Source organism: Acanthochromis polyacanthus, chromosome 5, assembly GCF_021347895.1.
Source record: "Acanthochromis polyacanthus isolate Apoly-LR-REF ecotype Palm Island chromosome 5, KAUST_Apoly_ChrSc, whole genome shotgun sequence".
In the NCBI taxonomy this organism is placed as follows: domain Eukaryota; kingdom Metazoa; phylum Chordata; class Actinopteri; family Pomacentridae; genus Acanthochromis; species Acanthochromis polyacanthus.
Genome location: NC_067117.1, coordinates 29,453,409 through 29,697,201, shown reverse-complemented (window position 1 = coordinate 29,697,201; position 243,793 = coordinate 29,453,409). Strand labels below are relative to the sequence as shown.

Genomic DNA, 243,793 nt, shown 5'->3' with positions numbered 1-243,793 from the left:
CCCTCAGGTTCTAACCTGCTGTAATACTTTTCCACAAGTGAAAGTCATGTGTATTTTTCTATAAGGGTGCAGTTTTCAACCCATATAAAACACTAGTTTGAATTCAACGCTTCCAACATCCACGAGGTGCAAAGAACAGACAAATATTAACAACTGGAGCGGCTGCAGAGGAAACTCTGCTGCCGACTGTATTACAAATAGCCGGAAAATCACTGTTGCAGTCACACACAGACAAACGTTCCTTTATTGTGTATTTATGGACAGTTTGCACATTTATGATTTATCATTAGCAACAAGGATGTTTCATCGACTGTAATAAAACCTCTCAGAGTTGTATTATTTGGAAAACAAATGAGCATGAATAAATAATGAAATGTGAATAAATCCGGTTGTTAAAATTATTTTTTTTCTTCCTTCCAGTGACTGAACTTGCTGTATACATTATAAATCAATTCATCTAGCAAAAACATATCCTAACTTTATAAAATATGGGTTTTTTTCAGTTCAAGTCCAGTGTCTTCAAAAGCATCCTAAAGAAATAAACCAAAAGAAATCATTTGAAACCAGTAGTGAAATGCCACTATAATACATATTCAAGAGGTTCTTGTCTAATAAAAACTGACATCAACCATCTAGAGGAAAAACCTACCGAGGAGCACAAGAAAAGACATTCTCTTGATGGCACGGAGGGGACGGGGGGTATAAATTAGGACTGATTATGTTCTTTTTGAGAGCGCTTAGATATAAACATTCTACTTACATGTTCTTCTTCACCTTTTCATCAACACTGAGGCAAACAGTGTAATCATATTTAATCAGAAGTAACACTTTATTTTACAGCCTGTGTAGCTTATGTGGACTATATTCCCAGCATTCACACAAAAATATGTGTTCAGATATGTACTCTGGGGTACAGATTTATTGCACTGAATAGTACTAGTGCCGACGTTGATCCCAAAAGTAAGTTCTCCTGAATGAAACTAGTTTCTGTACCATTAAGTTCATAAATGCAAAGAGAATAGGAGGGCTTTCAGGTGTAACGCACCCTCCCCACAAACTATTATAAAAAGATGTTGAAATAGCAATTTGGGTTATTGGACAATCCATCCTGTTAGATGTCTAATTTTGGTTGCAAACTAAAAGAAAATGTAGAGTAAATATAAATATTGGGATAATACTTAAGGGCGTTGTAAGGATCAACATTTAAGGGATTACGTAAGTGTAAATGTGTACTATTTTTAATATTTCTTTTGTTAATTTGGGGGATAAATTGTGACCTAACTGGAACGAGCTGGTGAAAATTTGTCTTGTTTAATGGGGGTCACATATTGGACCACATTTAGGGCTCGCTGGAACGCTGGCAGTCATTTTGAAAACCCTGGCAGTCACTGTAAACAGCATGGAAACAGAATTCAAGAGACACATTACAATTGTGAAACTTTTCATTGATATTTTGCAAAAATGACTGACTTGGAATTTGATATGTTCAGCAGTATCTATAATGCAATAAGCACTCCTCTAAACAATGGATGATGTAGTACAAGCTAGTGAACATCGGCTATATTTTAGAATTAGACAGCTGCCAGATACTTTTCTAGCACATAAAAAAAAGCAAAAAAAATAAGATTAACTGATGAGCTTTTTGGCAAATGTAATTTCCTTCATCTAGGATCTTGCAAATGCATTGAAAACGCCTTTAAGTGACATGAAAATGCATTTCCATATCTGAAATTAACAAAATAAAAGCATGTAGCCTGATAGGATGCGAGAAATATACATTGCAATATATAAATAATATATTTAAAGCAGATTTCAAAGCTGCATCCAATGAATCTGATCAATAAAGCCAACAGAACAGAACCAGTTTGACAGTAGTTTATTTACCTACTAGCTTTTTTCTCACAGTCCTCACCAGTAAAATGAAAGATAAATTTGTCAAACTACTTTTGTCAGGGTCAAGAAAAAACAAAAAGTGCAATTTAAAAAATGAAGTTAAAATACACTTGTTTTACTTTTTAACCTGATTAGAAATGCACTTTAAATAGCAGTGCATTTGGAATACATTTTCTATCATAAGAAATCCCCAAATATACTTAAAATCCATCAGCTACAGTACTTATAATATAAAAATGGCCAATATTGTTTAATATTATGCATATTTATGCACATATTGTAAGGACTACAGGCTGGTAATATATTTTCTTTTAAGTTGACAGGGTGAAATTTTGAAATCTCATAAGCTACTTGTATCACTAATGAGTGTTAGATTTATTCTTGGGTTTTATGCTGTATACGTATATATTCATGTAATATATATTTTTTAAAAAGCCGATTCTTTGAAGGACTGACAATGTGGCTCCGGTTGTGACCCAACTGCAAAGCCTCTACATCACAGAGAGATTGTAGAATAAAGTGCACTGTAACTGAATCACACACTTTTTTTTTTTTTTTTTTGAAGTACAGTAGTTGTGCGCCGTGCAGCTTCAAACTGGGCAGAGGGCTCTCGGGCTCTCCGGGGGTCATTCATCAAGGTTGGACGGCGGAGAAATGTGCCTGTTGTTGGTATTAATAGCCTGGGGTGGAATAGGTCTCCTCCACTGTGGAGACGATCTGGCAACTCAGGTGAGCCCTATCTCACTGTTTTCCACTTCTATTCTGTTTCCAGCCTCATTCAGGGCCTTGCTTCTCCTCAGTCTGAGGCAGCGAGCATCATCCTGAAAACACCCTCATCCCCACCCCTTACCTGCTACATCACTCATGTACTCTTGCTTTTCGCCCGGTTCAGTAAATCATAGTTACTCTGATAAAATTCATGATTGATAAATTATCTCTCTCTTTGTAAGCAATAAAATTAAAACAATTTGTGTTTGTAATTAAGGCAGTCTTTCCATCGATGATCAAGACATTTCAACTCAGAAAATGTAATCGGGTAGGAAAAGAAAATGAAAGGTCGGACTTGTCCCGTAGATAAAACCTTTCACCGTTTTTGTTCTTTATATCTCTTGAGAAAAAGTCTTGTAAAGTTCCCACAGATGTACTTCTCCCATTTATCTGATCATCTTGGTTCCCATGGAGTCCCTCTAGACCTTGCAGACGCCTGGGATTCTGGGTTTGAGCAGAAAGAAAGGTCTGCATTGGAGTTATACGTGCACCGATGGCACACTCTTGTTGAGGACCTGAGCCCTCATCAGCTGGACGCTGGTCATGATCTTCTTCTGGTGGCCCATCAGCGTCACGCCGAGCCTCTGGATGTCCCTACGTGGAACAAACACAAAGATGAGTTTTCATGATCCATGTTGGCTGAAGTATGAATAGGACCGTGTTTTCATTTACCTCAACAGGAAAATCATTTTGTCTTAATTCATTGAATGCCCCATGCCTGACCATCTTCAACTTGACTGATTTATTTTTTTTTATAAAGTGGCTATTATTGATTGAGTTGACCATGTATAAAAAGTTCGTTTTTGAGTTAAAATTTCTTAAAGAAGGTGGGCCATGCTCATTTTTGCACGGTTTACTTCTCACATCAATGTTTGAAGTGCCATAATTCCAGAAGTAATGAAGCTAGAGTCCTGACATTTTGCAAAGTTTAAAGTCTACATACACTTGTAAGGACTGTGTATATCATGCAAGTCTTGAGTTTCTTTGAAATTCACATGTACAATCATGCATTTTTGGTTCCTTTGTAATTTATTACAGGTCTTCTGGAAATATGACCAGGGGTGAAAGTAAGCCGGTACAGTCCGGTACTGCGTACCGACAAAAGATCTGGTGGCGGTACGTCGCTCTGCCACCGGTACGCCGCCCGGCTGGCTGCTATAAACCGGAGTTCACTCAGCAGTACGTGAGTGCGCATGCGTGTCTACTGCCATAACACAGTGATTGCTATGGACAATAGCAGCGAATACCAAATAGGTGCACTTGATTTATTGCACTGGGACATTTTTCACAACTTGTCAATAGACGTCAACAAGCGCCGCTTGCGCCGGGACGGGGCGAGCAGTAAATTACACCTGAAATTCCACACGTTCTTGTGATTGGCTGAAAAACTTTAAACTGGATTTACAAAGGTTATCATCGACAGATGCATATTTTAAATAAAAATGGAGAGAAGCACTACAAAACAGTCAAAAAACTGTCAAAGTAATGCAGAGGAAAATAACCTAAAAAATACAAAAAAAAATGCATGAAGTTAGAGCGAGAGGAGGGTTTTGGTAATAGTACCAGCAAGAATTTAAAACTACTTTCACCCCTGAATATGACAAATTCTGCTGTTAGAAATGTACATACAGCAACTTGAACTATCAGTTTTGGTGAAATAGAAAGCTCTGTTAAAGTTTCTTAGAAGCCTGGCCACTTTTCGTCCCATGAGTGTTTATGGTTGACTACAGCTGCTGACCCCTCTGAGTCAATTTAAACAGATAGAATTGGTACACTCTTTGGATTTAGTCACAGACATTACAGTGAGAAAGTTGGAGCTCAGCAAAGATCTGAAAAAGCAAATTATTGACTTAAAGAAGTCAAGAAATTCACCTGAAGCTATTTCAAAACAGTTACAGATCCCAACAACTGTGCAAGCAACTTTTTGTAAGTATAAAGTGCATTGTACAGTTGTGTCATCATTAGGAAGAAAATGCAAACTATCACCGGCTGCTCAGAGACAGTTAGTCAGGATAGTCAAGAGTTATTTAAGAATCACCAAAAAGTAGATCTGCAATGAACTACAAGCTGCTGCAACACAGGCGCTAGTGTCTACAGTAAAATGAGTTTCATATCACAGTGAGCTGACACGCTGCCAGAAGACCTTCAACAGATCTATAAAAGAACCAAAATGCATGATTCTTTTTTGGGACAAGGACAAATGGGTTTCAATGATTCCATCTTAGAAAAGTCATTGAAAACTCAAGACTGCCATGATGCTTATGGTCTTTACAAGTGCATAGAAACTTTGGTTCAAGCCAGAATTTTTTAAAGTGCACAACAAACTTTACTGTGAAACTGTTTGGGTCCTATGTGTAGTGATTTCTTATCTTGCTAGATCTTCAAGCTGCATACATTATGTGTTCAAGCCATCAACGGCTCACTGAGCTATCACTCTCCATCACAGTCAGTACTTACCCTTGGTTCATGCTTATGACGTGTCCCAGAGTGTGGTAGCCTCCTGCTGCAAAGTGTTCCTTGTATCGGCCCATCTTTATAGTGTCCAGCCAGTCGTCTACTGAGTTGCAGCTGCTGAAATCAGGGATTGCTCTCTCCATCAGCGGAGGACTGCTTAAACTGTAGTAGAGATAAAAGAGACAGATGGCAGCAGATAGGCAGAGAAAGACAAAAAGGGTTCGTTGGAGAGAGTCCGAAAACAAGAGGAGTCAAAAAGTGAGCAAGAAAGAGAGCGACTGGGGTAAAAGAGGGCTTTGAAATGCACTAGTAACCAAGACAGGAAATCAATAGCAGTTAAAATGATAGAGAAGAGGTGGCGGCTGTGGGTGCAGGATGGCTGCTTTGAGTAGATTAATACAGGGAGAAATCCTTTACTCTCCCCCTTCTCCTCTGCCTCTTCCTTTACCTACTGTTTTCCTCAACTCACATAAATGCTCGGCTCCACGCACCACTGACTCTGTAGGACCTGGGATCTGAACTGAGCAATTTACACTGGTCCGGCTTCAGCCCGGGTGTCCTCTTAAACCTGCTCCCAGAATCACCGTGGATCAATGTCAATATCACAGCGAGGCTTTTACTTAACGCACAGCGCGTCTATCAGAGATGAGCTTATCGGAAAATGAACATGACCCTTCGCTTCATCTGCCAGAGAACTTTGAGGGAAACTTTAGGCTGCAACTTTATCCCGCGGCGCCCATGTTTGAGAGCAGCGGGATGAGGCTGGATTTCCTCTGCTTTCCACACCAGGACGGGTACTTAGTAGCCTAACAGTCTGTCACCGTATATTGTCCAGGAGATCATTCTCTCAGCCCCTCACAGGCAGTGTCTTGCTTTGATTTGCAGCATAATCCGCTAATCACACAAACCAATATTTGATTAAATGCTGGCGAACTGTCTGGCCAAATTAAATCAAAAGACTCCTCGGCATGCCATGGTGTGTCGCCGCAAATGTGGTTCTATTCAGTCGCCCACCCACCTGCAGAGCGTGTCCATAGACTTCAGGTTCTCCGGGTTGCGGATTAGCTTGTCAAGAACAGTGACTATCTGGCAGAAGCGCGGCCTCTCGTTGCGATCCTTCTGCCAGCAGTCCAGCATGAGTGTGTGTAGAGCAGCAGGGCAGCCCATAGGAGCAGGAAGCCTGTAGCCCTCCTCCACTGATTTTATCACCTGCACATGTACACGAAACATGCATGAGGCTGCTTGAAAACAAATAACAGGTTAGTGGATTGTGTTTGAATTCGGCCCTCACGTCTCTGTTGGTGAGGTTCCAGTATGGCCGCTCTCCGTAGGACATCACCTCCCACATGACCACGCCGTAACTCCACACATCGCTGGAGGAGGAGAACTTCCTGTATGCGATGGCCTCTGGGGCCGTCCAGCGGATTGGGATTTTCCCACCCTGTCAGGAACACAGAAGAGTTCAAGCAGGATGGAGGAGAATTTCTGAGAAAAACTCTGAAAAACCCAGGAAGTAGTTGTCTAAAAGAACTAAAAACACATCAATAAGGCTCACTGGAGCACTGGCTGATATGTTCATTCTGTAACATGAACACGGTACGCTGGATATTACTGAAGAGAGCTTTGATTCACAGTCTGGTGTATTTGTACCCCTAGGGTGGTACTTCTGCAGCTACCAGGTGAAAAGACTGTGGAGCTTTCCACGATGAAATTAATTTAAAAAAAAAAACACACAAAACTTTCTTTGACAAAGGAACAAAACAACAATACTTTCAGTGCTTAACACTATGAGGTCACCCCACCATTTGTACACCGGACATACAAAGACAACATCTGCAATAAAGAATCCCCCCCCCCCAAACAAGCTGTAAAATTTGTTATAGATTAGATTGCCATTACATAGTTTTTATAGAGAGATCTCTAATCTGAAGGCTAATGCTAAGGTTAGGAAATGAGCTGGATAGGACACTGTTCAAGTATTTCGATAAAATTCTAAAATGTAACTACTCATATTTTTTACTCAGCTACACTGATGGACAGTTAAACACTACAAAGTAAATGGCAAAATGAAACCAAGGAAGTTGAAAAGCAGAGAAAATTTAGCTAGATGAAATAGATAAATGGTTGAAAAGTCAGTTAAGAATGGCTAAGCAGCTGCTAAAAGTAATTGAGATACTATTAAAATATATTGTTAATGGATAAACTGTAGAAATATTTATCTAAAGGCAAACGATAATGGGCTACAATGGCTCATAGTAATGACTAAACTGTTGAAATAATTAAAGCAGTACATCAATGATTTAACCCTTTGATCCTCAAAGCCAACAGATGGGTTTGAAAAGCTGTTTTCTCTAAAAATAAAGTCAAAATTACACTATTAGCCAGAAATTGTAAAAGCAGAATGAAGAACCTGATGTTCAGCTTTGTGAAATTCTTTAAAATAATCATGTAAAACCTGCAATATATTGAGAAACTAGATAATTGTTAAAAAAGAAAGTCAAAAAGTGGTGAAAAATCTTTACATTCCAAGTAGTAGTTTTATAAATGCAAATGTAACACAGAGAGTTCAGACGTTGAACAGCTGTAATATCCGCCTACATCGCATTGGTAAATAATACTCAGTTTGAAATCAGTTGAAACTAAACTTGCGGGAAGTTACTGGATTCATGTCGAGTGGCGCTGATCTGACAGGAGCTGTTGTGTGACAATAAGGTTGGAAACTCCAGCGCTAGAGCAGTGATTCTAAAATGGGGGCTGGCGGAACATGTTCTCATTTTGTGAACCCTGTCAGTGGATGTCTTTTGTGTTGTTTCCTATTTTTCTCCAAGTATAGTCCCACTTGTCAAGAATATATCAGTTCTACACTTTGTTGCTCTTATGAAGCTACAACAGCAGTGAGGGCAGTGCTGGAGCTTTGGGTTCGTCCTGTAGATCCTGTGGAACTGCAACCAATTGCCTGTACAGAACATTCATAGCAGCTTATTGGTCCTAGAACCCACAGAACAGAGAGGAACTTAATTCTGGAGGGACAGAGGAGGAGATAGATACAGCTTGTGGTCAATAAGTACAATCAACATATAAAATGAAAATGGTTCATTTCATATACCGAGGTGGAAAAAAATGAAAAATTGACACAATGTCAAATATGATCATGCAATATTTGTGGGAAATATTTGTTTCAAAAGGTATGGCAGCGTTAGACAGACACAAACAAATACTAATTATTTTTTTGTTTACAACAAAAACTAACAAAAATAAATTCTATCAAAATTATCCAAATACTCAAAATTTCTTTTTTTTTTATGGAACCATTCTATTTTAAGATTTTAGTGGCATTTTTAGGATTAGTATTATGATTGTGATTGTACTAATTAAATTGCACTTGAAGAGTGTACCTAAGAGTCCTTCTTAATGCAATATACATGTAAATGTATGGGGTGTCCAAAAACTTATTTCCACCACTGTATTTGCAAACCTAAACAGAAGAGGTGTCTTGTCTTCACTACCAACTCTATCAAAAGAAAAAAGTTCAAAAAGTAAAATAAATTTTTAAAAACTCAGTCTCATATAAAAGTATTGTATTTCATATGTAGGTCTTTCGAATGTACAATTAAAAACATTTTAAGCTGCATTTTTCTTTAAAAACATGAATTATCCTAATCGAACCATGATCATTGAGAGGTAAAGAACACCATCGCAATAAATATCGATTGAAATGGTTATTAATGGAGTTAATGAGATATAAAGAATGTTTAGTCTCATTTTTGGATAAACGTGTCACAGGTCAAACACAACAGGAACATCACTGCTGTTCCCGAGAAATGAACATAACAAGAAGGTTAATAATAATAAAAAGTGCAGGTAGAATTGTTTGCATGTCTTCTGTGAAGCACACAGAGCTGTACATCACAAACCAACACTGTGTGTTTTGCTTGTTTAACTTGTCACTCGTATCATAAGCTACCTACTAATACTACTTTAAAATAAATGTACATCATACTGATACACCTGGAGATGTAATCGGTAATATTTTCTGGGGTCTTCTGGGTTCTTTCTTGTCTTTCTACATCACGCACTGTGATGGTTTGCAGACACATACGTCCTGTAAAGACTCTCCTTTGACTTTCATGAATACCTGCAGCATCACACAGCAGCAGAAACAAAAAAGTGTTTCCTTAAATTGAGATTTTTGTACACATTTACGCATGTGGCACACCGGGGGTAACTTCATAAACACAAGATGTGATGGCAAATATAGTTGGTCCACACAAATTCCAGGTTGAATTATTTGTCCTAAATCTTCTCCTGATGAATCCGGAGCTCCATCAGAGCTGCCAGGACATTTTTATTAGGGTCGGCCTGCATGCCATTAAGAACAGATTTAATTTCAGTGTTTCATTTGTGTTACGAGAGAGGTGAAGTCTGTAGTAAGTAAAATGATTCCGGCCGCCCTCTGATGTCTCATTGAAGATCATTACTGATGCCTTAATGTGAAAGTGGCTTATAAATATTACAGCTATAGTCAAAGGGCTCATTTTAAGTAGCTTAACCTGTCACAAAGGGTCATGATGTTTTATCTCATCAAATGTTTACTTTGTAGAAGCTGAATCATACAACACAAGTCTCTGGTAACTAGCTGTGCCTTCTGAGAGACGATACAGAGCAAGCAAACACAAACTAATCGCTATAAGCTCTCTTTTATCCCAGCATCCATATCTCTTCTTAACAAACAGTCTGAGTAAATTTCGTTTCCTGCAATTGTTATCTAATGTTAGGAACTTTCAGCTTATTTGTTGCCACCAGTCTCTTATCTGTTATTATTATTCCTCTTTTATCCATCTTTTATTATTCTCATTATTATTTGATCATTTTAACTTCTTCTTCTTTTCCTTTCGGCTTTTCCCTTCAGGGGTCGCCACAGTGAAACAATTGCCTCCATCTAACCCTGTCTGCTGCATCTTCTTCTCTCACACCAACTACCTTCATGTCCTCTTTAACCACATCCATAAACCTCCTCTTTGGTCTTCCTCAGCATCCTTCTACCAATATATTCACACTCTCTCCTCTGGACATGTCTGAACCATCCCACTCTGGCCTCTCTGAGTTTATCTCCAAAGCCTCTAACATGTGTTGTCCCTCTGATGTACTCATTCCTGATCCTATCCATCCTGGTCACTCCCAAAGAGAACCTCAGCATCTTCAGTTCTGCTACCTCCAGCTCTGTCTCCTGTCTTTTCTTCAGGGACACTGTCTCCAGACCAAACAACATGGCTGGTCTCACCACAGTTTTGTAAACCTTTCCTCTCATTTTAGCTGAAACTCTTCTATCACAAATCACACCTGACACTTTTCTCCAGCCGTTCCAGCCTGCCTGTACATGCTTCTTCACCTCTTTTCCACACTCTCCATTGCTCTGGACTGTTGACCCTAAGTACTTAAAATCCTCCACCTTCTTGATCTCTTCTCCCTGTAACCTCACTCTTCCACTTGGGTCCCTCTCATTCACACACAGATACTCCGTCTTGCTGCGGCTAACCTTCATTCCTCTCCTTTCCAGGGCAAACCTCCACACCTCTAGCTTCTCCTCCACCTGTTCCCTGCTCTCACTACAGAGCAGGGAACAGGTGGAGGAGAAGCATGAAGGTTATTTGATCATTTTAACCGTTCCTACTTATTTCACTGATTTCTGTAATGAGCACCGCACTTTAAAGTTGTGCAATAACTACTGACCATGCTTGTCACCGTCCTCTGCCAATGTAATGTAACTGTTTTTGTGTTTGTCTCGTGTTTTTTGGATGTACACTGTGCCTGTAGCCAGTAGCACTGCTGTCTAAGACAAATTTCCTGAAAGGGACAATACATTTCATCTATACAATTTCCCTCTGAAATGTGGTGAAGCTGATGCAGAAAAAAACATAAACTTGAACTAGTACGGTACACAAGTAACATGAGACAAAATATTAGTTGTTCAGACAAGCAGAGAGTTCAATGACGGACTAAAGAGACGCAGTGTTGGTCTGCGTTCAGGACAGGAATAGACTTGCAACTCTTAGCAAGTATGTGAACTACTTACATTATTCTTGATAAAAAAAAATGACACTTAATTAGGTTGACAAATGGACACATCACTTCCTAAACATACAAAACGCTCCCTGTGGGTTATTTTAAACATTTGAAGGTTACTCTCAAACCCATTACAGACACTTGATGTCCCGCTCAGCATCTAAAGCCCAGAGGAATTCAATTAGTCTCAGTACTTTCAGTTTCTTCAAAGTGACTTTGCTGCCACCTTCGAGTCCATACAATAAGCAGATTTATTTACCTCTTCAGCAATTTAAACTGTATTAATCTTCGGCTATTATCGAGCATTAATTCGAGGTGTGTTGTAATGATGCTGTAGTGCCTCTAATATCACAATCTGCCATCCGTTTCCCCTTCGAAGCGTCACATAATCGCCCTGCTCTCTGTAATCTGATCGCTGCGCCTTTACAGACTGTGACAGACAAATATGTCAGCGGCTGATTTCCATCTGCGATCTGAGCTGATAGCATGACACTATGGAAGCTTTATTTTTAGTAAGGACTCAACGCATTTGTTCCCTACAGTCTCCAGGTTTAACCGTCTGAATCCTAAAAGCGTCCCTAAATAATTCACTGGAAAGATGCCGTTTATCTGCCAGCGACTGTACAAACAGTTCAGCTTTTTAACTTTCTAACAGTCCTTCAACTTATCATACTGTTCTATTCAGAAAATTGACCAAAATTAAGCCTAAAATAAGAATAGATAATCAAAATTATGCTGTTCATCATGTCTTGGTTAAAAAAATTGCCAAAAATTAACAGTTTTCTATAAAAAATAAAGAAAAATTCTGAGCTCCTCTGTGCAGTCAAGTATTGATTAGTAACAGCTGTTATGTGATAAGGACTCAGAGACACAATTAAATATGTAGTTGCCATTTCTTTGAGTACTGGCCACACCGACTGGCACTTGGAAAAATGGTATACATGTTGATTGCAGGATTTGTTTTTCCCGTATTTTTGTAAAATCAAATATCAAAAAGTCAAAATTCTGTCTTTTCTTTTTCATGATTTATGACATTACACCTATGTTACGCGGCACAAAAGGAATTTTTGAGTGTTGTCCCTCTTTGTAGTTATTCTCGTGCTGTTTATATAGAGGTGCAGGACTTTATATTGCAGTGAAAAATGAGCCCAGAGTGAAGAAAATGCAACAGAAATAAAAAACAAAACACCCAAAAACTGTTTGGTCTTCAGAGAGCGACTGCACTCAAGTTAATAGGACTTTGTAACTTTTGTTTTAGTTTTGATGTTATTCTATATTCCAGATCTTAAGTGAACTAAAAATACATTTTTACTTGTTAGTTTACTTCATAAAATTGACAGGAAGCTGAACTCCCAAATGTGAGATTTGTAGTTTTTTCTTTTTTTCCTTTTATTTGACCCTTTGTCAAATAAAAGGCACCACCCACCATCCACTTGATAAAGCATTGTATAGAAAATGGATGGATACATGGATGAAATACCCAACAGTAACAAAACATAAAAACAGATGAAAAAAAAAAAACACTGACCCAACATCTAGCAGAGCCCATTATATGCATCCTCAGACACTGAGAAGTAAGACAAGATAAAATAAACTTTGCTGATTCCTCACTGGGGAATTTACAAAATACTGAATAATTACTAATATATCCAATTCCTGGATTAATTGAAAGTGTGATTGCAGGACACTGAAGCAGTTTCCAGTTGCTTCAGTTGGTAAAGCTCATTACATGTACAGGAAGAAGCTGGTAATGAACCTGCAAACTTAAGATTAGATGGTTCCACCAACTGAGCGACACACCGCCAGTGCTAACCATGACTAGAAAATTGAACTTTATCTGTAAAACAATAGAACGACCCATTAAATCTGGAAAAGGAGTGAGCAGTATAAGATATCCACTCAACATTTGAACCTACTCTAAATTTATCCAAATGCGTTTGTGGTGAGATTAAGTCAGCTTCGGGTATCGCTATTGATCTATTACCTGCTATTGTATTAAGGTAAATGTCCGATCCATGGTTTTGGAGCTAACATATGGTAGATACGTTACAATATCTCGGCCTCTACTGTATTTTTACTAGTTCCCCAATGATATTGGAACACTAAATTACTTGAGTGGCCCTTTAAAATCCATATAAGACTTCCTCCAGCATGAGAATATCCTTAATGTAAGAGTTAGTCCTTTTAGGCTTGTGCATGTGTATTTTAAATTAGAGCAGATCCATGACCGTTCCTTTAAAAAAAACTGTGTGTGTGTGCATGTGTGTGTGTGTGTGTTGCTGCATCAATGCTTGCCTCGATGTGAAAACTCACACTGGTGGTGTATGCAGCGTCGGGGTCGTCCTCCAGAACTCTGGACAGGCCGAAGTCAGACACCTTACACACCAGGTTGCTGTTGACCAGGATGTTGCGGGCGGCCAGGTCTCGGTGGATGTAGCCCAGGTCAGACAGGTAGGTCATACCTGCCGCGATGCCGCGCAGCAACCCCACCAGCTGGATGATCGTAAACTGACCGTCGTGTCTCTACAAGAAAACGTGGCAAGAGAAAAGGGATGTAAAAATCAGAAAGGAGGTGGCAGGAGGGAACAGTTTTAAGGGCAGATCAGAAAGTAACGTGATGGTGTAGCTGCAGAGAAGATGAGCAGAGTGATAGCACACGAGATTTTAATCAAGATAGAGAAGAGAGTAAAGATAAGAGAATAAAACATGACAGGGATTTGCTTTTAAGTAATAATCTGCAGCATTATCATACGAGCAAATACTGGGGCTGTTTGACATTGTCGATGGAATACAATGTTAAATCAACCTATATCAAACTTTCAGATTTGATTCTCTAAACCACTGGTGCCTTTTCTCCTAGTGGCAATCCTTCAACACACAGGAAATGATGCCACTCTCCTGTATTTAAAAAAAAGGATCTCCAAATTAGGGCATGTTTACAAATCCACATAAGCTGCAGAATAACATTCTGTAGAATTGTCTCAGTTTTACAAACTCACAGGCTCATAAAAGAGCTTGGAAATCCAGTCGGATACCAGAACAAATGCATGACATCAAAGCTGTTTTAAAGTTCTCACGAAGTTTACAACTTGGGTACTTATATTTCTGGAAATTACAGATGCACTGGAAGCTCAAAACACTGAAACTTAAGACCACACACAGACTAAATACCAGAGATGTGTGCTGCAAAGAAAGTTTCACAAAGTCGAGCTTCTTTACGTTAACGTTCCCTCATAAACAAAGAGTGGCACTTCCTACAGAACCTTCTCTGGACCTGGTTTGCTGTGCAGCGCCAGGTTAAAAGAAAGCTAAATGTGCCACTAAAAACTCAGCAAAGTCATTTTACCAAGTAAGCCTGACTTCTGTAAGTCTGACTTATTGTGAAGTTATTTTGGCCCCATAAAGCAAATCGAGTTTAAATTGTTCTGGAAGCTTCTGTTGGGGAAACTAATCTGATCCTGTGCAGGTTAGCCATCAGGCTAAGTCTGAGGTGTTGTTTAACCAGAGTTTTTATAGCATTGATCAGAAATTAGAACATTTTGGATGCAGTAAACATGCAGCCCAGATAATTTCTTATGCATTTGCAGCCTTAAGATTTAACATAGTATCGGTATAGAATCAGTGTTCAAACTGTACTATAGCTTTGCAGAATCATATATTTTTCATTTTTCTGTGCTTGGAAACATCAAATAGATTTCTAAAGCATCTGATTTAGCTTAGCTTGTCTTGATCATATTTATAATATTAAGAATATTTTGTGCATCTAGAAATGCATTTAGTATCAAGTTATGTTAATGTGTGTTCTCGTGCTGCTTCTAATACATAAGTTATGGCTATGCATAAAATAGATTTTCTTTTCTTACTGATTGAATCTATTGTGCCCAAAATTTAATAAGTGTGGAAACTATATCAGAGCTTTGGGGAATCTTATGTTTTTCTCTTTTTAGTGGTACAAAGCAACAAATCCATTTCCAAAGCACTTGGTTGAACCTTTATTTGTCATATTCATGCATAAGAATAAGAAAACAGATGGAAAGGAACTATTCTCATGCACCTAGGAATATGTTCAGTATCCAAATACTTTAAATTTGTGATATTGAATGTTATATTATTTGTTAAAGTGGATCAGTGATGAATCAACCTCGTACAACAACCAATTACAGTCTTATTTAAACATTATGTATGATGTTGAAGATACAGAAAAACAGATATTTATAGCAAATAATAATAGCACATTCTAGATAAAATTGTATTTCTAGGGGAGTTCATGTCTTATTAGGAGAAACTGGACTCTCCAGTAGCGCCATCCTGGATGTAATCAAGTTGTAGTTAAATATTTTATCAGATTTTGACTTACTTTAGTTTAACTAACTGCATTGACTCGATTAGCATTTCTTTCAGCACTGTCTCTCTGGTTGTGATACTGGTTGCTATATGATCTTTATTGCTTGCTAAATGTTTGAATTCTTCATATGTTTCAATCTGGTTCATACTAAAGAACAGCAGACACACACTATTATCTCAGCTACTTGAAGCTGTATCGAATTGACCTGATTGCCTGAACTTAAACTGACCTTTATGGAACCGGTGTACCGTGACTGATGGGTTAGATTTATTCAAGTCAGGTGCTGGACTTAAATCCTCACATTTCGTAGCTCTCAATGGGCTGGGTGCGAGCTAACCTCTTAAACTCACTTCATAATACACTCCTCAGCAAACTAAAAAAACATCCTCAGCAAGCAGCATTTAGAAAAAAGTCCTGCAAAATGGAAAAACACTGCTGCTGGTTTCACAATACAATTCAGGGGGAATGTTTGCTGGGGGGCACATTCAGGAATCATTGCATTTTCTGCATTTTATTTTGTATTTTCTGCATGTTTTCCTAAATGCTGGCACATGTGCTGTCAAACCGGTGAACATATTCTCTAAGTTTGCTCATTTTTTCTGTCTATTTGCATGAAGCTTCTTCTGCTGCAGTGGAACGAGCTGAGCAGTCTGAACGGACAAGGACAAGCTCTGAACCAAAAACACATTTAGATGGACAACTGTTCCAGTGCAGCAGAAACACTTCAAATGAGACACAACATTAAAGAGCAAACAAGAAGCTCCAGTGCTGCAGTGCTTGAATGCTCTTCAATTGAGAGCTTAATTACCAACCCTGAGGAAGGAGTCCAGAGAGCCGTTCTCCATGTACTCTGTGATGATCATCACCGGTTTGCCTGCGGAGACAAACAGAAACATGCAGGATTTTTACTGCGCTCAACTGCACATTCACAGGATATAAACGGCTTATTAACATGCAAACGCTGATTACGCTGATTGTGTAGCACATGTTGAGTGAATACAAATCTATTGTTTCCTCTGATTCTATTTTTCCTTTTGAACTTTTTTCCCTTTTGATTTAAAAGATGAGTTAGCTTGAACTATGGAAATACAGTATTGTCTCTTTTCACTGCCACCTACTTTCCGGTTTCTAATATGAATACACTGATTATCCGACTGGCTGATTATCATGGCCAATCATGGCATTTTTTCCATTATTAATACAGGTGTTTTTATCAGCTCATTATTTATAAATTAAATATTCTTTTTCTGGTCTGTCATCATTCTCTGGTGTTAGAAACATCTTTTAAGCAGAAAAAACTGAACAAGAAAGACAAACCAGGAAGTTAGCTTCTCTCACAGTGGCTAATGCCAAGCTAACGGCTAGCTGCTAAGTTAGAAGGCAGCCACAGATTAACCTGAAACTGAATCTGGAAGACAATAATTAATAATGCTTCTGATTATCTGAGAAGATCTGAGTATCCAAGAGCTCAGCCTGCAGCCTTATGCCGACACTAAGCTATTGTTTGAAAGAACTTTATTTGAATTGACACCGGAAAAAACGACAATGTGGAGTTTAGCTGATGTAAGGCATTCTGAGTTAACACATCATACAAGATCAATAAAAATCTGAAGTGCTTACTCTGCTAGCATTCTGAAAATGCAAACAATGACTGGTTTCCAGGTGAACATCGTACTCTAGACTGTCTGCTCTTTGAGTGTGAGAATGTAGAAGTACATAGACTTCTCACACTGAACTAAACGTCTTACACCAAGGGTGTCAAACATATGGCCTGCGGGTCAAAACCTTCCAGCCAGAGGGTCCAATCCAGTCTGTGGGATGACTTCACAAAGTGTAAAAATTGTCAATCAGCAGCTAACTACCTAAACCCTATTGTTGATGCACTGCCATTGTTTTTATGTATAAATTGAATACATTCACGAGGCAGGGGGGACAACTTAACCTTCCTTGAAAGTTACCATTTAGTTTGTGTGTTGTGGAGCTCAGGATTACTACACAGATGTGGAAATAGAAGTAAATTTTAAATAAATTCTAGATCTTGACAAGTTATTTTGATCATTAAGTAAAATACTGTATCGTTCATTTCTAGATACCTGCGTCTAAATGTTTTGTGTCTTTGTACACACACTGTGATGTGTGAGTTGTAATGCATAAATGATAAAGTGAGGCTTAATATTTTTGAAATTGTACTTATTTTTCTTGAGAAATTTCAGATTGTTCGTAATGTTTTGTAAAAAGATAGTTAATTGCATGTGAACATCTACAGAAATAACTTTTTTCCACTAAAACAAAGAGAAAATTTGGAGTAGTCGTTATTTATAGGTTTTTATGGTGTAATTTTACTGATTTGGTCCACTTGAGATCAAATTGGGTTGTATGTGGCTCCTGAACTAAGATGAGTTTGACACCCCAGTCTTGCACCCTACAATCGAGGACAAACACAACTACCACTTTGCAGTAAATAATCCTGACAATGACAAACTATTCCCACTGATGTATAGTTTTATCTGCAGCGTACTGTGGGTCACCACTCCCTCCAGGCGGATGACGTTGGGGTGGTCGAACTGGGCCATGATGGACGCCTCGGCCAGGAAATCCCTCTTCTGCTTCTCAGTGTATCCCGCCTTCAGGGTCTTCAGAGCCACTGGGATGTCTCGTTTCCCTGGAAGCCTCATGCGTCCGTAACACACCTCCCCAAACTCGCCTAAACAAATGGCACAAGGAAAAAGTCTCATGCAGCACTTCAGACACCACAGATGCAATCCACTGCACAGCACCCACAACCCTTCTTAAAGCACTTGTATAAATGATAATGTGTCTGTTAATTTGCCAGATTAAATAAGAGACAGAAATGTACTCATACTTCCTATTGGTTCTAACAGCCCTCCAGCTGCTCCCTGAACACTTCAGAACTGATTTTAAGATTTTACTGATCATTTTTAAAGCTTGTCAGGATGTGGTCTCAAGTTATGTAACAGAACTGCTGACCCTGTGTAAGCCTGTTTGCAGCTTTAGGTACTCAGGTAGAGCCTTTCTGCCTGTTTCAAAGACGAGACTGAAATCTAAGGGTGACCGAGCTTCGGGACGACGTTCCTGAGGAGATAAGGCTGCAGAAATCACTGCTGAAACCCACTTCTGTATTCTTTCTTTCATGTGATATCATCTATTTTTATCATCTAATTTATTTTATAAATATATTTCTTCATTTTGTTCTCTTTCACTCTTTATTTATTGATTTATTTACAATTAATGTTAGTATTACTTCTAGCCGTGTCCTTATGGTTTTACCCTCTATTTTTTTATTTTACTTTCTGCATAAGCATTGAAGCACACCTAATAATATTTCTCTGGCTAATCTTATTATAGATTCTTCAGACACGATTTTGGTCATCCAACTCATCCTGCAGCTTTGAGAAAACCCATGCAAATTATACATGAAAATGTATGGCTGGAATGTGAACGGTGTGGTATGACTTTTTGTAGCAATTTTTATAAAAATTTGTTTAAAAAAAGTGGAAAATCTTAATTGAAATGAATAGGAATTTGGCTGGACAACTGCCAAACCCCAGCTTTGGAACCCTGTAGCTGTGGCATATCTTACATTAGAAACTTCATTCAACGTTTAAACAGCTCACAAGTCTTTGAATGTTATCAGTCTAAATTACTGCTTTGATATCTTTTTTTTTTAAAATTTTTTAAAAAACGTTTTGGCTTCATTTTATAGGTACTATTTGAGAGGTAGACAGGAAAGAGAAGGGTGGGGGGAAGACCTGCAGTGAAGGGCCAGGAGCGTCGGGGACTCGCCCCTGTTTATGGGTCACCCATTCAACTAGTTGAGCTATCTGAGTGCCCTGTTTTGATATCTTTTATGGTTTTTACACAGTTTAAGTTTAGAAATGTTCTAGTTCCACCAGTATTAGGTCTTTTATTATTTAATCTGGTTTTATTTTGAAAAATCTTCTACCATATTTAACGCTGGTTCTCCACTTTTGCCTTGTGTTTGAACTTATAAACCATCTATTCATCAATGGTCCTTCTGACTGTTCTCCTTTCACTTTTGGCCTGTTTTTAAGAGGTGCTAGATAAATAAAGTTAATGTTATTATTAGGGACTATCTGTCCACATGTGTGTGCAAAGCCTGCAATTAGCTAATTGTGCATTCTTTCTTATGTTTAGACCAGACTAAGTGTGGTTGCTGTTCATTTCCTCAGTTCTATGCTTTGTATCTCTGTCTTTTCTGTCTCTGTCTGCAGCAGTGGTATGTAACTCGCTGTATTATGGCTCTGACACAGTGTTAGTATTCCCTTCCTGTCTGAGGCGCTTTGACTGACAGCCTCACGCAACGCTCTGATTCTGCTCTGCTATCCTCCTCTCTGCTGCACACCACAGCCTTTACACCGGCCAGTGATTTTAAGTTAGCTTAGCCAATGATTCTCACCGTGTGCGTGTCTGTGTGTGTCTATTTGTGTGTGAGTGAGTGCACACGAGTTCATGGTTTTTACCTGAACCAATGATTTTCTCTATTTTGATCCTGGAAGCTTCAATTTCTCGGGCAAACTCGTGGACCGCCTGGCAGGGGTCCTCGTACGTGTGCGGGTCGATATAGAACCTCGCATCGGGGAATGACACTAAGATAAACAACATTAGCATTTGGTCACATATTGGAGAATGAGAGCGACATCGCATCTGAGCCCCTGTCAGTGGTGTGTGGAGGGAAAACCTGATAAAGGGGGAAGAAGTGACTTAGAAAAAAAGGAGCAGACAAAGGAGAGAATAAACAGCAAGGATGGAAGGAGGAGTGAATTCCCCTGTAATCACTCGGAGCCCGATGAAAATTGTTTGCTCGGAAGATGAACTTTATCACACAGGGATGAAAATGCAACCTGGCGGAGGAATGCGATCTAATCTATTATTGGTAATAATGGAGGAATGGGGCAAACATACCGTGACCGTTCTGGTAATGCATCTTCTCCTCATCAGAGTCCTGGAAGGCTTTACTGTAGCCACAGTGTCTATACACACCATACGCACACACACACACACACACACACACACATGCACACACATAAACATACAGAGGGATGAATACAGGACAAAAGTGGAACATTTGTACTATCAAACTTCAAGCACAGATCATAATTAACAAATCCATAGTTGTTTCTGATGAATTATTAACCTCAACACAGCTATTCATCATTTAATAATGCTAAGTTATTTACAAAGAACCGTAGGAGAGCCTGGAGATTTTCCCCTGACAACAGTGGAAATATAAACTACAGCCGTACGACGTCTTGTTCCAGCATCAACACCACCATGTCTGCAATAGTCACATCACAGAAAGTGTGATGCGAAATTACCTCAAACACATCAAGATCTGACTTTTTTGCTGCTCGACATGAAAGGAAAATTCACGGTTTTCATTTTCCACGACATTAAAAGGAGAAAACATTTTGGTTGCATAAAGGATGATGTTGACTTTGTAGAGTCTTGTGCTACAGGAGGCAACACAACTCATTTGTTTCACCACAAAGCTCTGTGCAGCGACTGCAAAGTCAGTCAAAAGCGTGAACTGGTGACTTGACAAGCTGCATTTAACACCATCATGCACCTGTGTCAGAACTGTGTGAAAAATGCAACACAACCTGAAACAGTGAAATGTTACAAAGCTTCAACAGACTTGTGGTCCGAATACCACAAAAAGTCTGTCTACTTTGTTAATGTGGACTAACAAATGAAAATTTAATAGCATTTCTTCCTGGATGACCATAAATCAAGAACATGGCAGCAGGGATGAGAGAAACTATTTATGGCCTCGATGATAAACTTCAAGTCTGTATAACTACAGACAACTTGGTAAACAAGGTGACAGCTGCAGTTGGTAAGTTATATACATGCTGTATTTTGTGTGCAGTTGTTTTTTTAAATTGCTAAATATACTGCAAAAAAGCAAACTAAATAACACTATGTCTTTTTATTCCCCCAGTTTTGTGCACCCCTACTGTGAACTCAGGTTAATGCAAAGAATAAGTTGAACTAAATAGGAAAAAATGCATTTTCTCATTTACTCCTGGTTATATATAGCATCTAGAATGCAGAAAACGTTTGGTTTCATTATATCCTTTCATGTGAAGTGAGGAGAAGACAAAACAAACTAAACCAACCCAAAACACAGAACATATGGACATCTATCAGTCCGTCGAGCCATCTGAGATTTGTGCTGCGATGCAAATCCAGTGGAGGTACAAACAAATTTGTTTTGTTTTGTTTGTGTGTGGATTTTACATTTAAGATCACTTGAAAAAAGAGGGAAAATGTGTTTTTGCACTGGATGATACAGATGATTAGTTTGTTATGAGGTTTCCTGTGACTGTATTGAGGAAGCTTTAAAACTGTAGTTAGTGAAGTTAATCTAAACTGACGCTAGATCTTGCTTGAAAGTAGCAGGTAACGCTACGAGCTACACCAAAAGTAGATTATCACACTGCAGCTGTTTCCCTTTACTTTGCTCCATGTAGTGTTGCTGCTCTCCAAAACTCAGCTTAATTCCTTAATAGTTTGTTTTTTTCTTAAACATTACATTTAAAAATCCTTTATAATTTACCAACATTTTGGCATTTTGTCTAAATTAACGGTGAGATGAAGAGAAGACAACACCTACAGCGTCCAGTGTTAGCTTGCTAGCGAACATTATCTTACCTTTTGGATACATATGTGGGTCAAAAATGACCCGGTGAGGTCGTTTTCTTGCAATATCTTTGTAATGAAAAGTTTTTATCATTTCATATTACAGCTATTCCTCAAAAACATGTTTTGATATCATTCCATTTATATCTTTAAGTTACTTTTTATACTTTTAAAGAAACTGCAATATTTGTAGTGCTACCCCACGCTCTTTATTCAGTTCAATTCAATTTTATTTATATAGCGCCTATTACAATTCAGATTGCCTCAAGACGCTTTAAAGATCCCATTTATCATTGATGATATCATACGAAAGGTGATGAAGTACATGAACTTGGAGGGATGGAAAGCAGCAACAGCTGGAGGAAAAGTGTGGAAAAGTGTCAACAAAATGGACGTTGACATTCTTCTACTGATGTTCTGTTTAATATTCTTCTTTTTCAATTGCCAGAATGTTCAAAATCTGTTATGACGTGAAAAATAAACATATTTCAAACATGAAATCATTCTTGTGTGGACAAAAATATAATACAAATTGAAATAAAAATGATTATTTTTAACCAAAATGACAAAAAAAATTGCATAAAAACACATTGATTCTTATAGGGGTCATTTTTCACTTATGGAAGAATATAGGATCCAATCATTTGTGCATCCAAGCGTTAAAGATTAACTGCATTTTATTATCTGTCATGTGTATTATTATAAATGTCATGTAGCTGCCATAGTAAAACCATTGGATGTGCCATTATGTCTTCTGCAGCGGTGTGTTGTGAGTTTGCATTCTGTGTAAATACTTAAAGTGACCCTGACTGTTGACATTTTCATCAGTAAATTGGTCAGCAGTTCGTCTCCCTAAACTCCAACACCAGTGACGTCTCTTCCCCCCCGATCCTTCATCTTAAACGCTTCACACACTGAACTTTGCAGCCATGACAACACAATCTCGCCCGGATATCATCTTTAAGTCCTGCTTATTATTTCTGTCCCACCCTTAAACAGAACTGAAATGAAAAACTTAATATGCACTGAAGTGTGAATTAATTAAGTGCACTGAAATTAATTATTTGGTGCAGTACTACAAAGATGTAAGTAGAAGACATCAAAAGGGAAGGAGAGGAGGGGGGGGAGCTGATGGGATAAGTGCGAGCGTTTGGCTTGCAAGCTACTGGACATGAATCAACATAATTAAATCCACTATGAGGTGGAAATTAAGAATTGGGAAATTAGCTAAATAGGAAAGTGAGTAGACAGGGAGGGCTGAGGAGCAAAACTCTACAGATCAGCGTTAGTGCTGGCAGAACAGCATGCAGATTATCACTTGACAAGGGAATCTGAACGCATTTTAGCTTCTCAAACACAAGCCTGAACAAGATCCTTCCCTGTTTTTAGGCTTCCTTTACTCACATTTTTTTTTTGCTCTTTTTTATTTATTTATTTTTTACTTGCAGCCAATAATACTTGTGGCAAAAGCAGGGAGAAATACAGTGCACATAGGGGGATTCGATCACAAGCAACATCACACAAAGAGAGGCACGGTAGAGTAGTGTAAGAAAGTGTTCCACACACAGCAGCGATGGGTAGTGTGGTAGAGTGTAGCCTTGCCGTTTCCTGCAGATGATGATGGCCAGGAAGGTGACCAGGCCGGACACCAGGGCCATGCAGATCCAGATGATGGTCATGGTGTTGTAACGCAGAGGAACTGCAGAGACACAAACACAAACCGCATCAGCCAGCGGTCGGGAGTTTGTAGTTTACACCGACACACACAACGGCAAACACAGCCGCTAGGTACGGTGGACGTGGTTAAACAAGATAAACAGGAATTTGGAGCTACATTTAAAGAGGCTCGCCAGTTTATAATTACCTCCTGTTTGCATTTTCAAAGTTCGTCTGTCATATTACGGACAGGAAACATTCTGCTAATGTTGTCATCTAGTCTGAAAGATTGAATGCTGCCTCAAGTGATTAAGTCTCCACAGTTACTAAGGCGAACTGTACCACACAAACAGCAAAAATAATGGTAAAAGAGCACGGTGAATCATAGAAGTCTGCACCTAGAGTCAATCAAATCACATAAGAGTCACGGTGATAAAGAAAACAAACCAAAAGGACAATAAACTTCACATTTAGAGGTTGCAGTAGTCCAACATACAGCAATTTTCATGGCCAAAGTTTGATTCTACTCACAATAAACTCTAACAAAGGAGTAAAAAGAACACGTTGAAAATGAGACACTTGTGGCAGAAAATCACAAATACAATACAATTTCAGAAACCGTGGCCTATAGAAACCACTTTAACCTGAAAACCAGCTGCCTTTGCAAGAGTTTACTGATCTGTTTTCACCTCTTTTAATCCACTACATTCAAACATTGCAGTGGTTTTACTGTTAAACACCTGGCACACTAACAAAATAAGTAATAATTATTTGTAATAAGATGCTAATGCTACAAGTTTGCCAAACTGAAAGTGAAGTAACTATGGATAATGAAATTAAAAAATTTCAGAACTACATAATGTTATAACCGCCCTGTGACAGACTGGCGACCTGTCCAGGGTGTCCCCTGCCTTCGCCCAAGTCAGCTGGGATAGGCTCCAGCACCCCCCGTGACCCTAGTGAGGATAAAGCGGTGTATAGAGAATGGATGGATGGATAATGCTACAACCTGCTTAGAATGTGATCTATTCAATAAACTGGAATAAAACTCTTAGCAGTGGGGCCACATTCAACCAGAAACTTCCCATTCATTTTATTTGTTTTGAGCCAACATCCCTGCTGCTGCTCACTCAACTACTGTATGTGAAATCACCCACTCTGTCACCTTGACCAGACTCTGCAGCATAGTGCTTTCTTTTATGCTTGTATTGTGTAGTATTTATTGCATTTTTGTACAATTTGCAGCACAAAAGGATGTATTCTATATAGTCGCTAATCTACTGCACTTGTATGGAAAGTGTGCTCCAAGCAGACTAAAAAAGCAGCAGAATTTAGAACAATTAGGCATCTGAGCTGTTTGTAGCAAGGTTGTTTAAGTCAAACAGACACATTTCTGTATCAGTGTGTCTGGGTTTAGTTGCTGTAACAGCGACCCAACACTGCCAGCATGAGGTCAAAGTACATAATTGAGCAGCGGCACTAAAGTGATTTCTCTGCAGGAATTATTAAGATTATTCAGATTCTAATAAGAATAACACAACAGCTTGTGACTGTCGATTAGGTTGTGGTTTTAGTACCATTTTTTTCATAGGATAATAATAATAATACTGATAACAATAATAAGTTTTGACAATGAAATGATTCAATGCATTTAAAGTTTTTTTTTACAGATTTTTTGTTCTTGTATTCTATACCATCCAAAATGAGTTCGTTCACAAAAAGGGCAATTTTTGCTTCCTGCATCCACATGCCTGCAAGAGTATGTGTAATTTTTGTGTGATTTCTTTGTGATTTATTTCATCCACTGAAGTCTGCACATGTGGTAAGCAAACCAATGGAGCCTGAAATAAATCTTTGTTATGAGTAGAGACTCTGTGAAGAGAAAGCTTTAGAAACTCATAATTGAAAGAGTCGTAATTGAAGGACTCGCTGTGAGACTTCAGAGATGCTTTGATTCATACATGCTGTCCATCGTCAGATTCCAAACACAGTAGGAAGTTCTAAATTATCCAGGAATCCTCTGTTATGTCCAGCCGCTGTGCTCGGCACACTTCAGGAATACTCACACTAACACGGAGCAACAAACCGATCTGTAAGTAGCTGCTGCATCCTGTAAAAAGTGCAGAGTCACGTCCTTTAACAAACATCCACAGGAGACTGCTGTGTTTCCTGTGTTCTATACGAGAGATGATGAGAGCGTCTGTGTAGTAGACTGATGCGTACTTATTGTAGTATGAAAAGAGGCGCGTGCATGTCTGCTTTTAAAGTCAGCCATGTGGAAATCATGAATTAGCCTTTAGAGAGTATCAGTGGGGCTGGAAGTCAGTAGATCACAAGTTTCTGCTTTAGGAGGCCAACTAGGACCTTCTGATGCTAAAAAGCTGGCAGTGACTATAAGTACACAACATACAAAAATGTACTATTACTGTGAAAGTTACATTATTAAATTTGGGCAGAATTTTACATTATAATTATTTTTATTCATGTTATATAATATACCTGCAGTCAGTGCAGCTATTACACTAGTAGTTTCTGCAAGGTTGGACAAGCACGGCATAGTCACGTCTATTCAGGCACTGCTTGTACTTCAGCATCTCCAAAAGGTTGCCACTGGTGGCTTCTTTTTCAGCTGGAGAAACAACAGAGGTAATCACAGCTTTGTACTTGTCAGGATTAAGAAGAGGGATGTCATCTTCCTGAGGCATTCCAAAAAAAAAAAAAAAAAAATGGCAACAAATGTGAATGAATTGGATGTAGCTGCAGCAACTCTTCCAAAAAACAACATCGTTCTTGGATTGACGGACAGAAGATTTATTAAATGCTCTGGGTGATCACCAGAGCTTGTGATAGCAGGGAGGATATGTCAGTCACTATTGATTCATTAGGGCAATATAACCATTCACTTCAAACAGAAGATGGCCTCCATTAATTTGATATCAGAACAATGAAGTGGCGTGAGCAGCCGCACTAGTTGTTTAATGAATTTTTTTGTAAATACAGTGACATTTTCCAGCTAAATGCTAACATGCTGACGTGCTGCTGGTAAACTGTTACTCATACAAAACATCAAGCACAAATTAGGCTCATAATCCAGTTTTTTTCATCCTGTTAACATGTGCATATGGTGTTTTTTATATGCTGGAGGACACATGAGGATCCAAATAAGCAGTCAATGCCACGACTGAGATTTCCAACAAGAAACTGCAGTGTACTTATACAGTCTCAAAAATGCAGACGTCTGTGGTTTAAAACAGTCCTGCCATTTTGTAGGGTGGGAATAATAACTCGAGTTATTATTCTTCTTCAGAATTGTTTTTTTTTGTCCCGCATGCATGGCTGAGTCTGTGAACAGTTCAGGAAGTTTAAGACTGGATCTGTGACCCTAGATCACATTACCAGATAAACCGGGCTAAACAGCCAGATGCTAGAGCTAAAAACATCCCAACTGACTCACGTAAAAGGCGTCAATTTTTTGTACAGCTTGTTAGGGAGTAGGGTAATGTAAAAGACAGAAAATCAATGCACAGGTATGTTTACATGGAAACTCCATGCTAAGGAGAATGTTCTGTTTGAACTGATGCATAAAGACTGGTTTGGATGGGAGAATTAAGCTGCTCTTACTGTAAATTAACAAATTGCACAAGATGGGTTTATGAACTATTGGTAGAGTCAGTCTAACATCTACTTTTGTGCTCAGTTATAGAAGAATAATTTTAAACTTGTCACAATCTGAACAGTTTTTACAAAACCTTAGAACCTTAGGGACAAAGCTGAACTGTTTTTAGAGGTGGCAGATTTGTGGTTGTTGTATATCAATGACATTTGCATGTTTGTTGCAGCATAGTCCAGTTCTTTTGCATCTTTGTCAGTAACAACTGGGAAAGTAAATTATTTGAATTTTGTATTGTAAAAACCTGCTTCAATCTTATATCTGACCATGTTAAACTGCCTGCTTTCACAAGATTTTCATTGGGTCCATCGCAACCTGTTGGGTCACAATCCAATGTGGTCCTTGTTGTGAGACATCAGTAGATCCAATTTATCTTATTGATCACTTTTATGAAGATAAACGTCAGGGTCTGGCACACATTCACTTTTTAGATCTACTGGGAAATGGAGGTTTTGCTCTTTATTTACCCAAGAACACACTTAACTCATAGTTCTGGGTTAGAGTCAGAGTTTGTTAAACCTGCTTTCTGGAACACTTCTGTCTTCTCCATGAACCTGACCGTCAGTCTGTTACACCTTCATCAGACTGTGTTAAGGCTCACAGTCTCGGGGACAACACAGCTCTGAGAATTCACATAGTTTGCAGTTACAGGCAACAAACACAACTCTGTGCTGGAAAAAGGCAACTCAGGCTCTTTATCATCAACTTGTGATTACTCAGCGTGTTGGCTTGTAGGATGTGTGCCGCCTCTTGTTGAGTCTGAATCAGTTTGTAGAGGAGGAGAGTCGAGGCCAGTAAACAGCAGAATGAGGGGAGACTATTCATCAGTGAAGCAGCACTGGGAGTCCAACCAAGCAGGAGGTTGAGCTTTGCAGACCTAAAGTCTCCTCTACGTGTTTCTGCCAAACCCCCTATTAGGAAAGAAAGATATTCTAATAAAGGGTTTTTTTTAGTAACATTCTTTGCTGTTCTTGCCTGAGGTGGACAGATTCATGAAGACTTCTCTGCAGCACTGAGCACAGCCGTTTGAAGCTGAGATAGGCTGCAGTTTTTGCTGACAGGGGGTGACCCACTAACAAAGCACAGATCAATAGGGAAGAAGGATGGACTGAGGCGGTTATGGGCCTCACTGACACCCAAACCTCTTTAGCTTTGCACCACGCTGTGCAGTCTGGCCTTGAGAAGCTTCCTATGCCAAGTCTTTTAACTGAACAAACTGTTATTACTGAACTTTTCTCACCGTATTAAACAACATCCAAGGTTCCAGCAGCTCGTAGCAGGCAGGAGGTTTCACACAACAATTTAGAGATGCTCTATGTTCTCTTTCGGTTATTTTTGTTTCTTACAGACCAGCACACGCACCTGCTTTCCCAGTCTGAATCTCTATGTTCTGGCTGAAGCGTCCGCAGCCTGCTGATGTTCTGGCTCGGACCTGGAAGATGTATTTGGTTCCCGGCTTCAGCCCCGATACTCGAGCACTGGTGTTTTTAGACTTCAGAGTGGAGTAACTGTGCTCTTCATTATCCTGTAAGAAGAAGGGAAAAAAACATTTAAAGATTAGGTTTGTGGGGAGCTGGACAGCTTGTGAGATCAAGGGGACCATGCTCAACTCAAGTAAAAGCCAGACAGTATATATAAACCTATCAGCCACAAAATTATGACCACAGACAGGGGAAGTGAATAACACTGATCCTATTGGTACTATATAATGTTCTGCTGGAAAACCCTGGATTTTGGCATCTGTGTTGATGAGACTTAGATATCTAAATAAACATTGTCCTAGAATAAGCACACTCCCTCATGAAAATGGAAATCCTAAATGCCACTGGCCCACCCCGGCAGGAAAATGTACCCCATCACATCACAAAAACATCAAATAATCAGAAACATCTTTAGGAACATGACAGTCGCCCAAGATGTTGATCTGAAGCCCAAACTTCCTACACTCCATTCTGATCAAGCAGTGGAACAAGTTTGATTCAGAAGCCCCACTGCACAACCCAGAGTACCCAAAGGATCCACTGCCAAAGTCCTGGTGCCAGACCCCACAGGACACCCTGAGAGGTCCTCTGGTCCAAGCCCAATAGTTCAGAACGCTTTTGAAGTCATAACGCAGGTGGTCATAATGTTGTGCCTTATTACCTCCGCCAGGACAACCCGGTCTCACGGGGATTCGTGAAACTGTCACGTAAGTTTTAGTTTCGGTTTCGTGCGCACCAACACGATTTCGTCATGTTTTTCGTGCCGCTCACCACGAAAAACATGTGTGTGTGTCCAATTGAGAGATGGCCGCAAGGCCATCTCTCAATTGGACAGATTCAGTCTGACGCGGCCATCTCTCAATTGTCCTTCGACCTTCAAAAAATTCCTGGATCCAGACGGTGATTCAGATCACCTCCAAAATCTAATCGATTCTTACTCTTGCTCTTCCGGACATCCTGTAGAAAATTTGGTGAAAATCCGTCCATGACTTTTTGAGTTATGCTGTTAACAGACAAACAGACACACACACACACGGACACACAGACACACACACACAGACGGACAGACAAACGGCATGGCGGAGGTATGCGCTCTCCGAGTGCTTTTCTAGTTGGTGTATGTCTTCAATAGGAACGTGAAGGTATCAAGAGACTGAGTGGTTCTAATTTGAGCAGAGAAATGGTTTCACAGACTGGGTGTAGTCACAGAAAAGACACGGTCACCTCTGTCTCTGAGTCTGGCAACTTTAAGGACTATCTGATTTGGCCGACCTCAGTGCTAAGACTGGAGTGTGGACGTGTAACTCAGATAAACAAGAAGGTGTCGACTCATTTTAACACCCTTAAAAACAAACAATAAAATTTTAAAAACAACCCTGAAGCAGACAGGAAGCCAGTGGAGCATGGCTAAAAGCATTTAAGATTTAATACATTCTGCAATCTAAAACATGACATACACCTCATGTAACCACTGGTTTGCCAGTTAATCAAAACAGCATTTATATACAAATATTTTTGCAATGATGGGATGAATTTCAATGACTCAGTCATTTCTGTGGAATTATTTTATCCGTCAACTTGATTTGCCCCTTGATGCTCCCCTCTATTAACATACAGTACATCATGTTGATACACCTGATTACATCATCAGTGAGGTTTCCTGGGGTCATCATGTGTTTTGGGTCTTTCAACGTCAGACACCATCACCAGGTGACCCTTCTGCAGTTGATCAGCTTTGGTTTGTGTGCAGGTAACGCTACATCACCCACAGGTACTGATTACATTCTGACATGTCTGTCAAAATACAGCTCCCATTAAGAGCTGTATTTTGACAGATTCCCATTTAGAACTCTATTTAATGACATACAAGATTTGACCAAATCAAGCTCAGGATTTTGTAGAAATATTTACAGACCTACTGAAGGCCTGTCTGCTGTCCACAGCAGGCTGTGTCATATTCTTTCCTTTGACTTCAATAAGTACCTGCAGCACACAGCAGAAACTTTCAGTTCAGCATAATGTGTGAAGGATCTGCTGGTAAAGAATGTTCTGTATTATTCTATACATCTGACAGGTCAGCTGCTCAATGCAGATTTCAGATGAAATTTTCTGTTTTGAAATTTCCCTGGATCAATCCTGAGCTGCATGACAGCCGTTTGCAGAGCTGACCAACTTATTATTAAAGTTTATTTTACAATAATACAATAATAGCATTGATCCACATACTCCATGCTACCATCCAACTTATGATGAACTATGGAAACTAGATCTTTAATCACTAAACCCTGGCTACCATGACTTACGAGCTAGCCAAAATCTTTTTTTATTCCAACTGTGTATTCCATTTATCGTGGAAAAATCTGAGATGATGAGGCTGGTGATATTCTTCCAGTCACTGATTGCAAACATTTAATGACATTCAGTCCAGAAATTCACCCACACCTTAGTTTATTTAGACTCCAAATACATCATTCCGTTTCCATAAATACTCACTGGAGCTTAAATGTGTGCTAATCCACAGTTACAATATGCACTATTTACTCCTGTTTGAGGAGCACTTGCTAAAGACTACAGTGCCCAGCTGTTTAAGGAAATGTTACAGCCTTTTGGGAAATGAAACTATTTATTTGTGGCCCATCTTTTAAGATGAATATCTTCAGTAAAAAGCACTTAGTTTTAGATGGAGCCCTGCAGACACAGCTGGTAAGTTGTAAAGAATTATGATTTGTTGGCAATGGGAATACTATAGCATTGTCCCACCCTGTAGTAGTGTTTAACGAAGGCAGTTTGAAAGGCTTTACCGATGCTGCATTTATTTTTCACGATTATTTCTCAACAAGTCACAGTGTTGAAGCCCATGCTGTGCATTGTCATCATAAATGACTACAACCTCATCTGTCAGTCAGCTGTAATTGGCAGGTAATTACCTCAGACATCTTTTGATCTGCTTCTATCTGCCAGAAAAACTGACAGCTACTTTGAAAAATGTTTGTCTCATTTTCGTGGCTCTTCTCTGATAATTGCTTGATTTTTGATGCATCATTTGCTCAAGAACAAATTGTCTCACTTTTTTGTCTACCTGCCACGGAAGCTTTTGTTCATTATGTACATATTAATTATAAAGGGATACATCTATTGTTTTCTTCTTTTGAAGTTACAAATAACGGTAAAGTTTATTCTTATCACTGCTGTCCTCACTTTGTTCTGTTGTGCTTGCTGCACTATCTTTGCAAACTATATTCAGCAATAACAAGGTGCATCCAAACAGCCGAGCAAGTGAATCATTCATGTGTCCTCAGGAAGGATCAGAGCCTAATTATGAGGAAGTGTTCTGCGCAGGAAAAAAAAGAGCCTTTTTGTCTTCATCATCCTCCTCTAGTGAGCAGCTGCAGCCGTTGCCACCCTAACTGTGACTCATTCTTGTTTAGTACAGTACAACAGAAACCTTAAGGAAGCACATTGCTGACTTGTCCACTTGAAATCCCCCACAGGTGTCTCGCTTCCCGAGTGAGGCCAGATTAAGACACAAGCGCCGGAGACGAGCTAATCCTTCAGCACTCCCCACAACATCCTACTTGTTTGGCTATGAGACTGTCGGCTCCCAGGCTTCTCCCTCTGCAATTAGCTGATTTCTATCACCACACACACACACACACACACACACACACACACACACACACACACACACACACACACACACACACACACACACACACACACACTTCTACGCACCCAAACACACTCACATACACACACTTGCAGCAATTAGCTCTTCATGAGGCTTATGCGCCCGCCAGCCACTTGCTGTCACTGTCACTTTTGCTAAGTTGGAATCTACACCTTCTCATCCTCTTTCTTGCTCTGCCTCTCTCTAACCCCATTTCCTTTCAATTAGCCGAGCTGCCAGCAGGATCTTTTTCTCGGATTAAGTTATCCAGAGTCTATCCAGCCAACGCTCCTCTGCATTCACAATATCTTGGCTCGGCTTAGTCGCAGCCCTTTGAAGACAATGAGCTTACAGGTACAGTGGAGGCTGTGTCGCCTTCTTTTTTTTCTAGCATAAGCCACCTGAATGGCTTCATGTTAGTTGGAAAATAAACAAAATACGTTGATATAAACCTAAAACAAATGACTACAGCAGCTGAAGTCGAATACCTTTTCGTAGTATTTGATGTCATACTCCAGGATTACTCCGTTGGGCTGGTCGGGTTCGTGCCACATCAGAGTCACACTGTTCTGGCTGGTGTTCTCCTGGCGGATCGCTAACACTTCAGAGGGGGCTGCACAGGAAACAGGACAGATTACTGCTTTGTCAATTCAACATGTGACTACTTTTAGCTCTATTACAGTCTCCACCAATTACTAAAAGAGTCTATTTAGTTGCTAAATGCTCCACGTGCTCACCAGCTCATTGCTAACTTTGTCTGTCTGCGATTTGATGCTGGGAAGGTAGTGTACAGATGTTTCATACTGAGCTTCAACAGTCAAAAACATCTGCCTGATGTTAGTAAAACTGAACAAAACGGTTTGATTGGACATCGCTTACAGTTATTCATCTTCATAGTTAAATACTGACACAGGTTTAAAGTTACAAAAGACAAGTTTGGGGAAATGAAAGGACATTGGTCTGTTTTCTGTTTTAAGTCTAATGATTTATAAACTCAATAATACTTCCTAAAAGGCTTTGTAGTTCTGTAACAACATCCTACTTTCGTTTTGATCAGTTAAAGCCATAATTGGAATGACAAGACATAGAGTGCTTGTTAGGTAAACGTGGTCAGCCTAAGTGTTTGAACGAATGATAAATGCTCTGCTTTATCTCCTCAGTCCAGTCTCACTGCAGTTTGAACAGTAATTAGACAATGTCAGTTTGAGAACAGTCCAAAATGCCATAAAACCTCATAGTCAGTAGTAGCCCGTGGATGACCTTAGCATTTGTTCGTAAGACTGTGATCTGGTCGCATAAGTCGCAAAACGTTTTGTTGTTGTTTTAGTCCAAGAAATGATGTCCGTTTGCTGGGAAATTTAAATGTTTGTCTCCAGCAAAACCAATGTTTGATTGCAGTAGTAAACCCACGGAATTGAAGCTTCAGCTGACATCATGCTTAAACATAAAACACAACGACTGTTAAAGAAGGCAGAGATTTTAAAATAGAGGCCCGATCAAAAATCCTTTTCTTTAGATTACAATATTGACAAGGATACCTTCCGTCTGTTTTCTGTGGGAGTCAGTCTCTGTGGTTGGTACAAGGTTTGATGGAAGGCCACACAGGGAGAAAATGGACAAAAATCCACACAATTTGCTCTTAAAAAAAATCAAAAATCTGATTCCTTCCAAACTACCCATCCAAATATCAATTTATTGTCTGTCTGCAAAATATTACAGTCTATTCAAACTGCAGTAATCAAAGTAAAAACGATCAATTCTTCTCAAATTGTCCATCTTTGAAAACTTGGATCCAGCTAAAAGTTAGAGTCCACTAGTCAGTGACAGAGTTAAAACAACAGATTACTGCGTCGCTGATCACAATTTACACACAGTTATTCTGTGCTCTGGTTATAGAACTAGAATGGAAGTGAGTATGGTTTGCTGACTCGTCTTTGACAGCAGCCTGTTTTGTTATAATCATCACAAACTGTCCTTGACCCAGCACATTTCTTTTAAAGATTGTTATTTTGGCACTTCTGCACTTTTGACAGTAAGAGAGACAGCAAGGAGAGAGAAGGAAAAAAAGCTGGATTCAAACTCCAAACTTGGGTGCAAATGAGTCACTGAATGCCTAAGTAAGGAATATATCCTTCAGTGTTTTTTACCTGTTATTTTCATGCCACTTCAGTGACTAATTCAAGGTCACATCTGGACTCAGGACATGTGAACTTTCACCATAAAAGCAAAGTGACTTTTCAGCCGATTGTCAACAATATCAACTACAGGAATAAATGGTCCAAAAACCTTGAGCTTCCATGAAGTGACCTTTCAAGGACCTTTAAACCTTAGATGCTTGATCCTGCTCTGCATTTCCATTGAGCTTTACACTGGAATACCAGGAATACATGTGATTAAAACTTTTACACCAATTCAGACACTGGTCATACTGGGTCTCGCTTTGTTTAAAGTATTCAGCACCTACTGGGAAAAATCTGGCTCTTTACACATAAATAAAGTGATACTGACGTCATTATGAGCTTTTTTTAAAATTTTATTTTATTTTAGTCCACTTCCTCATGAGGAACTTCTGACTGACTAATCAATATGATGCCTCATTTTACTATAGGGTTCACATAAATGGAGAAATAATTCTGATGCAATGAGGATACACTAATTACCTACTTAAAATAGAGAGTGGTGATTGATTTAAGGTATGTTTGACTTAAAGATGATTAAGAACAAATAATTACCTTATGTAGCATCTGTAAGTCTTTGGTTCTCTGGTAACCAATCATTATCTACTATATAAATAATACTATATATATAATTTGCACAGCTGACTCCTTCTTGGACGTCCCTTCGTTCTGCCTCTAGTCATGCTGCTATAGGCCTAGGCTGCTGGGGGACTTTTCTTGACGCACTGAGCCCTTCTCTATCTACCTTTACATTTAATATGTATACCGTTATTGCAGTACATTCACTCTGTTTCCCCCTGTGCTATTTCTCCGAGTGTCCCTGGTCCCAGAGCTGGATGCTTCAGATCTGCGGTTGATGTTCCACCAGCTGGTCCAGTCTCCACCATGTCCACTGTGGGATGCTGCTGCTGACCTTCCTCCAGCCCTCTGCTTCCAACTCCCTTTTTCCACCAGTCAACTCTGCATTGCCTTCACTATACTGTTATGCTAACTTACATACTGTTTGAATTTTACTGCTAGCTATATATGGAGTATGTTTAATGTCAGAGCCGTACATCATAAGAGTAAATTATGAGTCAGTTTTCAATGTTAGCTTATACTTTGTCTGTGTCACATATCCTGTCATGCATGTATCCAAATGTGTGTTGTGTTTTCCGTGCTTTCCCACCCCTCCCTCTTCTCCCATCCCTCCCCCTTGCCCTCTTCTGTCCTTCTCAACCCGCCCGGCCAGCAGGCAGATGGGTCCCCCCTATATAGAGCCGGGTTCTGCTCGAGGTTTCTTCCCTGTTAAAAGGGTGTTTTTCCTTGCCACTGTCGCCTTTGGGCTTGCTCTGGGGGTCAGGCATTTGGGTTCTGTAAAGCGTCTTGAGACGAGTTGACTGTAATTGACGCTATATAAATAAAATTGAATTGAATTGAATTGAATTAATCCTGGATAAGGAGTTATTAGGAAACTGAACACATCACTATCATTAATCCTTCCTCACTTGATATTCACATTACTACATACTACTGATGACTACATTGTTGCAGAAATATCAAAATAAGCTGCCCCTTTGTACTAGTAGTATACTTGTTTATATATATACACACCTACTGTCTAGCATAGTGGTGGAAGTATTATACTCTGAGGATGTTTGCTGCCAGCGGAACTGGTAATTTACACAAAGTAAATGGAAAAATGAAGAAGGAGGATGACTCCCAGAAAATCTAAAATCATCAGCCAGAATGTTGGATCTTGGATGTAGCTGAATGTTTCATCAAGACAATGATCCTCAACACACATCAGAAAGAAATGGCTAAATGAGGCTAGAATTAAGGTTTTAGACTCGTCTCCCCATAGTTCTGACTTAAACCCCATCAAGAGCCTGTGGATCGTGCTGAAGAGACAAGTCTGTGTCAGAAAGACAACAAATTTATTTGGATTGCATTGCTTCTATCATGAGGGGTGGTCAAAGATACAACCAGAAACTTGTGGTAGGCTACCAAAAGTGCCTAATTGAGGTGAAAATGACCAAGGGATATTTAACTAAATGTTAGCATTCCTGTATGTATATTTTTGACCCAGAAGACCCATAATAAATCTACAAAAACATCAAAATGCATTACTGTTTTTTGTGACATTGAGTTTCAGTGACGCTATCATAGAAAATTCAGGACTCTAGAAGCCATTGGAAACTCTAGACTGCTCTGATATATACGGTCTTTACAAGTGTTTGGAAACCTTTGTTCACGACTGTATATGAGCTATATTTGGGCTGCTTTGACTTCTGCAAACAAGTTGTTGATGTCTTTCTCCCTGAGATCACTTTAGAGAGAACTTTATTTCTTGGAATAGTAGAAACAGAAACAGAACTTGGTTATGGGCTGGTAAGTTGTTGGTAGAGGATCCTATATGTGACCTTATGGGCCTTTATGATGAGTCATTGAATGTCATTGTTCTGTAACCTACCTGCCTGGTTAGTTGTGATGTTGACCATGGCATAAGGTGACGGCTCATTGCTCAGGTGCGTCACGGCGTTCATTGCCAGGATCCGGAAGGAGTAGTTGGTGTGGGCCACCAGGTTGAGCACCGTCACCCACGACTCCTTCAAACCGGTCTGGCGCGGGGAGAAGCGAACCGCCGTTGTGCCCAAACGCTCCACCATCCCTCCTCCGCCGGGCCCGATGCTGGCTCCTCCACCGGCCTTCCCTCCACCGGTGCCTCCCGGGGTGGATGCACAGTCCTCACAGGGCCCTCCTTCCCCCGAGCATTTCTGACACAACACGCTGTACTCCAAGTCGCTGCGACCCCCGGTATGCAGAGGGCGATCCCACTCTAAATTCACAGATGTCCCGTTGACTGAGGAGATGACGTTCACCGGAGCAGATGGAGGGCCTGGAGAAAAGAAGAGTTCACTCAGAGGTTTGATCATGTCTCAGAAATTAAATTGGATTTCTGAGGCAAAGATAAGCTCTACTATGTGTGTTTGTGTGCACACATTTGCAGTGTTTGGAGGCGTTCTTGTGATGCGAGAGGAGGCAGGGGTTTTTTTTGTGTGTGTTTGTGCTTACGGGAGCATGAAGCCGCCGGTGGGTCATCTGCTGCCCGATAGTAGTTGGAGTCGCAGGGGCAGGAGAGGGCGGCTCTCGTCTCCGAGTGGCTGTGTTGAGGACATTTACCACACAGGCCATCACCCGCCACCGGCTTATAGAAGCCGACCTCACAGGCTTGAAAGAAAGAAAGAGAGAGGGAGAGAGTAAATGGAGAGCTTGCAGGGAAGCTGCATCGAAATCATGATAAAATTCAGCAAGAGTGCAGCGAGAAAGGCGTGAATCGCACTCCTATGGCGAGCTGTGCATATCAACGCACAGCTTCAACTTTTTCCAAACTGCGTCATCTCCTCTGAAGCATTCATCTTAGGACAGAGCCCCCCCCACCTCCCCACTATAACCCCCCCTACCCGCACCCCAAAATCTATGTATAATTACAGGCCTTGCAACCGCAGAGCAGGGGAGATGAAAGTCATACTTCTTTCTGCTCAAATTTGGGCTGAAAAGGCGCTGCACTGTTGATACTCCCAGTGAGACCATCAGAACCCAGACCGTGTTTCAACCTTATTCAGCTCCTCTGATACATATTCACTTTTAACTCTGCACTGATTAATAATGGAGGGGGCTCTGATAAATATATTCTCTTTCCAGGCGGTTAATAGGCTTCTGCTATGGTAAATGGGGCAGCGGTAAACCCTCTCATTCACACAGCAATGCAGCAGCAGCGGTGGTGGCAGCGGCGGCAGACAACGCCGTTGCTCGTGATTGCTCTTCCTCGCCGGGTAATTTATGCTTCCACCCAGAATGCCGTGTGAGTTTACAGACGCAGTGTTTACCTAACCTTTTCCTTGTTAAGTTTATGGAAGATCCTTTTAGGTGCTTTAGACTTCAAAGGTACTGAAAGCAGCATGAAATTGGATAACCCAACATGAGTGAAATTCCAACAAAGCAAAGAGTTAAAATGCATCCTGGATTAGCCGCTGAGACATTTTTAGACGAACTGGTACCTTAAAAACACACACACACACATTCGGTGGGTGTGCACTCCAACCGCTTGATTAGAGTTTATGATAATAAGATCATGTGAGACGGATTTTTTCAAATTTTCAGCTAAAAAAAAGTCTAATTATCACCCTCATGGAGGAGTTTGTATTCATCAAAAATGGGACTATTTAGAGCATCAGGGTGTGAAGTTTAATGCTACTCAGAAACAGCTACCTGCAGTTTCTACTTCATCTTTTCACCTGTTAACCCTGAAGGTTACTTTTATTTGTAAGCCCAGAGACACCACATCCTGCAGTCAGAACCACCTGGTGTCTGTGGCGGTGAAACATCGGCCTACATCATGCATGAATAAATTCTGACTGACAAATAATAATGAAATACAATTGAGAACGAAAAGCATATTGTGGGCGGATTCTTTGCCTTCAGAATTAAAATGAATATAATAAACATGAAGTTATTTCCTTGTGTAGGTCTCTTTTCATTAGATTTTCTTTGGGGGAAAAGCTATAAAAGAAGAACCATGACGCCTGCTGCATGAATGCAAACAAACCAAATCTGGAAGAAAAAAAAACACTGTGCAATGACAGAATGCCACGAATAAATTAAGACTTGAGAATTAATTCAGATTGAAAATATAGCACAGAGTGTTTAGTTTGAACTTATCAGGAGTGTAGTTCTCAAAGGTCTGTGCTTTTGCTAAAACTGCACCTATAGCTTAACTCGAGTGTATTTTTTAATTTTCACCTGAAACTGGAATTATTGCCCTCATTTACATCCATATCTGCCTGTAATACAGCCATGGCCATAAGTTTGAACACAAGTACCATGACACTTGTGAATCTTAGAAAATACCACAAAATTGTCACTTACCAGTCATAGCCATCAACCAAAATGAAATACAGATATTTCCAGTGCATAAATTTGATGTTTGACAGCAAATATTGACATTGGAATATTAACTGCAAATTGTTGCACAAATTTTGTCATTGACTGATGAAAGTTTTTCATATACTATTTGCTGTCAAACATCAAATTTATGCACTGGAAATATCTGTATTTCATTTTGGTTGATGGCTATGACTGGTATTTATATTGTAAGTGACAATTTTGTGGTATTTTCTAAGATTCACAAGCGTCATGGTACTTGTGTCCAAACTTATGGCCATGGCTGTATACGCAGTGAAGACTATGAAGTGTGCAGGTTTATGAGGGAATCAAATAGCAGAATCTAAGTCCTTGTATGTGTCCACAAACACACAGCACTGACAACAGAAAATGCTTAAACATGGATGCGAAGAAGCCCTGTGACAGACTGGTGACCTGTCCAGGGTGTCCCCTGCCTTCGCCCGAGTCAGCTGGGATAGACTCCAGCACCCCCCGCGACCCTAGTGAGGATAAAGCGGTGTATAGAGAATGGATGGATGGATGGATGCGAAGAAGCTACATACACGTCCACCAGCACAGATCATCTATGCAGCTTTTTCTTTCTTTTTCTTTTTCTTTTTCGGCTTCCAGCCACAGATGTCACCTGTGTGGACGCATAAAAGCATCAACAACAACTGCAGAACTGTAAAAGCAGAATAAACAACCTTGGGAGAAAGAGGAGAATTTTAAATGGAAGAAGTCTTTATTTAGTCCAAAAAAGTGGGCGAATGGCAAAGAATCGACGTGCATTTGAGCTACTGAGGTGCATGTATGGTTGCTAAAGCAATTCAAGAATAAAGATGAACAGTTGTTTTTTTGTTTTTTTGTTTTGCCTTGGTTAGAAAGTAAGACTTTTACATTTACTCTCCAGATTCAGCATTTAATGTGTCACATTGGGTTCATTTCTACCTGTTCTTTCAGCTGACAATGTGGGCTTCGATTAAGAACGGCAGGAGTGCAAACAGAGAGAGCTGCTGTGCTCCTTGTTGTGTGTTTATAATGTGAATAATGTCTGTGCTGATGGAACTAAAAACTGTATTAATTAGAGGATCTGCACGATCGGTATTTGCAGAAAAGCTCCAGAAGAAAACTGTGGTAAATGGAAAATGACAATTAAAAGCTAAATGTGATGAAAAGCTCAGCTGAGATATACAAGATTTCCACGTACCTTACGATAAGAATATAAAAACATGTAGTCGACTGATGTTTTTTTTGTGTTTGTTTTGATAGTTAATGGGTTTCTCTATGCATGCCACTGATTCATAATGATTACAACCACCTCGCTGAATATGAATTCAGTTCGATTTTATTTAATTTATCTGTATTTTTGTCTGTGATTGGTGATAATTTATGATTTCATCGATTTAATTTCATTTTATTGCCATATTTTTGTCATTGACTGATGATGAATTTATTATTTAGATTCATTTTTTAATAAAATAATTCTATTTAAATGAATTCTATTTTAGTTGTCATATTTTTTGTCTATGACCGATGACATGTTTTTATTTAAATCTATTTTAAATTAAATTAAATTTAAATCAATTTTATTTTATTTGTCACATTTTTGTCATTGACTGATGATGAATTTATTATTTAAATTTATTTTTAAGTTAATTTAAATGTCGACGACTGATGATGATTTATTATTTAAATATTTTTTTAATATTTTATTAATTCTATTTAAATGAATTAAACTTTACTTGTCATATTTTTTTCTATGACCTATGATAATATTTTTATTTAAATCTATTATAAATTAAATTAAACTTAAACAAATTTTATTTTATTTGTCATATTTTTGTCTATGGCTAATTATGATTTTATGATTTAAATCTATTTTTAAGTTAATTTAAATGTCTATGACTGATGATGATTTTATTATTTGAATCTATTTAGTTTAATTTTATTTTAGCATCATATTTTCTGTCTATGACTGATGAGGACTTTAGTATTTTAATCTTTTTTATTTCATTTTATTGGCATTTTTTTGTCTGTGATAGATGATGATTTAGTTTTATTATTTTAATCTACTGTATTTTATTTCAATTTATCCATATATTTTTGGTCTTTTGTGTGGTTTATTTGCATACCACTGTAGTATCCCGCTGATTGTAGGACAAATTGCCCCTTGGAGATAAAAAAGACATTAAATATCCATGCAGAGAAAACTGACTTTTCAGTTGACTTTTGTGTTTTGTAACACAAACCAGAGCTGGGTTTTTAAAAAGCAGTTTGCAGTAATGGATTTACCAGCTAATGTTCATTACCAATAAATCCTGAGACAACAAAGCCATCACGCTGACATGTCTATAAAACCTAGAAGGACCTGCAGTGTTTGCTGTGAGCTTTTTAACTCAGGCAGTTTGAGGGATTTTATATCAACTGTGGTCAGTTTTGAGCCTGGGATGTCCACAGTGAGTGAAATCAACGTGACACATCGCCTCATAGAGTCGTTACGGTGAACATGCTGCACGTCCAGCAGAGCAACATCAGCCTTCATCTAAAGTTGGGTTGTAGTCGTCTAGTAGTGCCTTCAAAGCTCAGTTTTTACAGAACTCCTGTGGAGTTTGTGTTGTTGGAGAACCAGCAGTGTGCATTCACAAAGAAAAACATCCTGCAGACTGCTATCTCTCCTGAGCGGTATAAATGATGACTTATACTACTCGTAATTATAAGATGGTGACTGAAAAAAAGGTCTCATAACATACAACAAAAGAATCGAATTATTACTCATCAGATAATTTTCTTGTAATTACGAGGTCAGGATCTCGGTTTTACAAGACACAGCGCTAATAGTGTAAATGCAAATATAGGTTAAAAAAACAGATGGGGCTTCTCTTGTAGCTTAAAGAATAACTCTAACTGTAACTATGGTAACATTATGTGTCCCACTTTTTGTGAAAGTTTACATCTATTTACATAAGACTTTTAATGTATGTATAATGCATTATAGCTCATATGCAACAGACAGATAAAAGAGGCAACACCATGATGACTCTGACTTTTAAAGCCACTGATAACTACCTTAACCTTTTCTTAAAATTGCAAGATCTCATAATTAGGAGATCTTTTTGCTATTTTTTTTTTCTTTTGCAAATGCAATGTGCAAAAGTGTGTCACTGTGAGCCACACTTTCCACATTATACTGTGTCAGCTGTTAGCAGGATAGGTCTAATACTAATACTAATAATGATTTGGAAGAAATGGGTCTCTCTGCACTACATTCAATTCACTTCAGTTAAATTCATGAAACTTATTTGTCCCCTCTTCAGGATTTGGCTGCACAGTGGCATGGTGGTTCGTGTCCCGGTCTTCCCAGGATCTTTCTGCATGGAGTTTGCATGTTCTCCCTGTGCATGTGTGGGTTTTCTCCAGGTATTCCAGCTTCCTCCCACAGTCCAAAAACATGCTGAGGTTACTTGGTGATTCTAAATTGCCCGTAGGTGTGAATGTGAGTGTGACTGTTTGTCTCTATATGTAGCCCTGTGACAGACTGGTGACCTGTCCAGTGTGTCCCCTGCCTTCACCCCAAGTCAGCTGGGACAAACTCCAGCCCCCCTGCAACCCTAATGAGGATTAAGTGGTGGATAGAGAATGATCGATGATTTGTCCCCAACTAGAGCAGTTGGATCAACAAATAATGGCCATAATATGCTAAAATGAGTCAGAGGTGTAAAGTGACTGCACATGAGTTTAGTAGGTTAAATAAAGAACAGAATTACAGTATTTAATTCTTTTAAAAAAACAATGCAAAATTAGTAGTTATTTGCAAAGAAAGACAGGGAAATGGAATGTAAACAATTAACCATTTAAAATATTGATAAAAAAATATAATTTAGCTAAAGTTTTGTCAGACTTCTGGCTTTGTCAGAAACATAAGAGTAAAATCAGTGAATATGGATGGAAATTAGGTGGAAAACTCTGCGGCTTTAAGTGTCTCCATATGTGTAAGGAAATTCAATCATTAAATAAATTCACTGTGGAGAAAATTTGTTAGATGCAGATTACTTTTAAATGTCTGGAGGGCTCGTTAAAATGGGCCTTTTAATAACGTTCGATTGTACTCAATATTTCATCTGAGCTCTCAGCTGCATAAAAGCTTAATACCTGCTATTAGTGTAAAATCAGTATAAACGTCTTAATATTTAAAGTGGCATTAACAACTTGGAAATTGAGACTTTAATGATTTGCATTATATTCTGCACGGGAAGAAGTGATTCGAGCATTTCAAAGAAAAACAGAGAATCTAGTATAGCTCTCTACACTGCAGAAACACACACACACACACACACACACACACACGCACAACACAGCAGACGCTCAGGTAACTCACAAACACACGGTGCATTGTGTATGACTGCAGATAAACAGACTATGAGCAACAGTGTTCTGCTGTTTCACTCTCAGGGCCTCCACCGGAACCAGAAACTGCAAAATTTCGCAATATTTACCCCAGACCGTTTTCTTCTCTTCCTCCTTTTTATCCCATTAATCCCTCCATCTCTTGATGTTTCTTTTTCTTCTTTTTTTTGTGAAGCCCCTGAGTTGAAAAGCAGGTCACGATAAACATCGGAACAGCTCGTTCATCAAGGAGAGAGGCGGCGAGCACTTTGAAGTCTCTGACAGATTAACCAAGAGTTCGACACACACTCACACACACACACACACACACACACACACACACACACACACACACACACACACACACACACACACACACACACACACACACACACACACATACACACACACATACACACACACACATGCACAAAGGTTATGGTAATGCAAAAAAACACACACACAAACATACATATGGAGGGTGGTGTCTGATAAAGCCACATACACAACAGGAATTTATCAGCACACGGGTGAATATGCAAAAAGGCAGAGAGAAGGCGGTTTGTGTCAAGACAGGCAGCGATAACCTTTAACTTCAGGTCTAATGTGCTGCTGATTTGGTGCTGCGGAAATAAGAGGAATAAGATAAAAATAGGAATTACAAAAAAAAAAAAAACTAAATGCAGACAGAATGAGATAAATGGGAAGCAAAATAACCAGCAGTTTCTGGCTGAAGCTGGTCAGCAAACATAATTTCCCCTTGATATTTCCATAACTTTCCATACAAAGTGGTTAAAAGCATCTAAATGTTAACTAAGGACGAGCAGGATAAGCGTTCCGTCAGATTTACCAGGAAATCTGATGCACAGGTAGTGGGAGCTGACAGTTTGGTCTATTACAGTGTCATGTTCATTCTTATCTAGAGCAATAAAACCTCTAAATGCATGACTGTTGATCACTGCTTTGACAAACCAATAGCAACCACTAGCTTCACTTAGCGCCATCTACTCCCACAGAGAGTGATTTTGCAGGTGGACTGCTGGTTGAAAGTTGGGTTTGAACTTCTTTGCTTTAACTCATGCCCAGACCTGCTGCCATAGATCCACACCAACACTCCTCTCTCCATTGATTTTATATACAACTCGATAGACTTTTACCCTTCTAATGTAAGAACCCTTCATTTTATCGGAGTGCAGTACTACGTTTCTGAAGAAAAAGCGCTGATTCCCTTCTTCTTTAATTTCTTCAAACTGCATGGTGCTAAATTTTTATACAGAGGAATAACACAATAAAGACAAATGCTCTACATAAATGCTGGATCTAACTCAGCAAGATGAATCGACTGGAACACTGTTACTTTACCAACAAGGCAAATAAAGTCCCAAGAGGTCCGGTTCACTGTGTGCTAATAACCTCTACGTAATTTGATTAATTGCAAGTTTCGTAAAGATTTTTTTTTCTCCCCAAATGAAGAATCAATTAAGACAAAGCCTACTGTGCCTCCTGAACTTTTGGCCCTCTTCTGGAGAGGGGCCCTGTGCCAAAATGTAGTTTTATGAGCACAGGATGCACAGTCTTACTATCTACACATTGCTTTGAAGAAAATGCTGCATGTTCCCATATTGTGACCTTTTTCAGCAATTTAATGAAGTCTCACAGGTTCCCAGAAGGCACGTGAGCTGCTCCCTTCAGGAAGAAGACTCTCTATGTGTCTGTGATTGACAGTGCAGAGTAACACAACTAAAAACACACAGCAGAGATAGATTAAATGACTGCCTGAGACTGAGACTTTGTATTGTATCTAATTTTGTCTCTAAGCAATCATTTCACATGGAAATACTAACGAATTCACAGCTTAGCCGTTATTTTTAACCCATGTATCACACAAATAACTGTTTTTTGGTCCAGAGCAGCAACTTTGAAATGGCTCAGAAGTGGCTGCTGGTTAACATGCAGTTATTACAGAATCCACTTGGTTTATGGTTTATGGCTAATTTTAATATCCACCAATTGATGGATTGATGGGGTTGTTTTCTTTTTTTGCTTTTTGTTTTTTTATTTGTTTTTGCTTCTTTTTTTTGCCTTAAGGTGAATGTTGTTTGGATGTAACAGTATTTCTGTAGTCATACTTCCTTTGCACTGTTTCATCTTTCTTGTATATTTGCATGGATAATTATTTATAGTATAAATAGTACACATGTATATGTGCTACCATTCAAAACTCTGGGGTCATCCAGACATTTTCATGTTTTCCATGAAAACTCACACTTTTATTCATGTGCTAACATAACTGCACAAGGCTTTTCTAATCATCAATGAGCCTTTTAACACCATTAGCTAACACAATGTAGCATTAGAACACAGGAGTGATGGTTGCTGGAAATGTTCCTCTGCACCCCTATGGAGATATTCACTAAAAATCAGCCGTTTTCAGCTAGAATAGTCATTTACTACATTAACAATGTCTGGACTGGGTTTCTGATTCATTTATTGTTATCTTCATTGAAAGAAAATGCTTTTCTTTCAAAAATAAGAACATTTCTAAGTGACCCCAAACTTTTGAACAGTAGTCTATACATATATTTGTATCCATGTAACACCATTGTGTTCTGTTTTGAAAAATCCCCCCAAAAAACAAAACACGTATTATACTGTTAATATTGCACATAAACACAACAGGCGACATACAAACACAGTTACCCACTCACTTCTTGCTTACTGGTTTCAGATCAGTGTTAAAGATTTTTCCATCTTCAAAGGGATAGCGGATGTCTTTATATCTTAACTGGTTTCATTCTACACCTTAAACTTTATAGCAACCGCAAACAATAAAACAGGTTTTCAGCATATTTGATCTTTAACTTTAAAAAAAAAAAACCTCCCTATGAACAAAACAAACTCGTGGAAAAAATAATAATGGGAAATGTTAATTTGGGGATACATTTGCAAAAACAACACAACTGAACTAAATCACTATTGCCATTTAGTAACTTTAGGAACATCAAGATCTCTATCTGACTTTGATTGTTCATGAGAAAATTACATGAAGGAACATCCTGGATGCATTCAGGGATGCTTTTGGCAGTAATGTCAATATATATAAAAAATTAATAAACATGAGAACGCATAAATAAAATAGTATTCTATTTTTTCACAATGCACAACAGTGGCTTTACGTACACAAGGAGCAGGCCAAAATACATTCAGGATAGATAGAAGTTTGTTTGCGTCATTAAAATTAGGTCAAAACTTTAGTAATTAATTAATCCTTGCTAACTGTATGGACTGTCTGTTGCAAACGCAACTTTCCAGCTGTTTTTGTGAAACAGAATTTCATATTGTTTGTTATATTTCACAGGACAGACATTTATTTGTACTGGATTTTAATAGTAATGAAGGACAACAGGAAGGAGGAATGTTTGAAATGTGGACTAGATACACAGGAAGTGTCAGAAATCGAATGCTGAGGGAAGGTGAGGCTCTGCTGTTGGTTCTTCTACTTTAGGTAAACTGTTCACAGAATATGTTCATTGGTTAAATAGTGTGCTTGTGTGTGTGTGTGTGCTCATGTGTGGCCGTTTGCGTGTTGCTCGGCATGTCAGTACCTGTCAGTGTGCCGCGCTCACTACAGGAGAATTTGCATTACAATGAATCTTAATAGCCATGTGCGGCATTGTGTGCTGACCTTGATTTATTCCCCGTATAAGTGGGTAAATAAATACATTGGGGAAAAAGGGGGGAGCCGGAGAAAGCACATCATCGTCCCACGCGTGAGGAGACTGAGGGAGGAGTGTGGGAGGAGAGGGGAGGGGATGGGGGGGTGGTTTAAGTGCAATCTGGGCGGGCTGCTGGAAGCTCACAGTTCTGGCTCTGAGCCCGAACTGAACAATAACTGCAATTCTCCATGAAAAACAAAAAAGCGTGTGTGGAGAAACATTCTGACATTGTGGTCATGTGGTTGTTGTGTCCTAAAATGGAAAAAGACAGCAAATAACAGGAGTCAATACAGCGGATGGCTTATATTGAAGTTGTCACAGCAGTGAGAGAACCATGACACTGAAGTTATTAGGAATGTGGTGGAGTTATGTGACGATCAGCGCTGGTTTGTCTGTACGTCGGTTTGTCTGTTAGCAACACTACTCAAAAATTGACTATCGGATTTCGGTGAAATTTTCAGGGAAAGTCAGAAACAAGACAAGGAACAAGTGATTAGATTTTGACTTATAGTCAGGATCCACAGATTTGTTAAAGATTTCTGTATCATTGTCAGATAGCGACACAACATCACTGTAACTATGACAACAAGTGAACACTACGTCAGCTGCCTGCTGTGTGATTACATGATTGCGATCCTACTGCAAATCGACCACTGCGGACTTATTGGTACTTATTCGTGGGAAATCAATCAATGACTGAGCAGACTTGGTGGGGTACCGTGTTCTCTCAATGCTTTCCTTGTTTCTTAATGGTTTCTGGTTGAGGTTTTTTGATTGGTCCATTTTTTCTGCTTCACCTTAAGAATTAAAAACAAATCTCAACATGTCAGTTATAGGCTGAGTCTATTTTAATGTCCATTAACAAAATCTGCCTTGATTTAATTTTGTCTTGTTGTAGAATTTCTGCTTTTGTTTTGTTTTTGTTGTTGTTAAGGAAGAACCCTGAAACTGAGTTAAGAGTTCCAGTCCTGCCCATTTCAAGATCAATCCAGGACTGAGTGCAAAAACGCCATCATCTCACTGTTAATGATGTTGGTATTGTGATATAACATTCAGACAAAGAATTGTATCTACAGACACATTTCTGCATATCTAAAGTAAAAATTCTTCATCCTTGGCACTGAGGGTGATGGAAAATAAACTATGACTGAATTCCGTCCAGTTAAAGTTACTAAAACATTTCAAATAACTAAATAAAAAGAAGTCCCATAAAGAAATAAAGTCAGATTTATGACTAAACCCCAGAACTATGCAGCCCTGCATGCTTGTCACAGCAAGAACAACATGTGATTTCGCTGTTTATTTGCATACCTTCATGAAAAACCTACTAAACAGCAAGTTTGAGAAGTATCAAATAGATAAATAGATAATTCATTAATTCCCATGGGAAAATATGAAAAAAAGAATGTTGGAATGTTGAATAAAAGAAGAGTCTTAAAAAGTCTAAGTATAAAAATTAAAAAAATAAGCATATAGGAGGGGGCTTTGGACCTGCTGAACTCAATAATAGTTGACTGCATACCAATTTTTTTCTAAATCTGCAAGAATCTGTGCAATATGGCTGCTTCTCTGTCTGTACTTCTACTTGTGAAAGAATCTCTGCATTGCCAATGTTGTGTGCAATAGTTTGATTTCCACATCCAGAGGAATTTGGATAATCTCAACTAGTCCTGAAGATATTTTTTTGCTTGTTTGTATTTTTTTTCTACTGATATTTCTTAAATATTTGCACTATTCCTTGCAAATTTTTCCACTGTGGGATTAATATTTCGTTGTTTCACAAGTCCTCACAAGATGATCATATTTCAGTCAAAGTGAGTTTAACTGATGATGTCCCAAATGGTGACTTCTGATTTGGCCATTAAATTCAGTCCATCAACACACTTAAAAGTTCTACATGCTGTTCAAGAAAACATCCATTCCCGATGTCCTAGACCCAGCGCAGCATCGACCTTGTAAAGGAAGCAAACATTCTCCAAAGTATAGTGACAGAGTTTGCCAAAGGCTCCTTTTGCTGGTTCTCCAGGGAACACATGAGCCACAAAAGCTGTCTGAGTGATGGATGAGCGTGTCGGCGAGATCACTTGTGGAAATGGGACACTCAGCGTCCACACTGTCCCTCCTGTTACATCCACAGTCCAGATACTAACAGCTGGATCACTGTACACTCTAAACAAGATGTCACCTTCCAGTCTGACGGAGGCTTGATTTACTCAGCATTGGGCGCATGGAGATGGATGACCTCAGGAGGAAAATGGATGGAGCTGGTTTAGGGCCCTTTAAGAGAGATGGATGAAGCGGCTCAGCTGATTTGTGTTGGGGTCAAAGGAGAGAACAAACGGTCACTGACGACGTTTTAAGACAAAACAGGATTTCTTGGAAGCAAAGGCATTCAGATGCTTCAGAAGATACTGATAGTGGAGGGACAAATGTATTTATCTTTCTATATATGACAGCAACATGAAAAGATTTTTTAGGCTGTGAGATGGAAGCAAATGAGGCCAGACTCTAATCTGACCTAGAGCCTGGTGTTGAGACATAATTGACCATCTAACACCACAGAACAACACAAGGGGAAAGCATCGCCTGGAGAAAAATGGCAAATTTCAAACTGTCCAAGAGAAAAACATGAATTTATTCCACTGTATGCTTACGTTTCATCTTGAAATATGACCAAATCATATTCTTTTAGTCATTTATGTCATAATTACCCAATCCAACTCAACCTGAGCAGACAGTTTTGAAAGAGAATCAAACCTTCGTAAATTTCTTGTTATAACCGTTGCTTACAAGCCTTGCGAACATTTATTTGGTGGAGCTGAAGAATAGGAACTACAAAATTTAGCTTCTATAGCTAGCTTTCACTGCACAAACTGCAAGGTAGCATTTATTTATTTATTTATTTATTTATTTTATTAGTTTATTTGTCAGGGACCATGTACAAATGCATTATTCTTGAAAAGAAGAGATGCTTTGTACCAGATTTAGCTATTGCTATTTTCCATCTGCAGTCCCTGGGCAGGTCACACAAATAAAATACACATTACAATTAACAGTAGCACTAAATACAATATTAATAATACTAATCAATTTACAGTATGTACATTTTAAAAAGCTAGGCTACAATTTACATAAAATAAGGAAATGAACAATTTAAGTGGACTGATGCTGACACAGTTGCCTATCAAGGAAGTATTTCTTTAAGTTCCTAGAAAAAATGTTCAAATCCACAGACACCTTCAGACTGTCTGGGAGCTGATTCCACTGTTTAATGGTTTTAAATGAAAAGGCTGTCTGTGCAAAGGCAGAGTATCTATTTGGGATGGCACAGTTTTGGTGTGCAGTGGAGTGAGATGTTCGAGTTGTTTGTTCGGAATAAAAATGTATGAATTTTTTTAATGGAGGTGGAGCAGTGTTATTTACAATTTTAAAAACTGTTCTTAAATTTGAATACAAGATGAGACTGTCAAAACTGAGTATATTATATTTACTGAGGATACAGGTATGGCCGTTCATGGAAGATCCAACAGCTTTGACCTCGACCTTAACTCCAAGTGCACCAAATTAATGACAAACAGTAGGTAAAGGATGTAACTCCAGGACAGAAAAATGGCGTTTGTTGTCCTCAACAGTTCAACAAATCCAGTTTTATCCCCTCCAAAGTTAGCCAATCAGTGTCAATACCTGCACAGCAGTTTATCAAACCATGGAGTCAGTACTTTATTCTTAGGAGGATGTTTGTTTGATAGTTTGTGTAACAACTGAAGATGAAATATAGACAAGAAGTAAACAGGGTGTCCCTAAAGTCTGGACACACAGGAAATCTCATTAATTACATTATTTTTGCCTCCACAGATTAAATATGGCTTTGTCAAAAGAAGAAAGAGTTGAACTGGTACTTCTCAGTGGACGTGAAGGATGGACTGATCAAAAGATAGCAGATGAATTTAACACACGTCATCCAAGGAGGATTTCACTTGGCTTTTCCACAGTGGTGAAAGTGGTGAAAAGTTCAGAGAAACAGGCAGTGTCACAGACAAATCCCATTCTGGATGACCAAAGATATCAACCAAAACTAAAGAAGTGATCATGGCTAAAATTCATGCTAGCCCCAAAAATGACTTCCCTAACCCTTACCCTAATCTTCGATATGTCCATCTTTCATGTCCAGAGAAGTACAAGTTCAACTCTTCTTCTTTTGACAAAGCCATATTTAATCTGTGGAGACCAAAAATATATAATGAATGAGATTTCCTATGTGTCCCAACATTGACTGGAGAACTTAACCAATGTAAAATGGATAAAAGGAGGCTAAAATACAAGTGGATAAGAATTATCACCCAGCTATGCTTGTATGTTTCCGCCAGCTCTACTGGTCTCCTCTCTCTCTGATACCTTGTTTCCAATAGAAACATATCACTGTTTTTAGCAGAAAGGTTTCCAAACTGACTTGCACAGAGCCAAATGACAGACGGCAGGTGTACAGGAGCATTTAGCAGTTAAAAGGCCAGACGTTCCCATCAAGAGATAGTGGAGGCCAAAAGAGAACTGAAAGGAAACCTACCACTGGACTTCAGATAAAAGCTACTTTTGCTGATTTGTAACATGTTAGTCATAAATATATGTCAGTGGTGTGTTTGTTTTGCACAATTAAGTTGGAATTCTAATGATCTGACGAGCTGAATGCAGCAAAATGTCTACACAGAAAGAGAAATCTGAAGAAAATGGACGAGCCCCCCAAACTTTAGGTAAAAAACTCTCCCTTTTGGGGAATACAGCAGATCTGTATACTAAAAATGACACAGTATCAGCTGGATTAATCTTCTCTTCTACAATTTTAGTAGGTATACATACAGATGGACAAGTTAATGGAAAAAAACAACATCAGGTGTTTTGGTAAGGTGTTAAGGCACCGGAAGACGCCACAAAACACCAGTGAAATGAAGTCCACTACTGGATCTCCTCACTGTCGGGGTCAAGGGTTCTGGTGCTCCGTTTAATCTGTCACCTCTCTGTATGTTATGTTTAACAGAACAATTGACTCCTCTGTAGCCGTCAGCATTTCTCACTGTCTGGAGTACGCTAATATGAGGGAAACTAAGACAAATAAGAAGCGGCGTCAAAAGCGTTGGCCCTTATACATTCCTGCCTCTGCTCGCCTCCCTGTTGGCCTCCCTGCTGGGTTCAAATCAATTCCATCAATGAAGCCATCAGAAAGGGAACATGACCGCAGTGTTTTCCTGTGGAAGAAAAGGGGCCTGGTAATTACAAATCAAACGAGACAAATACATCCCAGTTAATGAGCGTTAAACGGATGTTAATTATCCGATTGAATGGCTGTCACCATTAAACTGTGTCTGATGGAGGGAGTGGGAGGAAGAGGAGGGGAGGAAGAGCAGGAGGAGGTGGAAGGGTTGCTCCAAAAAACGACAGGCATCGAGGAAAAAAAAAGTCTGGCAGTTCTGAAAAGGCATATTAGCAGCAGATTGAGAAGATCAGACAGTGTGAAGCGAGTGTGTCGGAAGCGAGAGAGGAAAAGACATGGGGAGAGGCAGTGGGGGAGGGAAAAAACGAGGAGGGGGAGGCTAAACTTTCCTCTTTCTCTCCGACAGTAGCGATTGCTGGGATGCATCGAAGGGGAAATTAATCAACTGTTTTTTTCCTGATTATTTATATATTTGAAAAGGACAAAGTGTGCAGGAGGAGATGTGAACAGAGGCGGGAGTCACACTGCGCTAATGTGGCCACAGCCGGTCCAGCAGGCAGCTCCAGTCATAACACATCCGTCACAGAGTGATCCCAAAAAAGTTCACGCACTTAACATTCAAAACAAGGTGGAAGTCCTCTGTGATTCATCGAGCAGCGTTCATAACAAGGGCAGAAACTCCACGTGGATGAGGAATCACAGACAGAACGACCTGAAATCAGTGTTTTCAGATGAATGTCTGGATAGATTTGTAGAAAGATTAGATACTTTATTCATTCCCTTGGGAAAATTTAAGGTATCCAGTAGCTCACACATGAGAAAAATAAGGAAATTAATGTGCAAAAATGATCCGTAACGTGAGCGATTAATGTGCAAAATCAAGCTTGATGAAGAAAAAAGGTGCAAAATTTCTGATATTAAAAAAAAGAGAATTAAAAAGCCTCAGCACAGTATAAAAGTAGAAATTACAAGCATATGACAGGTGGCTTTGGTCCTGGTAAACTCAACAATAGTCGAGTGCACACTGAAAGACTGCCATTCTTCTTTTAGTGCAACATCAACACATTCAAAACTGATTGTTTCGCACATTTCAAAACTCTGTGTACTATAAATTTTTCGACATCTGCAACAATCTGTGCAATATTACTTTGTCGGTATTTCTACTCATGAAAGAATCTGTGCAATAAGAATGTCCATCCATCCATCCATCCATCCAACCATCCATCCATCCATCCATCCATCCATCATCTATACACTGCTTAATCCTCATTAGGGTCACGGGAAGCTGGAGTCTGTCCCAGCTAAGTGAAGGCAGGGAACACCCTGGTCAGGTCACCAGTCTATCACTTGGCTACATATAGACACAAACAGCCACACTTGCATTCTTACCTATGCACAATTTAGACTCACCAATTAACCTCAGCATGTTTTGGAACTGTGGGAGGAAGCCAGAGAACCCAGAGAAAACCCACGCATACACAGGAAGAACATGTAAACTCCATGCAGAAAGACCCCTGGAAGGTCGGGACGTGAGCCCAGGATCTTCTAGTTGCAAGGTGAAAGTGCTCAATAACAATGTTATGGGCAATGTTTGCATTTCCACATCCTGAGGAATTTGGATAATCAGATTTTTTTTCTACTGATATTTCTTAAATATTTGCATTATCTCCACTGTGGGATTGATAAAAGTTTGTAGAATCGGAAGTCCTCATCAGATAATAAGATTTTACATCATTAATGAAGGATGCAGATCATTAAGCCAGCAGAAGCAGATGTGGAGACGAGCGAAGAGCGAGGCTCATTAAACTGTTCAACAACACCTTGAATGCTCTGAATAACCTTTTATATCAACAAATGTGTGGGGCATATTTTTTTTAAATTATACACATCTGTCACTTCTCCAGGTTGTTTTTTTTTTGCTGAAGTCAAAAAGAAAAATGAGTTTCATGTTGCATTTGCACTCCACCAAACGTCTCAGCCTGTGAGTTTAATAGTGTTCTACCACAGTGACAGTACAGGAGCGGTTCAGTAGAGTGAGTCTTGCATTTGTGCAAGTTTAAAAGTTAACAAACACAGTATTTGTCCTTGAGATGTGATACTATCACTGAAATGTATGTAATACGGTGATAAAGTAGCCCTAATGCACAAATCTCAGTACATGTCCTTCAACGAGAATGAAAGTAAAAGAAAGAATAAATATATAAAGAAATCACAGTTTGTATCTGTGCTGCTCAAAAGATGTGATTATCCTTTTAGAATAGTTTCATTAAATAGTTCAAAATGCTACAAATAATGTCAGTTTCTACAGAAAGCATCTACAGAAAGCTTGCAAATTTGTGAAAAAACAAAACAACTGTCTAAGTCTAACATCTGAATGGATTTCCAGCTGTGCAAATTAGTCCCTTTAGGGGCAAATTAAAATATAGTAATTAGATTTACTGCCGATTTGTTTGATATAATACGTGAATAACAAGAAGCTCCTTAACTTCAGGCCCCATTTTGACATAAAATCCTACTATATGTGTACAACCATGACTGCTCAGCTGATGTTAAGCTCAGAGGACACATATTCCTATATATATATTTTTATATTTTTATCACAAACTAAGTGACACACAACAAGCTTGTGAGCAGTGATCCAGAAGAGTACTTTTTACTTTTAATTAATTTTTAATATGAAGTTTACTAAAACTTTGTCTAATCTGCTGTGTGCTCTTCACTAACTGAAAGGATAAATCTGGCCAAAAAAAGAGACTAAAAAAGTTGTTTTGATGATAAAAAAAAACAAGTTAATTGAGGACTATGTGGAATATTGAATAATAAAATGTATTCATAGCAAAGACATAGAAAATAAAAACTCATCCGGGTCACACCCATAATGTGCATCAAAGGGTTAAAAGAATAAGTCATAATTGTTACTCACATTATATTTGAGTTTTAAACTTTAAAAGTGGAAAGTTTGTATTAGAATGATGATAAACAGTTGATAGCATGACTTTAATCCATCTAGAAATACTTCCTAGTTTCTGTTTTGTTCCTATAAACTCAGAAATAACAAGGTAGCAACTAACTTATTGACAGTAAATCTTAATTAGTAACTTCAAAAGCCCTAACTGTGATTTACCAGCTATAAGATTTTTAGGTGTTTTAGTAAAATATAAATTGTAACTCAGAGTTGATCCACTGAATGAGTTTGACTTTGCTGTGAAATGAGAGCTAATTAATGGTTAAAGCAATAGCATCAGAGCAGACTGACTTCCAACAGGACAAGTCACACAACATAAGTGACCAGGTCTCTCTTGGGAATGAGACTTAGTGTCTCGATGAGACTAGCTGTTTAAATAAAGGCTAAATAAATGAAATAAACTCATCACATTTCTATAGTCTCAGTTTTGTTCATCAAATGATGTTGACAGAGGAGTGAAATCGTGTCACAGCTGGTTCCTCTATTGGAAATGCCAACATCATTACATTTGTGACACACACATGCGTTCATCCACATCCACTCCCACCGGTGGAGGCCTGGAAGAAGGAGAAGTAAGTGACAGCGCCCTGTGTGCACATCAGTTTAACTCAACAAGAAGTCAGGGCAGAAAATCATTTGAAGAAGTCCCGCAGTCCCTTCAGACGGAGGCTGCCAGCTTCTCAGTGATCTGCTATCATGTTGCCTGTCTCTTTACTGTCAGCACTAATAGCTCTTAGACACTGGACTGGGACACGGGTGGCTCCGGCAGGCCAAGGGTGGCGGACGCTCGATAATTCACCCAGCAGCTCTCGGGCCTTTTGTGCGGACGTTTCCACTCCTGAATTAAGCATTCGTATGGGCCACGCATAAGAGGATTTGTTTGTGAGAGTGTGTCTTTGTGGGTATGCAAGCATGTGCGTGTGTGCGTCAGCAAAGTTGCTTTGTGTGCCGATGTGTAGCCCTCTGCACCTGCTGTGGAGATAGGGCTTCGGCCAATCACAACAAAGATTGGAGGGAAGTTTGAGTGACACAGCAGTGCTGTGTCTGGCTGAGATACGATTCATTCTCTTATCGCTTTCACTCTCTTTCACTCACCCACACACACACACACACACACACACACACACACACACACACACACACACAGTCACGATGGCTTAACAGAATTAAAATGCTTAATAATGCCATCTCTTCTCTACTCTTCTCCTGTTTCGTTTCCTCTCTTTCTCTCCTCTCATCTTCCTCCTCTTTCTTCCTTTAATCTTTATTCTTTCCTTTCATTTTTCTCCTCCCGACATCCCTTTCTCCTCTCCTCTGTTGTTCCTTTCCTTCCCTCCTCATAAGTTTTTCTCTTTTTTGCATCCTTTGCTAACCTCTTTGCTCTTTCCTTCCCTCTTTCTCGCCTTTGGACCTTCTTCTGCAGCTCATCTCTCTTTCCCTTCTCATGTTTTCTTTCTTTTCACTCCTTTTTAACATTTCCCCTCTCCTTCCCTCTCCTCTTTTCTTCTATAACCTTTATCCTTTTCTTTCATTTTTCTCGTCCCCTCATCACTTTCTCTTCTCTGTTGTTCCTTTCGTCCTTCTTCGTTTCTTTTTCTCCCTTCCGCTCAGCTCACCTCTTTGCTCTTTCCTTCCCTCTTCCTCTTTAAATTGTCCCTTCCTTTCTTATCATTGAACCTTCTTCTGCTGTTTTCTTTCTTTTCATTCCTTTTAACATTTCTCCTCATCTCCCCTCTGCTCTTTTCGTACATGCCTTTTCATGCCTGCTCTTTCGTCACTTTAATCCTTTGTTTTGTTCTGTCTTTATTCTTATCTTTTGCCCTCCTCTTCTCTTGTTTCTCCTTTTATCCTATCCTCACTTTTTCTCATTTTCTCTCTTCCCCACTCTTTTATTCTTCTCTGTTATCTTCTTTCATTTCTACTCTCTTCTTTCTTCTTTCATCTCATCATTTCCTTCCATGTTGCCTTTTTCTTCTTCTTCTCTCCTTTGTTTTTCCTTCCTATATATCACCTTTGTTTCCCTCTCTTCTCTTCTTTTACTTCTTCCATTCCTTAATCCATTCTCCTCTCCTTTAATCCTCAGTTTCCCTCCTTTCTTCTCTTTCCCTCCTGCTGTTTTGTCCTTTTCCCTCTCTCTGCTTTCCTCTAATCTTCCTTTCTTCTTTATCACTACTCTTTCTTTTCACCCTTCATTATCTCCTTTCCTTTCCTTTCCTCACTCACCCTTTCCTTCCTCCTTCTTTCTCATTTCCTTTCCATCCTCCCCTTCCTATTCTATCCTTCCCCTCTCTGTCATTTTCTTTCCTTTAGTTTCCCTTCCTTCCTCTCTCTTTTTTCTTTCTTTTCCCTCCTCACCTTCCTATTCTTCCTTTCCTCCCTCTGTCATTTCCTTTCCTTTCTCCCACTTTTACTGTCCTTTCCTTCCTCCACTCTTCTTTTCCTTCCTCCTCCCTTCCTTTCGTGTTCTTTTATTGAAATTCCTCCTCCTTTCCTTCTTTCCTCTTTCCTTTCCTTCTTCCTTCTTTCCTTTATCACTACTCCTCTCCTCATAGCTGCTTTCTTCTCCCTTATTATCATGCTCTTCCTTTCTTTCTTCTTTCCTCCTCTTCTTTCCTCCTCTCTGCATTGACCAATCACAATCCCCGGCCGTCCACCGATGAGGACCAACCAGACACACAAAAAGACTAATTAGTCTTGGCACGGCAGCAGCAAATCCCTCTCCACTGACGCTCACACTCTCCAACAAACTCATGTATACGCTGCTGAGACGCACACACTTGAACACACACACTGATTTGTGCGTCAACAGTTCCCAGAGCCTCGTTTCCCAACGCACAGCACATGTCTGCTGCAGCTGTGATAGCTGTTGTTCTGTGCTTTTGTGAAGTGTTTTTGTTTGGCCACATCAGTGTAGTCGGTGTCGCTCTGTGGTCGTGATGAGTAAATGTGTGTCTCTGTGTGTCTGGTGTGAGCATGACGGGCATTAATCAGCCCGTGAGAAGGACTTCCAGTGTTATTATGAAGTCGAATATCTTAATTTGGCTGATTGAGATGTTTCAATTAGCCATTTTTCATGCCCTGCCAATCACAGTTCTGCATTTGCCTAATTTGTTGTTACTATTATCATAGTTTTTGCTATCGTTTCCATCACTTATGATAACAATATTTTCAAGAAAATAATTAATGGAACCTCTCTAACATATTGAAGTTCAAAAGCGGTGGAATTCCTGCAATGACTTGTTTTTTACTCAACTTGATAATCAAAGTTTCCTTCACATTTTGTTGATTCAAACTGGTTTTAGTTTGGAAATTGTATTTTTTGTTGGTCATATTTATTTAAACATATTTTACAGTTGACATTGTGGACAAAGCTAGATGACCTTGACTTTGCTATCTTACAGTCATTATCAGATACAGGGTATGACTTCGACAAGAAAAAAGGAAAAGTAAAGATCATGAGGATAAATACAACCAATGATGAACCAGTCAAACTAGATGTCAGCAGGCTGGAGGAGTCCTACACTTATTTTAGAGAGTAACTTTGACAATCAAAGTGGTACACATGCAGATGTCGTAGCAAGGTGAGTTAAAGCGAGAACCTTTTAGCAGCTTAAAAGCATCTGGAGTATGCGATTTTCAACTCTAATATAAAATCTCCACTCCTTTACAGTTCTGAAACTTGAAACTGACAAAAAATACAATCAGTAAAGTAGAGACCTTCATCAACAATTTAAGAAAGATTCCAAAGATAAATTGGTAGGATGAGATCAGCAGCAATGATCTATGATTGAGAAAACAAGATAGTACTGGATTGGGCATATTTTACAAAAACTAGGGACAAACACCACCAGACAAACCCTGACATGGAACCCTCGAGGAAAGAGAAGAAGAGCCCAAATAACACCTGGTGAAGGAGTCTACAAATGGAGTTCAAGGTAGGTACACCTGGAACCAACTGGAAGGAAAAGCCCAAGACTGGGTTCTCTGGAGTTCCCTTATACCCCAAGACAGCTTTCAGGGCAGCAAAAGAAGACTTACAACAACTTGGTAGCTAATTAGCTTTGTAAAACAACGACATTGTCATTCTTTATCCTGCATGCAAAGCTGCAATTCATCTACCGTTTTGACTCTTAAAAATAAAAGCACATCAATCCACACCAATCACGTAAAAAGTCAGACACATGGCTAATATTTGAGGTACCAGGCTGCTAGGTAGTTGCAACCTCAGTTCAAAATTAGCATCCTGATGGTATAGAGCTAAAGAAACACACAGCACAGAGAGACAGAACAGCAGAAGGTCAACATAATCACACCCAAAGTGTTCTTTGATTCTGGCGAATCATACAAGCTCCTCAGCAGCAAAGATTCTGTGGCCCAGTTCTCTTATCAGCCCATGAAATAACCGGTAAGGAGCTCATCCATCTTCTAAAGGGCCAGAAAGCACATTATCATCCACTCTGATGATTTAAACTACCCAGAGTAACTATTAGCAAAACTCTAGCCATTGTGTGAATAAGAAAAAAAGAATTTATAAACCTCAAAAATGATCCGTTTCTAAGCCAGACGAGGTAGTTTTGATGCCTAAACAAAACCAAACATGGATTTAAAAACAGGAGTGAAAGTGAAAGTCAAAATGAGATTCAAATCAAAAAAATAATACTATAAGAACAGTAAACATGGAACTGAGTAAACAAAGAAGTAAACTGGAACGAGGCAGTAAACGAGGAAATAAACAAAGTAAACAAGGAAGTCAAGGGGTAAAATACAGAAGTAAAATAGGAAGTACATAAGTGAACAAGGAAGTAAACTAGGAAATGAGTAAACGAGGCAGTAAATAAGGAAGCAAATGAGAAAGTAAACGAGTAAGTCAACAAGGAAGCAAAGGAGTAAAAGAGGAAGTAAAGGAAGAACTATAAGTAAACAAGGAAGTATATCTGGAAATGAATAAATGAGGCAGTAAACGAGGAAGTAAATTGGGATGTCAACAAGGAAGTAAACAGGTAAACGATGAAGAAAAGGAGGAAGTATATAAGTAAACAAGAAAATAAACTACAAAATGAGTAAATGAGGCAGCAAGAGAAGAAGTAAATGGGGAAGTCAACAAGGAAGGGGTAAACCAGGAAGTAAAGGATAAAGTAAGTAAACAAGGATGTAAACCAGGAAATGAGTAAACGAGGCAATAAAAAAGAAATAAATGAGTAGATAAGGAACTGAATGAGTAAAAAAGGACATAAATGAGGAAGTAAACAAAATAAAAATAGTTAGTTCAAGTCTCCTGCGTGAAACAACATGTCGAAACCACCGTTAACGGATGACATCTGAAAATTTACCAGCTATCTGTCAAATAATTGTGGCTGATCTGGGAGTGAGTTTACAACTTGCATGTGTTTGGATCTTCTAAATAATGTCCTTGTTCCTCCAGATCTCTGGGATTTAATCAGCCAAACTACCAAACTGAATTATTGCAATAATATGGAATTTTCCTTGAGGTAATAGAATTATTTTTGTCCCTAGAGTTTAACTGGAGTTGATAATAATCCCTGGTGGAATGGCATCAGAGGATTGTGTGTCACTCAGTGTAAAGTCATACATATGTGTGTGTGAGTCACACCAGGCGGCTTTCCTGCCTCAAGGCTGTGGTGGTGGGTGTGTTTCTGCAGCCTCGGTGTCATTTGCCTCCAAACAGTAACAATGTTGTTGATCAGCAGTTGTTTACAGACTGCCAGGAGGATGAAACTAATTTGACCGCTCTGTATTCCCTCGTCTCTCCCACTCTGGAGACTATTTCAATTTGAGCTCCTTATACGTTCTCGATAGCTGGCCTCCACGAGTTGATTCTGACAGCAATTATGAATATCGTGTTCCACTCAAGTGGTCGTGAGTCGGGGAATAATGAAGTTCTCACCAAATCATCTGTTCCCCAAATCACTTAACTGCATCTTCATTAGGAACTTTGCAGCCTGGAGGAAATCATATTGGGACTCGGCTGAAAGACACGGCAGCTCCGCGGCGCTCGCTGCGTGTCAGAGAACAAGATTTATGAGCCTAATTTCACCTTAAACTGTGTAGATGAAATCACACAAATAATAAATACAGCTGTCTGTACAGTGTTCGCATTATAGCCATTAGTATTGTTTGTGCACCCAGGCTTAACTAATTTTTAAGTAGATACTAACGTATGCAGTAAAATACAATGAAATCAGAAGCAGTATTAATAAAAAAATGTTTTCCCTCTTATCATTTTGTTTGCATTATAATCAATTAAATTTACTAAACAAGGAATGTGAGCAGCGATGCAAACATAAAAATAGAACGGCCTTCTATTCATGTTTTTTTTACAAGAGAAATGGCTCATTGAGTGTTAGCACTGTGCTGCGTCCAGAAACTGAAGACATAACAATCCTAAAATGGAAGCTCGTGGGCTGCTGATGTGTCCAAACAATAAACTTCAAAGCACGTCTGATCTGCAAGTAGTGAGCGAACATGCGGTGTAGCAACAGCGGGGTTAGCATTCACTTTAAGTTGATTCAAAATTATTTATATAGCGCAAATTCACAACATATGACAGTACTTAACAAAACAAGATATAGACTTTTTGAATTTTAAACAATATAATATGAATAGGGCTGCACAGTGGGGTAGTGGTTAGCACTTTCGCCTTGCAGCAAGAAGATCCCCGGTTCAAATCCCGGGGTGGACCTGTGATCTTTCTGCATGGAGTTTGCATGTTCTCCCTGTGCATGTGTGGGTTTTCTCCGGGCACTCCAGCTTCCTCCCACAGTCCAAAAACATGCTGAGGTTAATTGGTTACTCTAAATTGTCTGTAGGTGTGAATGTGAGTGTGATTGTTTGTCTGTATATGTAGCCCTGTGACAGACTGGCGACCTGTCCAGGGTGTCCCCTGCCTTCACCTGAGTCAGCTGGGATAGGCTCCAGCACCCTCCACGACCCTAGTGAGGATAAAGTGGTGTATAGAGAATGAATGGATGGATAATATTAATATACAATATTCAAAGGTGGGTAGAGTAGCCAAAAATTGTACTTAAGTAAGAGTAACATTACTTCAAAAATAATATCACTCAAGTAGAAGTAAAAAGTAGTCATCCAAAAAAAATTACTCAAGTTAGAGTAAAAAAGTATTCGTGAAAAGACTACTCAAGTACTGAAAGTACTGAGTAACTGTTTTAATTGTAATATCCGATTTTTTTTTTTTTTTGGAGTGATGTGATCACAGAGACAAAAATGTAAAATAATGTGCAAATTCCGATATTTCCAAATAATACAATTTTAAAAAAAAAAGCAAAATTAAACAATATCTTTACAAAATGATAAGTAAGGCACAAAAAACACAAATTTCCAAATCTCAGTTTTTCACTACATTTCAAGGGTGGACATAAAGAGACAACACCCATTTTGTTGACATTTCTCCACTCTTTCCTCCAGTTGTTGCCGCTCTCTGTCACCTATATGATATTATAAGTGATAAAGTGTTTGGGGTAGTAATACAAATATTACAATAGTATAACAGGTAACATAAAAGTTTAAATGGGATGACATCAAAAACATGTTTTTTTGAGGAATATGAAATGCTAAAAAAAATGTCATTGCAAAGATACTGCCAGAAAACGTCCTCAGCAGGTCATTTGTGACTCATTTATGCATCTAAGGGTTAATCATACGTTGAGTGACAGATGTTATTACCTGTGCACACCTCTGGGACCTATGAGGGAACTTCACCTTGTGCACATTTCTGTGTCAGGAGTTGTGTTGTGTTGTGTGTTAGTGTGTGTCTAAGTCTGCATATGTGCATCGGACGTGTGTGAGAGTGGAAAATACAAAACGTGACGGCAGAGAGGAGGCCAGAGTGAGGACAAAAGCCCTGAGCTCCCCTCTGAGCGAGTGACAAAATAAATATATAACAGAGGAATATTAAATCCTCCTTGTTGCCTGCCGCTGTCTTCCTCTGATATTTCTCTACGGTGCCACACTGACAGATAACGATCACATTATGAGGCCGACTGTCACACCTTCTTTCTCTGTGACGCCTCACTTCTCTCCTTCGACTTTGTTTCATAATCTCCGCGTCTCTAATAATCTCTTTGTGTTCGTTGATTCTTTTTATTTCACCTCTTTTTCATCCCTGCTCACCTCTCCTTTTATTCGTGATGCTTTTTTTTTTTTTTGCCTCACTGCCTGCCAGCCTTCTCTTTAAACCCCCGCCTCACCTCCTCTCTCTCAGACACATGGAGGGGAGTTTGCTGACACGAGAGTCAGGAAGGCTCTGAGCAATCCCACAATCCCTCAGTGAGCGGAGGAGCCAGTAATTGTTGTCTGCTTAAGAGGGAAGAGGTAACGAATTACAGGAGCTGCCAGGGATGACACACTAAAACACACACATTCATGGTCTTGGTTAAAACTGAGTGTTCTTTTAAATGAAGCAGGGACTTGTTGGGGTTTTATCATAGATGTCTTAGAAGCACGTCTGCTTCTGACGTCACTCTGCAGTCATTTTATCAACCACATACATGTAGCTAATGTGATGCAATTAACATGCTTAAAATATCCATAAAATACACTCAAAATAAACACCTCAACTTGCTTGAAATCTTATTTTGAAATTATGGTCAGTACTTGGCTTTTTTTTTTAACCCTTTCCTGTTTTAGTTTTGCAATGCACCATGTTGTAAACGCTGCTATTTAGTAGCTAGAAATACCTTGGATTAGACAAATGGAGTCACAATCTGCATTTTTTCCCCCCTTTACTGCACTAATTAAAAATATGTTTGGTGTTTTATATTTTACAAGCAAGATTTAAATAAAATAACCAAAATCAAGCAGTTTTTACTCACTATTTAATAATGAATGGCATAAAGTTGCAGCAATGAAAGAAAAATGCTTCAAATATACAGAAAATACACTCAAAACAAGCATTTCAAATTGCTTGAAATCTTGTTTTAAAATCACGGTTGGTATTTAGCTTTATTTGTAACCATTTCTAGTTTTAATCTTGAAATGTGCCATGTTGCAAAATGCTGCTGTTTAGAAGGAGAACTAAGGCTAGAAACACCTTGGATTAGATAAACTGGGTCACCATTTTTCCTTTACTGCACTAATTAAGAATATGTCTGGTGTTTTTTTTTTCTTTATTTTAAAAGCAAGAGGAGCCTATCCCAGCTGACTCAGGTGAAGGCAGGGGACACCCTGGACAGGTCGCCAGTCTGTCACAGGGCTACATATACAGACAAACAATCACACTCACATTCACTCCTACGGACAATTTAGAGTAATCAATTAACCTCAGCATGTTTTTGGACTGTGGGAGGAAGCCGGAGTACCCGGAGAAAAACCACGCATGCACAGGGAGAACATGCAAACTCCATGCAGAAAGATCCCAGGCGTACCCTAGGATTTGAACCGGGGATCTTCTTGCTGCAAAGCAAAAGTGCTAACCACTACCCCACTGTGCAGAAAAAAGGCATTATATAATATAAAATTCTATACGATTCTATACGATTCCTTGACATAAAAAATCCTAAAAATCCGTTATTTTTTATTGTTAATTATTGTTAAAATAATCATCATGTTAAAAATATTTGATACCATTAAATCATCTTCTTTGATACAAATGCTACTCAACACCATAAATAACGCTTTTTAAAAAAAAATAAACTGTGGGTTGCACAGCCTTGATTTCCTAAATCTGATTATTTGTTCTGGTCATGATTTTACTGTTACAAGGGGTTAAAACTATAACAGACGTATGGCATAAATAAATAATTGCAGAAATAAATTATTAAATATCAAACTTTGGCTGTTTTGTGTATTTATTTTTCTATGTTTTTTTAAAATGAGAGACTAACCTCAAAGCCACTGTGTTCAGTTAACAGAAAGTTAGCACAACTGGTTGGTGTACTGATGGAAATACTTGGTTTGAGGAGGTTAGGCCCACACAATACAATAAATACAGAATAGACATGCAGAAATAACTATAAATAAAGATGTTAATTTAATTCTGTCCCCTTTATATTTATATTGACTTGCAGTGTTGTCATCGTTTCTGTTTTCTTTGCATATTATGACACGTTTTGATGTTATAGTGACACTATTCTCTTCTGTCTCTCAGTACACATATTTTAACCCTTTTCTACAAAAATTAATGGGAAAAGGTCAAAACTGATCCGTACTAAATGCATGAAGTTCACAGACTGTAATTTCTGTAAGGAGGAAGTAGAGTCACATCTTCTTTTATTCTGATGTTGATTAAAAAAAAGAGGCTGCTTTTGGATCAAAATGAAATGTGGAATTCAGATCTTTTTCTCGATGCCCTAAAGGATGACAAAGAAGGAAAAATGCCTGAAAAACATCATCAATATAAGTGATTTTAAAAAACGACAAATAAACATTTAAGGCTCCTTTAAATGGATGTTAGTAAGAATAAAAACAGTTTAATTTCTTAACATTACAGAAAATGTTGAGCTCTGAACAGGATGGTGTTAATTTAGCTATTTTTGCACCCTTTTAGAAGCTATGCTTTTATTTTAACATGGACCTGTGAGCAGTTTTTACATCCCAAGTTCACGTAAAGTTAAAAAACAATCAGACATCTGACATCCAGCAGTCTAAAAGACCTTTTTTAAAAAACACACACACACACACACACACACACTTGCATATTCAGTGATTTCAGATTTGATTGAACCAGGTGATGTAACTTTTCCACTGGAAAGTATTTTGCATTAAAAAGTAGTTTCACCTGACAGTATTTTAATATATATTCCAAAAAAATGTCTAGAGGGGATTTCAAAATAAAATCCTGATACTGGTTGTGTCAGGTTGTCAGCAAACTGCAACCATGAGGAAGTAGGTCAGCTGAGTTTTTGAAAAACAGCTAATGGTGTTAATTCATTACTTTAAATGTTTTCTATTTATATTTTTTGTGAATGAAATCAGGCAACAAGAATCTTAATAATCACAGTATAAATTTATATAAAAAAAACTGAACTTCTGTGGTTCAGACAAAAAAAAACAAGGAGTAGACTAAGGAGAACTGTAAGATGAGAACTTATCGAACTTTTCTAACTTGATATTAGGATTGTTGCTCAGCCAGTCATCAATATTTCATTTGGCAGAGGAAAATTTAATATCTGGAGCAAAGGGGTGGCTTTAAAAAACACAAAGCATGGAATGTTTCAGTTTGTTTCACACATAAATTACAGCTTCCACATCTGGTTTCTTTTCTAGCCACAGAGCTGATGAACTACCATCCTGTAGCCTCGTTCATTTAGTAATACTGTCTATGAAGCTTACAGCAGCTACAGTCACAGTAAACCTAAAACACATGTGGCTCTAAACTCTTCACAGGGCTCCTGAAACACACTGAGGGCTTTTAGTGAGGTAATTAAAATATTTGTAATGTACAGTAGACCATGCAGAGAATATAGAGTGTGCAGAAAGGCAGAAAAATCTATAATGCAAAAACTAATGTACAGTGTGCAAAATAAAAAAAAAAAAAAAAACGCATATCTAACATTTTAACTTTAAATCAAGCAGAAAAATATCAATGGTAACAAATGCAAGCCAGAGACCACTTTATTTGATACACCTGTGGAAACTAATGAAATCTAATAATGCAGATCTGCAATAAACACTAAGCGTGTACATTTTCAGCTTTTGTTGATGTCAAAAAGGGAGTGATTCTCTCATGTACTGATTATTACTGAGGTAATAGCTGGTGGGAGGTGGCTCTGTTCTGGATTACGTTACATTTTAAAGTGTTTGTTATATTAGAAACACTTTAAAAAATGCAATGCAATTACCAATAAGAAACATTATCACCTGACAGCATTAACAAAAAGTCTGCAAAAGTAGAATTTATGGCAGCATGGTTGCACTGGATGGTGCCAGATTACCTAGATGTGCCTTTAAAAAGAGCCAGTGAGTGTAAATACATATAAATAGAGTGTGTGTGTGCTACTATATTACACACCCACCCCTTTCCTCTCTCTCTTTTCTCTCTTTCTCCCTCTGTGTGTGTGTGTGTGTGTGTGTGTGTGTGTGTGTGTGTGTGTGTGTGTGTGTGTGTGTGTGTCAGGCTTGGATGAGCCGGCTGATCTGAGTAAATGTGACCAGACTAAGTGTGTGTGTCTTATATCAGTGTGTCCTCGATCGCTCTCACTGTATGGGGCACTTTAATCCATTCTTCACTGGCAGCGGAAGACACACGCACACACACACACGCACACACACACACAGATACAGTACACGCCTCCACATGTGTGCGCAGCTACACCCGCACAGATTCTGTTTTGATGTAAACTCAAGTGGACGAGGGGTCCAGACAACCTCTCTGCTGCTGTCTCTCTCCCTCTAGCCTCCTCTCTGCCTTCGTTTTCTCTCCGTCTTCCTTTGCCTCTCTCGCTGTGACACTTTTAACGGCATGTCACGCAATCCTTGGCACGCACGCACACACACACACACATACACACGCATGATGCCGTGCTCTCAGCCAGAGCTCTGCACCTTTGTCAGGGGAGAACCACTTAAGCACGCTCATATACACACATATATCGACGCACGGTCATGTCTGATTTTTTTTTTTCCTTCTTCTGCTACACACACACGTGCGAGCGTTCACCACTTAAGCCGTCTTCCTTTCACCATCTCGTGCCCTCCCCTCCTCCCTGGGTCTCGTCTGGTCTCATGTGTGCGTGACTGTGGCTGGCTTTGGCGAGGGTGAATTAACACGGCGACCCAGTTTGGTACCAGAAGAGACAAGACGTCAGCCAAGGATGGATTGAAAAACTCTTTCCCTTTCCACTGCGAATCCACTGTCTGCACTGGTTCCAATGATGTAATGATTTTTTTTTTTAAAAAATGGTGGTTCCAGCTGAGGATTATCATGAAGCAAAAATAATTCTGTTTTATGTTATTTTTTCCTGCCTTTAAAGATGCTGTCTCTGCAGTGTGTTACGTTTAAATCAGCCTTAAAATGTGGGTAAAATCTGTTCCGTAAACAAAACGTGAACTCGAGGTGGTTTTTCTTTCCCCTCTTTCCCTCTGCTTTGGGCTCTGTTTTGCATTTTCTGTGCTGCTGCTAATTGCCTGCAACTAATTATAGAAAGTCTGTATGTGGCCCTCTGAACTGGACACACACACACTTACAAACACACACACACACACACACACACTCACACACCATGCAATACGCTTTTAAGCACACTTTGACGAGGAGCTGCTCACTGTGTTGAGCAGAGAGGGCGTGAGATTGTTAAGACACAACAGTGATTTGTGAGCGTGTGTACGAGTGTGTGTAGGTGATGGGAGGAAGGAGGGGGACGGATGGGGGCGAGGGGGTGAGGGAGGGGGAGGCGAAGAGGAGGATGCGAGTGAATCGGCGTTGCGTGTCTCGTTCGGCTCGTTTAGCTGACAAACTGCTTTTAGCGTTTAATTATCCATCGCTCTGTGATTAATAGGTTTTAATTACTGTAACCCATGGCAACCTGAAATATGTACGGGTCTCCAAATGAGGTCAGCCTATCAAAACCCCAGGACAACATAAAAATAAAAAAAATAAAAATCAAAAAGCACCAAAACAAACAGAGAAAAAAAAAAAGACAAGAGGAGATCAAGGATCTCAAACTTCTTACTCATTATTCATTAGCAACGACTGACTGAAGGAGAAAAGTGAACTGGGCTGTTTTCTGACTATTTATCTGCTTGAGAAACCTCAGAAAAGCTTTTGACCAGACCTTGAACTGCTTCGCTTCATTTATAACTTTTTTTTACATGATCCACAGCTTCAAACAGACTTTCTGATGTTAGAAAAGGTTAGAACCCTTCCACACTCGTGTTGCTTCTGATGCTTTTTTGTTTTTTTGTGTTTTTTTTTTTTTTGCATTCTGCAGACATTAAGACTGCTGATGCTCTGAGCTAAGAGAAACTTTTTAGACGGTCACATTAATGGGCAACTGCCATGTTTGCATGATAGGAATTTGGTTCAGCTGGTCCAAGCTAGTTCTAGTTTTTGCAGTGAGTTTTAATAAGTTCTTAACCGTAACAGAAAATCAGAAAATCTTTCCTACCATCAGCAATTAGACTATTTAATTCAAAAGAGAAACAGATGAGACCCCAGGCAACTGAATTTCCCTTTGGGGATTAATAAAGTGATTGTATTGTATTAACATGGGCTTTACATGCCTATTTGATACGTTAGTGCTCAGTGCATTGTACATGGTTGCTGGCAGAACACCAAATAGGTGGCAGTCACTGAAATGAGGAGTTGTTGGTGTTTATAATAGATGTCTTAGAACAGGGGTGTCAAAACAGGGCTGTCGGATGACTTTGCAAAGTGTAAAAATTGCAAAAGTGGAAACGAATCCTTCCTGTGAAAATATTCAAAGACACTGAACACTGTGCAACAGAACAGCAGTCAGCAGTTTCAGAGTTTGGTTTGGTGGAACCCTATTGTTCATGCACTGCCACAACTTTCATGCGTTTTTTTATACATTTACATTTTGGGGGCCAATTTAACCTTTTCCTTAATAGTGTGTCAGTTTAGGCGGTCAGGATTAGTACACAGACATGAATATTAGTGTAAGTTTAAAATGATTTCTTCATCCTGACGAGTAGTAAAATATCATAGAAAAAAACAAGAAAAAGATGAGTGCGTCAGTGGACAGAAGAAGGTGTACTGGGTGCTCTTCAGGATCTAGTACAAAAAATCCATTTAAATAGCAAAAAGAAGAAGAGAGATCCGAGGCACTCCGAGTTCCTAAAAGTCCTTTATTAATACATGGTCGGCAGTTTACGCGTTTCGGCCACTACACGGCCTTTATGTTCTGACGAAGGCCGTGTAGTGGCCGAAACGCGTAAACTGCCATCCATGTATTAATAAAGGACTTTTAGGAACTCGGAGTGCCTCGGATCTCTCTTCTTCTTTTTGCTATAGTAAAATATCATGTTGTTCAGTGCCTGTGACTAAATGTTTTGTGCCTTTATAGACACACTGGGATCTATAAGTTGTAACATCTAAATGATAAACTGAGGCATAATATTGTTGAAACTGCACCAACTTTTCTTTTGAAAATTCAGGTTGTTCATAATGTTTTGGGTTTGTTAATTGTGAACATTTTCAGAATGTAATTTTTGCATGAAAACAAAGAGAAAAAGTTGGAGTTGCTGTTATTTATAGGCTATTATGTTGTGATTTTACTAGTCTGGTCCACTTGAGAACAGTCACTCTGCTGCCACTTTATCTTTAATTTATCTTTTATTTTTTAAGGATTTCATCAAGGCAAAGTGCATTCTATACTTGCAGCAATGAAAAGAAGAAAGCTTCAAATATACACAAACTAAAGCATTTGAAGTTTGAAAGTTTTAGAAGTTTGGGGAAATAACTGCGTTTATGCAGTATAGAAATCATACTGTAGTGATAGTTATATTATCTGTTGTCCACAGCTGCTTTAAACTATAAGAAAAGCTTCAGTTTATCAAATCCCTGCAGTTCATCTGGAGACAGCAGAGCTCCTTCAAAAGTAGGAGAAAACATCGGACTCAGATTCCGATGCTTAAAGTGACAAAGCATCAATATGACTCGACTGTGAACATAACTTTGGAGAGCACTGTTGGTTGATAAATCTGCAGCTTTGGCTTTGAGAAGTGTCATGTCACGGTGAACTGTCTGCTGTGTTTAACTTCACTGAATCACATGCAAGTGGAAAATATCCACACCCATTGTTGATTACAACTTGTTTTATTTTGAAAGGCATCAGGCTGCATATGCTGCTGTGTAGTAGCTACATTAAAGCTTCAAAAGCCTTTAGATTAGATAAAAGGGGTCATCATCTGCATTTTTGAAAACAAAATTAGAACACGTTTTGTGTTTCAAAGCAAGAGAAAAAATAATAAAAAAAATCTACGGAAAACCAGTGGTACAGGAAAAATGGTAAGTGAATGCAAAATTGCAGTGTTTTACTGTATAATCTACTTGGTTTAAGTGCAGAGCCTCTGCTCAGCTACAGCTCACCTCACTTTAAGTTCATTCACCTCCAGATTTCTCAGGAGAGTTCACAGTTTGATCTGCTCTCATCTCTCCATCCACCGTAACCCTGCTGTTGCATTTTTTTCCTCATTCTTTCTCTTCTTCGCATTATAAAAAAACTGACAACGCAAATTTTGTCTAATGACTGTCCACTTTCATTTCAATACAGAAATACTCCTGTCGAGACAATAACCGGACAGCAGTCATTACTGTCTGCTCACCACAATTAACCCATGATTTAATGAGGAATGTCAAAATAAAAGCACAAAACAATTCTTTTTAAACTGCTTTTTACTTTTGGCAGATTAGTGAATATCTTCTCATTACCTGCACACGATGGATTCTGGGGTTGCTACACAATTGTACAGATCATAAGAAAACACTTCCTTGATGGTAATCCCCAATCAGCATGAGTGTCAGGAGCATTAGCCTGAGTTAGCCTAATGCTAAAATCACAAACCTGCCACCACAGAATCCTGCATTTAGTCCTTTTTGCAAACAAAGTGCACCAACATACAGCTGGAAGATCATTTATCAGTTGTTCTACTGCTTTTAACTCATAACAGATGAGCAAATATCTCCTCACTGAATGCACACTATGGATTCTGTGGTGACATAATTACGCAGGAAAACTTGATAGTAACCTACAATCAGCACAGGCATCAAAAGCATTATTTTGGGTTGAATGCATGCTAACATCACAAACCTGCTGCCACAGAATCCTGCATGTAGTTGTCTTTGCAAATAAACTGCACCAAAATATGACTGGAAGACCATTAAATGGGTGGTCTTTTGCTTTTTATTTATGTCAGAGTAGTGAATTTCCTCAGTGGCTGCACAGTATAGAATCGTAAGTTACAGAATCATGTAAGAAAACACTTCCTTGATGGGAACCTACAATCAGGAATTGTGTCAAGAAGATGAGCCTGTGCTAAAATCACACACTTGCGGTCACAGAATCCAATATTTAGTCCCCTTTGCACGCAAAATTGTACCAAAATCCGGCTGGAAGACCACTTATGAGGTGGTCTATGGCTTTCAACTTCTGACAGATTAGCAAATTATATCTCCTCTTTGGCTGCACATGATAGATTCTGAAGTTGGTTAATTATGTAGGAAAGCTTGATGGTAACCCACAAGAAGCACGAGTTTCAGGAGCCTTAGCTTGAGTTAGTTTACTGCTAAAATCACACACTTTTCACCCCAGAATCTTGCTTTAAGTCCTCTTTGCAAATAAACTGCACCAAAATATGGCTGGAAGACCATTTATTGTGGTCTACTGACTTTTACCTATGACAGAGTAGCAAATATCTCCTTACTGACAGGACACTATGGATTTTGAGGTTACACAATTATGCAAGAAAACACGTCCTTGATGGCAACCTACAGTCAACGATTGTGTCAAGAACATTAGCCTGCATTAGTTTAAGGCTAAAATCATGGACTTGCAGTCCCAGAATCCTGCATTTAGTCCATTTTATCGGACACTCTGCTTGTTTTGCACCCAAGTTCAACTGGCAGCTGCCCAACAAAACCAAATAAAACCAAGCTACTTACCGACACAGGAGTCTCTGTGCTCTTCAAACCCAGCCGAGCAAACGCACCTCCCAATGGGCACCAGCCACTCGCCCTCAGCGCTGCAGTACATCTTTGGAGTGTCCCTCTCCTCTGCGTGATCCACACACTGACCTCTGACCTCCACCAGCGAGGACGAATCGGCGCCCGTCACCACGTCGGTGAACACGGCCAGGTTACGGCTCACGCCTACGCAGCGTTTGTAGTAAACCCGCACCGATGTGAGAGCGATGCAGGCGCCGATGTCCTGGAAGGCCAAGTAGAAGCCTCGTCTGTTCAGAGGTCCAACACCTCGCACCTGCAGCAAGACATGACACCTTTATCACATCTAATGCAGCTCATCATGGGAGAGAAAACGGGTTTATTTCTGACTTTGACAACAAATATTACACGACACATTCCCTCACAGTGTGAGTCTCCTTCCCAGCTCTCAAATTCTGAAATTGCGTTTACACAGTAGAGTAGCTGATGTAAGGCTGGGTCCACTCACCATTTACTTTATTGCTACAGCCCAGTACACAATTTGTAGCACAAGGAACACACGGACATGTAGCAGTTTACTGAGGCTTGGAAAGTTCTCTCACTTTTTTCTTATTAAAAGCTCAAACAGTATCTGCTGCAGTGGTTTCAGCGTGAACACAGCCCTATATTAATCTTTGAACTGGTGTTGAGGTTTTTAGCATCAGCTGCTCTGCTCCTAACAGCAACCTGAAAACAAAAAAGATTCTACATTGTTCAGTTATTGTCTTTCAAACCATACATCTCATTAGCACCCTGATTTCAAACTGTATTACTAAAGTTTCAGTGCAAACATCTGAAAATGTAACTTTTGCATATATTAAGATTAAATAGCAACTATGGCTCACAGCTGAAGGTTGGAACAAGTCAGTGAAACAAAATAGATTAGTAAGTGCCAACTTGTGCTTTTCATTCTGATTGCCCATGTCCATAAATCCGTGTGTGATGTTTGGTGATGGGTAGTTCTCCCACGATCAGGATTCTGATTTTCCGCACAAATTTGTAAGAAACTACGTTCACTACAGAACAATGAATGATAAGTAACATTTAAATGGTGTGAAAAGCACAATGAATACCACCAAAATGTCCAAAAACACTACATTGCATTAAAGCTATCGTTACATCGGAATAAATTGGACTTTCCTTGTTCTGTGAAGATAGAAGTCATTTGGATGTTTGTGCTCAAAATTGAGAGCAATCACAGCAAATCTGAAAGTACAGATTAACACATTAGTCTTTTGTTTCTCCGCTGATCCTAAGGGGTTCTGCATAATGAACCCTTTATGGAAGAGCATTTTTTAATAATATGACCACAAATTATTTGATATTAAAGTTGAAAGTGAAAATTTGCAAATAATTAAGACATCCAAGTCAGAAATTCTCTTTTTTTTGTGATGTATTTTGTTACCATATGAGAAAATGTCTAATAACAAGTACAGGTACCCTGGATGTGTTTTTGATAATTCACAGAGAATAACTTTATTTTGGACAACCTTTCAAATGTCATATCATGATGTGGGATAGATGGTTGTTCCAAACAAGTTATAGGAAATTACAGATCTCATTTGTGTCTACATTTTAATAACAAGTTTGTCTTCTAAAGGTAGGATTTGCTATTAAATAATCTATAATTTCAATAACTTACTGCAGGATTTTCAGATTGCTCATGCTTCAACAGTAAAGTGGAAATGAAGAAAAAAGACTGAGGGAAGACTTAAAGGCAGGTCATTATACCAGCACAGCAGCAACCTTTACGTTTTTGCTCTACTTATAGATAACTCAGGATTAAATATAAAGACTTGAGCAATGAATTATACAGTTTCTTTCATATCTTCATCTCTGTAACAGTGTGAAATATCAATAACAGCGTAGTTCCACGATGCAGTATCAAATTTAAAGTTGTATCAATATCAAAGTATTTCCCAAGACGGTGAAGCAAGCCTCGCTGTTTGCCTTCTCTCACAGATCTGCAGCACTGAGCACAAAACAGCTTGAGTGGCGAGACTGGAAGAGGCTCTCCAGGGCTAAGGATGCTTCCAGCTCGTCTTGAACTCCTGTGGAGGTGTACGTGCAAAGACTGGGAACAAACTTACTGTCCAAAGTGGGATGTTGCTTTAAAGAGCGTGGAATGGAATTTGCCTCTAAGTATTCCTGCAGCTGTTTAGTGCTGTGGCTCGTACCTCTGTGTTGAGTTTGAGTCTGCGGACTCCCAGGTCCACCCCGGTGAAGCTCTCATCAGCAGCGATGGTGTCGATCTTGATGAACTGGTTCTCCCTTATGGCCGAGCCCACCGCTCTGTCGGACTCGTAGTAGTATAGGTTGAAGGTTTCCTGTAGAATAAACAACCGGAGTCATTATTACAGACAGGCACAGACCACCTAAGCAGGCAGCTTGTGGACTTCTTGGTGTATCTTGAAGATGCATTAGTCTTAATTTCTACTTCTAAAGGTAATGACAGTAAACAGTAATAAACCTTATATAGAGCACTATATAGGGTGTTTTGTGCTGTCCAAATGTTAGGTTACAACTGTTACACCCTGTATAGTGCACTCAAAATATCCCACAATGCACCGTAAAAGTACTGCACAAGCAATATGTACCATAATGCACTGTGCAAAGGAGAATGCAATCCAGACGTACGAGAGCAAAAAAAAACGTTTAGGTTGTGTTGTTCAATCAGATTTTACCTGTTTCTTAGCCATGCGAACTTTGAATTTAATGTGTTTGTGCTATGCTGCTACAGCACAAATCACAGCTAACGAGCAACATAACTAATAGCTCAAGTAATTTCTGAAATGTTACTTTTGTCGAGATGCTCCCCACATAGTTCATATGATCTCCAAACAAGAATTAGGGAGTGAACAGATGATTTTGGACATAGCCAGTGTCTTGAAATAGCTACCGATGGGATTGTGGCAAGGGAAGTTAAAAAGAAACGACCTACTGTACCTGCCACAAACAAAAAATATATGAAAGTCATCTATGCAACTCTTGCCACCCTTCAGAAGCCGAAAAAACACCCATCCAACCCCAGCATTTTCATTTTAATCAGCCGAACGGTAACTCAGGTTTGGAACAAAGTCCAGTTTCATTTGCTTCTTTCACCTCATAAATTATATTTATGCAACATTAAAACTGCTCAGCATTGTTTACATTGGTCACCCATACCTTCCATTAGTTGTTGTACATGTCCAAGAAGGTTTGCTCCAGTTTGAGAGTAATTTCTTTGTGAATCGTTATAATCTAATTGTTTGATTTGAACTGCCAATGTAACCAATACCAGTTAATTTGAAAAAAAAATCTGACTGGAGTGTGATAAGATTTTATAAAATCTAGTTAGCATGAACACATACAGGAAAAATTGCATTTTGGTTTCATGCATATCTGTAAAAACTAAATGACACCCCATAGCTTATCTCGGAAATTGTCCAGAAATGTCCAAACATTAGCTTACTTTTCCAAACAAAAATATGTCAAACAGCAAAGTTAAACTTATTTAATTAACTGAAAACACTGAGATTGTGGTATTTATGGCACCTCAGATGGGTGATAAACAAAAATTAGTCAGTCACTCTGACAGAACAGCAACATTTGATGCTCTGAGTGAATCAACCAACAATCCAAACATCTCCTTTGATCAGTTTCCCATTTACGGCCTGTCAGGACTATATTTGGGTTGTTAACTCACAACCCATCCTGAGAGCCGCAGCAAGTTCTCGCTTTCTCAGGTTTTGGATGATGCTAATTAGTGCTCCAATTAAAAATGCTGAAGTGTTAGCATGCAGAATGTTAGGATCTGGACGCCATGCACACTATATCTGCATACCAGACACAGATTATGAGATATTACTGCTATGAAGAGCCTTTGAACTTACATACTTGTCAATATATATGAGGAACTACTATAATGTTTAAAACCATGTATTCAAACAGAACGTGAGTTACATTGTGTGCATTTAGCAGCTCTGTTTTTCAACTCTCCCACAAATCTTACATCCTCATTCCTCCCTCTCCACTCCTTCTGTCTGTGTGTTACCTTGCAGGTGCCCAGTACTCCCGGCATGCTGTTACAGTCTCTCAGGGTAAACTTGACCTCGATGTAGATCCTCCTGGCTCCCTCTCGTGGGATCCAGCCCGTTCTCAGCCAGTTGTTCTGGCTCGGGCTCATCACGTTACAGACCTGATTCACGAAAAGATGCTACATCAACATCATACATACAGAGAAACATTACAGGCTTTGAAGAAGGTAAGGACGGCATCCTTTCAGCGTTTTTCAATCTCCCAATTTGTCCTGAAGAGCAGAACAGCTGGTTAAAGCTCTTCACAACTGCAAATATGTGCGTTGATGACGGTGCTTGATCTGACATGAACATGGACCTGAACTCTGAATGGTAGAAGTCCACATCATGCTACTGTGTGAAGTGTGTCATGATTTTGCATGATGTAGTTGTGCACAATTTTAAACAGACTACATCTACACTGGTCAGAATGATTGGAACCACTGAGGGAAAATATTATAGAATTTACATGCTAATGATAGAAGATTCCACACAGCATCTTTAACAGCGTGTTTGGTGTTTTAGAAATGCACCGTTCATATCTACTGTTCATTCATTTGTATGGCTGCACAAAGGTGTTGAAGTTTATGACCTATAAAGTTGATATGTGTTTTAAGATTTTTTTCGTATCCGTATTGTCTCATGCTTTCATCCTTTTTTTCTTTCAGGCCTACAAGAAACTGTAATTTAGTATTTACCCACAACAATATGAGTCAGTATAAATGTAAGCTATACAACAGGACTGTAACCCATTATTATTTTCATTATGAATTCTGCCTAGCAATTTTCTAGAATCCATTCATCATTTGGTCCTAAATATGTTAGAAAATAGTTCTGAGAAAGGTCTATTACAGTTTAATTTTCATGGAAGACAAACATTTGTTTGTTCTTTCCTTTAAAAAAAAAGCACATAATCCTAAAAATAGTGACAGCATTATGAAGTAAATAAGATCTAGACAAATAAAGTAATTAAAATCTAAATAAATAATTTTAGGGACTCAATTTCCTGTGTGTCGGGGGACAATATTTCTAAATTGTTGAGTGTAATTCTGGCCATAGTTTGTGATACAGTTATAATGGACTGCAGGGTGAGCAATAAAACATGAACACCCAAAGCTCTATGTTACTGCAGCAGTGAATGGATTAAATAAACATATACAGCCATGTGAAAACACAAGTAAATTGTTGACTTTTTCATCATATCTGAACAGGCAAGCCTTTGCTCCTGTGATATAGGCGATATACTTAACAAAAGTTATATAAAATGTACAATTTGTTGTCATTTTTATAGCCTAAAAAAAGATTACTCACATGAAAAAAGTACAGCCTTAAATGTATCACACTTTCAGATACACTGAATTAAAATTGAGGGTTCCAGATCAGGTGTCAATGATGAGAACCTTGTTTTGATAAAACCTCTGAACATTGAGGCTCTTCTCTTTGCTACTGAAGTGTTTAGTATTATCATGCCAAGATCTAAAGAGCTGTCTGAGGCCTTCAGAAAAGACTGTCATTGCCTTTGCTTGATGGGAGATTTTAAAAGGATCTTCAGAATTATTAGAAACAACTCATTTTATTTGAAGACATTTAGATTAGTCCTTGATGCAAAAAAAAAGTCTCCAAGAAGCCAAAGTTCTATCGCAGGATCTGCACGTAACTTTGCAGCCGTTGGTGTGAAAGTGCTACAGCCAGATAAAGACTGTACACAATAGAACTCTGTGTGAGAGCTGTCGTCCAAATGGAACATTAGAGCAAAAACTACAGTCTGCCAGTGAAAGCAAAAAAGAGGCCATTTGGAATAATGTGTTCTGGAGAGACATTATGTGGCATGTTTTGACTGTCAAAGCACTGTGAACTCTGTTCTTAAGTGTGCTTATATAAGTAAAGTTATTATTAAACTCAGAGTTATTTGTTCAACTGAATTTGGCATCATGTAAAACAGTAAGGTCATTCTGCCTCAATTCACTAAATGCCCCATACTTAAACATCTTCAGTTTGCTCATGTTGATTTTTGTGCCATTTTCTTCTGTTAGATTGTTTGATAACGAAATATAGCTAGAGTCCTGAAATTTTGCAGGTTCGTTACTATGTACATGTGGTTTTCAGTGGTAGAGCCCTGCTTTGATAGAATAATACAAACCAGTTGTATGATGGAGCAAATTTGATGAAGAAATGCTCATGCTTTCATTTATTTCGATTGCACAGATCTGTGCAAAGAAAATGGCGCAAAAGTCATCATGAATCCACTTTCTTTAAGAGTTTTTAACTCAAAAACGAATGTTACAAATGGTCCCAGATTTTACATGCTTTACTTAATAACATAAACTACTGTTCAAAAGTTTGGGGTCACCCCGGCCATTTCATATTTTCCATGAAAACTCCCACTTTTATTCATGTGCTAACATAACTGCACAAGAGTTTTCTAATCATCAATTATCCTTTCAACACCATTAGCTAACACAATGTAGAATTAGAACACAGAAGTGATGGTTGCTGGAAATGTTCCTCTGTACCCCTATGGAGATATTCCATTAAAAAAAATCAGCTGTTTCCAGCTAGAATAGTCATTTACCACATTAACAATGTCTAGACTGTATTTCTGATTAATTTAGTGTTATTGTCATTGAAAAAAAATTATCTCAAAGATAAGGACATTTCTTAGTGACTCCAAACTTTTGAATGGTAGTGTATGTATGCATGGAAAAATAAATCATACAAATAGGTGTGAACTTTTTGTGAAATTTGGTGAATTGAGGTGAAATGACTCGGTACTAAAATAAGAAAATATCAGATCATCTGTATGAAATGTGAGGGTGAAAAGGATCTTCAAATAGAATAATGACACAAGCAAACAGTGTTGTTTTTGTTTTTGTTTAAAGGGGGCAAATGTAGCCTCATAAATAACATAATAATCTTACTTCTGTGTATGAGTTTATTGAATTTAAAAAGCTAATATTGTGATGTTGTTCCAGTACATCACCTTTATCTGTATTCACTGAGGATCAAATGTTTGCTTGTCCAAATATGTGAAATAAAAGCCAATAATTTCCACTTTCTTCACTTTTCCACATGACTGTATTTTCCTTTATGCACACTGTGTGCTCATGTGTCCGATGTGATGGAAGCCACAGCTGTCATAAGTACTTAAACACAGCACAGAGAACTAAATAATAAACTTTCTTCAATATTTATACCCCACAAGGAATAATATTTCCTCTAATATCTTAATATATGTAATATAATAATAAAAAAAAAACATATTGAGGAATGATTCGTTTTAATTACTGTACTGTTTGTGTTTGAAAATCAAATATAATTCAGGTTAACAAAAAACTGTTTCACCAGGATCAAAGCGATATCTGCCATTGAAGTTCTTGTAATTACTCATCCTGACAACACATTCAACCCCATTGCACAGTGAGAAAATTACACACCTGGTATGTGTGGATTGGACTGAAGTACTCGTCCATCTCATTAATGGCATCCCACTGCGGGAAGAGAGAAAGAAAGAAACAATCTCATGTTAGTCACATGTTCAAACATTTCTCAGATTCACATGCACGAAACCGTTCCGCTGCTGTCTACATTTCCCACATGATCGTGTGAGCCTGCGAGCCTCCCCAACCACATCATCCCACCATTATTAGCTTTGATTTCCAATGAAGCATGTGAGGACTCCTGTCACACAAGCGGCAGTCATGCTAGTGCAGCACATGTACCATGAGCAATGTGCCTTAACTTTCCAGGTGATTGATGGTGATTTCAGCCTTCATTATTACACTGGTCAGCATTAATACCATCTTCTTAGCGTAGTACAGGTCCCCTTTGTGCTCAAACCAGCTCTAATCCATCAGGGCATGGACCATGGACCACTTGGAGTACAGGATAATATGTGTTGCAGGATGGGGTGTTCATGAATCTGGCTAGTTCTGAAGGTTATCACAGATGCTTGATCAACTGCAAATTGTAAAGGGATTGGTTTGTGTCGATGTAGCAGTGACCATTGGAGCAGCCATCCCTAAACGTAGGACGGTCTCTGTAAGGCCACTGATAGCAGCTGGAGAGCTCTGTGACTGAAACCTTTGACTTTAAGAGATTGGTGGGTCAAATCCCAGTCAGGGTGCAGTTGTCCAATGAGGACCCTTAGGCAAGGTCCTAAGTGCTTCCTGCTTACCTCCCTCATGTTGTACCTACTCTCAATTGTACGTTGCTTTGGGTAAAAGCGTCTGCTAAATGAAATTGTAATATCTGAACATCTGGGGCTCTTTTTGCAGTTCCTGAGCAAGTTTTTGCTGTGGTGTTGCAGGGATCACTCCTAATCTTGCATCAGCGTGTAGCAAAGACAATAATTTAAATGGTTAACACACTATAGCAAGAGTCTGTCTTGGTTTAAGCCTCTTAGACATAGTCGTTGAAGGAACGGAGAACACTTAACAGCCGACAAACGATATGAAATGACATATGGAGTCACATCACCTGTCCTGGTATAACAGCTGCAGTGCAGAAGTTACATAAATCAGACATTATGGTAGGACAGTGCCATTGTTATGTGCATGATTAGACTCTTTAACACTGTTTTGCTGTGTAGTAGAATCTACATACATGCCAGGACCCAATGTTTCTCAACAGAACATTGCTTATGTGTCCAAAATGGAATTTATTAATGGTTTATGTTGATGTGTTGTGTTTCATTAACATGTGATTATCTGCTTATCAGAAACTCACATCACAGAAACCTACATCAATTAAAAATTCAATACTGTACTATTTAATTCTCCTACAAACTACTTAGAAATCATTTCTTTGGTCTCTGAGGTAACGATGTCCAAAAATTGCCTTCAAAGGTTTTTTTTTACCTGCAAGCACCTATTCAGTTCTTTTTGTGACCGGAAAAGAAGAGTTTCTTTGCTGAACGATTAAAGAAAAGAACCAAAAGAAGGCTCCGATAATGACAGATCGAGCCAATGAACCATCTGTCTCCACTTCAGACACTGATAATTTGCTGCAGCTTGAATTTTGCCAAATTTTCAGCTGCCTTCAGGTGACTCACTTCAGTCCCAAAACACATTATTACACTGTGATATCGGTACTTGTTCTGCAATAACATTTTGGTGTAAGTGTCAAATTAGCATCCACATAAATGACAGTACAGAGGGTTTCCAAACAAAACACTGTTACAAGATGATTAATGTGGTTCATATGTTGTAGCTGATTGGTGTGTGTGTCAGAGTGACAAACTGTACGGTGTTTATTATTTGCATGAAATACAAACTTGATCTGAAAGCTTAATTCTAAACTCTTCATGAGGGTTTTAAATATGCTGATGCATTCCGTCATCTCCGTTGTGAAAAACACTTAACACGTGCAATCATGTGTTCTACATCTCAGCATTGTTCAGATCCACATAATGTAATTCCAGCGGGCCACATTTTTCCTTTAATGAGATGCTCCTCATGTATGTGATTAGATTTACATTGTTTACTGAACGGCGCCGGCAGGTGATAATAGAATTACAAGGAGCAACGGTAAGTGAAATGTGTTGGTATTTCTAAATGTGTTAATGTGCGTTACACCTCCCTGCACCTGTAATATCCAGCAGCAGGAGAAAATATGAACGTTCCACTCCTCTACTGTGTATGTTGGGAAGAAATATAAGCTGCATTCCGAAGTCCTTTATCAACAAGATGCCGAGAAAATGCAAGGACTTGATGTAGTACAACACACAGAGAGATTATGCTCAAAACTCTGATTTATTTGAATGCACCAACGGGTTGGCGCGCAGGAAAACTTTTTGCAGTGTCGAACAAGATGATTGAAAATAAACGTCTTTACATGAACAGACTTCAGGCTCTCTTAACGTCGTTTATTTTTGCTCCAGTCTTCACAAGCACAGCGAGTGTAAACAAGGCATTTACATACGCATGCATTTGCATTTCATTTTGCAAGATACACTTGAACCGGTATACTTAGTTGTCACTTAACTGTCAAGTCTGAAATAAGCAGTCTAATCAGTCAACGTGACAGAATGTGTTTGGATTTCAGTCCAGGACAGAATGGATTCATTCACGCTGCATTGTTTTTCACAACTCACTAATGCCATTCATTTGAAGTTGATGATTTGGAGTTTTTGTGACTGAGGTACTGGAATCACGACTGGATCAGGTCTGTGTGTATCAGAAGATATCTGTTCTCAACAAGACAGACCCAATCCAAAGGGAACCCAAGCATGGCCCGAGGATAATTAGACCCAGTCCTAAATGCAGTTGGCCCCAAACCCACAATCAATTAATTAGATCAATTAACAAGCAGCTGCACTGGGAAACAGCAACCATAAAACAACAATATTGCTGCTGCAGGATGAAATGTGAAGTCAGAAAAACCTAAATAATGTGTTTACATGCTTCAAAGACAAATATGCGTAAAACTAACCAACAATAAAAGCTATGAAAGAAAGAAGAGCTCAAGTTCATTCAAATCCACCGTAACTATACCTGCAAAATAATGAGACCCTGATTAGACAGGAGAGACTTTGGACCTGGTCTGAATTATGGTTTCTTAGCACCAAATGGATTTGTAAAGGTTTCAGCAGACGTCTGAGATGATTGTTGTTAATGTCTTTAGCCTTGACGGATGTTCAATTTGGGGGGTTTGAAGTTAGATCTGTCAGTAAATCTGTCAATGTGGTCCAAACTTACAACATTTCAGAAACTGGATTTCCATGACATTTCCATGCAGGCATTCATGGTTCCCAGATGGTGAAACAAACTAGGTAGAAACGCAATTTGGTTCATATCATCATGTTCCAAAGAAAAGCTTAAATGTACAATATTTACCAGCGTAGAAGGAGCTGGATAAACTTCTGATTGCAGTGTTGGCCGTGATTTAATTAAACATTTGTTTGCTTTTCTTGTTTTTTCTAAAGATGTCAATGGAAACAAAAAATAATTCACTTTACCCTCAGGGTGAGTAGAAAATTAATTATTTAAATTGCACACTGTATGGTTATGTCCAAAGATTTGTCCATTTTAATTAAATTATTCAGAATTATTACAAAACTGTGAAAATGTGGCTACGTGAGCATCTGTAAAATATTTAAAACATTCTACATTTCTCTCTATCTGAGTAATTATTGTAACGTATTGGGAAGTAAAAACAACAAAGCAAGAAAAAAATTAAAATATTGCATACAATACACTACTGGTCAAAAGTTTTGAGACAGCTTCTCATTTATTTGAATGCGAAAGTGTCTCAAAACTTTTGACCAGTATCGTAGTATAAGGATAATAAACATCTACAAATGACAGATATGCAATGGAAGATGACAGATTATAAACTGAACAATAACATAAAATAAAAAATAAAAATTGTGCAACTCAACATACATGAACTAAAAACTCTCTAGAACAGAAATGCTGTTATTATATATTACAATAGAATAGCTTTACAGAGGACAATAAGATATTATTAGTCAAAATATGATGTTTTTCACACTCCTGTAATTTGACAGCAAATCATTTTGTCTACAAAGGCATCTTTGTAGTTCGTTATTAATATTAAATGTAAAATACAGAAATACTGCACAAAGGTCAGTGTTTAGTGCAAATTAGCAGACATGCTAACCCTCAATACTAACATGGAGATTATGAATCAAATAATAATCGTAGTGTTCCCAGCTCACAGCAGAAGTGTTGAATACAATAAATGTTACCATAGTAAATAATTATATCGGGCAATTATATGAGAATAACTCACCGTTTGTCAAATACGTAAAGTTCCCAGAAGCACGTACTGCAGTTCTGCCTGCTGAAGTTGCTGCTGAACTCCTCAGGAGCTTATTTCTGTATAGGAAGACTTTATGCCTTGTGCTTATAGTTTCCATTGTCAGCTCAAATCCACCTGCACAGTTGTACGGTACATTCTGATGTCAGGGGGAAAATATCATCCTTCCTGCTCCTGTATGAGACGTAACAGCAGCACAGCTCTGTCATTGAGGAAATAGGGATGTTCTGTCAACTGGTTTATTCATGCTTACCCGGAGTCTCAATTGTGAAATGTCAAAAGTTCATGCAAACAGCTTAACCCAAACTGCAGGGGAATGGGATTTTGAGTGCAGCTTTCTTCCTTCTTTTACTTTTGTCAAAACAGGATTTTTTTGCATGTGACATGAGGCAAACCAAGGTCATTTAAAAGGCTAAAAGGATGAGGTATCAGTTAAAAAATGATTCATTTGAGGAAAGGGAGAACAGTGACATTATTACCGTGTTTATTACTGTGTCCAGTGGTGCAAGACAGTGGCAACCATGAGGAAAAACTATCTGAACTGGGTGTTGCAACTGTATAAACAGGACTGGCCCATCGCACAAGAAATACAGGCAGCCAGCCAGCACGTCTGCCTTTTCCAATGGTAAACATTGGCAATGAAATAGAGAGAAACTTCAAAAACTAGTGCGTACTTATCATGGGACAGATCGCATTTTGAGAGGGTTTAAGATTCAACTGGCATTTATAATAATGCAAATTACTAGAAATCCAGGCATGTAAAACTTCACTTATTAGTTCTCATGTTGTTTGCTCCAAACAGTTAAACAACACAGCATTTTTTTAGTTATTTTTTGAAACAAACTTTTGAGCATCATGGGTAAAACATGCCTGTAATAAAAGAAATGACAATCCAGAGAGTTCAGATAATAATAGAGGAGCAAACAGTGTGAGATTACAGTAAAAGAGCTTTAAAATGACCTTAAAAGAGCACGGTGGTAACTTTTGCATGTGGCCATAACCCAGTTATATTTATATAAGTACACTGTAGTTTATTCAAAGGACCATCGTTTTTTCTGTGCTCACAAATGAATCGTGAGGTTCAACTTCAAAAAGTGAGCGCTGCAGTGGATGCTGACCTGTCCTTGAATAGAGGCAATAAACTTCAAGAACCTGTTACATTTCTTCACAAACACAGATGAAAAAAACTCTACCGAGGATTACAGGCACTGAAAAGTGAAAGCCAATGCTCCTTTGAATCCTTTTCACATGAAATCTCAGCCTGAAGCCGCATATAGCGCTGATTGTTTTCTATCACAAACAAGGGCATCGCCAGTTTGAATGCAAGCACGAAGGAAAACAATGCACCTGTGTTTAACCCCTTTGGTACCCATAATCCTCCTGGGCTGAGCACATTTTCACAAGTGACGGCGTAATTAAAAGGCAAACTTTCGACCCTGGCCACGCCCAGCTGAACTCGGTCCCGGATAAGACGTCTGGATTTTCCGCGGAAGCCCTCCAGCTCCTCTCCTCAGCCCTCAACTCACCCCATCCCCAACAGACCCGCTCACGAATCCCCCCAGGCGACGACAGCCAAAAAAACCACGGGATAATTAAGATGTAGAACGACTCACCCATCTCACCCTGCCCTCCCTTTCCTCATCCTCTCATCTTTATCAGCTAAATTGAAACCGTCCTTGAACTTGCGAAGACCCCGGCTAATTAGTGGGGTGTATAACCTCTCATTCTCCCTCATTATTCCCATCTTGCCATCACTGCGCTCTCAACCCCTTCTTTTTTTCACTTTTTCCCATGAAATCTTACATTTTAGCTGCTGGTAATTTCCTCCAGGAGTAAAAAATAAAAAAATAAAAAAATCACAGCGACTGACTGTCAGGAAGTTGGGCGCTGTTTCGGCAAGCGGGGAAGGGACGAGATTGGGCCAGATTGGTTGTTATTTAGTCGTGAGAATAATGAAAATCTTTTCTGCTCTTCCTCAGCAAACAGACAGGGAAAAGAAGAAGTGAGAGATTCAGCGGGACATGTTTATCTCCAGAGAGCATGATAAGAGTTTTCTATCATGACGACAACAGAAAATGCAGCGCTTCACGGAGCGGCCGACTAACAATGCAGCGCGAGCGTGTCCTCGGATGTGGTTTGTGTCAGCCGGAGAGAGGAGTGAAGAACAACAGGGACAGACAGAAGAGAAAAGGCTAGAGAGTATGAAATTAATTGGCTGTAAACTGCACATCTGCTTTCTGCCTGTCAACTCATCGGATCTCTCATGAGGAGAAATCAAATATACTGCAGGTACACTCGTATATGAATATAAATTGTCTGTCAACACGACAATAAATATCTAAAAATAGATTTTCAGAGCATTTGTCAAACACTGGATGTTTTAACCAACTCTAATGGATAAAAAGAAGACCAAATAAAGGTTTTTAAAGCAAAATGTTTAACAAATTTATTAAAGATTTAGGTTAAAGCACTTCCAAACTGCCTCGGATAGGTTTAATATTTATCTAAAGCATCAAAATTAATCACATAGCACAACTTTTTCCCACTTCAAGTTTTCAGATTTCTTTGAATAGAGTCTGATAGTTAGTCATGTGAATTGTTAATCAGTGCTGTTGATTGTTTAACACCTGTGAAAAGGTGTCAAGACAACATTGACATCTTAGCACTTATAGTTCTAGGAATTATCTCACAGTCTTGCTGCTTTTGGCACTTCTACACTTTTCATATCATAATATATGAAAATATCCTCCAGATCTTTGCACTTAAACTTAGCTAAAGGTCAGGGGCCTCATTTATAAAACATTGCGTAGGATTCATACTAAAGTTTGCGTACGCCTATAAAATGAAAAGGGCGTATGCCCTTCACCCCTGATTTATAAAACTGTGCGTAAGCACAGCTGCATGCAATTTCTTGATAAATCACACACCAGCTGGAAGATTGCACAGGTGGATCCACCTCACATTCCACCCACAACACACCCACATTTTACCATGAATTGTCAATGCAACGTAACTCATGAATGTATCTGTATATAAATAAGCTGCTGATCCACAGCATTTCATGCAGCGCCGGCCTGCAGTCTTTTCACTGCTGTGCGTCAGGATGAATGAATCATGTGTTGACCCAGGCCACCCTGCTACTAAATTTGCTATGATCATGTCCGATGTACAAATAATTTGTACACTGATTGAATATACATTTTTTCGGTTCACATAGAGAAATTCATCTTCACTCGGGGGTTGTGGTGTGAAGCATGTGTGCCTGCGTGCCTGTACAGGGCTGATTAATGGTTGGACGCTCATCCCATTCGGCCGCATATGGATAAATAAACAAAATTCTTTACTTTTTTTGCCTTTTTACTGTGATAGTTGCAGTGAAGAGTGACAGGAAATGGGGAGAAGAGTAGGGGGAAGACATGCATAAAAGTGCCGCGGGCAGGAATCGAAGCCGGGCCACTGCGTCAGAGACCACCCCTGCAAATGGGGCTTCTGTTTTCCCCGATGAGCCATACGGGCGCCGGGTGATCAGTAAACAAAATTATTTAATAAAGATCACCGCACCGGCCCCAGATGTGGACCGGCCCTTCGGTCAAACGACCGAATGAAATAACGTTCAATCCGCCCCTGTTGATATATGAACATAGTTCTACAAATACAGTTGTCGGCCGAATGGTGCACTATATGAACATCTACAACAATGAGGGTTTATGATTATCCGGCTCTACAAGTCTAATATGTGATAACAATAACGGTTTGAGATCAATCTGGTTTCAATTCGCCACTTCACCCTCCGGCTCTGCCGTTCCCTCTGTCTCCAAAATGTGCTTAAGCAAGCATCAAAGTTGGCGCACCGGTGCGCACATTCTCACGCCAAGTTTGTTTTTATAAATCACAACCTTTGCGTAGAAAGTGGAGTACGCCACTTTCTAGCCCTGTTTTGTGCGTACGCAAGCTTTATAAATGAGGCCCCAGGACTGTTGCAGCTTTTACTGTGTAGGCAGCGGCTGAAAGGTTTAAAAAACACCGTTTCAGTCATGTACAATTCTCAAAGTTCAAACTTTGCTGAGGCCAAATCAACACATGCATATACATTCACCAGTCCACTTTATTAGGTACACCAGTTTAACTGCTCAAAAATGCAAATATTTGATCAGCCAATCAGAACTCGGTGCATTATTCATGAAGACATGGTCAAGACAAACTGCTGAGGTTCAAACTGAGCATCAGAATGGAGAAGAAAGGTCGTTTGAGTGACTTTGAACGTGGCATGTTGTGTGACTATTTCAGAAACTGCTGATCTACTGGAATTTTCATGCAGAACCATCTCCATGGTGCAAAAACAGAAAATATACAGATCTGGACTATCTTGTTGATCACAGAGGTCAGAGAAGAACTCAAATAGCCATTCATTACAACCAAGGAATGCAGAACACCATCTCTGAACACATAACATAATGTCGAACCTTGAAGAAAATGGAACACAGCAGCAGAAGACCACACTAGGTGTTATTACTGTCAGCTCAGGACAGAAAACTGAGACTACAATTCTCACAAGCTCATCAAAATTGAACAATAGAAGATTGGAAAAAATGTTGTCTGGTCTGATCATGGTGTAAACAAGCTGAAAACCTGGATCCATCCTGCCTTGTATCAAAGGTTCAGGCTGCTGGTGGTGTAATGGTGTGAAGGATATTTTCTTGGCACATTGTAATTCCTTTAGTACCAACTGAGTATCATTTAAACAGCTCAGCCTACCTGAATATTGTTGCTAATGATAGCCATCCCTTTATGACTGCAGTTAACCATCTTTTGATGGCTATTTCCAGCAGGATAACTCTCCATGTCACAAAGCTCAGATCATCTCAAACTGGTTTCTTGAACATGATAATGAGTTCACTGAACTCCAATGGTCTCTACAGTCACCAGATCTCAATAGAACCTTTGGGATGTAGCTGATAAATCTGCAGCAACTGTGCGATGGTATCATGTCAGCACGGACCAAAATCTCTGAAGAATGTCTTCAGCATCTTGTTGAATCTAAGCCACGAAGAATTAAGACAGTTCTGACGGCAAAAGGGTATCCAACCCGATGCTAGCAGGGTGTACCTAATAAAGTGGACAGTAATTATACATATATATATATATGCTGTTTTACAGGGTGGGGAAGCAAAAATGTCCTATTGACAAATTTGAATGTCCTGGCCGAACTGTGAGGGTAATCAAAACAATAATTAAAATCAAAGTTCCTTACCTTTAACCAATCTTTTTAGTATTTGTCAGACCTTGGTGCATTGTGAAGTGAGCAAGCAACAAGCAAAACACAATAGGGTTTGTGATCTACTGGATGCCCAAATCCCTCAGAAGGACATTGCCAAGATTGTTGGCATCAGTGAGAGGACCATTCACCGTATCCAGCATGCCAGACAATCCAGTTTGGGCACCAAGAGATCTCCAGATGGTCCTGGGAGTCTTGGGCTCAGATGGCAATAAGATGCACCCCTACTTCTTCAAGCCAGACCAAAAAATTGGGGCTGATGTGTACTACAAAGTTCTGAGATACACCGTTTTGCCCTGGCTGAAGGCCACCTACCCTGACAACAACTATGTGTGGCAGCAAGATGGGGCTCCTGCTCACACATCAATCAAGGTCCAAACGTTCTGTGAGTAGAATATGGCGAACTTCTGGCCCAAAGGCATTTGGCCCCAGAGCTCACCTGATCTAAACCCCCTGGATTTTTTCAGATGGGGCGTCACTGAGTTGAGGACTAATGCCATCCCTCATGCCAATATGGATTTACTTAAGGCTGCATTCTCCAGGGCATGGGAGGCCTACCCCAAGGAGGATATCAGGAAGGCCTGTGCCTCTTTCAGAGGCTGTATCGAGGTCTTCATCATGGCTGATGGAGGACATATTGAATAAACATGTTCTGAAAGCTTTAAATTTGTGTCCTTCAAGAAATCAGTTCAAAATTCCAAAGAATAAAAAAGTTATACCCATTTATAGTTGTTTTTACCTGACAGGACATTTTTGCTTCCCCACCCTGTAATGTGACAATTCTGTGAAAAAATTCAGTTAACATATTGTTTAATTAACTATGTTCTGCTGTCATACATTACAAAACATCAGCATCTGTTTTGGTGCACCAAAGATTTACAAATGCCTGCCATGGGCGCATGTTTTAGCCCATTCCTGCAAAGAGTTACCTCCCTGGTGGGTGCAAAAACAAGCCAGCCAGAGAAAAACCACAGAAGAAGAAATAGTGAACTGTTTCTAAAAGCATTCTTTTCCAAGCAAAGTCCAACATTCCAGACAAAGTTTAGAGTTGGGATTTCGTCACAAAACAAAGTTGGGCAGCTTTTAAGAGTTATCCATGTCTTTAAAGTCAGTAGCTGCATTGTTCTGTTTCTTCTTCCTACTTTGGTTTACCTTCTGCCACCATCTCTTACAACATTTCCAAAAAGCCCTGTTTTCTCCACACACACTAGAACAAGGTGGCAACTTCCACACCCTGGGAGGTGCATTTTCTGTGGGGGAAAAAACACAGTTTTTTGTCTGGACGAAGGGCCAAAACGTACAGAAAAGGCTGACCTGGTGCAGACATGGTCTCCATTGCACATGCCTGTTGTTTTCTACTATGATCCCGCGTTGTTGCTTTATTGTCCGTGCTGAAAATCGATAGAAAATGGTGGTACAGCAGTGTGGCGATTAGACAGAGCGGATGATGAGCTCAGTGTTTGACTCTTCTGTACCTGGGTCCGCTGATATCCCAAAATGCCCGTGAGTGAACTAATATTACGACTGAAAGAGCACTATCTTTATTACGTAAAACACAAACAAAAGACAGAAGCGGTAAAATCCAGCCAGGTGCTCGCTTCTTCTCATTTATTGCTAATTGTGTTTTCGATCAAGACGTTGTCGGGGGTCACGCAGTCAAACGGCTCAGCCACCGCTGACTCTTTGTGGCAATTATTATTCATCTGATCCCTTGATTTCTGCAATTCTGCCCGCTCCCTTTCTCTCTTTAATCTCGATCTCTTTTGTTTTCCTCAGCTCATTAACTGTTTCCAAAGAAGTCGCAATCGGAGTTGCCCTGAAGATCAGAGAAGCTGTTGTTAAGCAGAATAAAAAGTGTTTGTGAAAGCTGTCGCCTCTAAAGCCGCCTTCTGAATCTCGGGGTCTTTTGTCATCTGAGTGTGACGTCCTGTAGCATGAAATTTATATCAGTCTGTTCACAATGCATGATATGAAAGAGAGTGGATGCCAAAAAAAAGATGAAAGCGAGAATGAGAGATTGATTAACAAATATGTAGAGAGAAAAACTGGTCGGAAAGTGAGATGATTATGTGCTACTGGTATGAGCGACGATAGAAAAAGAGCTGCTTGTTTAAGGTGGTGTTCATCATTGTTGTTTCTGGAAGCTGAAGGCAGCTGTGGCTACTGTATAAACACACAGACTCTTGCAGGGACTCTGATGGAAAATACTTCCTGCTCAATTTTCATGTCCCTGACAAGTTACATTTCCAGCGAAATTTGCTCCGAGGCTTTCAGAGCACACAAACAAACTGTTGTGGAACTTTTTAATGAAAAAAAAAAAAGAGGAGCGAGGTAAATATGGCCTAAGTTGCTCTGTTTCTTCCTGTTATTAATGACCTTCATGTGTCCTCATCTTGTCCTCTGTTTGTCTCAGCCTCCATCCAGCTCTGAATGTGTAAACAATAGACACATTCACTGCAGTAAACACTAGAATAACATAACTAACCTATTGCTATTCAAATTGCCTGTGGGCGCTGACGCTTCATTTGAAATTTTGGCTGTGTCTGTAAAAACTAAATCAAAAATAAAGTAATTGGAAATCATGCATGATTGACAGGTTTGGGGGTGAAGATTTTACGCTAATGCGGCAGCTGTTAATACCTTATGTTCGGGAAATCTTATTGTAAGCGAATTTTTAATGTGGAGGAGTGGGTGGTGGAAATGGGTAATTTTGCATTGGCTTTTATTTCAGCAAAGGCTAATCAATAAAAAAAGTGACAGTTCACATTTGCAGCAATGCAGGCAATAAATATAGTTTTCGTCCAGTAACTTATTTTTTTCGAATTAATTACAAAAATAAAGTCTCCCAGAGAAAGAGTTTCTCCTTCCTGGATAGCAGCCATTTGACCATTTTGTAAAACCGCCAGACACGGTTGGTGTCCTGCTCCCAATGGATGACCAGGTGTCGATTTACTGAAACTGACTCTAGCGAATGTTAGAAATATGTCATGGTTGTGGTTAAAAACACAGATGCATCATGTGTCATTACGCAAGATTACAATCTAACCCTGGTCTCAGCTAAGTGTTTTCAGTTTTCCAAACATTAAAAAAAAAAAAAAAACAACGGAATAATCTGGCTTTTAAAATGAAAAGTTCTTGTATTTGTATTTTATGCAACACTGGAATTAAAATATGGTGACAACAGTCCAGATTTAGTTGCTGAGTTTTTGACAATTCAACTGGGGATGTTATCTTTTTGCAGTTACATTCAATATTACACTATGTTTGATATTTTTTTGTCTACTGTGTGGTTTTAAAATGTGGTGTAATTAAATATCACTGTGGTTCTTTTACTGTACTCCTGATTATACGAGAAAATTGATCTGTTCATTGTTTCAGTTAGTTTTTTTTTTTAAATATTTATTATAAAGAATTTGGAACCATGTTTTCAGGGGTTTTAATATTTATATAAAGTAATGCAACCTTAATTATTCATAAAACATGTATACAAATCTCTATATTTTTGAAACAATGCCTAATGGTGAGGGTTTTTTCCTTCTTCTAATTTACATGCTAGAAAGTCAGGCAACTAAAAACAATAAGAAGCATATTACAGCATGCAGACATTTTTCATAAATTATACAGTCTTCTTGCTGATACTGAGTTCCAAAAGGAACATATAACACAAAAACTCAGCACGAGAGTTCCTTTGTCATCTTTTTTTGAGGCAATTGCTGTAATAAAGTGAATTTACAAGGAGCAAGAGTCCATCAGCCGCTAGGAGACGACAAAAGATGCCTTAAAATAATATGAATGAATGAGTATAAAGTGAGTGGCATGCACTGATTAAAACATAAACAGTACAGTAAATATGACATTTCAACCTCACCTTAGAAATAATCTTGAGTGTCACAGAAGCCAATTTTTGCTCCACAGTGGAACACAAAGGCAACATCTTTGGCATTTACACTACTTCGGGCTAACAAACTCTCTTTACTGATGCAAAAACAACCTTAGTGCAACTTTAACATCGTTGATGATGATATGTAGGCGTTCAAACTCTCAATTTACCACCAAACAAAGAATTGAGCGCTCATTCCTCTCAATCAGTGGATGCAATGGGTATAATTGCAAAATGGAGCCGCTTTCATGTGAACTACCTAGGTCAGGGGTGTCAAACTCAGTTCCTGGAGGGCCACTATCCTGCATGTTTTAGATGTTTCCCTCTTCCAACACACCTGATTCAAATGATCAGGCTCGTTATCAGGCTTCTGCTGAGCTTGATGATCAGCTGATCATTTGAATCAGGTGTGTTGGAAGAGGGAAACATCTAAAACATGCAGGATAGTGGCCCTCCAGGAACTGAGTTTGACACCCCTGACCTAGGTGGTGAGGATCATGTGATACAGCTGAGAACTCTGGGAAAAAGTTTTAAGAGTTTTTTCTTTTCAAAGGTTTAGAATTACCAACTGAATGTTTGACCTTTAACCCAATGTGCATGAAAACAACTAAAAGCACAGTGGATGAACTTAGCGTCAAGGTCGGCAGATGCGTTACCATGACAATCAAGCAATCCCTCGATGAAGTAGTCCAATAGCTAGTTTGTCCGCTACTTGGCAGACTTCTGCTCAAACTATGAGGTAATCCAGCTGCTTGCAACCCAGTCCTACCTCTTTCTTTCTTTCTTTCTTTCTGTCTGTCTGTCTTTCGCTTGCATAAAAGCGTGAAGAAGCTGCACAGTAGATGCATGTTTTAGGAGGAGAGACGTCAAAACAAAGACAAAGCTGACGAATGGTGTCTTCTTTGAAAGATCTAATTTCAGATTAGTATATTTGATGGAGGTTTCTTTAGAACTCATGGACAGAGAGAGAATGGCGGAGCGGGGCGGATACAAAGAAGATAATGAAGATAGAGTAAGAAGACTGAATGTGCGTGTGTGTGTGCATGTGTGTGTGTGTGTTCGCTGGTGGCATTTCCAGGCTTAATGCTGGGCTCTATGTAAAGTAACAGGTCTGCATATTAACTCAGTGGAGATATCAGGCTCAGCCCAACACCTTTCTGCCTCTCATACTATCAGCCACACAACCAGAACAGACTTAATAACTTTGCTCCTATATGTGTGTGTGTGTGTGTGTGTGTGTGTGTGTGTGTGTGTGTGTGTGTCTGTCTGTCTGTGGGCTCTTTGACAGCGATAACCTTTCTGGAATAGGAGTGTTAATTGCACTGGTCTGGGATCAGTGGGGGAGATGGTGTAATTGCCATCTATTCTGAGCAGCAATTTTTACAGGACAGTGTGTGTGTGTGAGCAACTGTGTGGAAAAAAGATGAAAACGTTCCAACAAAGGGGGCAAAAAGGAGACTTTTTCTGGCATTTTCCAAAGAAAACTCTCTAAAAAAAAAAGTCATGTTTGTGTTTGTGGAGTTGAAATCACGGAGGATTTACTGCTAAATATCCACCGTGGAAGCTTTTACAACGGAGAGTCACGCCAGTATCTGTTCATGGCCTCTGTTCACCTCTTCACGCCTCCAGCACCATCAGCCAGGAGCATTCAGGGAAAAAAGTGCTGCTTCTTTCTGGTCTCACAGACATCGGTTCACTCCATATTATCCACCTGCTTCAAAACTGACTAATTCACACGTACAATATCAATACTTCCTGTTTGCAATAGTGTGAAACGCCAACTCCAAATTAGTTTTTCTCTTTACTATATCTACTACATTATTTTGCTTGAAATTGTAAATAGTTATGCATTTAAATAACCCATTTCTACCCTAATGGTGCAATATTTTCCACTCACCCATTAATCCCATATATTCCATGCATTCACAGGCCATCAGGAGGAACTTAAGGTTCAGTGTCTTGCCCAAAGACATGTGGAAGGGCCCAGGGAACCACCAACCCTGGCATTAGTCTGCAAACTGCTATTGTTGGGGATCAATCCACCAACCTTGGTATTAGAAGTATATAAAGTACAAAATAAAAGCATCCAAACAAACCAAGATTTATATAAGTACTAAATAGGAACAACATTCTTGCACATGCCAGTGGCACTGCACAGATTCTTACATAAATGGAAATACTGACAGAAGTATTAATATTGGTCAGGATCTCTCTATTGCGCAGATTTTTTAATGTAAAGTAGAAAAGGAGTTATGTAACACATGTTCCAAATATATATATATAAGAAATGATAATACTGCACAGGGTATTTTAAAAGTCCAGAATGTTCACAGAATGTGTCTGTGAACATGAGCAAATGTATTAGGTTTCACTTTTCAAGTTTTTTTGGACAATACTTCATTTTAAGTTACATAGTATGAAATTCATTTCAAAATGATGGCAGCAGGAACAGAAAAAAAGCTCCAGTATAGTCAGTCAGTGTCACCTCAATAGACACCAGTTATGAACGTAATCACACATGAAGATGGCGACGGCTGTAGATTGTAGACACAAATGACATAAAAAATACTCAAAAAAGTAGTCTGTATAAACAAAAAACAAGAAAAAAGACTAAACTCGCTGTGAGCTTAATAGAACTTCAGAACAGAGAAACAATGAATGAATGTTGATTTGTTTAAGTTGCAAATCAGGTAACAAATTAATGTGGTAGGAGTAATGAAGCTAAAACAAAGCTGCTTTTAATAGCACAGATGATTTAGCTAAAGCAGCGGCACTCAGTTTGTCTCTACATGACTTATCATCACATAACATCTGATTTTGAGAATTTTTGAAGGAATCACGCTTTTACACTTTGTTTCTCTGAGATACTTTTAGTCCAAGGGCGAAAGAATCTCAATCACTCGCATAAGTGAAACATGAAAATATGGTATTAGTAGGTATATTTGTGTAGCTTGTCACAGGCTCAGTCTCTCGGAAGCAGTCAGTCATTTTCTCTGACAGTCACCATTTTTCTGGCTGTCTTTTTGAGCTTACAATGTGTGGCGGATGTAATTCTCAGACAGATTTTCTCCCAGGTTTATTTCTGTATTCAAGATGTCTGGACGCAGATGAGACAAGTCAAAACACGCTATATACAAACCTCCAGAAACTCCTGCAGGTTAAACTGAGGTAACCAAACACTGTCAGTGCAAAGTGACTCTGAATACTCACTACACACAGACTGAAAACACTCGCTAGATTAGAAATATTAAGGTGGCAACCAACACCTAATGCAACTCTCACTGCTGAAGAGTGAACACTTCAAGTATAAGGTCGCCCACCTCTGAAAGTTCAGTTTTCAAAAACAGATTTGATCAAAGGAAGACCTTACTTCCAGGAAAGACAAAATAAGAATATATGGTAAATCTACATAAGTGCTAGCTTGTGCAACAGTCTACATGAACCTTAAAGGCCTCAAGGAGTTGCAAAGGACTTCCACACTCAAAGACTTCGTCAGATCATTTCATTCCAGACAGATGACTCCTGCTGTGCCACAGAATAGAGCTGTCAGTTAAACCAGTGAGGCTGAGGTGCAAAAATCTCTCAAACAGCTGAGCGCTCAACCCTACTGAAGACTGCAGCATTCATCAGCACATCCACACTTGAATTACAAAAACTCCAGCTTCTTTTTTGAGCGTTCGGGCACGAAATCTTTCAAATCACAACAGCACATCTTCAGACTGAGGCTACCGTCTACCAACCTGTTTTTATCACTCTTCCGGTCACATCGTTCATTCACCTTCATCTGTTTGAAAACAGTAACAGATGAGGTGTGTTAGCACCAAAAAGCTTGTTGGGTTTGCCATTCACAAAAGCATTTCTGATTCAATGTATTAATAGAGCTTTAGAAATAATAGCTAGACCACCTTTGTAGGCCTTCAACACTGATAATTTATTTGAATTTTACCATAGTGCTCATGTAATTACAGTATCTTACAGGCATCCTCAGCATTTTGTCGATACGTCAGAACTGGTTACGTGGAACTAGTTAGCAAGCAGAGCGGACGATTACATCGCAATGCTATAAGACAGCTTTGTTTACATTCGCCGGTTGCACGCCGCCTTGGATTGTGCTACATTCGCTAACTTTTTCCTCTTAATTATGGCTCCCAAGCATGATCAGGTTGTAAACACAGTTCAACATATTCTATGATCTTCTTATAAAATGACTCATACATGCATGAAAGTCATTGGTATTCATTACTTTTCCAAAGACTTGATCAATATCATGATGCATGTAACAGCTTTGTTTACATTTTCGCCGGAGTTCCAGCTTACAGTGGAAATCGGCTTTTGTCGGGCCGTAGGAACAGAACTCCAATGTAAGTCGAGGACCCCCTGTATATGTGAAGTCAACAGATAATTTAAACTACAGTATCAGTCACCAACGCCTAAACAAAGACGATTGCGATGACAGGATGGCATTCGCTACAAAAAGGTAGTATGGCTCCAACAAGAACCACAAAAATGCAGATAACTGACTAAAATGGTCTAATAAACACTTTAAACACTGCAATGTATATATAATATATAAAAGTATAGTGTCAGTTAGGCCAGAACACATTCTACTGACTTTTGATGTCTTTTCCTCTTTCAATGCAAATTATAAAGCATAAATATCTATATAGCTGTAAGGATTCACACAGCTGTAAGGATTTATTTATTACTTATATAATTCTAAGTTTATTACTTATATAATTCTATAATTAAAACAGTAGATTCCAATCGCTTAAAGATCAATCCACGATTAATGAACAGATTTTCCATTTCAATCTTCTGAAAAAAAAAAGATAAATAAAACCAGGTTTATTCCAAAGACACTGTTCTACATGTCTGGCACCGTGTCTGCTGTATTGCTTTGTAAACAGTTTTTATATGATTTTTCTCTTTCACCCTCAAAACTTTAAATTCCTCCCAAAAATTCTGCCAGTAAAACACTGGACTCTGTGGATGAGAGACACAAGAGAATTTTGAAGTACTATCAGTCACCTTTTTATGAGCCATGAAAACCTCAGCAAAATTTGAAATGTTATCCTCTATGTATATAAACTGTTAGTTGGACACTGAGGACAATTTCTATAGCAGTGACTGAATAGACACTGATCTTGCTGAACCTGTTTGAAAAACATTGATGCAATAGAAATGAAGTACAGAAATTCTACATCTAATGTAGTCACAATACAGGGGGTCCTTGACCTGAGTTGGAATTCCGTTCCTACGGTGCAACGTAACTCCATTGTCGCCGTAAGTTGGAACTCGCATACTGTGATGTATGTGGCGTACAACTGGCGAATGTAAACAAAGCCGTCTTCCCCGTATAACGCTCGGTGACGAGGTATTTGTCTCCTCTGCCCACCAGCTACTTCCCACGTGAAATTTGTTTTAACGTTTTGTTTAACGTCGAAATGATGGAATAAAGCTTTCTTAATAAATGAGAAATGACGACGTAATCTCAAAATGGCATATATCAAGGACGCCGTAAACCAAGGACCTGGTGTAGTAGTGTGTTCCCTCTTCACTAAACATGCCTTATTTATCAGCCTTTAAGAATGTTAGTTGGCTGCTTTTTAATAAGTGATACATGAAAAAAAAAAGGTTAAATTTCCAGAGTCTGACAGCCCTAATGTTCCTCTTCACTGATGGGTCAGAAATTCTTTGATTCAGCATTAATGATGGAGAGAAATCTCATACATCTTGAAATATAGACAGTGACTGCCACAAAAATAATCTGAAACACACTAGTCTGCTATAGACCGATGCTTTATTACTTCACCAAGGAACGCAGCGGAGTTACATGACAATTGTCCGTCTGTCCATCTGCTCACAACATTACTCAAAAATGGACCAACAGATTTGGATGAAATTTTCAGGGAAGGTCAGAAATGACACAATGACCAAGTAATTAGATTTTGGCAGTGATACGGCTTATAGTCTGGATCCACACGTTTGGTAAGGATTTCAGTATTGCGAGACAACAGCAAAGCATCACTGTAACTATGACAACAAGTGAACACTACATCAGCTGCCTGTTGATGATCACATGATTAAAAGACTAAAAGTCGACCGCTGTGTACTGATTGGGATTTATCCGTTAAAAATTATACAAGGAACAATTTGTTAAATTGTGATTGTGTTTTCGAGTCCCATCAGTTCCCACCGTCTGCTATATATTTAGGTCATTTCGGTATCCATACATAGCATAAGCATGCATAACACACACCTGTGCTTAGCGTAAGATAATTTTGTTTGTAGGTACAGCTACATTAAATTGCCGCATTCTATGCTGTCGTGATTTCTGTCATGACTATTTTCAAGATTTCATCCGTCAGAAAAGATACAATGACTGAGCAGCCTTGGAGTAGTTCTTCGCTCTCTGAGTGCTTTTCTTGTCTGTTAATGGTTTTCATATTGGGATCTAAGCATTGTTGTAGAGTAGTAAAGTTTCAGTTCAACACCGTCTGTGATCCAGAAATCTCCAGGCAGAGTCGCAATAAAATCACATTAACTGTAAACAAAACATGATTTTGTTTTTGTTGTTGTTGCCACAGAGTTTTTAATAAATTTAATAAAGCGGTGTTGTGAAAAATGTAAAATTCTTTCCTCTTCTATCATCGGAGTGTGGAATGATCTAACAATAAAATTACATTTGACCCAAAACGTACTAAAATGAAACTGAGACTGTTTTTTTTTGTTTGTTTGTTTTGGGTTTTTTTTTCCAGATAGAAATACATAGATACAGACTACTGCAGGTGGTCTTCTTTAGCAACATACAAAAAAATTCTGTGTGTGTGTGTGTGCGTGCGTGCGTGCGTGCGTGCGTGCGTGCGTGCGTGCGTGCGTGCGTGCGTGCGTGCGTGTGTGTGAGGTAAAGAAAGTAAGGACTTCCAGAAGTAGTTAGTAACAGCAACAGACTGTAAGCTTTTGACACTTCAGCTCATCACTTGCTCATCCACATCATGGCTGCCCGGCCCACGTTAATCACACTCTCTCCCACACACACACTAGCACACACCGGATCGATTGTGTGGTGGCCGGTGGATGAACCTGTCATGGCCAACATAGATCGGACTGGAGGATAATGAAGTCTTCCTGCCCTATCTGACAAGCTCTGAGAGAGTGTGTTAGAGTGTGTGAATGTGTGTGTGAGAGAGAGAAAAACAGAGAAAGATGCTCCTGGGACAGCCCACGGGCGTCCTAACCATTGCCTGAATAAATTGGATGGAAAGAAGCCCCTTGAGTTGAAGACGTGATCTGTCATGATGTCATCTAAATGAGACTGGCATAGAGGGAGAGGTCAGGGTGCTAATAAAGACCTAATACACACATACACAGACACACACACAGCCAGTGAATAGTAAGTTCACGCTGACAGTCTTCAGATATTTTCCCGGCAACATTTTAATCCGGCTGTAACTGTGCTAATATATTCTGCCTCCTCCTTCTGCCTCCGTCTCTCCATCCTTTCCCCTCCAGAGGGCGAAGCAAGTTTAACATAGCTGGGATTTCTTTGTGTAAAGTGGTTCGACAAAAACTAAAACCTCATTCGGAGAGAACAGGTTTCATGGAGGCTTTCTGCTTTGGACTCTTTACATAACGGGGACGTTTATCATGTGACGTGAGCTTCAGTCAACACGTTCTTTTAATGTAAAGCAACAAAGAATATACAAAAAAAACCCTGTTTACCATGAGCAATGTATTCATTTTACCACCAATCACAGCAGCTTATTCAGCAGCTGCACGTTACAGCTATCAAATGTTAAACTTCACATATTTAAATGTGACATTGTATTGAAGTGTATTTAGAACTGACACTGTTATATTACTTTAATTTTTGGCTAAATCAAAGTGAAATGAATGTCACTGATTGAAAATCATCTCTAACAAATACCAGCAAAATAATCAATTTTTCTAATCTGTTCTCTATTAACTGCAGTGCCAGCAGGGTAAACGGACTTGACAGCAAATCAGGAGCAAAAATGAAAACATATTTATGTGATTTCTGCATCACCTGTTAAACACACTCTGGGTTCCCATGGCAACACAATGCACACAGCTTGCAAGACTAACGGCATGGCTTCATTCAGCGATATAAGGAACGTAATATAATTTTTTGGAATGTGGAAATGGGATTAAAATGTTGGCTTAAATTGTTTGTGCAAAAAAAGCTTCCAAGTATGGAAAGAGAAGAAAGACTTAAAATGTAAATACTTAAAAAATGCCATATCAAGAGACAATGGAGCAATGGAGGGACATAAGAGATTTAAGATTTGTGTTCCATTAAAGGCAACAGTTAGGAAGCACAAGCTGTTGTGAAACACACATCATTTTGTTCTCTGGTTAGTTTGACACCTCCAGTGGCCACAGAGTGCATTGTAAAGTTGTCCGATTAAACTGAGCAGCCTGTTAAAAAGACACTGAATTTCAAGAAGAAATCACCTGTCAGTTTCTTCCTTGCAGAGGCCATCTTGTCCTGGAGTTTAAAGCAGAAGCATGCCTCCAGAGCAGCTCTTTATTGGTTCACTGAGGAGGTGGGATCTCAGATATAACTGGCTGACAGATGTGTGCTGATTGGTCAGTTTAAACTAGAGAGACAAGCCCCCTTAGTTACATATATGAGTGTACTGGGAGAGAAGTGAGGAAACAGCTTGTTTAGAAGGACTTTTGGAAGCAACCTGTGAAAGGTTTCTTCTATTTTTTTCCCTCTCTCTTGCTATTTTTGTTTCTTTATCCTTAATTTTGGAGATTTGCTGCTCATTCCAAACGCAAAGAGAATCCATCCAAACAAATGCAACTGAAGTAATAAAAATAAACAATTGTTGCATCTGTACACTGCAAATATCTGCCCCCAATCCCCTTCCCTCTGTCTGAAAATGATTTCACATTCAGGAAACCGCACGCTGACAGTTTTAATCCATCTTCCTCTAGGCGTGGACCTGACACTTATTCCTCTTGTATTCCCTGTGGGCAGCCTCTCTATCTATTTCTCCCCATCACCTTTGCCTTAGTCACTCGCTCACAGTGACATCTGTGTCACCTCCTGAACAATTCTCCAGTATAAAAATAACATTGTCGAACCTGCAGGATAACAGCAGATCCAAAATTTCATGCATTTGTTACGTAAGAGAACATTTCACACAATATTGCAGAATCCGACCCGCTCAGTTGCTTTGTGAGTTACACACAGTGTGACCGTCACTCTCAGTGCAACGATAACAGCTTTTTGTGACATCAGATGACGGAAATCTTTTGCCTCCGCTGCAGTTGTATTTTCTCAAACTAAGACCATCAAAGAGTTGCTGCTGCTGACCGGAGCAGAGCAAAGCTGAAAAACCTGACTCTGCTAACACGGCACATTCATAACATAACGGTGCTCCACAGATGACTTTGTTCATTTGTGCGATTGAACCATTATTGCCTCCAACCTGCAGCATCAGACACCTCCAGAGTAACAACTGCTATTCATCTGTGAAGCTTCAGCTGTTTCGAACCTGCACACAAGTGGTCGGATCAATGGAATCACCGGCTAACAAGGACACAAACGGAGGAATGCTTTTTCCTTCGACGATGTCATAACTTCTCATCCATACACAGCTAGCATAGCATAACAGGAAATATGGCTAAACATAGGTTTGCTTATGTTGTTGTGCATATTGTGCACTGTTTTACTGGCGCTCTAGATAGTTGGACAGTTACTTTATTCATTCCCTTTGAGAAATTTTAGATATCCAGTAGCTCACACCTGTTACATTTAAGAACAAAAATCCAATTAATGTGCAAAATAACATGTAAAATAACATGTAAATCATGGTGGTAGAAGAAATAAGGTGCAAAACTGTGCTGATATTTACAATTTTAAAAGAAGAGTTTCACAAATTATACTTACAGTCTAGAAAAAGAAATAATGTGCATATAGGAGGGGTGTTTAGGAGCGATAGGTTGTGATCTGCTGAAGGATTGAATCATTGGGTATTTGGCTCCACACGGAAAAGCTGACGTTATTTAAGCTGCACACAGACAGGCATACAATCTAACATCCTTTTCTTCTCTAAACTTGGCACCACATTAGTGATTTTTCCTCTCAACAGACCCACACATGGAGAAGAAACACAAACCTCCTGCTTCACAATCTTTTTTGTTCTGGCCGAGCATATGGTGAAGACAGAACCAAGAGACACACTCACTCTTTAACCCTCTTCTAAGGGGTTATTGGTCCAATAACCAAGACTAACCAATAGTCTTGGTTATTTGGCTTTTATTTGCTTTAGTAAATGTTTTGTGTATTTCTGCTGGTCCAGTTAAGATTGAGTGACTGCTGCCAATTTGTACTACATAGAACTCCCAAATCCTTTAACCTAGCTATTGATATGGAAAACTGGTTACAGTTAATGTGAAATCATAAATAAGACCGATTTAAAGGCTGTTCTTCCGTTTTAGTCTTTTTTCCTTCTGATTTTCCACTAGTGATGATAGAAATTAACATATAACAACCTGGTAACATGGTTGCAGCCACAACTGTGAGGATGGCAAAGGAATGATGCTATACATTTACCATGTGTGAGTATGTGTGAGTGTGTGAGTGTGTGAGTGTGTGCGAGAACCTAAGTGTGGAAGTGTGAAAGCGAGAAAGACTGAGTGTTGGAAACTGTCAAAACATCCATTTATCAAGGAACCCATGAGGTCACAGCAGTGTTTTTCTCTCTTACACACCTAAAAATGCAGTGTAAAATACACACTGCAGTTGCTTAACAAATGGCATCTCAATGAAACTTTAAGTTTTTTTTTTTTTAAACAATCCTTTTGATTACAACACTACCATGCTGTATGAACACTGGCAGTAGTGTTTCTTTCTGTAATCAGTTATCTTCTCCATAGATATCTCTATCCATACATGCAATAATGAAATCCTTTCTAATTTCAGCCAACATTATAGGTGCATTCGAACAAAATATTAAATATACTATAAATTATGTACTACTAACTCACATAAAATTATTACCAAACTGCAGTTCCTCTCAGGTCTGCAGAGCACTTTGTTGTCTTCATTGCACTGTTTAATGTTTGCGAACAACCACTTCGCTGCTACTGCACTCAACAACTTTGTTTCCAACAGAAAAACAAACCAACAAACTACTGTCTGCTACCACTCCATTATCAAACTGCAGACAAACATATGTGTGGACAGCTCCCATATAAATGAAAATGAGTCCTTCACTCTGTGTTTGGTTGAAACACAAACTAAACACTTATGCTGTTCCATGTATGACAGCGTATGATAATTTGCCCTCACCAGCTTCATAAGTGATAGTGTGTAGTGTTAGTGCTTCAGTCTGAAGTGGATGTGTTTTCCTGACAGTCATGTAAAGGTAATTTCTGCCAGCAAATGTACACATGACTACCACAGTGTACCTTTCACTACAAAACACAAAGAAGAAACTTTGTCCAAAAATGATGTTCGCTTGCTTTTTGTTGAATGCTAAATCCTTTTCTTACTTCTAAGTAAGCTTTAAAATTTACTTTAACACGGGTCAGTGAATTGTGTAATTTTAAGGAAGTGACTAACAACTTAAGGATTCCTGAATCCTGTAACACAAAAGATGGCAGTTGTGTGACACATGTTCTATCTATCTCCAAAAAAGTCAGTCATCTGCAGCCAAACTGTTAAACATGAAGCCACTCTTGTTGTTGCACTGTGTAGTGGAAGTATGACATGCAGGGAAAGTTTTTAAAGAAAGGCACCAAACTTTTTAGATGTTATGTGCAGTTTTCGTGTTCCAGTGACCACCGATTCTGCAGTTTTGGCTTCCTGCCCATTCCTTTAGATAGGAGCATTGGCTACGACTGGATATCTTCACGGCTAATAATTAGGCTGACATGAGAGTGGCCGTTTGTTCCAGTAGGGCTGTTTTCCCATGGTAAAATTTTCTTTCCTGAACTCCCTGAATGTTACAGGGAAGCTCCTCTGCATGCTCGTCGTCCTCAGTGGTCCAGGCTCAGAATAGAACAGGACACAAAACGCTTACTCCTAAATGTGAAGTGTGAAATACACTCAACCAAACGCAACACTTTTGTTTTTGCTCCCATTTTTTATGAGATGAACTCAAAGATCTAAAACTTTTTCCACATCCTCAATATCACCATTTCTCTCAAATGTTCACAAATCTGTCTAAATCTGTGATAGCACCAAACTGAAAAGTAAACAAATTTAAGCTGTTATGTTTTTAGCTTCCCCAACAGTGTAATCTTTGGATTTCATTGGCCATTAGTAGCTCACATGACAGAATTTAAAGCTTCATGATTGGATGATATTTACCAAAATACACTTTGTGGCCACCAGTCAACTTCCCCCCTGAAAATCCCACCAGCCTATGCCTTCATCATTCCGTCATTTTGGTTAATGATTTGAAAATGAGAATTTCATGCTAATCCAAGCCATAGAAATGCAACTGTGAGTCTTCAAATATTTTCTATGTGAAAAGTAAATTGAATTTTTTGGAATATTTAGAAGAAAATATTGGACTGGAATCATTCTGCTTTGTTAAATCTTACATCAGAACTTTTAAGACTTGTTTTTACATTTATTTATTTTTCGTTAAACCCTACCATACATTTATTCTGGAGCGGAAACCATTGAAAACGTTTTCAGCAGTACAAACAAGGGGCCTCCAACCATCAAACACTGGTAATTTTCTGGTTTCCACTGAGTACAGGCTGAAAAAAAACTGAATTCAAAAGCGGACCCGCAGCAATAAAGTGCTGCTGCTGCTGCTGCTCCGATAGCTTCGCTGAGGAATCATTCTGAATGCATCATTATCAAGCTCCAAACATATCCAGTCTGAAGTGGCTCTTACTGCTCCGAGTAAATCAAACCTCCCACATGGAGGACAGCAGCTTCTTACTCACATTAAACAAGCCGAGCTCCTTCTAACAAACACTGTGTATCCAGACAAATAGCTGTCGGAATACAGTCTGCAGCCATCAGTGGTGAAAATGGGAGCAATCTCGATACTGTGTACAAGCAGTAATTTGTTGTTGAGCAGCAATCTGTGAACTGTACACTTGATCTCAACATAGCAGAGATAACAAATGCTGTTGATCTCAGTCTGGTTGCAATTAATGAGGAGCCATTTATAAGTTGGAGTTGCACGACTGCCTTTTTAAACTCTTTGGTGAACACTGCAAAAAACTGCTGGAATTCACATGTTCCACTATATGCAAATCTGGGCGTATATATTACTTAAAATGGGGGATTAGGCTCTGAAATTACTTGACATTTGACGTGTTATTATACAGTGATATATAAAGAAAGTTATTTCCATTTGCCACATGCTTTTCTTAATTGTTCAAAAGCCAAAATCTTGGAAAAATGTATTAAAACACCACAGTTTGCTATATAGTGCAATGACATTCTGTGTATCTGTGTCAGTTGATGTGTCATGTGGTGCCCTAAATGTTTCCACAATTCTTGCAAAGTTTTATTCTGACAATCTAAACATGAACAGATCACCAGAACTGGACTTTGGCCATTTTGTCCAGTAAAAAAAAAAAAAAAGCAAAATTGTCGAAGATCTTTATGACTGGATCCTACACATTAGTTCATTTTGATATTCACATTTTTAATAATATAATGAAATCTGTAGAGACTGTATGCAAAGATACACCCTCATGTGATGCCACCTGCAGGTTTCTAAAAAAAGCACTTGTGAAGCTAAGTGTGGTTTCTTGGCAAATCCTGATTCCCTGCTTCATGACTAATCCAAAAAAAATTGTAAAAATTGTTCAGAATTCCGTATAACTTTAGGCATAAGTGCACATGAAATATAAATTCACTCCTTCAAACAGACAAGTTAGCTGTAGAGACCAAAACGATTTTTCGTACAAGGCTGTTATGTTTATTACTGCTGTAAACTTGGCCATTTAACATGGGGGTCTATGGGAATCATGATGGGAATTGATTGCCTCAAGTGGCCATTTTTGGCACTGCAGTTTTGGCACTTTGTGTCTGTTGCCACTTGAAAAAGCCTCTCAATCCAACCTACATCTTTGATTCGTTGTGACAGCACCATCTAGTGGGAAATAGTTTACAAATCAAAATTTCGATATTCCTTTTCACAGAGATGACTCTCTAATGCTTATTTAAATTTATTTGGCTTGCAGCTTTAAGGACAGATTTTGGCAACTTGTGGATGGACATTCATGAAAGAACCACTGACAAAAGCAAAGTAATAAACCATCTCATCTATCCTCAAGGACAATGGAATCATCATTTGTTTCCCAGTAGATTTTTGCCACCAGTATAAAACATCATAGAGCTTATTTAATCTTCCTCACAGTCTTTGCCATTCAGCACTTGACACAAACGTTATGTAACCTGGTTACGATGCCACAAACTTGAACTCTGAGTCCATTCAGTCAAACATGCCGTGGCAGGAAGCGAAAAAAACATACATATTTTGGGCAAATTGAAACAGTTAAATACAACACTACAGGCGGAGTTTATGTAATCTAGATGTTATAACACGGGCCTGTCAGGACGGAGGAGATTCACTTCTCACGCTGATTTCACACAGAGGGAGTCATTTCGCTCAAAACTCTAATCCAATTCTTCCAGCTCTTTTCTCAGGACTTGAAAGACAATCCATCTGTTCCTCCTGGCCGCTGTTCAATCACACCGCCTTCTGTTAGCAGGCCGGAGGTGAGTTAAATGTTTCTACCACTTCACTGGCACCTGGGGGAGTCAGGGACACAGTGGCATCTCGCTGCTATAAAGATCACGGCTGGAGTCCTAATTCATCACCCCAGGCATCATCATGTGGCATTACAATATGCTAATGCAGCGACGCCGTGCCCTCGCTGTCACCTTCTTCTCTCTCTTTCATCTTTCCCTCTCCTTCCCCCCTTGGGGCCTGAGCCTCCCCCACCCAACCCTCTGCGATGTGCACCTTGCTGCCAACATGTGGAGGGGGCTGAAAGGGATGTCGGAGCTGATGTTGGAATTAGGTGATTGTTGCATGTAGTTGTCTGGCTGCAAATGACGATCATATAATTAGTCTGTGGTGTCAGCGTTGCAAGCGGATCCCATTTATTAAGCACAGGCTGGATAAATTACCACCTCACATGCCTATAAATGAGATAAAAATAGAAATGCCTCCTCAACAGGTGTGGCTTTGTGGTGGAAATGTGTGCAGTTGGGAATTACATGAGACATATTACAATAAGAATTACCCACCAAACATGGTAAAGCTGACTAGAAGCTGATATGATTTGCATTTATAATTTTTTAACATTTGGGAATCAGGTGTTGTGCATTATTCTTAGATTAACCAGCTGTTCTCTAGTGGATATTTAGTTCTCACCCCATGTGACGGATACGTTAGCCAGCCCCAGTCTCCTGTGATCGTCGTCGTGTCGAGAAGATTCACTGCAGAGAAAGAAGAAAACAAAACAACACAGGATGTAAGTGATGAACTTTGAATGATTTTTTTGTTTCCTCCATCCTGCCCTTCATCATACCATCCTCCAAGCACTGGCACCCGATGGAGTCACGCACATACGCATGTACACCTGTCTGACAGGTGTGACTGATGAGGAGGGACTGTCGCCACGGCAACTTTGAGCCAAGTGTCACAGCATGTGATGTCACCTTGACCTGGCTCACCCTCGGAGCCCTCAGAGCTGGGACCTCAGTGGTCCAGGCTCAGAATAGAACAGGACACAAAACGCTTACTCCTAAATGTGAAGTGTGAAATACACTCAACCAAATATAAACGCAACACTTTTGTTTTTGCTCCCATTTTTTATGAGATGAACTCAAAGATCTAAAACTTTTTCCACATACACAATATCACTATTTCTCTCAAATGTTCACAAATCTGTCTAAATCTGTGATAGTGAGCACTTCTCCTTTGCTGAGATAATCCATCCCACCTCACAGGTGTGCCATATCAAGATGCTGATTAGACACCATGATTAGTGCACAGGTGTGCCTTAGACTGCCCACAATAAAAGGACACTCTGAAAGGTGCAGTTTTATCACACAGCACAATGCCACAGATGTGGCAAGATTTGAGGGAGCGTGCAGTTGGCATGCTGACAGCAGGAATGCCAACCAGAGCTGTTGCTGGTGTATTGAATGTTCATTTCTCTACCATAAGCCGTCTCCAAAGGCATTTCAGAGAATTTGGCAGTACATCCAACCAGTCTCACAACCTCAGACCACATGTAACCACACCAGCCCAGGACCTCCACATCCAGCATGTTCACCTCCAAGACGGTCTGAGACCAGCCACTCGGACAGCTGCTGAAACAATCGGTTTGCATAACCAAAGAATTTCTGTACAAACTGTCAGAAACCGTCTCAGGGAAGCTCATCTGCATGCTCGTCGTCCTCATTGGGGTCTCGACCTGACTCCAGTTTGTCGTCGTAACCGACTTGAGTGGGCAAATGCTCACATTGGATGGCGTCTGGCATGTTGGAGAGGTGTTCTCTTCACGGATGAATCCCGGTTTACACTGTTCGGGGCAGATGGCAGACAGCGTGTGTGGCGTCGTGTGGGTGAGCGGTTTTCTGATGTCAATGTTGTGGATGGAGTGGCCCATGGTGGCGGTGGGGTTATGGTATGGGCAGGCGTCTGTTATGGATGAAGAACACAGGTACATTTTATTGATGGCATTTTGAATGCAGAGATACCGTGATGAGATCCTGAGGCCCATTGTTGTGCCATACTTCCAAGAACATCACCTCATGTTGCAACAGGATAATGTGCACTAATCATGGTGTCTAATCAGCATCTTGATATGGTACACCTGTGAGATGGGATGGATTATCACAGTAAAGGAGAAGTGCTCACTATCACAGATTTAGACAGATTTGTCAACAATATTTGAGAGAAATGGTGATATTGTGTATGCGGAAAAAGTTTTAGATCTTTGAGTTCATCTCATAAAAAAATGGGAGCAAAAACAAAAGTGTTGCGTTTATATTTTTGTTGAGTGAAGTAACACAGTAACAGATATAACACCAGTGTGTGACAAACATAAGCACATATAAGCACTGCTGTCTTTATTTTTCATAATTAGTTAGTTTTACTGCTATATTTTAATTTCTCAGGTGTAATATTATTTCGGTTTCATGTGTAATATTTCATTATCATTTGTAATGCTTTGTTTTCATTTGCAATATTTTGACTAAGTGTTTCACTTTCATGTGCAGAATTGTTGATGTAATTCATTTTCATCAAATTTTTCTATTATTCCTTTATATGTATTACCTCAGTACATCTACCAGCATTACTTTTAACTGTTTTATTCAAGCCTTGTTTTAGCTTATTTATGCAAACACTAGCTTTATTAACTTAGCTTAAAATGAGTTTTAGAGATAAAATAAACATGTAATGGCAAATAGCAGATGTTAGCTTTAACTAGTTACTGAATTACACTCTCCATTGTTAGTCTCTCTGTTTGTTATTAAGCTAATTAACTGAGCAACTTGTTGCTTATTAAGTTGAGTCGAAAATAAGTGCACATACATTTGAACATTTGAACTAGTTTATTTTCTTCAAAAAATAAACTAGTTGTAGCTAGCTAGCAGCTAAGAGAAACTGACTTAACCTTGCTAGCATACTTGTACGCAATGCAGTAATTTCCAGAATTATTTTGTCATTTCTGACTGTTAAAAAAGCTAAATTAAGTCCATAATGACCAGCATTAGCTTTATTAGCTTAGCTGAAAATGAGCTTTACTGATGAATTGAAAATGTCATTGCAAATAGCAGATGTTAGCTGTAACTAGTTAGTGAACTACACGGTGACTCTACATTACCAGTGAGTCTGTTTTATGAAGTTATTAGGTTGAGGTGCTTGTTGGCCAATATACACATTTAAAGAGTCTCAAATAAGTGGGTGTAAATTAGAACTTGTTTGTTAATTTTCTTAAAATACGCAATTAATATTTAGCTAACAATGTTGTTGTTCACTATAGATAAACTATAAATTGCCAACTGAATGCTAACCCTGTATGACTGCTCAGAACTCACCAGGAAGTCCATTACTTTCTAATTATTTTCATACTTTCCTGTTTTGTCTCTATATAATTAGGTTCATAAATTCCCCTTAGCCTAAGCGAAAGCATTATCAATTCACATAAACATGTCCTATCTACCTTGATTTTCTTTCCATGTGTTTGAGGCTTGCATATTTCAGCTGGTTCTGTACGCAATCTTCCTACATCCAAAATTCACTTCTCCATCTGTCTGAATGCACCTTTACATCTGAGTGGCAGGACATTACAAGAAAGAGACGGACAGATGAGGGAAGTGGATGAAGAACGTGGTGAACCATTAATTCTACCCACTGGAACTGTCCATATTTTGTGTCCCAGCAGGTGTGTGTTTGTCTGTTTCATGCCTTCAGCACTTCCAGCTAATATGATCTCTGCCCCAGGGCTGCTTGTCAAGCATCCAAGTGATGTTCCCCATATTAGAATGAGTTTAAGAAAACACATCACACTTCTTAGCTTTCCGTGTGTCATCCTTCATCTTTCTGCCTGACACTTGCTGTCTTCCTGTCTTTCCTGCATGTTACAGCTACGATATGCAGCCGTTTTGCCTTCAAGCAGGAAGTGAACTGCAAGGCCTGGCCTCCTCCCCCTCAGCTGGTCGAGTTCATGTCTGGATGCTCGGTGCTCATACTGATGAGTTGTCAGGTAGAGACTCTGGCATCACATTATTATCTGCAAAATGTTGCAAACTGAAAATGGTGACATCGGATTTCTGAATATGTGCTTTTGTGCATGTTTTGTAGATGTTCTGCTGGCACATTCTTCCTTTGTTAGCTAACTTTGTTGTTTGAGGAAAAAACGAATAACGTGCCAGCTTCAGAAACTTCACCAACACATTAAGATGCACTCTCTCGATTCAGACATTATCATCCATTCTAAAACATTGATAAACAGAAAGTAATAACATCGGTGACCTCCGGCCGTTTTCTGAATAAGTCATGACCCTGGAAAAGTACAAAATGAAGCTTTGTAACTTGTTTTAACTGTGGGGATTTGTGGCTTTTTGAAACCTAACCAGGTAGTTTTGGTGCCCAAATTTACCCAAACACCGCCTGAAAACACAAATAAAGACAGAGTGAAGGGAGTATTGTATTTAGACACAGCTAATCTATAATTGCAATTATGTCCAGAACAATAAATGATGTGTTTTAATCTACCTGTTTTAATGTGCATTTTGTAACTGCCTATGAGATATCATAAGTGGAAATGCTTTAAAAAAAAAAAAAAACACTTGAAATGATGCAAAAAGTTTTACACTCTTACTTTTAGATTAGAAAAACTGATGTATTGCATGGAAAAGTTCAGTGGAAATAGGCTTTGCTTCCACTCCAACAGAGAAAATCAACACCACCAACAGATAACTTGGATCTCTTAGTATCCAGACAACAGTGGTAAATAGACACACATTCACTTTTATTTTCTTTTGTGGCTTGTTCCAAAATTCTGTTAAGATTTGTGCTATATTTTGGACGAGCTAATGTTAGCATGTTTGTATTTAGAAGGTAATCGCTAAGATGTTAGTTTAGTGTCTTATCATACTAATATTTGCCAATGAACCAAATAGCTGCCGTTTTGACCTGATAGGCATCTGACTGATTAGAATTCATTTCTTGGGGAAAGAGAATGTCTGCAAAATCAGGTAATCCATCTAATTGTTCTTTCAACGTCGACCAAAGTGGCGGGTCGACCGCTGCGGTATTGGCAGATGCAGTAATTGTGTTGAGCTCTGCCCAGTTTCAGGCTGAAGATAGATCTAATAACCCACAATCACTTGAAAACACCTGTGTAGGCTGACAGGCCTTCAACACAAATGATGCCTAGAGAAAAAAACTAAAGAAAAACGCAGAATTTGCAGATCACTTCATTAAAACTATTCTAGGCTGTTTGGTCCTGTGGTGGCTCCAAATTGCTGGAGTCAGCCGTTCTTAAAAGTAATGAACTTTAAGAACTCTTGTAACATGACAGTAAAGTGAACACGGTGTTCATCAGAGTGTATAGCAGAAAACCAAAGCGATCCAATCCGGTTTAGTCCAACACTCAGCAGCGCCTGGTTGTATCGGAGAGAGAGTTTTTATGTTTTGCTCTGAAGTGTCAATTTGCGGCTTGGCCTGGGTCAAGAACACCCACAATTCATAGAGGAAAAGGGATGAGTGTATAATGTCATAATGGAGATGAGGCACTCCTCTGTACTGAAACTCCACTTCATGATGCAGACCAATAAGACGGGAGTACTTTTCCATAAAAACCCTGCCAAGTGAAGCCTCGTGGTCGTCTAATTTCTGCGTGCACAGACTGTTGCTTCACTCACGTGTTGCAATTAGCCGTTGTGTCACTCCTCCTAATTTGGGCATCGGGCCGCTGAGAGGGGCAGTGGGTCAGAACACATAGACAGATGGCAGTGCCACCATCCTCTCATCCCTCCATCCATCCCTCCCCCCGTCCACCAGCCTTCTCCCTGCCTCTCCCTCCCTGAGGCGCCGGCGTCCCGTTGTCTCGTATTGATGATGCGGTGGCCCCTCGCGCTCCAGCCAAGGTCACAAATGGATGCTGCCAATTACACTCTTCTGAGCGCTGCACGCCGGTCCGCCGAAGTGACATAATGAAAGCTGCGTGCTGGTGCAAGTGAATTTAATATTTCTTCAAAGCGCCAGGGGAATATTGCTCTGCTATACAGTTATTATTAAAGGACAAAATAAAAAAAAGACAAACAAATCCCCTTCGTGAATCCAAAAACATGTGAGGCGGCGTGTTATCGCCACAACAGACCGTGTGAAGATTTACGAGGCGTTCCCAGTGGTATTAATTTAATTTTCACTCAAATGAGAAATCCCTCTGTCTTTGAAGGTGGTGGGAGTCATTTATCTAATTTGCTCTAGCTGCCTGAATTATGACTTGTATATAAGTGATAGGGTTTTGCAGCATGTCTGGTGTTTTGCTTTAATTTGACAGGAACTGTGTGAATAAAACAGAGGACAGGCAGTAATTAGCAACAACCCACCTCTGTGTTGTTGGACAAGTTATTTCAACCTCATTTTCGGCAAGCAGAATTGTTTAACAGGATTTTCAGTCGGGATAGACTGATTATCAGCCTGGCTGATTATCATGGTTGATATTTGGCATCATCGGTATCGGTATTTTTATTGGCCGATTATCGATAAATGCGCTACTTCAGGTCGGATTCAGCCTCCTCTGTCTGTCTGTTGTCACTTTGTGATCTCAGAAATGTCTCTCAAACATCAAAAACTGAACAAGAAACACAAGCTTTTGCCACAAACCAGGAAATTAGCTGCTCTCACAGTGGCTAATGCTACACTAATGGCTAGCGACTAAGTTAGAAGGCAGCCACAGATTAATCTGAGTCTGGAAAATAGTAATAACGCTTTAAGACGTGGACCTTAACAGGCATTTAAAGTCACAGCACAATGAAAGATTAAGAAAATACAGAATAACAGCAAATTTAATCGATCCTACATAAACAGAGGAGAGCATCTGAATTTAATCACTCCTATTTCTATTTTACATATTCAGTCATAGACACCCTTACTAGTGAAGAAGTAGTTATGAATGACAGGTTTTCTGCTAAATATAACATTTAGTGTTTATCGGTCCCAAATATCATAGTTAATTATCAATAATCAGCATTGGTAGCAGCCCTGGGAAACCCATTTCAGTCGATCCTTACTTTTTTGTGGACTGATTCATCGCCATGACACCTTGATGAGGATACAGTAGCAGAGTTTAAACCCGAAAAACTCTCTGACAACCGAGAGGTTAAAGCCGTTGTTTGGTGGCAGAGGCACCGAGTGCATCTCCTCGAGGACCCCGAGGCTTGAAATTGAGTTTGTTCCAGTTTTGTTCTGTTCATAACACAACACAAGCCACCAATACCAGCCCTCCCCATCGCACCGCCAGCACAGCCTCCACCAATTTCTCTCCTTCACCCTCTCTACCCTCAACTCCTCGGCCCAAATGAAAAAGCTGTCCGCCAACTCGAGAGGTTGTTCCCGCTCGCTCTGAGACACGCCACATATTTCCCAGGGCGGTGGTCAACTTTCCTCGGCCATTACTTTTCCCTTCGCTCGCCCCCGCGACTCCATCTGGCCGGCAGGTTAGCGGGCAAACTGGTGTGTGGACGCTGCCTGCGGCCCGGCGCTCATGTTGCAGGCGTGTATCAAATCAGCTAGGCCTGCCAGTGCATTTTAAAAGCAGTGACACATGCATACACACACACACACACACACACACACACAAACACATTCTCTGTCTTATCAGTAGTCATGGCAGTCTGACAGAGCGAGTGTATGTGTCTGAAGTCAACACAGAAGAATTATGGGCTGTCTTGGAGGAAGTGGAGTTTGCCTGCAGTGCCTGCGGTGACTCCATACAGCCAACAACAACAATGTCGCACACACACACACCTACACACACACACACACACACACACACACATAGAAGGGGGAACTATAGAGGAAGGAAATGGCAGAAAAGAGCAGATGCTCAAAACCTCATTTCCACCCCAAAAGACACGGTCATACATTTCAAAGGGAAAAGTGCAGCTATTATTCTACACCAAGTGTCTAAACACACACACACACACACACACACACACTACGGCGCTATAGCACATATACATGCATCCACACACACATAGGAGGCGACATGCAATGGCAATCAAAAATGTGCGACTTTCTGGAAAACAATACGTGCCGGACAAATGTACACAAACACATACATGAAGGCACACACTGACGCTGGGCTCTGGGGCCAGACAGACACTGTGACAGCTGTGTAATTATCTCATCAACACCTCCCTCCTCTAACAAGCGTCTCCTTCTCTTGTCTCTCGTCTTCCCCTCTCCTGTAAACCTCCTCATCAGCGCCTCGACCAGAGGAGGACGATAAAAGCCTCCACGGAGATGAGAGGAGCTCCGCCGAAACGCACTGAACCCTCTTTCCTTCTCGCTTTTATTTTTTTCCCCCTCACACATACAGACACAGCCATCTTCTATTCTTTCTAGTTTTGTTTTTTTACATTTGCTCCACAGTCCTAACACCAATTCCCCACTCGCCAATTATGAGAGCAAGTCCACATAAATTATTACTGTTCAAAAGCAACAAAAAAAATGAACACAAGAGTCTTTGTTCACTCACGGCGGCAACAAACCAATATGAAATGATTTGAAACAATTGTTTTCATCACCAGTGCTCCCCTCCTCATCCTCATCCTCCTCACAGATTCAATTGTGTGTGTTTTTTTTCGACGACAGGTTTAGGGAGGTGTGCTGAACTAAATTAGACACATGAAAGGAAGAAATGAAAGGTGGAAAAAAATTAAGGATGACTCCTTTCATTCGCAAATTGTTGGTTTGGTGTGCAAATCGAGGAGAACGAAGCGCAGAGGCATGCGATTGCCATACCCAAGAGTTCCCCGATCAAAACGAATGAAATCCTCAGGTGTAACTGTTCTGCAGGCTTATTTTTAGATGAGAAAGATGTCACTTACTGGGAGATGTGAAAATGCATTCATCATGACTTTGCAAATTAAGAGCATATGTGGGGCTGAATCACGAAACGCAACTCCAACACACAACCCAGATAACCAAAGGAACTGTTGAACTGCAACCATCAACCCCCTTTTTTGTGGTATAAAAACAAAAACAACGCACATTTTCACATTTTATTTATTCCTCTAACTGTTCAGGTAAAGTTTTCCAAAAATGCCACCTCCCTAAACAGTGATCTAAAACATGATTGTGGCGGAGAATACTAGACTTCTTTAGATGTTTTGGGTAAAGATTAAGAATTTTTAAAGGATTTAATAAATAGGAATGTCTGATAATATCAGCCCACCGATGTTATCAGCCCGATATTGGCATAAAAATGTAATATCGGTCGATATCGTTATCGCCCTTTTTGAAAACTGATTTTTTTAAAAATGCATCGATTTCGCCAACAGTTTTCAAAATTGTATAGTTGAAACATTGTATTAGATTCATAGAGGGAAGGAGAGAGGGAGAATGTGAGCTGTTGTTTGAGACAATTCAAAATATACATATGGCATTTTTTTCCATAACTTAAGTAGTTTTCTTATTTTGTACAGACAATGTTTACTTTTAGAAAGCCTTGCTGCATTTGAGAATGCATCCAGTGGGGCATCACAATAAATTAGGCCTGATGTGTAGGAGATATGTGATGTTACCTAAAATTAGTTAAATAGCCCACATATATCGGTATCAGTATCAGTTGATATCGGAATCGGAAATTGAAAGTTGGACAACATCATCCATCCATTCTCTATACACCGCTTTATCCTCACTAGGGTCACAGGGGGTGCTGGAGCCTATCCCAGCTGACTCGGGCGAAGGCAGGGGACACCCTGGACAGGTCACCAGTCTGTCGCAGGGCTACATATACAGACAAACAATCACACTCACATTCACACCTACGTGCAATTTAGAGTAACCAATCAGCATATTTTTGGACTGTGCGAGGAAGCCGGAGTACCCGGAGAAAACCCACACATGCACAGGGAGAACATGCAAACTCCATGCAGAAAGATCCCAGGCCCAGGCCTGGATTTGAACCGGGGAGCTTCTTGCTGCAAGGGGAAAGTGCTAACCACTACGTCACTGTGCAGCCCTGGACAACATCAGCATATCAGTTATTGCAACAAGTCCTCAAATTCATACGACCGCATCGGACGTATGCACCATGCACCGGAATACGGCCCGTGAAAGCGTATTTACATTAGCGCCCCTACGGGGAAAAGGAACGCATTACGAGATTTAATTCACGAAACGGCTTTTCCGTCGCAAAATGGCTTTTTCCTCACTTTCCCAACATGGGTTTAGGGTTATGGTTAAGGTTAGGGTTAGGGATAGGGACAGGGATAGTGTTAGATAAAAGTTTGTTCATGGTGACGTTTCACCTGCGACTCCAGAGTGTCGATATTTACTCAACTGCTAGAGGTTGCATAGTCAAAACGTAACACTGGGTCATAATACGGGCGTGTACAGACGACCTATGTGGTCGTTTTTTGTTTGAGGACAGGCTGGTTATTTGCAGAAACGCCAATATCAGACATCCCTAATATTAAAGGTATACTTAAATACAATGCTTTTGTTTGTATTTCTTTGATATATTGATATTATTTAGTTTTATTTCAATTTTTTTCCTTCTGTTCTGTTCTGGGGTGCCAGACTGTCTTCTATTTTTCATTTTTCTGAGTGGATCACCTGCATAAATCTGCTCTGTTTAAAGAACTCTCTTTCTATATGCAATATAAGATTTTAAAGAAGCCTTTTGTGCAAGAAAAAGTGCCAGAGGAAGGAACGTTGCACAGCAGTTCTTTAAAAAAAAATTCTGTGGGAGCAGAGCAGTGTGGGGACAGTTTTTCTTCCTTTTTATATATTTGGCACACGGAAGAACATGTGACTGGTGCAATTGAAGCGGTCAGCTGGTTGACAGCTGGTGATGGTAAAATGCCAACAAATGTAGCACTGCACCAAAAATGCACTCAGGATGAAATAAAACACTAAAATACAGGAACTACAGATTTTGTAGTTTTATCAGGATAGGCACACATGATTGAGTGTCACACAGAGACACAAAAACAGTGTGTTTTGATGAAAAACACTGAAAATGAACATACTTTCACTTTTGCTTGTTTAAAATAGAGCATCACAGGGCAGCTTAATCAAAATGCTAAACTTCTCAGTGTAATTGTCTGGTGTCAGCCTTCAGACTCACAGAATATCATCTCATCACCTCCGACTTAATGTATCACTAGAAATATTCAAAACCATGTATTTTTGTGTTAAATTTCTCTCCTCATCACTTATTTTAGCATAACTTGTCAGTATTCCTTCATGACCCATTTTATACTTTTCCTTCATCATTAATATGAAATAACTGCTTCTGCCAAGTTTCTGTGATTCTTATCCAACAAAATCTAAGCAGTGCATTGCACAAAAAAGGAAACAAACTCCAGACTGACTTTTGCAAAGTTTACTCAGCCACTTTGTAATCCTTTTCATTTTACAGAGAGGGGAGTGAAATCATGTGGCTTTGTGGATGACAAATGGGCTGTAAATAAACCACAACACATGGGAGCAGAACTCCAGGCTGGGCTCACACCCAAACAACGTTTTTTGTGTTGCTGCAATGCTCACACACACCTGACATATGTTACGACAAGCTGTGCCAGCTTTCTTACTGCTTATTTACACTTGTTTTTCTCACATTATCATTTATTTCCGACGCCATGATGCTCACCAAGCAGCGTCATTAAATATTAGCTGGGAATAAAAAGACACTGCACTGTTGTATAAAGGATAAAAATGACTAAATAAATGTGATAATAAATAACCAAATACTAAAATAAATTTTAAAAATTCACCACATTTTGATAGTTCAAAAGAACAGGACTAAACTAATTTTCTAAGATTTCTTTCTTCACTTTCATAAATCAGGTTTTATTTAAATTATTTAGGTAGTTCTGCAATTTATTTGTTTCACAATGTGTTTCTGCATTCCTACATTTCTTAATTTATTTTTGCGTTTTTATGTTAATAAACTATGTTTTGGCTACACCACCCGGGGAGCAGGGACAGCCTGTGTCATGAAGATTTGATTAAAATACACCTGAAATACAGAACTAAACTAATTTAAGCTGGTGTATTTATATGTAGGAATAAACTGAAGAGGTGAATTTATTGCATTTACTTATTTGTTGGCATAACCAGATGGCTTTTTAAAAAACATTTATTTACACATTTTATTGTCTTTTTCTGCATTAATTAATTTAAACTCTATGTAAAATCTTTTTGCACAATTATGCTTTATATAGTTATTATGACCCCTCATAAACATAATCACTTCTGCTGTCATACAAGATTATTTTGTCTTATGTACAATTTATTAGTCTATATATGCTGGTAAAACATGCTAATTATAAGGCTTAAAGTAAAATTATTGAAAATATATCACTACAGCCAATGTAGAATTATTGTAATTTATACAATCGTCAACATCCACAGGAGAACATGCAGTTACTTTCTGTAGTAACTTCTTACAAATAATGTCTGCTCCCTTTTGGTCAAACATCACAACCTTCTCATCAGTCAAGAGATTCAGTTTCACATGTAGTTTGTGTTCTTCTCCTCATCACTAATCTCGGGTGACAAACACTGTTTCAGACTATTTGCAGAGCATTCTTTTGCTTATGGCATCCAGAGGCTGTGGGTGGAAGCAGGGATGCAGGTTACAGACATGCAGGAGTTAATACGTCTTAACAGCAGAAAACATGGCAGAGTCCATTGAACTACCAGGTTAGAAAGGAGGCAAAGACATAAAGTGCTTTTATGAGGAATTTAACCTGCCAGGTTTGTAGATAGTGAAAGTTTTTGTTACAGTTTGTTGAGAGTGTAAAGGGGAGGTAATACCTCTAGTAGAAAAAAACCCCTTCAATCTCAAGTCATCATGAAAATCTAAAGGTTTTTTTAACACAAATCCATCCATCTATCATCTATGCACTGCTTGATCGCTCATTAGAGTCACGGGGAGCTGGAGGGTACATATACAGACAAACAATCACACTCATATTCACACCTACGGACAATTTAGAATAACCTAATTAACCTCAGCATATATTTTGGACTGTGGGAGGAAGCCAGAGTACTGGAGAAAATCACACATGCACAGGAGAACATGTAAACTCCATGCAGAAAGATCCCGAGAAGGCTGGAATGCGAAGGCCGGGGATCTTCTAGCTGGAGGTGAAAGTAGCTAACCACCAATCCACTGCACAACCCCCAACACAACATAGTTCATCTGTTCCCTTAAATACCTGACAAACTGGGCTGCACCAGTGGATGTGGTATAGCACTTTCCACCTCACAGCTCGAAGATTCCCTGGTTCCCGTCCCTGGGCTCTTCCCAGGATCTTTCTGCATGAGGTTTGTGTGTTATCCTTGTCCATGCGTTTGTTTTCTCCGGGTGTCTGGCTTCCTCCCACAGTCCAAAAACATGCTGAGGTTAACTGACTATTCTAAATCGCCCATAGGTGTGAATGTGAGTGTGATTGTTTGTACATGTAGCCCTGTGACAGACTGGTGACCTGTCCAGGGTGTCCCCTGCCTTCAGCCAAAGTCAGCTGGGATAGACTCCAGCCCTCCCGTGACACTAATGAGGATTAAGCATTGTATAGAGAATGGATGGATGGATGGACCTGCACAACTGTAGCTTTAAACATCAGTGACTAAAACACAAAGATCAAGGTTCAGCAGCTTATCTTATCATAGTCATTTAATCCAGATTGGACTTTAAGACACTTTGATTTTCTGTTTACTTCACACACTACACTCTACATTAGCAGCAGCTCCTCTTCTACTACATCCCAGATGTTTTCTACTGGACTCAGATCTGCTGACTACGACCCCAGCTGGTGCTTAAAGTTGAAAGAGGTAAAATGTTGCCATAAAGGGAGGCACTTGATCAGAAACATTACTCAGATAGTCTGCAGGCCATGAAATAGTTTGAGGTGTCCAAGAAAGCATCCAACACATCCCTCCACCTGCAGCCTGAGCTGTTAATACATAGCAGGGTTTCATGCTTCTGATTCTGACCAGCTAACTGCAGCTTGAACAGAAATGGGAAATTCATCAGACCACAATAAAGTTTCCTATCAGTAGCTTTCCAGTGCTGGCGTATCTGTGTCCACTGAGGCTTCACATGTCCATCCTCCTAGATGCTGAACTGTAAAGAGTAGTTAACTGAATTGTTATTAAGATAAGATATGATAAGATAAAATGTTATTGATCCCAAAAAATATCCTCGTGCCAGATAATTCTTTGGAAAACAATGACGTAACACAAGAAATGCAGTAGCTAAAAAGTACAAAAATAGTAATATACTATTTTCTACATATACTAGAATAATTTCTTTCATACTTATAGACAAATCTGAGCAATATTGTTCTTCTCAAGAAGTATTTCTACTCATGAAAGAACCTGTGTGGTACCATTGATAGGTGCAATATTGTGATTTCCACATCCACAGGAGTTTGGACAATGTGATCCAGCGTTTATGTGTATTTTTGATGTATTTTTCACTGATATTTCTTAAATATTTGCACTATTCCTTCTGCTGTAATGATGCAAATTTCCCCACTGTGGGGTTAATAAAGGCTTATTACATCGTATATATCAAAGCTTTTCTGTCTTTCCCAAACCGTTATTGCTTTTTGCTGTTCACATGATCCAGCTCCTGACCTTATCTGCTCTATTTTATTAATAGCATTTCTGTCACACTGGCTGATAAGTTCATTGTTCAAACAAGATGATATACTGGTGTCGCTAATAAAGTGTTAAGGTGCTCAGTTGGTGTACATGTGTTTCTGTTGGCCAAATTGTTTTGGCTACATGACCTCCTCCAGTCCAGAAGGAGAGGCTAATGTTGCTAAAGCTGTCATAAAATGCCAAAAACACTAGAAGAACTGGTGCACCGTAGTAGTAGCTAACAATGTCCACACACGCTTATAAACACATGGATGAATCCGCTCATATGGTCACAGGAAACCAGAGGAAGCCCACTCAGCGTGGAAAACCACGGCCAGCGATGTAACAGTAACACATGGATGAGAATCGTAACATTGTTTGCCAAAGATTGCTTCAAGTAGCTGGTACATTCCTGCCTTCCTTCTCCTCAGCTTTTCTACGTTTTATCTTATATAAATCTCATCTTCTTTTTCTATATATCCTCATTTTCTCCCTGATGTCTTGCCTAAAAACAGGGGTTGGGTCAGTGGTGCATTGGTATGGTTTCTCCCTTCTATTTTACTCATCCTTCCTTCCTTTTTTCTTCCTTTCATGATGTATCTCCTTAGTATTTGTTGCTGCAGTGGTACATTTTTTCCCCACAGGGATCATTAAAGCTTTATCTCGTTACCTCAACACCTACACTAACCTTCTCCTACTCCTCCTCCTCCTCTCCATCTCTTCTCTCCCCAAACTCTCCCTGAAGTTTCTCTCCCCAGAGGCCCTTCTTTTTTCCAGCGTCTCCGCTGTGGTGTAAGCATTTTGTCCTCGGTGCCGAGAAAGCAGCAGAGACGAGCAGAGAGAGGAAGCTGCTGAGAGACTTATTATAACACTCAAAGAAGACTTTGTTTTCAACTTTTCATCTTCGTCCTCTGAACCCTGCCTGCGTTTGTTCGGTGAACGAGAATGTCCAGGTTTTAAGTGATAAATGGAAATGGAAATAACGGAATGAGCATATCTAAGGGAAGGCCACGTAATTATTTTTTTTTAATTTTGGTGTCATTTTTTACACCACAGTATCAGAAATATTAATTTCAATATGTGTTTCATTTATATGGAAACCAGAAGAACTTGTGTGCCTCAGTCTGGTCTAAAAAAGTCAGTCCCTATAATTTCTGTATTTATCTAGCTTTTACTCTTAAGTTTCTGTAGAAACAAACATTGAAAAATATAGTTAGGTTTTTTTTAGAGGTGCTGTTTGGCCACTGATATGTCGGTGGTCTAATCTAACCCCGCTGCAGAAACCACATGAACATATTTAGTTAATTTTTTATATTTAGCCCAGAGATAAGTTTAAGTTTTGTATTTTTTGAGTTTCAAATGTCTCTGTGTCCTTTACAATTCCTTTGGAGCCATTTCTCATACTTGTTCAAGCCCTGAAGAAGTAAAATTATCCAATACTGATCAAAAAATTAATATTCAAACTGAAGAAAACCAAACTTTGGGCTTCCTGGCTCAGAGGCAGTACGAGGAAGAATCTGGAAATAAAATAAGCTAAAGTCAAAGTGAGATTTGAAAACTGAAACAGACTGGAAGAGATAGTGTTTCGGTTTCAGTGCTAGATTTTAGGTGCAGGAGGTCAAACTGAGAGCAAATAACAGACTTAGTCAACCCTGATGCTGTTGAACCCGTTCTGAAACGTTCAAACTTCAACTCTACCAGACGTGACGCAACAGAAATGAAACATAACTAACGCTGCTTCCATTTTAGTCACAATGGAACGACGTGGCCTTTTCATCTGAATGAGTCACGCTGGGTTTCCTTTGCAAAATGGCGACTCGTGTTTTAATAACAGAATCGACACAAAGCACCAGAGCAGGAAGGGTTAATCATCTCATGTCTCTCCAGATTTATCTTGTGACCCTTTAACCGGGCCTGAGACTTAGATTGGGACCCGTTGAACTTAACTATCTACACTTTTTTTGCTATTAACAGAACATATGTAGGGACTTGTAATGATTATTTTTGCAGTGCTATAGTTAAAGATCAAAGAATGCTGTCCATTGCATCAAAATATACCAGTGGAACATAATTTTTAGGTGAAAATGTGAACAAACACATTCTTATAATGCAAATTTAGTAATAAATCAAGTCTGACAAAGAGCATCATCATCAGCATAACACATTCTTATAATGCAAATTTAGTAATAAATCAAGTCTGACAAAGAGCATCATCATCAGCATACATCATGCAAATGATGCAAGTTAGTGTCCAATGAATGTGGTTAAATTTAAGTTGGCTTCACCCACAAAGAAATCCATTTTTTGACCTTTATTTTCCATAAAACTATAAGTAAACAAACCCGCCGTACAGCAGCAGGAACCCCCAGGGACTCCGACAGACAGGGAACGAGGATAGAAGACTTGATTTGTTTGGTGCACTAAACTCTTTCTAGCTTTATCCCGGAGTGAAAGGACTCGGCAACACGCCTGATACTTTTTGATGAAATCGTTACGTGGCTCATGCATTTTTGATTTGTTGATTTTACCAGATCAATGCTATAGGAGACAAGAAGCACAGCGGAGAATCCTGATATGTTCAGTGAGGTACCGCTGTCAGGCTGGCATGGGACAAACCGATGACACGGTTTAACACACGATCTAATCAGAGAACATTTCTTTAAATGGTGTTTGATCGTGGGCTCTTCTAAAAACGCTCTGAAAGGCTTATCGCAGAGTTAAATACACAGAAATCCCAAAATTTTTTTTGAAACCTTCAAGTATTTTTAAACTGGAGACACAACAGCACAAATCTTCATCATCACCTCCATGCCATCCAAAAATTGCTATGGAAATTAAGCGCGAAAGTGTGCAGCGTGCACCTTTTTCCATAATATCAGCACAAAATACACCAGAGACAGCGCTTTTTCCACATACAAAAAACCCAGCAGAATACACTGCAAACACGCCCCAGTTTACCCCTCTCTCAAATCGCAAGATTAGGTCAGGAAGAGCGGGCGTTTGGAGTGGCTGCTCCTCTGCTGGAGGGGTCGACGGGATGATTTGGTTTACAATGGCCAGCACAACACGGCCCAATCCCTCATATCTTATTTTACCAGGTGCTCCCAGTGCTGGAGCACAGGGGCCCTGCTTTGTATATCCCTGCAAGGCATCATGCTCGCTGCATGATGGAGGGTGGAGGATGCTCAGGGCCAGCGAGGCTCTTCAATTCCCTGGCGACAGCAGGAGTGAATAGCGGGCTATACTGCTGCCTGGGCCTGCCTGGGCTCCCCGGGGAAAACATCCAGAGGGGGTATAGACGCAGCGGAGAAGAGGCGTGCAGAGCTATTTATAGAGCAGGTAAAGAGGAGAGGTGAGGGGGGAAAAAAGACAGTGAGGAAGAAGAAGGAGGGGTTTAAAACAAAAAGAGAGAGACAGAGGAGTGTGAAAGCAGATGACAGAGTGTGATATCTGGCGGAGATCTGGGCTGAACACAACACTACTTGGTTCTGCTGCCGCGAAAGCCAAGAAAAGTCTGGCCCAACTTATTGATCCACGGTGGGGAGAGTTCACGCACAGGTTACCCGTGTTGAACTGAGCAGAGAGAATAGTTGAGTCAAGACGACAGTGATATTTTATCAATACAGACTCCACTCGCGCCTCGGAGTCCACGGATCCTTGTGATGTTTCTCTACCAGCGCAGTTCTCACCCTGCCTTCCTCTTTAATAAATAAAATTACTTTTTATTCTTTATTTTTCCGCTCCATCCGCAGGCCCCTCCGCTGTCAGCTCGTTTCAGGCCTCGCGCAGGCAAGTACGTCTCTATTTTACACTGATGCCCTTTAATCATTTTCATCATTTCAATGAGCTGACATTTTACATAAAGAGCTCTTATCATCCCTGGCTTATGCTTAATGATGAATGGCGATAATTACTGTCAGTCAGTGTGTCTAACGTGCCATGGTCACATCACTTCGCCCGCTCTGCCGGAGTGTGCACGCTTACAGGGAGAGAAGACACTGCAGCACGCATAGACAGTGAAAAAGTGGGGCGCATACTGCACAGTGCCGTATGTGGTCATGACTCCATTTTATTTTAAAAAAATACTTCCAGTAGCACATAAAGTGTAAGTGGTTCACTAGTTAGTTGGAGCAGTGCCTCCAGGCTGTGTGGTCAGGAAACATTTGCTACAAGGTTAGAAGGAAAAACCTGAATATATGACACTATGCACTGACAGTTATTGACTATTTGTGCTGTAACTGCTTGACTTGGTGCAATTTTTTATTTCCTGTCAGACTCTACAGCAGGTTATCTGGAGTTGAGGTGATCTGTCCATCATCACAGACTTCGCTCTTTGACGCTGTGTTTCTGTTATTGTTGCGCTAAAACAGTTTGAGACACATTAGAGAGTCTTCAGAAATGTAAGCCTATGTGCCAGCTCACCTCTATTACAGATGTCAAGACTAACACGGAGTCCTGCTGCCATTAATATTACCCAGTGTGCATTATTTGTAGCAGAAAGTAGTTCACAATGAATGCATTAGCCTGCTTCCTGCATCTCTCTCCTTTCCTTTTTAGGCATAAAAAATACAGAGCCCATTTGTTCAGGAAATTATGGGAGTCTTTTTTAGAATCGTGAAACATTGTAGTTCAGTAGGAAAGAGCCGACATGAGTGCAGACAGAGAATGAAGTCTGAAATCACTCAAGGAGACACAAACACCAGGACATTTTGATCCTTTTTTCAAAGCAAATTATCATCTGCAGTACACTTCAAAGGTTGTTGCATGAATGTTTAAACAAACTTAACCAGCAATGAGAGCAAATCAAAAATAATCATGTATGCTCCATGCTAATACGGACATACTGTAATAGTACAAGAATAGCAGGGGAAGCAGCTTTTTCAGCATCAGCGAGTGGTTAATAACATTTATTTTGCACTACAAAAAAGTACAAACACAAGAGAGCAAATGTTCCACTTGTAGATGTATGACTGTACAACCATGGAATCCAAAAAACGGAATCTATAGTCAAACAGCACCAAGAAACAGCGTTAAAATCTTACATTTATGAAGGAAAACTTTTTTACAGATATGTTTTTTGCACAACAAAAGATGTCTTGTCGTCATTAATAGCCATATCTTAGCAGAAAATTTCAAAAAAATTGTTAACAGCAGTGACTTAAATAAAATGGCATAAAACAGGTTCTCATTCTATTAATATTATTGGGCAAACTATCACCGAACTTTCTTAGTAACACGGCCATACTAACGCTAAACATATACATGCTATAAGATGAGCAAATATATACAAGACATTATTTCACAACTGCGACTCAAAGGATAACTATGGAGGATTCATGGGCACTGAGTGATGATGTTATCCTTCCTTTATCTGACATGTTATTAGTTTGGAAGCTTCTTGATCTCTGGCATCCTCTGACTCTTGTATATGTTCAGAATAAAACAAAAATGTACAGAGATTAGGCCTTCAGAGCATCTGGTTTAGTCGTTAGCTTGACATAAAAGCTTAAGCTCTTGAGATACAGTTTATTAATCCTGAGGAAAATTCTTGCACCAGATATTTCACAGAAATGAGCAAAATGGCATAATATATAAGAATTGCAGTGTCTAAATGTAGAAAAGCAGTAATCTGTAGCACCATACTAAAATCAAATAAGTGAGCTAAAACAGGGCTAGCATAGAACAGTATAAAGAACGCTGTTATTTGTAGTTTTATAGAATTTTCTGTAACTTTCTTGTTTCAGACTTGTTTATTATTATTATTTAGAGTCATTTTATTGTATTGTATATGTATTGTATTGGTTATCTTGTGTTTATCATAATTTTTTCTTCTTATTTTAGTGTTTTTTATATAAAACACTTGAGTTGCACTTGCTGCATGAATTGTGCTATATTGTGCTAACATTTCTAAATTATTATTATTATAGTAGTAGTAGTAGTAGTATGGTTTAAGCTAACTCGAGAAAATATATCAGATTGTAACATTTATGTTCAATATTGAACATGATCTCTTACAAATACATAAATGAAATAATTATATATTGAAAATGTTTTTTATTACAGCGAGTAATTATTTGAGCCCAAAGGTAGACGTTAATTTTCTAAATAGCTTCCACTGCTGAAACATCAAAATGAAGAGCTCCAGGCTACATATTCATCCCATCTGAGGTCATTTCTAGCAGTTCCCAGCCTTCCATTACTCACCAGCTTCACCTGCTATGAACATACTAACTCAGATATATTGAATAAATAAAAGATCTTGGTATGTCTCTTAGATCTTTATCTGCTATACATACAGTTGTTAGATTCCTCATGTTATACCACATACTACATGACAAGAAGCAACACAGGATTAAGTTTATCAACACTTTGCCCTCTGTTAAGTGTTCACGTGCACCTGTACTACTTTTTCCGTCCGTGATATCTGCGGCTCAGTCAGGCTAAATTCCCGATGCTGTGCACTGAATGAACGCAACACGATCCAGTGGCTCTGGGCAGCATTATCATCGCTGAATAAAGCAGCCGAGGACAGAAGCATCAGCAGCAGGAGCCGAGGCGCACGACTCGGTATCAAAGCACAGTTCCTCGTCCTGGATGTGACGACATGCTGCTGCGTTAATGTGTTTGTTTTCCCCCGTAGGCGGTGTGTCAGAGCGTCGAAAGTTACGCCGCGGAGCTAACTGGAGCTAGAAAAGTCACCAACTCGCTCTCAGCTCGAGGCCTCGCAGGGATTCACGGGCTTTGTTGTTAATCTAGTTTCAGTGCGAGCAGATGAACGCGTTTATGCATTTAAAACGGGCCACGTCTGAACTCAAGACAGATGATGGCCGAGAACAGAGAGCAGAACGGGAGCGTTTGGACTCCTGCGTCGGCAGAGCTGGTCGCTGAGTCGTTCCATTAAACATCAAGTGGAGAAGATCTTAGTCTTCCTCCTCTGCTCAGACTCCACTGTTGCAGTTTGAATCAATGTTCTTATGTGTAATCATTTCTGGCAACGCTCCAGAATAAACCATGAGATAGTTTATCTTGTCTACTTTCTGTATTTGTCTTGACCTCACTGCCTTGATTAGATATTCACGCAGTGATAAAACAGTACTGGAAGAGGATAGACAGTAGAAAAGCAGTCAAAAAACAGTAAAACTACAATAATTGCTCACAGGTGGCACAATGCCTTGGCAGCTTCGAAGACTGTGCTACAAATTACATTTTAGAGTAAACTTTGTTAGAAATTTGGTTGTAGGACTTCATATCAGCACAGCAGCTAGAAATAAGCTGCTTGTGTTACTCCATGTTCTGGATGTATCTGAGGATGATGATGAATCTGCTGTAAAACAGTGCTGGAGTCAGGACGGTCAAAGGTTCTTAAGGCTTCATTTACTGCATAAACATGCCTGTCCTCCGAACAAGGAGACGCTGTTTTTAACATTCTTTTTTCCCACTAATGCTGAGGTTACTGAGCAAGAGGTAACTCACAGGCCAGGCGCTGATGCAAGACATTGAATAGACTTTTACAAACTTTTGCTAAAATACCCTTCATTTGATTTATTCACTTTCTCCTGCTGCTCCCTTTTCTCTGCAATCTATCTTTAAGTTAGACCTCATAAACACTCCTGTTTCCTTTAGATTAATGCTCCACATTAATATCATCCCACAGATGTAACTCGGTTAGCTGTGTATTGTGTCTGTGAGTGTGAGTGTGTGTATGCGCACATATGTGCCACTTGTGTGTCTGAATTTTCATCACTTGAGAGATGAGTTATCCCCCCCCATCTCCCCTCCTCCTTGCCAGATATTAATTGCATCAGGGCTGTGATAGATGGACAGATTACTGGTGTAAATGCATTCTTCCTTATGGAAACAGGCCCTGGAGGAGATCCATCAGCCTGCATCACAGGTGCTTTGGCGCTTGCTACATCATACATGAGCATTTGGCCTACCTGCCGCACTCACGGAGGAATCCGTCCTCCTGCATGTCATGCGAATTCAAGCTTTTTTGCATGAACAAGTCAGTGTTTACCTGAAAAAGACTCACAGAGACAGATTCTGATTCTTGTCTTTGTCATATTTTAGGGTCAGCAAAACAAAAATTTGACCCATTAACACTGATAATAAGTGCCCAGTGCTTACTTTCGGGAAACAAGAACATGACCAGCTTCATGTTTTTGCCATTTGTGGCTGAATAATCAGTAATTTTTAAGACAAATGTAACTAGAAAAGCACTGAGAGAGCACAGTTCTCCGTCAAGGTTTCCCCAAGGCTTCCCCATATGGCATTGTCAGAAATACATCTTTTTTTTTTTTTTAGGAATGTAGCATTTGTTATTTATTAGTTGTTGATGATAAGGAATTACAGCTGCATAGAATGTGACCATATAATTAGACAAACCCACAAACAAAATGACCTTGTGCTGAGCACAAGCGTGTTACTCATGTGTACGTTATGTACGGATACCAAATCACGTGACCTAAACATGTAGCAGGCAGTGGGAATTGATGGACTCGGAAACACCTCCACAATTTAATCAGTTGTTCCTTGTATCATTTCTGACGGATAGTTCCGATAAGTCCACAGCGGTGGATTTGTAGTAGGATCACAATCATGTGATCGTCAGCAGGCAGTTGATGTAGTGTTCACTTGTTGTCATGGTTACAGTGAAGCAGTGATGCTATCTCACAATGATCAGAAATCTTTAACAATCCGTGGATCCAGACTATAAGTCACAAACTTGCCAAAATCTAATCACTTGGTCCTTGTGTCATTCTGACCTTCCTGAAATGTCATCAAAATCCATTTGTCTGTTTTGAGTGATGTTGCTAACAGACGGACAGACAGACAGACAAACAGACGGACAACGTACGCTGATCGTCACATAACTCCGCTGCATTCCTTGTCAGAGTAAAAATAATCATGTGTGCTCCATCCTAACGCTAACGCTGACACTGACCACGGTAAGCAACTTTTTTAGCATCAGAAGTGGTTAGGAACATTTTCTTGCACAACAAACAAAGCACAAGATAGTTAACATCTGTACAAGCTTTTACTGTTGTCGCCTGCTATGTTCAAACTGCGGAGGACATTACACATAAAAGTCTCTCCATTTTTTAGCACATTTATTTTATGCAAGTATGTGACTGATTTAGCTTTTAAATTAGTGGAGCCTTGCGTTACCATCTCAGAAAATTGGATATAAAAATCCGTCACCATGAACTCTGTCTTCTATGTGAGCCCTCATCCAAATGTTGACGACAAGCTCAAAATTCATCAATGAAGTTGATATGTTGTTTGGCTCGAGGAGGTCCAGCAAGAAGGCGATCATATGTTCTCAGAGACTTTAATGCAGAATCAGAATTATTGCCAAGACACTATCACAGAAAAGACATGAAGTATATGTCTTTGGGACGTTAAGAAGAAATTAAGTCAGAAAAATCAAGCTATAAATCTAAAAAAGACATCATATACTAAAGTGACAAATGAAGGAAATGTTAGAAACATACATTTATGAAGGTAAACTATATTTAACTGTCCAGATAGACATTTCTAAATTCCAAATAGTTTTTAGTGCACTACAAAAAATGTGGCTTGTCAACATTAACAGCACATATTGGTTAGCAGAAGATTCCAAAAACCTGTCGAATTAAAAATATGCCAGGAATAACATCGTGATCTTCATGTTTTTACCATTTTAGGCTGAATAATCAGCAGTTTTGGCTCACTTAGCCTTTAAATTCCTAATTCAAGCAAGATTGATTGCAAATATTACAAGCACGTTCAGAATCATGTAAATAAAATATTCTGTCATATAATCATCACTAGATCAAAGTGACACAATGCAACTTCGACTCAATGGTGGTAACTGTAACTATAAGATACAAGCACGCTGATTTTTTCCCTTCATTTCACCAATTCAAGACATCAGCAGCTGATCTGACTGCTAGGCATTTAAATGGGAACAACATCAACGTATGCTTCCAGCTGTACTTCTTTAATCTTGAAATGTTTCACCGTGATGCAGCACCACAGTGGAGCAAATAGAAAAGAACAATAAAGTCAGCAAACAGGCCCAGTAATGTAGGTTACAAAGCAATATCTCTCTAAAGTTCACTAATATTAGAAACTTTAAGCTCCGAGTCAGACCAAACCAATGCAGGCTGAAGCAGCCAAAATGCCAGAATGTATTGAATACAGTTGCATTTTCAGTATATGATTCTATCATTTAATTTGTAGGAAAGATAGCTTGGAGCAGTGTGCCTTTAACCCTTAAAATATCACAAGAAACTCGTAAATCGAATGATTTGAATCAAATCTGACAATCTAAGATGCTGTTTTAAAGGCACAGAGACTCCGATAAATCGTTTTAAAACACCAGCATCACAGCTACAACAGTTCTAATTTTAATAATAAGCTGAGTACAATACATAACAGTAGTTCTCACCTTTTCTCTAGTCTATAGGGACACATACTGATTATCACATGTGCTGTTGCAGTGGAAGAGTGAACAAGGAACACATTTATAAAAAGGGTATAATTTATTCATTTTACTTATAGGGAAATATGGGGAAAATCATCATTGCTAGCTAAATGGGAAATAACAGTGAGGATCTTTTAAGTAATTCTGAGCATTATAAAAGCAGAAAAGCAACATGGGATTTTCCGAAGTTTGATATGCACAATGTCAACACAGCAGGTACAAAAATGAAGAAAAATCCGTTTCTCTGCTAAACTTTTCAAAGGGGAAAGGAATGATTCCATACAAGGACAAAGGTGATCCAAAGGTTGAGCCTCGGATTGGATCGATGTGAGTTTAATCTGTGAATCCAGAATCCAATCCTAATCCTAGTACTTTTAACTAATTGAACTAAACTCAACCAAAATAGTATTGAGAGTCATTCTTTTGAGAATCATATAAAAGCTGAGACAGACAATCAGTCTATGTACCTAAAATCATTGATCTGAAAGACAAAGAACAGCAGTCCATTTTACCGTTGAGTTTAAAGGACTTAAATCCGTCCATCCTCTGAGCTGGATGGTGTTTGAGCCGCTGCGACTCACAGGAAACGTGGTTTTCACAAAGTGAGTCGAGCACAAACTTTGAGTTTGACCTTATTAGTCGGATGGCTCTTTGTTGCCGCAGCAATTGGAACAGGTTGGCAGGTTTGCCAGCGTTTATCAGAGCATATTAGACCTTCGCTGGGCTTCCTATTAACTTAATGAACATTTAATCCTTTAATGGATTGGAGGGAATTGAGAGCGGCAAATTATCAGGTAGACACTCTCTCGCTGGTGTTGATAAAGACACCGCCGATTGAACTTGAAGAGACGCATTTGAGACAGCAGCCTCCCTCTTCCTTTGCCTTTCTTCAGCTCACTTTGTTCTCTCTCCATGACCGTCTCTCCTTTCTCCCTCTTTTTTTCCTGTGCATCCCTCTATCACACAGCCTTTCTTTTGTTTCTGAGACACCCTGTGTTCCTCTGTAACAGAGGAAAGTCGGCTGCTGCTTGCAGAGCTCGATCGCCGCCATTCATCAGTCCTCATGAAGGGGACATCATAGAGATCTCTCTCCAGGAGGGATGTGCTAACACAACACAAACAGGCCATTACAGAGCTGTCAAGCATCGCCTGCAACAGTCTCTCACTCTTTTTGGCTCTACCCTTCATCCAGCCCAGTGAGGGATCTTCTAAGTCCACATGCTAGCAAAGGCGGAGAAACATGAACGAACTCACAACACCGCTGTGATCACAGAGCCGAGCAGGGCAGCTGAACTCTGGCCGGTCCATCGTCAGGTCCAGCTAATGGGTGGAAAGTTCTCAGGAGAAGCTCCTGCTTTCTGAGGCCTGCTTCAGCTTGACTCAGGAGGACCGGTGGAGCTGAATTGATCTGGTAGCTCCTATATTTCTGTCGACAGCCAGCTAACAAGGCTGATGTCTCAATAAAGACTGGTGCCTGGGGAAGAAAAGGTGGATGGGGGGAGGGGAGTTGTTCCTGCAGACAGCAAACCTGTGTTAAGACAAACCAGCAGACAGAAGGAGGGAAAGGTTCATGCCCTCTCTGGTTTTTTAATGCGCTCCCACATACATGCTCAGCCCCTGCAGGATGACACCGAAAACCGATACTATTGAGGTGACACCGAGAGCCAGAGCTTTGGAAAAAGACCGTTCTGATAAATTTCAACGTGATGCATCGCAGTCGTCATTTGCAATCAATAAAACTCATTATTTTACGGTGAGATCTAGCTATAATAGAACTCTACGGGCTTTCACCACAAACCCCTTGTGCTCTTCTATTCACCATTGACCACAAACCTAGAGCTCCAAGTCATTTAGCGAAACAAACAGAAGAAGATGAAGCGAATGTTTGTGTAAAAGAAACACACTGACGGACTGACTGATCGATGAGGCCGCTGATCTATTTTTGATGCGTGAGACTTGAGCACATAGTTGGGCAGCTCTGTGCGGTGAGGAGGTGGAAACAGGCATAATTAAAGAGGCGTTAGGAGCTGAAATATGAGACACGGTGGAGGAAAACATCTTTCCCTGTCAGCGGGACTGTTCAAGTGTGTTTGAACGGGACGTAAGCGGCTTTAGCCTTTAGTTTAATGGCTTAGATGCTTCTCTCAATGCGGTAATCTTCTTCTCCAGGCTAATAATTATGACAAGTCCGTGGGATGTTGCTGCAGGTTCTCCATTGATGAGAAGTATCAATGCAAATAGCAGCATCTGACCCGCCTACCAGCTGCGATCAAAACCAAAAAAAGGGCAAAAAACTTGTCTTTGCCATTTATTGCACCATAGAAGCTCCCAGCAGCTTTCGCTTTCTTCCTCTTGTTGCTTCTAAATAATGTGTTCAATCCAAGAAATATTGCAAGAATAATCTCTGCTCTGCTTATTGTTCCCTGCTTCCAACTCTCCTTCCCCCCATTGGTCTCCTGTAGCAGAGGTATGTGGTAATATCATCCACTACAGTTTGCTCATTAGCAGCGAGTCCTGCTCACCGCATGGGTCTTTATGTTTCTCCCGTCTGACAACAACCTGAAGGAACGCCTCTCTGCTCGCACTGGGATTGCGACGGTGTGAAGCGGCGTGCAGGAGTTGAATCGGGGATGGCGTTCGCAGACAGGAGGGGGGAGCTCAGGGAAGCACCATCTCCGTACAGGGAAGTGATTCACTCACAACAAATGTGGGAGCTGCAGCGAGACGGGTCCGCATTTGTTGCTCGCTTTTTTGGGAGTCCTTTTCATCTGCGCTGCCTTTTCAGAAAGCAGATTCAAATACCGATGACGAGTATTTTGTGCAGGAATGTGTAGAACAAGAGGAATAAAACCCTCCCACCCAACTGAAGTCACTCTCTAAAAGCATCAGAGAATCCTCATTCAAGCAACTCATAATCCCCTTTTCTTTATGCTCCTTTCTTCACTTTATTTTATTTTATTTTTTTGCATTTTTGCCTACTTTGTAAAGAGTCTTTGAGTGTCTTGAAAAGGGCTATATAACTATCATGTACCATTTAAAAAAATCTGCAATAGCATTTCAAAATGTCTCATCCTGAGCTAAGCCAGATTTGAAAAGATTTAATTTAAAAACCACACACATATATATTTATGTATCTAGACATACCGTATATATGTATCTGTACTATCAATACTTTTACATATCACCATTACATTCAAAATAAATAAATTTGAGGGAAAAAATCTAATGTTTCCAACATTAACTTTTTGTAAAGTTGTTGAATGTTAGGAATGTAAAAAAGAAATTTAAAAATGACAAAACATAAGTGAAGAATCATCATTATGTCATCATGTAGTAAAGAAAAATAATTGAAAAACTGATTAAATCATTATTAGTTACTGTAACAAATAGCTAAAATATTCTTTGATTATTAAAATGTATAAAATTAATTTGCTTTTATTTTTTTAAAGGAACTTATAAATGTTTTACACATTTTATCTTTTCTTCATGGGATGTTTTAATAGTTTATGTAAAGAATAACAGGAAAATTAGCCAAAAAGGACAGATTGTTCCTTGAAAGACTGTGGTATGTAGTGTCATTTTAGTAAAATGTGATGCAAGTATATTTTTGATTTTTTAAATTAAACTAAAGCCATTTATGTTCCTCTGTGGACTGAGATCCTGACGTCAACAATGTAAACATTTATAAATGTTGCTGAGATATTTTTAAAATTAAAAATGGACTTGTTAAAAAACTCACTTCTTCAACTTTTGACGATACAGAGCTTTAACAGCTTTTATTTTTTTAAAATTGATTTATTTTCTCCTATTGAAGAAGTGCGCAGACATACAACGAGATGTCAGAATATTATTTGCTTAACTATACATTCATTCACATGTATACTGCGTGTACACACACACGCAGTGGCACACACACACGCACAGACCAACACCAAGATAAAATAAATATGTGTTGAAGGACACTGGAGTCATGATGGATAGAATACATTCAAAGCCTCATGTGTGAGTGGAGAGTCACACTCAGCCTTGTAGAACACTCCTGGTCATTTGTATGGATCGGTATGAGATAAAATGACTGCAAACGTGAACCATGAAGGAAAACAAAATGGCTGGCTTGCTGCTCGACATCCAATATACATACAAAAACTCGCTCCGTCTCGTGTGAGCGCTCCTGAGCGTCAGCGAGGCTCTGCATGGCTGCCTGAGCGGTTCAATACCTGTTCTTCCACCAATTTAATTTCCAGCCCTTCATTCATTCCAAGGTTATCTCTTCCATGTACATGTAATATTTGTAATTGCCCTCGAGTCAGACGCAGCCGAACCAAAGCAGAGGAGAAATGAAATTTTTCGTGCAAGGATGATTTTTTTTTTTAAAAAAAAGAGCAACAGAACAATAACAAAACGGTGAAAAAGTAATAATAAAAAAATGTGGGGGATTAATTAAAATTTTGCCCTTAATCATTTCCAACATAGAATCAAACTAATCTTGAAAATTAATTTGCTGTGTTATTTAGATGAATTCCGATAAGGAAAAATATGAATTGAGGTTCAGCTTTGGAGTTTAGTTTAAATGAAAACTATTTAAAGTAAATCCTTAATGCATATCATAGGAATTAGCAGCTGACTGGAGACTGGTTTTAATGGAGTGGAAACACTGGGTGAACTGGTGGCAGAACTGATAAACAAATCAGTCAATTCCTTCACATAATGGAAATGTTGTGAGAACAATGGACTACTGGAGGCCGAGATAAAGACTTAATACCTCTATCGCAACTTCCCAACAATGTGGTTGACAATTGCAGTGTGTACATTTCAAGCAACACAATTTGTGAAAGTATTTCTTTGTTGGAATACTGCTTCTTTTTTTTTTTTTAAAGAATTTGGTTTCGTGTGCAAATTTAGGGTTATTTCCAGGCAGGAAGGGATGGCGTTTTCTTCATGAGAAGAAACTTTTTGTGGCTGAAAAATGACTAAAAAGACTTGGTGGAAGAATTAGGACCTATGTTCTACGAAATAAATGTAAAATCACATCAGCTTCAGCCAACTGACATATTTTAAAGTGAATGCTTTAAAGTTTTGTCTAAATCTAACATTTACGACAGAAATGGCGACACCGTGTTGGTTTAAATGGTTTATCGAGGCCACAATTTAGTTTATGTGCGATAAAGTCAAGTTCATGATCCACCATGCACTTATGCTTTGTGCAAACACTTTAGGACGAGTGCCGGGCAGCTAAAGAGGCTCGTATTTTAAAAAACTATTAGACTTTTCAACATGAGCTTTCAAATTTACATTCACGGGCAGTTTCCGGGACTGTGAGCGAAAACGGGAACACTTGACACGGAGGTCAACGAGCTAAAGATCCGGTCCAAGCAAGAGCGGCAATGGAAGGAAAGGGAAATAGATGTGACGTGCAGGTAGAACAGGATCTTAATGGCGCTGGACCAGACAGGGCAGCGGGTGTCAGTGGCGTTTCCTTCACTTCCTCCTAATCTGACCCGAGGCGGCCCTGACGCTGCCTCCACGACTTTCTTCAGCTTAACACGGGATAAGTGGCTGCCCTCACCTCTCCACCGCTGGGCTGATCCCAACCTGGACCAAAGCGCTGATTCTCTCCCTTTATTTCCTCCACTATCTCTTCTTCTTGAGGATTCTTTTTTTAAATTTCTCACCCTGCAGCAGTGAAAGCTTTGCCGTTGGGGCGAAGAAGAGGGCCAAGGAGTTGAGTTGTTTGCTGTCACTCAGCCATGCGAGACCAGACCCATGTCAAGGACCCTGTCACAACACGCACACGTAAATAAAGGTGCGGGGAGTTTGTGGGGTGCACGAGAGGTATTAGTTGAACAAGTGACAATAACAGTTTTCACGTCTCGCGGCGGAAGACATGAAGGACGGGGGATGGACGTAAACAAACCCCAGACTGGGGCTTCGGGGGAGACCAGAGAACTGAAACGCAGCCTTCACAACTCGTGCTCACCTCAGATAACACAACGGGGGGGAAAGAGACACTTTCACGTCACCACCTCGCCTCACCTCGCGGTCGACACATGCGCTATTACTGCAGCTTGACACGCAACCGAGGCAAATACATGAGCAATGTCAGGATGAGTTCATGCACAGACATCACACGGATTTCCTCGAGTTGTGCTGCACAGCAAACTTTGATGTCACGCTTTTGGGTTCAAGTGTGGCTCATTGTCACATGTGTGAAGTTAATCCCCCCGCTATCAGAGACTATGCATTATTTAACCTTTTTTTTCTTCTTCCTCTTCTTCTTTCAAACGCAAAACACTCCTTACCTTCGTTGCTGTTAGTTCCCGCCGTGCCCACAGCCTGTAATGATATAGTCCATAGCAGCATCGCAGCCAGCCCCGGATCTGAAGCCATGGTGTTCTCCCTCTGCCTCCCTCTCCCCTCTCTCCTCTCTCTTTACTCCCTCGCCCTCACTCTCCCTCTCTGCCTCTTGCTGCCTCCCTCCCTCCCTCTGTCTCTCTCTCTCTCTCTCCTCTCCTTCCTCCTCTTCTTCTTGTGTCCCAGGGTTGAGGAGAGAGCGGGGAGGAGGAGAGAGTGTGTGTGAATGAGTGTGAGGGCTGTGAGCTCATTGGGTTGGAGTTGGAGCTGCCTCTGAGGCTCGCTTCAGTCTGCCGGCTTCCTCACACAGCCCGCGCACACACACACACACACACACACACACAGATGCATGCATAGACTTTCAGGAGGGGGAGGGACCAGCGCGTCTGTCAAAGCTGTGGCAGCCAATTACAGCACGGGGATGGCACGCTAAACGCTCTCTCGGTCGCCACACCTTCCTGTCCTACCTGCCCGGCCAACTCTCACTTTCTGTTTATCTCTGTGGGTCACGAGCTGGCACGCTGCACTCCACACCCCCTCAACTCCACCCCACCTCGCTCTCTCTCTGTTATTTACCCTCATTTGTCATTGGCTCGCCTCCCCTCCAACACACACACAAACACACACACACTGACTCTCACCTACCCAGTGGCAAATATCTGACTGATGGGATGAACTGAAAACAGCAGCGTGTCTGCGAGGCCCAAGGACAATGATCGGTTATCGATCTTCCTTATTGCATTCATAAAGCTATTATCTATAGTACGTCCAGGGGCAGCAGAGTGTGACCTCACATCCTTATATATGCACTCACCGGCCACTTTACTAGGTACAATTTGCATGGATTCTTTGTGGCATGGATTCAACAAGGTGCTGGAGGGCATTCTTCAGAGATTTTGTCCATATTGACATGATCGCATCAAGGCGTTGCTGTCGAATCTTCCACCACATCCCCATGGTGCTCTATTGGAGCTCAGTGAACTCATTGTTATGTTAAAGAAACCAGTATGAGATGATTTGAGCTGTGTGACATGGAGCATTATCCAGCCAGAGGCAGCCATCAGAAGATGGTTCATATATGTTAACTGTCATTTTTCATACATTCGGCACATTGATATACCATAAATAGGCATACTTACTGGCCATTTGATTGGATGCACCTTGCCAGTACCAGTTTAGACCCCTCTTTTGCCTTCAGAGCTGTCTGAATGATTTGTATCATAGATTCAACAATGCTGAAAACATAGTATTACAATTGCTGAAGTGCTCTATTGGATTGAGGTCTGGTGACATGTTCAAGAAACCAGTCGGAGATGATTTGAGCTTTGTGACATGGAGCGTTATCATGCTGGAAGTAGCCATCAGAAGATGGTACATGGTCATAAAGAGATGGACATGGGTAGCAACAACAGGCAGGTAGGCTGTGGCATTTAAACGATGCTCAGTTGGTGCTAAGGAGCTCAAAGTGTGGAAAGAAAACATCCTCCACATTTTTACACCACTACAAGCCTGAAGCGCTGATACAAGGCATGTTGATTACGCCAAATTCTGACCATCTGAATGTCGCAGCTGAAGTGGAGACTCATCAGACCAGGTAATATTTTTCCAATCTTCTACTGTCCAATTTTGGTATAACTTGTTGCCTCAGTTTCCTGTTTTTAGCTGACAGGAGTGGCACCCAATGTACAGCCATGGCCATAAGTTTGGACACAGCATGACTTATGTCTGTTTTGATGTCTATTACAGAACATAACTAATATTTTTTGACTGCACCAGTTTAATTAGTCAACAAATCAACAAGGGATATAATATTATCAATAAATTCCAACAATTGGAACAACTTTGTTCCCAAAACATAATATTAGAAGAAAATAACAAAAAAATGCAGTACTTTCACAACCGAATTTGGTAAGAATAACAAAATGACACCAAACTCTTTTGATGTTTTTTTTAAATATGAAACTTAATATAGTTCCCAGGAGTTGTGTACTGTATTGTAAGTGACAATTTTGTGGTATTTTCTAAGATTCACAAGCGTCATGGTACTTGTGTCCAAACTTATGGCCATGGCTGTATTTCTATCATCTCAAACCAGTCTGACTCGTCTCCACTGACTTCTGGCATCAATAAGACAAGAAAACTGCTATCTGGATATTTTCTGTTTTTCACACCTTTCCCTGTAAACCTTAGAGATGGTTGTGTGTAAAATTCAAGGAGATCAGCTGTTTCTGAAACAGTCAGAACAAGTTGCCAAGTTCTTAAATCCCTTTTCTTCTTCACTCTTGTGCTCAGTTTGAACTTCAGCAAGTTGCCTTGACCATGTCTACAAGTCTAAATGCATTGAGTTGCTGCCATGTGATTGGCTGATTAGATATTTGCGTTAACGAGCAGTTGAACAGGTGTACCAAATAAAGTGGCCATTGAGTGTACACATATATGTGTATGCGTCACTGTTACTTAAGGATTTATTGATTTCATGATAGTGGGAATGATTACAGCAGCTGTTCTGTTACACCTTCACAGATTGCTGAAGGAAGCCTCAGTTGTCGGTTTGGTTCACAAAACTGACAGAAAATGAGATTCTTAGTCACTCTGCCAAAATCTGTTTACACAAATTTGTATTCATGAAGTAAGACGAATGCTAAGTGATGTAAAACTAATACCAAACTGCAGAAGAAACAATCCCAACTCAAGGTCAACTGATAAAATCTAGGGTCTGATATGTTCATAAAATCATGTGATGTCATCAGATGGTCAAGACGAGCTACTAAATAGACCTTGAGCTGAGACTGTCAACACTGAACTTTTATACACTTAAAGTACTCATCATGAAAACGAGCATCAGGCCAAAGTCTCTGTTTATTACTATAAAATCTTTACCACTAATACTGGTTCTGCTGCAAGTAGTAATGATCGTACTTTGTACTTAGTTTGATATGTTATACTATATTAGCCCAAAGAATAGTATTAAGTGTCCCTCAATGCTTTGGTACACTGAACCAGAAAATTTCAATTAAGATCATTGTTACCTGGGAGAGAATTATTTAGAAGTTCAACATTGCCAGCTAGAAAGAGGACAAAAATGTGTACATTTGTATATATAAATGGTTAGAGTAGAAATTGTGAGAAGACAAGGTCTTGACTCTTAAAAAAATAATAATAAAATGCAGATTTGATGAATAACATCCAAAGCCTTGTGACCAGCTTAAACTTTGAATGAAGTTTCTATTATAAAATCTGCCAGTGATACAGGGGGAACCCTGTATCACATGGCTGAGATTTGGTAGATTTGGTAGTTGTCAGGCTGCCTTCCCATTCATTTTAATGGGGATTTCTGATGTATTTTTTTCCGAATTTCATAGAAAATGTACGATTTATCACTACCAAATGTCATAGCACATCATTGATGATCAAGGGAAACATTTCTGATGTGTAATTTATGTGACTTGGAAATCTATTGGACGAGCTAGATATTAAATCTAATGTTGGAAGAATCTATAACAAGAGTCTGGGGACTCAGAAAACCAAACAGTATCTGGTGTGACCACCATTTGCCTCATGCAGTGCAACACATCTCCTTTGCATAGAGTTGATCACGTTGTCGATTGTGGCCTGTGGAATGTTGGTCCACTCCTCTTCAATGGCTGTGCGAAGTTGCTGGATATTGGTGGGAACTGGTACATGCTGTCATATACGCTGATCCAGAGCATCCCAAACATGCTCAATGGGTGACATGTCCAGTGAGTATGCTGGCCATGCAAGAACTGGGACGTTTTCAGCTTCCAAGAATTGTGTACAGATCCTTGCAGCATGGGGCCGTGCATTATCCTGCTGCAACATGAGGTGATGTTCTTGGATGTATGGCACAACAATGGGCCTCAGGATCTCATCACGGTATCTCTGCATTCAAAATGCCATCAATAAAATGCACCTGTGTTCTTGGTCCATAACAGACGCCTGCCCATACCATAACCCCACCGCCACCATGGGCCACTCCATCCACAACATTGAAATCAGAAAACCGCTCACCCACACGATGCGACACACGTTGTCTGCCATCTGTCCTGAACAGTGTAAACCGGGATTCATCTGTGAAGAGAACACCTCTCCAACGTGCCAGATGCCATCCAATGTGAGCATTTGCCCACTCAAGTCGGTTACGACGACGAACTGGAGTCAGGTCGAGACCCCAATGAGGACGATGAGCATGCAGATGAGCTTCCCTGAGACGGTTTCTGACAGTTTGTGCAGAAATTCTTTGGTTATGCAAACCCATTGTTTCAGCAGCTGTCCGAGTGGCTGGTCTCAGACCGTCTTGGAGGTGAACATGCTGGATGTGGAGGTCCTGGGCTGGTGTGGTTACACGTGGTCTGCGGTTGTGAGACTGGTTGGATGTACTGCCAAATTCTCTGAAATGCCTTTGGAGACGGCTTATGGTAGAGAAATGAACATTCAATACACGAGCAACAGCTCTGGTTGACATTCCTGCTGTCAGCATGCCATTTGCACGCTCCCTCAAATCTGTGGCATTGTGCTGTGTGATAAAACTGCACCTTTCAGAGTGGCCTTTTATTGTGGGCAGTCTAAGGCACACCTGTGCACTAATCATGGTGTCTAATCAGCATCTTGACATGGCACACCTGTGAGGTGGGATGGATTATCTCAGCAAAGGAGAAGTGCTCACTATCACAGATTTAGACAGATTTGTGAACAATATTTGAGAGAAATGATGATATTGAGGATGTGGAAAAAGTTTTAGATATTTGAGTTCATCTAAAAAAAAATGGGAGCAAAAACAAAAGTGTTGCATTTATATTTTTGAGTGTAGAACTACTACCACTATAGCTACTATTAGCAACAACACCACCAATATTAATAATAACAACTAATGCTGCTAATTCTACTTACATCCACAACTTTTAATTTGAAAGTAATTTTAATCGTGAAATACTTTTTACTAGTACTAGTGCTAATATAACTACTACCACCATCAACAAAAGTAACAACAACACTGAAAATAATAGCAACAACTAATGATACCAATACTACTTACTTCCAGAACTTTCAATATTGAAGTCATTTTAATCATGTACAATTGTTTTTACTAGTATTTTTACCACTACAACTACCATCATCATCACCACCACCATCAACAACAATTTTGCTGATCATCATAAGAACTAATGCTACTAATACTACTTACATCCACAACTTCTAATGTTACAGTAATTTTAATCATGTGCAATTTATTTTACTCGTACTGTTACCACATAGCTATTATCATTATCATAATTAACAACAACAGTTATGCTAATCATTATTAAAAAAAAAAAAAAGCTAATGCTACTAATACTACATTCTTTGACAACTTTTAATTTGACAGTAATGTAATAATGTGTCATTCTTTTAACTGGTACTATTACTGCTATAACTACTGTCATCATCATTATCATCAGCACCAGCAACAATTAATCATCAGAAGAACAGCTAATACTGCATACTTCCACAACATTTAATATTACAGTAATTTTAATCATGTGCAATTGTTTTAACTAGTACCACATAACTACTATCATTATCATAATTAACAACATCAACGAGATATTAAGATGACTCTCTTGACCGAAAGTGGCTGAAAATAATAACATTTGTACATTATACTAGCACTACTACAACTAATGATAACAATAGTGGTATTTGTGCTAAGTTTTTAAAATACAATTTACTTTGTCATTAAAATGCAAGTAATAAGTGTAAATATCAGAGTAAATTCTTTGTTTTATCAGAGTTTATCAGAGCTATTTCCCACCATGCCCCTGTGATCCGGCGCCAGCTGCTCTCTCAAGCTGTAACTGCGGTCTAATGTGTACAGGATGAGTGTGTCACCGAGGTCTGCCAGCACCGCTGCCGTGCTGAGTTTCCAAACTGAACTGTTCGCCCTGTGAGCCCCAGGACACGGCAGCACAACACTGTCACAGCTCCACTGCCATCACGACAACACTGCTGCTGCTGAAGCATCACTGCTGCTCGGTCTGCCTCACACGCACACCAGAAGAAAACTACGACTCATCCTTACAAAATATTTAAGACTTTAAGCGAGGGCTGTCCATGAATATTGAGTGTGAACATACATGCAGCTGGCCTGCTCAGCAAAGGAGATGGAGGTTAGTTGAGAGGCCAAACTGTGGCGCCTGCCAAAGTCCCTCCTCCACCCCCCCCCCAGGCCTGCAGACACAGGGGTTTCTGTGTGGGTTTATAATGGTTCCTCCACAGCATGTATAGGGGAGCCTTTTGCCTACGTGCATCGTCTCAATAAAGGCTGCAGGGAGCGAGACGCGCACATAAACGCGAACAAACGAACACAAAGGGCCGTGTGCGTGATATCGGGTCAGACGGCGTTCTGCTCTGTAGCCGTTCTGTCCCTCATCTGCAGTGTGTGTTCATGTGTTAGGCTCGATTTCTTTACCACTAGGCTGCACTGTCAGTCTGCCTGTCTAATAGGCTGCACGCCTGCGAGGACAACAACCCTGTCATCTTCACCCTGACGCTCCAGTCTTCCAAGAGCAGAGAACAGAATGCTCTCTGACGCCTTGAACACCATCAACATACAGAAAGAAAAAAAAAAAAACACCAAAACAAATCACTGACTTCTGTCACTGTGCCATGACTGGAGGGATTTAAAGAAGAAAAAGGCTGCTTTGGAACTGGAAAACTGACAAAAGAGTTCAGACACAGAGACACTGTGTTTTTTCCCCTATTAGTAGTAGAGAATATTACAGAAACAACCAAGAACGGTTGTAGGAACGGTTGTCTATTAAAGCGTACAGCCTGGAGCAAACGCACCACAGATGCTTGTTCTGTGTCTTTACACCCCAAAAACTCCTTTATTGTGTTGTACTGAAGCAGAAAACAGATGTGCATCCCCTGTAAAAATGACACTGGCAGCCACCTTTCATATCTTTTGCAAATTCATTTTCTATGCAGCAACACATCAGTGTGACATCAGCGAGCGCCGTAAAGTCTTCGCTCGTTTCTGGCTTTACGGGAGGTGGCGGAAAATCTCTGCATTCAAAATAAAATGTCCAAGAGAGTGTGAATAATGTGAGGCGCACAGGTATTACCAGAATAATAGGCCGGAATATGAATTTAAATGCGAACACGAGGAAGAGAAATGGTGATATTCCAGGGTCATTTTGTCCTTTTAACTGTAATTGAAGCAGTGTAAAGAATGGAAACGCGTGATAGATGTGTTATTATACACACACACACACACACACACACACACACACACACACACACACACACTCAACCTCCACACACATATACACTCACAGACTTAAGCTCATTAAAATGGCTCCCCATAGTTCTCAGCTCTGCCTTTGAGCAAGCCTTGTTGTTGTATACAGTATCAGCATCTGGTTTAATATAATGAGGAAAACTGACCAGCAATGCCATCACCGTGGCAACAAAGTGGGTGTCCCCTTGTAGCACCAGGAATCTTAATAACTTCACCTGGGTGTTACCTGGAGGGTCTGTGGGCAGCAGTTGGCATTAAAAACCTTCAGGTGTGTGTCTGTTTACCTGAGTGTGTCGTGTGTGTTGTGTGAGGGAGCGAGCAGATGGTGGGGGTCAGTGCGTGCCGACTGTTGTGGGGCTTGTGTGCCGTCGGCTAAATATAGCTCAGCAGTGACAGAGCTGCTCAGAGCCGAGTGAGTCGCCGCTCGCTTTAATTCTTTGATCAGCTGAGCTCCGTCTTGTTTCACCTCGCCGTAATCGAGTCACTTCAAAGCCGGCGAAATCATTTCAGGTAAATTAATTTCGGCCGTAAACTAACCAGCCATCGAAACACACTAAAAGCGGTAATTTTTACCCGACAACTGTCATCAACACCAATTACCATAATAAAAAACTCCTTCTAAAAAGCATATGCTTCCACTAACTTTGATAGAATTTACCAGCACCGTCCATGCTTAAATAGTGCAAGAGCCTTTTATTTACTGACATTTTATTTGAAGCAGTTGTTCATATTTAACTTAATTCCATGTGCAAAATTTCATATTTTGCTTTCTAAGGTGCAATATTTCACTTTGATGTGCAACATTGTCAGTGTGTTGTGCAATATTTTCATTTTCATTTCATTTCTCAGCTGCAGTATTTCATTATCATGTGTGTAATTACTCCACCAAGGAGCAGCAGAGTTATGAGATGATCGGTGCACGTTTGTCCATCTGTCTGTCTGTCTGTCTGTCTGTCTGTTAGCAACATTACTCAAAAGCAGAGGAACAGATTTGGATGAAATTTTCAGGGAAGGTCAGAAATGACACAAGGACCAAGTGATTTGATTTTGGCAGTGATGCGGCTGATAGTCTGGATCCATGGATTTGTTAAGGATTTCTGTATCATTGCCAGATAGCGGTGCCACTGTAACCATGACAACAAGTAAACGCTACATCAGCTGCTTGAGGATCACACGATCATGATCCTACTACAAATCAACTGCTGCGGACTTATCGGGACTTACCAGTCGGAAATGATGCAAGGAACAATTGATTAAATTGTGAGGGTGTTTCCGAGTTCTATCAATGTCAGCTGCCTGCTACATATTGAGGTCAATTCGATATCCAGACAAAACGTACACATTCATAACACACGCCTGTGCTCAGCGCAAGGTCATTTGGTTTGTGGGTAGATTTATATTAATGGCCACATTCTATAGTGCTGTGATTTCTGTCACGAATGTTTTCAAGATTTCAGCCACTGGTAATAATACGACTGAGCAGCCTTGGAGGAGTACTGCACTTTGAGTGCTTTTCTTGTTTTTTACTGTTCTATCCTCACGTAATCTGAGCTCACTTATTTTATTTCAGTAATATATCATACTTATATCTTTTTTGCTTTTCTACTTTATAGGCACTGCACTTTCTGGTCTATGTCATTTTATTCTTTTCTGAGCAATATCTGGCACAAGAATTTCCTGTGGGACTAATCAAGGTTGTATTTTCTCATATATCAAAAACAGGCATTTTCTGCATACATTTTCTTATATTTTGCAACAAAATCTTTTCTCTGGTTTACTTCTGTGTCACCTTGGTGCTGATTGATGTCAACGCAAATTAAATACTTCCTCCATGTTTACCTGTGTGTTAAATTCCTTATAATATTATCTTAGTACGTAACATTGTCATGTCATACCAGCAAAAAAGACAATTTCTATTTCTTCTAAAACTGCTTAACAATTTTATTTTCATACTCTATTTGCTTGAGTGTTTCCTGCAGAACAGTGGATCTATTTCAGCTGTTTAATCATATGATTAAATTTCTTCTTTTTTTTGGTTTAACATCATTAGGGTCAGGAAACAACTGTGGTCAAAGAAAACAGCATTAAAACTAATTTTACTGAAACATCCATCCATCAAACCCGGCTGCCCCCCACTGCAGATTTTGTGGCTCTTTAATAACATTTCGCTGTTTCCTCCTGTGCTTCTGATGGAGAAGAATTATATTTCTCCAATGTGGCACTTTTTTTTTAACTTCAATGAAAACATTCGGTATCTTATTTCTGGGCATTTGCTAAAACGAGTGATGCTGTTGTTTCATGGGCTCGCCTCCACCTTGACAAGACTGCTGAACATCATCAACAATCATTAAAATAGGTTCCAAATGAATCATTCTGTGGCTTTTTTTTCCCTCAGTGCCAGCATCTTTTTTTGAAATCATTCCCAAAGAGGAGAGTGAATGTGGCTGCTTTGAGAAAAAACACCTTTCTTTGTGGCTGCTCCGAGCGGTTCCTGTTGAAGATCTCCAACTTTTCAGAAAGCTGTTGTCACGGTCGCTCCTTTCCATCTAACAGCAGTTAGAATGGCGATGTGTTGTCAACATGTTGTCGTTCCAAAAACAAAACCCTGCATCATAGGAGCGCTTGAAAAAAAAAAAACAGCAAAATAAAGTGCTCCCCAGTGCTTCCAAATAAACAGCAAAAATGCTATAACAAAGTCCTATCACTCACAAGCCAACATCTCTTCCTTCTCTTTTAGGTCCTTATTATGAAATGTTGGCAGGAGGTGTTGAATTTTACTGTTTGCAGCTGAACAGCGAATAGCAAAGTAGAAAAAAGTAAAAATTATAAGTGAATGAAAACCCTATTTCTGTTTCACCTCAACTATGCGCTTATGGTAGCCATCCACAAGTTTCTGGTTGGATCATTGACCCTCTTGACAGAATTGTTGCAGTTTAACAAAATTTCTTGGCCTTCTCACACAGTTTTGTTTCTTCATCAAAGTCCACAGGTTCTTGATGGTGTTTAACTTTGGGGAGGTCAGTCTCAAACCTTCATTCTAGCCTGATTTAGCCATTTCTTTACTACTTTTGAAGTGTGTTTGAGGTCATCGCCTTGTTACAACACCAAACTACATCTGAGACCCAACATTCTGACTGATGACTTTTGGTTTCCCTAAACAATATGAAGGTGATCCTTTGTCTTTATTATTTCATTTACTTTGTGTAAAGCATCAGTTCGACTTGCACCAACCATTCCCAGCGTATAATACTGCCACCACCATGCTTGAAGGTAGGTGGGTGTTTTGGGGTTACGGAGAGGTCACGTGTAACAGGTGTCACTGATTCCTTCATAGAAAATTCAGAGTTAATAGTCACTGGAACTCAAGACAGACATGATAGACATGTTTTTTGCAAGTGTATGTAAACTTTTGTTCATGATTGTATCTGTTGGTTTTCTAGCTATTATTATTTTCCCAGTCCCTCCTCAATCTTTTCTACCTGGACCAGCCTCTATTTGTCCACAAAATCCTCCAACATTTGAAGGATTTATGGAGCTTTTTTTATACAGCGGTTAAGGCGTCACACATTATCTCTACAAAGAAAGTGTCTCCATCAAGTTGAGATGGACTCTCTCACTACTGCATCCCTGGATGTAGGTAAATACTTTGTGTCCCATCAGAATCAGCATATCGAGTCAGCCAAAACCCTGATCCTATCTAATGTTCTTCTAATCTGGAAAGCTTGCTTGATCAGACTCAGTACCAGTGAGACTGTACAAGCCCACCATCCTGTCCAAGATGATCATTTTCAACTCTCTCCTCCCTTCTATGGCAGCAATGAGTATCTGAAACTACCAGATCTCCTGCAAAGACACTGCTTGATTTTTAGCATTTCCTCATCTGTTTTGCTTGTCATCCCCCAATTCTGTGCTACTCCGTCCAACACGGAGGTCAGTGAACTCTTCTCAGGGTGCTGTAGCTTACACAGCTGAGGGTCAGAGGTGCTGCATTTAACAGGTATGCTTACAGAGACATGCTTGGTGAGGAAGGTTGAGGCACAACAGCCTGCGAAAAATGAAGGAAAATACGGCTGGTATGAAAATAACCATATCAGGAAATGGATGGCGAATGGAAATAAATGGTTATGAAGCAGAAAATTACATTTATAGTTTTAAGTTTCACTAAAATCCACAAGATTTTTAAGCCATTTTCAGACATGAGATATGGATCATTCATCAATCTGTAAAAGCCTTCTAGTCATTAAGACCTTGGTCACTTTTCTGTTTATCTTTCTCTTGGCTTGATTCAAATATACCCCCAACAGTAGCAGAAAGAGCCTGAGTCAGACAGTACAACAAGAGACGTATAATGCATAATGCAATAGCAGACTAAATGTAAACTAATAAATGTTTAAAGTGTCCAAATGACCAACAGTGCAGTTCATTTTGGATTTCCTGAACAGTGAAACTGAGGATGACTGCGATGTAACTAAATATGTGCAAAATAATGTGCAAATCGTGGCAGCCGAAGAAATGAGGTGCAAAATCGTGTTTGAAATTTTGAAATAAAATTTTTAAAAGGAAGATAAAAGAAACTATGTGACGCTCACCTGCCTGATGTGAAGTAGAGCACACAGTGTGACCTTATGTTAGATCCTGATTCCTCCTTTCTCCGTGTCAGTAATAATTTAAAATGAGAACTAATGAATTCACTGCTACTTCATGCGACTCCCTGTCTTTGGAGACACTCAGAGTATCGGCCCTGCTGCTGTCTGATGCTTCAGGAATTTAATCAACTCAGAAGAAATAGTCTTAAACAGATGGAAGCAACAAATTAAACTGTTTTTCTGTGTGCTTTTCTGACAGCTCACCTGTCTGATGAGATACCACTTGCCCAAGTACGTGCAACTCTCTCTCTTTGGTGATACTAATAGATCCTACTGCTGTCTGATGCTGCAGGTATGTATCAAACTTGGAGGAAATAGTCCTAAACAGCTGAGGGGGAAAAAAAAACAAACATCAGCCCCTGATAATAATTGCATGAATGTAATCTTACAAATCAGATTACAGTCATTATTGGTAAGAATCATTGCTCTTAGTGTCTGAGTTTAAAATATTGTTTGTAAATGCCGATGCACTTCAGAGTTGTGCCGTGTACGGAAATGTGACCTGGGCGTGCATTTAGACAAGCAGCTGACACGTAAAGTTGTCGTCAGATTAACCGAACACGGTGCTTGTCTAAAAGGAGCTTCAGACAACCAGTAATTTAACTGGCTGTTAAATCAACTTCATGAATGCAGGTGTACTGTGTTATTGTATAACCTGAGACTGACACAGCATCAGTCAAAAGATTGGATACATCTTCTTATCCAAGGGTTTTTCTTAGTATCATTATTATCTATAATGTAGAACAAAATGAAAGATATAAAAACTATGAAACAACAATTTTGCTCTACAATGTACAATGTAGCAAGTCATGAAAATTCTAAGTGAGCCCCAGTAGCTCACCAAGAATGAGTAGAAATGCTGAATCTTTTAACCGGCACTGTATATTTAGCTGGATTTCTCTCTTCACCACCATGTTATGGTTAAAGGAGGCACCAGGGGGAACTACTTAACTTTGATTGTCAAAGTTTCTTCATGTTTAGTACACTTTCTTTGAGTTGCAACTTGATCAAATATGAGCATGCAGGCATGACACGTGAATTTTTAGATTCATGACTGACAATATTTGATATCTCTAAATAAAGACATACAGCGCCCTCCATAATTATTGGCACCCCTGGTTAAGATGTGTTCTTTAGCTTCTAATAAATTCATTTTTTTCCCCTAAATAATATAGGACCACCATGAAAAAAAGAGGAAAATCCAGCTTTTAATTCATGTGCATTTATTCAGTGGGGAAAAAAATCACACATTAAGAAATAGGTAGTGTCTACAGATACGGACCTGTACCCGTAGCCTGTGGACTATGGATACGGCACTTTCCATTTGCCAATCAGATATGGACCTGTACGCGAGTCTCGCGGGTCAGGAAACTGCTAACCACTGCAAACTGTTAAAAGGTAAGCAAAGGTTAAGGTTAGGGTTAGTGTTAGGGTCAGGTTTAGGGTCCGTACCTGTAGTACCGATGCTACGGGTCCGTACCGCTAGCGTCTACCGGGAGTCACGTGACCAGATCTCGCGTATCTGATTGGCAAATGGAAAGTGCCGTATCCGTAGTCCACAGGCTACGGATATGGGTCCGTACCTCTAGCAACAACCTAAGAAATAATTATTTTACATCAAATCATGTGTGCCACAATTATTAGCAACCCTGATGTTAATACTTTGTACAACCCCCTTTTGCCAACAAAACAGCCCCTAAGCTTCTACTTTAACACATTTCTGTACAATTTTCAGTGTGAGAGTATGTTTCTGCAATAACAATTGAATTTATTTTAAGGCCTTCAACACATCTTAACCAGGGGTGCCAATAATTATGGAGGACGCTGTATATCTGTTAAAGCCTATAGGTGTTCAGATATGTCAAAGTCAGTCCATATGTAGCCTTGTAGGCCGCTTTACTTTACTCAGGGTAACACAGGCTGCACATCCAAGAGAAAAGTCTGTGGAGATATTGAGCTGTGCAAGAAAGTCTGATCACAAGACCGGCTTTCATTTATTTTAATGCTAATTATAATCAACTAGTTGTAATGTTGAGGTTTTTCTTTTGAGCAAATCGTTTTTATGGACAAACTGCTTCGACTGGCTCTTAACCTTGCAACAACCCTATAAGTATTGTGATCTTTTGGATCTAATGAGCCTTTATTTCAGCTGAAACTTCCCTGCGGTCGTCTGCTGCTAATCTATGATGTTTCTTTGAGCAGCCAAACAGAAACCAAATGCAAGCTGTCGGAACTGCCTGTCGAGCCGAGCTTGACGCAGTCAAAGTACATTTACACAAAGTGATGTAATCTACACTGAAATCTGTTCCCTCAGACAAGACTACAGACGTCTCATGGTCTGATTAGTGTGTTATGCTTTGAGTAATGAGCTGTGATTATTCAGTCTAATTTACCTGCATATGTTACTAATTGCTACTTCACTTTTTTTTTCCATCTTTGGTGCTTTCTTGTGGAGCTGCTACTACAGACAAAAATACAGACAAAAAATAGAGTCTCTGCTCTCGCTGGCGTCACCATATTAGAGATGCTGCATTTTAAAGAGGAACTCATCTTTGCTCTGCCTTTGAATTACTGTGTAGGAAAATGAAGCAAAAACTAGTTATTTTAAAAGTTATGACATTGTGAAATCGCAAAGAAGAGAGCGGCCACAATAGTTTCAGTTTAACAATAATAAATATGGATTGGAACAGTAGCAGAACAGATGATTGCCATGAGAATGGTATGACTCTTGTATAAAAATGTAAATCATTTTGAATGCATCAAGACAAATGGTAAAGATTGGTGGCTTCAGTTTGAAACAGCATCAACGGCACATTAAAATAGGAGGAAATCGGACATTCTGGGGACAAATTATTAAGATATGATTCTTTTAAGTCATAGTAATGAGTGTTTGCAATGTACAGTCCCTTCAGAAAGCATTAAATCCCCTCCACTATTTGCAAATCTCAGTGTTCTAGATATATTTTGAGTGAGTGATTTTAAGTGAAAAGTTTTTGCAATTCAATGAAAATCAAAACCTAAAGTCTCTTTTACAAAACTACCCATAGCCATCGGTTTGTTGAGCAGGTGGATTCTGTTTGCTCTATTTGTCCTTTAGATGTATCCAGAATTTGGTAGGAGTCCATCTGTGAGTCTTGGGTAAAAAAATAACTGTTTGGAAAATCAGTGTGATCAGCAGGCACTGCTCATCACCTGCTAATAGCATGGTGGTGGCAGCATCATGCTATGGGGATGTTTCTGAAGAGTAGGGACAGAAATATTGATTAGCTACTACTGGGACTGCTGAAAACAGCCCAATACAGATGGTTTCTTGAATGAAAGCGACACATGAAGCTGGAATGATGGTTTAACTTTCAGCACCACAATGACCTGAATCAAACAGCCAAAAAAGCAGTGGACTGACTTCAGGACAAGTGTCTGAGCGTCCTTTATGACAAACTGCTCATATCTGAGTGTGCAAAGCTTTTATAGCGATTTATCTAGACTTGAAGCTGTTGGCAAAGGGGCTTCTACAAACTAACATGAGCGAGTTCAGCTTTTTATTTTTAATAAAAACAGATTTTCACCTTATCATGGGTTACTGACTGTAGATGAGGGAGAAATTACACTTTTATTCATTTGAAATTTAATCTACAACACAACAAAGTGTGCAAAAAAATTGAAGGTGTCTGAATACTTTCTTGCTTGGTCTGTCTGTAGCTAACATAAATAATTTGACTGAATTGGATATTTTACCAGATTTCTAGCTGTGTTAATGTGATTACATGCTGCTGGTAGTGGATTGTGGGGGTTCTCTGATACCTATTTTCAGAACATTACTGATCCAATATTTCCTCCATCAATCAGTAATAATTATGCGTCAAACAAGCCAAAAAAAAAATCAACTGATGATTACTGAGGTTCTCAAAGTATAAAGAATACAGCACTTAGACATTTCTAATTGGCCAGTTGTGTTTTTTCCAGAGGAGCCAGGAGAAGCAGAGATCGTGAGAGGGTTTTAACCAAGAGCAACATCAATAACGAGGTCACAGTTTGTGTTCGTGTGCACATTTCGATGAGCGGATGTAACAAATTGTGTGTGTGCATCTCAGTAAAGCAGAGTGTGTACTAGAGAGTAAGAGGTCAGTGTTGTTGTTGTGTTAATACAGTTTATCCCTAATTAGCTGTGCAGCCTGTAAGCCTCAAGTGTCCTCTCACAATACACACTAATTTATAACAATCACTTTCCATTAAAAAAACAACAATTAGCCCTGAAAGTACAACACAATGACCCAAAGTCTTTGTTGCGATTCTTTTTTTTTTTTTCACTTTTATGTTCTCTGTGAACATGACATTTCAGCACAAGACTGACATCCCAAAAGACGAATAGCCAAAAGTGATGAGTTGTCTTGTATCTTGTCTCGCAGAAAGCTTGTCTTGACTTGTTTGGAAACCCCAAGAGTTGACAGCCTGACAGGGACGTGTCCACCGAGACCCCGTCAGACGCTGCGTGTGTGTCCGTGTGTGTGTGTTAGTCGGGGTCAGAGGACGCCAGCGAAACACACGACTGTCGTAGCTTAAATGAGGAAAAGAAAAAATACGGACCCAAAAAATGGATTGACGGCTATCAGGCTGAAACCCTTGAAATGTGTCTCGGTGAAAGACAAGCATGGTTATGAAGACATGATGGGTGAAAGTTGTGATGCCTGTCCAACTACAAGTCAAATAACAAGATACTTATTGACACAAAAAGACTTACTGTGGTACAGCCTTAATGTCTTTCGTAACGCTAGTCGATCTTCATCTTATGGTGTATTAACCCATAAGAACCCAGACCCATTTTTCCTTAAAGGACTTAATGAGTTAAGGTCAGATATAAAACTTTACAGGAAGAGACTTTGGCACTGGTGTCACCGTGGGTTCTTATGGGCTAAAGGATATTTACATCTTGGGAAAGACACCAGAGAGTGAGATGACAGGACCGATCACATTGCAGAGCTGGAGTGCAGATGAGTTCAACTTACTTCAACATAAGACCAATGACATGTGGAAACCTATAAGCCTTTATACACAGATCAGCCACAACATTATGACCACAGACAGGTTAAGTGAATAACAATAATCATCTTGTTATAATGCAACGTTCTGCTGGAAAACCTTGAGTCCTCACATTCATGTGGATGTTTGACATGTACCACCCACCTAAACATCGCAGGTGAAGCAACCCCCATAGCAACAGCAATCCTTGATACCAGTTCCCACCCTCAGCAGGACAATGCAACCAGACACACCGCAAAAACTGCTCAGGAGTTGCCCGGGGAACGCAACAGCTACACTGTTCACTCTGAGTCCACATTCCCCAGAACCAAATCTTATTGCACATCTGCCAGGATAAGCCAGCTCTAGGTGGATCCCACCCTGCACCCAACAGGACCTACAGAATTTACTGCCACCATCTTGGAATGACATGACATCCCCAGATGTCCTGTGTCCATGCACCACTGGGTCAGAGGAGTTTTAGCAGCATAAAGGGGGCCAACACAATATTAGGCAGGTGGTCATAATGTTATGCTTGATCGATGTATACGTAGCCTTCAGAGTTGGGAAAGCAGGGTAAATTTGATTCAGCTTCTCTACTGTGGACCCCACTTCCACTGAATATGGTCGACCATCTAACTGAAATAATCTGAGCTTTTAATGGTCCAGCAAGGTAATCTACCATTGCAGCTATCGGTTTAGTTTCTACTTCATTTGATTTGATTTGAAGTCATGCTGGAATATTCTTCTACTGCAGATTGAGAATCAGCCGATATTATAGTATATCAACAGACATGGTGTCATCCATAAATGCCATCTTCTGCCTTTTGAACTCACGCTGTTCTAAATCGTCACACTCCCACCTCTCTGCTCCACTGTCAGGACTATGCTGTTGTCATCTTAGCCAGGTAAGCGTCAAACGTGTTTCAGTGTAACCATGGAGTAACAACGTTTTCTATCTGCTTCCTTTGGTTATAGATATACAAATGCAAATGCACCATTCCAATACAAGACTGTATTACAGACTTACAGACTGTCAAAATTTCTGGTATAGCTCACTGTCCAAATTCTTCACAAGTACTTAAAAGTGGACCTTAATACAAGCCTTTGCAGAGTCAATGTTGTTCTAAATGTCAGCACAACCAACAGAACTCATGCCAAGATAACAAAATCAAAATCACAGTTGGTAGCAGTAGTTTCTTTTAAAGCTGTATCCCTATTCATCGACAGAACATCCATGAGTGAAGGGCACTGGGTGGAGCTGTAGCAGAATCTTGCAAACCAGATAATGCCACCATACTCCAGGAACTATTATATTAACCAGGAAGTTGGCTGGAACATGGGAGGAGTCCACCCTGCTGTATGGTGGTGAGTTCAAGGGCTGTCAGGAAATGCTAAGCTCACTGGAGCACAAACGTTTCTACGACATTTACCATCAAATGTGACAAGGTGACGCTAGAGTAACTGAAACACTGACAAGTGATTCATTGTATGTAGAGTAGTTCTTCTAGTGTTTTCTTTATCTCTGTATCTATCCCCTTTTTGTTCTCGATAAATCACATTGTGATAAAAATGCTAGTTTAGGGACCTCTGTAAATAAAAGTGACCTACACAGGACAAAGGTTATGTAGTGCAAGGATTTGAAAGGGAATACATGCTGACAGGAGGCTGTGTTCATGTCGCATGAAAACAATTAGATTTAAATGAACATGCACTGAGCAAACCTGGCAGCAGGAGTAATATTAAAAAGAGCCCTGCAGCAGGATGTCCTTGTAGTGAGACAAAAAGCTAAACTGGCACACACACAGGTACAATTATTGAAAAAATTATTCTCTAAACAGCGACTCCTGATTCTGACGAGTTTGTTAGTGATCATCAGAGTGATGTTCAGTGTACACTACACACAGCACAACATAACCTGCTCTTTAATTATATTACATACTTGCTCTTACATAATACAATTTTATGTCTTATTTTATTTTCTGTAATGCCATTTTTTGTAATGACGTGCTCTTTTGTTGTCTGCTGCTAACTCAAAGAGCTGCTAAACTGCCTTTTGTCGTTGTCTCACAATGACAATAACATCCATTCTATTCAGACTGTAATAAAGGATTTTCTCTCTTTGAAATGATTTACACCGCACAAGCAGAAGGCACCAAATGTGCTGCCTTTACTATTTTTCCGTCTTCTCCATTTTTATTTGCTCCATTTTCCTTGTCACCTTATCAAGCCTTTTCCTTTGAGGTTTTTACATTTTTTAAGCACACATAACAAGATCGCACAACTTCACGTTCTGAAAGTAGATGTAAAACTGTTTCTCTGAGCTTTAAAAACCTATTCAGGATGCGAGCTTTAGCTAAACTTCTGTCTTCGTCTTTTCTGTTCACCTTACATGTGGTGTTCTCTAAGCAGCACAGTTTAAGTAAAATAAATAAATCTTTAAATAAAGCACATTCTTGAGAATTCACTGTGACTGTGCAGCGCTTGCTTCATTTATGTCTGACTTTTAAGCACAATCAACAGTTTTCCTGTCGCTTTATAATTCTGAACCAGCACATTAACAAATCCACATTGTTTTGCACAAGTGTATGTCGTGCATTTATCTTGAGGGCACAGCTCATTACTGTGTCAAACAGCTGATGCTAAGTGGACCATTTAATGACAGCATAAGAACAATGGGGCTTTTTTTAAATGTGCTAACCTGTGACATCCACTACGATTACTTTAACGCAGATTGTCAGTTGTGATTTAACACACTTAGAATCAATATTTCAAAACATTTTTACCTTTCCTGTCATACAAAGGGATGGAGCAGTAATTATAGAGTCAGAGGCCAATACCAAACCACTGCTACAAGCTGTAAAATGTCAATTTTATCCCATTTTTGCTAATTACAAATACATGTAACAGTCCTAAATGTTATTTTTCTGCATACAACAGACAACAAAAGCTCAGAAAGTAGTTTTATTTCCAGCTGGGTGGTGATGAAAACAAGGCTGACAGGCCTGTAACACGAGGAGATGGAGGACCGGAGGAAATACCAGCTGGAGTCAAAGTTGGCATTAATACCGAATAACCAAGACTGAACGATGTGGTGAGGAGTGGATTGAAGAGCCGAGGCATAAATACTGCAAGAGCTTGATAGGTGGATAAATCTTCAGTGTGCAGGTGAGTCACTAGCAGAAGAAGAAGAATGGAACAACATGCTAAGACTAAAAGGGAAAACAACCGAAGCACAAAGAATGGGGGAAAGGCACAGCTGGGGCCATGGCTCTCTTATTTAGAATTTTAAAACTATTCAGATGCTCCATGTGAAGCGGAAAACATTGTACCTGCAAACAAAATGTGTCCTTCTTTAGCTCTCCTGACCATTCATACCAAGCAGGTAGTTCAAAAGATGAATGAATGTGAATTTAATACCTATACTGAGAAAACTGACATTGTATTATTTAGGTTTTCTGTCAGATATATTCTGAAACTGAAAGTACAGCATGGGCATAACCAACTGAAAGATAAAGTCTGTGACCAAATCACAGCAGCCTTCACCATGTTTACCACATTTAGATTTCTCATAGAGACACCAGATGCTGGCATGTTCTAATGCCGTTTGCAAACAGCAACTTTTCGTGAAGTCAACAGTCAGATTTTATGAATCTGGGAGTGATTTTTTGACAGTGATTTTAAATTTGAGAAACAAATAAGTGCTGCTGTCAAAGCCGGGATCTTTCAGTTGAGGCTGTTGACCAAAGGAAGGCCCTATTCCTCCCACAACAACTTTGAGAGAGTCATGCATGCTGTTTTTTTTACATCCAGGCTTGACTACTGCAACTCTCTGTATATCGGCCTTGATCGGACGTCTCTTTGTCGGCTCCAGCTGGTACAAAATGCTGCTGCCCGACTTCTTACAGGGACAAAGAAACAGGAGCACATCACTCCAGTTTCAGCCTCACTCCACCGACTTCCTGTCAGCTTCGGAATTGTTTTTAAGACTTTATAGCTTCTTTTGAAGGTGTTAAATGGGTTGGTACCTTCTTATTTATCTGAATTTTAATATGTCCATGCTCCATTTTTAACACTGAGGTCTGCCAATCAAATGGTCCTTGAAGTTCCCAGATCCAGACTTTTCTGAGGTAACATCCAGTCTCTGGAATGACTTACCTGTTCAAATTAGAACCACTCGATCTCTTAATACTTTCAAGACACATATGTTCTCTTTGGCTTTTAATTGCAGTCGAATGCTGACACCTTGATATATGGCATTGTTTATCTTGCTTGTATATTTCCTCACAGATTGTGTCTTGTCTTCTATTTTGAACTGTGAAGCTCTTTGGTCAACCTTTGTTTTTTTAAAATGTGCCATATACAGTTGGCCAATGAAAAGTTGCTGTCGACTATGACTAAGTTGTCTGTAAAGCCGACAGACTTTTGTTGGGCTCGGATGTCTTGCTGGACCACACGTCTGTTGTAGCTGCATAATATTCCACTTTGACAACATGTGTGTTGCAGTTTTCATCCAGCTCTGAAGGCAACTTGAGGAAAAATATGTACCAGATGGTTTTAAAAGCCTCTTTGGTGACTGCATTAATGAGCATTTTACAAGGTATGAAGTTGTATAAAGTCTGACTGATACATCCAAAAGAGGTTTTTCCTTGGATGATATACAGATTTTACTTCATCGTACAGAGCTTTGTGGTGCCGATTTCAACAGTCAAACAAAGTTGTGTTGCCTCGTTGGGTGGGAACACTTGGAAGACACTGAGTAGCTGTTTTTAGTGTTTGGTGTTTATGCAAGTGGTGTTTTGTGTATTTTTGAAACCAGTATCAGTGTTTGCCTCCTGTTCCTCTCTCATCTGCATGTCAACATTCCGTGTGTGTTTTCAGCATAGTTTGACAAAAATCTTTTTTATCCAAAAATCCTTAAATCAGATTAAATGAAGTTCTATCAGACTAACTTCTCGTGTAAATTAGCTGTGGAAAAAGAGAACCAAACTTCCTGTAATGTGACTATTACACACGATGCTGAAACAATATATCATGCAGGTTAACCACATAAAATTCACTATAGTCTTAATACAACACTCGTAGTTGCTAAAATACTGGATCCTGAACTGATTTCAACCTTCCTGTTGTGTTGCAGGTCAAATTGACTCATTTTAAAGTTAAAAAAAATCTTCAAAAAGAAGCATGTTTTCGGACTGTGGGAGGAAGCTGGAGTACCCAAAGAAAATTCATGCATGCACAGGGAGAACATGCAAACTCCATGCAGAAAGATCGTGGGAAGGCTGAGACGGAAACCGGGGATCTTCTAGCTGCAAGGCGAACAAGCTAACCACCAATCCACTGTGCAGCCCTCATGTACAGCTAGAGGGGGTCCTCGACTTACCTCGGAATTCTGTTCCTACGGCGCGACAACCGGCAAATGAAAACAAAGCTGTCTTCCTCTTATAGCACCGCGTATTCATCGGCTTCGCTCGCCAACTATTTCACCAGTTTCGACGTAACAATGAAACGCAATAGGTCGAGGACGTTGTAAAACTGAGGACCCCCTGTATTGTATTTTATATTTAGGCCTTTGCAATGTACATTAAAAAACAAGAGCGTTATCCTCATTGAACCAGGGTCTGTGAGAGGTAGAAGGTATTGACAGAAATTATTAATTACAGAATTAATAATGAGACAATGTTTAGTGGGATTTTTTGGTTTCTGACATTTTTATATAATTAGACACCGCTGCTGTTGGTTAAAGTCTTTTCAACAGGGAAAATAAACATTTCATTGCATCACCAGAACTCAAGTCAGCAGAACAAAACATGCAGGAACGTCTATGAGAATCTATGACACAGTGCCCGGAAACTCTTGTGGAGAAACACCTTTAATTTTAAATCCTGTGTCAACCAAAATGTACAATTCTTCCCTCCTGTTTCCTTTTAACTGCAGTTCTTGTGTTCTCAAACAAACAGCTGTTTGCCTCCATCAAAGATACAAACCGCATCACTTCCTGCGTTCAAGCTAACTTGTCCCCGGGAAGATATTATGTCATTACAATCCCAAATAAAGAAAAGAACAAACACTGTTTATATGAAAATATCCCCCTATAATTAAACAGCCATTTGTGAATTGCGTGTGATGTTACTGAGGGAACACTTGTCATTGAACAGAAACTTTACGACGACGAGAGCCTTTAAAGAATCCACTGAAGTGACTGCGGGCACCTCCTCCTGTCATCTCCAAACACATCTCCTCGCTCATTTCCACTTCTAAAGGAAGCCTACCTGCCTGACGGATGTGTGTGTAGTTAGGTATAGGGTTGCCTATGTGAGCATAATTAGGGGAAGCTACTATCTGTCTTTCCACCCTTGAGTTTTATTTTACAAGCTGGAAACAGTGATGTCAATTCATTGCACAGCGTTTTATGATTCTCTCTGCACCCATTTTCATTTGAGGCATCAGAATCGATATGGGACACATTTTGCAGCTGATAAACTGTGACGGCCCGGCAGTGTGTGTGTGTGTGTGTGTGTGTGTGTGTGTGTGTGTGTGTGTGTGTGTGTGTCTATGTGTGTGTGTTTGAGACTCATCAGCACCGAGGCAGCAGGGAAACACACACGCTTCTACGCTTGAATAAAAAGGAGGACGGAAATAGATCTTCAAGAATTGCACAAGTCGCTACAGAGACAACAGGGTCGTCCTCGCTCAATTGATGCCTGCGTCTGAGGAGCTCTTTATCCATGACAGACTCTCTCAGAGGGGTGGTTTAAAATAAAAAAAAAACACGAGCGAGAAATAGGGACAGGAGGAGGAGTAAAAAGAAGGTAAACAAGGACTGTCACCAAAAAGCCCGAGAGCTCTTTGTCACTTTGAGAAAGAGAGCAGCTCCGGCAGAAAGAGGAGAGGACGGAGGTGTGTGTTTGTGTCAGCATCTCTGCCTGAATTGTGTGTGTGAGCGAGCGAGTTTGAATGTATCTTTGTGCCTGCGATTGGAAAGGATGCTAGGAACTGTGGGAAGCCGTGGGAGGTTACTGGGCGCGTTGCATGACGGGAGGTAGGGTCAAATAGAGTTCAGCGCTGAGCGAGTCGACCCAGAAGCATTGTCAGGATAACACGCACTCGCAGGATAATGACTGAGTCCAAAATTTAGATTCTTGGGGGCATTAATACCCCTGGTGCCTTAAAGCACTATATAAAGCCCGCAAACACACACATAGCCGTAAACAACCGCTCAGCACAAGCGTACAGTTGATGAGCTTATCTCGTCTGAATGTAGGCTGTTGGTTTGTTTGCCAAGAGAGCAGATAAAGCAGAGGGCACCAGACACTGTAAATCCATTTATGTGTGGGAGAAAGTCAGTGTGTGTGTGCGTGTGTGTGTGTGTCCACATGGTCACATTATCAGCAGACTGACCTGAAGCTAATTCAGACGGAGCTCCGAGCTGCTCAGTGTCAGTCCTTTATTTAAATGACACCTAAGAAGACGGGGTGCATTTGTATTCAGCGAGCTTCACCACAGTGTTGAAGCGGCGTCTCTTGATCAGCTCGTTAATGGGGATGCGCGAGGAAAACCGAGTCTTGTTTTTATTAATAAAAGCTGAGCTTGACTGCAAAAGAAAAGTCTTATTTCACTAAATTACATCTCATTTAAGACAGAATTACATTCACAGTCTATCTAGCAGCATCATCTCTACTCCTGCAAGGTCACTAACATACAAGTCCAAATATTACACAACTCCTTTCTCCATGATGTTTCCATGATTACTTTTTAGGATAGGTAACATCGTTAAACTCAATCCAATTGGGAAAATGTTTCTGATGATCTGAGGAGATAAGAGTCTTCATCATTGGTTCCTGTGTGACCTGTCAAAGGTTTTACAATCTCAGAATGAACCCATTACCTTTGAGGAGATGAGAGATTTCCATAATGTAGGTTCACTTGTGCCTGTACCTGTCAAAATGCTTAAAGATCAAAGAGATTGTGGATCATAGGACTCTAGATGATATATGCTCTTCATGCATTTTTAATATGTGTATTTGTTTTTAGGCTGCACGGTCGATTGGTGGTTTTGCTTTGCACCTGGAAGATCCCCGCCTTCCCTAGATCTTTCTGTATGGAGTTTGCATGTTCTCCCTGCGCATGGGTGGGTTTTCTCCGGGTACTCCGGCTTCCTCCCACAGTACAAAACCTTGTTCAGGTTAATTGGTAACTCTAAAATGTCCATAGGTGTGAATGTGAGTGTGATTGTTTGCCTGTATATGTAGCCCTGCGATAGACTGGTGACCTGTTCAGGGTGTCCCATGCCTTCACCCCAAGTCAGCTGGGATAGACTATTTCAGGTCCCATAACATGTGGTCGGTCCAAAGCACAAAATGTATCTTTACGTGGTCAGAATCATGTCCATGAACTATGTTTTCTCAGCATATTTATACCTATTACTAACATGAAATCAGCATGCAGATTTATCTGGATCTCTACAGATTACACTGGGATTTGAATATTCATCTCTGCCAGACCACATTTGAAACTGATTGCTTTGGATGGATGGATGGATGGATGGATGGATGGATGGATGGATGGATGGATGGATAGATGGATAGATGGATAGATAGATAGATAGATAGATAAGATTAAACCATTATTCATCCTGCAGCAGGGAATTTTTTTCCAGGGCATTTTAGCTATACTTAAGTGCAGTCAAGGAGAAACATGAAAGACAGGGAGGAGAGAGGGGGACTGACATGCTGCAAATCACGCCATGGGTCTTAATCGATCCATGCTTGAGCTACAGGGATGCCACAGTTTGGAGCATTGTTATCGAGTCTTGAACCAGGTGTGACTATGAAGAAAAAACATCAGCCACATAAGCCAAAGTTACCTAACTCAGCAAACCTGGGGTAACTTATAGATAGCAGCAGTGATGTTGACTTTTCAATGGAAATAAAAACATATTAGTGCAATAGAAGACTGCCTCCTTTCACCTGGAACCATCATGTTTGTTGACAAGTTATGCAGTCCAATTTGTATATTAAGACTGGACTTTAAAAATGCATCAGATGTCCTTCATACTACATATCCAGATACAGATGTTAACAGCAGATACCCCTTACTAGCATAGCAGAAAAGCTGTAAACACCCCATAACACAACACTCTTAATTACACTACTCATTCAAAAAAAAAAAAAATGATATTGTATGATGTAAATGCATGATTTTCTGGTCCTCAAATATAAGATAAAGTTAAACAGTGAGGCAGAGTACTCCTCCTCCACTTGTTTCCAGGTTTGGCATCTGACCACTGTGGCAAGAAGTTTGAAGATGAACAACTGATCATTTGTCCCCAACCTTCAGAACTGCCTTCACAACAACAATATATTGTTTCCTGATACATGTTTTATCAATGCAAGACTGGTACAGGGTATTGCAGTGTCACCCTGTTTATATAATTGGCTTATCTTGACACAACAGAAGTGGATTACCATCAGTTGTTGTTTGTTTGTGGTTTCTTAGTGGAAGAACACCATCATACCAATGTGATACACTTTCTGCTTGTGTCGGGGTCACTTTACATCTGGGTTCTACCCTTGAATAAGGTAACAAACACACTGTTGGGTTCTCTGCAAATTAAATACTGTTTACAATATGGAGAATGAAAGTATATCATTACATTTAGGGAAGAGACCTCACTCCTCTCTCCTCCAAAGAAGATGTATTCAAACATGTTTCCTATTCGCTCATTGTTTTGATGTTGGAAGTTTAAGCCTTAATATGCTATTTTTCATACAATCTAGGAAATATTGAGTCCATCTATCCAAGAACAAAAACCTTTTAGGGGGGTAAACATATCTCATCTGGTTGGCCTCAGATCTTACACTTTTGACTCCTTAGGTAACTCTTTCATAAATATGAATGTTGCTCTACTAACATAAAATAGTTCCCAGATGACAAAAATTCATGTACATAAAATTGACAAATACAAGGTGTACCTAAAGTCTGGACACATAGGAAATGTCATTAACAATATTTTTTTTTGCCTCCACAGATTAAATGTGGCTTTATCAAAAGAAGAAAGAGTTGAACTGATATTTCTCAGTAGACATGAAGGATGGACATATCGAAAGATAGCAGATGAATTTAACGCACCTCATCCAAGGAGGATTCCACTTGGCTTTTCCATGGTGGTGAACGTTGTTAAAAAGTTCAAGGAAACAGGCAGTGTCATGGACAAACCCTGTTCTGAAAGACCAAATGTATCACCCGAAACTAAAGTATTGGTTATGAATTAATTTCATGCTAGCCCTCCAAAAATCCCTTCCCTAACCCTAAACCTGATTTTCGATAAGTCCATCCTTCACGTCCATTGAGAAGTACCAGTTCAACTCTTTATTCTTTTGACAAAACCATATTTGATCTGTGGAGGCAAAAAACTTACAGTTAATGAGATTTCCTATGTGTTCAGACTTCAGGGACATCCTGTAGATAGTAAATGGTAGCCTAAGAGCACATAATTGATTTTACTTTCAAACTTGATTAACATTTGGGTTCATGACATGTTGCCTCTAATATATTCCAGAAACTTGGACATTTGAGTCACATTTGGTTATTGAATCTGTATTTTTTTAATCATTTTTAAGTGGACAGAGGCCATACTACTGCAATACTGTTACGTAAAATGATAGTCTTGTTTCTACAAGTCACATATCAGAAGCAACAAGCACATGCCTAACATTGTATAGGACCTCCTTGAGCTGCCAAAACATCCCTGACCCAAGACTTCTGTAGGTGCCCTGTGGTTTATGATACCATGTCGTTGGCAGTAAATCCTTTGGGTCCTCTGGTTTGTGAAGTGGGACCTCTATGAATCAAGTTTGTTCTGGCACATCCCTCAGATGTGTAAATTTGGAGCTCGGGTCAAGTCTTTCAACTCTTTGTTGCATTTTTTGAGCCATTCTTGAGTCACTTTTGCATTGTGGTGAGATGAATTGTCCGGCTGGGAGAAGCTGCTACTGTCAGTGAGTGTTTGTTGCTATGAAAAGCACAACAATGTTTAGGTAGGCAGTCAAAGTAACATCCACATGAATGCCAGGACACAAGGTTTCCCAGCAGAACATTGCATTACAACAACTCACTTCTGCTTTGGGTGGTTTGAATGTTGTAGCTGAACTTCTGGGCAAAGCAGCAGCATTGAACACGCTAGTCAATGAGGCAAGATGAATCATAAAATTTTAATTCAAAATGTCTTCTGCAGGACTCAAACAATCAATATATGATATGTAAAGAGGGCAGGTGAACTGTAGTTCACCAGCTTGAAAATTATGGACCTGGAAGCACAATCTAAGTCTGAGCACACATATTCTGACAAAGTAAATGTGTGCTTCAAGTTGAGGCAAAACCATATACATTTAATGAATATTAGATGTGCTCCTTGCTGCTAAAAACTTGCAAAGCAGCTGAGTAAGTTGTGTTTACATTGTGGATCCATGCTTTTGTCTTTTGGAAGCATGTATCCACAAAAGTCTTCAATCTTTTACTAAAATATGACACAACTCAACTGCTTAAAGTTTCATTGAACTGTTCACAGTGGCGTCATCAGACTCTTCTGAAGAAACTATATTATTTTATGTTCCTACATCCTGCAGCAGGTCATGCAGGTTGCTCTTGTATCACTGGATGAACACAAACTGCAGATGATCTTCTTGTAGGATGGTGGTATTACTGCACCATGGCCAACTATAGCTTCCAAGATGTAAAAAGAAATTAACTTTTGATAGGTTCATTTTTATTCCGGCTACATTTGCATAGGTTTTCTCTGTTTTCAGTCGCAGGTTTGCAGAGAGCAAGCAGCAGCCGTACTTGAATTAAGCACATCGCATGGAGAATTGCCTTGTTAAAATAGGCTTTACTGTCATTACGCTTTGACAGACGAAGCAACAACAACGGCTGGTGGAGGGCGTGTTTCTGCATCCACAATCACTGCCGAAAGTGTGTGTGTGTGTGTGTGTGTGTGTGTGTGTGTGTGTGTGTGTGTGTGTGTGTGTGTGTGTGTGTGTGTGTGTGTGGCTTTGAGAGATACTTTAATGCATCAGGTGAGAAATTTCAAATTGCACATTGTCTCGCACTTCAAAGGTAACGTTATGCGTCACCATGATAATACGCACTCAAAAGTAATGGCCATTTTACCTTGTCATTATCCACGGTTTTTCACCGTTTTTTTTGGCGAATGGCTGTCTCAAACGGAAACACGGAAATATCCACATGTAATTAAAATTATTATTACAGACTGCTGGTTACTTCGAATCTCACAAGAAATTACAAATGGAGATCAGCTGGTGTATTGATACAAACAATTGAGTTTAAATGTAATACAAACAGGCTCATCAAAAAAATCACAACATCCATGAGGTATGAGTTAAGCATTAAAAGCATCCAGTCTGTGCAGACTTTGCATATATGCTTTTCAACAATTTATTCATCTCTGACGTCATTTAATTTTGAGCTGTACACAATTTTTTCAACAATAATTTTATATGTGTATGAAATATGTCTTAACATCACAGCAAGTTAACTGCAAGCATACAATTTTTAAAACCTATTTATACACATATAAGTTTATTATAATAAGCATGCTAGCCCATCTAATGTATTAAAGAGCTGTGTCCTGTGTGAGTGTAGAAAGCTATATTGAAGCTATCTTTGAATTTCAGTGACATGTTAGTTCCTTTTTTTAAGTGCACTATTCATTAATGTTTTCACTGCAGGGATTCTCCAATTAATACCACTACTGCAGAGGTAAAAGGTGCTTTGTATGTGGGCTTAAATGTACTTTTTGAATGTGAATTTGTGAAGGGGTCGTATTTAAGCTAAAGTAACCCATTGAATTGTTCTTAAATTTTGCAAGCTGTGACAACCTTCTGATCAGCCAGATGTTGCCTGAATTATCCATATTTTTGGTATATTTTCCTTCATCACATGCTTATGACCTATCAGCTAACATCAGTGAGGCTCATGAGGATATTTCATAAAAGCAAAACATTTTTTTTTTGATCCATAAAAACACATTTCGCAGGACTGTAAGTAAATATTTTATGCTGAAATAGAGAAAACTCAATAAAGCAGAAAAAGAGAATATGACTATACCCTATAAACAGAAAATCCACAGTTTTGGACAAGTTCTGATTGTCAAACTTAGCAGACATCCAGCGTTAATGTAATAAACCACATTTTATATATTCCCTATGAATCATATAGGAAGCAGTTAGTTAAAAGCAAACACAAAAATGGCAAATCACAAGATGTGCTCTTATATAATGCCTGCCTCAAGAACTGCGTGCCTTTGGAATACATAAAGATTCATTTTTATTTGAATAAAAGACCAGTGAAGTGAGCTCAGAGAAAAGATAAAGCTTGGTTGGTAGTGATCGCTGATCTGACAAATGGACTCTTCTATCCTCAGTTCAAACATGGAGGATTTGTAACTGAGGCCAGAAGGCCCACTGACAGGACGGGAAAGGCCAGCGACAGACTGGACTGCAGCCTTGTAAAATCAAGAAAAAAGGTAAGAAAGAGCAACAAAGATCACCTCAGAGATTAATGAAAAATTATAAATACAAACCAAGTAAAAATAAGTGCTTCTTTTTTTTTTCTTTTTTAAGCAAACAGTGCGTTAAAATTTTGAGCCAGTTTGTTTCTGCTAAGGCATGGTGACATTAAATGTAGTAGAACAGTTCCAAATATATAATCAGTTCAAGAGTAACTAATATTAAAAAAATTGCAAGTATAATAATAACATAAATTAAACAATGTTTTATAACACTTATTAAAAGTACACTCTGACACTGTAATGTCTGTCTTTATAAAAGTTTGACTTGTATGCTACTTTTAATAATAACTCTATGTTGCATATGGGGTATGTTTTAACATTATAGCAAGTTCGCTGCAAAATGCAACTAATCTAAGATGCAGTTTAAAATACTTAATAAAAATACTCCATTTTAAAGCGTATTTATGCACATTTACTTCACATCTGTAATGAATTAGAAGCTGCTGGGACACAGGTGTCAGTGTCCACAGTGGAGCCTGGTTTCCATCGCCATGAGCTGCTGTGCAAAAAGGAAGCTCTTCATCCAGAACTAGCCGGCCTTGAGGAGAAAAGTTCTGTGGTTAAATTAAACCAAAATTTGGTTATTTGGCCACAATGACTAGAAATATGTTTGGAGGAGAGAAGGTGAGGCCTTTTATCCCAAGAACACCAAGCCTACCATCGAGCATGGTGGAGGCAGCATCAATGCTTTACACAAGTCAATGAAATAATAAAGAACGAGGAATACTTAGATATTCTTTCAAAACACCTTAAAATCATCAGTGAGAAGGTTGTGTTTTGGATACAGTTGGGTGTTCCAACAAGACAATGACCCAAAACAAGCATCGAAAATGGAATGGTAGAGAAATGGCTCAATTAGGCTATAATTAATATTTTAGACTGCCCTGCCTTAAGTCCTAACTTAAACCCCATCAAGACCCTGTGGACTGATCTGAAGAAACAAGTTTGTGTCTAAAAGTAAAACAAATTTGGTTGAAGTGTACCAATTCTGTCAAGTGGAGGGTCAAAGATACAATGAGAAGGTTATGCCAGTAATTAGTGCCTCATTATGACCCACTTAATTCATAGCTTTGTGTATTCTGTGTTTATCACTTGCTACAAGAGAGTTCTGTTGTGTGTCAGTTCTGTTTTGTATTGTTTCTTCAGCCTGAATTCACTTCTTCTAAGTAAACATGTTCATATATTTCTGGTCTATCTTTGATTCACACCTGGGTTGCTTGTTTGACCGTGACAGATGAAACATATGTCTAATGCAGCTTTCAGTATGTTAAGTACAGCTAAATGGAACTGCTTTCAATGTCACATAAAATTAAGTGTAGTCACTTTGATCATTTAAAAAGTATACTATAGAATAGGAAATGCGTTCTTTGGAGAAAAAGTACTTTATAGGGGTCACTGTATAGAAGTTAGTGGAGTCAGTCTCAGACATCGGTATTTTCTTTTGTGTTTCTGCCCTTTGTAAATGACAACACGCATTACTTATCATTGCGCTCCATACGCCGATGATGTTACTAATTTACATACTTCACATATGTAAATATCTGAAATAAAGTCATGCGTAGTGTCTCTTCTTTGACCTATCCTTGAGTCACACTGTGACATTTTCTCAAATATTGCCACTTTAATCTAAAACCCCCTTATTTTTTTCTCTCTTCGAGATGCTTTAATCCTCAGTTAAGTTGTAATAGTCACTGGAGCAGACAAAGGACTATTTGCAGCAAGATAGCAATTATCTTTGCGGGTTCAAACAAGGTGAACACCAGATCCTACATGTACTGTACATGCAACTGTGATGTGTAGTGCACATGGGCTTGCAATCAGGAACAGTGGAGCAATGTTCTCCAGCACACAGCTGCTAAGTGACAACAAAAGGCCTGTCACTGTGATTAATGACAAGGGAAGTGTCCCAGCGTGCTTCCTGTGTGCAGTACTGTAGCAGCAGCAGCTCTGAATGGAGAATAAACGGGCCGTGTGCATCTCTGTTGGTCTCTTTCTGTCTCGTTCCACAAGTTAATACCTCCACTTATCTCTGACCTTGTACACTCTTAGTGGCTTTTCGTCTCTCCTGCAGGACTTGCACACCGATGCCTAAAGTGTTTTGGCTCAGGGATGAAAAGAAGTGAGTTAAAAAAAAGAGGGAGGTCGCAGTCTAAAGAGGGGACAAAGAACCGTTGTGTCCGATGTCGACAGAGACTAACTTGATCTATACTTAAACACTTATTCTAAACAGATGAAGGGAAATCAGAGGGTCCAATCAATGAAGATCACTGGAGGCAAACAGAGACAGTTGCAAAGAGTTTATTGTGCTACACTGAGACAGCAACACAAACAAACCTGGGCTGCCCATGGGAGGGAACTAACTTGAGCTTCTGAGGCACCTGCTTTTATTTGGAGGCTCTTGGGAGCTTCCTCTTTCTTTTGACCAATCCCGGAGGCTCTGAGGGGTCTCCTCCTCCTTTTGACCAGCCAAGTGAAACCGGTTTCTACCAGTGTCTGCGTATCTCGGGTTTCGGAGGCCCCTTTGAACCTTTGTGCCTCGTGTAGATTCAGAGCTGTTAGATATATACACACTACTATTCAAAGATTTGTTGTCACCCAGGCGTGAACTAACCGTGATGTCACCCGTTGGTTTCAATGCCGAGAAAATGAAGCCCGGATTTTGCTACTTCCTGGTCGCCGTTTTGGATTTTTTGGAGCCAGTGACGTAAAAAGCGTCATCAAACAGACTGGACCGGAGAGCAACTAGGGGCAGGATTGGCTGAAGACTCTCTTATCCCGCCCACATTTTACCGCAGAGGCTTCTGTTGCTGTCTATCAAGTATAGCCACGCCCCCTGGCTCCGCCAACTTTAACGATTTATTTAAAATTCAGTATTGATTCATTTTAAGATCGGCCACCTGATCTCTCATTTTGACCATGAAAACTAACGGGAAAAAAATTCTGAGCTGTAGAACATCAGTCTATCAAATTTTATTTTTTCCAAAAATGAACTGGGGTCTATGGAGAAAAAGCTTTTTGGACCCAACCCTAGCGGACGGCGTGATATTGCAAGTTTTTGACACTTCCGGGTTGGCTTCAATTTTGGAGCCAGATGCTACGTCCACTTTATATACAGTCTATGGGGGGTCACCCAGGCATTTTTATGTTTTCCATGAAAACTCACACTTTTATTCATGTGCTAACATAATTGTACAAGGGTTTTCTAATCATCAATTAGCCTTTCAGCACCATCAGCTAACATAATGTAGCATTAGAACACAGGGGTGATGGTTGCTGGAAATGTTCCTCTGTGCCCCTATTTAGATATTCACTAAAAATCAGCCGTTTCCAGCTAGAATAGTCATTTACCACATGAGCAATGTCTACACTGTATTTGTGATTAATGTTATCTTCACTGAAAAGAACTGATTTTCTTTGAAAAATAAGGACATTTCTAAGTGGCCCTAAAGTTTTGAACGGTACTGTACAAATGCCATTACAAATTATCATGGTTACACAAACCAACAGTTACAGATACATGTGCTTTTCAAAGTCCATTATTATCGTGTTTTGAAGGCTACATTGTCAATATTAGTGCCTGGTTATTACCATCATCCTTATCTTGTGACTAAAGTCCAGTTACTGTGGCCAGTGAACAGCATATAGGACTGCCCATAAAGTCTGCAAGTTCTTTGTTCTAAGCATGTTTTACTCTACAGAAGAAGCCAGAAATATCGTCACAACAAGACATACTCACTGAGATGCTTCAGGTACAGCAGGGCTCTGACTTCTTGCCATGAAGTTGTTACCCTGCCTACCTCCATGTTCTCGAGGGCGGGTTGCTCTTTTGTTTGCTTGTTTCTGAGGTGAGACAGACAAGGGGAGTCAAGGAGGAGGAGAGTCTATCGATTACCGTTTCTGATTCTCCCATCTGGAAGCAAACACCAAACCCAGCTGGGGCAAAAATCACATCAGCCATGGGTGCTAAATTGACGGCTCAACTCTATGGAAAAATCCATACTTTAAGGTTTATTCCAGAGATTTGGATGCATCCCGCAGCAACGCACCACATGAATCCAAGAAGAAAAGGAAAGAATAAAACAGTAATGATGCCTCTGTCTGAACCCCGTATGCTTCTGTTTGAAGTCATTTGAAAGTTCATACATTCTTTATTATGCACTTGTTTTTGCACTTGTACAATACACACGTGGACAAAATTGTTGGTACCCCTCAGTTAAAGAAGGAAAAACCCACAATTCTCACTGAAATCACTTGAAACTCACAAAAGTAACAATAAATAAAAATTTATTGAAAATTAAATAATCAAAATCAGCCATCACTTTTGAATTGTTGATTAACATAATTATTTAAAAAAACTAACTAATGAAATAGGGCTGGACAAAAATGATGGTACCCATAACTTCATATTTTGTTGCACAACCTTTTGAGGCAATCACTGCAATTAAACGATTTCTGTATTTGTCAATGAGCGTTCTGCAGCCCACAACAGGTATTTTGGCCCACTCCTCATGAGCAAACAGCTCCAGTTGTCTCAGGTTTGATGGGTGTCTTCTCCAAATGGCATGTTTCAGCTCCTTCCACATATGTTCAATGGGATTCAGATCTGGGCTCATAGAAGGCCCCTTTAGAATAGTCCAACGCTTTTCTCTCAGCCATTCTTGGGTGTTTTTGGCTGTGTATTTTGGATCGTTGTCCTGTTGGAAGACCCATGACCTGCGACTGAGACCAAGCTTTCTGACACGAGGCAGCACATTTCTCTCCAGAATGCCTTGATAGTCTTCAGATTTCATCGTACCTTGCACACTTTCAAGACACCCTGTGCCAGATGCAGCAAAGCAGCCCCAAAACATTACTGAGCCTCCTCCATGTTTCACCGTAGGGACAGTGTTCTTTTCTTCGTATGCTTGGTTTTTGAGTCTATGAACATAGAGTTGATGTGCCTTACCAAAAAGCTCCAGTTTGGTCTCATCTGTCCAAAGGACATTCTCCCAGAAGCTTTGTGGCTTGTCAACATGCATTTTTGCAAATTCCAGTCTGGCTTTTTTATGAGTTTTTTTCAGCAGTGGTGTCCTCCTTGGTCGTCTCCCATGAAGTCCACTTTGGCTCAAACAACGACGAATGGTGCGATCTGACACTGATGTACCTTGGCCTTGGAGTTCACCTTTAATTTCTTTGGAGGTTGCTCTGGGCTCTTTGGATACAATTCGAACAATCCGTCTCTTCAATTTGTCATCAATTTGTCATCAATTTTCCTCTTGCGGCCACGTCCAGGGAGGTTGGCTACTGTCCCGTGGGTCTTGAACTTCTGAATAATATGAGCCACTGTTGTCACAGGAACTTCAAGCTGTTTAGAGATGGTCTTATAGCCTTTACCTTTAAGATGTTTGTCTATAATTTTTTTTTCGGATGTCCTGGGACAATTCTCTCCTTCGCTTTCTGTTGTCCATGTTCAGTGTGGTACACACCTTTTCACCAAACAGCAGGGTGACCACTTGTCTCCCTTTAAATAGGCAGACTGACTGATTATGAGTTTGGAAACACCTGTGATGTCAATTAAATGACACACCTGAGTTAATCATGTCACTCTGGTCAAATAGTTTTCAATCTTTTATAGAGGTACCATCATTTTTGTCCAGGCCTGTTTCATTAGTTTGTTTTTTAAAATAATTATGTTAATCAACAATTCAAAAGTAATGGCTGTTTTAGATTATTTAATTTTCAATAAATTTTTATTTATTGTTACTTTTGTGAGTTTCAAGTGATTTCAGTGAGAATTGTGGGTTTTTCCTTCTTTAACTGAGGGGTACCAACAATTTTGTCCACGTGTGTAACTCAAGTTACAGCATGGATGTCGGCTCACTTTTATATTTGCCTCTGACTGAACTGTCCGAACAAAATCAGCATTTGTTGATTGCTATTTGTGGTCCAGTTCATGGTTACACTGACCAATTACAAGCAACACACCTGAAAACATGAATTCATACAGGACTGACTGGTAGATTATTCATTGGGCTGTTTAGATGATATCATCCTGCATCATTAGGACTCAGTTTAGGTCATGTTGGACCAAACAGTGACATACATTGACAAGTCAAAATATTCTGACCTTTCAAAGACAAAGCACATGATGTTGAATTTCTCATGTTAATTGTGCATGTCATGATCTGGGATGTATTGGAGAGTGAAGCATCAGGTGTAAAAGCCTGAGCAACTTTGATAAGGACCAGACATTGGTTGAAGCATATCTGAAATTGCAAGAGTTGTGGGGTACTTCTGGCCAGCAGTAGTAAGTATACCTACAGAGGTCCATGAACCAAGCAAACTATAAATGAATCAGTGTTCCAACTCACAACTCAACACAACTTGCAAGACTTAAGCGATCTGCTGCTAATTCCTCGGTGCCAAGTGACACAGGACACCTTTAGAGGCCTTGTTGTGTATATACTTCTATACACTTCTATATACAACTGAGTTTTTAAAAAGAAAAATCAGTTTTTATCATCTCTGTACAGCAGTCAGATTGCCAGTCAATGTCAACAATAACTCACTGTCCTTCATCTTAGCTGAGTCTTTGATGAGTGGACCATAATGTCTTGATGTATTGGTGAAGTTGTTTTGGATTGTCCTTCATTATTTCCTGCCATGTTGAGATGAAGAGGTGCATGTCCAGCATTACCACTCTCTTATCTGCTCTGGGTGCCTTAACTCTAATAATGTTCAAAAAGATGCCCATAACCTCGGTGTACCTTTAGATTAAGAGTTGTTTTTTAATGCTAGATTAACTAGAAAGGTGCAGTCCTGTTTTGTCCAACCGAGACATTTACCCCAAATCAGATCATTTCTTTCATTTGCACTTCTAGAAAAGGTCATCCAAGCTGCAAATACTGCAACTTACACTAACTGCTGCTGACAAGAGTTTAATAAGTGACCACACACACACTGATCCCTGCTGACCTTCCCTGGTTACTTGTCTTATTGTGTAAGTAATGTTTAACATTGCAGCTGCTCCACATGGAGCAAATGCTAAAAGCTTACCTTTTGGTGGGTTAGCTAATAAGAGGGATCATATTTTGCAGGGACATAGAAATTATAATTATAATCTTAAAGTTCCTGCTGACTGATAGTCCACTTGCACAGATGTTTTCTCATCTGAGACAACTCACTGTTACTATTCTCTATTAGCGTAGAGTCATGATAAAATTCCCAACACAGCTCTGCAACTTAGACTAAACAACAAGTCTAACAAGTTAAAGTGATTGGAAATTACTTTGGTGGTGTGCTGGTGTTATGTTTATGGTTTAGGTCAGTATATCTATCAGTAATAATAGCATGGCACTCTTAGGTTGATTACTGAGGTCTGCGACTGCTGTGATATCACTACAACAGTCCAACATAATGGAGGTTCCAGAGTTTTTAGCCATTTGGACTATTTTTTATTTTATTGGGAATATTTTTTAAAAGTAGTTATATTATGGTTGTGATAATTTAAGCTACTTTTTGTATCACTTTTGTTGTTTATCAAACAAAACTTTGGACTACATTTCAATTAACTGGATACTGAATTCTGATTAGACCAACTTAGTTCTCAAGAAATTGCAGTTCTAGACAAGTAAACTACATTATCAGTTACAGTTTGAGAGAACCTTTTTTTCTGCCAAATTTGATTTGTTTGTGTCATATCACCCATACATTTGTAATCAACACATCTTTGCGATTTGACTCATTGCTTTACTGACACTCCTATTAGCCAACCAATCATATATCAGATGGGGCAGGACTCATAACCCAGACAAATTGAGAAGAAGCTTCAAAATTTTTGTGAAATTGCCATACATTAACTTGTGCAAATTTCCTACATCTAACCAAGTAGTTTTGGTGTCTAAACCTAACCAGACTTGTAAAATGCTTTTATTGTTGTAGAAGGGTTCAGCAAAATGTGCTATTTTGTAAACCTAACAACCTGGATTTTTAAATCTAAGCCTAACTAAACACCAAGTGAATTGCCATCAGGTTGCATCAGTTCTTAAAATGGAGCCACCACCAGTTGAGATGGTTGCAGAGTATGGCACACTTAATGAAGAGACGACTTTGTATTAATGAGATTAAAATGAATTATCGTTGTGCGATATTTCTATTGCATTAAATCTTTTAGAGTCACCTCAGTGTTGGTTTAAAAACATCTGGGTTACTGAGACATAAATTTAAGATTTATTTTCCTTTTTATTACAAGGCTTCGTTCACATTTAGAATTTTAACCAAGCATAGTAAATAAAGATTTACATTTGTACGGTCTTTTTCAAATCACATTCTAGTTTACTATGAGATCGGAGTCTCACAGTGTCTCTTATCCATCTTCATTTCGGTTCTCACATGTTGAGTTGTTGCTAACTGAATTTCTGTTTTTTCAGGCAGAAATTTAAATGACAAAACACTATAATTTTGAGTTCTTTTTTTCAGAAATCAGGTACGTAGATAGATGTTGATTACCTTGACCTGTTTTGGCGAAAGCTCTCGCCTTCATCAGAAGACATTTACGAAATACCATGCAACTCTTGCAAGAACACATACATCGGGGAGACAGGGAGAACATTTTACACAAGGAAAAATAACATCAAAAGGGATACAAAAAGGAAACAGCAACACGACTCACAAGAAAGCGGAAAGAAAAAGCACTACTGGAAAATTTCAAATCCGCAATATCAGACCACTGCAGAAGGAACAATCATGTTATGGACTGGGACGGGGCAAAAAACATCAGAACAGAAGAAAACAAACTCAAACACTTGATTAAGGAGGCTATGGAGATCAGGAGGCGTGCAAAGAGGGCCATGAACAGGGACGTAGGGGGCTTCATGCTCTCTCACACCTGAGACATCCTACTCCAGAAAAAATAGGGTGGCGGAAGTTGTGGCATGCCTGGTGGGGCGGTTGGGTCCATTGGGTACACCACGACATGCCATTACAGTGTGGGTGTGGTTGGTCGATCGAATCTGGCGACTCCACTGGGTGTGAGGCAAATGCTGGCTGTCAAAATCTGCCGGCTGACACGTCACACACTGTCAGTAAGATGCTTCTGGTGAAGGCGAGAGCTTTTACCAAAATATGCCAAGGTAATCAACATCTATCTATGTCCCTGATATATGAAAAAAAAAAGAATTCAAAATTATTGCGTTAATAAGAAGACATGATGAACATTTTTGAGATATGAGACAACTAAAACAGCCTAGCACTTATGGCATATGTGCTTAGATACGCTGATCAGGCATAACATTAGGACCATCTGCCAAATATTTTGTTGGTCCCTGTTATATTGTCAAAAACACCGTGAACCATTGCACCTGGACAAGAGGACCTCTCAGGGTGTCCTATGAGGTTTGGAACCAGGATGTTGGCAGTGGATCCATTGGGTGCTCTGAGTTGTGCACTGGGACCTCAATCAAACTTGTTCCACCACATCCTTTTGATGCTTTGGGTCTAGGAAGGTTGGGGGTCAAGTCAGCATCTTGGGGGATTGTCACATTCCTCAAGAGCTTCCTCATTATTTGATGTTTTTGTGATGTGGTGGACTGAATCTTCCTTCAGGTGTAGGCCAGTGACATTTGGGATTGCCATTTGCATGAAGGAGTGTGCTTGTTCTGGGACAACGTTTATTTAGGTATCCAAGTCTCATCAACACCGATGTCAAAATCTAAGGTTTTCCCGCAGAACACCGCATAGTACCAATGTGATCAATGTTATTCACTTCACCTGCCACTGGTCTTAATGTTGTGGCTGATCGCTACAGTAAAAATGACTGGTTAATGAGATGTCTTCATGTTCTCCACAGAAACAGTCAGAACTTTTTGTTAAGTTTCTGCTTCTGAAGATACGCGGCTTTTCTTGAAAGGCAGCATTGGTCACTTCTTGTTTTTGCTGTGGCCTCACCAACAAAACAAAAAATCCTCAGAACTCTGCGAGCGACTGGAAGACAAGAACAACACAGCCGCGTAGATAAAGAGAAACTCCAGAAGAGACACATGGCATTCTTGAATGGAATTCAACACATTTCGATGTCCTCTGGCTGCGAGCTGGAAAAATGTCCTCTCCCTGAATGCTGGAGACGACCACAGGGGAAGTGAACTGTCTCATATTGTCCCTGATGGACTCATTATCCAAATAATGAATGTCTCCCTCATGCACACACACACCTCTTCTCTTCTCTTTCACGCAGTCTCTCTCTCCGTTGTCTCTCTCGCGAGCACATCAAACAAAAGACTGGTAAGAAAAAGTACAACAAGACAGATGAGACGGGAGTTTTTTCCTTGACACAATTCTCTCCTCCTGATTAAAGATGGTGAGGACTTTCTGCACCAGGTTGATCCCAGTTTGCTCCCTTTGAACACCACATCCTCGGTCATGGCAGGGGCGATCATTTAAATAAGAGCCCAGATTTAAAATTCACCGAAGGCCGGTTTCTCTTCCTTCATGCAAATTAGCAAAATAAAGTTTTCTCTTTCTTTTGTTGTTGTTGTTGGATGCTTTGTTGCCACTCTGCAGCAACTCTGTTTGGCCCACGCATCACTGCTGGCCACTGACTTTCACTTGGCAGAGGCACCTATGGACGGCATGTTCTGAAGATTCAAAGGACCCACACACTCGTAAACATCCTGTACACACACAGTGCAGCAGTGGGCCACATGGGGCAGCACCACGCCTGCATACAGTGGCCGGCGTTGTTGAGAAAAACGCTGTGTGTGTGAGTCGTCGTGGTTTATGTGTACCACTGTGCAGAGCAGAAAAGAGCACAACACATTGACACAACAGCGCCTCAGTCCCTCTGTTGGCCCCTGCAAACACCAGGGACTCTGGGCACAATTAAAACAAGCTAGCTGTAATTATTAGCCACTTCTCTTCCTCCTTATCCTCTTTGCTGTTTCTCCCCACTCCCTCCCTCTCCTCACCCCTTTTAAAACAGACAGTCTCTTATGACAGTAATCTTGGGCTTCCCTATTTTCCCAACTGGAAACAGTGCAGACTATAGAAAGGCAGGGAGGGAATTTGAACATTAAACATCATATTTAGAGTAAACGAAGTTATGGACTGCATGCGTGTCTTCCCTTTGTGTAGTACGACATGAATGCCATATGTGTAAGGGATGGAAAAATTTGAAATTCAGGTGGTAAAAAATACTTATACACTAAGAAATTACATTAATGAAATTATTAACAATATTCTAAAAAACATTTTAGTGCAGTAGCCGTGAATGAATTGGCACAAGTAAAGCAGACTGAGTGTGACGGTGACACTGTGACTACTTTAAGGCCATGAAATGTGTGAAAGAGTCTGAAATATGGGAAGATTAGATAAAAAACCAACATATAATAGATACTATTCTACAATTCTACAATTTCACTTAGCAGATGCTTTTATCTAAAACGACATACATCTGAGAGTAGATACAAGAAGGATCTAATCAGGAGAAAACAACCTGGATAAGAGCCATAAAACAGATCTGAGATCATGTTTATGTTAAAAAAAAATGGCTATGAAAGCAGAGAAAGGAAACACCAGACTATATTTGTCACTTGTAGCATCCTGAGTATGACAACAGCAGGTTGCTATAATAGTACTAATCTAGATTTGCATCATAAAGAGCAGAGGTTAAACCTCAGTATGACCAACTCATATACTGCTGTTTGAACCCACTTTTAAACACTGTGTTCTGCTGAACAAACTTCTTTTTGTTGACTTCATTCAACAGCAATAGGATCCAAACTGTGAGAGAAGCTGTGCCACATTTACTACAACTGGATTTAAAAAAAGGTTTAGTTGAAGTTCAGGAGCAGGACCACACCTCAATTCCTGCCCTTCCTGTCCTACATCTATACATACTACTCTGCTCTTCCTACTTATTCGTTCTCGCTGCTCATGCCCCACCCACCCAACTTCCCTTTATTTCTGCCTCCTCCCCTCACCGCATCAGCTCAACTCAGTCATCACCAAACATAACGTTCATTTGCATCCAGTAAACAATCAAGCTTCAACTTGATGGTGTGGTCCTTGCTAGTGAATTTATGTATGTGGAACAGCAGGTAACACTTCGTTGATTACATCCTCTGACATGTGGCTTAGTAAGCTCGCAATTTAGACATTTGACTACTTTGGCTGTGATCTTATAGCCTTATTAACTTATTTTACTTACTGATCCCTACATGAAGTTGCGGAAATTACTCAAATGCAAATTCTACTGTGAAATAACCGAGTAAAGTTCAGGATGAATCCAGCACCAAAAGAGCAAATCCTGCATTTTTATTATAGTGAATTACATTAATCTTGTTTAATCTGATCAGTGTTGTTTTGTTTGTTTGTTTGTTTGTTTGTTTGTTTGTTTGTGTTATTTTGCAAAGTAATACGTGGATTACTGCAGAGCACTTTCAGTTTGGCTGCTTAAATGCAATACTATTTGCAGTTTTGGTTTTATTGCATGCATAGAAATGATCTAATATCAGCCTGTAAGTTACTGTTAATAGTCTAGCTGGATCAGTGCAATAAACAAAGTCTGATTTTATCAATAGCAGGAATGTCAGTGTTTTCTGAATTATAAAAAATATAGACAAATAATAATAGAAAAGAACAGAACTTTATTTGTCATTGCAACAAGTACAACGAAATTGCAAATCACATACTGATGAGGGAAGCTGCCATGCAAGGCGCTAACCACGGCTCATCAGGAGCAGTTAGGGGTTAGGTGTCTTGCTCAGGGACACCTCGACGTGAGCACAACCGCAACCCTCAGGTTGCGAGATGGCCACTCTACCCACTGAGCTATGCCGCCCCCAACAAAAAATGGTCTGCCACTGGGATGTATTTAAATACAAGACCACAGAACTGGGCTATGCAGATGTTAGCGTCATGCAGAGTGGCCCATGGAAGTGGAGAAGTGATGGTGATGACCTCAATGCTGAACAATATTATCATGAAATCCTCTCGCCCATTCAATGGTGTTTGCCATCATTATATCACCTTTCAACAAGACAACTTCCTCATGTCTCCAGAATAAGTACCGCTCTTCTAACAGCTGAAAAATGCCCCCAGTCCAACCACAGCCTGCATATTCTCCAGACATGTCACCTAAACATCTGTTAGATGCTCTGGATGTCCGACAACATGATTCAGTTGCCTAAAGTGTCCACAAACTTGGGCGAGACCTTGGGAAAGAGTGGACGACATTTAACAAAACAGCACATGGAGCGGGTTGTCCACTAATCGCAATGTTGGTAGTTGGAACCCCAGCCTCTCCACAAGTCAACTGTCCTTGGGCAAGACACTGAACCCGACGCTGCTCCTGATAGCAGCTCTGTTGCCTTTGGGGAGTGAATGTGTGGCAGAGGTAATTTTTTCAGTCCCACTTATCTCTTTGTTTGTCTGGCAGTTTCTCAGTGTGAATGAGGAACACATTGTAATGCACTTTGAGTACTACTAAGGTAGAAGAGCTTACACTACTGTCCAATAGGTAGAAATGTCCTTATTTTGGGAAAAAAAAGCATTTTTTTCAACAAAGATAACATTAAAATACTCAGAAATACAGTCTAGATATTGTTAATGTGGTAAATGACTATTCTAGCAGGAAACAGCTTATTTTTAATGGAATATCTCCATAGGGCTACAGAGGAACATTTCCAGCAACCGTCACTCCTGTGTTCTAATGCTACATTGTGTTAGCTAATGGTGTTGAAAGACTCATTGATGATTAGAAAACCTTTGTTCAATTATATTAGAACATGAATAAAAGTGTGAGTTTTTATGGAAAACATAAAATTGTCTGGGTGATCCCAACCCTTTGAACAGTAGTGGATATAAAAGGGCCGACCGTTTACCCATGACAACCTCTGATTCTGTGCACCACAGATATGTTTCACTACGAGACACTTGTGACTTCTGGTCTGTGAGTGCATTATTATTTTCAATATAATGCATACTTGATGGTTTCATGACACCCATTCAGTTATAGGGACAACAAATACTTATTCCTCCATGTTCCCTTATGTTGAACGGATAGAATTAAATTGAATATTACATGCTGCGTTTACATTTCTGTTCAGTGTGTGTGTGGTTTGAGTGTGTGGTCTGAGTGTAATCAAAGAGTGGGTGTTCCTAATCTGAGCTGGAGGCCTGCAGCACTGTCGATCTCACAGTGTTTAGAGGAGGCTTATCTAGAACTCTGGCTTAGCTACAACACTGACGTTTCACACACACACACACACACACACACACACACACACACACACACACACACACACACACACACCTATACCTGCAGTTCCCGCCACGTCTCCACAAAGACAGCGGAGGAAGCAGACAGTGGAATGAGGGCAGGGCACCGATGCATGGACAACGCCGGGCGAAGATGTCATGAGAGAAATGAAGTGAGTTTCCAGACATAAGGCTTTGAAAAAAAAGTCAGCCAAAGGAACAATCCCTGCTCCCCTCTTCCCTCCTCTCCCCTCCTCTCTTTGACATGTTGTGTCTCTGTCCTACCCTCACCCAGCTTAACCTCATCTCCTTCTTCTGCAGCCCTCTCAGCCTCGTCGGTCCTCCTCCATCATCCGCTCCTCGACCCGTCCCTCACCCTCTCCAGGTTTTTTTTTTTCACTCCTTCCCCTCTCCCTCTCTTCTACTTTCTCCCTAGAAAGCATTCTGGGTGGCTTATGCTATGCTGCCTCGCTGTCTTCGCGTGCTAATGTGAGTGTTCAGCGGATTAAAGGGAGAATGTGTTGACTGCAGCTATAAACCATTTCCATGGCTCTTGATCACAAAGTGGAGCTGACTCCTGGCTACGGAGGCTGACAAAAAAAACAACAACAAAAAAAAAAACATGACAACCTCATTACTAATGCTGCCAGTATTGATGAAATACATGTATAAATATGGGAGCCATAAATACGCCGTGGTTCCTGTCCTGGCTCAGGGATTGAGCCCAGTTCATTAGTTCAGCTTATATAAGTATGCTAACGAGGCACTGATTTTATTGGCCTCATTACACTGCGGGGAATTGGCCCGATAAAACAGGAGTTATGCAAGAGAGAAGAGGACCACAGTTTAACATCTGCCCCTTGATGGCGCCGAGCCCACCAGGCACCAAATCACCAGCACCGTTCTGTCTTTACGCTGACAGAGAAACGTAGAGAGATGGACAAATCCGCGGCCAAATCCAAAATTGGCAAGCTCGCATGCAGGGAGGGTGTAAGGCAGTCTGAGTGAGTGTTTGTGCAATTTGTTTTTTGTCTTTCCTCTTTTTTTTTGTGCTTACTTCTTTGCCAAAGCTGAAATTTCATGGCTGGGGACTATCAGAGGTGATTCTGAGTGCAAAGCTGAATTATTTCTTTTCTGTCTGATATAAGCGCCTTGGGATGCACCAGTGTGTGTGTGTGTGTGTGTGTGTGTGTGTTCACGTGTTCCTGCACTGTCTCCTGAAACATTTTGTCAGGCGTTTGTTCTCATCCCAGTGTATCAGCAAACATGAAGGAGTGCACACTGAGAAACAGCGCTATCCATTTCTTTGCATGTGGCTCTAAATCGCTGCCTGCTCCGATCCCACGCTTCAAGCAGGCAAGTTGATTCAGCAAACTCGCTGAGAGGCGCTACCTTTTGTACTGTGACGGTGATTACCGCTAGATATTATCCCAGACCTTTTGAATAACTTTGGATAATGGTTTAAATAATGGTAAGTGACTTTGACGCCGAGCTTCATCAGAAACTTACCCTGCAGCTGAGAATGTAATTACCTGCTAAGATGAAGCCGTGGCAAGTTTGCCTCCACATGTAATTTGCAATAAAGCTCTCCACACACTCCCAGCCAAGCACAAAGATGAGCAGCGAGGTCATATAGATCTGTATGGGGTTATTGAACAGAAACAGCACAGAAGTCCCCTCCTTTTGGAAGAAGCTTAACCCTCCTGTTATGTTGCGACCATTTGATGGCCATTGTTGACCCATTTTGAAGAAAAAGATCAGTAAAAAAAATTTTTTTCAGTATGAAATTTCTTGTGCGGTTCATTTCACAAGTTTCTGGTTCCAAAACATTGCTTAAATAAAGTTTACTTTCAATACAGATCCTCATTTGTCTTGATTTTAAATCAGTGGGTCAATTAGACCCTAACAGATGAGGTGTCTCGTGTTAATTTATCAACATTAGTCCATAAAAAGAAACAAAAAAATCACAATATAAAATCTAATTTAAATAGTCAATGTCTTGCAAAACAGTTGTGTTTTATATGTCTTTCCAATGTACATTAAAAAGTGTAAACATGCATTTTTATGAAAAATTATCCTCATTGAATCATGATCTGTGAGAGGTAAAGAACACTGTTGCACTAAATATTGATAGAAGTGGTTTGTAAAGAGTCAACAATATGATATGAACTTTATTGGGATTTTTTGGTTGTTGACTCTTTTGGATAAATAAACACGCCCCGAGCCAAACTGACCCACGAACATTACTGCTGTTCCTGAGAAACGAACATAACAAGAGGGTTAAAACTCAATCGGATTTCGTTTTTTTGACATCCATACGCAGCATTGTGTGGCTTTTAATCAATTTGATATTTCAACAAGGTGGAAAAACCACGCAAAAGGTTCAGATTTTTTGACAGATGCTCGTGAAATAGCAAAATTAGACAGAGTCCAATGGAAAATCAAACATAGTGAATACGTGATAACATACGGGTCATTCCAGGTGAAATGACCAGATATTCTTTGGGGGTGTTGCTGCACCATTTTCAAATTAGTCCTAAATTTGCATGCCATTAGATAGTCACAAAAGTACTTTCTATGCAAAATTGTAGGCCTGTAGCTCAAATAGTTTCTGAGTTGTGGGGGTCTGAAATTTTCGGAATTTGGGCTATAAAAAACCTCACCAGCATTTTTTGCATCTTTAAGTGGTTATTTCTCAGTCTCTAGACATACCAGAGAGCTGTAAGTTGGTAAACAAGGCCTCTGCATGTAGCTAATGCCCCACAAACATCCCCAGGCGTTTCCCTACACTCTGCAGGCCATGGGGGCTTGCTAAAAATGCTAAAAATTAAGAGATACCTACTCACGAGTGGTGTTTGGGACCTTAAAAGTACTAGAAATACTGCACAGAACTGTTCTAACACCCCTGGGTTCAATTCTACACAAACTTGTGTTATAACTTAGCAAACTGGAGCTTTCTAGGTACCTCAGTTTGGAAAATATGAGCTCCCAAAGTTGGACGAGATTTTTAATTGGCTATTTTTGGTGGCAAAAATCTCAGTGTGGGACAGGTACCAGAAACCCCAAATTTTTCTACAAGACAGTTCCATCTGTCTTCTATCACTGTACAAAAAAGCAGCAGGTTTATATTTGTAGTTTCTGAGATATTCTTACTTAAAATGGCATTAGTGATGTCAAAATCGTTTTTTGCTTTTCAGTACTTTAAATTGTGACTACGTTCAAAAAGTGTAATGGTATAACTTAGGTATACCTAAGTTGTAACTTAGGTATACCTAAGTTGTAACTTAGGTATACCTAAGATGTAACTTAGGTATACCAATACCTAAGTTATAACTTAGGTATAGGTTATTTTGCTTGTAACATGACACTGTACAATTAAATTTAACATGTTTAATCCCACTGCACTGATACTGTAAAATTGAACATTATTGTTGTTATTTTTAAATTAATCAACCATGAACTACTACAGAGCTCCCTGAATTCAACTTAGTACATGTAATTTGTATGTGTATGTTATAATTACACGTATGCATTGCAAATGGGTGTCAACATGTCATGATATCTACAGGTATGGCTCTAAACTAGATCTTGTGACACAAAAAGGGCATTACACTTTTTTGCTTTTCTGTTTAAATTGGGATACAAGTCATTCCAATGGTAGTATTATGTATGGTTTGTTCTTTTTGAAATGTTAGTTGTTAAAGGTGACTACCTTCAAAAAGTGTAATGACATGTTGACACACATTTGCAATACATACATGTAATGTCATGCTATATCTCTTAATTTTTAGCATTTTTAGCAAGCCCCCATGGCCTGCAGAGTGTAGGGAAACACCTGGGGATGTTTGTGGGGCACTAGCTACATGCAGAGGCCTTGTTTACCAACTCACAGCTCTCTGGTATGTCTAGAGGCTGAGAAATAACCACTTAAAGATGCAAAAAATGCTGGCGAGGCTTTTCATAGCCCAAATTCTGAAAATTTCAGACCCCCACAACTCAGAAACTATTTGAGCTACAGGCCTACAATTTTGCATAGAAAGTACTTTTGTGACTATCTAATGGCATACAAATTTAGGACTAATTTGAAAATGGTGCGGCAACCACCATCTGGTGAAACCACACGGAATGACCCATACGTGAACCTTGTGACAAAAACATCCATTGGCTCTGACACTCCACTAGAGAGTCAAACTCTAACTTTTCTTCAAATACAAAAACACATGAAACAAACAGAAATGTCAAACTTTCAACATGTTTTACATAATTTAGGTTTTGGCTAGTGCTCTTAAAATTGCACCATCTTGTTATAAACTCTTCTTTTGGTTTAATAGTGATTGACTGTTGAATTAGCATCTCCCACTGTGGATGGAAATTTGCACAAATTCACATTTTCTCTTTTTTTGTAAGTTCTGATAAACTTGGACTGAATTTGGATAAAAATTTGCCTAAAGTAATTTGATTCAGTATAAATGTGGTAGCCTAATCATTAATGGAGTTTTAACTGATTGCAGGTTTAAATGAAATGTTAAATCAATATTTCTAGAAATACATGAAGCAGACCAACACTTTTTGCTTTCCTTTCTAGCTTTTTTGTCAAAATTCCTCCTCAGCTGTTACACATTTTCCATTTGCTTCTCTTGACTCACTCCTGTGTGTTCCATGTCAAATGTGGTAAGAGCTGCCTGTCAGATGCATTACAGGACTTGAAACGAAATGTACGGGCAGAATGAATGGACAGATGATGAAAAGACTGGAAGATGCATGATTATTGTACATGGTGCAAAAGAAAAGATGTGCAGTGCTTGAATTCCTAAAATGATACGGTCGTGAGCAAAAGATTCCATACACTTGTGAACACTGTATCATGGCAGTGTTGAGTTCCCAATCAGTCCTTGAGTTTGATGATTGAATCATTGAAACCCATTTGTCTTGTCACAAAAGATAATCATTGATTCTTTCATAGACTTAACATCAAAAATATACATACATGCAAATATTTTGGTCAAACATCTCAACCATCTCAACTTTGGTATCCGTCACAAGCTTACAGTTGTATCTTTGACCGCTTCTCTGACAGAACTGGTACAGATCAATTAAGTTTGTTGATTTTCTGACACAGGTTCTGGATGAGCTTTAAGTCCAGAGTTTGAGGAGACCAGCCTGATTAACTGTTTCTTTACCACTTCTGATGGGTGTTTGGGGTCATTAGTTGGGTTTCCATTACAGTTTTTTGCAAAATAAAAGCGGTATTTCTAAAATTTCGACAAAGTATATTTGCGCTTTGAACATGTTTCCATTGAAGGTTGTTCTGGGCAGAAGCATCATAACTCTTGTAAAATATCATCCCGTGAGATTTCACTGCAGGAAGATGGACGGCCAAAACCTTTAAAAAAAAACATTCCTCTGCTGTTTGCTGTCTAGTATAGCAGTGATGTTTTTCTCAAGAACAATGGCAAGAAAAGCCTTGGTCTCCTCTTCTGTCCACACTTACCGCCCCATGTTTTCTCCGAGAGAACTGGTCATGTGACCAGGTACGTCACATCTGGTAACGTATAATTGCGGAAAAAGTGTTGCCAATGGCGCTTTTGCGATATTTTTCAATATCGAAACATCTGAAAAACCACCTCATGAGAGCGTAAAAACTTTTTAGCGATATTTTAGTCCTTTTTCAAAATTCAGGTGTTTCCATTACCAGTTTTTTTATTGCGCTATTTACATTTTGCGCATATCTAAGGGTAATGGAAACGCAGCAACTGTCTTCTTGAAACACCCAGCTGCATCCAAGACCCAACTTTCTGGCTGATGATTTTAGGCTTCCCTGAAGAATGTGGAGGTAATCCTCCTCCTTTATTTAATCCATTTACTTTGTGTATAACACCAATTCCATTGGCAGCAAAACAACCCTAGAGCATAATACTGCCACCACCATGCTTGACATTTGGTTTGGTGTTCTTGGGGTTAGAGGTCTCACCTTCTCCCCTCCAAACATATTTCTGTTTCTGTGGCAAAAGAAAAAAAAAACACATTTTCTGCTCTATCTGTCCACAGAACTTTCCTCCAGAAGTCATTTTCTTTGTTCATGTGATCAGCAGCAAACTTCAGTTATGGTTTAAGGAACAGTTTCCAGAGGCTTGGCTGCCTCTCACTTCACAGTGAGGTAAAACATGCTTGACTGTGGACATTGACAGCTGTGTTCCAGCAGCTTTTTGGTGATTTTTGGTTGACTCTTGACCATCCTGACCAATTGTCCGTCTGTAGCAGGCAAACGTTTGTGATTTTTTCCTGATTATGGCAGTAGCACAGCTGTACCATACACTTTACTGTGTACTTACAAACAACCGCTTGCATAGGTGACTCTGGAATCTGTAGCTGCATTGAAACAACTCCAGGTAACTCTCCTGACATGATTTGCTTTTTCAGATCAGTTCATTCCAGACTCGATGCTGGTATATTAGGAAGATAAAGATTGCATGTCTTTATGACAGACAAATGTGCAAGGAGAATGTGCATTGGTTTTTAAACCAATTTGTTTAAAATGTCCCACATAAATCCATATACATATCTCTACTGTTAGTGGGATAACATCTTTGTTGGCTGAAGGCAGAGCATAAAGAATGCACAAACACTGCCGTGCTTTTCATCTCACTTTTGCACAGCTAAAGACAGATGAAAACTCTCTCCATCCTGGAGCTGGGCACAGTTCACAGAACGATATCTTAAAGTGAGAGTGAACACATAGCCTCAGAAAACATCTGAGAAAAGCTGCTCCACAGGAAATCATGCTGCTCTGCTCGCAGTCTACCGCACATGCAAGCAATCAAAACAACTGTAATACTGTAACACCACATCGAGCCAAAAAGCTGTCGTCTTATGTTCAATCTACAGGAGCTAATAAGCTTCATCTTAAGAGAAATTTTACAGGTTCAGCTCCAGAAATTAGAATATTGTAAAAAAAAAAAAAAATGTTAATGTTAATATTCAGAAATCAGAAATACAGTATCTCGAAGTATTAGAACATTTCATTTTGAGTTTAAGTAAATTACCATTCAAACAGTGTAAATACAGTGATTTCTCCATCTAGTTTATTACACACTTGGGGAAGAGCACTGACTTGAAAGCTAAAGATCTTAGAGCACTTCATGCTTCCATCTGCTGACAAGCTTTATGGAGATGCTGATTTCCTTTTGCAGCAGGACTTTGCACCTGTTTACAGTGCTAAAACTACTACCTAGTGCTTTACAGACCATGGTATTACTGTGCTTGATTGGCCAGCCAACTCACCAGACCTAATCCCCATAGAACCTCATATGTGGCGTTGTCAAGAGGAATTCTACGCCGTACTGATCCAATATTTTGTGGTAAAGAAGCCCCAACCAATTATTGGGTGTATGAATTCAACATGAGACATTTAAATTCCTGCAAATTCTTTTTTCCATCGATCTTAGATATTTTTATATGTGCTTTATCTCTATGCACTTTTAGAACAAAACTAGAAAGTGTCTGTGTAGATTTTCAGTCATCAGATCTTGATAATCCCAGGAGCTTCACTTAAAAGGAGTTACACTTCTCTTTGAAACGTCTTCAAGAACCTTTAAGAACACGAAGAAGCCTCTTAAAGGTGTTTCTGAACTAAAGAAGCCTCTTTGACAAGAGATATTCTTAATTCTTGATCATATGATTTAAATGATGCCTTCAGCCTAATTTTCTTTGTTTATAAGAACTTCATACTTATGTGTGCAGCTGACTCTGTCCAAACATTGTGTGTTACTGTTCAATCTTAAACAAATAAAGAAGGGTAACACTTTATAATAACTATACACTATTAAGCATTAGTTAAGCATTGGTTAAGCATAATTTCAGCATTAGTTAATCCTTAAATCCTCATGAACTCATCATGAATTCACCATTAGTAATGCATTACAAAGCATTAGTAAAGACAGTTTTAAATGTTCAACTAACACATTATTAAGCATTAGTTAAACATTAGTAAAGTGCTTAATTCATCGTTAACTCATCATTCGTAACTAATTAGTTATACCTGCTTAATTAATCATGAATTCATGATCTGTATGACATTTATTATGCGTTACTAAGCACTTAATAAACCCGGTTAAAATGTTTTGTTGCTCATTGATAACCTCAGTTGTTAATACTTTATAAAGGGTTAGCAACTGTGTTAGTATATGATTTACAAACACATATTCATCCTCAATGAATAACTTATTAATGCGGTTACTACTCATTAGTTAAGTATATTCCGTGAGCCCATCTAAAGTGAGGACTATCTATGCTTTATAAAGCATTTATAAAGGACACAGAAGCAAAGATATACAAAGTGTCAGTTTTATTGGTCCCAAACAATACAAGCTCTTTTAAATACACACTTTAAAGGAATACAATCTATAAAATTTCAAGTAGACTTGACAAACATCTTCAAATAACAACAGTCTGTGATCGTATAAAATAGAAAAATAAAATACAAGCTCTTTTAAATACACACTTTGCAATCCTTAACATTTCAAGTAAACTGGTGAACTATCCCTTTAGGGCACACACACACCAGAAGTAAGTGGCTGCCTGATTCTGGGATTCCGCCAGTGCATTTCAATGGGAAACGAGTACATTCCTCCTCCTGCCAAAGGTAAAAGTTGCAGGAGGAGGAATCCGCTCGTTTCCCATTGAATTACATTGGCGGAATCCCAGAATCAGGCAGCCACCTACTTCTGGTGTGTGTGTGCCCTTGAATTGCACAAAGTGCTTTACAGTAAAACAAATATATCGTTTTCAAATATTGCAAGATAACACTAGATAATTCCTGCAACCTGTTTGCCTCTACGATCAGCTGTCATCTCTCCAGCGTGACTTCTGCATTTTGGAGCATGCGCACTAGCGTTTTTGACGGTAAGAGCATGCGCAGTAGCGTCCTACACGTCCCAGAGTCCTACAAGTCCCAGCCTCCTCCGCGGTTCTGGAGAGCGAGACCGCGCGGGTTTTTTTTATTTTTCTCAAATGCGGAAGTCGGAGAGAGAGCCCGCAGGAGAGATGACAGCTGATCGTAGAGGCAAACAGGTTGCAGAAATTATCTAGTGTTATCTTGCAATATTTGAAAACGGTATATTTGTTTTACTGTAAAGCACTTTGTGCAATTCAAGGGCACACACACACCAGAAGTAGGTGGCTGCCTGATTCTGGGATTCCGCCAATGTATTTCAATGGGAAACGAGCGGATTCCTCCTCTTGCAACTCTTACCTTTGGCAGGAGGAGGAATGCACTCGTTTCCCATTGAAATGCACTGGCGGAATCCCAGAATCAGGCAGCCACTTACCTCTGGTGTGTGTGTGACCTAAAGAGATAGTTCACCAGTTTACTTGAAATGTTAAGGATTGCAAAGTGTGTATTTAAAAGAGCTTGTATTTTATTTTTCTATTTTATACGATCACAGACTGTTGTTATTTGAAGATGTTTGTCAAGTTTACTTGAAATTTTATAGATTGTATTTGTTTAAAGTGTGTATTTAAAAGAGCTTGTATTGTTTGGGACCAATAAAACTGACACTTTGTATATCTTTGCTTCTGTGTCATTTATAAATGCTTTATAAAGCACAGATAGTCCTCACTTTAGATGGGCTCACGGAATATACTTAACTAATGAGTAGTAACCGCATTAATAAGTTATTCATTGAGGATGAATATGTGTTTGTAAATCATATACTAACACAGTTGCTAACCCTTTATAAAGTATTAACAACTGAGATTATCAATGAGCAACAAAACATTTTAACCGGATTTATTAAGTGCTTAGTAACGCATAATAAATGTCATACAGATCATGAATTCATGATTAATTAAGCACGTATAACTAATTAGTTACAAATGATGAGTTAACAATGAATTAAGCACTTTACTAATGTTTAACTAATGCTTAATAATGTGTTAGTTGAACATTTAAAACTGTCTTTACTAATGCTTTGTAATGCATTACTAATGGTGAATTCATGATGAGTTCATGAGGATTTAAGGATTAACTAATGCTTAAATTATGCTGAACCAATGCTTAACTAATGCTTAATAGTGTATAGTTATTATAAAGTGCTACCTAAAGAAGTAATACAAATAAAAGACATATGAGTTATTTGTTTTACAAATAATGTAAAAAATTATTTGTTAAACTGTTCCAACTCAAGTGACTGTCATACTAACAGTGGCAACTTCAATTATTTCAAAATTGCCATTTGAAAGTTTTTATTTCATACTGATATTTTATCTCATGACTCTTTTATTCCACATCCTTTTCTTCCTTTCGTGCTTTGTAATAAAGACTGCCTATTAAATCACCTTGTCAGCTAGCTGCATCCTATGATGAGACACTGTTAGCAGCAGCAGCTGAACTGTGAGTCATACCAGAAGTGTTTTTGGGTCCTGAAGACGTCTTCAAGAAAGACCAAAAACAGTTTCTGTCTGAGGTCATTTAAGGCAACAAAACCCAGCTAACAGTGGTAGTAGTGGCTCTTTACTTTGATGCTAAGCAGGGCTTAAATTGGGATTTGTGAGGGAGATAGAAGTTGTTCTGTGAGGTCGAGGCTGCAGACAGTTCATTCATTCAGAGGGAGCATTTCTTCAGTCTAAAGTAGTTAAAGTGAAAACTGCTGACTGTGTGTTCTGTGGATGTGGATTGTTCAGAGTAACAAAAAAATTGTCTCTGGGGTGGGATGTTACAGCAGATTTTATTCCATTAGGATAAAAATCCAAAGAGTGGTCACTTCATTTATTTGGGAATAGGTCTGTTTGTTTGGGTTGTTGGATTATTGTCTTTTTTAAGTTCACTGAGCTTCAGATGATCAAAAAGTATAGAGAGCACAGGAATGAAATAAAGCAAAACTGAGTCACCACAATGTGAGACTTCAGAGCCCAGTACAATGAAGATCGGGGGGGATTTTGTTTGTAGTTTTCAAAAGACTTTTCTTTGTTTCTGTGGACAATCTTCAGCAACAGTTTCAACCACCAGTTTCTTGAAGGACATTGTCATTTGTCCTGTCATCTTCCTGCCTCTGTCATTGTCTTCCATTAGGTTTAGCTCCTTGTCTGTGGACCCCACTTCTAATAACTATGGTCATATTCATGTTTTCATAGTGGTACACAACATTTAGCTCTTAAGTCAGATCAACCAGCAATGTGCCCCGGATGGAAATCTATGGCATTTTCAAAAAGGCCTATTGCTTTATTATTATTGCTACTAGTATTAGTAGTAGGAGAAATACTAGTAGTATTGTTGTAGTTCTTATTTTTATTGATTCTATTGTTGTTGGTGTTTTTGTTGATATTGTTATTAATCATGTTGTTGTTATTGTTGCTGTTAATAATGTGATTATTGTAGCTGTTAACTGTTATTGATGTTATTTAGTTGTTTTTGTTGTCATAACTGTTGCTGTTATTGTTGTTGTTATTGATGCTGCTGTTATTGTTGTCATTGCTGATGCTATTGTTGCTGCTGTTATTATTGTCATTGATGTGATTATTGTGTTTTCTGCCTGAGTGTTTTTCTTGCTATTGTTGTTATTATTTGTAGTTGTGTTGTTTTTATTGTTGTTCGTGTTTTTTTGGTATTGTTTTTTGGATGCTGTTGATGTGGTTATTGTGGTAGTTGCTGTTATTGATGTTATTTTATTGTTTTATTGTTATTATTGTTGCTGTTATTGCTGTTGTTGTTCGATACTGCTGTTTTTGTTGTGTTATTGTGGCGATTGTTATTGTTGTTATTTTGTGGTTTTTATTGTTGTTGTTGTTGTTGTTGTTGAACACCAAATTGAAGAGCCAACGTCAGCAGTTAACAAGATCCTGATGGCTTAAATGACCACAGAGGAGAAAATGGAAAGAAAGCACAATTATCCTTTACAGGCCGATTCGATGTTATCTGTGTGAGATCTCAGTCGTCTGTCATGTCTATTGTATAAATTGTACTGCAAATTACCGACCACTTTTCTCCAAACACAGAGGTCTTGTGGTAATGATGTGAAAATGTGCAGTGAGGGATCATTAAAGTGTACCTTATCATAAACACAGTTTGGTCTAAAGTAGCATCTAAGTGACTTGGAGTCAGTTATATTTCACATGTTTTTCTTCCACCTCTTTCCCACTCAAAAATGATGATGGCTGCGTCGACAATTAAAAATGAAACTTTGGAGCATTTCGGATGCAAATTTAGGAGGCTCTTGTTGCTGCACAGCATGGAGGCCCGTTCAGAGGAGGCTCAGATCCATTACGACAAATTCAAACCACAAATTTCAGTGGATGATTAGTTGGATGACACGCGTGGCAACATGTGGTGAGGAACATTTTGCTGTGTTTCAGCAGACTCAGCAGTTATGTGGCAGCAGATCTGCAGTTAATGTCAGGAAATTGAAGTAAAACTCAGACTTTGCTTTTCCTGGGTGAATGCGTCGTACGAAACGATGATGTTGGAACGCAGAGTGGTGCTCAGGTATTGCTAGTCCTGTGTTATTAGGTTCTAAGACAGGTTGGGGGCATGATGAGATTTAAATCATTGGGGAGATCAGTTTAATTTAACCATTTCTTTACCACTTCTGATGGATGTTTGGAGTCATTGTCTTGTTGGAACATTCGGCTACATCCAAGGTCCAACTTTGTGACTGATGATTTTAGGTTTTCCTGAAGAACATGGAGGTAGTCCTCCTCCTTCATTATTCCATTTACTTTGTGTAAAGCACCAGTTCGACTGGCAGCAAAACAACCCCGAGCATAATACTGCCACCACCATGCTTGATGGTTGGTTCGGTGTTCTTGGAGTTAAAGTCTCACCTTCTCTCCTCCAACCATATTTCAATTTCTGCTCTATCTGACAACAGAACTTTCCTATAGACGGCCCGCTCTTTGTTCATGTGATCAGCAGCAACTTCAGTCAAGCTTTAAGGTGCTGTTTCTAGAGGAAAAACTTCCTTCTTGCTTTGCTTTCTTGGCAAGAAAGAATCCATGCTGCCATGTTTCTTGGATGCAATATAATACATTTGATTTATGTGATTAATTGAGGAAAATGTATTTTCAAAGGAATTATTTTTTATTTTTGTTTGTTTTTTTTCTTAAGGAAACACAATATTCTGTCATTGCACATTTTTAAAAATGATACATAACTGAGCAATTTTAGCTATTCCTGTTGTTCAGGTAATTTTAATAATTCCCGATCTCTATTTGGTAACTGGATTGATACCTGTAACATTAAATATCCAGTCATCGGGTTAAAAAATGCCCACAGTTTTGATTTAAATGCCCAAATACTCTTGCAAATACAGTAAAAAGTACTTGCAGGTAAGCAGCCCAGCTCTGGTATTTGCTGACAGGTATAGTATGGTGGAGCTCCTGGGAAATGCCTCTTATTACAGAATAACAGTGACCTTTAAAGCATCCCATCAGGCACCCTGGGTGTTCCTGGTAAAACATCTGTTACTGGAGCTCAGAGCCACACAGCGCCACCAGCATCAGTGTCCCACTCTGCTCAGTTCAGTTCTGCTCTAAAAACCTCACAACTTTATTCAGCAAACTGCAGGATTTTGCATAACACACAGCATGACAGGGGCCGTGCTCTTCTTTACTTTTAGCTGGACTTGCATAGCTTGTATTTTTGTAAGGAGGGTTCAGCAAACAGAGCATCTGCCATTTCCAAACACTTCTTTTTTTCTTTTTCTTTTTTTTTATTTGTCCATGCCAGATAAGCTTGATATTTCACTATCGGTTCTACATCACAACAGAATACAGCCGGTTTGTTTACAGTGTAAAATCAGGATTATGGACCGTGAGACTTTCGGCCCACTGGCCTCGCTGTGACTCTGTCCGCATACAGGACTGAACAAAAACAGGCTTTGTCGCAGGGATGCAATTTGGAACGGTGCAGTCAGGCTTTCTACAACCCTTTGGCCAACTGTGAGAAACATCAAAACAACTGCACCGAGGCTTAACGTCAAACACTGCAAGAAGTTTCCTCTTTACAGACACAAAAGGCCTGTATGAGGAAAGTTTTGGGTCACCCATACTTTTCATGGTTGAATCTAATTAAGAGCAAAGGGGACATCAAGTAGAAGATTTTAATAGAGCTTCTATTAAAAGGATAATTCTGGTGTATTATAGTTCCTGTTAGGGTTTTTCTGTAGTGACACTGGTAATAGCTGAGATTTGCATTGAAGTGACTGTTGAGTTGATAGTGAATGTGGTTCACAGACTGATGGGACCAAACTGGACCGAGTTTGTATCCGGTCTGGGTCAGTGGGTGGATGAAATAATCAGAAATAATCAAATGTGATTATTCCATCTGAATCACCAGGGGTCCACCATCTCTGATTTGCTTGAACCTTTTCTCTTTTTTAATCATAAAATATGGATATTTAAAATGGCATTTGTGAAGTTTTAGATGAATATACTGAGAACTTCTTGAGATAAAAAAAAAAAAATCCCCTTCCACCAACTTTCATCAGGTTTTATTCACACATTGAAATATGCAACCTTGCCAGCAAGTTGATTTCTCGCGATATTTGTGAGTTCACAAATCTCTCAAGAAAGCATCTTGTACCGCTCCCGCTTTCACTGTTCGGACAGAGCCAAGTTGGCACGGGCCAATCACGCAGCAGTATTCGTGTGTGGGGCGGGATATCCGGGTGTGAAGACGACAGCACTCTAGACGACACCAAGCGCCAGTAGATCAAAACAAACATGGCAACGGAGGACAACGATCGTGTAGATGCTGCTATTAAGTCAGTTTTAGCTGAATCTCCTATCGCTTCTTTGAAGGAAGAACAACGAGCGGCGCTTTGCACATTTCTGGATGGTAAAGATGTTTGTGCTTTTTTACCAACGGGTTTTGGTAAGAGTTTAATCTACCAATTGGCTCCGCTCGTTGTGAAGATCCCGCGATTGGCTAAAAACAAACCTGTCAGAGGCGGGACATACTGTTACTGTGGAGTACTATCAAGTACTACACAATTATTAATCTGGCTATTGCCAGGTTATGAAATATGAGGATATGTTTAAACAACAATATCTCAGGAACTACAAAATAAAAAAGCCTGATTTTTTTTTTTTATTAAATCATCTTTGATTGTGGGTGAATGAAATGTGAGCAGAACTGAAGCTGACATGAAAAGGGTTCTCAAAATATTAGACAAACACAACCATTCAAAAGTTTGGGGTCACCCACATAATTTCATGTTTTCCATGAAAACTCACACTTGTATTCATGTTCTAGCATAACTGCACAAGGGTTTTCTAATCATCAATTAGCCTTTCAACACCATTAGCTAACACAATGTAGCATTAGAACACAGGAGTGATGGTTGATGGAAATGTTCCTCTGTACCTCTATGGAGATTTTCCATTAAAAAAAAAACCCAACTAGAATAGTCATTTACCACATTAGCAATGTCTGGACTGTATTATTGGTTAATTTAATGTTTTCTTCATTTGGGGCAAAAATGCTTTTATTTCAAAAATAAGGACATTTCTGAGTGACCTCAAACTTTTGAACAGTAGTTGAATATGCTTTTTTTTTTGCATTTTCTTTTTAAATATGTGAGTGTTTTTCCATTTCTGACCTCAGTTGTAGGCTGTAGAAACAGACTGAACTGCTAACTCTGTTATCTGCTATTCTTATTTAATTCATATCGTTATTGGAAGACATTCTTGAAAGTACATGCACATGTACTCACACTTTCTGCACCAGACTTTCCTTTTACCTCTTTTCTTAGCTCTTGTAAAGGTATAGCTAAGGTATAACATCATTTATTTACATTACACCCAGAGCAAGCACAGCATTATGGGATCACATTTAAATTTAAGTCAATATATAACTCTTTTACCTGTCTGTTTCCCTTCATCTTAGGTGTATATTTTTTATATAATGCATTCAACGTCACATCTCTGCTTAATGTTTGGTTGATGAGTTATTAAAAATGGCTCTTGGTTAAACCTGCATTCAAGTGTTATTCAGTCCTCCTGGTGTCTTATCTCCTTATGTATAATGTTCTGTATTCACATTGTGCAACTTGGTACAGAAATTAAATGAATATTTCCTGATTATGTAATCAGTAGCATTATGTTCACAACAAATTACATAATGAAGAAATGTTTATCTCTTTTTTTGTACAAAGTCACGCAGGGGGAATACAGAAAATGACTGTACTTTAGCACTACATAACAGGAATTTGGAGAATTTGGGCCAGAAAAGAACAAAATTGCTTTGCAGTTGTTGTCTGTCCTGACAGTGTCTATCTGTCTCTCTATATATACTCTACAGGCCAAAAGTTTGGAAACAAGATGAAATTTGTACAAAAAAAGATCATAGTTTCATTGGTATACTTTGCAACAAAATAAACACGATTATTCTGTAAAGAGTAACTCATCACAAAACATTTTATTTTAATTAGGTATTTGTATCTGTACTCTTGTGTCTTTACTCTGCTGTTTCTTTCTGGCCATTCATGTGGTAGTTACACACATATGGACACAGTTGAGATTTATTGGGAATGTTGTCTGCAAAACTCTCAAAAGCCAAAGAGCTAAAGTGAACAATGCAAACTTTGTTTTTTTTTATTTATTTTTGCACTGAAAGTGTGACTCTTGCAAACTTTCTCAACCCCAGAACTAAGCATTTATTCAGCAACTGTCAGGTAACTTCAACGTATACCTGAAGTTAAACTGAGGAAATCGGTGCATAGCAATTAAAGCAAAGTCTGATCATGCAGTAAATACACCCTAAATCCACAGAATTCATACTGTTTTTTATTATTTTTACCTTTTTGAGAAAGAAATTGTGAGCACAAACTTAAATTTGCTTCCAAACATTTGTCCTCTGGTGTTTATATAAAATAACACTGGACACGATTACTTTTCACACCGAGTAAAGGCTATCAGTTAGTTTGAAATGACTGGAACATTCAGAAGGTAAGAGATTCTTTTCTTTATTTTTTATTTCTAGGTGCAATTTTCTGATTGCATGCCCACATTTAAGTGAGTTATAAAACCGATAAAATGTGCAAAATGCTTATTCAAGTCTTTCAAAAGGAAGGTCAAATTCTTTCTTCAGCAGTCTTTCACATTTTTTCCTGATTTTGTCTTCTATTTAAGAAGTGTTTACTTAACGAAAAGACAAATGGGAAATTAGTGTTAAAATGCACTAAAGGCCAGAGGGAGCAGCAGTTTGCCAAGTATATAACGGCTGATTTAATATGGAAGACTGTGTTGGAATTGGCAGCGTCACTCAGAGAGATGGGACAAAAACAAGCAGCCAATTATTAGCTGGTTAGACGGCTGTTGGGAAAGTAAAACAAAAGCTACTTTAAAAACTGTATTTCAATATCTTTCAGGCATCTTCTTCTTCTCTGATCCTTTACTCCTCTCTTTCTGTTGTATCTCTAATACTGGCCGAGCTGTTTTGTACCATTCTGTATTCTCCGGGACTCACAATTATCGATCAAATCAAGAACAAAACAGCTGAAATCCCAGCAGGGAATACACACTCCAGCAGGCAGATTTATCAAAGGTTGGCTCTTAATGAAGTCACGGCAGGCAGATGGAGTGAAAAAATGTCAAAGTGACATGCCGGGATTTCAACTGAACGCCTGGAAATCCGGTGATATTAATTGATGCCCTTGTGATTTCCTTCGATAACCATTTTTCAATCGCCACAATCGTGTTTTCGGAAACGCAGAGGGAACTTTTACACCTTTTTATTCAGATTTTATTGTTTGCGAGAGAGAATTCAATCCAGGCTGAAAAGCAAATGTTCGTGATTCAGTAGGCCTGATGAAAAGACCAAAAGACCTTGTCAGATCCGAACAGCCTCTGGCAGAGTTTCCTGTCTGGTAGTCTGGTAAGAGTGTTTTCAGCCTCCCAGTCACGGAATTAGGACGACTTTTACTTTAAACCGGGTTGGACCACATCTCCTGTTTTACACAACAGTTAGCAAGTACGACTGATTGCCGCATTGTGATTTTTGTACGTTTCCGCAATGTGCTTGCATTTATGCACAAGCTGCATCTGTGTGTGTGTCTGTGTGTGTGTGTGTGTGTGTGTGTCCGCGTGTTTCTTCTGCTGCTAGCGTGAGCAGCAGTGTACGTTTTCAGAGCTTTCGTGACTTGCCAGGAAGCCCCCCTGCTGCGCTGCTGAGTGCCTCCCCTTCAGACGCATTAAAATAATATAAGTGCGTCTCTGTGTGTGTGCGGGTGAGAGCAGGGAAGGAGATAGCAGGGAAAACGGCGAGAGTTAAAGGAGAGATTAAAGGATTGCAAACACACACATCATGAGGCGGATCTATGTGCGCGCGGTCACGCTACAGACATGCAAACATGGCCGTGTGTGCTGGAATGTGTGTGTGTGTGTTGGGAGTCCCCGTGGGCCATTAAACTAAGATGAGTGCCTTGTTGGATAGCAGAGAAGGGGGGAGATAGCGGGAGGACGAGGGAGGAGGAGCACGAGATGTGTACATGGCGGGTAATTGGCTCTTAAGTGCAGCACGCGTCTTTACCCAAGAGCCTCTCCTCGGCGCTCCTCTCATGGCTGCATTGGGCTGAAAACTACGTCCACTTATCTCCACAGCCAGCAATCGCTACAACCCTAAACACACACTCTCTTTATCACTGACTTACATGTTTTCTTCTCCATTCTTACTCTCCACTTCCTCCTCCTTGTCTGTCTCTCACATACAGTTACACCAGGGAGAGCAGCAGAAGAGCACATGAAAACAAAGCAGTAGTGATTATTAAACACTTTGTATTACAGATATCGTGGTTTGGATTTTTACTTTTCAGCTCTTTAGCGTGGATTCATTCAGTTCATTTTAATCCATGTTTAGAGTAAATCTGGGGATTTTGATCATAGATAAACAGAAAGTTATCCCAATAATGCCAGCAATGTCTTGCAGTTGAATGAATACGCCCATGTTAAATCTTTAGTGGAACTTTTAGTGTAAGCCTCGAATCAGGGTTTGTTTTAATGCCAACCATGATCTTAACCCTAAAGCTTGCCAAGTAATTTTGACGTCTGTATGAAATCTATCACGACTTAGAAAACAGAAAGTGAAAGCGAAACTTAAGACTTAAGTAAAAAATAATACTTTATGAATGTTTAGACACTGACTTACACCACCTCAACAACTTCCATTCTCCAAGTATGTACTGTCATGGAAATATTACGGCTGGGTTCCAACCTCAAATAAGGCAACAAACACACTGCTGGGTTGCCTATAATAGTAATATTGTTAATAGTATGGACAATGAAAGTTATTCACTGCAGTGGGGAAGAGATGCCACTCCACTCTCATCCAAGAAGAAGTACAAATGTAACACAAACTCTTTCCCTATTGGCTCAAGGTAAACTTAAACCTTACACTACAGTTTTCCGGACCATGTAAGAAATGCTGAGTTCAACCTTTTCAGGATGTAGACATTTCTTCTGAGGTTGTCCTCCAACCTTCTGATTCCTTAGGCAACTCTTCCATAGTTATGCTGAGCTACATGAAAGTTATTCCACTAACATGAAATACTTTCCCAACAACAAAGACACATAGAATAACAAATAGTAAATAACAACCTAAGAGCTCATGGTTGAGTTACTTTCACAATACATTTGTTACACTTTATACATGCAAAGTCACAGCTAGAGCACTAAAAATGCATTAATGCATTAATAACTAGCCTACTGAGTCGAATAGAAGATGGAGGACAGTCCATACTGGAACTTATGAATGGAAAGCTTAAACCAGGATGTTGTGTCTCTGCGAGATATTGTGTTGGTAAAGTGTCACATAGAAGTCCAAATAAAGCTCCTACAGTGTTGCCATCACAAAGCCCTGAGTACAACAGAACAGATAGATCAAGCCCTGACCACCCAAGGATCACTCATGGGGCAGCACCAGACAGCACAGGAGAAGTCGCCCTTCATGGACTCACCTTCAGTGTGTCACATCGCTGTGGATGCATGGACCATGTGGCTGCTCAACTTTGTTTCATGGAATTCACGAGGACTACTGGCTTTTCTTTTGGCTTTCCAAGAAAGGAGGCAATGAAAGACTCGACTGGTCTGTTCTACCTTCAGCTCACAGGTTGAACTCTTGCCAGGCTCTTAGGTGGTGTTGTTCCTGCAAAGATTCAACTTTACCCTGACCTGGAACACTGAGCCTGATGCCCTCGCCTACCAGTTTGCATCAATCAAAAGCATTAATTTGTGGAAACCATTCTCCTTCTTCAAATAAGATCAAAGCAGCCAGTTGCTAACCTACATCAATACGGTGACTCTCGAAACCTAGCTCCTAGGTTCACTGGCCCGTATGAGACTGAAAGAGTAATTAATCCCAGTGCAGTTAAAGTTAAACTGTCGGGTCTTTTCTGATGGGTTGCTGGCATAATTACACTACACAACCCAACAGCAAAGAGAACTCAATGTCAAATATTTACGGCGCTTCTATCTCTGATGCCCTCATGAGGTTCTGTCCGTTGACATCTGATCTGTAACCTCTGATTTTAATTTGATGGATTTGAAGGTGTGATAAATGTGGTTGATATTTTGGTTTCATATCTTTTATAGTCAACAAGAAACTGATTTGTTTGAGTGCATCACATTAACCAATAACTACTTTATTAAAGAGAATCAAGGGTTTGCTTTTTAAAATATGTCAAAAAAGCCAATCATTTCCTTGGGAGACTTTTTTTTTTTCACATGACTGTATAATGATATAAAGTCAAAAAAAATAACATGTTCCTTTTAAATGTTGCATCCATTAGGTGCAACTTCAGCAATGTAGGTCACCTGACGACCTGAACTGAGAAGACGACTTGCCGGCCAACAAGTGACAGATTGCAGGAGACATTTTCACCACCTGACAGACTTCCCATGTTGCACCTAGGCCCTAAACTGGGTTGCCCTGAGGATTTTATATTTGGTCCATGACCTTTTTCACTTGTCATTCCCTCTCTGTCTCCCATCTTTGGTGTCTGTCTGATGAAGCAGACATGAAATTGAACTGCTGCTTAGAGACGTGTTTAAAGACAATGTACTGCGCCTCTGCTCGGAGATAAACATTTAAAATACTATTTATTGCCTGGAATTTTGGGTTCAGACACACATCTACACAAACACACCAGCAAAAATCTTTTTTTTTTCCAAATCTGTGGCACACATGAGTACTGTATGTTACAAAGTTTTGCTTGGAGCCCTGAACTTTACTTTATTCTCTAGCTGGCAAACACTTTAAAGTTTGTCCCCTAGGTGCCCTTAAATAACATCTGGTTAGCGCTGTTAGCATTTGTTCCAAAAATCAAGGGACCCGGTGAGCACAAATCTCATTTCAACCTACTTCTCCTGCCGTGAAAAGCATCTGGTGAGTACTACTAACCAATTAAAATCTGAAGCATTAGCCTATTCCTTCCCAGAATCACGCACCTTGGCGTCACATCATCCTTCACAGAATGCGACGATGGACAGGATCGTGTTTGTGCGTGGCTTTTTGCATCTTGGAGTTTTCAAACCTTTGCATTACGGCATCGTGACACATCAGAAGCAAGAGAGATGGAAGAGAAAAGCATACAGCACATGCAAGATCGATTCAACTAATCTGAAAGTCCCATCATCCCTCTGTCCCTGCCTATTTCCCCGTTGTAAATAAGAGCACCAGACTCCCGACTTAAAGTATTCACAGTGGAGAGATAAGCCCCTTTCTCAGAGAGGGAGAGAGAGAGAGAGTGAGAAACTCCCGCAATGATAAACAGCTGCTGGAAAATAAAATTCTCAACAGAGTGAGAGAAAAGGCTTATGTTTATGACTCCTCAAAAAACAACTTTATTTCTGACCTCTCCATAATCCCCAGAAAAGTCTTTCAATTAGAGAATGGCTGAGATTCCCCCTATTTTTGAGCGCCCTGCTCCCAGACAGACTGGGGAGAGAGGGAGATAATTGGCCAATAAAAATGTAAATAGGGTGGTGGAGCAAACCAGCATGTGATGTGGAAAATGTGTGTGTGTGTATGTGCGTGGTGAGGTTTTAGGATAATCCACTGTGACAGGTTGCATTGGTTTTGTTGGTTGCTAATTGGATGCTCACAGAGGTTTTTTTTTCTGTGCAAATACCATAATACAACACAGCCATGATTGCTGATGGGAGCTGAATGAGACGAGGGAGGTCTGAAGACAAAGCAGTTTGGATGGGACCCCCTCTCAGTAATTACCGCCCCACCTGACCTCCAGGTTTACGGCTCTGGGCAACAGGTGAAACTGTGGAGTAGCATGATTTGATTTATTTGGGTAAATGCTCAAAGCGGGGTTAGAACTGTAATTGGATTTGACAGCAGGACATATTAGACTTTAATTAAAACACCGATACGAAGGCTGGTTCCAACAGGACACATGTGGATTCATGTGGAGTTGGACAATTACATATCTACTGTCTAATTTCTCACAACACCATATTTTTACCTATTTTTTTGGAACTATTTTTAAAAAATCCTGTTTTTTTTGTTTGTTTTCTGATTTGAATCTCTATTTATTGGTGTAATTTTGTAAAAGTCCATTACTTATAGTTTCAGGCAGCTGTTTCTTTTTGCATTGAGTTTGTTTGTTTGATGTTTCACTCAATGAAGCTGATGAAGGCCAAATCAGAGCTGAAAGGATTAATGAAAGTTCCGGTGATATTTGTTGTGTATCTTCCAAGGAAGTTTGATGAAAAGATGATCCAACGCTGTGTTATAAGTATGCTACAAAACTAGAGCCAAGAGGCAATTAGCATCAACACTGGGAGCTTTGGGCACAGCTGCTCTCATTATTGCCAAAGTTTAAACAAGCCAAAAAGCCCTGATGACATTTTTAAGATTGCAATAAATTCTACAGTTTAATTTTTAGTTTGTGTAGATTTCAATTAGTGACCTTTAAAGGGCTTGGTAGGTGGATCTTTTTTAAACCTTTTGGCAGAGCTAAGTTAGCTGTTTTCTCTTTTGCAATGTTAGCCCTGGCTCTCTGCAGTAAAATGAATAAATATAATTTGCAAAATGTTTAATTAACTTTAAAGCTGCATGATTTCATTTATTTGTTTTATCCTGTATTCTGTGTCTCTGATTATGTTTACTATCTCTGTAAAGTGTCTTTGAGTTTTTAAAAAAGCGCTGTATAAATAAAATGCATTATTATTATTATTATTATTATTATTTAATAACAAACTTGCACATTTAAAAGACTGAAAGTAATCTGTAATGGCTTAAAAGCTTTTTAAAAAAATCTAAATCTACCTATGTAGCAACATTAGCATTTTTCAGTCATGTGAATGTAAGTCCAATACTGTCATTATTCTTCTTTTAGCTCTGTCTTTAGCTGCTAAATTCTCATACATTCAGCTAGTTGATAACACTGTCCGTCTGCCTTATGATGCTGAGGAGATATTGTATTGCGGGTTTACTAGAACTTGTTTGCTAACTGGAAATTAAATTAATGATCTGAACTGAAAGAGGCAAAAAAGGCTACAAAAGACTACAAGACCGCCATCGGGGCAAATGAGTTGGGTGAACTTTCCTTCCACGTTCGGCACTTTCAACAAAACGTTTCATATTTTTCATTTATGATATTAAAGTATTGGTTAGTGCTGCTTTAACTTCCGAAACCCATGTGTCCCATTGTTAACGTCAAACATTTGTTAATGCAACTTTAAATTCAAATGTTTTTCTAAAATTGTGAAATTGTCTGAAGTTGCTTTTGGATTGGCATATAACACACAAATCACCAATTCCCCATTAAATGTTGGGAAAAAATCGAACCAAGACATTTTCAAAAACAGGGAATAGAAAGAGACAAAAAAAATCAATTCCCAATCCAGTTTATATTCAGAAAATGCACAGTGTATTATTTCATCATTTCAAGAAAAACCACGCGAGCCATTGTTAACATAAAATATTTGCTAGCTTTGAATTCATTTGTTTTCTTGGCCTAAAAGAATGAAAACCTGAATCGCTTTTGGATTGGAATATTACATGCAAATGGTCAAATGTTCCCCATTAAATGTTTGGGGAAAAACCCAAAACATACCAATACACTTTAAAAACAAGGAATAGAAAGAAAATAAACCGGGAAAAAAAATCAATTCCCAATCCAGTTTATTTTCTGAAAATGCACAGTGCATTATTTCTTCATTTCAAGAAAAGTAGATAGAGCAAAAGGGACAAATACAAAATGGAAAAACCTTTCAGAAAGACCGGAGCAAATTAGTTATTTTCTCTGCCTGCATGTGAAGTGACATCGCTCTGTCACCTCATTGTTGGGGAATAACAAGCCGGGGATTTTTTGCTTTGTGTTTGTGCATGTGTATGTGCTAACAGACTCATGTCTAAATGTGTATGCTGAGGTCTTTGTCTGCTGGGGAGAGCTCTTCATTAAGGTGGTGTGCTGAAGGAGAGCCTTTCCTTCCCTGTTCCAGCCCCATCTGTTTGTCCTAATGAGAATTCACTACTCACAAGTGGGAAGGAACTGACTTTTAATCACCGCTTGTGCTTTTGTATTTATTCACACCTCAAAGTCTCACAGATCTCCCAGCACGCCACTTTGTTTCATCACTCCAGAGAAACAGAAAAGTTGCCACACTTTGAAAATCACAGAAGGGAGAGCATCTTACAAAAACAAAGAAACATATTTGGGAATAAAGACACAAAACAAAAGTCCACTTGGTCACAAATTTCTTTACAAAGGCATATTAATATTTGACAAAATGATAAAGAAACCCTTTCAGAATCAGAGCATCTTTTTTTAAAAAAACTAAGACTTACATTTCTGTAGAAACCTTTGTACGCGCTGACCTGCTGCTTTTAAAAATGTAATCACCGGAGCGCCAACAGCTTAATGAGCTCGACAAACTGCTATTTGAAAACACAAGCAAATGATGAAAACCTTCAGTAATTCGACAACACGGGCACATGATTGAGAGCACGAGGAAAAATCTTTTTTGGTCTGATGAGACAAAAATGGATCTTCTGGGCAGAACTATTTATGTATGGATTTGGTTTTTCCCAATCCTACGGTGAAGCACGGTGGTGGCAGCATCATAGGTGCTTGAAGAAAACTTCCTCAAAATTCTAAGAGTTCTCAGAGTTCTAGCAGCAGTATAAAATTGCCTGTAGAGCATGTTTAACGCAGTTTAATATTTTCCAACAAGTCCTCAAATTCATATGACCGTATCGGTCGTATGCACCGTGCACTGGAATACGACCCGTGAGAGCGTATTTATATTAGCGCCCCTACAGGGAAAAGGAACACATTACGGGATTTAATTCACAAAACGGCTTTTCCATCGCAAAACGGCTTTTTCCTCACTTTCCCAACACGGGTTTAGGGTTATGGTTAAGGTTAGGGTTAGGGATAGGGATAGTGTTAGATAAAACTTTGTTCATGGTGACGTTTCACCTGCGACTCCAGAATGTCGATATTTACTCAACCGCTAGAGGTCGCATACGTCAAAACGTAACACTGGGTCGTAATACGGGCGTGTACAGACGACCTATGTGGTCGTTTTTTGTTTGAGGACAGGCTGATATTTTCGCAGTACTGTGGCAGTGGAGCAATGGAAGCCACGGCTTTGGGTGAAAAGTTGTTCTTCAGTCTGGTTATTTTGGTTCTGATGGTCCTAAACCTTCTGTCAGAGGTTGAAACAAGGAGAAAAACACGTTGCATCATGTCTTTGTAAATAGTGGTTACTTTCGTTCTGAGTGTGTTGATGTTTATAATGAGGGAGTTGAGCTGTGGTCGCTCCTGTATGCAGCACCATCTTGCATTTAGGGTGCTTCCACATGTAGTGGTGTCATTCAGAAACCCGGAGAAAATGCATGCATGTATCTTTCATAGTACTACAGATAGCATATTCAAGTTTCTCAAAACCAGGATAAGGAATAATTCAGTCTTCTGAGGTGATGTTTGCATCTGTAAACACAAAAATGCTGTTGGACCCTAGATATTCATGACACTTATCTGCTCTCCAGACATGTGATTGATTAATAACTACTAGAAGCAGGTGCTGTATTTGTAAAAGAAAGAATGATTTGTAACTACATGGGCTTTGTCCTCCCTTGAACTTTTCCAGAAACTGGATCGGAAGGCGAATGAAAGCTTTACGAGGCTCATATTGGCCTGGAGGTCGGTATGTATTTATATCTTCGTGATGGACAGACGTATCCGTGGAACACGACGTATGAAATGGCATCGTTCTAAAAGTTAAACCGCTAAAGGCTAGATTGCAATGAAATCAAACGGAAGCACAAACAGAAGCACTCATCGGAAAGTTTCACAGGTTATTACTTTCATGATTGTGCCGGGCAGCGGATCGCCTTGCCTCGGATTCGGCTTTGATTGAGAGAGCATACCCACACAGATGAATGCGGCCATACAGGGAGCCTACGGGGAGGGTTAGTTGGTCGGATGCCAGCGTGTGGACAGTGCTAATCTCTCCATCTTCTCCTCTCTTCACGATTTTTCAGATCTCTCATTCAGCAGGTTCACCAAACCCCTGAGAAAACACTAACCTCGTCGTGAACCCGTGTCTCACCTCAAATATGACAGCTTACACTTCCCTCTCATCTCCCTGCTCTGCTCTCGCGCTGACAAACACACACACACACACTGCAGCGCAAACACACAAACACACACTCATCTCAGTTTCCCTCTCATCTCTACATGCACACACACAGGAAAGTTTGCAACTTCTACCCTCCTTTCTCTCTCTCTCTTTCTATGTCTATGCCTCTCTATCTCTCTCTCTCTCTCAGGGAGCTGAGCTTTGAGAGGAGACAGCGAGAGGGAAGAGGAGGAGGAGATACAGGGAAGAAAGAGGCAGAGAAATGTAAGATGTGTCACTGTGACCTTTGATGGTGACAAGTGTGAGAGCGCTGCCATACAACTGCTGTCTGTGCCCCAGTCTCTGCCTCTCTTCCTACCTCCTTCCTCTCTGAAATATGTGGATGAAGAGCAACCCATATTTGTTTCAAGATGCGAGAAAGAGTCGTGGTTTTGAAGTCTCGCCAACTCAAAAATTTATCACAGCTGGTCGTGCGGTTGCAGCAGATCCAGAGGTAGATGAGTTGGATTGTCCACAACTGTTAGCCACCTATGCTGGTTTTGGTGTTACACAAGAGGATTTGCATTCAAAAATGAAAATGAAACAAAAGAAGTAGATGGGGTATGTAGTTACCCACTCACCCAAAGCAGGTATATCCTTAATTATACATAACTTCAGGCCTTAATACAATTCCAATGGGTGAGTTATATAAGAATCCTTGTATAGTTGTCATTAATGGGAAATTCAGCTACAGAGACCAAAAATTGTTTTCATTCTAGGCTGTAGACCTGTTCATTTTTTGCTGTAAAGTTGGACATTTTACTCCGGAGGTCAATCAGGATTTACTCACTTTTGAAGCCGGCCTCTAGTGGACATTTGAGTAACTTCGGGTCTTGGCACTGGCTTCATTCTTCAGTCCTGGAGGCTGGCGCTTGGTATTTTTTGAAAGCCACAGTACTGTACAAACCAAAGATTTTACACTGAAAATAGGGATAGATTAAGCTAAAGGGTTATGATTCAAATTTACTGTGAGGGAGACTAAAAGCCAAGAATGACAACTCAATGGTCATTTTACAGGAGAAGTCAGTATATCATCAAAGTCGTTAGGGCTTATCCTCTGGAAATAATTAATGTCTGATCCATTTGTTGTGCCAAGACATCGAATAGATGACATTTTTTATATGTGAAAATTTTAACCAGCTAGGGGCAATTAGACCAGAGGAATTTATAAGGATTCATCCTCTGGGAAGCATGAATGACACATAAAAATCTATCCAACTTACTGTCAGATTTAATATATCATTTTCTGCACTCAGTCCTTAACCTTTTAGTTTTAAAAGGTTATTTTTCCCTCATAAGTGTGTTTGTGTTTCTGTCTGTAGAGAAAGAGCTCAAAGTGGTTCTAAAACAAAGCAGTTTTCAAGCACTTCTCCTGTCTGATCCGTTGCGATGCCTTGTATTATTTTAAAAGTAAAGACTTACTAATAGACACATGCACATTCACAATTATTGTTGCTCGGTGCACCTTGTCACTAATTAGTGTTTCTCCCACATATGTCCATTTCCAGACCGTGTTTTTCTTCGTTTTCCTACGCGTGTACTACAGAAAGTTGAGGCATAATGTATACTATAAAGCCTTATATCACTGTGTACAAAAAGTCAAATGTCTGGTGTAATTTCTATCCAAGGAGAGGAAGCTTCACGCAGACATTTTTTGGGCGGGTTGAGAACTTTTTGATGAACCATCGTATATCTCTACATTCTCCTTTCACAGTCAGGGACGTTTTTTCTTGCAGAATTATTTTGGCTAACAGTTATTTTCTGTTTTTGCAATGACACTACAGCATTGATTGTTTTTTTCGCTATTACCATGATCAGTCGATATGCTTTTTTGACAGCACAGATAGAGAAAATCTGGTTCCCTGGCATAAAACAGCCGGTGGTAGTAGTTCTCAAGTCAGGTACTATTAAACATGATGTAACTGAAAGAGCCAAACCTCAAGGAAAGTAGAAAACAAAATAGACATATACACCAGCTTTTCTGCATGGAAAATATAATTTTAGGGGGTGATTTTTAGGCATTTTAAGTGCTTTCATGTTGCAAACATAAAATGCACACAAAACCAAATAGAAGAAAATGCACCTTATGGTTCAGGCTTCCTTGTATAAACAGTCAGCATTCTTTTCCTTTCCCTATAGCAGAAAAGTTTCTTTAGACCTTTGCAGAGCAGCTTGGCTCTCATAACTCCCACTGACATATACATTCAAACCTCCATCTTCACCTACACTTCCCAACGCACCTGCACTTTCCTCCCCGCCTCCAAACACAGACTCTCCAGGGCACACAAGGTCCGGCCATAATGCCCTCGTTGTTGCCGACCCGATCCAGAGCCTGGGAATAGAATACATGCCTCCATTCCCACTCTGTGACACTCATCCAGGCATACCTGCATGCAAGACAATCTCCTAAGAATGTCCAGGCTTCTCTGAGGGACTCTTGTTTTTTGCTGCTTTGTCTCATGCCATTCCAAGATTTCTGCGAGGCCCGAGGCCAGACCTAAGGGAGTATTGGTTTGTCGTACAGAAAAAGCAGAAATACATTTTTCTTTGTTTATAAGGGAATTTCTCCTGCTCGGTTTACCTTGCTGCCGTCTCTCTCTTCTTTTTTTTTTACTTTCAAGACAGCAAAGACATATGTGAGAGTGATCCGGCAGGAAAGCAGAGTAGAGAGAGAAAGAGAGAGGAGGGGAAAGCAAATATGATGGACGCTGAAGTGTTGTGAGAGCGAGGACAGGTGGAAAAGCCGGAGGGGGAAAATGTAAGAAAAGGTGGATGGTGGAGAGGGAGGCAGAAGAGCCAAGGAAAAGATGAAGAGAGCAGGTTTTGTCTCCTCATCAGGGTGCTGTCAGGTTTATAAATAACAGTAATCAATGGCTCAGCTGGCTCTGTCCTCTGCACTAATTGCTTTAAGTGCTTAAAAACCAGCTCAGACACTTTTTTATCCAGGACAACTTGGTTACAGAGCTGCCACTGTGGCTGTGTCTTGGCCACTTCTGTTTTACTCTTGTTTTTGCACTCGGTGGTCATGTGATTGGATAGTTTTGTATGTTGCACTTCTGCACTCTAGATCAGTGAATAAAACATGACACTGCTTGCAAACAATGGATGGAAATAGCCTATATTTGGCACAACCTGTTTTTTAAAAGTGGTGGAGTTGAGGCCACAATGGAGCCAAATGCTTTGTCAGTTTGAACGACAATAAACGGTACTGATCTTGACCCCTGAAAAAACACGACCACCCACATAACAAAGCTGTAGGTACACTACCGTTCAAAAGTTTGGGGTCATTCATGCAATTTCATGTTTTCTATGAAAACTCATACTTTCATTCATGGGCTAACATAACTGCACAAGGGTTTTCTAACCATCAAATTAGCCTTTCAACACCATTAGCTAACACCATGTAGCATTAGAACACAGGAGTGATGGTTGCTGGAAATGTTCCTCTGTACCCCTATGGAGATATTCCAGCTGGAATAGTCATTTACCACATTAACAATGTCTAGACTGTATTTCTGATTAATAAGCAAATAGATACGAGCCTTCCATTGGATGATTACTGCAGTAATGAATATGTTTCCGCTGCAAACAACTTCTTTAATGGTAGCTGATGCAGTGAGGAGCTTCTCCTTTCTTAAACAACCATATCAGAAGACACATCTTGTGGTCGTGAAAAGGAGGTTAATCTGTTTCAGGTGGGTCTAAATATATAACATCAAGCAAAGAAAACAACTAGGAGATTTCTGAAACTACTAAAATCAGGTTGAGAGCCGTCCAACACATCATTAAAACCTGAAGATAGTGGAAAACCATCATCTTCCAGGAACAAATGTGGTCTGATGAGTCCAACTTTACCCTGTTCCAAAGTGATGGGGGCATCAGGGTAAGAAGAGAGGCAGATGAAGTGAAGAACTCATCATGTCTAGTGTCTTTAGAACCCATAAAAATAGGGGGTTAGAATTATGATCTGGGGTTGGTCAGGTTCACCAACATTATGTTCCCAAAGAATGAGGTCAGCTGACTACCTGAATATACTGAATGACCAGGTCTTTACATCGATGGGGTTTTTCGTCCCTGATGACATGTACATGTTCCAAGATGATGATGCCAGGATTCATGGAGCTCACATTGTGAATGAGTGGATCAGGGAGCATGAAGCATCATTATCAGGCATGGATTGACCTCCACAGAGTCCAGACCTCAGCCCCATTGAGAATCTTTTCTTCTGGAGAAGACTTTGCACAGTGGTCTGACTCTCCCATCATCAATATGAGATCTTGGTGTAAAATGAATGCATCTCTGGACAGAAATATATGCTGTGACATTGCAGAAGCTTATCAAAATGATGCCACAGTGAATCAGTGCCGTACTCAAAGCTAAAGGCAGTACAACAAAATATTAGGTTGTGCGACTTCTTTTTGGATGGTCAGTGAAGCTAAATTCATTCATCAGTTCAGTCATTAATTCAATCAAAGTGGAGTCTGTGATTGTTGATATTTAGCTGGTTAGAATTGTTTTTTCTCATTTACAGAGAGAGGAATGTGTTTGAACACCAGATTTTATTTCAGTAAACACACAGAGCAGACAGTTAGTGGATCGTAAGGAGATATTGACTGAATTTGACCCAAAAACTGTTTACTGGATTAGAATTTCTGACTGTCTTTATATCACAATGTAATGTCAATAAAAACTGTGAAAAATAAAAATTAATTAGGCCTGTATGGTATCACATGAATCTATGAATTAGTTAACAAACTAAAGAAGAGCAGATAACAACATTAGCCTAAATCTGAACACCCTCCACATAATCTTGTCTTGTTACTTCTGTCTTTGCAGAGATGCTCATATGTTTGCTTTCCAGTGAACTCTTTGAGTGTTTGTATGTAATAATTGTGGCTGGTGAGGTGGCAGGCTTGAGCTTTAGGGTTTGGTTGCCTCTTGTTTCCCTTCTCATTTTCATTTATCTCTAACATTCATCTACTGCACTCCTAATTCCTTCCTCCTCCGCTATTCCGTCCAACTTTCTGCCACACTCTTCTTCTGCTGCCTGTGTTCTTGGTGTCTTATTGTCTGCAGAGGATATTAAAATGTCAATACAACTATACCTCCCGCCCCCACCAGGATTTGCGGGTTTCAGTGTGACATGCAAGTGTGCAGACAAACACTCTCAATGTGTTTACGTGGAACGATGATGCTAATTCTGAACTGCTGTGGCTGACATGTTCTCGCTGCATCATTTTTAATGGTGTGAAGAATGCTACATATGTGTGTAATGTGACAGAATGGCACACAGTAGCATCTAACTTGGGATTTTATGGCACCTGGTAGCCTGAAAACACACCAAATTCACAACAGAATAAATGTCCTGTAGCTCATTTTTCTTGGCCCAATTTATCAAAACCCTGTCAGAAAAAGTGAAGTGTATTGTTAACATATTTTGATTACGCTATAAATCAAACAGCTCATAAAATGCAACCTCTTTCAGCCATTTTTGATGTTTTACCCTCATTGTTTTAGCTGCAGTACTCAAAATGCCACAGGGCAGAACCTTGTAACTTCTGTGAGCTGTGATTTTTTTAAGTTGTGGAGTAAAGAAACTACAAGATTTAGTCTTAAACACAGGGATATGCTGTGGGTTTTGTATGTATCCCCTTTAAAAATAATAAAAAGTGCAGTGAATAGACCAGAACCTATTGGAGGCACACAGGCTAAGGTATCTCCAGACGTTAATGCTAAAGTCGGGGGTCTGGGAGGCTTAAAAGGCATAAATTAGGGTTACCTGGAGTCTACTACTTAAAAGCAGGTGAGCTCGAAGTTCAGTTCAGTTCGTTTCTGGGAGCAATTCGAGTTTGTTTGTGTTGTTGTCTGGATAGAGCACAATAAACTGTTTTGCAGCTGACTGCTTGCTTCCAGTGGTCTTCATTAGATCTTCAAGTCTGCTTTCACTTCTCACTACCAAGTGTTAGAATTCATCTGAAATTTCAAAGTTTGAAGATATTTTAGGTTCACGCTATCCTCGTTGAAGTCGGACGCGTTGGAATCTTTGGTCTGCCCATCCCAGTCATCTCAGAGCAATTCAAATGATTGTGTCTTATAAAGGACATTTGTACCAGCAAAGTAATAACATGGTTGGTGATTGGTTGCTAATATTTAAAAAGCTCAATGTATAAAACCTTATTCTACCAAATTGCTTGACTTTTTCCTACTATCTATTAATTACAAAAAAAGTTTTGGCAGAATTTTGTAAATGAGAAAAAAGATGTTAAATTGCCATCAGATTTAATGAAGGAGGTTCACGTCTGAGTACAGCTACTAGCAGTAATAATTAGCCACGGCACTCTTCAGTAAATTATAGCTAGAGTAAGACTCTGTGTAAAGAATTTTTATGGGTTATTTTTTTCCTTCTGTATTCCAATATTTAAAGTATAAAAGTCTTCAGAATCTCTTGTTCAATTTATTAGCATGTCTGGCAAATGTACCATTTTATGTGCAGAATTTAATATATTCTGAGATTTTTTTTCAATTCTTTTAAACATAGGGGAAGAAATACTGCCCAAAATCCAGTGTATATATCTGACTGCATGTACCTGGTATTTGGAAAATGATCCATGCATTCGAGGGTAAAGCTTGTGGATGCTCCAGCAATTTATTTTCCTGAAAAATACAGAAACCTTAAATCGCGACTGTACCATAATTTCATGGTAACAGAACAATAATAAAAGATCTGCAGCATTTGCAAGGCTGTGTCACTACTTCTAAAAATGTGTGTTGTCCCTTACAGCTGTGAACAGACGATGAAACTATGACGGGCACTGACACCCACTGCAATAATCAGTCTGCACTGACAGAGAACAAGCTTTTAAATCCACTCACTAACTCATCTGCTGCTGCTGTTTGTGTTCGTTGACGTCAGCCTGATGTCTGCAGACAGCTGCAGCTTCTGGGTATGTATGAGGGACAGTTGGAACAAAGGAGATTCTGTAACTCATTAGGTCAGCTGTCATGACTTCACCTCTTGAACCCATATTTATTCAACAAACCAAGAGCCAAACCAAGTTATGAGGTGTGCTTAAAACGTTTAGAAACTAGAAAGGAAAGTCAAAAACTACACCAGTTTTAAATCTGGCCACTATTCCATTCAAAATAATAAGATGTTTGTAACATTCTCTGGAAGTCGAGCACCATCACAATGGTCACTGTATCTACTAAGCTGTGCCAAAATGAGTTTTCTCATGGGTTTTCTCCAGCTTCCTCCCACAGTCTAAAAACATGCCGAGGTTAATTGATAATTCTGAATTGTCTGTAGGTGTAAATGTGAGTATGATTGTTTGTCTCTGTGTGTAGTCCTGTGATAGACTGGTGACCTGTCCAGGGTGAACCCTGCCCTCAACCTAGGTCAGCTGGGATAGACTCCAGCCCCCTATGACCCTAATGTGGATTAAGCAGTCTATAGATAACGGATGAATGGATGGAAAAAGTCACATTAAGCCAAATCTAGTGACTACGGTGGGTGGAGATGTACGTATTCACTACACTGTGACTGGACATACAGGGTAATAGAGCATCCACATGCCATTGTGCCACAGTTCTGGTGGTTTGCACTGAATATTCTCCCTCAGACACCCTCAGACACTTCAATACATTACAGGACTCACAAAACGCAAATTTATACAAAACCATATGAAAGCATGGTCCTGGTTGTTCCTGACCTTCTTCTCTCTATGGTAGCCACAGACCCACCTTTCATCACCAGTGATGGTCTTCCACAAGCTTGGATCATCCTGGCTGTTGACTTGCACAGAATATCTCTAGTGAATGCTTCAGTTTGAGGTCCATGGAGAAATAACGAATGTGCACCTACCAGTCGTAAGAAAAATGTGAGACAAAGTTCATATTAGTGAAATGAGAAGAACCGAAGGTCTCACATGTTGGCAGCTGTTCCTTTTAGGTTCACTGAACTCAAATGCATTGGAAAGCATGGCGTATAGTTTATGTGACAGCTTAGACAGTGTTAAGGACAATGCATAAAGTCTGCCTCTATGGACAATGTCAAAGAAAAAAATGCTCCCTCTTTGGCACAAAACTACAAAATATTGGGAGCGCACGCTTTGGTTAGATGAAACTAAGAACAAGCATGTCTGGCATGAACCTGAGCAGGACGATCACAGTGAAAACATAATCCTGACAATGAAGCACAGAGGTTGAAGTGGGATTATAGGGGCTGCATAAGTGCAGAAAATGTTGGAAAGATGATGACATGATTGACTCTCAGTATGCACAAGCTTGACAGAAGAGGATCCTTCAAGCATGATAATGATCCAAAGCACACTGCAAAAATCACAGAGCTTTAACACGCGAGTGAGCGCTGCACCATTTTTGAGTGGCGATTAATTTTTCAGGCACATGAAGGTGGGCGCTCACTTCCACAGCGAGCACCCAACAGTGCAGTGACTTTACTTTATACTGATCTGTCCTACTGTCGTGGATCAAGACAAAATAAAAAGAACTAAACCCACGGGACATCCCAGAGGCTTTACGCACTAGACAGCTACTCTGGTCTCCTTTGTCTTTGTTTCCTCTCCTTTATTTTCTCTTCCTTCCTTTGTTTTGCTGTTATTGTTGCTCCTCTTATTTCCCAACCCTAGCAACCTAGCCTAACCCTTCTTCTCCCATCTCTGTTCCCTGAAGGAAAACTCCGCAAAAGTTTGTCACTTTCAAGACTGAATTACTACTTAGGTTCAAGAAAATATCTTCTTCTGTTTTTCCTGCCGTTCTTTGTGGTGTCAAAGTGAGAACAGATGGGTTTTATTTTAAAAAAGACTTTAAATATGAAACCAACAAAGAACTACTACATACTGCTTGGATCCACATTCTGGATTATCTGGCAGATGTCCTACAATCAGTTCTAGCCTCCTGTGCTGTGAACAGACCAAATCGCATACTGTAATGTTGGTAAGAAATGATGCTTTAGATCTGCTGCAATGAGGACTCAGCCATGCATGAGTGTTCTCAGTGCCTGTTTAACATCCATAGTGCTGTCGATCTGCAACGAGGCTTGCCAGTTCGGCTCGTTGCAGGGTGTGTCTCGCATGTGTGTGTGTGTGTGTGTGTGTTCATGCTGGCGTAGCACTAAAATGAAGTGAAACCGACTGTGAAGAAATGGCGAGGCATGCCAGGTAAGCGTGCTCTAGTTTGTGTGCGGCTGGATGGTGGTTTGACAAGTTGCATGTTAACCTGAAGTGCAACTTTTCACGAAGAGCAAGAGCGTGTGTCTTGCTTTAGATTCTGATTAGAGAAAACCTTTATCCTTCTTAATAAAACAGACAAGTCTTATAAGGACTTATAGCATGATTTAATTAGAATTAGAATAAGAATTAGAATGGCTTTATTGTCATCATACATGGCATGACGAAAATATAAATAGCTTCCGCTGGACGGTGCACAGCAACAAGCAATAAGAAATAAAATATCAACATTAAATAATACAATCAAATGTACATATATAACAAAACAATATTAAAAATGACAACATCTGCAAAGAAGGCCAGATATATGCAAATTGGGAGGTAAATGAAATGGAATAAGAACCAGTAAAATAGAATAAATGTGTCACGAAATTGCACGAAAACAGCAGAAACTGTCATTGTAATTAAATTCAATTAATTTCAGTTTATTTATATGTCATGTCAAGACACTTCAAGTAATAATATACAGAAAACTCCAACAAATCCAACATTTTCTTTGTTTTGTCTTCAAACAAGCACTTGGCAACTTCAGGAAGGAACTTTCGGCAGAACCAGGCTCAGAGAGGGCCACTATCTGCCTTGACCGGTTGGGGTGAGGATGAAGGGAAGAGGATGGCATAAAGATAACAGATGGGTCATTCCGTGTGGTTTCACCAGGTGGTGGTTGCCACACCATTTTCAAATTAGTGGGGTAGTCAGTGGTCTCCTTTAACAACTAACATTTCAAAAAGAACAAAACATGCATAATACTACCATTGGAATGACTATTAATACTTGTATCCCAATTTAAAGAAAGCAAAAAGCGATTTTGACATTACCCATGCCATTTTGAGTAAGAATATCTCAGAAACTACAAATATAACCCTGCTGCTTTTTTGTACAGTGATAGAAGACAGATAGAACTGTCTTGTAGAAAAATTTGGGGTCTCTGGTACCTGTCCCACACTGAGATTTTTGCCACCAAAAATAGCCAATTAAAAATCTCGTCCAACTTTGGAAGCTCATATTTTCCAAACTGAGGTACCTAGAAAGCTCCAGTTTGCTAAGTTATCACACAAGTTTGTGTAGAATGGAACCACTTCTGTGCAGTATTTCTAGTACTTTTAAGATCCCAAACCCCACTTGTGAGTAGGTATCTCTTAATTTTTAGCATTTCTAGGAAACCCCCATGGCCTGCAGAGTGTAGGGAAACACCTGGGGATGTTTGTGGGGCACTAGCTACATGCAGAGGCCTTGTTTACCAACTCACAGCTCTCTGGTATGTCTAGAGGCTGAGAAATAACCACTTAAAGATGCTGGTGAGGCTTTTTATAGCCCAAATTCTGAAAATTTCAGACCCCCACAACTCAGAAACTATTTGAGCTACAGGCCTACAATTTTGCATAGAAAGTACTTTTGTAACTATCTAATGGCATGCAAATTTAGGACTAATTTGAAAATGGTGCAGCAACACCCCCAAGGAATATCTGGTCATTTCACCTGGAAAGACCCCAATGTTATACAGCACATGTGTCAAACTGGCACGGGCCATATCCAGCCCGTAATACAATTATATCCGGCCCGTGAGATCATTTTACATTGATTTATTATTACTGTTATTAATGGCCCGACGATATGAAGTGCTGATAACACACAAACTACAGATCCCATAATGCAGCGCAGCAGCTGCCTTGCCAAATGATAGGTTACCTGGGAACATACAGACCCGGCTTCCGTATTGCTTCCACCTGCTGCGAGCAGTGGCGTATCCAGGACTTTTTTACCGGGGTGGCCTTGATGGGACACAAAGGTAGTGTGGGGTGGCTATGGCATAGCGGAGTTTAATGCCATGTACGCAGCCAACCACAGTTCAAATCCCAGTACTTTGCTGCGTGTGACATCCCCTCTTTCTCCCATGATTTCCTGTCTCATAAGTGTTGAATAAAGGTGTCTATTCTGGTTTATTTTTAAATTCCATTTCCCATTATTACAGTCCTCAATTATATCTGGTTATTTTAACTACTCTAAATCAGTAAAATATGTTCAGGATAGGGTACAAATTTTCTAAGAGCCATTTCCTTGGATTAAAGTCCTCATCTCTTCACAAATTAGATTAGATTAGCAAAATTCAACTGCTCTCAACTCATCCTGTAGAATAACATTATCAGTCATCAGCTCATCAACTGTGTCACCTGTACTGTTGCTTTACTAACTGAAGCGCCATCTTGTACCAATTACTGCAGTAAGTTGCTAGGAATGCTAGATTCATAACATCGAATTTTAAACAAAAAATTGTCTCAGATTAGTTATTTCACCGGTAAGCAGCTGTGTAATACACAGGATGATGCAGAGAGCTGGTTAGATCATGGGTAGTAGAAGCCAGACACGGAGCTGAGGGGTTCTATCCGTCTTCTTGGCATTTATTTCACTCTAGCTATGACAACCTGCTAACAATATATTATTCCTTACATACATCTTATATGAGAAAAGTAATCCCACGAGCTCTTGTTTCCTTACAGCGCTCATTAGAGCATCCATAGGCTGAACAGAAGTCCGGCATCTAAGTGTTGAGTGGCAAAACCAGCATTGTAAAAAAATATCCGAGCACCTTGTATAGTAACTACACGTGTGACGTTTCTATCATTGATTGACAGAATTTCTCTTGTTTCTCGTGTTGACGAACTTGACCAACCATGGGCGTAACCACCATCTCAGAAGTGAGGGGGACAAATTTTTCAGAGCGATTTATCATTCTCTCACATTTAATTGCACCGTCCTTAGTGGCTAAAGAACCACATAATCCCTAACAGCCACAGTACAATACCAGGGGACCAACTAGACTAGTTCTTTAAACTATAAAGTATAAAACTTTAAACTATAAAATCTAAAGTTTTAGTGGCCAAACTCTAGTTGAGTTGACAACAATGTCCCTTGAACATCTACTGGACGAGTAGCCAAAGGTGCCAAACACTGAACATGAAATGATCAGTACTGCCTGGTTTCTCCCTGCAATAGATATCTTATTTTCAGGAAGTTATAATCTCTCCTTACCTGTAAAGACCCTACATCCTTGTCCCTGCTGCTGGCCTCTGATCCATCTCCTCCCTGACTCTGCCCTTTCTGTTATGGCAATAAACATAAAAAATGTGGTAAGAAAAATTCTGAAATAGCATTAGGAAGAGTAAAAATTGCAGTAGAATTTAACCTCAAAATCTCTTTAACCCATAGATACATATTTTTTTCTCAGCCACTTATATATTTTTTTCACCTCTGCAGACCCTGCATGGTCAACATTACTGCTGGCAGCTGCCTCTGGTCCATCTCCTGCCTGACTCTGCTCTTTGTTATGGAAATAATCATTAAAAAAAATGAAAATCAAAATTCTGTGATAGAATTAGAAAGAGAAGCAGTAAAAATAGTTGTAAAATTATACCATAGATAGCCTATTCTTTTTTCTCCTCCCTGACTCTCCTCTTTTGGGACCAAAAGACTTAAATACATGGAGAGCAATTGTGAGCACATCTTCTGCCCAGAAATTAAAGAGGACTGGGTTTATTCCAAGAATAAACTAATTAGCAGTAATGTAACAGAGGCAACAACATTTAAATTATTGTTAACTAGCTTAACATATTGATATATTGCCACGTTTTACCTTGTCATCATTTAGCGAACAAGTCTAACATTGTTTGCATCCAACAAGGTCACACAACTTACACGGTTTGTTTGGAAAAAACTGTGTAAAGTTTTTTGCTTCTTGCTGGCTCTGGCTGGTTTGCTAAACATTACTCCAGACACACGTTCAGCACTGCTCAGCACAGCAGCACGTCTCCTGTGGAACACCTGCGTTAGCATGCGCTCATGGTGCATTCAAAGACGGCTCGGGAAAACACGTTACTGGATGCTAAAAACGGGTTTAGTTGTTGTAACGGCTGAAAAAAGTGCGGGGGAAAGAGGGGACAGATGTGGAAAGTGCGGGGGACATGTCCCACGCGTACCCCGCGTCCGTTACGCCCATGTGACCAACTACCTATCAGATCTGGGGTGGCCGCAGGGGTGGCCAATGAGATTTCAGGGGTGGCCCCGGCCACCCCAGGCCACCCCCTAAAATCGCCATTGGCTGCGAGCGCCGAGTCGCAGCGCTGCGTCACGCTGTCTGCTCCGAATGAGACAGAGCGCCCCTAGCAAACAATGTGGAAACTGCAGTTTGATCTCTGGTTGTTTCTAATATAATTTTTTAAAAGGACAGTTAATTATATATAAAGATTTTTCGAATATACTTCTTCTCCTTTGCAGTAAAACATCAGAAAAAATTAGACTTACTGTTACTTCTCGGTAATTATGCTAAAAGTTTACTGGTCCGACCACTTTGAGATCAAATTTGGTTGTATGCGGCCCCTGGACCAAAATTAGTTTTTACACCCCTGTTATACAGAGAAACCCAACAAATCCAACATTTTCTTTCGGTTCCTTTAGAACTAGCACTTTGCAACAGCAGAAAGAATACACTCCCATTTATCAGGAAGAAACCTTCAGCAGAACCAGACTCAGAGAGGGCGGCTATCTGCCTTTACTGGTTGGGGTGAGGATAAACAGGAAAGAAAACAGAATGGCACATTATAAACAGCAAATACATGGAGGAACAATAACTGCAGATCAAAGATGTGTAGCCCACAGCCAGATATATTTGTAGAGAGGACAAAACACAAGCTAAAAGAGAGTGAAGATGAAAAATTAGTGTCATGCAAACAGGTATTGCCTCATTTAAGATCTGCCAGATTTAATCCCTTTGTCTATCAATAGGCTAACTTCTCACATTTATCACAACAAAGTCGGATTCCTTTCCAACTTTGTCACAAAAAACTAATAAAATTGTCCAGGTGTCAGACTTGTCCTGCTTTGCTTTTTTATTATAAAATATCTGCTTTAACCTTGTGAACTTCATTTGTTGACTCCATCTTTCTGGAAGTAGTAAATCCCAAGACGTACATTTTTTATTTCATTTTATTTTTTGTTATTTTTGACTGTCCGAGTGATGCTGGCAGCAAAGTTCAAACTGCACATTTGACCAAACTAAAAAAAAAAAAAAAGGCCAAAAACATAATGTTCACGTTCTGCTGAAAATGAACTGTTTTGTATTTTATCCATCCATCCTCTATACACTGCTTTATCCTCACTAGGGTCGCGGGAGGTGCTGGAGCCTATCCCAGCTGACTTGGGCGAAGGCAGGGGACACCCTGGACAGGTCGCCAGTCTGTCACAGGGGTTTTGTATTTTATGTATTGAGAAAACAGTTGGGGCCCTTATCCTGATCCCTGTGGGACAACTTTATAAATCATTTATGGACAATAATTGACAGTTGTGGCCAGAATTTGATTCAATCGCTGTACTCGAATTAGCGAAGGAGCGCTGACATATTTGTGCCAGGTCAAAGGACGCAGTGCTTCTACCAGGCCTGTACAATATTAAAGAAAATTGACATCGTGATAACTAGTTTTTCTGCTACATGTATTGCAATATGAACAACAGCTTTAAAATTGTGGCATATGTGTAACTTGCAAAATGCAAGATACAGTGAGTGGCCAAAGCACTTCAGCCTGATTCACTTGTTCAGAGTAGCAGCGACCTTCAAATGTTCACCACATTGTCTGCTGCATTGTACAGAAATGATGTCTCCTATCAAGGCCCCAAACAGCTTCTCTCATCCTCGATGCCTGCTTCTAACTTTCAATGCTGTTTGCATACTGTGACTTTTCAGTTGTTACCTCTCTTTATAACATGGACAGTCACTCAAGTCAAATTTTGCTGCATAAAAGTCTACAGTGGCAGCTTTGTTTTAACTTGTGCATTTTCATTTTCTGGGACAGCAAGTTGAGAAAAACAGGTACATGATCATGATTTTAAAACGCTCTTTGGCAAGTGTATTAATTGGTATCACGTCTTTGGGAAGTTGAAAAGTTCACATATCAGTGATTCCCTCAGGTGTTTGGCATCTTTCTCAAATGGTGTAACACTGCCAAAGATATCTAAGTAGCTTGTTGCTTTGGGTGACATTCAGATCTCAGCATACAGAGCTTGGTGATGCTGATTTAAATAGTCTAATTAGTTGCATTGCCTCTAGTGGTGGCAACAATTAGAAGACACTGCTTACAGAATCTGTGTTTTTGGTCAACAACATCCTGTTGCAACACAAATTCCTGTTTCTCGCCCATTTTATTGAACATATGTGGAATCTGCATAGTAACAAACTCAAATTTTAACCTTTGAATCAGAGTACATTATGTTCTATCAGAAAGATAGTCATAGAATATAAGAATAACATGCTGCAGCATGATGTGTTATTTGTTAGTTTTTTGTCTCACTTTAGATTCTTCTTCCTGCTTATTCACACACGTCAACATCAGCACTGAAATTCCATAGCTGCCACGGTTACATGAAGTTTTTTAATTCGGAATTATTAATTCGCAATTAACTCAATTGGAATTAAAGTTTTGTGCTTCACGTTCACACGGAAATATTAATTTCGAATTAAGGGTTACATGGACCGCACGTTTATTCCCCTTCCTTCATTCCGCTTTAACGCTTGGGCGTTGGAATGGATTCTGATTGGACAGGGAATTGATGTGACGCATCCCTGTTTACCGGAAGAAAACAAACTCTTGCCGCTGCACTTCTTTTCCCCAACAACATGGAGGGACAACTAATAAACACGTTTTTCGCTTTGCGTTTTATTGTCGTTTTGAAACAGCAACTCGACAATGGCGTACTACTTCTGCTGAAGTTGCAAGAATGTGCTCGCAGCAGTAAGGTCGCAGAAAGTGTACGTCGCTGCGTCATCGCTACGTGAGGAGCCAAGCATGCGCAGAATGACTGGAATTAACTAAAGCGAAATTAACTGTAAACATGAATGGAACGTACACAAAGATTAGTTTATTCGGAATTGACATCGGAATAAACCAGGTAGTTTATTCGGAATTAAGTTTTTAATTCGGAATTAAGTGTTTACAAAGAGATTTTAAAGCGGAATTAACTAATTCCGAATTAAAGAGGAATTAAAGGTCTCATGTAAATGTACTGATTGTGTTGCCCTGACTGCTACCTGTAGTTTTTGCTTGCTTGGTTAAATTAGCAAAAAGAGTTAGATGGCCTTTCAACTTGTGAGTGGATTTTTTTTTCCTCGGACTTTGGTCACATTTAAATCTGAGCTGAGATCCAGTCACATTATGAGCCTGGATAGAAGCATTCTGTAGAGCTGTACACCTTGCTTTAATCGATTCCAAGCCTAAATAAACCAGCAAAGTGCACATGGAATATTAGACGAACAGGACAGCTGTAGGCAGAAAGTTGAAATCTAAATCTGTGTTGCTGAAATGGGTCAGCGGTTGAAATTCAGGTCAGAATTCTTGCTGGTCAGACCCAAATTCTTATGCACAAACATTCTAAATTGTACTGAAAAAATTGCTGTGTGAGCTATTTAGAGGGATTTATTGCCTGCTGATTTCTATCATCCAAAAGGACACTGAACCCTGGTGTTAACTGGAGCTCAGTGGGATCATGCACCAGAAAATGAATCCTCAAAAAAAAAAGGAATTACAGTTCGAAGATCCCAAGCCAACTTGTTTTGTATTGGCCTCCTTGGAGCAGCAAATGGGGATTCAGAGGAATTTAAATCAAAACCGAACTGTGTGGCAAATGGCTGATGAGCCAGGAGCCCAAACAGATTCTGTAGGGATAAAAAACAAAAAACAATGTGTGAGAAGATTAGAGAGTACAATTAGTGGTGAAATGGTGCTTTTATTCAGGGACATTAGCAGTAACAAAGAAGTCTTGTGGCTGTTTATTTAGCATAATAAAGGCGGTGTAGAGTGAGCCAAATGGGTCAGACAAAAGCAGCCTATCAAAAATCATGAGAGCTGCGAATGAGACGCATTAGGAGGGAACATACAATGCTTGGTTAGGATGTTGACGGAGAAAGTGGAGCTCTGAAAGTGATTCATTTCATTGTGGTGAATTTCAAATGTTTGCTTTCAACAATACGGTGAGAAGGTAAAAGACCCATATAGAAATGGAGGTGGATTCATGGCCTTTTCCTGCAGCCATAAATGTCAAAATCTGCATGATGTTTGCTCGAAATGCTGCCCAAAAAGATGCAGCCACCACCTGTATACAGATACAAGAGGTCAGGAGGCTAATCAGCCCGAGGACCAAAGGCTGACACAGTAAATCTTGTCAAAGGAGATAAACACTCTCCCTGAGTGCACTGACAAGCCCTCTTTGTCTCTGAGAACGTGAAAGTCTCATGAAAACTTTATTATTTATCTTCTCCTCGGCTTCTTGTGCCTTAAAATGGAGAGAGGGAAAGACTGAGCAACACTGTAAAGGAACAAAAAAAAAACCCAAAGAGAGAGTTAGGGCCAAACCGCCGCAATAAAAGTGATGTATGAGACGTCAGTCAGTGATTGGCTCGATGCATCACCCTCAAAGCACGAGGACATCTGCATGCACACACACACACACTCACTGTGCAGCGCAGTGAAGTCCTGTCTGCCTGGAGGCTAATAGATGCGAGATAAAATAAGAACTTTGCAAATATGCGACGAAGCAATCCCTTATTGGAGCGTATTAGTTTCACCTGAGCATCCACACACACCTGCTCTCACACACACACATATTTTTTTGTTTAATGGAACTGTTCTAAAGATGGAGGCGCAGGAGCATTAAGGTTGAGAACAAGCAGGTGGTAACTAAGTGGGATAACAGAGACGGCAACCACCCTGATTGATGTGTCTATTGGTGCTCGCTGATGCTTGATGCTTCCAGCGACATTTATGAACCCCTCAAAGCACAGAGGTTTAAAATTCCACATGAGTGCTGTAGAATAAGAGATAAATTCACCTTTTGTTCCCTAAATGTTCACAATGAAATCCAATCACTTTGGTTTATCAAACACAAAATTGCTGGAGATGCAAGTGTTTACAGGGTGGATTTGGTTTTTTACTTGTTGAGATATTTAATACGTACTGCATGTATGTGGTTTGGTTATTTTATTTCACTTTTGTGTTTTCCAGGATCCAAACTACGTGGTAAAACAACTTATAGAAAGTGTGTATTTATTGTTGCCTTTCAGACTCACCTCAGACTGAGTCTTGTAAGTGTAATTACTGCACTTTCTTTAGCAAGTTCATAAGTGTAAAAATACATCATTAAATATATAAGGGCTTCATTCACAATATTACTAATGTAATGTGAAATCATAAGCACGTAAATCATAAAAATGGCTAAAATGCAAAAGAATGGCACCTATAAGACGTTGTAAAATCACCACTAATACGTAAACATGTTGCTGCTCGTCAAGGCAGAACTGATGTCAACTACTTTATTTGTAGATGTTTATCTTGAACAATTCATTGTACTTTATAACAGGTTTCGCATATAAAACAGTATTCTGCAAAGTGGCTAGTTCCAATGTGGCTACAGGATTGATCACAAGTGAATAACTTACAAGTCTATGATTCTAAATGGTCTCATTTCTCAATAAATGAATTATTTTTAAGAGAAGGAGTAGAATAGCAAGCAAAAACTTTTAAATAATTTATGAAAATATAGCCCCCAAAGTAGAAACTCGATACAACAAAAGCAAATACACATGTATGCAGAATATATGTGAACACTGAAGCAAGACTGAATGTACCTGTGATTTCTTATCCTATTGATTGCATGACCAGGTTTATAAAGTGAGCTGTGAGCACCAGAACCTTCACAGTTTTGGATCTATGAGTTGCATTTTTCTGCATGTGTCCATCATGGATCCACGTGGAAAAGAATTGCCAGAGAAAGTGAATAATCTGATTGTGAAATGTCACAAACGTGGAAAAAGATACAGGTAGATTGGTAGTCAAATAAAAATCAGTTTAAACATAGCGGCAGCAGTAATCAGGAGGTTCAAAATTAGCTACTGTGCCATTAATTCCATTTTATTCATTTGAATTTGATTTAACTCAGTTTTTTAAAATTCCATTGAAACTTTCAGGAGTTGTTTTTGTATCTCTGTAGATTATGTGTTTTGCACATGCATGCTGTGGTTTAACTTACACACGTGGACAAAATTGTTGGTACCCCTCAGTTAAAGAAGGAAAAACCCACAATTCTCACTGAAATCACTTGAAACTCACAAAAGTAACAATAAATAAAAATTTATTGAAAATTAAATAATCAAAATCAGCCATCACTTTTGAATTGTTGATTAACATAATTATTTAAAAAAACAAACTAATGAAATAGGGCTGGACAAAAATGATGGTACCCATAACTTAATATTTTGTTGCACAACCTTTTGAGGCAATCACTGCAATGAAACGATTTCTGTATTTGTCAATGAGCGTTCTGCAGCTGTCAACAGGTATTTTGGCCCACTCCTCATGAGCAAACAGCTCCAGTTGTCTCAGGTTTGATGGGTGTCTTCTCCAAATGGCATGTTTCAGCTCCTTCCACATATGTTCAATGGGATTCAGATCTGGGCTCATAGAAGGCCACTTTAGAATAGTCCAACGCTTTTCTCTCAGCCATTCTTGGGTGTTTTTGGCTGTGTGTTTTGGATCGTTGTCCTGTTGGAAGACCCATGACCTGCGACTGAGACCAAGCTTTCTGACACTAGGCAGCACATTTCTCTCCAGAATGCCTTGATAGTCTTCAGATTTCATCGTACCTTGCACACTTTCAAGACACCCTGTGCCAGATGCAGCAAAGCAGCCCCAAAACATTACTGAGCCTCCTCCATGTTTCACCGTAGGGACAGTGTTCTTTTCTTCGTATGCTTGGTTTTTGAGTCTATGAACATAGAGTTGATGTGCCTTACCAAAAAGCTCCAGTTTGGTCTCATCTGTCCAAAGGACATTCTCCCAGAAGCTTTGTGGCTTGTCAACATGCATTTTTGCAAATTCCAGTCTGGCTTTTTTATCAGTTTTTTTCAGCAGTGGTGTCCTCCTTGGTCGTCTCCCATGAAGTCCACTTTGGCTCAAACAACGACGAATGGTGCGATCTGACACTGATGTACCTTGGCCTTGGAGTTCACCTTTAATTTCTTTGAAGGTTGCTCTGGGCTCTTTGGATACAATTCCAACGATCCGTCTCTTCAATTTGTCATCAATTTTCCTCTTGCGGCCACGTCCAGGGAGGTTGGCTACTGTCCCGTGGGTCTTGAACTTCTGAATAATATGAGCCACTGTTGTCACAGGAACTTCAAGCTGTTTAGAGATGGTCTTATAGCCTTTACCTTTAAGATGTTTGTCTATAATTTTTTTTCGGATGTCCTGGGACAATTCTCTCCTTCGCTTTCTGTTGTCCGTGTTCAGTGTGGTACACACCTTTTCACCAAACAGCAGGGTGACTACTTGTCTCCCTTTAAATAGGCAGACTGACTGATTATGAGTTTGGAAACACCTGTGATGTCAATTAAATGACACACCTGAGTTAATCATGTCACTGTGGTCAAATAGTTTTCAATCTTTTATAGAGGTACCATCATTTTTGTCCAGGCCTGTTTCATTAGTTTGTTTTTTTAAATAATTATGTTAATCAACAATTCAAAAGTAATGGCTGTTTTTGATTATTTAATTTTCAATAAATTTTTATTTATTGTTACTTTTGTGAGTTTCAAGTGATTTCAGTGAGAATTGTGGGTTTTTCCTTCTTTAACTGAGGGGTACCAACAATTTTGTCCACGTGTGTACATAAGCTCACTGCTGTCACTGTCTAACAGAAATATCTCATAAATACTGCACTTAGCAGGATGTGTATGCATACATCTTCCACATGTGCACACTAGAATACACAACGCCAAGCTCGTCATAGCAACAACAAAAGCTGTGGCATATTGTGCAGCCATGTTCAACAAGACAAGGGCCAAGGACATAGAGACATATAGACATGACATACAGATGGTACACGGAGTAAGTGCTACGTTTACTTTTCTGGTTTTCAATGTGCAGTCGGCTCGCTTGTGATGCTAATAAACGCTCACAGACAAGGGGAGATGGTCAAATTTACATTACAAAAAACAAAAATAAGCACAACTAGTGACCACAAATTAATCTTTTGCCATAGTGCCATAGTTTGTTAATTCACCCACAATAGATCTAGAATTTTAAATGATCTGAGTACTTTTTAACACTGTCATCTTTAATTTCCACTCACTGTTAGCGCAAAGGCTGCACAGTGACTTGGTGTTAGCACTGTTGCCTTACAGCGAGAAGATCCTCCTTTGCATGTTCTCCTAGTGCATGTGTGGCTTTTCTCTGGATACTCCAGCTTCCTCCCACACTCCAAAAATATGCTGAGGTTAATTGATGACTCTAAATTGTCCATAGGTGTAAATGTTTGTCTTTATGTGTAGTCCTGCAACTGACTGGCGACCTGTCCAGGCTGTTCTCTGCCTTCGCTCTAAGTCAGCTGCGATAGACTCCAGTCCCCGGGACCCTAATGAGGATTAAGCGGTGTGTAGAGAATGGATGGATGTTAGCTACTTCTTGATGAAATGCACTCTGTAGGCATATGGCTAATGTCCACCTTGAAGTTTTTGGGTTGACTTTCGCACATCTCTGATCTGCAGTTGCTAGCTTCACCAATCTCCAAAACATACATAGTTTTCTTATGGAATGTTTTTTTGTTCTCTATCTGCTATTCTGCTGTCCCCACTATGACCACTCCCCTCATCTCCACCCTCACCCTGACCAGTCGAGGCAGATGGCCGCCTTCCCTGAGCCTGGTTCTGCCTGACGTTTTTGGTTCCTTCCTGCTGTCATCAAGTGTTTGCTCAAAAGGAATCCAAAGGGAGCTTTGGATTTGTTGGGTTCTCTGTTTAAAATTAGTAAAATGTTCACTTTACCATGTGAAGTTCTATGAGATGTCATAAGTTGTGAATTGGCACTATATAAATAAAAATGATTTAAATTGAATTAAACTTTTGACTTGTTTGATTTGGACCTTTGACTTCTCATCAAAATATTTTCTTACATAGCATCATCTACTGGGATATGGAGGTGATTTTTACACATAAAACCAGGGCACACAATGTAGCTCCTCCCACTTTGTGACTCCATCGATAACATTTAATAAATTAGGGTATTCCAAGCTAGTTGCAGGGTTGTGGAAGTCTGCATGTTGGTTTTCTGTCATGACTACTGGGAAACTAATTAGACCTGAGCTACCACCAACAAAACTTGTGCCACCTGTGTTTTTTCAGATAAAACAAGTCTAAATATTCCACCACTGCAATGCAAGATTGACTGGAAAACATCTTTTTTTACATGGTTTGGAAAGGGCAAAAAGATGCTGAATAGCCCCGATTGCTAATGCTTTATTTGCTGACCACCAGGACCAGTCAAACCCAGCGCGCAACAGGGAATCTCCAGCGTGCTGAGACTCACTGTTGCTGCTGCTTTGAGGAAGTGGTTGTAAGCACTGGTTTGGGGTTTGTGCTGGCGGTGGGGAGCTGAAGTGGTGACTCAGGGAAGACACTTGAAGTCGCCCATCCTGCCGGCTTCGCCCTTGACGCTGACAGTGCTGTTGCCCTTGCACTTGAAGATGTCAGCTCCTCGTGTGTCCATGTGTGTGTGGGAGCAGCATCGTGCGGCTGCAGACACTTAGATGGCAGTCACCATGACAGGGTCAGCAAGGAGGGAGAGCACTGACACTGACATCACTCGACCCCGGATGACCGCTGTAGACACACATACACAAAGACACGCACACAGGCCGGCTTCTTCAGACACGCTGGATGAAAAATAATTGTGAAAAATTAGATCTGAGATTTAATTTTCATCCTGAGCCGATGAGCTTTACAAAATCAAGCATTTAGGAACAGTTACATTACAATGGTTTTTTTATTCCTTTGTGTTGGTGCACAAATTTGTAGCTATAAAAACAGCATTTTAAGCAGATCATGAGGCAGAAACCGTTAAAATCTCATTCACAACTTGACTACCAATACAACTATAAACAAACACAGATTTCAGAGGTTTGGGTTAATATAACTTTGCTGTTCTGGCTGTGATTAAAACTATAAAATCATCTGAAAAGGTGCAGTTTATTGACCAGAGAGGCTATGTTTGATGCATTTACAACTCTTTTAGTCAGGCAAATTCAAGTTTGAAAATATAGGTAAAGGTAGAATTTAGTGGCTTTGAATTAGGTTTTAGTCTTTGCATGCTAAAGAACCTAGAGAAAACATAAATACAAAACTGCAGAGGAAACTGCATCATCATTGGCAGGAGTCTGTATCAAAGGTCTGTCTTACTTTACATAATTTAATTCCAGATATTAAACCTCTATTTAGGGCTATTTGTCCAAGCTTTCCGCTTGGTTGCACCACCGACTCCTGGAGGCTGAGGAGGCTAAAGGGGTCGATTCGGGTCAGTGGGCTGCACCCAGCTGGAATACCTGAAAGAAGGAAGGCGTTCAGAGTCTTATCTGGACCAGAGTGTCAAAGTCTCACAGGAAGAAAACTAAAACGAATGCTAACAGATGTGATGAAACATATAATGGTTTGGTTATGTAGGTGCAAGATACAAAGTGATTTATAGATGTAGAACTTTTCTTGCAAGCACATATACCATTTCAGATTTTAGGGGACATGTTTCGCCTAATGTACTTTCATAAGCATCATTTGAGTGACATCTTCAAGTGCTGTGTTCAGGTCTGCTTCGAGAGCTGCTTCTAACGTGCTGCTCACAGTTTGCCTTCTGTGTAAGCTCAGTTTTAAACTGTTGTTTTATCATTTATTCATATGGCAATCATCTATTTATAATTGTTTGCTTGTACATGTATTAATCCTTCTGTAGATGTCTCTGTGTTTTTCAAAGTTGCACCACTGGTTCATGCCAGCCAAGAGGGAAAAGATCAGAATAGAATAACAAGTATATTTATTGAAGCCATGCAAAAATACACCTTCATGCTGTGATTATTTGCAGAGTTAAAGGCCTTTGAAGTACATCAAGGTGGGTCAAAATTTTCACGTTTTTTTTTTAAATTCCTGTTGGTATTTCCAGCATTTTTGAGCCCCTGTAACTTCATAAGTTTTGTTTTTACAGTAAAGCAGGCTAAAACTGCTGCAGATAGTCTGCACAATCAGTGAGATCGACACTGAAAATACTCCATGATCCATATTTTTAATTGACACACTCACTTTGATTCAAAAAGCAAGTGTTTTTCTCCAGTCATTTTTGGCTCCAGTCATTGGTCGGCTACAGTCAGCGCTTCAGATGTAGGCAATGGTGGCAGCAGAGTCCCACTTAATTGAATGTGACAGTTTCCAAAGATCCATTGCTTTAAGAGTATGAGAGTACTTTAAATCATGGCACAAAGCTGTGGTTTGTAAAGTGTTCAGAGAAAACACACAGGCTTCTCTCTGACTCTCTGTGCTCACATATAGAGCTGCATCCTTTAACCTGTCACAGTGTTTATAGGCTGACTGCGTATTTTGTGTGAAAATAATCCGTAAAGTAACTAAAAGTAGACTCTCTCATTGCTCCTGCCAAATTAACGAAATATAAACACTCTAAATGGAACAAATGCACCAAATGCTATAAGTTCAAATTCCTGCTCTTGTAAGCATCAAAGGCTCACTTTAAAATGCTGTCACATTAGAAACTGTTGAGTTCCTTGGTCAAATACTCCATTATATTTGACTTTATCAATATTTCCCAGCCTGAACGCTTTCCATTTATTAAACCGTGCGTCCTTGCTGTCGCACTGAGATTGACTGAGCTCATGAAGAGCTTTCGAGTACACCTGCTGCAACATTAAGCTGAAAAATAAGTATTGTGCTCAGTAAGAAGTTTCACCCAACGGCGAGAACTCCAGGGCGGAGACAGCGAGCGTTATGGGTTATGGCGTGAAGTTATCGTCGTGGTTATCATTCTAGATGTTAATGGACTTTTAGGTGTAGAGAGAGACAGATGGAGAGCGACCGCAAAGACGCACTAATGCCCTCCTATTCATTTTTTAACCTTGGCCTACCTATCGTGCTCCTGAGGTAACTGCAGCCAAGGTAACACACACAAACACACACACAAACACACACACAGAGAGAAAAGATGAAGTCTGCAGAGGAGGTCATTTATAATTAGTTACACAGCACGACAGTAGTCCTGCTCTGCCACACACAATCAGACGCTCACAGCACACAGCATCCACTGCATGCACAATAGCAATCAGTATTCAAGGCAATCAAGTAATCACATTTTTAATAATGCATCTCCCACTGGGGGACAGTGCACAACGGTGTAGGCTGAATATTAGATAATAGGCAAAGAAATGAAGAAAAAGCAACCCATTATGCTCCCATTTTTACTGTTACATTGCATTTTTAACACCGGTTTTTGACTCAGCAGCGGCGCTTTCAGCACTGTGTGGCTGTCAGAGAGTGACAGCTTTACACAACAACTCCAGAAATTAGATCGGTTGCTAGAGAAACCTCCGAGATAGCTACAGGCCGACGCTCAACAGCAGCTATTGACACTGGAACTGTCTCTTTTCTGGCTCCAAACGGCTTTCGGGAAATTCAGGTTTCCTACTCCGGGTCGGTGCGCTGAGTTGTCTGCCTGAGAAAGAAGCTCAGCTGCTTCAAATCTCTTTCCCTCTGTGTCAGAACTCTGCACCTGAACTTGTGTTATCAGGCTTAGTTTACTAGATAAACCCTAGAAACAGAGGTAGAACCTTCTGCATCACGACGCTGCACACTGATGAGCCAAAACATTATGACCTCTCAGAGCAAATTCTGGTAATACCTTGGAACAACCAAAAGGTCTGGAATGAGGAAAGACAGTAACAGCCCATCCTCATTGTCTCAACATATTATGGCTAAAATGCACATGAACCAGTCTGATAAGTAGTCCTAAGTACCTACTACCAGTGATCTAAGGAGGGATGAACCAGAGATACGGTTTTAGAAAGTGTGACGCATCCATGGTGGACTTAAAAAAGCTGCTGCCTCCATCTTAGTATCAGTTTTCAATCAAATAATCTAACAACTGTTTTATTGATGACTCAAGTGCTGTGGTTCAGGTTGTAGAGCAGGCTGTCCAGTAATCACGAGGTTTCACTTTCCCCTCCACATGCCAAAGTGTCCTTGGGCTTGACGATGTACCTAAAGTTACTTCTCATGGCAGGCAGGCACCTTGCATGGCAGCTCTGTTGCCATTGGTGTGTGCTTGGTTGAATGAAAAACAAATTGTAAAGCACTTTGAGTACTGCGAACAGGGACGGACTGGCCATTGGGCAATGTGGGCAAATGCCACTGTGGCTGCCTGGTGATGCGGCCGCTCGCGGCGTGTTGGTGCGCTTTAAAGACGGGGCATTCCTGGGAGGCAACTTTATAGCCACCGTTGGAATAGACTTTAGGAATAAAGTGGTAGATGTCAACAACTTTAAAGTCAAAGCTGCCTGGTGATGCGGCCGCGAGCGGTCTGAAAATATAAAGCGGAGCGGAGCGGCCGCATCAATAGGCGGCCGCAAATGATTAGGCTAAATAAATAAATAAAGCGGACCGGCTGCGTCAATAGGCGGCCGCAAATCAATAAATGAATAAATAAAAATAATAAAAAATAAAGCGGAGCTGAAGGCGGCCACAAAAAAGAGGGGAAAAAAGCAAACAAAAAAAACAGCCTGTTAACTCTGACAAATAATAGGCCTATTCAACTAAGCAATAATAATGACGTTTTTTATTTTTCCTGTAAAGGACAAATAGCGTGAATTTATCTAATGTCTAATCTATTATAAGGTTTTTTGGATGTTTTTTGGTCGTCAGTGGATTTTCTCGCGATTGTTGACCTGGTGAGACGACGGGTCAAATGACAAATTGAATGATGGGTAATGCGAGCAGGTCAACAACACGGAAAGAAATAAAATGGATCGAGGAGGGAGAAAACGGTGAGTAGAAAAGGGTGGAGCAGAAAAAAAAGAGAGAAGAAGCATAAGGCTTTACTGGCTGAATCTGGGAAAAGTGCAAATATTGTGGAGTTATTCTCTAAAAAGCCTGTGCCCGACGATGTGCCCAGCAGCGCTCCTGCTGCTAGCACCAGTGATAAAGGTGACATGATGGCAGACAAGAGTGGGAGCAGGTCTGAAGAGGAAAAAAGAGAGGAGGAATTAGTGGAGGAAGAGTCAGCAACACAGACTGTAGGCCAAGAAATGGACGCTGCCGTCACACCTGCACCTGCTATTGCAGCCACAAGTAGAGAAACAGCTGCTCCAGTGACAGAGGTGATCCAGGATGAATGTAATTATTTCAAACGTCCAAAATCCAACACACTTGAATTATTTTTCAAGTTTCACCCAAATCAGCCTTCTGGTGCACAAGAATCTGTCAAGAAATCATACAGACATAAAGATGGATCACAAAGAAAATGGGTGAGTTATGATGCTGAGAACCACTCATTATTTTGTGCAGTTTGCATGGCATTTTCTAAAGAAGACAAATGTGGCCTCTCTCTGTCAAAATTGCCAGGGCCTCTTTTTGGTGCCAGTCCGCCACTGACTGCAAAGGTAAAAATGTGCAACCATTTACCATTTTTTCTCCAATTCCCAAAATAACCAACATATTTAAGTTAATTTTATTTTGACAAACTGTATGTCCTTAGGTTTACATGTTAATGTGTAAAACTGTAGTGTGAAACTAAAAGCTCCAACATGATAAAAAACAGTTCTCATTATTTAAATCTATAGTATACCCACTAAATAAGTTAAATTTCCTGTTAAAGCTCTTAACAAAGTGAAAGAGTCTAAACTGTACACAGTAAGCAAAGCGCAACATGGACACAAATCTGTTCCTTTCTTTCTTGTCATGTTGGTGTTCTTTGACTTTGGTAGCAGCTTCAGATGGCATAAAAAATAAGATAAAATCAAATAAGATGAACTCTTCTGATCCCTCACAAGGGAAATTTCCATGTTAGAGCAGCTGGGAACAGATTAGTCATGAAAGGAGGAGGACAAGAATTGCAAAAGCAAAGTAAGCCTGAAAATACAGATATAAAAGACAATGTACAAGGTATGATGAATATACATGCAGATATGTACAGATATGACATGAGTTTACATATTTAAAGGTATGGCATGAATACTATGAAATATTGCTTAATCCTTACAGTCCAGCCATCATCATTCTTCCTTGGAACCAACTGCTGGTTAACATGTTAATGAGTGACGTTTCAGTCGCCATTATACACATTCTGTTGTCTACAACAGCAGCAGAAAAAAGTGCAAATGAGAGGAGGTGTAAAGAGCTTCTTTGCCAAATTGCACCTGTTGGTTTCCCTTCAGGTGTTTGTACATGCACATTGTACTGTGCTACTATGGTCTGCCATCCAAACTCTGCTCAGTGTACAAACCAAATGTGTTGTTCTGTGATCAGAAGCTTGAGTCTGTTACACTGAACCGGGTCAGACTTTGCTGCCGCTGCCATTGGAGGAGGAAGTTGGGCTTTTCCTGTCCAGAGTGACACCTGTGGAGGAACCAGTGGCAGGTGAGTGGCTGAGGAATGAAGAGGCTGATCAGAGAGTGACATGGCTGGAGAGTGGATGAATGACTGGCAGTGGGTGAGTAGGCTGGTCGGACAGAAAGACTCAGAGTTAACAAGGTTTCAAAAACAACACAGGGAGCAAATAAACAGGAATCTGATTCGGCAGATGGAACAATCATTTTTAAGGTGGTGTTTCTACTACAGTGTTGCGTTGTGGAGAAAAAAGAACGCAATTAAAATATATACCAGGTGCAACTGTTTGAAACAACAGCCATGCGTATCACCAATAGACACTTCATCAATAACAACAAGAAAATTGCTAAATAGAATGTTGAATAGTTGAATGCATCAGATGCAAACCACCACTAAAGGACACACAGAAAACACAAAGTTCAGTTGCATGAACAAAATCCAAGCATTCAAATCCTCCTACACCCATAATATCACTTGATAATGGAGCCGCTTTGCCCCAGACTTTACAGACATCCATGGACCTTTGAGTTTTACTCACTGTCTTTAGTTAATGTGCATCAGGGTGAGATCTTTCCTTTATTCTCATTTAGTTCTATATAGTTCAATTATTCATTTGTCTGTGCTTATTGTTGCCATCTTAACAATTAGGGGTTAGGTGTCTTGCTCAGGGAAAGCTCAACAGGCCAAGGATCGAACCAGCAACCTTCCGGTTAAAAGACAGCCACTCTACCCACTGATCCATGCCACCCGTAAAAGTAATAATATGATATTCCATACATTTATTTACATCCATCCATCCATTCTCTATACACCGCTTTATCCTCACTAGGGTCACGGGGGGTGCTGGAGTCTATCCCAGCTGACTCAGGTGAAGGCAGGGGACACCCTGGACAGGTCACCAGTCTGTCACAGGGCTACATATACAGACAAACAATCACACTCACATTCACATCTACGGGCAATTTAGAGTAATCAATTAACCTCAGCATATTTTTGGGCTGTGGGAGGAAGCCGGAGTACCTGGAGAAAACCCACGCATGCACAGAGAGAACATGCAAACTCCATGCAGAAAGATCTCAGGCCCAGGCCGGGATTTGAACCAGAGATCTTCTTGCTGCAAGGCGAAAGTGCTAACCACTACTCCACTGTGCAGCCCTATTTACATACATTTTATCAATTTCTTAGCCATCATGTACATAGAAATGTGGTTTCTCTAGTCATTACATTTGAGAAACCTGATTTCCCAAGTGGATATCTCCTGAAGAACATCAGTATCTCTGTCATGTATGTTCTGATCAGTCTTTTTCAGCCGTGCATATACAAACATTAGACTAAGAAGCTACAGGGAAGGTGAAACTGAATGACTGGATGGCAGGAGAAATCTCTGCCTTGAACATCTTCTTAAAACAAGTTTGCCCACAGTTTGACTCAAACTGAATGACAGGAGTAGAAATCTAAAAAGAAAAAAAAAATTAAAAAATAAAAAATTCTCCTGCCGGTGACGTCAGTATTTGTTCAATTAACATAGTTTGTGCTGTGAATGGGAGTTCTGCTCTGTGGATTGGTATTTGGTTATGAGGATGATCAATTAATGAGGTGAAACCGTTACAATATATTTAAATCACCCCCAAATAATCTGCCAATAATCTGCATTTCTGCTTTTTCTAAAACAAAAATATTTTAATAACAGCAAAATAAAGCATATCATATGTACAAATATACATCAAAATAATGATCTTCCTAACTGGAAAACGAGGAGTGTACCTCACATTTTTGGGCATAACTGTATACAGTAAAATCTTTTATCACTGTCCACAAACACTCAAATGTTGGAGCAGGAAATAATCTCTGATGGGACAGAGGTGGACAGCCGGCAAAATATTCTCTTTGTAAGTTGAGCAATGTTTGGAAAACGTGAACAGCTGACAATCTGAGCTACCAGACCAGCTGTCTAGTCGGGTTCTAGCTAGTCGTCCCAACAGTACTTAAAAATAAGCCAAGGCTATAAGCCGCAATCAGACTAAACTGAATTTATTCATGTTTAGGCAAATTTAGAGTGAGGATTTAATTGTAGACAAAACTAAATGTAAAACTAGGGAGATATTTTTCAGGGGTTACACTTCCTTGATAAGATTTTTTTTTTTTTTTTACTCAAATAACAAGTAGCTTTTACACGTAAAGGAGTAAAATGTGAGATATTTTCATTTCAAATATTGCAGAGCAAAAAGTGTGAGGTTACATTAAAAAGAAGTACCTCAGTATTAATCTTGATTAAATGTACCTAGCTACCTGACCCTAGTGCCAACTGCATGCAAAAGTCTACTACTACTGAGATTATTAGGTCAAAATTTGTTGATGCACAGCTGTCATGTGCAGGATTTTATGAAAAATAACTTTTTTAAAAAACAGCTTTTGCATCCATGCATTGTTTAGCACAGCTCCATAAACTAGTAACCCAAATGTTTAGCCATTCACTGTGCAGTTTGAGGTGATTTACTGGGTCAAATGTGCGTGATTATGTAATTTACAGTGTGTTCGGCTCATGCAGATGGAAACACTGCACTAAACGTTTACACAGATATATAAAAAACATCATTTCTAACCTTCAATCTGTAGTGATGGTGGCTTATAAAAGACCCACGTTGATTTAACCTTCACCACAGGATCAGGCTTGGTTGTATGGGCTAATAAGGCTGTGACACTGATTCTCAGCCTTATATTTGATCATCATGAGCATGCATTTGTCAATTTTTCAGTCATTAATGCACTTGCAGCAGCAGCAGCAGCCAGAAACCTCGGCGCTTCTTATAGCA

General features: G+C 39.6%; 1 protein-coding gene across 4 annotated transcripts; it reads right to left on the bottom strand.

Moving 5' to 3' along the window:
* Positions 1-215: 215 nt before the first annotated feature.
* On the bottom strand, positions 216-141,179 carry epha8 (eph receptor A8). 4 transcript variants are annotated; one of them, XM_051948476.1, is made up of 20 exons: positions 140,812-141,179; positions 110,068-110,132; positions 81,176-81,229; positions 77,720-77,863; positions 75,864-76,013; positions 73,648-73,963; positions 37,913-38,068; positions 37,311-37,736; positions 33,170-33,294; positions 28,896-29,058; positions 23,774-23,906; positions 20,468-20,535; positions 20,026-20,151; positions 18,042-18,227; positions 16,336-16,397; positions 13,474-13,701; positions 6,407-6,556; positions 6,134-6,324; positions 5,119-5,277; positions 216-3,255 (listed from the first exon to the last, which is right to left on the bottom strand). In XM_051948476.1, exons 1-20 carry the CDS (start codon positions 140,897-140,899, stop codon positions 3,141-3,143), a joined length of 3,105 nt encoding a protein of 1,034 aa, XP_051804436.1. In that variant the 5' UTR covers positions 140,900-141,179; the 3' UTR covers positions 216-3,140. The 4 variants fall into 4 exon arrangements, with proteins under 4 accessions (XP_051804436.1, XP_051804438.1, XP_051804439.1 ...); XM_051948478.1 differs by having other exon boundaries at positions 23,810-23,906; XM_051948479.1 differs by having other exon boundaries at positions 13,492-13,701; positions 23,810-23,906.
* Between the last annotated feature and the right edge of the window lie 102,614 nt (positions 141,180-243,793).

What these genes read in the sequence shown, in the direction of transcription:
- epha8 (XM_051948476.1), bottom strand. Translation starts at nt 140,899, where the DNA reads ATGGCTTCAGATCCGGGGCTGGCTGCGATGCTGCTATGGACTATATCA. An exon ending in GGGAACTAACAGCAACGAAG is followed by an intron (nt 110,133 to 140,811) that starts GTAAGGAGTGTT and finishes CTTTCTCTGCAG; the next exon opens with TGAATCTTCTCGACACGACG. An exon ending in TAACGTATCCGTCACATGGG is followed by an intron (nt 81,230 to 110,067) that starts GTGAGAACTAAA and finishes CTCTTCCCGCAG; the next exon opens with TGGGATGCCATTAATGAGAT.